The sequence below is a fragment of the Schistocerca americana genome, chromosome X, assembly GCF_021461395.2.
Source record: "Schistocerca americana isolate TAMUIC-IGC-003095 chromosome X, iqSchAmer2.1, whole genome shotgun sequence".
Taxonomy (NCBI): Eukaryota; Metazoa; Arthropoda; class Insecta; order Orthoptera; family Acrididae; genus Schistocerca; species Schistocerca americana.
In genome coordinates, this window is record NC_060130.1 from 557,005,041 (window position 1) to 557,293,398 (window position 288,358).

The 288,358-nt window shown below is 40.6% G+C and overlaps 1 protein-coding gene across 2 annotated transcripts; it reads right to left on the reverse strand.

Moving 5' to 3' along the window:
- Positions 1–41,643: 41,643 nt before the first annotated feature.
- On the reverse strand, positions 41,644–228,452 carry LOC124556861 (vesicle-associated membrane protein 2). 2 transcript variants are annotated; one of them, XM_047130881.1, is made up of 6 exons: positions 228,381–228,452; positions 92,475–92,616; positions 75,421–75,499; positions 71,835–71,914; positions 65,304–65,355; positions 41,644–43,834 (listed from the first exon to the last, which is right to left on the reverse strand). In XM_047130881.1, the coding sequence occupies exons 1-6, from the start codon at positions 228,419–228,421 to the stop codon at positions 43,713–43,715; spliced, it is 516 nt and encodes a 171-aa protein (XP_046986837.1). In that variant the 5' UTR covers positions 228,422–228,452; the 3' UTR covers positions 41,644–43,712. The 2 variants fall into 2 exon arrangements, with proteins under 2 accessions (XP_046986837.1, XP_046986838.1); XM_047130882.1 differs by lacking the exon at positions 228,381–228,452 and adding an exon at positions 215,596–215,717.
- Between the last annotated feature and the right edge of the window lie 59,906 nt (positions 228,453–288,358).

Below are 288,358 nucleotides of genomic sequence, written 5' to 3' on the forward strand. Positions count from 1 at the left end.
AAAGCACAGATATCTGGTTGATTCGTCGAGTTTGAAATGGTCGAACACTTCATCCACAATTTTGAATGAGGTTGTTGCCCTGTCTTGATTGAACGGCGGCAGCATCGGTAAGCATTGTAGAATGTTTGGAAGAACAGGTTGAGATAAATTCGTCGAGGCACTGGCTGAAACGAGCTGCTGTTGCTGCAGTATTCCAGGAGAGTGTGTCTCCAGGGTATGTGGCGACGACAGCTGGTTGGGTGGCAGCGTGAAGGTGACGCGTTGTGGTTGAACACGATCCGTTGTGACGTGGAAGGCCGATGTGGGTGAGAGACCGTAATGAGTCAATTGCAGTTGCGGAAGTTCAACATGTTGTGGGAGTGTTTGGATTGACGTGTCGCGGAAGACCAATGTGGAGGCACTGAGATGTGCCGAGAACAGTAGCGGAAGCTCGACTGGAGCTGGTGCAGGGGCAACAGGTGAGAAAAAGTTCAAAGTTTGAACACGTATGCCAGTCCACGGAAAGCTTGACGTACGATCAGAGGTGGAGCCACCTGTGTTGCAGGGAGGCTGCGGAGGTGCGGGCTGTCCAGAAGCACAGTGTGGAAAATGATGTCATACATCGAACGGAATGTGTGAATGTTCACTGTTCATAGTCACTCCACTCAAAATGGTGTGCGGATAAGGTGAATGATGTGGCACAAAACACTGAGGCATAGCAGTAGGATGGAGATGGAGGTCAGGCACAGGTAACAAGCTATTGTTCCTGTTGCAGGCCAAGGTATCGAAGCGGGAAGTGCTGATGCTTAACCAAGACAGGCGCAGGCATGTACGGATGCTGAGAAGGTTGACCTGTGAACAAAGCAGTTCCAGCCACGTGGCAGGAATCCGCGGGGTACTGCACGGATTTCGGCGTCGCGAATCATTGTCGTGGCAGTGGTAGGTTGTCCAACGAAGCATTTGCAGAAATCGGCATTGGTCCCGCATTGCACGGAGATCCGTAAGAGGTAACTGCACCGTCAATGAGGGAGGGCACATGTGGTGGGAACAAAGGCATCTGATAGCCGGAGTCATGCACACTCCTAACCTGACTTATTGTTGCAGGCTCGAAAACAACCGGCGAAATCGGTGTAAACGTCAAGTGAGAGGCATCGTGTTGCTGTCCTGGTGGGTGTACATCACCTGCAACACGATGCATGTCGACCACAAAATCTGGCGTTAGGCGTTGGGCTGAAGCCATTGATCTAATGTAGTGTTGATGTAATACATGCAAAAATAACTGACACGGAGGCCGCAGACACAGTAAAACGGCAAAAATGGAAGATGTTACAACTCAGGGTCACCAGTGAGGTGGATGCTCAGGTTAGTTACACCAAACAACACCTTATTATCAGGAGTTCATTTATTCACCTCTTTACACAAGCAAGGCTTACAGAGAACTGGATGGCGGAACTGCACAAAGATAATGTTTAGCTTAGTTAAAAGACAATACTCAGATCGATACTGGTCTTGACCCCATTGGCGCCACAAAATCACAACAGCTACAGAATTGACATAACTTGCAAAAATCTTACACTATCAATTTTCTTGAACATGTTTTTCATGCACCAAGACACTAGATGCTTTTGTTTGCTAAAACCAGTTAACTATAATCACAATGAACACAAAATTTTTTTTTTCAGTTTGACTTCCCCTTATGTAAAACTCCAAATTTGTTTTCTAAATGCATGTAAGTTTCCCAAAATATTCGCATTTCATTTACAGTTGCCTTCAACACATAGCAGTAATACAATATAACATATCATAGTTTGCATAATCCAGATTAAAAGCAAATTATGATCAAAAAGAAGCTTGAGAATTTTCTTACTTCCAACATAATTTCACATAAGCATCATAAAACTCATGTAGAGTAATAATTTCAAAAACATAAATCATATTAATTTATCTTCAAAGGTTTTTCCAGCATAAAAGTGATCAATCTTATATCTTCTTTCAATTCCTCAGACATATTTTCAATGAAGCATATTTCATGGTTACTGTGATATTATTTGGCCACAATATGACTACAACATTATTATTAGAGTGATAAAAAGAGGAATATTGAGTGATACTGAGAGACAATTGCAAAAAGATATGAGGTGAGAAGCAGAAGACATGAATTTTTTTAAAGAAATGTGCCAAGAGCATAACAGCCCTTGGTTAGCTAAGCCAGTATCAAAGAGTGTACTTGTGATCTACAGAGGAATTTACTGCTGCAATTCCTCATCATTAGTCTCTTGGTCTCCATCTAATTAACACATTGTTTCTGTTTCAATCACATGCCCCCATTTTACCACTAATCTGTTCAAAGAAAACACAACACATTGCCAGTAAAAAATATTTGAATTTTCTGTGAGCTGAGGTTTTTGTCAATCTGTGCCAAAACATGTAACTACCAACACTAATTTGACAGAGATCTCGCCAGACTGCTGTTTGCAACTTTGTTGGCCCATCATTGAAGCTAACATATGCTCAAAAACTTCCCACATATATAATTTTATTATTGAATTTCTTGGATAAAATTAAAGTACAAAGATGCACACTTTTTCAATAAAAAGTTCTGTTATGATTTCACATCTGATGTTGAAAATTGTTGTCCTAAGAGTTCAACAAGCGTAAACACAGCTTTTCTGCTTTGTACAACAGGTAAGACAATTTCACAACCTGCAACCTAGTTGAGAATGAGAAACAGTGATCCTGGTACTGTCAAATGTCTTTTTTCCAGTCTTTGGCCACAATATAAAGTCCTTTGAAGATGACCAGTTTCAGTCAGTAATGTCCATCTTCAAATCTGTTCTACACCATGTTTTATCACATTAGGACATGGTGTAGAACAGATCTGAAGATGGTTATTCCTGACTGAAACCGGTAATCGTTGAAGGACTTTCTATTGTGATCAAAGACTGGAATAAAAAACAATTGAGGTAACACAATGTTTGGAGGGACTGCGTTAACTCAAGTTTCTTGTACAACAAGAATACTACTAGTATCTACAACTGAATCTTGTTCTTTAACAGCTGGACTGAGTTTGATGTTAATTTTGTGTATTATGCTATTCAAAGAATTATTTGCTTCAGCAAGTTGGTTGTTTATTTGTTCATTGTTAGTCTTCAGAACTGATTATATTTTTTTCCAGTTTTGAACCTAACTGATCAGTGTTGGATTTCATTGTAGACTATATGTTTCCGAACTTTGCGCCTAACTCTCCCATTTGTTTCAACACACTTCTCAATAATTCATTTATGTGGTGTCACTGCCAGACACCACACTTGATAGGTGGTAGCCTTTAAATCGACCGCAGTCCGTTAGTATACATCGGACCCACGTGTTGCCACTATCAGTGATTGCAGACCAAGCGCCGCCACACGGCAGGTCTAGTCTAGAGAGACTCCCTAGCACTCGCCCCAGTTGTACAACGGACTTTGCTAGCGATGGTTCACTGTCTACATATGCTCTCATTTGCTGAGATGACAGTTTAGCATAGCCTTCAGCTACATCATTGCTACAACCTAGCAAGGCGCCATATTCAGTTACTGTTCTGAACAGATAATATTGTTAATCATGTACCATCAAGAGCGACGTTCATCATTCATGGATTAAAGTTAAGTATCAAACTAATTATGTCTGCTTTCTGAATTCTAATTCCTTGTCATGTTCCAGACCTCACGTCAGTATAGTCCTTCCCTCCTCACGCCAGCCTGCGTGAGCTAAAACACGTGCATTTCGGCCTCCTCTAGTAACACGGTGTTGGCTCTTCTGCCAACACAACAATTTAAATCTGGTTTCCTGCTTACTTTTACTTCAGCTGAATCATCAAAAACTATTGTCTCACATCTAACACCCCCCCTCCCCCCACCACCACCCCACCCTCCAGTCCCACCCCCTACAGCTTCACTTCATGTGCTTCTTTATTTTCACTTTTTCTAATACAATCATAAAGTGCTTTACCCAAAATAATGGTGAGTCTGATAAATTTTATACATTTAGTTTTCCTTCCATCGTCTCATGCAAAGCTCATCTGGTTCTTTCTTGACATACATTTATGCATGGTCTGTCTATGAGTCAAATTCCTTTCAGTCTCCAACCAAACATCTGTGTTTCTTTGGTGCATTTTATTATGAGCCTCATGTATGTTTATACTTCTTATGTCTCCCTCCATTGAAGTAACTATTAGTTTTTCAGCCAAAGATGTCTATGATCCCATCTGTAATACCCATCCCATAATGTAGAAACTAGAAAACTACTTTTTCTTCATGACATTGCAAAATAATGCACCCCATTTTTACAGTTATATGTTTCCTATTATAAGTAAGTTAGCATTATAAAGTACAATAATAGTTTTACTTGACTTCAACAGGGCATCAGCATTCTGTTGGTGCCCAACTACATAGGGAGAAATGATCATCATAATAAAATAAGAGAAATCAGGGCTTGCACAGAAAAATTTAAGTGCTCGTTTTTCCCGAGCACCGTTAAGGAGTGGAACATTAGAGAGATAACTTGAAGGTGGTTCATAAAACCCTCTGCCAGGCACTTTATTGTGAATATCAGAGTACTCACATGGTTGTAGATGTAGATGCACTCCATATCAGCAACCTCAGTAGTCATTAGGCATCGTGAGAGAGTTGAATGGGGCTCTTCGTGGAACTCACGGTCTTTGAATATGGTCAGGGGTTTGGGTGTCACTTATGTCATACACATGTAAGTGACATTTCCACACTCCTAAACTTCCCCACATCCACTGCGTCTAATGTGATAGTGAAGTGGAAACATGAAGGGACACGTAAAGCACAAAAGCGTACAGGCCAACCTCGTTTGTTGACTGACAGAGACCGCTGAGAGTTGAAGAGAGTTGTAATGTGTAATAGGCAGACATCTATCCAGATCATCACACAGGAATTCCAAACTGCATCAAGATCCACTGCAAGTACTATGACAGTTAGACGGGATGTGAGAAAATTTGGATTTCATGGTCGAGCAGCTGCTAATAAGCCACACATCATGCGGGTAAATGCCAAATAATGCCTCGCTTGATGTAAGGAGCGTAAACATTGAGCAATTGAACAGTGTAAAAACGGTGTGTGGAGTGACAAATCATGGTACACAATGTGGTGATCTGATGGCAGGGCGTGGGCGTGGCCAATACCCGGTTAACGTCATCTGCCATCGCGTGTAGTGCCAACAGCACAATTCGGAGGCAGAGGTGTCATGGTGTGGTCTTGTTTATCGTGGAGGGTGCTTGCAATCCTTGTTGTTTTTATGGCACTATCACAGCATAGACCTACATTGATGTTTTAAGCACCTTCTTGCTTCTCACTGTTGAAGAGCAATTCAGGGATGACAATTGCATCTTTCAGCACGATTGTGCTCCTGTTCATAATGCAGGATGAACTAGGATCAGAATACCAGGTCACCAATTTTTTTAAACCTAGTGCTGGTCTGGAGCAGGTGACAGAGGATTTAGGATCATTTTGCAAAGATTTCACTAAGGAAGACACCGTGGTTATAGTGGGTGGGGCAGGTAACAGTATTGACAGAGATCCTGGGTACAGTATAGAGTGTGACCTGGCGAAGATTGCATCAGCATCGAAGCATACTAGTGTTGAGTTTGTATCTGTTCTTGGGCGCCATGACTGACCTCATTTGAACTCTTCTGTCAAGAGAGTTAATTTGGAGCTGGAACGGCTGCTCATGTCAGGTGCGGGGTCACACATTGATGTGGTTCATGTTGATTCTCTCAGTAGGTGGGATTATACTAGGCATGGCCTTCACCTCAACAGGAAGGGGAACGGTAAATTGACTGGGGAAATAGCAGAAAAGTTAAAGGGGGGAGGCACTGTCATGAGTGGTAAAATACCAGTGGTTATAGGATTCAGAAAAGACCCTTTTTTAGGGTAGGGAGGACAGAAAGAAAGCAAATTTTAAGAGAGGTTAGAACTGAGACAAACCTTCAGTTTGAGAAAGAAATCAAAAAACATAATTCCAGCTTATTACATCAGCATAAACAGCCATTGGTTAAGAATTTTCAACTGTCAGCAGATATTTTAACTCCACCCAATTTTAACTCAGTCAATGTGAAATGTCAGCTATCTTTATTGCATCAAAATATTCGAGGACTGAGAAATAAAATTAATGAATTAACTATCTGCATAGATGAATTAGAGTCTTCAAACCCAGCTGACATAATCTACCTCTCTGAACATCATGTGACCACTGGTATAGAACTTTTAAGTGTTACAGGGTTTAGGTTAGCATCTCACTTTTGTAGATCAGAAATGGAGAAAGGAGGAGTTGCCACATTCATCAGGAACTGTCATGTATTTAAGAACATAGACATTCATAAATTTTGCCTAGAACAGCATATGGAAGCATGTGCAACAGAATTAGAATTTCACAAAAAATCCTTCATAATATTAAGTGTATATCGAGCACCTGCAGGTAACTTTAATCTGTTTGTAAACCACCTTGAAGCTGTACTGGCCCATTTAACAACCAAAAACAAAGAAATAGTGGTTGCTGGTGATTTCAATGTAGATTTCCTTAAAGACTCTCCCAATAAGAACTTATTTGAGTTAGTAACTCTATCATTCAACTTAATTCCTACTGTAAAGTTCCCCACTAGGATAGCCACTTGCTCACAAACAGCCATTGATAATATCTTTACAGAAAAGTCCAATGAACAAAATTATATTACAAAACCAATAGTCAATGGCCTGTCAGACCATGACATGCAGTTCCTTCTGTTAAATGTTAATACTGAACAGGATATAAAATCTGTAAAATCTGAGCTCAAGAGGGTAATCAGTGAGCCAAAAATTGATTATTTTAGGACACTCCTCAGAGACATTCACTGGACTGATGTTTACAGTGCTCATGGCATGAATGAAAAATATAACATTTTTGCTAATAAAGTGCTTGCCTTATTCGAACACTGCTTTCCCCCAAAACTTACAAAGATTAGAGCAAAGTCTACAAAGAAGCCATGGATTACTCGAGGAATAGGGGTATCTTGTAAAACAAAAAGAAAACTGTATCTGTCAATCCGAAACATTTCCAATGTTGATGCTATAGCACATTATAAGAAATACTGCAAAATATTAAAGACTGTAATACGGATGTCAAAGCAAATATATTACAAGGAAAAGATAGTCATATCAGATAACAAAATAAAGACAATATGGGATATAGTGAAGGAGGAGACCGTTAGAACCAGACATGAAGAGGAACAAATAGCATTAAGAGTTAATGATACATTGGTGACAGATGTGTATAGTGTTGCAGAACTTTTTAACAAACATTTTATAACTGTTACTGAAAAGATGGGGTTGTCAGGTTCACTAGATGCTGCTATGGATTATTTTAGACCAGACATTTCAAGTAACTTCCATAGTATGAATTTGACCCTCACTACCCCAACAGAAATAATGTTCATCATAAAATCTTTAAAATCAAAAACATCTAGTGGGTATGATGAAATATCAACAAAGTTAATTAAAGAATGTGATTCTGAGCTAAGTAACATATTAAGCTATCTGTGTAACCAGTCGTTTATCAGTGGAATATTTCCTGAGTAGCTGAAATATGCTGAAGTTAAGCCAATGTTTAAGAAGGGAGATAAAGAAATAGCATCACAATTCCGTCCAATTTCACTGTTGCCGGCATTCTCAAAAATTTTCGAAAAAGTAATGTACAGTCATCTTTATAACCATCTTATCTCAAATAACATACTGTCAAAGTCACAGTTTGGATTTCTAAAAGGTTCTGATATTGAGAAGGCTATCTACACTTACAGTGAAAATGTGCTTAAGTCATTAGACAAAAAATTGCAGGCAACTGGTATATTTTGTGATCTGTCAAAGGCATTTGACTGTGTAAATCGCAATATCCTTTTAAGTAGACTAGAATATTATAGTGTAACGGGAAATGCTGCAAAATGGTTCAAATCTTATATCTCTGGCAGGAAACAAAGGGTGTTATTAGGAAAGAGACATGTATCAAGCTATCAGGCATCATCCAACTGGGAACTAATTACATGTGGGGTCCCACAAGGTTCCATTTTGGGGCCCTTACTTTTTCTTGTGTATATCAATGACCTTTCATCAGTAACATTACCAGATGCCAAGTTTGTTTTGTTTGCCAATGATACAAACATTGCAATAAATAGCAAATCAAGTGTAGTCTTAGAAAGATCAGCCAATAAAATATTTGTGGACATTAATCACTGGTTCCTAGCCAATTCCTTGTCACTAAACTTTGAAAAAACACACTACATGCAGTTCAGAACATGTAAGGGGTGTCCCAAGAGTATATGTGTAACATATGATGACAAGAAGATAGAAGAAGTGGACAGTATTAAATTCTTGGGATTACAGCTTGATAATAAATTCAACTGGGAGGAGCACACCACAGAATTGCTGAAGCATCTTCACAAATCTCTGTTTGCAATGCGAATTTTGTCAGTCATAGTGGATATAAAAATGAAAAGGCTGGCATACTATGCTCACTTTCATTCCATAATGTCATATGGGATTATTTTTTGCGGTAATTCATCAAGCCAAGCTAAAGTTTTCCAGGCACAAAAACGTGCAGTAAGAGTTATATGTGGTGTGAACTCAAGAACATCCTTCAGAAGCCTGTCTAGGGAACTAAGGATACTAACTACTGCTTCCCAATACATTTATTCCTTAATGAAATTTGTCATTAAAAATATATCACTTTTTCAAACCAACAGCTCAATTCATGGAATCAATACTAGAAATAAGAGTAATCTTCACAAGGATTGAAAGTCACTTAGTCTTGTACAAAAAGGTGTGCATTATTCAGGAACACACATTTTCAATAACTTGCCAGCAGCCATAAAAAGCTTAACAACCAATGAAATTCAGTTTAAGAGAAGCCTAAAGGATTTATTGGTGGCCAGCTCCTTCTACTCCATTGATGAATTTCTTAGTAAAACCAACTGATTTGTATATAAGTACAACATAACTTCTGCACAATTTCAGTGCAGTAATGTGTTCATTGAAAATGTGTGTGTGTGTGTGTGTGTGTGTGTGTGTGTGTGTGTGTGTGTGTGTGTGTGTGTGTCAGTATAATCTAACTTCTGCACCATTTCAGTGCAGTAATGTGTTCATTGTAAATAAGTATTACAGTAGTTGTATTACATGTTTATTACCTTATAAATAAATAAAAAACTTTTTTATTTTAAATTCAGTGCATTAGTATTTGTAAAATGACTCTTAGTGTTCATTAAAAAATGATGATCATTCCACTTGGGACCTGTGGAATGGTACATTAGCTTACTTGTTTTAGTTGTAAATATTTGTCGTGTATTGTTGTTTTTCTGGCTTGTTCCACATCCTGGAGGACCTCCTCACTACGGATCAATTGGAATGAAAGTAAATCTAATCTAATCTAATCACGACCTGTGGCAGAGTGGGCTACACGACAATAACAACCCTGTAATGGAGTGGCCTGAACAGAGTCCTGACCGGAATCATATAGAACACCTTTGGGATGTTTTGGAATGGCAACTTCATGCCAGGCCTTATCGCCCATCATCGATGCCTCTCCTCAGTGGAGCACTCCATGAAGAATGGGCTGCCATTCCCCAAGAAACCTTCCAGCACCTGATTGAACATATGCCTGTGAGTGTGGAAGCTGTCATCAAGGCTAAGGGTGGGCCAACACCATACTGAATTCCATAATTACCGATGCAGGATGCCATGAACTTGTAAATCATTTTCAGCCAGGTGTCTGGATACTTTTGATCACATAGTGTATCAGAGAAAGTACCACCACAGCTGTATCTTGAGAACGTCTTTATTTTATCACATTACCAGTTTTGGTGACACATTACTGCCATCTTCAGCCACCACCACTGCTGAAAGAAAATTTGATTTCCTTGGTGCATTAGCTATGGGATCCTTTTTACTACCACACATGGGCTAGCTTTCATCAGGAATCTATACTCAACAGTGTGTCGTCTCCAAGGCATTGGAGACAATACAGTGTTGACTGTAGATTCAGTAAATGGGCCAAGGACATCAAATACTCTTTTGGCAGTGGTGGAGCGAGGATGGCAATAATGTGGTGCCAAAATTTGTTGTGTGATAGAATAAAGACATACTGAAGATACAGCTGTGGTGGTACTTTTTCTCATAACAAAAAGATTTATTTTGGTGGTAACCAGTTTTGGCCAGTTTTTGACCATCCTCAGACTCTCATACCATGATGACAGGCAGTGGTAGTGAATGAATTGGGAGCTGACGTTCGTGCAGTTACAATATGCATTCCATTCACTCCCACCGCTTGCTACCATGGTATGAGGATCTGAGGATAATCAAAAACTGATGAAAGCTGGTTACCATTGAACTAAATGTTTTTGTGGTTGAAACTGTTTGTTTCCACTTTTAAATTCAGTTAGGTTTTGTTTATAGAGCATTTTCAGGAAATTACTTGTAAACTAATCTTCATAGTATGTGAATATATCATTACAGTACATAAACAAAAATATATATATTTATGGCAAAGTTGTGCCCAATAACTGGAAACTCTGTGAACATCCACAGTTACTGATAATATGATTTACAAATGAAAATGAATCTAAATCTGGGTGAATTTAGATTGTACTGCATATTTCATTAACCGAGCAAAAATTCTGTAAGATCCTGATTTATTACACCATTTAATTTTGAGCATTCTTCTGTAGCATCAGTCTTCAAAACCTTCTAATCTCTTCTTGTCTGAACTGTTTACCATCCATGTCTTACTTTCGGACACAGCTACACTGCAAAAAAATACTTTCAGAAAACATTTCCAAACACTTTATTCTATATTCAATTTTAACAAATTTCTGTTCTTCAGGAATGCTTTTCTTGTCATTGCCAGTCTACATGTTATATTTCTCTACTTTGACAATTTTCAGTTATTTTGCTGCCCAGATAGCAAAAATCATCCACTACTTTTCATGTCTTGTTTCTTAATCTAATTCCCTCAGCATTTCTGATTTAATTCAACCACATCCCCCTACCCTTGTTTTGCTTTTGTCAACGCTCATCTTATGTCCTGCTTTCAGGACACTATCAATTCCATTCAACTGCCCTTCCAAGTCCTTTGCTGTATCAGGCAGAATTAAAATGTTATCAGCAAACTTCAAGGTTTTTATTTCTCCGCCCTGAGCTTTAATTTTTTTTTTTTGAAATTTTTCTTTGGTTTCCTTTACTGTTTGGCCATTGTACTGATTGAATAACATCCAGGAAAGGCTACAACATTGTCTCACTCCCTTCTCAACAACTACTCACCTTTCATGTCCCTCGACTCTTATAACTGCTGTATGGTTACTGTGCAAGTTGTATATCTCCTTTCACTCTCTGTATTTTACCCTGATACCTTCAGAATTTTGAAGTCTGTATTCTAGTTCAAATTGTCAAGAGGTTTCTCCAGATCTACAAAAGCTATAAATGCATGTTTTCCTTTCATTAACCTATCTTCCAAAATAAGTCATACAGTTAGTATTACCTCAAATGTCCTTGCATCTCTCTGGAACCCTAATTGATCTTCCCATTCTTCTGCAAATATTTCATATTATTATTTTGCAAACCATGACTTATTAAACCGATGGTTTGGTAACTTCACACCTATCAGCACGTGCTTTCTTTGAAATTGGAATTATATCATTCTCCTAGACGTCAGAAGATATTTTGACTGTCTCATACAACCTGCACACCAGGTAAATAATTTTGTTATGGCTGGCTCTTCCAAGGACATCAATAGTTTTGAGGGAATGTTGTCTACTCCAGGGGCATTGTGTTGAGTTAGGTCTTTCATAGCTCTATCAGATTCTTCTCACAGTGTCATTTCTTCCCTCTCATCATCTACACACTCTTCCCTTTCTGTCATATTGCCTTCCGGTTCATTTCCTTTGTATAGCCCCACTATATACTCCTTCCATGTGTCAGCTTTCTTTTCTTTGCTTATTACTGGTTGTAGATCTGAGCTCTTGATATTCATCCAGCTGCTTTTATTTTCTCCAAACACGTCTTTTATTTTCCTGTAGGCAGTCTATATCTTTCCCTTAGTTATACAGGGTGGTCCATTGATCATGACCTGGGCCAAATATCTCACAAAATCAGCATCAAACGAAAAAACTACAAAGAACAAAACTTGCCTAGCTTGAAGGGGGAGACCAGATGGCGCTATGGTTGGCCCACTAGATGCCGCTGCCATAGGTCAAATGGATGTCAACTGCATTTTTTAAACATAGGAACCCCCATTTTTTATTACATATTCATGTAGTACGTAAAGAAATATGAATGTTTTAGTTGGATGAATTTTTTTGCTTTGTGATAGATGGCACTGCAATAGTCACAAACATATGGCTCACAATTTTAGATGAACAGTTGGTAACAGATAGGTTTTTTAAATTAAAATACAGAACGTAGGTACATTTGAACATTTTATTTCGGTTGTTCCAATGTGATACATATACCTTTGTGAGCTTATCATTGCTGAGAATGCATGCTGTTACAGCGTAATTACCTGTAAATACCACATTAATGCAATAAACACTCAAAATGATGTCCGTCAACCTCAATGTATTTGGCAACAAGTGTAACGAGATTCCTCACAACAGCAAGTAGTTCGCTTTCCGTAATGTTCACGCATGAGCTGACAATGTGCTGACACATGTTGTCAGGCATTGTCGGTGGATCATGATAGTAAATATCCTTCAACTTTCCCCACATAAAGAAATCCGGAGATGTCAGATCCGGTGAACATGCGGGCCATGGTATGGTGCTACGTCGACCATCCACCTGTCATGAAATATGCTATTCAATACCACTTCAACCACACGCGAGCTATGTGCCGGACATACATCATGTTGGAAGTACATTGCCATTCTGTCATGCAGTGAAACATCTTGTAGTAACATCAGTAGAACATTATGTAGGAAATCAACATATAGTGCACCATTTAGATTGCCGTCGATAAAATGGGGGCCAATTATCCTTCCTCCCATAATGCCACACCATACATTAACCTGCCAAGGTCACTGATGTTCCACTTGTCACAGCCATCGTGGATTTTCCGTTGCCCAATAGTGCATATTATGCTGGTTTACGTTACCGCTGTTGATGAATGACACTTCGTCGCTAAATAGAACGCGTGCAAAAAATCTGTCATTGTCCCATAATTTCTTTTGTGCACAATGGCAGAACTGTACATGATGTTCAAAGTCATCACCATGCAATTCCTGGTGCATAGAAATATGGTACGTGTGCAATTGATGCTGATATAGCATTCTCAACACTGACGTTTTTGAGATTCCCGATTCTCGCGCAATTTTTCTGCTACTGATGTGCGGATTAGCCTCAACAGCAGCTAAAACACCTACTTGGGCATCATAATTCATTGCAGATCATGGTTGACGTTTAACATGTGGCTGGATACTTCCTGTTTCCTTAAATGACGTAACTGTCCTGTGAACGGTCCAGACACTTGGATGATGTCATCCAGGATACCAAGCAGCATACATAGCACTCTCCCATTGGGCATTTTTATCACAATAGCCATACATAAACACGATATCGACCTTTTCCACAATTTGTAAATGGTCCATTTTTACACGGGTAATGTATCATGAAGCAAATACCGTCTGCACTGGTGGAATGTTACGTGACACCATGTACTTATACGTTTGTGACTATTACAGTGCCATCTATCACAAAGCAAAAATAGTGGTCCAACTAAAACATTCATATTTCTTTACATACTACATGAATATTTAATAAAAAATGGGGGTTCCTATTTAAAAAACGCAGTTGATATCCATTTGACCTATGGCAGCACCATCTAGTGGGCCAACCGTAGCAGCATCTGGTTTCCCCCTTCAAGCTAAACGAGTTTTGTTCTTTGTAGTTTTTTCGTTTTATGCTTATTTTGTGAGATATTTGTCCCGGTCACTATCAATGGACCACCCTGTATATATGCTTCTATATACTTAAATTTATTTTTAGCCATTCATACTTAGCCATTTTGCACTTACTGGCAGCTCATTTTTTAGAACACTCTCAAGACCTTGAATCGACTTAATGTTTGTAGCATGAATCAACGTGACAATAAACCAACCACTGCCTTGGGTTCTATTATCATTATTTTGTATACCAAAATTTAAAACTGCACCAACAAATACAGATGGACCAGATAGAATATTTTGTGCACCACGTGGCTTGGCAGAAATGTTAATGTTATCCATAGATTTGTAGGTGGTAGATGCAGGACATCTTCTCATTTTGTAGCACAGCATCTCCTTGGCTCCATACAATGCAGTTGCCTGTGCAGCACTGTGACCAAGACTGACGGAGCAGTCAGTATCACTGGGATTTTTATACTGTTGCCTCCTTGAGCCCCTGGTTCTCAATGTATGCTTGGCAACCTTGGCTGATGCAACTGACGTTAGACTTAGAAAAATTTTCTACATTGGCAAGAGGCTTATCCCTGATGCAAGCTGTAGTCGCTTTAGCAGCACGCATCCCTGTGGGACTGAAGGAATAAGAGGCAGCCTTGTGATAAGCAGAGCTAGCAAAGAAAGGTTATGTAATAGCTCCTCATGGAGCCAAGAAAGAAGAGTGTTTCCTTTATACACAATAAGGTTTATTTATGATAATACAATGCAAGATCACCATTCACAACAACCAGCTCCTTTATACTAAACAAATACAGTTTCATCATCATTAATTTTCATTTTGTTACATATTCTCAAAACAGTAGACGTACTGAATGTATAATATGATTTGCTGATGACCTTGTTAAACACCTCACTGACATGAAAGGTACAATATCTACATCTACATCTACATCCATACTCCCCAAGCCACCTGATGGTGTGTGGCGGAGGGTACCTTGAGTACCTCTATCGGTTCTCCCTTCTATTCCAGTCTCATATTGTTCGTGGAAAGAAGGATTGTCGGTATCCCTCTGTGTGGGCTCTAATCTCTCTGATTTTATCCTCATGGTCTCTTCACGAGATATACGTAGGAGGGAGCAATATACTGCTTGACTCCTCAGTGAAGGTACGTTCTTGAAACTTCAACAAAAGCCCGTACCGAGCTACTGAGCGTCTCTACGGCAGAGTCTTCCACTGGAGTTTATCTATCATCCCCGTAACGCTTTCGCAATTACTAAATGATCCTGTAACGAAGCGCGCTGCTCTCCGTTGGATCTTCTCTATCTCTTCTACCAACCCTATCTGGTACGGATCCCACACTCCTGAGCAGTATTCAAGCAGTGGGCGAACAAGCGTACTGTAACCTACTTCCTTTGTTTTCAGATTGCATTTCCTTAGGATTCTTCTAATGAATCTCAGTCTGGCATCTGCTTTACCAACGACCAACTTTGTATGACCATTCCATTTTAAATCACTCCTAATGCGTATTCACAGATAATTTATGGAATTAACTGCTTCCAGTTGCTGACCTGCCATATTGTAGCTAAATGATAACGGATCTTTCTTTCTATGTATTTGCAGCAAATTACACTTGTCTACATTGACATTCAATTGCCATTCCCTGCACCATGCATCAATTTGCTGCAGATCCTCTTGCATTTCAGTACAATTTTCCATTGTTACAACCTCTCGATATACCACAGCAACATCCGAAAAAAGCCTCAGTGAACTTCCGATGTCATCCACAAGGTCATTTATGTATATTGTGAATAGCAATGGTCCTACGACACTTCCCTGTCGCACACCTGAAATCACTCTTACTTCGGAAGACTTCTCTCCATTGAGAATGACATGCTGAGTTCTGTTATCTAGGAACTCTTCAATCCAATCTCACAATTGGTCTGATAGTCCATATGCTCTTACTTTGTTCATTAAACGACTGTGGGGAACTGTATCGAATGCCTTGCAGAAGTCAAGAAACACGGCATCTACCTGGGAACCCGCGTCTGTGGCCCTCTGAGTCTCGTGGACGAATAGTACTAGCTTGGTTTCACATGGTCGTCTTTTTCGAAACCCATGATGATTCCTACAGAGTAGATTTCTAGTCTCCACAAAAGTCATTATACTCAAACATAATACGTGTTCCAAAATTCTACAACTGATAGACATTAGAGATATACGTCTATAGTTTTGCACATCTGTTCGACGTCCCTTCTTGAAAACGGGGATGACGTGTGCCCTTTGCCAATCCTTTGGAACGCTACACTCTTCTAGAGACCTATGGTACACCATTGCAAGAAGGGGGGCAAGTTTCTTTGCATACTCTGTGTAAAGTCGAACTGGTATCCCATCAGGTCCAGCGGCCTTTCCTCTTTTGAGCGATTTTAATTGTTTCTCTAACCCTCTGTCGTCTATTTCGATATCTACCATTTTGTCATCTGTGCGACAATCTAGAGAAGGAACTACAGTGCAGTCTTCCTCTGTGAAACAGCTTTGGAAAAAGACATTTAATATTTCGGGCTTTATTCTGTCATCCTCTGTTTCAGTACCCTTTTGGTCACAGAGTGTCTGGACATTTTGTTTTGATCCACCTACCGCTTTGACATAAGACCAAAATTTCTTAGTATTTTCTGCCAAGTTAGTACATAGAAATTTACTTTCAAATTCATTGAACGCCTCTCGCATAGCCCTCCTCACACTACATTTCACTTCGTGTAATTTTTGTTTGTCTTCAAGGCTTTGGCTATGTTTATGTTTGCTGTGTAGTTCCCTTTGCTTCCGCAGCAGTTTTCTAACTCAGTTGTTGTATCATGGTGGCTCTTTTCCATCTCTTACGATCTTGCTTGGCACATACTCATCTAATACATATTTTACCATGGTTTTGAACTTTGTGCACTGATCCTCAACACTATCTGTACTTTAGACAAAACTTTTGTGTTGAGCCATCAGGTACTCTGAAATCTGCTTTTTGTCACTTTTGCTAAACAGAATAGACTACAATGTCTCTAATACTGTGCAAAATCTACTGCTATATCAGTCTTGGTTGTGTTGCTGCACAGGCAACTGCATTGAATGGAGCCAAGTAGATGCCACACTACAGAATGAGAAGAAGGTGTCCTGCATCTACCATCTACAAATCTGTGGATAACATTAATATTTCTGCCAAGCCATGTGGTGCACAAAACGTTCTATCTGGTTTATCTGTATCTGTTGGTGCTGTTTTAAATTTTAGTACAGAGAATAATGATACCAGAACCCAAAGCAAAGGTTGGTTTTCTGTCGCCTTACTTCATGCTACAAACAATAAGTAATTTCAAGGTCTCAAGAGTGCAAATACTAGAGACGTTATAGACTATCATACATTTCACATCAGGGCTCATTTAGTGTATATTTATTTTTCTCCTTTTGTCAGTTAAATTCAGTAACTCCTGTGATATCCAAGCATTTCTGGTAGGCATTTTCTTTTTACCTATTTTATCCTCTGGTGCCTTCACTGTTTCATGTACCAAAGTTACCTAGTCATCTCCTATTGTATTCCTTTCCCATGTTTCAGTCAATTGTTGCATAATGTTTCCTCTGAAACTCTCAACAAATTATCTAGGGCCCATATCCTTAATTTACTACCTTTTTCAATTTCTTCTGTTTGAATCTGCAGTTCACAACCAAAAAGTGTAGTCACAGTCCACATCTACCCCTGGAAATGTCATACAGCTTAAAATTGGGTTCCAGACTCTCTCTGTAACCATTATATAATCTATTTGAAATCTTCCATTGTATTCAGGTTTCTTCCGGGTATATAGTCTTCTTTCATGATTCTTAAACCAAGTGTTAGCAATGATTAAATTACGCTCTGTGCACAATTTTACCAGATGGCTTCCTCTTTCATTCCTTTCACACAGTCCATATTGGCCTACTAATTTTCCTTCCCCACCTCTTCTCCTAAATTTCAGACCCCCCATCGCAATTACATTTTCCTCTCTCTGAAGTATCTGAATAACAGGCACAGGTAAGATTGAAGTTCAGTCATAAAAGTGTATCTGTGGTCAGTCTCATGGCTGCCAGGGAGCAGAAATCCTGATTCTTGATGGAGCTAGTAGCAAGGGTCCTTGCAGCTGAGCAGACGGTTTGACACACCCACAGAGGCATTGCAGGCAGCACAGCAGAAAACTCCATGGTATTAGTTGCAATAAAAGCATGCTCTCATATTCTTTACTAGCTGTTGGGCACATTAATAACTCTTGAAACCAAATTGTCAGATCAAAATAAAGATCCAGAAGATAAAAATGTACAGGATGATGAGATAATTGATATGGTTACTACTAAGAGAGAATTAAGTATCACAGAACTTCTTATTCCAGATACGTATTCGACAAGTGTGTTGTTTGATCAGTTTAGTGCTGGCTGTCACTGATGACACTCAAGTAATAACAGATGAAATGGAGAAGCAATTGGCTCCCGAAGTAGTGACCAATTGGCAAAATGTCTTGCTTTAGTCACTAATTTCAGTGTTAAGGGATCTCAAAATAGAACTATCCACAGAAATAGCTAGAGTCATTCTAATGTGCAAAGTGCAATAACTCAAATAAATGACAGCGTGCAAATAGTAAATTTTGATGTGTCTGCACAAATGATGAAACTGACATGGAAGTAAAGCAGGACCTTGGTGAACAGTATGCACAAAAGCAGGTGGATAAATGATTAAAAAAGTTTATTGCCAAGGTAGATTCTGTTATTGTTGCAATATGTGATAACTGAAATAAATGCAACAAGGAAACAGTAGCCAAAATCCCAAAAATTATAGAAGAGATTGAGGCTGATTATTGCACCTTCACAGCAGTGATAGAGTTAAAACAACCGGGGTGCAAAGCTAAAATTAATAATGATGTAACTACCATAAGTGATAACATAAGAGTAATAATTTTAAGGGGCATATGACCAAGATGAATGTCCATCAAGTGAGCAAAGTGTGACTCATTTTAAAGAGAACATGTTGCCCATCACCAATTGGTACGTCATCAGAAGCAGCCTTCATTTACTGTAGGAAACTTAATCACTTTGATTCATATGGAAATGTGCACCTGAAATTGTTCATACAGGAAGTTCTGTATGTGTGATTACTGGTGTCCTGGTCAGAGCAAGAACAAGTTTTCTTTTGTGGTAGGATATTTACAAGGGGACACAGTTAAATGGTCTTACAAGGTGTACAGTACTTGTACAGATCTATCAGAATTCAAAGGTAAGTTTTTAAAAGAATCTTGTTCTGCAGAATTTCAAAGAGTGTTGCTACTGGATTTCTGGAGTAGTAGCAAATGCCAAGCAGATCATGGGACCATGAAGGAATTTTACAAAGTTTGGTGGAAGCAAATAACATACCCTGACTCTGATAGAGCCATCGAATCATTCACCTGGGGCATAGAATTAATGTTGCCATTCTATATCCATTGGGAATTGGTAGCTGCACCTATTAACAGTTACAAGTGGTATGTGAGGCTTCTGCAATGGGTGGAATGCTTACATGTAGTGGCAGCAGCCAGCAAAACATACAGACATGGCAACAAGTGCTGAGGCCGGTTCAGCTTACACATGATTGGGGACACTGGTATAATATATGTGAAAGGCAATAGAACATCGTAAAGTGTCAGAAGATCAGGAAGACATGGAGTATGATAATCAGCCTATTCCTCATGGACAATTAAACCAGATGGTGTCTCAGTATGGGATAGTCCAAAGGCAGAGAGGCTTGAAGTTCCACTAGGCAGTGACAGTTTGATGAGGAGTAGGTACGTAATACACATGAACACAGGACAGCCAGCACCTGCTGCAGTGACCTTGGCAGTGAGACACAGCGGCTGGTTGGGATAGTAGTCACAGCGGCCAGCATACCACTGCAGTTACCAGGACAGGTGAGCAAGTTCAGAAAAGAAATGAGAGAGGTAGCCTTGGCATGTGTTGCCACAAGAAGAGATCGTACAGAACTGTAGGGGGCTCGGACAACACAAACAGGATGCAAAAGACTTTGAAGTAATACAAAGGTCTGTTAGTGGGGATGTGTTCAGAAGCATGAGACTATTTGAAGAGCACATACCAATGGTGGGGGAAACAGTAAACAATAAATATTCATTGAATCGGGAGATGGGGGAACTATAGGCCTCAAAATCAGTTATTCAAAATGTCAGGAATGAAAATAATTCAGAAGAACAAAAAAGCGAATTTACACAAGCAGAGAAAAATAGAAAGCAAGAGAGTGCCAAGAGAAAAAAGTGACATTATCTTCAAATTTGTGTTTGAGAAAAATTACAAGTATGAACAACCCTAAGGTTAGATAATAAAGAACTTGAGCTTTTAGACTTGCAGGCTGAATGGGCTGAAGTCCAGCACACTTGTGAACTGTCACTTTACAAAATGCTGTATACAGAATTCCAGTGGTTGCTGGTAAGAAGAGCAAAACCAAAAGTTTCCCTGTTTAGCCCAGATTTTGATCAGAGGACTGTAATTAACGATAAGATTGCAACCATTGCAAAAGAGTATTTTTCAGCTTTACCATATCAAACTGATATGGCAGAGTGGCCATTCTCTAATGTGAAAATTTTCTGAGCCATGTGCAGGAAAGATTAACCCCAATACAAAGAATTAGTCAAGACAGTAAAGAACACAATATAGTGTAAAAGGATTGAAGCAAATTACAGAAGTGATAATGGAGAAGCATAGGGGGCCTCTCACACTTTGAGAGACTTCACAACTCTGTGAGTATGTGAGCCTCAGCTGCCTAGAGCAGTTCTTCTTTTCCTTGGTCTAGTCTCTCTGGTATCTGTCTTTTAGTCTATAAAGTGCATGTAGTTTCTCACTTCTATCATGATTTTATGGTAACTTAAGGGAAAAGGTGACGTGAGTCAAGCTGATGGTCTAAAGATTAATACTGAAATAAGTCAAGTAAATTACCAGGAAGTGCGTAAGGGACAGAAGATTAGCTCAGAATGCTAAAGTGCTGAATGACAGATCTAGCTAATGCTGTACTGTTATATGAGTGGCATAGACAGAGGTAGTGAACATATGGATAAGTTTGGAAATACACTTTTAAGATAGATTGTTGGCAGTGTGATAAGGGGGTGAAAAATTTGCAAATGCTGAAGTATAAGGTAAAGTGTTGACAAGATGAAAGCACTGGAATTGTTTTAGTTTCAGTGATAAGAAGTTGCTAAAGCCATATGTTAAAAAAAACTTGCACATAGTGTGACGCAGAAGTAGGTAATAAAAGCTGTGCTTTATAATAGGCCAGCTGACAGTAGATGTAGTAAGTGAACAAAGAACTATATGATGTGGATTGGAATGCCTTGGGTAAAATTTACATATAAATACATATATATACATTTAAGTGTTTGGTATGTGTTCACAGAAACTGAGCTGTCATGAGCACTACCTAAAGAATAGTTTAAGCTGAGATAGAATACCATATGCAAATTCATGCAAATAGGGATATGGGAAAGAAAGGTCACATTCTGCAGAAAGTGTAGTATACAGTAATTAGAGGTACAACAGTAATAAACATTAAGTAAAACTGTCCATGGTAACACAGTATGGGAATTTCTTAGTGAGAATAATATGAATGGTATCACCAGAAATATTCCAGTGTTTCAAGATGTGGACAGTGGATAGCATTAACCTTCACAATACCAAGGGACAAGGGGGGGGGGCTGCTTTATGCCCATCTTTTGAAAATATACTCATGTATTTTATTCTTTCAGATTTTATGATTGTTTTACATTTTTTGTTTAAGCTTAATCACAAAATTTAAGTTTAAGGGAGGCGATCGTAAAGTGTCCCCCCCCCCCCCCCCCCCCTTGGTAGTAGGTGCGACTTCCACAACACTTGTCTTACTCCATAAATAATAGCAGTATGTGACTTAGAACACATGGACATTATATTCCTCTAGGTTGACAGCAACAATGGTCACAACAATGATTCATTTCCCTTTGATTCTTTATTGTTTCCTGTACAGTGGCACTTAGTCCAGTTTTAGATACAACTATGATTGAAAATGTATCAACAGTCACTTACTGAAGGAGAAATATCACAGCTTTTAGAAGAATCTACAGATAATCAAATCGAATTTGGTGAAACTGATGATGTAGTGAGTGAATCTGAAGATGAATGTGTTGGGTGCAAGGATATGGACAGTGATAGAGTACCTACAGATGCTGGAGATGAAGTCTGAGCACCTGAAACTGATGACAACACAGCTTGTGAGGTTAGTGACAAGTATATTACAAGAACTGGAAAATTTTATAGCTCCAAAGCTCCTCACATTAGAAGTCAAGTGTCACAAAATGTAGTGACAGAAAGAGAAGGCATACGAGATTAAGGTAAAGTAGGAACAATAAGAGAATCATTTGTCTTCAGAAATTGTCAACATTATAATAAACCATATCAATGAAGAGGTATTGAGGCAAAAAATACCCAAGACAGACAGACTTGAATCATGGCATATATGGGGCTACTTGTTATTATGGGGGAGGAAAACGACAGTAAATCATCTGTTACATATTGGTAAGATCTTATGGGACCAAACTGCTTAGCTCATCGGTCACTCGGCTTACACACTACTTAATCTAACTTAAACTTACTATATGGGCAACACTCACACCCATGCCCAAGGGAAGACTCGAATCTCCGATGGGGGTAGCTGCACAGACCATGACAAGACACCTTAGACAGTGTGGCTACCCAGCACGGCTGTTACAGATTTATGGTCCTACGCTTCAGGAAGGTTTGTTTATACTGCTACCATGAGCCAAATCAGACTTCAGCAGCTTACTAAAATAGCAAGATTTGATGACAGAGAGTCATGAAGCAATTCCAGGAAACATGATAAGTTTGCTGCAATACAGGAAGTTTCTGATTAAATTAATGAATTACTGCCAAAATATTATTCTGCTGGGATACACACTGTTATTGATGAAATGTTGTCATTGTTCCATGCCAGGTGTCCCTTTAAGGTCTTCATGAAGGAAAAACCTGGCAAATATGGTATTCTTATACGCATGCTCACAGATGCTAAAACCAGATATGTTACCAGCATGAAGCTTTATGCTGGGAAAAGAAATGATGCTACACAAAAATCAAATTCTGCTGCAGCTGTGGTCAAATGCCTGGTAGTTCCTATAAATAACTCAAGGTGAAATGTCACCACAGACAGATATTACACATCAATTGATTTGGACAAAGGTCTATGGAGGAATCACAAACTAACTCTTGTGGGAACATTACAAGCTAATAGGAAACATACACCTCAAAAACTGAAAGGTATCTCAAGATGAGAATTATATTCTAGTAAATTTGCTTTCAGTGATACTAGTACTGGAAATATTCCAATCACAAATATTCAACAAAAAGGGCTACAAGAAAGTGGCTGCTGTCTGTTTTCTATACTCTTGTGGACATAGCAGTGGTAAAGAGTTATACACTATTTTTGTTGAACTTCCCAGACTGGAATAAGAAAAAACCTAATAACTGATAACTTTTTTTCAAGAACTGCAAATATGGCTCACAAAACCACACATTGAAGAAAGGGCTACAAATATTGCACGACTGCCAAAGCCTGTAGTTTCAAGTATGGTGAGTATTCTTGGATGGAAAATCAAGCAGAACTTCAGCTCAAGGAGGAAAAGGTAGATGTCATTTGTGTGTTAGTGAAAGCCCTTCAAAAGCAGAAAAGTACAACAAAGTGAACAAAACAACAATAATCTGCAACAAATGTGAAAGATACACACATGGTAAATACAGCAGAAACTGCTGTATGTTCCAAGTGTGAAGTAGATTCCAAAGAAAGTGATGAATAATTCCTGTCACAAAATTACGTTATGTACCTAAGCTATTTGTATATTACCTCAAGTTTTTGTGATAATTGTAATTATAATAAAGTGTACTTCATGCATCAATAGATCTTTCAAAAGTATGTTATTAATGTAATTCAAGGACAATCAATGCATTTTATTTGCTTTAAAATTTTTATGGTAATACTCGTTACTTAAAATGGCTTGGTATTGCAAGGGTTAAGTCTTGAGTTAACAAGTAAGTTTAGAAAGTTATCTAGGTCAAGATTGTTACCAAATTTGGAGAAAGGTAAAGACCATAAGTGGAAGTCTGACTCAACAGCAAATCTGATTTTGACACTGGAATGCTCACAGTTAGAAAAAGAGGGCCAACAATTAGGGATTAGCACTGACAACAGCATCATAGCTGAAGAAGTTGACAGCAACACATCACTGCAACAATCACCATTGACAATCACCATTGTCATCACATGTCTAGTAGACCTCAAGGTGGAGAAATATACTCCCTTCTCAATTATGTCCACAGTATAAAGTGTTGATGCATGTGAGAAAGTGAGTCAAGGTGAAAGGAGGAAATAAAGAGTGAAAAACACAGCAGCTATACAAAGCATATAAACAGCAGAGTGAAACAACACTATCAAAAGGTTATGTATTAGAATTAGCTTTAGACATGAGTTAGATGATAAGAGGCAAAATTTTATAATGGTAAATAGGTATTTTGATTGTATGGTGAGCAATAACGTTCATCCTTAATAGCAAAATAGAAACAGTTAAGTTAAGTAGTGGCAACAGCCAAGATCCACAGTGAAAAAGTTTGTAAATCCTAATGTTAGTGAGAGCAAGAGGGGTAAAAAGATATCACATAAGAACCATAATGACCAAACAATTTGTGTACGTTACTGTTCTTCAAACCTACGAAAAGTTTAAAAACAATGGATGCTTTGTGAGTCATGAAAGTGTGCTGTAATAATAATGTGCATTCTAAAGTTGACAATTAAATGAATTAAACAATTAAGCATTATTATTAAGAGAAGCAAATAGCTGAAAATCATGTTAATTGATGAAAATTGCAAATCATAGATACTGATATAATTATAATATTATATTTGGTAAATTCTAATGTCTGATTTCATTGCCACTAAGATTTGGGAACAGTGAAGCAACATGAAATTGTTAGACAGACACTCCTAAGAGCTTGGACCAAATTGATATTCATCAAATGTCACCCCATAGGGATTGGACAATACGCTTTTCTAATGCTCATACTGTGCTCCTGATCTTGTATAAGGGAAACTGCTCAGGAAGAGAGCTTTATGAACATGTTTTATGTGTACTTGTGCCTCCCCACTGACTTTGGCACACTCATTTTTCAACAAGCTCTGTGAATTCTGATAAGTGCCATCTTTGATTTTGTTTCAATGTAATTACAAATGTGTAACCACTGGTTTGACAAAACTTGGTCTACACACTATAGAAACATAATTGGTTTCTTTCTATTGGTAGGTGCATTAAAATTCATCTAGTGTGATTGTGTTAAAAACTTAATTAGGCAGAATTCAGGTGTTGGAACACAGCATACTCATAACTGCACTGGAGGTAACGTCAGGTAAGTTTGACAGGTTAAGGAATGTGGCTGGCCTTCAAAAACACAGTATTGGCTGATAGGTCAGTGTCCATACACAGTGACACACCCTTGTAAACTTTTGCTTGCTGTAACAGAGCATAATTTACATCAGTATTATCTTAGCTAGGGTTTGATTTTGTAAGTTCTTTCTGTGTCTTTTGAAGTATTGCTGTTGTGTTCATCAGTAACACAACTGTTCAATTCCATTTAAGAATTAATCAGACTATATGAGGATATTAGAAATGTTTAAAATTGGCATCATGGTGCCAGAAAATGGCATGTAACTACACGGCATAATTACTAATAATGTACTCATACATAGGTCTTGTTAGACATTCTGCAATTGTAAGACAGGAACAAGCAACACTCAAGTAAAACAGATGAGTTGGGAAAGTGTTCTGCTTTTGATACACTAGATGAATGTTGTGGTGCCTGAAGAACTTTTGTGGGAACAGATAAGACTGAAGGTCAATAATAAAAGTGTAACAGCAGTTGATCACACAGCAGCTGAGGGAGCAGACATCCTGATGCCTGGGGAGCTAGCAGCAGGGGTTCCAGCAGGTGAGTGGAAGCTTGATTCACAATGGTGGCACATGGCAGGCAGCACTGCAGCAGATTACACACTGATGGTTGCAACGAAAGCTAAGCTCTCATACTCTTTACCAGTTGTTGAGTACGTTAGTAACTCTTGAAGGCAAATTTTTGCATCAAGATAAATGCCTAAGAGCTACCAAAGTATAGGAGCATGAGATAATTCATACAGATTACATTAAGAGAGAATTATGTAGCACAGAAGTCTTAGTCCAGATTGTATCAAAGGCATTTTCCTATAAATTTCCAAGGCTTTTATCACTTTTGCCTATAGAATGCTAGTGAGACAAGAAACATAATATAAACATAATTGTTCCACAGGATACTGTTTTGGGTCCGATTTTGTTCTTAATTCCTGTCAGTGACTTTCCAGGTAATATAAGACATGGTGAAAAAAAGGAACATTCTCTTTGCTAATGACATCAAGGTCATAAAAATTGATAAAAAACCAAATCTTTTATCAGAGAGAAGTCAATAAACCTCTCAAGGATGTTTGTGACTGGGCAGTATGTAATAAATTGATGTTGAACTTAAAGAAAACAACCAGTAAGCACATCAGGGGAAAAGCAACTCTGCCACATTAAGCATAGATAATACATCTGCAGACAGTGTAACAAACACAAAGTTTTTAGGGGTGAATGAATGTAGACTGTCTAGAAGCATGGGATGAACATTGAAAGATACTAGCAAAAAGAGTATCATCAGCATGCTGTACTCAAGGGTTTATTATCAGTTTGCAACAGCCAATGTCTTGTGGAACACTGTTCCTATGTACACTAAGTTCTTAGCTATGGAAGACTTTCTCTGGGGACTGGAGTCACCAAATGTGGACACAGTTTGAAAGCTGCATCATAAGAATAATAACTAGAGGTAGTAGTCAGGCTCATTGTAAAGACTTATTTCAAAAATTGTACTTTATTACTGCACCAAGTGAGTACACCTCTCAGTCTGCCAGGCATATGAGAGCAAACTTTACTAGATACTTTGCAAATAGCTCTACACATAAACAAAGAACAATAGCCAGTTTGGACTTATTTTTACTAAGTAAAAAAAAAACAGTTTTTTCTATCAGGGAATAAAAATTATATAATAAATTGTCCAAGGCAATGAAAAAGGTTACTAAAATATGTCTGTTCTAGAAGGCAGCTGTAACATTATCCATAAAAATGCATACTAAACAGTTAAAGGTTACTTGGAGATCTCAAAATACTGGTCAATAATGAGGGGTAATTAGAAAACACCATGTCACATTTCCATATATGGTAACATTTTTCTGCTTTTACAAGAAAATCATGTATCAAGATGTAAAATGCATGATAGTAATGTCTTGTCATTCTCCTGAGTTCAACATCTCACATACATGATGCTTATTTCAACGTTTGCGGCCCTGGTGTCAGTTTTCTGAACAGACTGGTGTTAGTGTGAGGAGTATAACAGCATCTTCATGGCTCAGGAATCATCAGCGGGAGCCCTCAGCCTGTGTGATGCAGAGCAAAACTATGTTTCATATTATAAGTAATCTGAAGCAAATTGTGTGTAAATTAAAGAATGTTCTATAATAGGAATCAACTGAATGAGGCTGTGCAGTTGTCAAAAGTCTAGCCATCCTGATTTGGGATTTCCATAGTTGTCCTAAAGCACTTCAGGCAAACACTAAGATGGTTCCTTCATCTGGGCAATGGGTGACCATTTGTCCTTTTCTCATCCCATTTCATTTTGGCATGATCCTTGTATGAATAAAAATGAATAAATAAATCCTCATAGGCAGTCCTATATCATATGAGATGACCCTTGTATGATTAAAAATAAATAAATAAATGAAAGTTGTGATGCTAGTGACGTTTAGACATTTTGTTCAAACTGATATATGATGAATATTGTCTTAGAGATGTCCCTGACCTCCTATGAATTTGTTTTTGTGAGCGGAGATGAAGTGTTTTTTTTTTTTTTTTTTACCCTTTTATCTGAGGCTGCAGCTGTTATTCATGAAACTCCTAATGACATTGACCATGTTAGACAATCATTAGCATGCAGATGCCAGTTGAGCATTAATGTAAATGTGTGACATTTCAACATCTCCAAAACAGTCATCACATGGCAGTTTGCGCACAGTCTCTGTGAATAACTGTTGTCAAAACTTTCATGGACCCCTAGTGGGAAGATGGTGCATGTGTGACATTTTTTCACATAAAAAAGTGTTTCATTTTATCTCTTCTAAATACTCTATAATTTTGTACAAATAGTTTTTTTACACACTACATATAGGCACATGAAACACTGGCATCATGCTAATCATACGATTTCACATACAAAATTTCATTCATGCAGTTATTTTTGCTGTTCACCATGCTTAATTCAACAGCTTGCTTATTGTCTGATTGTCTGAAACAAGTATAAAACAGAAGCAGAAGCAGTGACATTCTTCATATGAATGACACAGTAAAACACCACTGGCCCTGCTGCTGACAAATTGTATGGTAAATCACTAATAAAACATAAGGCTAAAAGAGAGGCTAACAAAGGGCCTTGAGCCTCTCCACAATTTTCTTCATTCCTGAAAAGTAACTTTTATTTTCGTGACATATTTCTACCATCTGCTGCCTGTCAAAAACATAAAATTTCAACTAGCTACAGCCAACTACATGGTAACAAATTTACATAATTTCCAAGGAAGCAGACCATTTCTGATCAGATCAAAGGCATTTGATAAGCCAAGAAAAAGTTCAGAGGTTAACTCATCTTGGTCTGTATCATTTGGGGCTTGCTTCAAGAAGTCAAAAAGAGTTGCCTCAGTAGATCTACTACATGTGAAAACATTTTGAGCAGCAACTAGTATTTCATTTTTATTCATAAATTTAGATAGCAGTAATCAGTCTAACATGACTCTTTCAGTGATTCTATGGAAACAAAGGTAAAAGTGGCATATATTTTTTGTCTGTGTATTGTTCATTTTGTGAAGGTTTTATTGTTGATTGTTTTAAGTTGCTGAAATACTCCTGTAATAAATTATGGATTGAGTATATGAGTTAAGGGAGAGTTAGTTTTTCTTGAACTTTGTTTAATGATGTTATCTAGTATTACATCAGGACCACAGGGTGCTTTATTTCTATTTTTTATTGACTGTGCTTTCTCACATCTGTTATAAGTAGTCACTGGGTAAAGAAACATGATACTTTAATTTTGGAATACTTTAACATTATCATTTTGGATTACATATAACGATCATGAAAAATTTGGTAATGTGTGTGGAATCTACAACAGTTGTTCTTTCAGTTCTTATGCCCAATTAATTGTTCCTTAATTTATTTCTGCACACATTATCATTAATAAGTTTCTAGAATGACTCCGTTTTGTTATTTCCTCATTTGGTAGTTAAGTCATTAGCTAACTTTTTTGCTGTTACAATAAAGTCCTCAAAACCTTCCTGCATCTTCTCATATATGATTTCAAAGCTGCATTTTGTATTTTCTTTTCCATGCAGTATTAGACTTTCTAGGAGTTGCTGATTATCAACTTATATCCTGCATTCTCCATATATTTGATTTTACCTTAAGATTTATTTTCTTCTCTGGGAATGCAACATCAAAGCAATATTTGTAATTACAAAAAATGACTCAAATGTTTTATTGACATTATCTTGGAACACTGTCTCCCAACTTATTTTTTGTAACATGTAATGTAGTAATTTTTCTTGTGACATAGTTGTAATTTATTTTTCAGTTACTGCTATGCAAAGGTTTACTTTCCTTGTTATCTGAAAAACAAGTGTCCACCATCACACTCTTTTCCACTAAATATTGGTTTAGTTTTTTTCTATTCCCGACCTTGTCAGTTGGTCTCTTACACTTTTGGTGACAGGTTGTAAGACATTAATAAGTTCATCATTTGATCCCCTTTAGTATTAATAGTTCTGAATTTTACATTGATGTCACCTAACAGAATTGTACATTTTAATTAAATATGAAGTAAATTTAAAAGGAGTTCTGGATTTTCTGGCACTTCATGCACACAGTACCCAAAGTCTTTTTCAGTTAATTTCCTTAAATGCATTCTACATTATTTATAAAAAAACACACATACTACACCATATGTATAGGTTTGCTTACAGAATCAGCTGATCATTTCAAAATTGGCAGTTGGAGATTTGCATGTTTGTGTTTCCTTTAACCAGTGCCCAGTAGTGCGAAACATCATGACTCCCTAAAGATCATTATTTTGAAGCATCCTGAATTCACCCATTTTGCCACTGAAACCTTGGATATTTCTTACGCAGTCTTAAAGAATTTCTACATTCTATCCTTTGTCCATTGTGCACCTTAGTGATTTCCTGGAATTGTTTAACACTAGAACTTACCCAGTATTCTTCTTCTGTGGTGTGCTGGTTGTTTGATTACTGCTGTTTCTGCAGGCAATTTCTTCATGTCAGTTGCTTTGATGGTGATGATGTATGTGCTATAGTTGTTATTCTATATTTTTAGCCTAAAAGTCGTATAGCTGTTGTGTTTTTACCCTAAAAATCTCTGCCCCTGATCCTTGTTATAACAGGGATTTGACCATGCATAACATGAGATCTACACAGTATACTCCCTTTAGATATCTTTCCAAATTTCCCTTTCTCTGACAAGTAGAGGTGTAGGCCATATGTAGTGTAGCCCCATCTAGCAAAAGTCCCTACACTTAACATAACAATATGCACAATGGCCATCATCTGTGCTGTTATAAGTCAGTATGTGGAATCTACTTATTTTATCTATATTCATCCAAGGATAATCCCACAATGATACAGGATTTATCCAGGTAATTCAATGCAAGCAAATAGTTCAAAATATGCTGAGGTGACAAAAGTCATGTGATAGTGATATGCACATATACAGATAGTGGTGGTATCATATACACAAGGTGTAAAAGGGCAGTGCATTGCCAGAGCCGTCATTTGTATTAGGGTGATTCATGTGAAAAGGTTTCTGATATGATTATGGCCACATGATAGGAATTAACAGACTTTGATAGTTGGAGCTAAATGCATAGGACATTCCATTTTGGAAATCATTAGGCAATTCAACATTCCAAGACCCACAATGTCAAGAGTATGCTGAGAAGACCAAATTTCAGGAATTGCCTCTCACCATGGACAGCACAGTGGCCAACAGCCATCACTTAACGACTAAGAAGAGCAGGATTTGCATAGAGTTGTCAGTGCTAACAGACAAGCAACACTGTGTGAAATAACTGCAGAAATTAGTGTGATACATATATATCCATTACAACACTGTGGCAAAATTTGGTATTAATAGGCTATGGTAGCAGACGACCACTGCAACTGCTTTCACTAACAGCATGACATTGGCTGCAGCACCTCTCCTAGGCTCATGATCATAGCAGTTGGACCCTAGAAAACTGAAAAATAGTGGTCTGGTCAGATGAGTCCTGATTTCATTTGGTAAGAGCTGATAGGAGGGTTGCACAGATCCCACAAAAACATGTATCCAAATTGTCAACAAGGCACTGTGCAAGCTGGTGGTGGCTCTATAATGGTGTGATCTGTGTTTATATGGAAAGGACATTGCGTCTGATCAAACTGAACCAATCATTGATTGGAAGTGGTTATGCTTGGCTGGGCTACTTCAAGAACATTTGCAGCCATTCATTAACTTCATGTTCCCAAACAACGATCTCATGTCACTGGGCCACAATTGTTGGCAACTGATTTGAAGAACATTCTGGACAATTCAAGCACATGATTTGGCCACCCAGATCACCCACATAAATCCCACTGAACATTAATGGGACATAATCAAGGTGTCACTTCATCCACAACATCCTACACCAGTAACACTTACGCAGTTATGGACGGCTACGGAGGTAGCATGGCACAACATTTCTGCAGGGGACTTCCAATTACTTGAATCCCTACCACATTGAGTTGTTACACTACACCAGCCCAAAGGAGGTCCAACATTTGGCAGTTCAGTGTATACACAGCATACAAAATACAGCATACAACATAGAGCATACAAACCATGATTTTTGAGGCTAGGACAGGTAGTCTGTGAGGGTAGGACAGGTGGTTGGCTGTGGCCTCCATTAATGGACCATACCAACATTCACCTTAGTGATGTAGGAACTATGGAAAACTGAAATCAGGATGACCAGACAGAGCAAGTACCATCCTCCCAAATAAGAGGCCAGAGTCTTAACAGGCTGCACTTCCTCATTCCGTAAGTCGCTATTGTACGCATTACCTATAGCGAATGTTACAGTTGCCTTTATTAAGATTTAGTAATCTTTTTCATTTACTTTGGTTATTTATTATATAACATTTTATTCCTTGATTTAAATTGGTCTTGTACTTCATTGTTTGTTTCCCTGGATAAATGTAATTCCAAACTGGCTCTTGTTCCATGATTATGTGTAAAGCTATTAGCAAAGTATTTAGTAATATTTCCCTGATATGTATCGGTAGATGTACTTGCTCAGTGCAGTAAGGATGCAGACTATTTTAAACAGCTTGTTACAGTGAGCCTGACTACTACAACAGTGTTAAATGTTAAAAAATACTATCACAGTTATTATTGTTTTGGTCCTTTTCTGCAGTTTAAAAAATGTGTTCATGATTTGTGCCTTTGATTCCCAGAAAAATTCCCATATCTAAGAACTGAGTGTATGAAGCATATTATGTCACCACAAGGCACTGGTTTTTACAAACTGATGCTAAGACACTGAAGCATAATATGTTTATTGTATCCTATTTGCCAATATCTTTGTGCATTCATTCTATGTTAGCTGACACTCAAGCTTCATCCCTTAAGACTTTATATTTGTTATACAGTATATAAGTTTCTCATCTATGATTAATGTGACAGAGATGTTTCTCCTCTTTATGTTTAATGCTTACTGTCTGTTTCTTTTATGTTCAATTAATTTATTACATAATGCCCAACTGTAAACCTCATTGATATTTTTGTTTGATTCCTCTAACAGGAGCTTTGGTGTTTTATCAGTCCTATCATCAGCCTTTTATCAGTTTTATCATGTCTCACACTGTCTGGAAAGTTGTTGATATATAGTTTGTAAAGGTTATAAGTGAAGATCTCTTTTATGTGTGGTACCTTAAGCTGTACACACATCATTATGTTTGTTGTTCTTTCTCTGCATCAGACAGTCTTCCCACCAACTTTACAACCTGTTTTTTGTGCATGGTTGTAACTGCACCACGAAGTGGACTACACCTTTCAGTATAGACTAACCATTTTGTGTCCACATGTATCCACCCTTCAACACCTGACCTGCTGCCTATGGGAAAATAATAATCGATGGCATGTTCTTGCCACACGCACCTGCAGGCATTACCCAACCTAAAGGCATACAATTTGTATGCAATTTGTTGTTTGTACATCATCCTCAGTCACTAACAGAAATATCTGCACTTATACTTATTACAGCCTGTAGATTAGAAAGAGAATTGGCTCCAATCCACTACCCTGAGGAATACCTGTGTTTATACAATTCTTGTATCACAATTGTTTTACTAAAAATTTTTCATTGGCAGACTTGCCAACAATCTACATAATTTGCACTCAGCTTTCAAAGTATGACTTCAACAAGTCATTCAGTATTTCGCTTATACCTAGCGCTTCTAGCTTGCTTAATAGTGTTTTACGGCCAAGAGAGTCAAAAGCCTTGGACATGTCTAAGAAATTGCCTGTAATACAGTCATTCCCATCAAGAGCTTTAAGCATCACTTTTGTGAACTCGGCAATGGCTGATATTGTACCTTTCCCACTTTGGAAACTAAACCACATTTCATTAAAAAGGTTGTGTTTATTCATATAACTTGTTATTCTCTCTTTCATGACTTATTCAATTATTTTTGAGAAAAAAGATAGTAATAAGAGTTGCCTGTAATCTTCAGTCCTTCTAGCATTAACTTTATTTAGTAAGCACACCACTCATGCATGCTTTAAGTACTCTGGGAAAATATCTGAACTGAAGGACTCATTCATTACTTTTGTCAATGGGGGTAGTATACTATCTATGTATATCTTCAGAAAAGAGACAGTATACTCATCTATGCCTTCTGCATTCTTATTTGTTTATTTCTGAATTGATTTTCTTGACTTCAAGCTATGCTGTGGGGAACATCATTGTGCTTGCTCTGTAAGTTATTGTGCGCACTACAAATGTTTTAGGAAAATTTTGGTGTGATTTCCCAACAATACAAGAGAACTATTCATTTTCAAAATTAGCAAATTCCTGAGAACTTTCGGCTGTTCTGTTGCCATCTTTGATTTACAAATTATTATACTTGTGTCTACCTTTTCCAGTTTCTTGTTTTACAACATCCCACACTACTTTGCTTTTATGTTCTGGACATGCATTATTTTCTCATTGAATGTTTTTTTCTGCAAACTGTTTCCTCCTGCATATTTCATTTAATACACGTGACAGTACGCTAGGATCTGTGGAGTAGTGTAGAGCTTTTGCAAAGAACTAGGTAAGTGTCTGTGAGGACTTTCTAATATCCACAGTTATCCATCTAGTTCCTTAGCTGCTGCAAGAGAAATGGTCTACTTTTGCATATTTACCCTCAACAGTTAATTTAAATAATGTGCAGAATTTAAAGAACTAGCATCTACATTGTTTTCCATATACACATCATACTAGATCAGATTTGCCAATGCCCTAGAAAAATTATGTATCTTATGTTTCGAGAAAATCCATCTACATCTGTATTTATATCTTTACGATGCAACCAACTGTGAAGTCCATGACAGAGGGTACATCTCACTGTACCACTTATTTGGATTTTTCCCATTCTGTTCATGTATGGAAAATGGGAAGAATGATTGATTAAATCCCTCTAGGAGCAATCCCAATGGTAGTGATATGTAGTGCATTGTAGTATATTCCTAGGGTCATTGTTTAAAGATAGTTCTTGAAATTTTATAAATAGGCTTTGTCAGAATAATTCATATCTATCTTCAAAAAGTCTGACAGTTCAGTTTATTTAGCAGCTCTGTGACATTTTCCCCTGTGTCGAACAAGCCTGTGACAATTCAAGCTGCCCTTCTCTGAATACATTTAATATCACCTGTTAGTTCCATTTTGTATGGGTCCAAGACACTTGAGCAATATTCCAGGATGGGTCACAAGAGTGATGTGTATGCAATCTTCTTTGCAGACTGGTTGCATTTCTCCAGTAATTTACTAATAAACCAAAGTTTAAAACCCACCTTATTCATGACTGACTGAGGCTATGAGCTCATTCCATTTCATATCCCCACAAAGAGTTAGACACGGGTATTTATATGAATTAACTGATTCAAACTGTGACTCACTGATATTATAGTCACAGAAAACTACACTTTTTCATTCAGTGAAGTGCACAATTTCACATTTCTTAACATTAGAATGAAGTTACCACGTTTGCATCACATTGAAATGTTATCAAGCTCTGACTGAATATGTATGCAGTTTATTGCAGACAGTACTTCATTATAGATAACTGTATCATCTGCAAAAGTCTCAGGTTACTATTGTCTGCAATATCATTAATATATGAAATGAACAGTAAGAGTTCCAGCACAGTTCTCTGGAGTATACCTGAAATTACTTTTAAATCTGTTGATGACTCTTCATCCTAGATAACTTGCTGCATACTCCCAACCAATAATCCTCAATCCAGTCACTAATTTCGCTTGGTACCCCATATGATTGTACTTTTTATAATAAGCACATATGTAGTACTGAGTTAAATGCTTTCCAGAAACCAAGAAATGCTTCATCTACCTGACTGCTTTGGACCAAAACTTTCAGTAAGTCATCTGAGAAAAGTGTGAGCTGGGTTTCACATGAGCAATGTTTTCAGAATCCATGGTGGTTGGCAAGGAGGAGGTCATTTTGTTTGAGATACCTCATTATGTGTGAGCGCAGAACATATTCCAAAATTCAATGACCAATTCATCTCATGGATGATTGCATAGTTTTGTGGATCACTTCTGCTACTCTTCTTGTAGACTCTTTTTTGTTCAAGGGATCTATTATAGATTGTAGTTAAAGTGGAGGCTAACTCAACCATAAATTCATTATAGAAACTGACAGGGATTCCATTGGGCCCCAGAGCTTTGTTCAGTTTTCATGATTTCAACTGTTTTTCAATGCTGCTGACACTAACACTTATTTCACTCATCTCTTCAATGATACTAGCATAAAATAGTGGCTATTCTTCTGGGTTTTCCTTTTTAAAGGAACATTAGAAAATGAAGATAAGCATTTTTGCTTTTGCTTTGTTAACCTTAATTAAGTCTCATTCACAAGTGACTGGTCACTAACTTTGGTGAAACTAACAGCTTTTATGAATGACCAGAATTTCTTGGTGTTTTGTGGAAGTTCATTTGACAATATTCTGCAATGATAGTCACTGAAGGCTTCAAGAATTGCTCTTTGTCACATTTATGCATTTCAGTTCCCTCTATCTGTAGCCTTATGGTTTGTTTTACACTTGACATGCAGTAGTCTGTTTGTTTTGAAGTTTCAACAATATTATGAAAAGGCTAGGTTACTACTTACCAAATAGTGGAGATGTTGAGTTGCAGGCAGACACAACAAAAAGACTGCCAAAAAAGTCAGCTTTCAGCCAAAAGGCCTTCTTCTAAAGTAGAAAATACACAAACATTCACTCAAGCACAACACACACACCTGACCAAAGTTCCTGGTCGCCTCAGCGATTTGGCCAAAAGCTAACTTGTTTGTTACTCTTTTTGCTGCACCTGCCTGCGACTCAACATCTCCACTATTTTACAATTATGGCTGTCAATATGTGTAAGTACATGGTCTAAAATTGAAGCTGAACTTTTTGAAACAGTTGTAGCAGTGTTTTCCATTTGTGCTACACCCAAAGTGCACAAAATATTTAGGAACGTATTAATAATTTTACCCTCAACACTTTTATGAATATTTGTGCTTCCACATATGAGGGGCATTCAATAAATACTGCAACACATTATTTTCAGCCAGTTTCAGTTGAAAAAATGTGGAATTTTCTGTGGGATATCATGGAATATTTGCACTTCAGCCTCTATAATTTCATGAAGTTACAGCAGGTGGCAGTGTTATATGTGGCCTTGAAAATGCTATCTTTAACAGAGGTGCATTCCAAGCACAGAGCAGTCATTGCATTTATTTTGGCAGAAAACCAGAGCATCATAGATATTCATAGTCACTTGTCGAATGTCGACAGAGACCTGGCAGTGAACCGAAGTATGGTGGGTTGTTGGATGAGGCCTCTGTCATTATTGAAAGGTCACACAAACCTGTTTGATCACCTGCATGCCGGCTGGTCACACTCAGCTGTCACTCCTGCAATTTTGCAATGTGTGGACACACTCATATGAATTGAGTGGGGGATCACAATCAAATGCCTCATTGCACATGTTCACATTGTTGCCATCAGTGTGGGAAGCTACAGTATCTTATTCAGGTCATCACCTATAGTGTATGTTTTGTCTGATCATCTTTTGTGAAACCCTTACACAAAGTTCCTAAACCCTCAATCACCTGATCAAGCCCAGCAATCTGCACGAAAATGCTTGCTTATCCTATAATAGAGGGCCTCCACCTCAGTCATGACTGCTTCCTAACAGTGGCTCTCCCTTTTCCTCAACATATACGCCTTTTCTTATTCTTCCTAATCATGGGCAGTGTTTGCTGCACGCATCCTACTTCTACACCACCTCAAGGCTCCTCTCCCCTCAACTCTACCAGAACTGAATCTACATAATGGAACACAGAAAATAATATAATAAACTATTTTCATCAGAAATGTTCCTCAGGTCCTAAGAATCAAGTGACAAAAGGCTACCTTGCAGCACTTGTTACTTTCTTTGAATAGTTTCTAAATCACAAAAATAGATCTTTTCATTGAGTTTCCTTTGTCACATATTCTGTTATTTCATACACATATGTGACACAGCTGTATTGATATTTAACAGCAGCACATTGCTCATGCAAAATTTTTAGCCTCCTCGCAGTAGGTATTGGCATGGACTCATATGGTAGGTTCTCAAGGCACCATGGGTGAACTAGTAAGGAATTGGTCGGAGTACACAGAGAGTGTTTAGTCGGAGTTCTGCAACAAGCCTCTGGCATCACAGAGGTCATGCATGCGGCATTTTACAAAAAGGTTTTGGTATCTGCCAATGGCTAGTGGGGGTCACTTGTGCATCAGCAGGTCACATGCTGCTGCCCACTCAGGAAGTGAAGTGACGAGCAGCGCCAATTGACTTATGCACGGGACTTTGATTCTGACTTTATTGAGCTTACTTGTCCTGTTTTTTTAGGCTCAGGCTCTGTAGTTACAGGCTGCTGGACTATTTTGCTGTGCAATACACACTCTGCTTCAGAAGTGTTTTAATTACCCTGTGTACAGCTTTAAGAACATTTTGTGGAACTAAGACGAACAATGGTCCTCCCATATGGTACTGCAAGATTGCTTCTTCCAGCTTGTTTTGTTTTAAAAAGGCACAAGTACATTATGCATATGGCAGAATGATTATAAGTAGTAGTTTGTGTGGATGAATGTGGCCATGTTGTGGTGCTCTCAGGCAATGTTAAAATTGTATGGTGTTTAACTGTATGTTTCCTCTGTTGTAGAAACCTGTGCAAACTTGGTTAGTATTAAGTGAGGGAATGGTGCAAGAGTGTGAATGGATGAACTGGTTGTCAAGTCCTGTGGTCTCATGTACCCAGTGAGTCATCAGTAGCCAATTGTATCCCATGGAAACTTACCTTAAAGCTTCTTTAAGTCATTCCCCAGCTTCAGGACAGACCATTTTCACATGTATGGATGTGTGTACTCTGCAACTGGTTAGCGAAGCAAATTCTGTAACATCCTCTGTTTACCATGAGCATCTACCTCTGTATGCTTGTATTGCTTAAATCACTCAGTGCTGTATTGTTTACTGAATACTTGTCTAGAAGTAATCAAATTTCCTGCAGGGCTACGCCCATAAAATTTCTTTTCATATCTATTCACCTGTGTATTATTTGCTGAATTTAACTGATGGTAGTTTTGCATATCTTGCATGTTCTAACTGCTCTGACTATTTTCTTGAGAAAGGGCAGTCCCTGATGTATAGCTTAGTATTGACTGTATACAAAGTTTTCATTGTTAGATTGTTTTACAATAAAAAGGGTACGGCCCATTAATTCAGTATACTCTCTTGTATTTCTTGTGTATTTTCACATTTCTGAGATAATTGTCATAACAAAGGGCAGTGCCTGACATCTAAGTCAAGGTTGAATTTGGAACCATAGCAGTTCAGTAGAGTAATCCAACATTAAATAATATTTGTTAAAGGGCTAAAGCCTATTCCTTAAATGTAAATCTGATTTTTCTCTGGTGTATCTATTGTGTATTTGACTGCACAATGTATTTTTTTAAGGGAGGGCAGTGCCTGATGTCAAGGGTAAGATTAACATTGGACTTATCATGTCATCTAAGGCAGGCTTCCACAGAGTAACTCAAGTTTTTAATAATATTTGCTAAAGTGGCTACGGCCTGCTGACTAGGTGAATCTCTTATTAAAATTGTCAACATTTGTACCAAAGAGTGCTTATGCAAAGGAAATAGTTTGTTAAATAAATATTATGTAATGGCATTCAGAGGCTATCCATTCAAGAGAACGCTTGCATTCAAGTCTGACTTTTTCCAATGGTTGTCTCTAGTTTCCTATCCCTGTCATGGCAGTATCAATATGAGTTTGTATCATCAAGTTACAAAAATTTGTATTAATTACATACAACATAATTAATTAATGACACCAGCATCAGTTAATTTGATAAAATGGAGCATGTTCTAATTGGAAACACTAATAGAATATTGTATAAGGTAGGCTGTATTCATATGATGTTTATTAATCTCTAACATTTCATGGCTCTTCACCTACAATTTCTCTAAGTATTTGAAACACATCTTTGAATGACCTATTTCTCATCCAAATGGCTCTGCATTATAATCCCACAGGTGTGTAAATAACTTTATCAATGAAATATTCAAAGTGATTATATTTTTAATTTTAAAATGTACTAACATTCTTCTGAGATTTCTTTCACTGCTGTATATATTGATTTAGTGCTACAGTATGCCTAATACATGTCAATGACCAATGGAAAAAATAGTTCCAGTATGTGCAGGTGAAGCCTTGAACAAAAGCTTGATGTAATGAATCAGGTGTTAAATTTACATCTCCACCCACATATACCTCTTCGTAATCTTTCATTGTCTTTTCACATTCTGTGTTCCTTTCTGTCTTGTTATCATGATGAGAAGCTGCCTTCATTTTTAAATATGTCTGGCAGTCCTACCACAAACATCACAGATCTGGTAAGCATGACGTTTTACCAGATTTATTTGCATTCAACTTGTGTGCACCATGTAGCATCTGACATAGGCTCAGAAGTTTTCTTTCATGTTTTTGAGTAGGTGTGGTCAATCATTAAACAAATTATGCATAAACCCAATAGATCTGGCAGTAGTAACTACATTCCTTTGGAATTCTTGATACCCTGTGTACCTATAGTAACTTCTTACATCATTATCTTTCTTCTTCATTTTATTGTAAATTAAAGTAACTTTCAGTAAAGTTGCAGCCATACATGTGATCCAAAATATAATCATAAAATCATAGCTGACTGCATTTCATGAATGCTAAAGTGTCGTCAACCATATCTGTTCACTGTGATTTATTTTTCAAATTTCCTTGTATGTGTCACCTATGTCTATGATTTTTAAAGTGAAGTAGGCCTATATTGCAGTGTGAGATATCAATGCAAGTCTTTGTTTAGGAAGAAAAGTGTACTTTTTGACCTTTTAGGGACTAATGTAGTAAAATTCTTCACTGTTAAAAATACTTAACACAATTCTTGAAGCTTGTTTTGTAACATTATATATTTCGTCCTAATTTTTTCCCATTAATGCAGTATACTGCAATATTTTCTACATTACATTTAAATTCTCCCTCAGTCACTGAAATTGTCTATTAAGTAGCTCTGTTCTCTTTATATGCACTAACAGCCAGCATTAAATCAGGAAGAAATACTTAATCCTCTCTAACTGTACAAGTAAATTTTGTCATAACTCTTTGTTGTATTCATACATTTCATCACCACAAGGCGAAAGCTTTATGCTACATGGGATATGTGTGAGTTCATTCCATAAATTTCAGTTACTTAACTTTATGTTCGATAATGCATTAGTCGGCTATAAGACTTATCAAATTCAAAACTCATGACAGTTTGCTTCATGTATAACATGAGAAATTAGTTTATCAGTAGTGATAAATATAGTACCATCTCATGCACAAGCGTTTAGAAATTTGATTTTTATGTGACACATGTGTGTGGTATATCTATCAAACTGCCCCTACCTATGATAATGTCTTCTGCTAAGACTAATGATTGACTAAAATATTTACTCAAACATATGATACATTATGCTGATTTAAAAATGTTGCAGCACTTGTAGAGTTTCTGTTTAAGGACCTCTGCTGCTCATCTTCAACTGACTGCCACCATTTCAGAATTTCTGCAATAGTGTCCACTAAGGAGCTTAAGAAAAGACTGAATAGGAACTTGGATAACTGCAAACACACAACTTCTTTTAAATTTATTATAGTGCTAAAAAATAACAACTTCAAGGAATATGCTTTACAATGTCTACTACTCATAAATGCCAGATATCTGAATTAAAGCTTCACATACATTTAAATTTCAATCTAGTCATCAGGCATACTTTATTAAATTAGTTTCAACAGTTTTTAAAATTATTTATATACTCCACAGATACTTTGTCTCACTTACTTTACTGATAGCAAAAGATTTTCTGTAATGCACATGTAATGGAAAACAGTACTACAATTTTTCCATTAAAATCTTAGCATTTGTACATAGTAAGATTCCTTGTCTGTTAATTTTGGTTGGAAGTTGTAACATATTATGGTCAACAGTAGTGCAATATATATGTACAGGTTATATGAAAGAGTGCTATTGTGCTCACTTCAGTAACTGCTTTTTTTTAAATAATTCATGTAAACTTCACACTGAATTCTACTCAGTCAGTCATCTTTAAAAGAAGTGGTGTATGAGAAACACATTAACCTTGGACTGCTGACATTCTTCCTTGTTTGTGGACTAGGAAGAGGTTCTTAAAGAGGATGATCTTCACCATTAGTACACATCCAAAGTTATGTTTGGTTGGTTGAAGTATTTGTATGTTGAATACTTATTATTCTTGGTGAAGTTTATTTTACGTATTAAAGGCTAAATGTCAACTTCAATTACCTAAGGTTTAAATTTTTGAGAATATGTCACCATCAAATCTCAAGCACTGCCTCTTCAAATTCTATTTACATAGGCCAATCCTAATCTCTACTACCCCACAAACAAATCAGAAAAAAAGAAATCAAACAAATAGTATAACTGGTAAATGGTATCCCAAACATAGACCTTTGAAGTCTACTTCTTTGTTTTTAAAGAATATATGTTAGTACATTTTACATTCCATTCATTTCAATACCTATCATTTACATTTTAGCATGGATAGTATTATTTTCATCATCTATTATCAATAATCTACTCAGATTGTAAATGAAGTCATACATACAATCTCCAGTGGCAAACAGTTAGAGTGGTTATATGTTCCAAATATTTGCATAGGCATAAAGACAACAAAAAACATTATTAAAGTGTGCTATAACACTAAATTATTCTCACTATAACCAAAAATGAATAGAATTGCTAGTTATATATATTTGCCAGTCTGTATTGTCTTGTCCATATATATGATTATCATAATATTTTTCATTGAATTTTTCTCTCAAACCATACAAAAAATTCAGAAATATTTGAAAAACGTAGTACAGTTCTAATGATCTGGCACACCTGCTTCAAGGCATATGGAAAAAATCTTTGTAATGATGTATCAGTATGAACTAACTGTGGATCTCATTTGCTCACTTCACACATAGCTCAGAAAAGATGATCATAACATTATTTGTAGTCACAGCATTCTATGTCTTTATCACAAAGAGCAGACTAAGACCAAAATAGAAAAGCTCTAAGTTCTGCTGCATCTGAATATCTGCAAATGCAGTAACAACTAAAAATATAATGCTGAAATTATGTGTAAATGTCATATCATATTTACAATAAGTAATTCACATTCACAACATCAGTACTTGATTGTGTTGTTCACAGTAAGGCAAATATCAGAAAACATTAACACTGAAGTTCATTTCTTTAAATGGTATGCTAATGCACTAATGATACTTTCATTCAACACATGGTATGAATATTACAGTACAGTATAGTCCAACTACCCTTAAGTATGCACCATAAATTTAATGGCAAAAGTTGTCATAACAAACTATACATAACTTTTTACATGTAATAATATATTATGGTTATCATATATTCGTTAACAAGACAACAATACCCGTGAACTTTCACAAAGGTAAATCTAGGTGCTTGCACCCCGGTGTTCTTGATAGTATATGCAATATAGGGTAATTCATAAACATAACAGCACATATTGTAGTATCAAATACAAGTCAGACCTTTCAAAAGAAGAGTAATAAGTTAAAATGAAAGAGAAATGGCTTTCTTTGAATATGTAAGATGAAATATGCTTGTGGATAATTATTTTCCCTTAGCGAGTTTTTGGAGGTTCCTGTGGAGCCTGAGGAGGTATCTGTCCCATATTCTGAGTCATTCCAGGAGGTGGTGGTGGTGGTGGAGGTGCTACAGGAGCTGAATCAGGCATCAGTTTAACTGAAATAAAAGAAAATAGTTACGTCTTATTGTCTCACAATTACTGGACTATAAACAAATAATTAAAACCAGTTAAAAAGCTGTATGGATAGTGCCAATGCTTTTCTTGTTATACATATCTGTGTAAACATGCTCCTTTCAGTCTAATGTTTTCTTTTAAATTTGTTTTATTATCTGAATTTTAAACCTACAGAGTAAAACTCATAGTATTGTTATTATTACTACTTATTACCACATATGATAGTCTCTGTTAACCTTACATTATAAGAATACAAACAATTAAGAATATACACAATAAAATACAAATACATTAAGAAAACAAGTAACATTAGTATGTTGTTGTTGTTGTGGTCTTCAGTCCTGAGACTGGTTTGTTGCAGCTCTCCATGCTACTCTATCCTGTGCAAGCTTCTTCATCTCCCAGTACTTACTGCAACCTATGTCCTTCTGAATCTGCTTAGTGTATGCATCTCTTGGTCTCCCTCTATGATTTTTACCCTCTACACTGCCCTCCAATGCTAAATTTGTGATCCCTTGATGCCTCAGAACATGTCCTACCAACTGGTCCCTTCTTCTTGTCAAGTTGTGCCACGAACTCCTCTTCTCCCCAATTCTATTCAATACCTCCTCATTAGTTATGTGATCTACCCATCTAATCTTCAGCATTCTTCTGTAGCACCACATTTCGAAAGCTTCTATTCTCTTCTTGTCCAAACTATTTATCGTCCATGTTTCACTTCCATGCATGGCTACACTCCATACAAATACTTCCAGAAACGACTTCCTGACACTTAAATCTATACTCGATGTTAACAAATTTGTCTTCTACAGAAACGCTTTTCTTGCCATTGCAACATTAGTATGTAGATTATTTAAAAAAGGCTCTACTTAGCTCAAACTGATAGCTACTTAATTGTAGGAAATTTCATTACTAATAATTTAACACCACCACCTGCTTTAGCTACATGTTCTATCCACTCTTTGTGTACACTCTGTAATGCATTTCAAAATATTTGTCAATTGAAAGCAGTATCTGCAATCATAGTTTATGTTCCAAGCTTTCCCACTGACCATGACTGTTCTTCAGAAGGCAGATTTAGTGACACCACAAGAAAACCGTCATGTTTTAGGGAACTGACAGCTAGGGTGTTCAAATAATCCTTCTCTTTAGAATTATAACAACAAATAACACATCTTGCATGATAGGTTTCCTGGTTTTACTTTATAGAATTGAGGTAGCTAAAGGCATATTTACTGTAAGCTGTCATTACTCCTAGATGGGTGTTATAATTCTAACACCTTCTTCTGGAGCAGTAGAACACTCTTGTAGTCTGCAACTCATAACTCATGTGGCTGTGAAAGAGTGCATTGTACATTTCTAGGAGATAATGTGTTGTTGTTATGTGCATTAGTTTTTTTTAATGATGCACAACTTATTTATTCACATCCATGTGCTATGTGTGTTTGCCAACTGAGTTTGCTGTCAGTCCTGAAACCAAGATGTTACACAATACCTATATCGCCCAGTCACTCTTTGGTCCTACTGAGTAATACATCTGCTTATGGATTGCCTTATTCAGGTCTTTTGCATTACATAATAAGGTTGTATCATGTGAAAACAGTAAGGTCAGACCTCTGCAGCCCAAATAATTTACCACTAATATGAATATGAAATGCTTGCATGATTTTGCTCCTTTGAGCACTATCTGTTGCTTGTTTTCTAAGTAGGACTGAAAAGTCATCAGGATAACACCAATAGCTCCACAATGCTCCACCTTGCTCAGAAAACTCTTGTGTTTTATGTAGTTAAACACTTTATTAGGTTCAAAAACTGTTCATGTTTTGTACTCCTTCTCTTTATACACCTTTATGATCATTCTTCCATAAACAAGACACTGCTGAAATGATGAACTTTGATTACCTAGATCAATGTCATACATCATGTCATTACAAAGTCCCCCACTTTTTCTGGTACATGAATTAGTGATATTGGTCTCTTGCTTAACACTTCAATTCGATCACTTCTATTGTAGACTGGCGCTCTTCAAGCTACATTCAAAAAACTGGGCAAGTACAACATGAAAAATACTGTTTGATGCTATGGTTAGTGGTCCTGTAACTTCAATGATAATTTTATTCACGATAGCACATGATTTACCATTGTCATCTGGAGTCTCTGAACCCTTGTAAGCTTTCACAATGCTATGAACTCATTAGGATGCATTTCCTTCTGTCACTGACAGTACAATAGTTGTTTTGCATCACAACGCATGTAGAGTCTATATCCAAATCTGGAAATTTTTTCACATATTCTCACAAAGTACTCATTATACAGGGTGAACATTAATAAAACTGATAAACTGCAGGGATGCATTATTCAATGGAAATAGAGGAAAGAACATCCTATGGAAGTGTGTCTGGATCCTATGGAAGTGTGTCTGGAAATGCATCACTGTCACGGTAGATGGCGCTGATGAATGAAAGTTCCTCTGACCACATGCTGTGTGTTCCTTGTGTGTTGCAGGCTATTTGACTGACATAGTGTACTGTAAGCAGCAGAATGATCTGGTATTCATCTCAGGATTGAGTTGAGATGGTGTTCGGGTATGGCCAAACAGATGGAAATGGTCAAGAGGCAGCACAGCTACACCAAAAAGAGTACGGTCACAGACACCAGCCACATCACGCAACATTTCTACCACTTTTTGGGCATTTGTGTGATCATGGATCCTTTCAGACAGATGAATGTGCAGAGAGGTGGTAGACTGAGTGTACACCAGATGTGGAGGAACAGATTCTACAGGATGTTGAGATGGACCCTAGTGCAAGCTCCAGGCAAGTGGCCTGCCAACATGGTGTAATCCATGATCATACAAACGCCCAAAAAGGGCTTGAAATTTTTTGTGAAGTGGCTGGTGTCTGTGAGGGTACTTTTTTTGGTATAGCCATGCTGCCTCTTACCCATTTACAGCTGCTTGGCTGTACACAAACATCATCTTGGTTTGTTCTACATCTACATCTACATTTATACTCCGCAAGCCACCCAACGGTGTGTGGCGGAGGGCACTTTACGTGCCACTGTCATTACCTCCCTCTCCTGTTCCAGTCGCGTAAGGTTCGCAGGAAGAACGACTGTCTGAAAGCCTCCGTGCGCGCTCTAATCTCTCTAACTTTACATTCGTGATCTCCTCGGGAGGTATAAGTAGGGGGAAGCAATATATTCGATACCTCATCCAGAAACGCACCCTCTCGAAACCTGGCGAGCAAGCTACACCGCGATGCAGAGCGCCTCTCTTGCAGAGTCTGCCACTTGAGTTTATTAAACACCTCCGTAACGCTATCACGGTTACCAAATAACCCTGTGACGAAACGCGCCGCTCTTCTTTGGATCTTCTCTATCTCCTCCGTCAAACCGATCTGGTACGGATCCCACACTGATGAGCAATACTCAAGTATAGGTCGAACAAGTGTTTTGTAAGCCACCTCCTTTGTTGATGGACTACATTTTCTAAGCACTCTCCCAATGAATCTCAACCTGGTACCCGCCTTACCAACAATTAATTTTATATGATCATTCCACTTCAAATCGTTCCGCACGCATACTCCCAGATATTTTACAGAAGTAACTGCTACCAGTGTTTGTTCTGCTATCATATAATCATACAATAAAGGATCCTCCTTTCTATGTATTCGCAATACATTACATTTCCTGACATTAACACCAGACCATTCTGCTACTTAAAGTATGCTTTGTCAATCACACAGCCTGCAAAGCAAAAGGAATGTGGCAATGATGCATTTCTGGACACATGTTCATAGGACATTCCTTCCTCTGTTTCCAGTCAGGAATCCATTCCTGCAAGTCAAAAGTTTTATTAGTGTTCACCCTGTATATATGAGGAAAATGCAGAGAATCTGTGTTCATCAACTGAATCCCAAGCTCCCTTGCATGGATTATGAACATTTTCAGATACAAGTATTGTAATTCTTTTTGACCACTTTGGTCTCTTTGCCGTAAGCACTTTTTGCTTATAAATAATGGCAACAAAACATGTTGTATATAGTTAGTTCTGTTGCTGCTATGATGTGGTTATTTAGTATGAGTAAAGTGTATTTTATGTTAGCTAGTTTAGCCATGTGCCATTTTTTTTTTTTTTTTTTTTTTTTAATGTCTAGCAATTTCTTGTTGCAGTCAGTTAAAATGCACTTTTCAGATGATAAAATTCTTCTCAATTAAATGATTCTCCTGCTAAACATGCACTATAAAAGCCAAATAATATCAGATCAGTTTGCATGCAAATCCACAATTAATGCAATACATTCTGCAATTACTGCTTCCTCTACACTTTTCCTGGAATACCTTGCACATAAACTAAAACATCACCTCTGGTTGGCTGGTAATTTGTCAGATATAGTCCATATGTGCTACTTACATTTATAAATTCACTCACATTGATATTTGTTTAACCTTTTTGTTCACTGAAATCATACATTTTTACTCCAGCCACATTAGGTGACTGAAGATGACATTTCGAAGTCATAATTTGGAGAACAGTACACTGAAATAACGATTATGTCAAAACCTAATAGCAGCAGCTATCTCCATATCTGAATCAACACAGTGCCTCTTTTAGTCATTTTCACAGATGTTAAAGCTACTGTCAGCATAAACAATCATAGAAACGTGAATAATTGTTCAGTTTCTCTTTTATTTTTTCCTAGAGCATGCCCAGAGACTTAATAACTTTTTAGTATTCATCTTCTGGCTGCAAAGCTCAGTTTAACAAACACATAACATATCTGGCTCCATTTTCTCAACAAAGAATGATAATAAATTACCTTTTGCTCTATGACACTGAACATTTACAATGAATATTACTACAGGACCTACAATTTAGTGTCCCCTACTATGTTACTAGAACACAGGTCATCTTTGGAAATAAAAACTGTCAGGTCACAGCATTTTTTGGCCACATACTCTTGATCATTATTTTGCCCTTTACTTCAAAGTACAAACTGATCCTCAAGCTACTGTGCAAAGCCCCCATCTCTAGCTTCCCAAATATGAATTTTTTATTCATTTTAAGATTAATGTTGTAAGTTAGAACACTTTTTAGACTTTTATCTCCAGGTAACCCTGTAGGAGAACTTCAATACATTTTCTTATTCCATTTTGAAAGGATAGCATTCACTTTATGTGTACTCCACTCTTTTTAAAATTACAAAAATTACTCTGGAAATGTAAGGTTTTTTCTGATGTTAAAAACTGTTCCAGGCTACAAAATGATCATGTAAATGGGAACAAATATTCTATTCAAATTTTAAAATGTTGCAATCAAAGCAATTTTGTCAATAATGTATTTAATACATTATGTGCTATGTTATCATTCTACACCCCCTCCCCTCCCCCCCTTTTTTTTCCCACTACAAATCCCCCTCCTGTGTGAACCTCTTGATCTCAGGATAGCACCTGCAACCTATGTCCTCAATTATTTGCTGGTTGTATTCCAGTCTCTGTCTCCCTCAACAGTTTTTATTCTCTACAGCTCCCTCTAGTACCATGGAAGTTATTCCCTGATGTCTTAACAGATGTCCTATCATCCTGTCCCTTCTTCGTGTCAGTGTTTACCACACATTCCTTTGCTCTCCAATTCTGTGCAGAACCTCCTCATTCCTTACCTTATCAGTCCACTTAAATTTCAACATTCATCTACAGCAACACATCTCCAGTGCTTCGATTCTTCTCTGTTCCAGTTTTCTCACAGTCCATGTTTCACTACTATACAATGATGTGCTCCAAACATACATTCTCAGAAATTTCTTCCTCAAATTAAGGCTTGAGTTTGACAGTAGTAGACTTGTCTTGGCCAAAAACGCCCTTTTTGCCAGTGCTAGTCTGCTTTTGATGTTCTCCTTGTTCTGTCTGTCATTGGTTATTTTGCTGTCTGAGTAGTAGAATCCTTTAACTTCATCTTCTTCATGACCATCAATTCTGATGTTAAGTTTCTCAATGTTCTCATTTGCGCCACTTCTCATTACTTTTGTCTTTCTTCAATTTACTCTCAATCTATATTCTGTATTCATTAGAGTGTTCATTCCATTCAGTAGATCATGTAATTATTCTTCACTTTCATTGAGGATAGCAATGTCATCAGGGCATCGTATCATTGATATCTTTTCACCTTGAACTTTAATTCCTCTCCTAAACAGTTTGTTTATTACCATAATTGCTTCTTTGATGTATAGATTGAACAGTAGGCTCAAAAGATTACTCCCTGTCTTACATCCATTTTAATCATTCTACTACATACCAATAACCAGTAAATGAAACCAAATTAAGAAGATGTATTATCAAGAATTCTTGAAATAGATGCTATTGGCTACTAACACAAATTTCCACTTTCAAGACAGGGATAATAGTTAATACATTAAAGAATCTTGGTTCATTTGCAAATGTCATGTGTCCCATTGTAGAAAACCTCCTTACGCTTCAAGGTATAAGATGGTGCATGACCAATGTCCACATATTACGTAACTAGTTTTAAAAATATACAGAATTGTATTCACCATAAAACTCTCTAACTGAGGAATTAACAATATCCACCAATTAGCTTAAATATATTATACAGAACTTAAATATGCAGAGCTCCATATATTTACAAATGCTGGACAAAACACAACCAACACAACCTTATGTCTCATATAAAAAATAAAAATAAAAATAAAAAAAAATAAAAAAAAATAAAATTGTTGGAAACTGCTTATGACAGTTTCTAGTCTGTATTCCTTCATATGATTCTGAAATCAGTCACTATGCTGTAACTCTAACCAGGATACATGTGTTCCTAGGCACACTATCCTCCAGGTTCATTGCTCTCCGCTATGTGTAATTATCACCTTGCCTACTTGAAACAAGTCCTTTTCTCAAAATCAGGCATTCAGTTTTCATCACCTGCTACTTTAATAGTATTTGTCTTCTTTCTGACAGCATTTAGAAGCACAATCCACATGCTCTCCCATTTTCAATAAACTCATTTTTTTTCCATTATTGACTATAATAGAATGTGTTAATGCAGAACATATCTGCTCACTGAATGAACATAACTGATGCTTCAACTGCTACTTTTTATCCCGAATTACCTAATTGCTTATCACTGTGTCCCTTTAAGACTCACTTTGCTGCTATGTATTTATTTTTCTCCCCATATACTGCAGACTGCCTTATGGTTTTGGTTTTGATATTGATACATTACCCAAATGAATGCCTAAATTAATGAACTGTTGGTAGTTTTTTATGCCACTTAATATACACTGAGCAGTCACATTAATACAACCACCTGTCAAAAGCCTGAATAACCACCTTTTGCAGTGCAGACTGCTGCGAGACATGCAGGAAATGAGTCACTCAGGTTCTGGCAGAAAGTGATGTGGAGCCATGCTGACTCCAGTGCCATGGCCAACTGTGCTAGGTTTCTCGGTTGAGGATCCATGGCACAAAGAATCTGATCGAGGTGGTCCCACAGATTCTCGATTGGGTTTAAATCTGGGGAGTTTGGTGGTCAGGGGAATATGGTAAACTCTTTGTGGTGCTCTTAGAACCATGCATGTGCACTGGCTCTTAGAACCACGCATGTGCACTTCAAGCTGTGTGACATGTTGCAGTGTTCTGTTGGTGGATGGCATTGTGCTGAGGAAGAACAAACTGCTTGTAGGAGTGGACCTTGTCCCCAAGGATAGACACATCTTTGTGTTGATCTGTTGTGCCTTACAGAATGACAAAATCACCCAGGGAATGTCCTCCAGTCTTGACCCTTCTGATGATTGCAGCGGGGTGTTTGTTTTCATATTTTCATTCTCTGATTCTTATGGCATGATATTCGGGATAACTCTTTACTGAGGAAGAAAGTGTTACAAAGAAGTGTAATAAGGATAATAAGTGGTCCACCCTAGAACATGTAGACAGCTCTTTACAGAGTTCAGCGTACTGACAACAGTTTCATAGTATATTTGGTCCCTAATGAACTTTGTTGTCAACAGTCAGTCTCAGTTTTAAAATACAGTAACATTCCTAAATATAAAGGAGTGGGATATTCATCCATAAAAAGCTTCTCCAAAGAAAAATTTCTGAATGTGCAGTTACACACACACAAATATGTGTGAACAGATGTGTGTGTGTGTGTGTGTGTGTGTGTGTGTGTGTGTGTGTGTGTGTGTGTGTGTGTGAAGGAGAAATTTATCATAGCTAAGTGTAAATCAATATATGTAAAAAAAGAAAAGTAAAAAAAAAATTGCTTAAGGCATTCATGTTAATGGGCAGCACATTCTCATATTTTTGACTCAGAAATTGTACTGTAATTTACTGTAATTGCAAAGCTGACTCATTATTTATCATGGCAAAGAATCACAATTATGATCCATGGATCATGCAAACAACTAAGCAGAACTATGGCAGATTTGTGGTGCCCCAACAAAAATCAAACCATCTTTTTACTTTGTGCTTCTTCTATGCAGTACTAACAATCTTGAGCAACTGACAATGCGTGACTGTGCTTCATCTATGACAGCACCTTGAATGAAATTTCATGCTGCTGGTTTAGTGCATCTGGTTAAGACTGATACTTTTATTACACAAGGGAAGTGCTGAAATTACTGCTTGTCTTAAAGCATCCAAAATCATTTTTTATGGATCACTCAGATATTAATCAAAAGCCTGTCATGTAGTGTATCCTTGAACAGTGGCCCTTACACTTTATGGGAGCAGCTCTTACTTGTCTATCTTCAAATTGTGACTCCAACAACCTCTTTCCCACAGTGAATAGCATATGGTTTAAATATCTTTTAAAATCTAATCTAAAATCTAAAATTCTTTTCCCGTCTTGCATTTTCAAAGTTAATTGTGTCAGTAAAGAGGATGTTAGCCTTTAAGTGAATTCACCAACAGTTTCATGCAATCTGCAAGTTAGTTTCTCCTTGGAGAAAATGTATAAAATTAAAAGAAAACAACATAGCTCGCTAAGAGTTGCCTTCAGTAGGTTAAAATTCTAGCACTGCCATCATAAACATTTACAGTAGAAATCAGTAATCCTAGCTTTAGTAATTTTCTGTTCCCTCTTCAGGAAGGAAAGAGGTGTTGGGTGGGGAAGATTGGAAATGGGAGGGGGATGGTTGACCACTTACAACCTAACTTGAAACATACGCACATGTTGTGAGGATGAAGGGAGGCAAGAATGAATAATAATCAGAGAGAGAGAGAGAAAGAGAGAGAATAGGATACCAACGATAATACATTTTTAAGTACTATACCAGCTCTAGTTCAGAGAAAAATGCACTGTGTTGCGCAGCGGATTTTTCGTCAAGACAGTCCTACAGTAGTTGATTCAGAGAACTAAAAGCTAAACATACATTGTCAGTGAAGAGACAGTGATATGTGATTTCAATGTATGATTATTTTTTGTAAAATCGTTATTAGCCAAGATCGCATATAGGAAAATAGATAACTAGTTCTTGACTATTTTTGGTCATTTCAGATCTGAAGGATATTGAAGCAGAGTGTTACAAGACAGGAATTGCATTCAATATTAATGGTATTTACAAAAGATTTTAACAAAATTATTAAATAGTTCATACTAGAATATAAAGAGCATGTCTAAGATAAGTGGGCACTTAGACAGTTAACTTTTAACAGTGCAACGGAATGTCAGCTGTGAAGTATGTACATCAACAGTCACAAAATGATGTAAAATTGTCAGCCTCATAGGTGAAGAAAGTGAGAGAGGTGGCAACACAGTGTAATTCAATTTTGTCAAAAAACAGTTAAGATATGACTGTTGGAAGGAAACAGAGTAAAATAGACAAGTTGAATAAACACAAATATGAAGTTGTACAGGTAGAAGATCTTGCAGATGGTGTAATTTCATAAAACTCTTTATTAAAACAGAATGACCAACAGTACAGTAATTTATACAGATCTATATAAAAAGTACTGCACATGTGTACAGAAAAAGGAAATCACATTAGCATGGATTGGCTCAAAATTATACAAAATATGAGGATGGCCAATATATGTGATTGTTTTGAATGGGCTACATTAATGTATACCACAATGATGTCACTGATATAAAATGATAAACAGTAATAGACAGTGGCAATTGGAACGATTCAGCTAATAACTGGAATTTAAAATTATGAAAGCCCAACATAATATGCCCATACAGTAGTGGAAATTTACATACTGTGAAGCTCTGACTTACAGAATTATTGTAGCAAACAAATCCTATGCACATACACACTTAATAGTGAACCTCAGTGTGCATTAGCAAATATGTGAAGACAATCTGGATGTATATATCATCTGCAATTTTTCATTATACTGTAGAATAACTTACACATAGAGTTATTTACAGTGTAGTAAAGAAAAGCAATCAGTTAAAAATGACATTTATAAAATATAAAAAAAGCATAGGTAAGGCGAAATGTTAAGATCAATAAAATGAAGTAAATATGGCTGAATGGTACAACAGAATAGTGGCCCAGGTTTAAGTGATATGTTACTGATGTCTAAGTTACTGTATACATCCAATCACTATGTGCTATGCACACTGCAAACATAGTTATCAATAATATAACAGTGAATATAAACAGTTAATATAGAATATTGCCCTATAATATATGTAGACCTAGGTCTATGTGTTGTGCATTTCTAAAACTTTTTATATAACTTAGGTACTGCACTACATATTACATAGTTAATGATTGTGATCAGCTGTTATTTTCCATCAGTGATTGAGTTTGTAAGGCAGTATTGCATTTTTAAATGTTTATTTTGAATGTTATTGTATTTTTAAATATACATCATTGGCATCTGCAATATATATGTTGTTCTATGTATAGTATGTATACTTCTAAAACTATTTATGAAACTTGGGCACTCCATTACGGTTTATATTGACTGTTATGTATTGTGCACATTTTTTGCCTATGTCTGTGGTATGCACAGTGCACACTGACTGAATAGCAATGAAAATAATTATGTTTAACAGGTATTACAGTTTGCAAGCTTTTGGAGCCAATGGCTCCTTCTTCTGGCAGAAGGGTTGAAGGGGAAGGAAGGGGGTATGGAAAAGGACTGATGAGATTTAGGAAAAGGGGTAGAGATTGGAAAAATCACTCAGAACCCCATGTCAGGGAAGACTTACCAGATGGAAAGTCTCACCTGACCCAGGGTGTGGGTAACTTTTCTGATCCCTACCCCTTTTCCTAAGCCTCACCAGTCATTTTTCTTAACCCCTCTTCCTTCCCCTTCAACACTTCCTTCTACCACAAGAAGGAGCCACTGACTCCAAAAGCATGTGAACTGTAATACCTTTTATATTTGCGTTCTCCTGCCACCACTTGATGACTAGATTTTTTTTATCTACACTATGGTTGAATATATACATTAACTTCGACAACAGTAACATCACTTACATATGGGTAAATGGGTGCATGTACCAGTAACCTCTACTACACACATCAAAAAAAGTTTCGCATCACCTCGGTTCCGACAGTTCCGGAACCTGTACAGAAAATTGGAAGAGAGATCAACATAAACATCAGATCCGCCCTTTTCATTGCTCATGAAAACCACACATTGTATATTGTACCACCATACAGTGAGACCTTGAGAGGTGGTGATCGAGATTGCTATACATACCAGTTCCTCTAATATCCAGTAGCACATTTTCTTGCATTGATGCACGACTGTATTCGCCATGGCATACTATCCACAAGTTCATCAAGGCACTGTTGGTCCAGATTGTCCCACTCCTCAATGGTGATTCGGCTTGGATCCCCCAGAGTGGTTGGTGGGTCACATCGTCCATAAACAGCCCTTTTCAATCTATCCCAGGCATTTTCGATAGGGTTCATGTCTGGAGGACATACTGGCCACTCTAGTTGAGCGATGTCGTTATCCTGAAGGAAGTCATATAAAAGATGTGCATGATGGGGGCTCAAATTGTCATCCATGAAAATGAATGCCTCACCAATATGCTGCCAAAATGGTTGCACTATCGGTCGGAGGATGGCATTCACGTATTGTACAGCTGTTACGGCAACTTCCATGACCACCAGTGGTGTACGTCGGTCCCAGATAATGCCACCTCAAAACAACAGGGAACCTCCACCTTGGTGCACTGACTGGACAGTGTGTCTAAGGCTTTCAGCCTGACCAGGTTGCCTCTGAACACATCTCCGACGATTGTCTGGTTGAAGGCATATGCGACACTCAATGGTGAAGAGAATGTGATGCCAATTCTGAGCAGTCCATTCAGCACATTGTTGGGCCCATCTGTACCATACCTTGTGGTGTCATGGTTGCAAAGGTGAACCTCGCCATGTCGCGAGTGAAGTTGCGCATTATGCAGGCTATTGCGCACAGTTCGAGTCATAACACTATGTTGTGTGGCTGCACAAAAAGCATTATTCAACATGGTGGCGTTGGTGTCAGTGTTCCTCCAAGCCATAATCTGTGGGTAGCAGTCATCCACTGCAGTAGTGGTCCTTGGGCGGCCTGAGCGAGGCATGTCATCCACAGTTCCTGTCTCTATCTATCTCCTCCATGTCCGAACAACACGCTTTGGTTCACTCCGAGATGCCTGGACACTTCCCTTGTTGAGAGCCCTTCCTGGCACAAAGTAACATTGTGCACATGATTTAATCATGGTATCGACTGTCTAGGCAGTTGAACTACAGATAACACAAGCTGTGCATCTCCTTCCTGGTGGAATGACTGGAACTGATTGGCCGTCGGTCCCCCTCAGTCTAATAGGTTCTGCTCATGCATGGTGTCTTACATCTTTGGGTGGGTTTAGTGACATCTCTAAACAGTCAAAGGGACTGTGTCTGTAATACAATATCCACAGTCAACATCTATCTTCAGGAGGTCTGGGAACCAGGGTGATGCAAAACTTTTTTGATGTGTGTATTTGTCATCACTGATTAATTTTGTAAGATTATATTTTATATCCACTATTTCAGTTGACCATTATTGTATTGCTCACTTTTTTTGTGGATAGCACACAGTCGTTGGATGCATACAGTAACTTAGACATCTGTAACATATCACCTAGACATGGGTCACTGTTCTTTTGTGTCATTCACCCATATTTACTTCATTTGCTTGATCTTAACCTATGCTTTTTTATATTTTATACATGCCATTTTTATCTTATTGCTTTTCTTCATAATGTCGTAAAGGATTCGATATGTAAGTTACACTATGGTATAATAAAAAATTGCAGATGATACGTACACCCAGATCATCTTTACATATTTGCTAATGCACACTAAGGTTTGCTTTTAGATGTGTATGTGCGTAGGATTTGTCTGCTACAATAATTTTGTAAGTCAGAGCCTCACAGTATGTAAATTTTCACTACTGTAGGGATGTGTTATGTTGGTCTTTCTTAATTTTAGATTTCAGCTGTTAGGTGACTCATTCCAGCTGCCGATCTATTTCTGTTTGTCATTTTATATCAGTGACATCATTATGGTATACAGTGCCATAGCCTCTTCAAATCAATCACATATATTGGGCATATTCATATTTTGTATAGTTTTAAGCGAGTTTGTGCTAATGTGATTTACTTTTTCTGTACACATGTGCTTTACTTTTTATACAGATCTGTATAAATTGCTGTTATTGGTCGTTCTGTTTTAGTAAAAAGCCCTATAACATTACCCCATCGGCAAGTACTTCTATCTGTACAGCATCATATTTGTGTTTATTCACCTTGTCTATTTTTCTCTAAAAGTTTCCTTCCATCAATCATGCTTTTAATATTTTTTGACTTCATTTTATAATTTAGCTGTACATTACCTATTATACAACTCAAAATTGTGTTATACTGTGTTGCCACCTTCTGTTACTTTCTTCACCTATGAGCCTGGGCACTTGATGCAAGTCAGCCTGTTTCTGACCAGCTTATGGAAACTTTGAATGTTACTGTTACCAGACAACATGATTATCTTCTGTGTCACACCGAATGCACTGCAACAGTGCTTGTCTGTACTTACTATATACTCATTTTACAAGTGCAAGTTCAAAGGTATACCTATAACATAATGATTTTCATGTTACTTTTATGCTATTTTCTTGTCATTTATGGCATATGTATGCTTACATTATGATGATATGATGAGAATTTTACATCACTTTGTTACAGTTGATGTATATACTTCACAGCTGACATTCCATTGCATTGTTAAAAGCCAACTAAGTGGCCACTTATCTTAGAAACACTCTTTTTATTCTAGTTTGTAGTGTTCAATATTTTTGTTAAAATCCTTTGTAAATACCATTAATGTTAATGCAATTTTTGTCTTATAACCTTCTATTTCAATACCTCTTAGATCTAAAGATGACCAGAAACCGCCAAAAATTAGTTATCTATTTTACTATATGTGACCTTGGTTAATAAAGATTTTGCAGAAAGTCGAAATTCATTGAACTAAATACATACCCGAAATTACCATGCATCTAAACATAAATTGTGTTATTTTTTGAACAGGGACATACACAATTATAGCAAGATGTGGGAAAGATTCTCAGAAATGAAGAACAATACTTCATTTAATTGACAATATTCTTGTAAACATGTGTCACTCTCTACTCAAGAGACTCCCAGACAGCATAAAATATTGAAAGAACATTACTATCCATAAATAAATAAAAATGTTAATTTGGATCAATGTGCCTATGCTGTAATAAGGAGGGTATAGAAGTCATGCATTAAAACTTCCAAATAAAATTATAAATTACATATATTAATGTAAATAATTACTCGATTCTGGTACCCATTATTTGTGTTTTGTTTCTATTTGAAGAGAATAGCAAGGAAGTACAATGGCAGTCCTCAGAATACAGAGGGAAAGAGTGTATAGCTTGAATGGAAAACTATGTGTCTGGCGCTGTGTATTAGGCTCCTAGTGATAATGCATTAAAAGAAACTTTAATTTTATACAAATTTTTCTTTTTAGTGTTTCTGTAGTTGGCACACTTGCATAACAATTTGTGTAGGTCTGCTCTGTTTATGTCTGTGTAGGAATGTGTGTTGTGGATCCTGGTTATTAGTATGTATCTGTGTAAATGTAACAGACCTGTCTTTTACTACCTAATATTCATGTTTCTTTCTGTTTCTCTATGAAATTAATATTACATTATGTTATATTAAACTCAAACATCTACAAGCAATGAAAAAGATAATAATCAGGTACAATGATCAGAAACAAAAGAAAACTATCCTATATTAATAGAAGATAACCTATAGTATAACACACAATCTATAGTGTTTGTGATGAACTTTTAATGGATATATAATTATTGTTTTCAGTGTTTTGATCATTGTGCCTCATTCAAGAGTGAATATAGGCATAAAGTTGAAAAGTATGAACTCTTATCACTCCTCCCAGCATTTTCTAAAGTATCTGAGAGACTAATGAAACAACAAATTACCAAGTACTTAAATTACCATGAGGTATTGGATTGTAATCAACACTGGTTTCAAACAGGTAGAAGTACAGAAAGAGCATTATTATTATTATTATTATTATTATTATTATAGATAAAATAATTTAAAACCTAGATAACAGCAGTATTGTTGTATGAATTAATTTAACTCTTTCTAAAGCTTTTGATACTTATAGTCATGAAATTCTCTTAGATAATCTGGGAGCAATGGGGACAAATGTAATGTGGTTTCAGTCATATTTGCAAAAGAGATCACAGGTTGTGGAAGTTAATTGAGGTCATTTTAATCACAAATCAGATTTGTACCTGATGTAAAGAAAGTTGAAATAGCTGTACCATAGGATAGAATGTTAGGTCCCTTACTATACCTTATTAAATGATATGTAGATCTTGGAAACTGCAGCTAATGCCATGTTGTTTGCAGATGATACTAGTGTACTACTGAATGATGTTAAGGAATCTCTGTCTACAACAACTGATCAAATCCTCAAGTCCTCACATCTGTGGTTCAATGCTAACAGAATGTCCCTTAATGTGAAGAAAACATATTACATTCAGATTGGAAAAATGAATCAAAACCAAGATCTCCAGGTGGTATTGGGCAGAACTGAGTTACAAAGGGTACAGTATATGACACTTTTAGAAATGTATGTTGATCAAGACAAACTGGAAATAATACACAACAAAACTCTCCCAAAGCCCAGGCTCTACATATTTTGCCCTGATAATCATTTTTAAGTATGCTCCTCAAAAGATGATAGAATGGCTTACTTGGTTCCTTCCAGTCTATTGTAGCTCATGTAATAGATTTTTGGGGTAAAGTTCCTTGACAATTAAATGATGTTTTCACATTAAAAAATAATTTTGAATAATGAAATTAAATTATACATTGGCAACGAATTGGTAAAGAAAGGGTCTAGTGTAAAATTTCTTGGCCTAACAATCCAAAGAAACCTGAAATGGGACACACATATTGACTCCCTATCAACTGAGTTGTCAAAGAATATATTTGCAGTCAGTACTATTAGCAAGTTCTGTAAAGACACTGTAGTCCTAAAGACTGTATACCATGCTCTTTTCTCCTCTATCTTGAACTACAGTATTGAAATTTGGGGGACAACAACCAAAGCTAATCTAGATAATCTACTCATTCTTCAAAAAAGGCATGTGAGAATAATCTGTGGAGCAAAATATAGGGAATCTTGTTGCAACTTGTTTCCAAAAACAGGAGTGTTAACTGATATAAACACATGCATTCTAAAAGTAATATTGCTTGAGAAAAGACTGCACCCAAACACTTATTCGGATTTCCACCAGTACAATACTAGAAATAATGAAAGATTTTACATTGGCAGCCACAGAACAGCACTTTATGAAAAGGGGCCTCAGTACGCAGGTATAAAATAAGCTAATGCACTGCCAAGTGCAGTCATGGCTCTTCCTATAATTAAACTGAAACATTAGCGTAAGAAATTTTTAGTAAAACACCCTTTATACACATTATAAGAGTACCATACTTACATGAAGAACAACAAATGCTTTGTGAAATTATGTAAATAGAAATCAGTAAACATCTTATTGTAATTTTGTTGTAAATTAACGACATATTCAGAAGAATGTGTCTTGTGTATTGCACAAATAACTGTAATCATTACTGTTTCTTTGTACATGTGCAGTGTACCATTCGATGTTGAATAATGCTATTATTATTACTATTAATATTATTATTATTATTATTATTACAGAAAAGGGCCCTTCAAATCTCGTCAGTTAAGTCTACAATGGCTCATTGCAAGCCCCCATATAAAAAGTTTTGTGTGTTTGCTGTACCCACCTATGCATATACAAATGTGTATTGATGAAAAGAACTAATCTTGGAAATCTGCAAACTAATAGTGATCACTATAGCTACAACACTCACAACTATGGGTCTCTCCATGTTAAGCAAGGAAAAACAACTTGAACTCAAAGACACGTAACCCACTTAAGTGTTATTCTTTATAATACATTGCCAAGATACTTAAAGAGCCTGGAGAGGGGAAATGCCTTTTAGAGCAGAGTTAAGATCATTTCTTATTTCAAAGTGTTTTTTAAGTGTAAATTAATATGTCAATTTACACAACACTGTGCCCTCATTTGCTTCTGAGTACTTTTTAATCTGTTAATGGTTGCACCATTTATGCTGTGTTTGTCTTTGCAGAAGAACACTTCCACTGTTGGTTTGCTGTTTTCTGTGCCTCATATCCAGCACAATACACCTCTTCAGAAAAGGGATCTGTTGCAAATATTGGTTGTGATAGATATATTGTTGGTTGGTGTTCATGTTTTACACTTCTAAATTTCATTTAATTAACATCTATGGTCACAAACTTTTTGTTCAGAGATTACCGGTTTCAGTCTATAATGACCATCTTCAGATCTGCAGCCAAAAATATGGGAAAAAACATAAATGCACTTGCAGATTGTCTACAGCTTAAAAATAACAAATAGACCGTAAAGAAAAGTACTACTGACATATATACATTTTTCATGAGCGTTATATATTGTGTTCATATGTTTTCATATTCTCAGAATTGTATCAACTCTAAGACAAAAATAAATAAATAAGAGACACACTATGAAGGAACTATCAAATTGAATAGGAATTTGGAGGATAATATGTGTGCACACAAACAAATTATTACAATTTGAGAAAAGGTAGATGATTTATTCAAGAGAAAGAGCTTAGAAAATTGAGAAAGTCAATACTTTGTTGGTCCAATTCTGGCCCTTATGCAAACAGTTATTCAGCTTGGGATTGACTGACAGAGATGTGGGATGTCCTCCTGAGGGATGTTGTGCCAAATTCTGTCCAGCTGGTGTGTTAGATCATCAAAATTCCAAATCTCAAGATGGTTGGAAGGCCCTGCCCATAATGCCCCAAACATTCTCAGCTAGCAGGAGATCCAGTGAACTTAGTGGGCAAGTTGTGGTTTGGCATGCATGAAGATAAGCAGTAGAATCTCTCATCATGCACAGAGGGCATTATCTTGCTGAGATGTGAGCCCAGGATGGCTTGTCATGAAGAGCATCAAACAGAGTGTAGAATATCACTGCTGTACTGATGTGCTGAAGTGTGTCATGGATGACAACCAAAGTGAATTTTTGACACTCTTTCTCATGAATAAATCATCTGTGTTTTCTGAAATTGTAATTATTTGTTCTAATGTACATTTATCTCACAGCTACCATTTTCCATCCAATATGGATGATTCCTTCATGGTGTAGCATCTTTTCATGTGGTTTCTATTCCAGTCATATAATGAGATCGAGGTGGCTAAGCTAGTGTTAATGCACTGGACTCACAATTGGAAGGGGCAGGCTTTGTACTTCATCTGGCCATGATTTTCCCAAGTTGCTAGGATGAACAATAGGATGGGTCCATTTATAAGGCCATGGGCAGCTTTCTGCCCTCTCCTCATCTAATCATATTCTACTTTCCATATGTTTTATATGTGTGTACAGGTTGTCCCTAGAGGAATGGTGAACATTCAGGGGCAGACAGGAATGATAATTTGAAGCCAAAAATCTGGTAAACAAGTGCTCTAAAATGCATACCTTAAGACCTATTAGCACTTCTTCATCTTTGATAGTGTAAAACAAATCTCTTCTATTGCAAGCTTTTTGATTTCCATATTTTGAGAAGTGATAGAATGGATCAAAACAAGAGAAAATTTCCAGTAAACATGGGCACTAAAGTGCATCTTCATATATTCATGGTGCAAAGACTGTTCCATAAAATTTTGGGCATGCAGCCACATAAATTTGACTTCTTCTTTTTAATATTTTGGCTGAATACCATCCAGCCATCTTCAGAGTGAGCCAAGGTGACTGATACTCCAGCACTTGCTCTAGCTCTTGCTCCAGCAAGTACTGGAGCATCAGCCACATCAGCTCACACTGAAGATGGCTGGATGGTATTGTGTTTGCTCCAGCAAGTTCTGGAGCATCAGTCATCTCGGCTCACTCTGAAGCCAGCTGGACAGTATTCATCAGAAATATTAGAAGAAGAAGTTGAATCTATGGGGCCGCATGTCCGAAATTTTACGGTACATGGGCTCTAAAGTTTATACCTCAATATCTATGACCACTTGTTCATCTTTGTTACTGTGAAACATATTTCTTCTACAGAACAAGTGCTCATAGCTCTTAAATTATGCATTTTAGAGCCCATGTTTACTAGACAATTTTTTTCTTGTCTTGGTCTATAATACTTCCTCCCAAAATATAGAAAGCAAAAAGCTTGCAATAGAAGAAATCTGTTGACAGTATCGAAGATGAAGAAGTGCTCATAGTCATTAAAATATGCATTTTAGAGCACTTGTTTAATAGACTTCTTTGCTCTGAATGATCATTCCTGTCAAATCTCTGAATATTTACCTATCCTCCTGGGACATCCTGCATATTATTTCTGTTATGTATCTGAGACATTGCTGAACAGTCAAAGGATGAATAAATGAATAAAATAAAAATTATTGTCTTTTTCATTGCATTTAGATGCCTGAGAATGATCTGTTGCTTGACTAAAACTGGTAGTTTCAAAAAAGCAACATATAGTTATTACACAAAATCATGATTTTTCAATAATGTTTAAAACGTGTAAATCCTTATGTATAAATAATTTTGTCACTGCAGATAAGCACTAGCCCTGCTCCTACTGGATAGTGGAAAGATAGTAGCTTGACTGTAGACTTCTTTGAAGAAACCTTTCTACTGTGGATCCAAAATTTGTTGACAATATGGAGAAACTAATCACACATAAACACAGCTGGATTTGAAACTGAGTTATGCCTAATACAAGTCCAGGACATAGATTGCTACCCCATCTCAATGTATATATGGTATACTTTCTCTCCTCAAAGTGATTGTGGTTTTCCAGTGGTGGTGGAAGAATTTTCCAAATATCTGACTACAGATTTATGAGATATTAAGGGTTTAAATCAGTTCATGATGTACACTTGGATATTTCATTCAGTTCATTACTTTTGTAAAAGGATATACAAGTTTCAGTTCTAGTCAAATTCACTGTTTTAATTCACAAAGAATATGCTTTTTGGTTCACAGTCCACATTGAGAAATTTCTTTCTATAATCTCTTCAAAGTTTAGAATATCTAAAATATAAATGAGAAAGAGACTTCATTTCCGCTATATCTCATGTGTAAGATTTTGAAGATACTAATGTGTTATGGTACATTTACACTTGGAACTAGTGTTCTTCAACACATTCCCATACCACCATACCAGTTATTCACAATTATGATGTTTCAAAGTCTGAGTCAGTCAGTGCCCCAAATAAATTAACTTCATCACACTTTCAGACAGAACGAGTCTTTTTTATTCTGTAGCAGTGAGATGCATCTCCCTAAATAACTTATAATTTAGATATTGGAGGAGCTTCTAAGAAATAATGATTTTATCGTGAAACTGAAGGATTAAGAGAGAGAGAGAGAGAGAGAGAGAAAGAGAGAGAGAGCTTTAGTTTTGAAACTTTTATACAAAAGGCTCTACATTACTGGTGCACATATTATTCAATTAGAAGTGACTGCATTGAAGAGAAGGTGAATGAAAAATGTTGCCCTTTTTTAAGTTGGGCCTACATAAATAAATATATAGTTGAAATGTCTGAACTGTCTTTTCACTTGCACACTGTATGCAAATGCTACATATGGATGAACAATCATAAGCATGAGCTAGCCTCCACTGAAAACTACAAAATTAATTTAACTCTTCACATCTACATACATACTGTGCAAGCTACCATATGATGCATGGCAGAGGGTACATTGTACGAGTGCTATTAATTCCCATCTGATTTGAGTTTAGGACAATTATATTATCTTTCCTATGTTAGGTGTACAGGCAGTGATGAAACAGGGCAAACAGGGAAGTAAAAAACAAGGATGCATAAGTGATGTACTTACCAACAATTATAGCTAATATAACCAATCCAATAACTCCCATTATAATCATCATCTGAAAATATTAGAGAAAATGTTAGATAACAACAACAAAGCAACATTTGTTATGGGTAAATTCAATAAACTATGGCCTTCTGAAAAGTTAAATATTAAACATGCTATAAGAGAAATTGTTACAGATTTCAAGCTTCTCTGAGATGCAGAGTGATTAGGTACTAGGCAGGAGAAGAAAGAAACTTTCAAATGGAACAATACAGAATTCACACTGCTTAAAACACAAAACTATAGAGGTTACTACATTAACAACTATCAGCTAAAGCAGTTCCATTTTTAGAAAGCATTATTAGTTTATTAAAATTATTAGTGGCTACTTTACCCACAGGTCTGAACCTCAGGATGAGTAGCGGTATGGTATCACATTTAACCAGCATAAAAAGTAATATGAGTGTTTCTGTGTTAACACTAATTGATGGTTCAGCAGCACTCACAATTATTGTAATAAGCTACATACAACAACAATCTCAGGGGATATACTCACCTGATTTTGCTACACTATAAAAGGAACATACTTTACAAAAGTGAATAGCATATCAATGTAAACTTAGCATATTTTGTAGACAGGTTTTGTTTCTCTGGTATGTTGTACCTCATGATGGGGCTCCTCGTATGAACCTATGGAATTACCAGTATACATAATACAATCTAAAAAAGTAGTTCTTATTTGCAGTCATTCTTCCTCAATTGTTACTTCAGTGATATTTATCATGTAGCTAAGAAAAATATTACTCGTATTTTCCAACAAAATGTTGTCATCAAGCACATAGCACTTTCTGCAGTTTTTATGTGACCTATGCTTTATGTGTACCCAACAGCTCTCATGTAAGCAATAGAAGTACACAATATAAGTTTTCAATTATCTGCAAGCCATGATTTTGCATTTCATTGCACATAACTGCACTCAACCTTGCTGAGTTAACATGTCATATGGGCCCAGCTCCTGGTGTGATGGTATGTAGTGCCTTGGAATATGACATGACAGCATGTTGCCATTGCTGTTCTAATCTAGCTCTATATAGAAGGTATTGAATTATTGTCCTGGCTAGCACCCTCTACAGACTATTTACCCACTGAAAAATCCTCATCAGGGGCTGCTTAGAATCTAGCACACAACCACTCATCAGTCACTAAAACTGTTGAATCATACAATAGAGTTGAAGCAGCATGGAATGATATACCTGTATCTGTCATTCAGTTTTAGTTCAGTTTAATGCCTAACTGGGTTCAAGCCACTGTTGCTGCGAGAGGTGGCAGCATTATGCACTGCATTTTGCACCTTTTATGCTCCTAATACCGTAGAAATTTAATTACATATTTTTTCTACTTTACTGAATATGCACAGTAAGTAAAATTTCATTCTTTCCCATCCTTCTTGGTGCTACAATTTTAATGTCCAGTGGCTTTTATTATATGTGGGATGGGTACTGAAAGACCATGTAAGTAGGCCTACTTCATCCCACATAAATAATGTCATATTCACAGGAAATATCATGCACACTGAGCTCTTTGAGACCTGACTTTTTGACTTTCCTGGTTTCTTCTGAGATACATGTTCTGCTCCATTGGTTGTTGCACCACAGAATCAACAAATACTGTTGGCCTGGCCTCTTTCACTGAGTCACAAATCATTCTTTCTGTTTTTACCTTATAAAATCTGCAACTTTTTTCTTGCTGTAATATTTTCCTGGAATGCATGTATCGAGTGAATATGTTTTGACAGGACACATTATTTTATCATAAATAATTTTAACACTATGTACAGATGCATTCAAGACAATTCTTTTGTAGCCAACATGTTAATGCTATTTTTGTTCTATTAATGCTTGGTGTATGGTGATTTCCTCAGCACTGTGGGATCACAGCTACCAACCTACTGCTGTTGCATCACATCTAAGAAAAGCAGTTTACCATCACTCTGTGTCTTCTCAAATGCAAAACTAAATTGGTGGTGTACTAACTGAGAGTATTGATGGTGACCCTCCAGCCTCTGATTCTCCATGATCACCTTGCTTTGTAGCCCACAAGAGTTGCCTTTGATGCCTATCTAACCTTCCATGAATGCATAAATTTGGGCCAGCTCTGCAAACTCTACATCTTGTGGTTTCAATGATATTAAGAGAGCACTATGCCAATCCCAGCAGTCACAAACTTCACTCCTGATGAAAATAACGGTAACAGCTGCTGACAGCTCAAGCATTTTCTTTTTCTTTTTTTCTGGATTAATACTGCTCAATAACAATTGAATGATTAAATTATTTATCTTAAATTCAGTTATTCTATCATGGCTGTTGCCAAATGACTATCTAATTTGCTTGTGGCTTTTTCATCTACTGAGCATGCTGTTTCATACGAGGCATTTCTTAGCTATGCGGGCTATAAGTGAACTGGATTCTGTCACTGCACAAGCTAATTCTATGAACTCAGCCTTTGTTTATCTCACTGCTTAGACTATTTCTGCATCTTCACTGTGAATTTCATTCATATGAAAAATATTTGTATTGTTTTAGATAAAAGTAACATATATACAGATTCATGAGCATAAATGTTCAGAGTTATATAAAGAAGCCCCTGTATAATACCTAATTGCCCATAACACAGATCACTCCCACAGTTCATTTATGTTATACCTACAAAAAATTGCTTTTCTTGCAAAATTTTTCTATGTTATTATGCCCTATGAAATTGTGAAATTAAACAGAGGGCAACAACAGTTTCACATATCTGCAAATTAAATTGGAAACAGCTATTTAGCTTATATTTTCTTAACTTAGTTTCTCTAGTGGTTGATTAATATTCTCATCCTGGACTGACTGATTAGCTACATGATTATGAAGTAATGTTATGTAGAAGTTACAGTTAGTTTTCTGCCCATTTCATATACTCCTAGATTATTATTCTCTGTGTCGAACTATATGAGATATGGTTTTCAGAGCAATTTTACTCATTTGTATACCTGTTCATCTGTTCTTTTTTTATTTTTGTCTCGGCCTTACATGTAAATTCAAGACCAAGCTTGTTTTTGTCATACAGCTGGATGGGTCTCATTCTTCCTGGCACGGGAACCCAGTTAATAACGTTGGTGAGCATTATGTGAAAAGTATAGTGAATTATGGCATAAGAATGTAGACAATGTGACATGTGGGGGTTTGGATCAGTCCAGGGAGCATGCTGGTATAGCCAAAGTGTTTAAGGTGACGATCTGTGATAAGTGTGAAATCTGGGTTTGAATCCTGATCTGGCACAGATTTCATATGACACTTACAGGTAGTACATTAAGTTGTATGATATTGACAACCACAGTCATTATTGTACACCAAAGAATGAAGTGGTCTAATATCAGCCACTGAGACTGCAATGTAATAATTTCAATCGTGTTAGTTGTTATAAAATAAATGTGCCCTGAAAATGTTATAAAAAGGTTTAAGAATAACCATATATAAATTTGTGTATATTATATAAGTCCTGTAGTTTGTTTAACTTCATTCTAGTATTAAAAGCAACAAATATTTCTTATGCAAAATGAATAGGGCTCGTTATGTAATATGGTTATAAGCCTTAAATTTTTTATTCCTTATTGTCCAGGATATAACAGATTTGACCCACAGCAATGGTATAACTAGTTTGTGTACAAACATTCTATTTACAGAAATATTCAAAAATTTAGATTCTACTTAATCACATATTCACAAAATTTCGACCGTCTTACTAATTAATTTGAAATTTATTCACAGACTGGGAATTCTTCAACATTAGCTGTATTAGGTATAGAGGTACTACCTATGAGTGACACATGAAAATTTGTGCCATACTGAGACTCAAACGCAGATTTTTCCCTTACCACAGGTGGTCACTTTAAGCAGTTTGGCTATCCGTGCACACTCCCTGGACCAACCCAAACCTCCACATACCACATTTCTACATCCTTATTCCATACACCACTATATTCATCACCTAATGCTCACCAACATTACTAACTGGGTTTGAGCATGAAGGAGAATGAGACTACGAGGAATCAAGACCCAATTATTTATCTTCATATTGCTGGATGGGTCTCATTCTCCCTGGCACGCGTACCCAGTTAATAATATTGGGGAGTGCTATGTGATGAGTATAGTGAGCTATGGCATAAGGATGTAGACAATGTGACATGTGGAGGTTTGGGTCAGTTCAGAGAGCATGTAGGTATGATCATTCGTGACAAGCGGGAAATCTGTGTTTGAATCCCAGTCTGGCACAGATTTTCATATGACACTTACAGGTAATGCATCTATACCTAATACAGCTAATGTGAAAGAACTGGACAGGAGTGGATCATCAAACAAGGTCAATTCTTTTAGACATGCAAGTAAGTTACTACTAATTATTTGTTTTAGGAATAACATACCTCGTACAAATCCCTCAGTTCCTTCTTTGAAAAGAACCTTTTGTCTTCTTTCAAAATTGTGTAACTTAGCAAATATCTTTATTAAAAGTTATTGTTCCCATAAACATTACAGAATATTCAAATTTTAGAATGTACCAGTAATGGTAATCTTTCCAAAATTACAACATTTCTATTTTGCAGCCATTATTTTTCTGAATCCAAAAATGAACAATATTAGTAAGAAAACATGTTAATTAAGAAAAGCACCAAATGTGACAGCTTGTTTTCCAGAAAATTCTTGTTGAGCTTTTAGAACAACGAGGAACATTTTGTCCCTCCAAAATTCCACCCACAGAAGTAGAAACTTATTTCAAAGCCCTTAATTAACCTGAATGACTTCATTGCAAATCGTGGAAAACTTTTGCCTATAATTCCTGTCTTTTATATTGATATTGATACCATATGTAATCACCCTTTGTTTTAATCTTTTGTAGAAATTGTCCTATGCCTGTCTTAAAAAGGCAATGCAGGTTCTGTCACAGTCAGTCTTCTTGATTTTGACGAAAAGCTCTGTGTTAAGTCAGCTGCATAAAATCTCTGTTTTCTATGAAACAACATACAAAAAATAAGCACTTTTTTAAAAAAATGACTTAAATATTAGTATTTGTAAATGAATGTATAAAAATATGCAACCTCAAAAAGATGGTAATTTCAACCTTGAGGATTTGTGTTTCTCAGCTAGTGACACATCTCAAAGATAAATAAATTTTTTGTACTACTACTTCTTTCCAAATAAGTAACTCACAATTCAGTTGTATAACCTCTAAATGAGTGCACTTGGTGGAGGAGCAAGCAATGTAGTTGCAAGACTCCCCACGTTTGCTGTTACTTAGTCTGAACCCAGGACTATATTTGCATCTGTTAGACTGAATCTGCTTCCTCTTATTGAGATGAAAGTATAACTGAATGAATTAGCTGTCATTGGTACCATAATATAACAGGCTCTGCAGTAATGTGTTGTGGATCCAGTGGGAAGACCACTTTTCGGACAAACAGAAATTTCTCACAGAACATCTTTTGCACATAATTCATATAGAATTTCATGTACAAGTCTGAACATAACTTCCTCTACATACAGGGTTGTCAGAAACCATCTCAAAAGCTTCTAAGAGTGTTGCAGGGTAGGGTGTGCTGAGAAATGAATGTTACAGAAAAAATTCAATATACTGCACATTTAATGAGTTAATTAGCATTGAAGATAGCCAATCGAGCAGCTGATCATGCAAATTAAACTGGTCTGCCAGAGATGCTGCCACTGAATATGTCCTTTGTTTAGTTTCCTAAGACTGAACAAGAGAGAGATACAAAGATTGGTCATGGGATAATAGTAAGGATCAGACTCGAGCCAAAGGCTGAGTAGTCTCATGTGCTATCACTTACACTATGAGAACAACTGACACCAATTATATCTGTCAGACCACTTGAATTTGCGTGTGTGACAGCCTGATTGGCTAACTTCAATGTTAATTCACTCAGAAACAGAGCCACATGCAGAATTTTCTTCTTAACAATTATTTATCAGCAACACTCTCACAAACTTTTCAAACTGTTTGTGACTGTTCTGTAGAGTATCCTGAATGAAAGTCCAAGAACAAAGGAGTCAGTGAGCTGGTTTGTACAATGTTGAGATAAATCTGATCTTAAACAATTCTACAAAAACAGTCAAAGAAAAAATTGGTCAGTGAGAGATGAACCATCTTTGTCTCTATTTTATAAACAGCCCTCATTATAGCATATTCAAGTCTGTCTGGTAATATATGAGCTTCTATTGTAGCAGAATTCATGACTTTCTGCATAGCACATAACTTTCATATTTTAATCAGTACCCTATCATACCCAGAAAGGGTTTGGTTTTTTAAGGACATGGTAGGTTTTGTAATTTTATGCAAGACTGAATTTGAAATGGAGTGCCTTAGATAACAGTTGCCATCAACAAGCTACAATTCTGTAACTTCCCTTCATACAAAAGTAAATGCCAATTATATGCTCCTAGCATCAGTATTTGCAGTAGGAAAGGTAAACTCTAAATAACTATCAAAATAAAATTTACTCACTTTGAGATTTTGCAACCAAAACTTCCTCTTCAGCTTTCCTGCTTGTTGTTCAAATTGTGAGGCTCCTTGCTGGAGGGCATCTACAGTAAAGAGACAAAAAAATGATGTGTACTTCTTCACAAAAATGGAAGTATCATTATATCTAAACTGATGCAACAATCATCAACATCAGTAATACATTCACAGAAATATGAGTTTTAATAATTCTTTTCTTTTTTTTTTCATTTCTTAAGTCCTGTTTTCATAGATGGGGAAATAGTAATATTTTCTCATTACAAATAGAAATATTTTTCAGTTATGTTTGCTTCTGTCGAATCCTTCAAACAGTAATGCAATGACCCTCTTATTTCTGATCTCAATTATATTAAGGAAACACAACTGTATCAAAAGTACTGAATAAGGTGTAAATTTATAACTACTGTGGTTACCCACTGAACTGAAAAGGATTATCTCTGTAAAATAATAGGTATGTATTACAGTGAGTGTCAATGGAGGTCACATGTTCAGTGCAGTTGACACTTGATGATCCTTCTGCTTTTATGACCATGATTTCCACATGTTCAGTGAGTTTAAACACAAGAGCAATTTAAAAATGAAAGTCACTTCAGGCACACAACAGCAGTCACTGAAAAATTGGTCTTCTGCTGTAAATCTTACTAAAATTTTCAAAGTAGTAGAAGAGAAGCTACAAAAGGCAAGTCTGCATGAAATCCTAGCCCACCATGGCAACTCATCTGCAGACAGCATGGCAAAACCACAAGCAATTCCTCAAGTGTCTCAAAGCCAAACAACTCTGTATCTACCTTACATTTTAGATCTTGTTTCCTGTCTTTTTCTCTCATATGGAATGTGAAACAATGCAACTGGTTCCATTATCATTCTGATTCTGTGGATGTGGAAAGTGTTTACCAATGAAGTATTAGTTTTGGGTTATGGTTCTGATGATATTAAACCATATACTGTCACTGATGTTTACTGAATCAGTAATATATTATACATTTCAGAGCAGAACTCTATTATCAGGGAGTACAGTTCATGTTTTTGCAGCTTACTGTTGCTTCAGTGTTTTGCTTAGCATTAAACAAAACGGTTAATCTCATTCTATTTAGTGATACGACACTTACCTCATATATCAATGCGATATCAAGACATCCCATGTAGTCTTGGGATTACACTTTATTTGCTGCAAAAAGACATACAGTCACAGTAATACTGTTAAGACAGGGCAGTAACTGGAACTGTCCATTTGACCTCATTTAATGAGGGGTAAACTAAAGAAAACGTATGCTGAAAAAACACAAACTGTAGACCTTCAGAACTGAGTTACGCTTTAAAATGCCTGAGATATAATTGAAACAATAAAAAGTACTGACTGGATATTTTTAATACTATTAAATACTCTAACCTAAGAGCTGATAACTCATGAAAAAGGTTCATTAATAATGTAACTATTTCTCAAAAACCATCCCAAGGAAGCAAATCATGGTATTCTTGCTAAATGATTTTTGAGGAGGAAAGCATGTATGAAATATACAAGAAAGGAGTTTGAGAAAATGTAAAATTAATACTGAAGATAATCAGAATTTGCACTGCTTTCCTACAGCTTCCAGAGTGGCCCTCATTCAAATGTATCTTTTAGCTGTTATCTGTCTGCAAGATATTCACCAAATTTTTTCTTTCATTGTTTTGGTTTATGTAAAATTTTATTTACTTCTCTCCCTTTCGTTATATTTTGCAAGACTAATTTCAGGTGGACAGGGATATGGTTCAAACTCCCACTTACAAAAAAGTAATTAAATATGAGTCTCTTACAGTTGGTGAAGAATGAGGAAATACTGGATGTGATTCACTCAAAGTGATAACCAAGAATTGGCTCAAAATTATTTCAGAGGGCTTCACAAAACTTCAATGATGATCACCAAACTGGGATTGGAACACAGCCCCATAAGTTAATCACAACACTAACGTACGATGTTCTTTGATTTCGGTGCATAATTTTCTTATATGTTTCATTTTATACACACACGTTACAAAAATTCAACTCAACCAAATGCCAAAATTTAATATTCTTAAGATTATTTAATAGTTTTCATCTATTTTTATTGACTGTTCAGTATTTCCCACATCTTATACAGGGCCTTCATTGTGACCATCCTCCATGTATCTAACATTTGATGTATAACATTTTCCTGAAATTATTTCTTTTATGTGTCACATTAATGCACACAAGTGACAAGTTCATTTCTATCTTCTCTTGGAACATACAGTACTTTTTTCCTTTTTTGTTTATCTTTTCTCTTTCTGCTACTGAATAGGGTACGTTTCGTAACTTATGTAAAGCACTTGCTTGCACTGCAGAATAAATATTCAGAAGGATTAACAAAGCAATAGTCATTGGGTAGTTTACAAAATACTAGTCAGTTTATATCCCCAGAATGTAAATAAAAAAGAAAGCTTAAGACATGTATAATAATCATGTTTGTCAATAGTAAGTAATAATGAACAGATATGAAGCAATTATAGAGAATTAGCACAGTCAGAGACCAAATTTCAACAAACATAGAACATCAGCAATAATTTTATAGATTTATGTGTTGCTTTTGCTCAACTTTTTATAAGTACTTAAAAAGCTATGATACATGGTAATGAGAACAAAATGTCAACTCAGCGGTCCTAGAAATTTGCTCCCGCTGTGCAGTCAAGACAGGTTGTCTCTGCAGTTCTTTCAACCTGATGTATGACACTCTCACAAAACTTATTTATTGTTTCAAAGCAATATTGCCACTTAATACATAAACTTTACTTGCAGTTTTCACATAAATAAAAGTATTCTTTGTATGACAAAAAAATCTGCCTAAAATATCATCCCGATATCACCATTGTTCTTCCCGCCACATAATTAAGGTGTTTTGTGTCCTGTGTTGTTCTCATAAGCAACACAACATTTCTTGATTATATTAATCAAAACTGTAAAGCACAGTAAGGTACTGCCGGTGCTCATAAATAATAATAAGTGAATGGTCATTATAGTGTCATTATGGTATTGCAGATTCCATATATTTCATTGTTGGAAGAACAAACACGTAAATGTAATGATAACTTTCAAATTTTTTTATTCATTTATTGTGTGATGAACATTTTGCTGATCCATATTAGAAGAAAAACTCCCTCTCCCTCCCATTAAAGCCACACAGTGTCTGTGGAAAACATCACTACATTTAGAACTGAGCAATATCAAGTCAAAGAAATCGCAAATAATTTTTTGAAAATCTTCTGTCATTTACCAGTACCTCATCCATATTTTTCTAAAGTCTGCAGAAAAAGTATAGAGACTCTCTCTGTTTAGAACACATGTAAGAGCAAAGTTGAAAAAACATGCTGTACATTTGTAAGTGTAATTGCTAATGTGCACTGCATGACAAAAATATGAAGAAAATAGGAAACAATATTTTACACCTTTAATTGAACACTTGAGTTTGTGACATAATTATTAAAATAAGGTCCAAATATAAGATCAGGTTTTGAGTTTTGCAACTTTAGTAGAACTTAATTTTCTACAACAACAAAAGTTTATTTCATGACATACCTGCTCGATCGTCAAGTTCTGATAGTTTCTGATCTCGCTCAAGTACTTTCTCGACATTAGTTTTCATTATATCAACAACCTGGAGGTACAAAAAATCATAATTATTACCATACATTTCCAATAAAACAGTAATTCATATTACATTTTTCCAACAATGCTATAACTTAATTAAGGAGATAAAATTAATTTTTTATATTTGGTGATCATTCAAATAAATTATTGACTCCACTTTAAGTGCTATTTACTAGCTACTGCACAATCTTCAGATGCATATTTATGTATTTATTGTGAATGTCCTTGCATTAAAATTTAACATTTTGATTGCCACTCAAAACAATGTTATGGGTTCATAGAGCCAAGTTCACATCAACTCATTTAAAACAGGTGAGGGAACTTTGTATGAATAAAGGTGCTTGGAAAGCACAAGAGCAGAGTTTAAAACACTTTAAGGAGTTTACATGACCTGAACTTAAAGATAATGTTGGCCTGAATCCTTTGTTTTTGGAACACATCATACTGGTGTTAAATACGTACTTTTGCACTAAGTCACAGCATCAGAAACACAGTTTTCTACATTGTTTATATGTTTCATTTTTCTGTACTGTCAGTACAACAGTCTACAATTGGTCTTCCTTTCTTCCTTCTTCAGGAAGCTGGTTTCCACAAAAAGAATAAGTATTTACACCATTCCCGATATTCAGTTTACTTTTGTTCAATGAATTCGCCTGAAAGTATTGCTTCATCTTATACTAGTATCTAGAGATGAGATGCTCCTTCAGTTTTCTTTTGAAGGTGGTGCATTCCTCTATGCTCTTTATGCTAAGTAGTACTCTGTTATAAAATAAGTTCCCTGCATTTTTAGGGCCCCTACCTGTCATTATCAACCTTTTACTGCAGGTATAGTAATTTGTTCTACATCTCGTGTTGTGGTCATGAAAATCTCTGTTTAGAGGTGGTATACAATTTACCATGAAAAGGAGCATTTTATCACAATAATATAAACAGTGTACAGTTAATATTTTAAAGTTTCACTATGCCTCTGATGGCTTTCTTTTGAAGTATTAAAATTCTCTGAATATGTGTATAATCTGCTCCTTTCCATATTGATATACAGTGCAATATGTGTGAGAAGATAAGTTCATAGTATATTTTAGCAAGGGTTCTGTATCCTCTGCATAGGACATTTTCTTCATTAAAATGTATATTTGCGCTCATGTTTGAGCAGATCTTATCATGGTTTTTCCATGCCAGAAACTTGTCCCCATCTGTTCACTGAAACGTATTATAGTCCACTTCTTCTAGGTCTGCATACTCAATGCTCAGAATAAAATCCTCCAAGCTGAGAGTTCAATCTGTTTGAAATTTTTTAGAAGTTTTTCCCATGAATTAATTGATCATTTTCTCTAAAATATCATTCTGCCATTTGCATGTTCTCACTGGCTCTCTTTTCCAGATCCTTTAATGAACTGCATCCCCACCATGTTTGATAAATATTGTACCGGTGCTTCATGGTGTAGCACTTTTAATTTCTGCCATTATATTTACTGCATCCATGACACTTGAAAACACAACAAGCATTTGTTTACAGAATAGGTGATATAAGACCTGATTATTGACCACAGTCAGAAAAAGAAAATATGATGCTGGCATTTTCTTGGCTTAAATACATTGAAATCATCATTAAATTCAATTTAATGTAAAATTTCACAAGAAAACATGATGTAAGACTGGATATGTTAAGAACCATCTCTATACACTCCATAACAACCTTTAACTCATTAGATGATGGGCTCTGTGTTTGAACAGTTGACCTTAATAGAAAGAGGTGTAATTGCAGTTGTAGGGGGATAATGCCTGCTTGTTCAAGTTTGTGTACCAATGTTGTCAATGATTCCACATCAGCTCTGTGACATCTTTGTACAAATATCTGAGAATTTTAGTTATGGCAAAAGTTTTAACTATGGGGTTCATTGTTAATAGATGGAAAAGAAGTAACTCTTCAGTGAATAATCTGTTGAATCCATGGTAATGAGGTGTCAGACCATCTTTCCAAGAAAAGAACTTCAGTACAAGGAGCAAAATATCCTGGATTATCACACTAATAAACAAGAAACTAACAAATTAAGTTCTTCAGATAGATCTGAGGTGTTATTGTCATTGATGCCCCTGGAATTGGCATCCGGTGACAACTGGTACCACATCGAGAGATTTCAGCAGACACCGATAGTGGTTGTGTGGGACAATGCTATAGTCAATGATGTGCACCCACTGGGTCTGCCTTCACCAGCTGTCAATAAGAGTGATCTCTGCAGACTGGATATAGGACAGCACCACTGCAGCTAGGGCCAGTTCATCATGAGTTAGAGAGCAGACTACACAGCATCATGGCATTCCTACTGCATGTTGAGTGTTGATGTCTATTGCTGTGTACAATGGACTACGTTAATGGACTGTACATCTGGCTTGATCAAGTTGAGTAAATATACATTTATGGATTATTTGTGAGGATTAATTATTAGGTCTTGCACAAATCTCTAACAGTGATAGTTTGCTGCTCCACTACTCCTGGTGACCTGTCTTCATACGCTGGTATCCACTGAGGTATACAGCAGGATCAAAGGAAGGAAGATTAGAGTTTAACATCCTATTGACAATGCAGTCACTGGAGATGGTGCACAAGGTCAGATTACAAAAGAATGGGGAAAGAAATCAGCTGTACCCTTCCCATAGGAATCATCTCAGCATTTGCCTGGAGCGATTTCGTAAATCACAGAACACCTAAATCTGAATGGCCAGATAGGGACTCGAAAAATCATCCACCTGAATGCAAGTGCAGTGTGCTAACCGCTGCTCTGTTTTGCTAGATGGGAAAGAACGTACAGTGCAGAATGCAAATCAGAAGTGGAAAGGCATTTTACAAAAATGAATAGTTATTCTATAATATACAAGGAATAAAACTGTTGCAACATTATAACTAACTGAACGCCGGTTGTGCCTTGTTCACTTGGTGGGCATCAATCACCCAAATTTTTAATTTATAGTAAAGGAGGTATTATTGTTAACCGGTGTCATTTGCTAAGTTGTGGAAAATTAGAACAACATAAAACAGCATCCAGAGGGACTTTGTATTGGCATGCCTGACACTAATGACTATATGCTGATGTCATGAGTGTGAAATAGATAAAAAAATGCTTTGAACCTGGGTCCATTTGGATTTCAATGCGAAGCTCATATAGATCAATCATTGATTTGAAACTTGTAGCTTTCAAAACTACAGCTCCACTGAGCTTCTTTTGTATGTTAACTAAGTGAAGCAGTGTGTGTAATTGAGACATTTTCATTTGTAAAATTCTTGTGTAAATGTATATTTCACTTTTCCTGTGTCTTTTCCTATGGCTCATTTCACAACTACAGGGAAAATTTTTTCTTCTCTGCTGCTCCTAGTGTGGTATATGAATCCAGTAGATCTTTTTACTGCTGAACTCAATCATTTGCATTTTTGCTTATATACTCTTTGGCCTGACTAGTTTCCTATAATTTTCTTCACTAAATAGCAGAATCACTTTACCTAACTTGCTACATCCTCCCTAGCATTCTTATATAGTAATATCCATTCCAAGCTTGTTCAGTAAGCAATGAGAGATTCAAGAAAGAAGTAGCAATCTCAGATGGGAGATGATATAAAAAAGTTATTGAGTTGCAAGTGCCATTTTGAAAAGTTCTAATTATGAGGGAAATGTAAAAATGCCTTGTCCTAGGTGTGAATGACTGCTGTTTCAGGTCATAAATGCCCTTTTTGGGTTTACTCCCCTTTAATATCAAAATACATTCCTGAAAAGTAGTTCTCAAAGGTCTAAAAAATACCCACTACAGCAGCCAAACATGTTCATTGGACTCAGTACATCTTCAGGCACAGATTTCTTTAAACGTAGGGGTAGCAGGAATTCAGACAATTTCCAATCTGATGAATAGTCTGGATTTCCCAACAATTCATACTGCGTAACTCTCAGTTTCCCTATGGGGAAAGCAATACCTATGTCTACTATGCCTACTCTACAAACCACTGTAAAGTGCATGACACCTACAGTGAAAATGTACTTAATTCATTAAATAACAAATTACAAGCAGCAAGTATTTTCTGTGATTTGTCAAAGGCATTTGATTGTGTGAATGACAACATCCTTTTAAATAAATTAGAATTCTATGGTGTCACAGGCAGTGCTGCTAAATGTGAACCATTTAGCATACCTCGCTAACAGGAAACAAAGGGTGTCAGCGCAAGGGACTAGTGAATTAAGTCATCAGTCATCATCAGAATGGGAAGAAATTACATGTGGTGTCCCACAAGGATCCATCTTAGGGCCATTGCTTTTTCTTGTGTACATTAATGATCTCTCATCAGTTACACTGCCAGAAGCAGAGGTCGATTTGTTTGCAGATGACACAAGTGTTGCAATAAATAATATGTTGGGTGTAGTTCTAGGAAGATCTGCTAATGATATTTTCATGGATATTAAGAAATGGTTTAAAGCCAACTCACTGACATTAAACTTCGAAAAGACTCACTATATGCAATTCAGAACCGATAAAAGGTTTCCACTCAGCATATGCATAAAGTATGAAGAAGAGCAGATAGAAGAGGTTGATAGTCTTAAATTCCTGGGATTACAACTTGATAATAAATTCAGTTGGGAGCAGCACACCACAGAACTGCAGAAATGCCTTAACAAATCTGTATTTGCAATTCGAAGAAAGTAAAGTCATATGACACGTATTGGTGGGAGACCCCAATGGGCAAGTTCAGCCACCCAATTGGAAAGATTTTCCCATCCTCCACTCTTGCAGGCAACTTTCGTTCACGATGTATTGGAGCTGTATACAAGTGTATCTGTTAAGTGAAGATGACTGTAATGGCATGTGTGTGTGTGTGTGTGTGTGTGTGTGTGTGTGTGTGTGTAGTGTTTTGTTTATGTTGGGGATGATGGGAGAAGGGAGAGCGTGAAACTCGACACCAGCACCAAGCCTGCTTCTCTCGAAAAGCACCAAGGGGGCCACTGAGCTGATGTCCCCACCAAACTGACAGATTGCCATCAACAGTGCCATATGTCCTCACTTCATGAGACCCTGGGGAAAGGTTCGTAATTTTATCCAGGACACTGGCAGAAAGACTAGTGATCAGAAGCTTTAGGCCACCAACTCTCCTCTCATTGCCAGCTAAATACTGGCAGCAAAAATTTCATCCTCTACCAGGATTCAAACTGGCTTGCCTCTGAGTAGAGTGCCACTGCACATGTGTGCATTAATGACCTCGGCTATGGAGGTGGGTATTCTAAACTCTTAAAGCAAGCTTTCTTATCAATATCTGACTTAATATTTCTACACCTTCCTTCAGACACTTCACTATAGATGACTGCATCACCAGTGAAAAGTCTGAACTTACTATTAATATTGTCTGTGCTGTCATTAATATCCAGCATGAACAGCTAGGGTCCCAACACACTTTCCTGGGGCACTCCTGAAGTTCCTTCTAAATCTGTTGATGACTCTCCACTCAAGATAACATGCTATGTCCTCCCTAGCAAGAAATCTTCAATCCAGTCACACATTTTGTCTGATAGCCCATATGATAATACTTTTGAAATAAGTGTAGGTGTACTATTCAGTAAAATGCTTTTTGGAAATTGAGAAATATTGCTATTACATGACTAGCTTGAATCATGGCTTTCAGAACATTATGTGGGAAAAGTGCGAGCTGCATTTCACGTGATCAATGTTTTTGGAATCTATGCTGGTTGGAATGCAGCAGGTTATTTTGTTCAAGATACCTTGTTACATCTGAATGCAAAATATGTTCTAAGATTCTACAACAAATGGATGGCAAGGAAATTGGATGGTAGTTTTGTGGATCACTTCTGCTACCATTTTTGTAGGCAGGTGTGACTTTAGTCACTTAGATTTTAGTTCAAAGAGGAGCTAACTTGACCCCAAATTCTGTAGGCACTCTCAGTGGTATGAGAATTAAATTGGGACATTACTCTTGGGTTTTCCTTTGTAGGGGAATATTTGAAAAGAGAGCTGAGTATTTCAGATTTCATTTTGCTATTCTCAGCTTCAGTTCCTGTTTCATCCATGAATAACTCAACCAAACCTTAGTGCCACTAATAGTCATTACATACAGTGAGAATTTCTTTGGGTTTTGGAGGGATCCTTCGACACTATTCTGCCATCATAGTCACTGAAGGCTTTATGCCTTGCTCTTTTGACAGCCAAATGTGTTTCATTCAGCAGCTCTCCATCTATAGGCCTTTGTTTTGTTTTACACCTTTTTCTTTAGAAGTTTCTTTACAGTGACTGTATACCACAGAGGGTCGCTTCCACTATGAACCGTTCTACTCGGTGCATATCTATCTTGTGCATGCTCTTACATTTGAGCCATAGTTCCCTACATTCTCCTGTCCTGAAATAAAAGCTTCAAGTTCTTCACTGTGATATGACACCACTGCTACTTTATCTAGCTTACTGAACATATAATCTTTCTACTTGTTTTAGTTACACGTTGTACTTTGTTAATCATTGCTGCTACAACTGCCTCATGGCCACTGATACCAGTTTCAATGTGGCCGTCCTCAAAGAGGTCAGGTCTATATGTTGCCATTAGATCTAATATAATTCCATCATGAACGGGGTCCCAAACTATGTGTTCCAAGTATTTTTCAGAAAAAGGCATTTAGTAATGTTTCACAGCATGTCTTGTCACTCCCGCCACTAACTAAACTTTAATTTTCTCAATTGATTGTTGGATGATTAAAGTCTACACCAACGCTTACATTATGACTGATATATTTAAGTACAAGCAAACTGAGGGTTTCTTCAAAGTTTTTGGTTACATCAGGAGGTGGGCCAAGTAGCTGGTAGTAGGATTCAGTTACAATTTTATGCCCACCCCTATAGTGAGTCTTGATTGTATTTGTCTACTGTGACAAATACACCACCTCCATTTCCCCTTAGCCTACTCTATTGATATGTGCTTAACTTTTCACCAAAAATCGCACTTCTGTGAACTTCAAGTTTTAACCAGCTTTCTGTATCTAGTATTATGTGAGCTTCACCATTTTTCAGGAGAGTTTTGAACACTGGCACCTTGCAAATATTTTGGCAGTATCTTGCTATGGTAGTAAGTGAAGGCTTTATGCATTGCTCTCTTGACAGCCAAACATGTTTTGTTCAGAATCCTTCTATCTATATCCCTTTGCTTTGTTTTCACCTGTTTCCTTAGGATTTTAATACTATCACCTCAGGGGCAGCATTTCTCTGGGTCTTACAATGATACGTCTGGGTCTCCTAGAACTATTGTTATATGGACTGAATGGATGTTTGTCTTATCTAAAAAAACCCTGTGTGCACCTCAGACAAGATATGGAACAAAACAGTTCATATCAACTTAACTCCGGAATTGTATATCTTCCACAATGAATGGCAATGCTGTTATTGACTCACCAACTCTTGTTTTCCTAGTCAGCTTTCATGTGACCTTGGTGAAGTGCAGTTACATGGTGGTCTACATATCATCTCTAACAGACTGACATGGTAATCATGCATGGGCTAGTGAATGAAAATAGAGACAGCTCCTTACAGAACCCACCAATAAAACCTTTTCATTAGAACAAAAACCGCTTGTGAGAACACCTACACACGCTGCAGGTGATAGAAATACCGGTAGTGGTGATATAAATAAAAAAGCATAACAGGTGGGTCACTTGTCTGGTGTTTCTAACGATATGGAGTTTAATAGTCTCGTAGAATTTGTTTTTGAAGTGACAGTCTCTGCCATCGAACAATGCTATTTTGCACAGACTCTCAGTAAATGAATAGAAAGGGTGAGGAAGGAAGCAAGAAATGTTATAGTTAAATGTCTTGTCGACATCTAGGTTATCGGTGTTGGAACATTTGTTCACTTGGCGAAGAACAGAAAGAATCTGCTATAATCTCACATCAATGTAAACTTCTTAGCATTCATTTCAGATGATTTAGTAGAAGAATGGAAAACCAGAAGCAATATGGGTGACTCAGACTGGAATCTAGCTTCTCTCAAATAAGAATCCCCTTCAACAACTCAGTTACTTCCCTCTGTTCTTAAACTTCAGGTGGCACTACCTGCAAGCACAAATTACTGGTAAATCTGTGCTGTCTCCTTATCATTTCGATCTGTTTGGCCATTCGCAAGTAACATGTTAGTTTCTCAAGAATACCTGACAATTACGTAACTCCGCTTGATTTTGCTCACTCTATAGCTAAACTGCAATAAGTCGGAAATAACGTAGCGAATAAAATTATTATCATTTGTCACAGAAAATATGCATTGTCAGAAGGAAGTTGATTTGAATGTTTTTGCTATCATGGGGGAGAGCGGGGCAAGATGGGGTGGAGGGCCAGATGGGGTTCTTGTAAGTGCTGCCAAGGCAGATGTCGCAACCTAACGGCAAATAGTTGAATTAGTAGGCTGTTGCTATGCAAGTGGCTGACAGTGCTGGCAGCCATTTTGAGCAAACCATTCAGAGAGTATACATTAAAATGTGTTTTCGTCTGTGCTGATGTAATTTTTTGTCGTTTTCAGACGTGAAAAGGTAAGAGAAGTAATTGTTTCTCGTACTCCCAAGTATTATCGTTGAAAAAGCCGCTTTTCAGTGATAAATTAATGCATGCAATAACTAATTGAATAGATCCTTTCTGCTATAATGTTAACCTAACCTAAAAATGGTCCCTGGTGGCAAGACGGGGTATGCAGTGCGAGGGCAAGATGGGGTGCTCCACATGACATAACACATAATGCAAGAAATCTAATTATATTGTTTATTTCCAGAAAATGGTTCAGACATATAAAAGGAAAACAGAGAGGGAGTCATGGAGTGACGAAGCTATGAAAAATGTTGTCACTGAAATAGTCAATGGCCAAATGGGTTATTATCAAACAGCAATGGCATTTCAGGTGCCTCAAACAACTCTTGAAGATAAGGTAAAAAAATTCAAATCAGAATCTAATGAAGTTGACAAAGGTGAATCTTTTGCTGTAAAGGATCAACTGATACCTTACAAAAGTGTATTTAGCTCTGAAGAATAATAAGAATTAGTTATTTATATAAAGAATGTGGAAAGGCGTTTGTTTGGTTTGACTGGTAGTGATGTAAAGCGGCTGCCATACCAGTTAGCTGTGAGAAATAACAAGCAGCATAATTTTATCCAGACCAAAGAATCAGCCGAAAGGATTGGCTGAGGGGATTTTTGCAAAGAAACCCAGGTTTATCACTTAGGAAACCAGAGCAGACCTCTGCAGCTAGAGAGATGGCTTTTAACAAAGTTAATGTGTCCAAATTCTTTGGTTTATTAGGGGAACTATGTGACCAGCACAAATTTACAGCAGATCAAATTTATAATTGTGATGAAAGTGGGATTTCTACTGTTTCAAAGAACACTTCCAAGATATTGGCATCAAAAGGGAAAAAACAAATTGGCTCATTATCATCTGCCGAAAGAAGGAAAACTGTTTCTGTTGAATTTTGCATGAATGCAGCTAGAGGTTTTACGCTGCCCATGTTAGTGCATCCTCACCAGCGAATGAAGCCAGAACTACTTAACAATTGTACACCTGGAATGTGGGCGGAATGTCATGTCTCTGGTTGGATGCAGAAAGAAATTTTTGAGAAATGGTTCAACAAATTCATTGAATTTTCTAAAGCAACCAAAGAGAAGCTCGTGCTGTTAGTGTTGGATGGGCATTCAACCCATATGCAGAGCCTGATTATAATTGATAGAACAAGGGATAATGGTGTGGTTATCCTCTGTTTTCCACACCATTGTACCCACAGGCTTCAGCCCCTAGATGTTTCATTCATGAAGCCCCTCAGCCCATACTATGATCAAGAGCTAACCAACTGGCTAAGATCAAATCCTGGTAAAGTTGTTACCATGTTTCAGATTGCCGAGATTTTGGGCAAAACTTTTCTCAGAGCTGCAACCATGTTGACTGCCATAAATGGTTTCAAAAAGACAGGAATTTGTCCTTTCGAACCAAATATCTTCCCATATTCAATGTTTGAAGTTTCTCTCACTGCAGACACTCCTTTAGCTACAAGTTGACTCACATAAGCAGGTTATGCCAGAGACAAGCGATGGTCCTGACAACCAAGCTGGTCCTAAAGAGCAAGATGCTCTTGCTGTTGGCCTAAGCCTTGGATGCTCATTTTGGGATGATTATAACCGCAAGTACCACACTACAAACAAGCAGGCTTCTGAGAACAACACCAATCAATTAAGGTCATTTGCTGTTTCACCTGAACAAATTGTCGTGATCCCTCATGTCGGAAAGAAAAACATCCAAAAAACAGACCACAAAAAAGGAAAAACTGTTGTTGTTACTAGGTCCCCTTACAAAAGAGCGCTTCTGGAGAGTGCAAGTAAAGTTAAGCCTGGCAAAAAGAAGGAACAAGAAGGAAAGAGTGCACCTGAGAAGAATGTTAAAGAATCCCTCTTTGTTTGTAAAGGAAAATGTGGGAAAAATAAAAAACCAATGACAAACTTGGCAAACAAAATAAAAAAAAGGAAAAATTTAGAAGAATGCACATCAGAAGAAGATGACACTGCATGCCTGTATTGCGGCTATTTCTACTTGCATTCAACAGAAGGATGGGTGACATGCGTCTCTTGTAAAAAGTGGGCTCACTGTTCATGTGCAGGAGAACAGGACAAGGATGCCGAGGTACATCATGTCTGTGAATTTTGCTTTCAGAAAGATGATGATAACTGAAGAACAGTAAAATAAACCTACTAGTGATTAAAGTAAAAATGATTGAACATCTTTATCCTCCACTAACAAGAATTATTTTAGTTAGGCCTATTGAAGTTAATATTTTGAGTACCTAATTTAACTTTTTTATCATGCAGTGTTTTAGGTATTGAAATCAATGTAACAATTACTTTTTTAAGTTAGCAGCCTATTTATATAATTTCTTTGCAATACAATGTTAAAAAGATGATTTGTATTTAGTTATTGGAGTTATCCTTAGTAATTAAAGTTAATGTTTAAAGTTAATATTTTAAAGTTAATAGTTACTGAACTTTAACATCATATAATGTTTACTTCATGCATTTTCATTAGATATTAAAATAAATCTTTTATAAATTTGTAAACCTGTGTTCACTGAATCATTTAATAACCTTTGGCTTGTACAGTATTGGGGCAACCCACCTTGGCCCCACCTGTGTACCCCATCTTGCCCTCACTATAGGGCAAGATGTGGTGCTTGGTAAATGTTGAAAAAATATTTTTTTATACACTATTGGACATTAAAATTGCTACACCATGAAGATGACATTCTACAGACGTGAAATTTAACCGACAGGAAGAAGATGCTGTGATATGCAAATGATTAGCTTTTCAGAGCATTCACACAAGGTTGGCGCCGGTGGCGACACCTACAATGTGCTGATATGAGGAAAGTTTCCAACCGATTTCTCATACACAAACAGCAGTTGACCGGCGTTGCCTGGTGAAATGTTGTTGTGATACTTCGTGTAAGGAGGAGAAATGCGTACCATCACGTTTCCGACTTTGATAAAGGTCAGATTGTAGCCCGTCATGATTGCGGTTTATCGTATCGCGATATTGTTGCTCGCGTTGGTCGACATCCAATGACTGTTAGCAGAATATGGAGTCAGTGGGTTCAGGAGGGCAATACGGAACGCCGTGCTGGATCCCAAGGGCCTCGTATCACTAGCAGTCGAGATGACAGGCATCTTATCCGCATGGCTGTAACGGATCGTGCAGCCATGTCTCGATCCCCGAGTCAACAGATGGGGACGTTTCCAAGACGACAACCATCTGCACAAACAGTTCGACGATGTTTGCAGCAGCATGGACTATCAGCTCGGAGACCATGGCTGCAGTTACCCTTGATGCTGAATCACAGACAGGAGCGCCTGCGATGGTGTACTCAATGACAAACCTGGGAGCACGAATGGCAAAACGTCATTTTTTCGGATGAATCCAGGTTCTGTTTACAGCATCATGATGGTTGCATCTGTGTTTGGCAACATCGCAGTGAACGCACATTGGAAGCGTGTATTCATCATTGCCACACTGGCGTAACCCGGCATGATGGTATGGGGTGCCACTGGTTACACGTCTCGGTCACCTCTTGTTCGCCTTGACGGCACTTTGAACAGTGGACGTTACATTTCAGATGTGTTACGACCCGTGGCTCTACCCTTCATTCAATCCCTGTAAAACCCTACATTTCAGCAGGATAATGCACGACCGCATGTTGCAGGTCTTGTGCGGGCCTTTCTGGATACAGAAAATGTTCGACTGCTGCCCTGGCCAGCACTTTCTCCAGATCTCTCACCAACTGAAAACGTCTGGTCAATGGTGGCCGAGAAACTGGCTCATCACAATACAAACCCGAATAGACTTCCAAGACTTACTACGCTGGGAAAGCCTACGGAGAATTCTGTATTTGTTCCACACACTTATTTGATACGTGAATCATCTGCGAAACTAAAGATATGTAGCACTCTTTGTTGAGTTATTCCTTACTTGCTGATTTCCGAGAATTTCTACATAGCATAGTGTATAGCCTCGGATGTGTCAAAAATTTGAAGCTATCGTAGGGGTGCGATTCCTACGACAATAACAAGCACATTTATTTTATGTACATACGTCAATTGCACAAAGTATGGCAAAATGACCTTACAGAAACATTTTCTTCAATGATGGGGCCACGTTTGAACGAAATTACATCATAAACTTACAAAAGCACTCACAGATGGGCAGATCCTAATAATATCAATGGTACGCTTCTCGCCAATCACGCTGTCTGTTCTACTTAAAAATTCAGCGACCAGTGGCTCTTGAACGATGCGCCACAGCGCAGTGCAGTTTGTATACCTATTAATTTTTTTTTATTGCGGTGGCGGTGGATCGGATTTCGGAGTTCAGTACAGTGGCCAGTTCCGTTTCCTGACTGTAATCCTATGGACGAATGTTTCTGATAACGTATCAAATGCCGGCCGCGGTGGTCTAGCGGTTCTAGGCGCTCAGTCCGGAACCGCACGACTGCTACGGTCGCAGGTTCGAATCCAGCTTCGGGCATGGATGTGTGTGATGTCCTTAGGTTAGTTAGGTTTAAGTAGTTCTAGGTTCTAGGGGACTGATGACCACAGATGTTAAGTCCCATAGTGCTCAGAGCCATTTGAACCATTTGAACATATCAAATGTGTAATGTACTTTGGCTAGCGACTACGATTTGGAACAGCATATGCATAGCACCTGTGGAGCTGTTCAACTGCATCTAAGTACCATCGGGCGGATTCGCTGCCCCTGGATGAGAAGTTGCCACGCATGCATTGCTCCTGACGGCAAACAGTTTGAGCGTCTCCTTTGGCAAGGCCACTGTATGCCCTCAACCGCTCTGGCTCAGCAACGATGCAGTGTGCAACGTACGTCCACAAGGATTTTTCTTCTTGTTCCTATATTAGGAATCAACCCCTCCCGATTGCTACAAATATTAAGAAACTCATTGTAAAACATTCGGAATCAAAATGGTGATACCCCACATCCTTGTACAGCAGATAAGGATATTTTTGTCTGCAGCCCTATTAAGTGCTGATTTTCTGATGGAATAATTATTATTTCCTTGTAGTCTACCCTTGTATCTCCGTCCACTTTGAATAAAATATTCCGATCATTAATGTAGTAATTAACTTTGACGTCATTGAAGATTATCTTTCACTTCTTTGTATTAATACGATTTGAGTTGATCCAGTCAGCCAGTGAAACGTTAACGTACGGAACCAGTCTGGTCTTACAGGATAGAACAGCAATGTTGCTAGGAAAACGACTTATAACAGAAATCTATAATATTCATAACCTGCCTCGGGATCGGATGTGTGATGTCCTTAGGTTAGTGGGTTTAGGTAGTTCTACGTCTAGGGGACTGATGACCTCAGATGTTAAGTCCCATAGTGCTTAGTGCTTAGGGCCATTTGATATTCATAATGGCTGTGTGCTTAAACTGTCGTAGTTACAGTGATCCCACTATCATGACCTACGGCTTAACTCATTAGATTAATTAACATATGTCCTAGTACTGAACATTAGAACGTGTTAATGATTAGATACATGCCAGTTAGCGTGCGATTGAAACAACAACAACACGTGTACTAAAAAACTCGTAATACAATGGAAAATATGGACTGACTTAACCACATTACAAAGATTCAGGAAGCAAATAAAAAGATTTTACGTGAAAAATATTTTTTCAATTGGTTCTTACATAGTGGTTTTAAATTAGCAAGACTTTTGATATCTAATTGAAGTGTATTCAGCACATTTTTGCTCTTGTAATAAACTCCTATGCGCTCTACACTCTATATTTTTGAACTGCTGTGCAAGATACGTTTCGATCTCGTGGTATTGTAAGTACCAAGTTTGGAATCCACTCGTAATTCAATTTGCTCTCCTCTGAAGAGTGAAGATTTCTTTTGCCACGGCCCGATTAGATCAATAAATGAAAATATGTGTCTGGAATGAATGGAAATATTATGAGTATGCTCTTCCATCGGCATCTTTAAAAAGGTAGCTGATGCCGTTACTTGCAAGGCAAATCATGCTGACTTCTAGACAGATCAAGAATATGGCTCGGAGAGTTTAGAGTTCTTTCGGCGTGCAAGACCAAGAATTAGCAGTCTTTTTTAATATTCAAATTTTAGACTTAGGTCTTCTTATACGTACTGAGTCCGTGGAACTATGCCAGGTGTCTCTCTTATGGGTTTTTCAGGCGCATTTTCTCTGGTGTTTTTTGCAACTTGTAGCTGGAGACAGACCGAACGCCGGCTGAGGTGGCCGTGCGGTTCTAGACGCTACAGTCTGGAACCGCGCGACCGCTACGGTCGCAGGTTCGAATCCTGCCTCGGGCATGGCTGTGTGTGATGTCCTTAGGTTAGGTTTAAGTAGTTCTAACAAGGGAACCTCCCCATCGCATTTAGTTATAAGTTGGCACATTGGATAGGCCTTGAAAAACTGAACACAAATCAATTGAGAAAACAGGAAGAAGTTGTGTGGAACTGTGAAAAAATAAGCAAAATATACAAACTGAGTAGTCCATAGCAAGATAGGCAACATCAAGGACAAAATGTTTGCAGGAGCGCCGTGGTCTCGTGGTAACGTTAGCAGCTGTGGAACGAAAGGTCCTAGGTTCATATCTTCCATCGAGTGAAAACTTTAACTTTTTATTTTCAGTTTATGTGACAAACTCTTATGTTTTCATCACTTTTTTGGGAGTGATTATCACATCCACAAGAAAACCTAAATCGGGCAAGGTAGAAGAATCTTTTTACCCATTCGCCAAGTGTACAAGTTAGGTGAGTCGACAACATATTCCTGTCATGTGACGCACATGCCGTCACCAGTGTCGTATAGAATATATCAGCTGTGTTTTCCTGTGGAGGAATCGGTTGACCTATGACCTTGCGATCAAATGTTTTCGCACGGTTTTGCGATGCGGTCGAAAAACACAGACACTAAACTTATTACAGTGAACAGAGACGTCAATGAACGAACGGACAGATAATAACTATGCAAAAATAAAGAAAGTAAAATTTTCACTTGTGGAAAGACTTGAACCAAAAACCTCTCTTTCTGCAGTTGCTCACGCTACCACGAGACCACGGCGTTCCTCAGCTTACATGCTCCTTGATGTTGCCTATGTGGCCCATGGACTACTCAGTTTGTATATTTTGCTTATTTTTTCACAGTTTCACACAACTTCTTCCTGTTTTCTCAATTGATCTGTGTTCGGTTTATCAAGGCCTATCCACTGTGCCAAGTTATAACTAAATCTGAGGGGGGTGCGATGGGGAGGTTCCCTTGTAAGTTCTAGGGGACTGATGACCTCAGAAGTTAAGTCCCATAGTGCTCAGAGCCATTTGAACCATTTTTGAACAGACCGAACAAATAATACTCATCACGTCTTTCATACGGAAAGCGTCGGTTTGTTTCCCAGCAGAAACAAAATTATTTTTCAATCGGAATTTTACGCGTCCATTCGTCAGAGCGGTCCCAAATTGGTCAAGTGTGTTAGTCGTTTCTGCCTATATGTATTAACAGAAACAGTACAACACGTAGAATAAACAGTACCCCAGAGCGACTGGGCAGCGCTTCTGCATGGAGGAGCAGTCAGCGCGGGCCAGGGCGGTGTCGCCTCGTGTTTTACTGCCCCTGTTAACATATATCGATAAAGCGAACATCGCAGTAGACGTATTAGGAACCGCTCTACCAAATAAAAAATTCGGTTCAGAAGTCATTTTGTTTGTAGTGGGAAACAAACCGACGCTTTCCGTCAACGCTGGGCGTCGCCTGAAAGACGTGATGAGTATTATTTGTTTGGGCTGACTCCAGTTACACGTTGCAGAAACGAAATTGCAAATACCTGCCAAAACATTAGGGATAATCCGCCTGATGGCCCTTAGGAGAGACACCCCGTATATGCAAAAAAAAATTCTTTTTTTTTAAGCTTAAAGCAAGTTCATTGCAACTAAACCATTTTTGGACATTCATGAAAAAGTTGTTTGTACATATCACTGTTTTGCTGTCCGCTGTATTTTCAACATATTGGGGCGCATTGTGTGCAACGAAGGAAATTATTCGCACAGTTATTGCACAGAATGGGAGACTATTTATTAAAATAGGAAACAACATGGGACTGTGCACAGAGCTTCACTGAACTCCCGTGCTTACTGTATGTCACTATGATGAAGTTAGTATTCCATCTGCACCCTTAAATGACATCTTCTATTTTCGTTCTGTTAGACGTGCCTCAGTCCACATCCTGACTCTTTCAGTAAAAATGAAAAGCCTATTCTGCTCAGGAGAATAGCATGATCCACGCATTAGAAACCGTTGGACCGAAAGATTTGAACACATGCCGTTTTAATGTTTAGTGATCCAAGAGTAAGATCAGTGAAGGAGAATGTTGTAGTATCTTGACAGAGCAGGTGCTCACCTCGTCGACCTGCGCCTGTGTCTGCTGGAGCCTCTTCTGCGCGGCTATCTGCTGCGGGGTCCTGGGCCCGCCCACGATGGCGCCATCCTCCCCTGGCGTCAGGCCGGCACCTCCTGGCGCTGCGGGCGCTCCCTCGGCAGACCTGCAACACGAAGCACCCCGTACCTGTCAGCGGCCTTCTGAGGAGCGAGGGAGACGCTATTTGCTTGCTTCTGGATCTCGTGGACGAACAGAGCGAGCTATGTTTCCCTGAATGCTGCTTATTCCTGCAAGGAAGTACGGGGGCGTGTAATGCCTCCCACCCTGAAAAGCTTGTAAGAGTGTGTTGCAATGTACGTTGAGCTGCGAAATAATTGTTAAGAAAAAATTTCATACGTTGCGCTGTTAATTAGAACTGAAGTCAGCCAGTCAGGCCGTTGCGCTCGCAGAATCGAGCGGTCCGCCACAGACGGTGTCGCCAAACGTGTCCTTCGTTTGGTTTCCTAAAACGAAACATGACAGCGATTAAAAAACTGGACATGGAACCGTAGTATGGATCGAACCTGAGCCTAAGGTCAGCAGTCTCGTGCGTTATCATCTACGCCAGGCATGAGCAACCCTTGGTGACCCGCGGGCCTGATTCACATACGTCCTTAAGCTCGAAGGCCGCTTCGTCACCTGACGTGACAGCAACGCTTCTAAAGTCGAAATCATTGCGCCCGTGACAATGTTTGCGGGATACCACGCGGATATGAATCGTACCCATATACCTACGGTCCGCGCTAGCAAAACTATGCCTCAAAACACGTGTATCTGAGATATCATCATTTTAAGTTCATCCCATTTTCAGAGGTTTATATTTATTTATGCGTTTCTTTACTTAGGATGCTTTACAATAGCTGTCTTAGAAATTTCTGTTGCACAGTTCTCCAACGCCGTTAGTAAAAAAGTGATGTTCACGATATCTAAATAAATGTAAACATATGAAGCTAGGTTGCTGGGCATCTTGAAATGTCATCATGAAAAAATAAATGCTCATTAAGGCAGTTGGTTGCAGCTAATCCATTACAAATTTCAACAAGTGCAGTGGCCTAATATATCCACAATGGATAAGGATTGCCGGCCGGCTGACCGAGCGGTTCTAGGCGCTACAGTCTGGAAACGCGGACCGCTACGGTTGCAGGTCCGAATCCTGCCTCGGGCATGGATGTGTGTGATGTCCTTAGGTTACTTAGGTTTAAGTAGTTCTAAGTTCTAGGGGACTGATGACCTCAGAAGTTAAGTCCCATAGTGCTCAGTGCCATTTGAACCATTTTTTGGATAAGGATTATTTACTAATCTTAATGCGAGAAAGAATAGCAAAATAAAATAAGGCAATGAGACAGGTAATCAAAATCGCTAAAGAGTTAGGAGTAACTTTGCGATTTTTTGTCCCAGACAGGTCATTAGGGTGTCTAAAATTTAGTGTGTTAATATCCACGAGCATTTTTTAAATATTTGTCCATAAATACTTTTGGTGACTGATCGCATACGCATGGATTGTTTCTGTAACACTAAATAAATTGAGTCATCATTTCTTCTTCCATTTTAAAAAGTTTTGATGTCTAAATCGCTTGAAGTCTGCATATACCGGCTGTATTGCACAGAAGCCAAACTAGAATAATGCGAACAAGAGAAGGGCAAATATCCGAAAATTCGTCACAGAGGAGTACAATGTGAGCGCCTATCTCTCTCTCTCTCTCTCTCTCTCCCTCTCTCTCTGTCTCTCTCTCTCTCCCACGAATTTCTTCCACGTGCCGGATTGAAATCGATCGCTGGCCAGACCCAGTCATTGGGCTGCCGGTTGCCCATCCATGATGAGAACAACTGACACTAATTGTATCACGCGGGACGTTTGAATTAGCGGGCGCAACGGCCTGATTGGCTAACTTAAGTGCTAATTAACTTGGAAACGGCGCAGCATACCGAATTTTTTTCTTAACAACTATCTTTCAGCACAATCTACCCTGTAACATCCTTACAAGATTTTCGGACTGTTTCTGACCACTCCGTTTATTATCTCTACATTGGAAGCCGTTTTATTTATCCATGCAACACCCTGCAAGCAGGTTACGAGTAGGTGACATCCTCCTTATGTGGCCTAATGGAGGTGATCGAACTGCCCCGTATGGGACTACAGGTATTTATTATGTAAACGTCGCACTGGCTCAAATGTGCTAACCTGTATACAAATCATATCACAGACAGTATGAGCAATTCTAGTATCTGTACATGTAGGAAGATCTTTCATGGCTGAGAGTCTAAATGGCTGAAGTCCTGCCACCGAGAAGATCATGTGACTGGACTGCCATGTCCGATCCATGGAGCATCAACCCTGCTCGAGATGACTTCGCAGTATGGTGGTTGGCGGCTGAGAACCACCATATTAAGCCATCGACGCTTCATAACGCCAAAGGCAGTGTCCTGCAGTGCAGTGCAGTCACCGCACGTCTCGCCTGTAAAGCGTCGTGGCAGAACGACCACTCCCGCGAGGCCGCAGCCAGCAATCACTGCCTACACACGCGGGCTGAACCGGTACTGGTGATTCATGGCCACCATCCCACAGGGATTCAGCGTACCCGACATATAGTAGGAAAATAAGTGGTTGGTCCATTAAATGTACTGGCCCTTTAAAGGAGATAGACTCAGCCATGGGAACCTTGCGTTTCTGGAAATATATCCACTGCAACTCATTTGTTCTTTATCCATTCAGGGATCGAACTCCACAATTTGCATCCATGGATCCAAATCATCCAGTGTAACTGTAGAAGTTCATTCAAATTTCATCGGAACCAAACAGAACTTAGTGGAAATTTAATAAAATGGAAATCTAGTTCGACAATTCTTACAGAAGGACGGGAAACTCCTGCTACAGTACACTCTTCTGAAACAGCGCTAATGTGACAACCGAGTTTAAAGTTCCTATCCACCAGGAAAATCACCATGCCAATGTCCATACTACGCTATGATTAAACAACATACTTTCCGGGTGTTCAATATCTATGCTGTACTACGAAAAGATAATTTCGCATGGCGTTTTCATCCGCTGTAAAATATGCAGTACTTTTAAGAGATCAAACTTTCTCGTTTCAGTAACGTTTAAATGGTAATAACGGTCCGAATGCAAACGTAGAGCGCTTGTTTCAGCAACAGATTCGATCAAAACGTGCATTGACAGAAATAAGAAGCTCTACACAATGAACGCCTTTATCGAACGCCACCAAACTTATACTCCAGTATTTACATGGCTGTGGGATACTTTGATTAAAATTTAATCGTTATGTGCCTTTATTTCCAGTATTTTCAGTATAGAAAAAAAGCAGTATCTGCAGATGGAGTATGTTGAGAGTACATGATGACTGATGGATGTGTCTAATGTTACTGAAACTTTTCAGATGAAGATTGCAGCACAGTATGCGCAGAGGCTGTGCACATACAGCTTATCGCCATATTTCAGACTGTGAGAAAAATTGAATCATTGGCAAAACGAAGATAAGAGCATCATACCGACAGATCACACAGACAGTTGATTGTCGTGCAACAGAATGCGTGTTGACGAGATAGACTCAGAAGAACATTGTGGCAATAGAGAAGGCTCGACACCTTCTAGCTGGATTACACCACGGAAAGATAACAACTGCAGTAGTGGCGTAACCACACTCTTATAAGGGACGATCAAAAAGTTACTGTCTAGGGCGTTGCAGCGTACATGCAGCACAGCGTGACGCATATAAGCAACGACATGTAGGCTAGGGATTAGTGTGGCATTCGTGTCTTTCAGACATGTTTGCGGTAAATGCGGAAACGTTGACTATGGCCACGTCATTACGAATAGTGTCCAAACAGGACCAACGTGCTGTTATTCTTTTCTTGGCTGCCGAAGGACAAACACTGGTAGATATCCATCGGAGCGTGAAGAATGTGCATGGGGCAGCATGTCTGTCGAACTTCCCCGTTCTGGAAGGGTGCGCCAAGTTCCGTGATGGTCGCGGTGCGAGACAAGACGCCTGTCGATCTGGGAGGCCAGCCTCATCCACTGCGGACAAGTGGGGGGCATTCGAGCACCCGCCCTCCACTACTGATCTCTGCCAATGCAAATTTGTTTTACTAAACGGGTACCTTCAACCTGGTGCGTCGGTGTGATGATTGCACCAATACTCACAGCGACTTTGCCTAATCGACATACTGATTCTGGCAGTACGGCCTCCGAACGGAAATTTTTTGATCACCCTTTTCAATATCCAAAGCACCGTCGCTGCTTCTTTATCCGTACCACCAACGGGACACGACAAACCGACTGACGCCGATCTCATCAGCATGATGTTCTCTATGCCATCAGCATGAGTAAGATATTGCTCATTCACGAACTGAGTATAGCAGATTTATGACATTTTAGCAAATACAGTTCGACAATAATCTACACGAAGGTGACAAAAGTCATGGGATATCTTGTAATAACATGTCGGACCTCCTTCCGCCTGGCGAAATGCAGTAACTCGACGTAACATGAACTCAACAAGTCGTTGGAAGTCCCCTTCAGATAAATCGAGTCATGCTGCCCGTATATCCGTCCATAACTGCGAAAGTGTTGCCAGTGCAAGATGTTTTACACGAACTGGCTTCTCAATTACGTCCCATAAATGTTCGAAGGGGGACATGTCGGGCGATCTGGGTTTGCAAATCAATCGCTCGAATTGTCCAAAATGTTCTTCAGATCAATCATGAACAATTGTGGCCCAGTAACATGACACAGCTGTTTGAGAACATGAAGTCCATGAATGGCTGCAGATGGTCTCCAAGCAGACGAACGTAACAATTTCCAGTCAATTACCGGTTAATTACGACCACAGGACCCAATCTGTTCCATTTAAACACAGCTTACACCTTTATGGAGCCACTACTAGATTGCACAGCGCCTTGTCAACAACTTGGGTCCATGGCTTCATGTGGTCTGTGCCACATTCGAACCCTGCCTTCAGCTCTTACCAACTGAAATCGGGATTCATCGGGCCAGGCCATGGTTTTCCAGACGTCTAGGGCGCAACCGATATAGCCCAGAGCCCAGGCGAGGCGTTGTTGGCAGAGGCACTAGCGTCAGTCGTCTGCTGTCATACCCCATTAACGCCAAATTTCGCCGCACTGTCCAAACAGATACGTTCGTCTCGTCCCACATTGATTTCTGCGATTATTTCACGCAGTGTTGCTTGTCTGTTAGCACTGTCAACTCTATACAAATGTCACTGCTCTCGGTCGTTAAGTGAAGGCCGTCGGCCACTGTGTTGTCCGTGGTGACAGGTAATGCCTGAAATTTAGTATTCTCGACACACTCTTGACACTGCGGATCTCGGAATACTTAATTCCCTAAGATTTCGGAAATGGAATATGCCATGTGTCTAACTCCATCTACCACTCCGCGTTGAAAGTCGGTTAATTTCCATCGTGCGGCCATAATCACGTAGGAAACCTTTTCACATGAATCACCTGAGCACAAATGACAGTCGTGGAGTACAGGACTTCGGCGCACTGTCTATAGGGATACCTGTCCTGCGCACAAATGACAGCCGGCCGGAGTGGCCGAGTGGTTCTAGGCTCTACAGTTTGGAACCGCGCGACCGCTACGGTCGCAGGTTCGAATCCTGCCTCGGGCATGGATGTGTGTGATGTCCTTAGGTTAGTTAGGTTTAAGTAGTTCTAAGTTCTAGGTGACTGATGACCTCAGAAGTTAAGTCCCATAGTGCTCAGAGCCATTTGAACCCCACAAATGACAGCTCCACCAATGCACTCCCCTTTCATACCTTGTGTTCGCAACACTACCGCCATCAGTATATGTGCATCTAGCTATCCAATGGCTAGTCACCATAGAGTACAAGACAAATCAACGTGCAAAAAATGGCTCTGAGCACCATGGGACTTAACAGCTGAGGTCATCAGTCCCCTATAACTTAGAACTACTTAAACCTAATTAACCTAAGGACATCACACACATTCATGCCCGAGGCAGGATTCGAACCTGCGACCGTAGCGGTCGCGCGGTTCCAGACTGAAGCGCCTAGAACCGCTCGGCCACTCCGGCCAGCATCAACGTGCAAATGAAGACTGATTTATATCACGCAGCTGTCATGATTTTTTACTTGTTAGCAACTCTTCATTGGTCTTTTGCACATACAGTTTATAGTGCTGAGAATATTATGTAAGATTATCTCCTTAATTGGACTAAGTTTACGGTCACTAAATAGTTAACCACTGCTGAAGCATATTTCGGAGCAGAGTCTTAGATGGCTAAACTACTCTTAACTGTAACGCAGGTGAATAAAATTTGACCTACACCCGAAATTCTTATGGAAATTTAGATATTTAGTTTTCTTAGGAGGAAATAATCGCATGAAGTTGGCCCTATTTTTTGCAGACGCTTCTGTTGTCTATAGGAAGGTTGCTACACCAGAATACTAAGTAAAGCCAGGTAGACACTTTTTCTCTAACGTTTCACTCTCTAACAGTGCGTAGGGAAAATGACCATTTAAATTTTTCTGTACGAGCTCTGATTTCTCTTCTTTTATTACGATGACCTTTTCTTCCTATGTAGGTTGATGATGATAATACACGTTTTCCCTTCTTTAGTGTTCTAGGGTTAAATTAACCGTAAGCTGTAGCGTGGCCTACGCGGAAAGCCATGTATGCGCCACGCTACAGCTTACGGTTAGCTTAATACTGGCAAATAAGCAACGCTTCTTCCCCAGGCTGTCAACGTGGAGGGTTTCGGGATGGCCTTAGTCCCGATTTTCTGTTGATGGACGTACGCGCATTTGCGAGTTATAAATTTTAAAAACCTTGATGAAAATGTTGGGGAATGTGCTTTTTCCGCCTTTTAAACAAATCGCTTCTATGAACTGACTGTAAACACCTCCTTATGCAAATATAGTTTTCGAAACCGGTCGTATCTTTGAATAATGATTTTTGACAGTCGCTGCGGTCTTTCTTATTCAACATATCTGAATTTTTTATGTTTACATTTATTGTAGCTAACTGATATACTTGCATTAAGTCATTACACGTCCGTTTTATCTGAACAAGCTGTGTTCTTGTCTTGGGTATGTGGGTGCTGCTTTCTGGTCTTTTGCGTTGTCTTTTTCACAGGAGCTATTTCTTAGTCATTGCTTGCTATTAGTGTTGTCAGTAGTAAATTTTTCTCTACTGGTTCTTCCATTTTCCCCTGGTTTTAAATTATTTCTTTGGTTTATGCCTTTTTTATTTCTATTGATTTTAGTTCTGCCCTACTCTGTACTCGTGTTGGGCGTTTTATCTGATTTTGTGTTATGTTTTTATTTCTATGAGCTTCTCTTTCCATATCTGGTCTCGTTTTTATCGTTGTGACTTTGAATGTCTAAGCGCCCGTGCCTGATAGTGGAAATTGCTTTTCCTATAGCTGAAGTTTACACTACTTTCTCGGCGTACGAGTAGGCCTTTCCATGGTCTCCTCTCTGCTTGATATACATATTTATATGTTTATTAGTGTTGTTCACATTTTCTATGTGCGACTTGTGATGCTATATCTCTGCAACTATGGCGGATAATGATGAGCGCACTCATTTAGATATTTTGCATTCACTTCTTCACCACGCTTAGCTATGACTGGGTTCTTACGTGTTTTGGACGTTGCTGTTCGCTCCGTATTTAGCGTAAGTGCATTCTGGTCGTTATCGATTACTCGTATTTTTTTGTATTTCGCTATATGTTTTTTTTTTCTTTAGGTTTACTGTCTACTGGGAGTGATGTGTCATTCTCTTTCCCGATAATTTTACCGCTGGAGCAATTTACTTTTAAATCGGCGGAGCCGCATCTCCCCCTGATGGTAGTTATCCACCACAGATTATGAGGGACTCAAGGCCCTGTACCATTATACATGTATTAAATACTTTATCAGGCATCCATTCTCAACGTTAAAATTCTTTAAATTGACCACTTTATGTTACTTATTTGGAGAACGGTCCCATAGGGTACTAAAACTTGTACTATTGCAGCCGCGTTTACCTCAAGGTTTAGATTGTATACACGGACACGTCTTCAACCGAGCACTATGGTACTACCTGTTACCTTCCTAGATTATGGATTTGAGTGGAAGAAGTTAGCCTTGTTACAAGGTCGCGTCACAATCTGGGCACAAGTTGCTGTTGGAGTGTTTCCATGACCAACCAGCGGCTTACAAACACAAGATTTGGGAGTCCATTGTGAACGCAATGACTGTTTACTTCTTATGCGGTACTCACGGAACTTGTGAACAGTTGTCAGCGCTAGACATGAGTGAGACGGAAGCAAATCGTCATTACTCTTCCGTAACTGCGACAGAACTGACTCATAGGGCTGACTGAACGCGCCTCCACGCCTGGCCCAAACTTCCACTGCCGCTAATGTTTCCATCTATAGTTATTGAATACTACTACCGGAGGTTTAGCAACGGGGGAACGTATTCGGTGGACGACCGTGCTTAGCCTGCTACAAGGGATATATGAACTGAAATAAATGAATTGAAACTAAGTGACTGGATCAACACGGACAAAATCAATGAAAGTAATGAATATTCCCTGGCAGATTAAAACTTTTGTCAATCCAAGACTCGACCTCGGATCTACTGCTTATCATGACAAGTCGCCTTAAGCATTTACAAACCAATTTTGATTTGAGTGGACATATTAATTATATGGAAGGTTTAGAGTAATTTAAAGTTTTCGAATGATACCATTTCATGTAACTGCACCTTTATTTATTTCATCTCCATTGATGCATTCGTTTCACTTCGTTGCGTTTATTTAACTTCATAAAACTGAATTCTTTGTCATACAGATACAATATTTTCTCTGAAATTCTCTTTACTAATCTTGAGGCCTACTTTTGTACGACAAAGTTGTGAAGGTTTGACAGAGTTTGTACATCTTCATATATTTCACATTATCAAAGAAATCGCTGCCTAATAACACATTTATGCACACTTACTGTGAGCATGTTGCTGATTTCTATGTAGGGTAGATACTCGAATCTCATCCCCTCATCATCGCGTTCCATCTTCCGCAATATACAAATCATCCACTTATTGAGCCTTAATGTGCAAGCACGTTCCGCCACATTCCCTTTGCCACTATCACCCTTTTCTCCTTCTTAAAATTTTGGGTATCGGAAGCTGTCTTGCCTGGCCGCAGACACATTTCAAGCCATCACTTCCTTGCTCGTCTTTTATGGTAACAATATGCATTGCTTTGAAGTGGAACGAGACTGATTTTTTCCAGCTATGGCTGGAACTAATGTTGACTTTGTCGGGTAGTGTCCAACTTTTCAACAGCTGCGCCATATCTGCCTCAACAGTGCGTTCAGTACTCAGAGGTGAAAAATGTACCAGACTAGCTATACATTTTGTCATGTCACTCCATAGGCAATAATTTGCTGTTTTCGTCCTGTTAGTGAATGGCTGCGGAACACAGACCCCGGATCTGCGTCACCACATCAAGGAGCACGGTTTTAGTCAGCTCTGAGTCCTATGTTTAAACTCACTTATGCTAACATATTCTGTAAAATTTGGAAGTCACACTCAACACTGTGTAGTCCACACATCTCTGATGCAATTCCAGTTTCATATATAGAATTGGCGAATAGTTAACGCTTCCTTCGAGAATGGAAGCACCAGAGTAAAATCCGTGAGCATACAAAGTATAAAGAACAAAGTAAAGCTTTTGTCAGGACAGGATGTACATAAAAACGCGGCTTAGAGCGGCACCGGCAAGGCTGCTAAATGACGGAATTTAAGGGTGAAGACTCGAATTCTAACAGGCGACAGAGCTCTAGAAATTCAATTCAGCGTTCTCCATCTATAATGGCGGCTTTGTTCTTCGATCGCGGGCTTAATGAAAGGAAGGGGCGAGGCGGATCCTGAGCGCTGCGTCCACAGCAGGACAGCCGCTCAATAACCTGCCACATTGACTCCCTCTGTCCGACAGCTGCGTTCCCATGCTACGCACCGTCAAACCTAGTCCACAACACTCTTCCATTCAGCCAACTTTCTTACACACTTCCTCAGTTACGATGTTTTTCTCTAAACTATGGAGCTAACCTCAGGCGCAATGGATCATCAGCTCAAAACTCTCAGCGTTCGCAAGTATCTTGGCTTTAAAGACCTTGAAAGGTTCCACTCCAAGAACTGAACCAATTCGAAAATCAAATGTGTGAAAGTATGTTGAAGTTATAAACAAATTTGTATCTGAAATAAAGCGAGTAATTTAAACCTATGCTTCTTCCAAGCTAGTGCACAGCAGGAATCCTAGAACTGGAATCCACGCAAACGTTCATCAGTTACATGCGTAGGTCGTAACATTTTTTAAGCGCTGCAACAGTGGTGTTCCCCGCATTCTCTTCGTGAACTCTAACCAGATAAAAACGGAACCGTCAGCCCTGATGGACACGTAAGAACACACTGTTTCTCAGTCATACGTGGAAAACTCGTAGACATCACATGTACATCTGTTGATTTTAGTTAAATCTACAGCCCAGCGAATAAAAGTTTTTACGTCATTGTCGTCGGAGTGCACGACACAGGCATACGTAGTGCCACCGTTCGCAGTACCTGAAGAACACTACCGTAGATCAGTGCCCAGATATTCAGTCACTAACTCAGCTGGAAACCCGAAAACATTTGACTCCCGATTTCAATTGGTAAGAGCTAATGACAGGATTACAGTGTGGCTCAGACCCGACGAACCCATGGACCCAAGTTGTCAACTAGGCAATGTGCAAGCTGGTGGTCTCTCTATAATGGTTTGGGCTGTAATTGCGTGGAATGGAGTGGGTCTCGGGTCACCTGACCCGATCATTGAGTAGAAATGGTTATGTTCGACTATTGGAGACCATTTGCAGCCATTCAAGGACTTCATGTTACCAAACAACGATTGAATTTTTATGGATGACGCCATGTCACCGGGCCACAATTGTTCGCGATTGGACATTTTGGACAATTCGAGTGAATTATTTGGCGACCCACATCGCCTGACATTAACCCTATGAAACATTTATGGACATAATCGACAGCTCAGTTTGTGCACAACATTCTACACCGACAACACTTCCGCAATAGAGTCAGCATGGGTCAATAATTCTGCAGGGGACTTCCTACGACTTGTTCAGTACATGCCACGACGAGTTACTGCACTATGCCGGGAAAAAGGAGGCCCGACACGATATTAGGAGGTATTCCATGACTTTTGTCACCTCAGTATATCTGTCACAGAGAATTACAACTCTATACTAATTTAAAAGTAACACTGACTTTCGACCATGTCTTCTGGGTGCTTCACTTGTTTTGTTAAGCAGTACAGTACACGGAGCTGTCATTTCTGGCAGCAAAAATGGCTCTAACCCAGCTGGACGTAGCGACGAGCTGACCTTGGATAACAGATAATAGTACGTCATCCCATGTTACTTCAACTCTATGTCGGAATTTATCGATCGTAGTGGCTGGCGAGTGATAGCGTGTCAGCCTCTCACCAACAAATGGTTTAAATGGCTCTGAGCACTATGGGACTTAACATCTGAGGTCATCAGTCCCCTAGAAATTAAAACTACTTAAACGTACCTAAGCTAAGGACATCACACACATCCATGGCCGAGGCAGGATTCGAACCTGTGACCGTAGCGGTCGCGTGGTTCCAGACTGAAGCGTGTAGAACAACTCACATGACCAAATATTTTCAGTGGAGAACGTGGTGGTTAGGGCAACAACAGCACACATTCTGGCTCGGGGTAGTTCAGGACAGCATGAGCAACGTATGGATTTGCGTTATCTTGTTGAAACATATCTTCACGGATAACTCGAAGACAGGCCATAGCCATAGGCCGTAACACGTCAGAAAAACTGTTGTCCAGACTACCGTCTATGCAAGCCAGAGATGATCGTGTTGTGTACGCAGTGGTTCACTATACCATCACGTCAGGTACGGGTCCAGTACGAGGACGGTGACGCAATCTGGCAAATTCGTCCTCCACTTATACTCCAAACACGAATACGTCCATCGTGAGGCTGCACGCACAACCGGTATCTGAAAAGACGACGTGCTGCACTCTTGTGTGCAGTGCTGTTATGTGGCCCGCTGTTGGCGAGCCTTTTTCTCCTACCGTGTTAGACATACCCTCAAGAATCGAGGGCGAGCTGACATGACACAGCTGTTTGGGAACATGAAGTCCATGAATGGCTGCAGATGGTCTCCAAGCAGACGAACGCAACAATTTCCAGTCAATTACCGGTTAATTACGACCACAGGACCCAATCTGTTCCATTTAAACACAGCTTACACCATTATGGAGCCACTACTAGATTGCACAGCGCCTTGTCAACAACTTGGGTCCATGGCTTCATGTGGTCTGTGCCACATTCGAACCCTGCCTTCAGCTCTTACCAACTGAAATCGGGATTCATCGGGCCAGGCCATGGTTTTCCAGACGTCTAGGGCGCAACCGATATGGCCCAAAGCCCAGGAGAGTCATTGTTGGCAAAGGCACTCGCGTCGGTCGTCTGCTGTCATACCCCATTAGCGCCGAATTTCGCCGCACTGTCCAAACAGATAGGTTCGTCTAGTCCCACAGTGATTTCTGCGATTATTTCACGCAGTATTGCTTGTCTGTTAGCACTGTCAACTAGGCGCTCAGTCCGGAACTGCGCGACTGCTACGGTCGCAGGTTCGAATCCTGCCTCGGGCATGGATGTGTGTGATGTCCTTAGGTTAGTTAGGTTTAAGTAGTTCTAAGTTCTAGGGGACTGATGACCACAGATGTTAAGTCCCATAGTGCTCAGAGCCATTTGAACCATTTGAAGCACTGTCAACTCTATACAAATGCCACTGCTCTCGGTCGTTAAGTGAAGGCCGTCGGCCACTGTGTTGTCCGTGATGACAGGTAATGCCTGAAATTTAGTATTCTCGACACACTCTTGACACTGCGGATCTCGGAGCACTTAATTCCCTAAGATTTCGGAAATGGAATACGCCATGCGTCTAACTCCATCTATTATTCCGCGTTGAAAGTCGGTTAATTTCCATCGTGCGGCCATAATCACGTAGGAAACCTTTTCACGTGAATCATCTGAGCACAAATGACAGTCGTGGAGTACGGGACTTCGGCGCACTGTCTATAGGGATACTTATCCTACTTCAAACAATCCCATTTCACGACTCAAGGTATGCAATACCGCCCGACCGAGTGAACAGCGTGTCTGTCCTCTCAGTCCCTAGTCGCCAGCGGCGGTTGGGATCTTGAGTAGCATTGATTACGGTTCTTCTGAATCCGTCGATTCCATATTTGCATGACAGCTGTGGGGTCGTGAACAATACCAGCAGCAATGGTCACGATCCTTCCGCTCATAGACGTTTCTCCTTTTTATAGGGGTATATCAATTTCTCCCAAACGAACAACACTCAAATGCGATTTCGGAACGAGAAGCACGCGGCACAATCTTTCCTTACATGAGGGCTAACTTATTTCCAACCTGCGACCGGTCGCGAAATTAAAACCATGGTGAAAATCCAGTGAAGTTTAGAGGAGATGTGTTATGTAGTGTCGTTCGTGCGCCCATCTATGACATCTCGTGGCAATTTTCCATTCCGATCGCACAGAGAGAACGTAAAGATGCCTAGAAAATAGCGTCCCCCGCCGAGTGTGAAGTCCATCTGAGGGGTTTCGCCTGATTTCATGCAGCTCACATAACTTAACTGTTATATGCTTCCTTCCTGATGACAATTCTCGGCCACATGCAGCGGGAACAACGAAGAAGACGCTCCTGCAGTGTATTACACGGGAAGTGTTCGATCACCCACTGCACAGCCCGGATCCGGCTCCCTCTGATTTTGATCTCTTCGTTCACATGAACTGCATGCTATGAGGACAGCATTTTATCACAGAGAACGACTGCAGACCAGCGTAGGGAATTGGTGGAAATCATAGGTGGCTACCTCCTATGACGAGGGTATTGGAAAGTTGGTACAACGCTACGACAAATGACTAAGTCGGAGCGGCGATTATGTAGAGAAGTAACGGGAAGATGAAGGTAAATATTGCAAATATAACATTTTTTCATTTTCACTGTGGTTTCCATTTCGCGAGGGACCGCGTGTTGAAAAAAAAAATAGTCCTCGTACTAGATGTTGTTACTCTATTTCCTAACGATGCTCTGAAATGCTAATCATTTGTATTTCCAAACATATAGTACATTTCATGCCAATTTGATGTTTGTTCCATGCCGCCTTTGTTGTATGGAAATTATGACGCTCTATGGTTTATGAAAATGCTACTCAGGTATTCTGAACAAACTGAATGAAAAAATACGCAAGGAAAGGCCTGGATTTCGAAGGAAAAAGGAATTATTTGTCTTGAAGAAAATGTATCTTCATGCTATGGCACTTTGGCAATAGGATAGTGAAGGGATTTGAAGTAACAATTGTTGTCTATTCAGTAGATTTGGTGCCCTCTGATTTCCCTATATTCCAGCGTATATAATAAGTAGTGACCGAAAAACTTTATTTTAGTCTAATGAAGACTGTGGTAGCCACAAACTTACAAACGTTTCAGAACCACCCTTTCGGGATTGTATTTGCTCATTAGAACAACGTTATACGAAACGATGTCGGAGAAGTCTTTTTTGTGTAAAAATCACAGTGTTACATTGATACGACGACGAATTTTCACCTTGGACTCACCTTGAACCATTGAAAGCATGTTCAATTTATTTGAAAGAGAACGAGTATGGGAAAGACGCTGAGATTTAACTCCCCATTTACGACACCCGTCGATGAAATTCGTATCACATGGCGGTGGCGTTTCGGTGTCACAGAGCGAGCATTCTCCTGGCCAATATCAGCCCGAGAATACGACGGAAAAATCCAATTTCAGTGCGCGTCTGCAGCGAGCGAGGAAAATGTCAGTGCGCTCCCTAGCGAATACCACCGCCTCTCGGCGCTGCTCCAGTGACGTGTTCACCAACAGCGCCTGCCTCATACATCTCACGCTTGCTTTTGTATTTATTTACACCCTTTCTGTTCCGCTGTAAATTTAAACAAATCTAGAGGTAAAATATAATTCAAACATACTTTAGATGTGACATCAATTTCTATACCAAATTCATAGCCCTGTAAAATATTTCAGATTTTTTTTTTCAGCCGACCGGAGTGGTCGAACGGTTTTAGGCGCTACAGTTTGGACCCGAGCGACCGCTACGGTCGCAGGTTCGAATCCTGCCTCGGGCATAGATGTGTGTGTTGTCCTTAGGTTAGTTAGGTTTAAGTAGTTCTAAGTTCTAGGGGACTGATGACCTCAGAAGTTAAGTGCCACAGTGCTCAGAGCCATTTATTTTTTTCAGAGCCTGCCTCACACTTAGAAATAATTGGTATTCGAATGTGAAAGTTTTATGTTAGCCTCATCGTGTCTGTCGTGAATATGGATTGAAATACGCGAGTATTTCTGACCAGACAACATCATTTTAGGATTCCAAGACGTTTCCCTGAGTGTCAAATCTTCATCATCAATTGAATTTAATCCCACAGCTACGCAGTACCTGTTCCCTGTAAGCCAATATGTGGTGGAGGTTAGGCAGTGTACCGATTTTTCATATACACAAACTTTGCTTACAAGGTGAAAGTGAAGGAATGTATCGAAGATTTTTCCGGAAATAAAGCAACGTGGCAACAAGCTGGACTTTGAGATCAGCCTTCCCGATATCTTGCTGGGAAAGAGTCAGAGAGTACGGATATACGTGTTGTTCTACAGAGAGGAGGTTTTCGGTGTCCAAAAAGCCCATTATACGTGATCAAAAAATGTCTTCCATTATTCTATAACAAACAGTACCAACGTGGATAGCCTCGCCAGTTAGTACGGCGCTTCCTGGCTTGGGGGAGGTGCGTCTGTCCTTGATCGAATCGGTCCGGGGCATGAACGACTAAGTCCGGTGTGTTGGTCACCTTAAATGTGATTTTTAGGCGGTTTTCCGCATCCGACTAGGTAAATATTGGGCTAGTATCAACTTCCCGCCTCAGAAGTTACACGATCCGCATGCATTTCGAAAACGTTCCCACATTTTCACATGGGTAACACTAGACACAAACAGATGGGTTACTAATCCTGGCACTAACATTGCCAAATTCAGATTAACATGCAACCCCCGTGAAGATATGGGATAAAGGCCAAGAAAAAGCTTAAAGAAGAGATCTATAACGAGCAGAGTCAGTGACATTAGTAAGTAGTTTCGCGTCCCTATCCTGCGAGCCTTCGTAAACAGCGAAACAGAGTACTTTTTTCCCTGTATATAGGACGCCTCGTTGTTCCAAAACTATACAATGTACAGCTGCACAGTTGAAAGCTGAAGGGGCTAGGCCTTTCCCATATTCGAACAGAGTCTGCCGGGAGAGTGTCTTCAGCTGTGGTTCAGTTCAGCTTTAATTTATTCGTATATGTGTCATTTGCTAACTCATTCGACAATCTAAAGTTGTGTTGTGAATTATATTGGTACACATAATTAAACATTTTAGTCTTCATTATACAATATTCTGCTTCGATACCATCGTGTTAGACGTTCATTTCAACATATAAATTTGTCCACTGGTTCATTTATGTAAGATCAAAGTATTTCAGAACTTTTGTTTTAATAACTCAGAAGGTAAGATCTTACTTTCGAATCCGATAACCTTAGTTTATCGTAAATATCAATTATTTTAAGCACTTTTTTTGTGTAACTTGTGGTATTGTGTTTTGAGTGGTCACAGATATCGCGTACATATTACAGTGTGACACCAGTTTAAGAAAAGAGAAATATACACAGTGTTCCAGGATGACTGGTGAATATTCAGGGATATGATGATCATTCGCAGCAAAAGTATCTAGTAAGATGGGCTCTAATGTGCATACCTTAAGAGCTATGAGTACTTTTTCATCTTCGCTACTGCAAAACATATCACTTACACTGAGCAAGTGCTCATAGCTCTTAATGTATTGAATTTTAGAGTCATGTTTACTACGCAATTTTGTCTTATTTTGGTCCGTACTACCTCCTCCTAAAATATCTAAAGAAAAGACTTTACAATAGAAGAGATTTGTTTCACATTATCAGAGATGAAGAAGTGCTTAAGGTATACATTTTAGAGCCCATGTTTACTATATTTTTTCCCTTCGAACGATCGTTCCTGCCATATCCGTGAATATTGACCACTCCTCCTGGGGGACTTTGCATAAGGTGTACATGGTATTGTGGAGCTACTTGTGACCCCTGAAAGACATTACCAACAAAAGCCAGTTACATAATTTAACATTTATGCTGGACTGACGTTAACTGAATCACTCTCGTTTCAATTTCTATGTGGTGTTCTAATTGATTGCTGCTTTACGTTATCGCATGTCCTTCAGTATGCCTGCAGCTTCTAGAGAAACAGAAAGGTATTCTAGTTCGGCTTTTTTTTGTTAGCTAAGGTTCACCATAGATACGTGGTCTTGATCTGCAATATAATAATGAAAAAAAAAAAATTAAAAGCCTTGGCAGAAAATTATGAAGTGCTGAATACAGGGTGTTCAGAAACAGTCTGAAAAACTTGTTAGGATGTTACAGGGCAGGTTGTGCTGAGAGATAATTGTTCAAAACAAAACAAAAAAAATTCGATATGTTGCGCCGTTTCCGAGTTAATTACCATTGAAATTAGCCAATCAGGCCATTACGCGCCCAAATTCAGGCGGCCCGCCAGGGATGGTGTCACCAAACGTGTTCTACGTCTGGTTTCCTAAAACTGAACAAGGGAGCGATACAAAAATTGGACACGAGGCGGTTGTAAGGATCAAATGCGAGCCAAAGGCTGAGCACTCTCGTGCGCTACCGTCTCCGCTATGAGAACAACTGACACTAATTGTATCTGGCGGGCATGCTGAATTTAGACACGCAACGTACTAAGTGGCTAACTTCGGCGCAACGCATCGAATTTTTTCCTTAACTGATATTTTCAGCACAAACTGCCCTGAAACACCCTTAAAAGCTTTTCAGGCTATTTCTGACCACCCTATATAATACCATATTGCTAGAACGCTGTAAGATACTACAAAACCATTTCTTAGCATTCTTCACGTGATAAATTCCCGGTGTAAATGTTAGTCTACTATTTGCTAAGTAGCGTGTTGAGCCGAAATAGTATGATCAAGGAGTTACTGTGCAATCTAAACGTAATCACACAACACAGTAATATCTCCTCTTACATAACGCACTTTACAAGTTGTGGGAGTTATTATTTTAGAAAAGGTTTAACGGTAATCGTATTACTAATGCTTAATTTAGGCAATCTGAATCAAAGTTAATTATCCATCTCAAAAAGAAACCGTAATCACTGTACGAAACAATGCTTATTATTAATCGTTTCTGTTAGCTCTCACAAATCTATAATTACGTTTTATTAGCAACGCAAAGTTACGCTCATAAATCCCATTCGGCCATACTTTTTAATGGCTAAGGAAATAGAATAATTGAACCCAAAATGTTAACTGATAACTAATTGTCTGCATTAAACATTTCACAGAAAACTATGGAACCAGCTTTCACGTATAATATTGATTATGTGCTATGAGACATCAATTAACCAGCAAGTCAGATCTTCATATTGATATAGGTGTCCTATAAACACAACTACACATAAATCGGCACGCACGTGGCACACTTTACAAACAAAGATATCCCAAACAAACAAAAATTAATAATTTATTTTGAATGTTTGTTACATAATATTGCCAGAATAAAGTTACTTTTAGACTGATGATTCACTTCTCATGAAAATCTGAATCTATTACTACAGAACGGCAATAGTCAGATTCTGAACCCGTTTTAACTAGACTGGTTTTCCAAGATAATGCAATTTTCTGACAGTCTTTGTTAAGAGAATAAGACAGTTTTCTCCTTCTACCTATGACGCGAAGGTAAATGTTGAGATTTGGGCCAGGTAACTATCACAGGAAGCTTGCTAAACTAGATTGATGAAGGTATACACTCCTAATAGTGGCCCATATTAGTTACAGTGCTAAAGAAAACAGTAAGCTGCCTGGAGGCGACGATGAGAAGCACTACGTTTGCATCGTCGAGTATTATGTAGTTTTAGCCTTGGCATTTACAAGGCTTAAGACTCTTGTAATTAACAATTGCCTTGGAGCACTTTTTAAAAATGTTACATCTTTACTATCGGAGCCAACGACCATTCGAGGCAATATTTTCATATAGTTGTATAGATTTTAGCCTCGTATACGATCTGAGATGTGCTCACCTTCATGTCTCACTTTTATTTTATTTTGTTTTTTTGTTTTCACTTTTAATTCCCTCTTCTTAGGAAGGAGGGAGGGTTTTTCTAAGACTTACATTTACCCTTTGGAGCCGGAAGGTCTTGACATGGTTGTTTTTATCTTTTTATTTCAATGGCGTGTAATAAGAGATTTTATGTTTTTTGGACTCTTGCTTAGTTTTTTAGATTGTAAAAAAGTGAAATAGTTGTTAATACTTCTAGTTTTAAAAATTATTATGAAAGTTTCCACAAATTTCTGCAAACAGTTGCCTTTTGTTTTATTCTATAATTTTTATTTCCATTACCGGTTTCGAATCACCTAGCGATTCATCATTAGATGGTACATATTTATTGCATGTTTGCAGCGCTGTGGTGGTCGTGTAGTGGTTGCAAAGTTTATAAACGAAACATGTAAGCGCTGAATTTAGCGATAATTTTTCACATTATGAGATCGATTTAGCAGCATTACTACAGTTATTAGTATTTGCTGGTTTTCTATTGGTGCACACATTGTTTTGGAAAACATAACATATGTTTTCCAGTGACGTTAATTTTACACCACTTCACAAATTTAGCCGCAGGTAGCAACTTCCATTACTCATTTAAGTAACCCTAGGAAACCTTTACAAGTTGATAAATGAGATCACGAACACACGAAACCAAACCAAAATGTAGTTTACTCACTTTTACTGTTCTTCATTTAGGAAAAATAAATTTTTGAACGTTATGATCTAAGGGCATATTAATGAAGTCTGAAAAGGAGTTATAAAACAATGAACGGTATATTGTAGGGTTATCAGAAATGCAGAGAAAAAAATAAATACCAAATGTAGTTAAAATCAAGATGTATGTTTTGTTACTAACAGAGTAAAGAAGAAATGTAGTTGTAACATTTATAAGGAGGAAGATTAAGTTTTAACGTTCGATCAAAGACGTTGTCATTACAGATGCAGTACAAATTGGGATTGGGGAAGGATGCGGAAGGAATCAGCCGTGTCTTCTTCTAAGGAAGCATCGCAGCTTTACCCTTAAGTAATTTATCGAAACCACAGAGAACGTACAACTGAACGTCCTAAAGGGAATTTGAACCGTCGCCATCCTCAATACGGCTATTGCTTTGCACCGTGCCACCTCGCTCGGTCAATTGTAAGCTCAAATGTAAACAACAAAATACGGCAAATATAGTAGTATTATCGGTAAGAGTAGGAAGAATTTTTTAAAAATAAACAAAACATATTCCATAGAAATCATGGAAAGCAGCGCGCGTTAGCAAGTCGCTTCCGAAATTCGGGTAGGCATGCGGCACCAATTCTAATTCGCTCGGCGGACTGAAGACGACGGCTGGAGTGCCAGCGAGTTTGGATGTGGTTTTTAGGCGGTTTCCCATATCCGATTAGGTGAGTAGCGGGTTGCTACGTTTCGCCTCAGTTACACGATTAACAAAAATTTAGAAAATATTCGCAGTCATCCACACGGATTACGCTAGACTCAGACAGGTAGGACAGACCAAATTCTGTCCCGGGTGGTAAGGGGCATTAGGCCACCCTCTACCATTAACAGTGTCAAACCAGAGAAATTGACAAGCGGTTCCCGAGAAATAAGAGATAAACGCCAATAGAAATGAGAAAAAGATTCCATTGAAATCACTTAAGTCTATTCACTAACGTGCTCATATTCTGACTAGGCGGTACAAGTGCCCTAAGAAGAGTAACAGAATCTAATAAAATACCGCAAACGCCACTGCAACATGATAATGGAAGGAATTATGGAAAAGACAAAACCAAAAGACAGATTGTTCAGCTGAAAAAATGGATATGGTACCGGAAATGGCAGAATACATACATTAGTAGAATTTGCCGAGAAGAAAAGACTTTGTTCTTATTATACTTTTCGAAAATAATACAAACCGAAAATCAGCTTGGATCTTAAATGACAGTGTTATTTTCTCAGACAATAATGAAATTGTACAGGATGTGACAGATAGAAAACGTTTTAGAAGTTAATAGACTGGTAAATATACAATAAAAATAGATACACAGCTAGAGCGAAACAAACTCACCACGCAAGACATAAGGAATGTAGCAACTGATAATTCCTTTAAGAATAGTTTGTGGTCCAGATTTAATTAAAAACACATTCAGCTACCTAGAAAATGAAGATCATACACGCACAAACAAAATCAGACATTTGTTTAACCAAAAGACCAGTTACGTTGCAGATAAAAAAAACACAACAGAAAAGAAAATAGAACAAGGAATTTAATAATGTGAAGTCGAGAATTTTAACCAAACCAAGGGTCTTCAGTAAACTAAACAGCATTTTCGAAGCTATGCTTCGAATGAGTTTGAAACGGAAAAATTGACAATCAGTGTTTATTATTAGTTTTGTCTTTTCGCAGTGAGACAGACCTTTGTTCCGAAAACCATTCACTAACTGATCTTTGCGCAGTGACCAACGGACAGGGATGGAAACAGGTACAAGTAAACCAGGGTCGGGAGGACGTAATTATGAGTGTAATGAAACTGATGGAGATGGTAGAGACATGTAACCGGAGAAATGGATCATAGATGAACGGAGGAAGCTTTTGGTTGAGTCTAGTAGGTTGGAACGCGGGTAGGTGACATCAGAAGGAAAATTTAGGCGTGATTTGATGAATGTCACTGATGCGCATAACGAACGGGGGAGGTCTGCAGCTCTTTATCCAGTAGTGGATGCGAAATGAACGATGATGATGAATACATTTCATTAGAAAATTGTATCTTAGATACGGTATTTTTCTTTGACCTTTCATCAAAAGTAGACAATCACTCGCAATGTAAGCGAGCTTTTAACACTTCCGGGCTGCTGTTATTTTCTAAACAAAGTGCTCCCTGTTCTAGTTGTATTCATTTACCTGGAAATATTGTCAGCGTGGAATTCTGGGAGTTGTAAGCATATCTGCTTTAATATGAAACACTTCAATGGCTACATTAATGCGAACCGGATCATCTACAATTAATGAGGGACCGTTGTCCACCAGCGTCCCCCCCGACATCATTGATGGAGTGGCATTCAGTCGTACAGGTTTACGTAACAGGCGGGAGTGCGCTGCCTCTGATGAATTTGGCACTCCACGTGTCAATAACGCCAATTAATGAGTTTGTATCGAGCGCTGTAATTGTCTGATTAGCGACTGGCAAATGCTATTTCGCGTGTCGCCATTAATTCTCCGAGTTACACTGCATATTGATTACAATTGTATTTCTGTCGTCAGGCTGTTTCCTCCCTCTGCGCTTCTGCTTCAGCGTCCTTCTCACCACTCCTCTTCCATCCATCCCCTTCCCTCCATCAACGCTTTGTTGCTATGAAGCCGAAATTAACAGCACTGGACACAAGGAACGTACTGCCGCTGAGATGTAGTGTAGGGCGTACATCTGTCCGCCGAACAACGAAAACGTTTGTGCATGCCAGGCAGTTCAAAGGCTGCAGCGGTATTATTCATTCTCAGATTACCGGAAATTATTTCTTGTCCATTTGCAAGCCCCTTGTCTTCTTTACTTTCGATAACTAACCTCACAGGTCCAGCTTTTAACTGTTTCCGCATATTATTGGGTTCCTGCGGATAAACGAAATTTTTGACTTAACGTATTCGGCTACACACATAACGTAGCACGTTCGTGTACGTTTTCGCGCTTGGACTTGAAACACATTGTGGCCATAAATGAAGGGAGAAACGTAAAAACCCACTCGCTAATCTCTGAAGATATCTCTATGTTCGAAGACGCGGTTATTGGCATCGAATACCTTAGGCGTAGTCTACTATGAGTGACCAAGAACTCCTGTTTTTTTTTTTTAAAGCGGAAAAATTTCTTAATATTGTTTTTAACCTGAAAAAGACACTAGTGAAAAGACCTTTCAAAAAATTATGAGCTTCGAAAGAAATGTAATTTCATTCGCAATTTCAATGCAGTCAATTCCTCTAACCTGAAAGGAGTTCTTTTCAGATATTTCTTTGTAAAGAAATATATCCAGACTTTTTTCATTGTTCGAATACTTATGTAACTCGATTACACGATAAGATATACAAACCTACAGACATATTTGACAAAACTGCATAAAGACGGTCACAGCATACTCCGTCGCTTAGGAACGAAGACGAAGCGACGAACGATTTGTAGGTGCTGGAGAAATATAAGACAATTTTTTTGTATTTTGTTTTCGGTTCAAGTTTTATCAACAGGGACTGAATGTGATAAAAATGTATCGTGGTTCAACGAAAATATGCGACGTTATACTAAAAAGTGTAAATACAGATTTTTGGCACCATGAAACAAAGAGATGTGTACGATGTGAAATATTCCTTACTAGTTAGTTTAAATTAAGTATACTGTGACCAGAGCCAGAAGTAATCATTTTAAAATTCGCTAATCAACTGACTCTGATATATCGCGCTTCACGTGAAAGCCTCAGTAGAATTTTTTTTTAGCACTCTGTCCGTTCAGATGATGAAATTGATTTTTTAAACATACGCCATCAGAAACAAAATAGTATCATGTAGCCAAGAAAATAGGTGTTATTCGAAGATCGTGCTAATCAATCGTAGATTCTTCGCTATTAGTTATTTGCCTCGTTAACGAAACTGGCGTTCCAGGAAGATTGGTACCTGCTGTAGCATTACAGGTAAACTTAACGTTTGACAGAGCACGTATTTTCTGCAACCACTGGAATCCATGGTTCAGAGGAGATCGTATACTGATGGAACTGACAAATATTAGTTTTAACAGATTTGTAACACAGAAGCAGTCCACCTCCGTGATTCAGTACTCAGCGTATTTAATTGCTATACGGAGCACTTAATTTGACGTCTGGCATCACAAACGATTTTACCTTGGTCAGAGGATTGTAACATGATATATTTGGCGTTCTGAGGAGAAGTATCTGAAAAAGATAAAAAAATCCAGTATCGTAATGTGGCATTAACGATCTGTAAATCCATGTTTTGACCAGAGATACCTCAGCAGAGTATGGAATAGTACTCAGTGGTCTGACCAGTGTCAAACATGAAGCTTTTTTTCCACTGTCAGGTACGTGAGTGTTCGTATAAACACAGAGCTGCCACGCCTACTTCGTTCACTTTACATCATAATGAACGTTGCACAACGCTCACATACTTCACAAAAAGTAATGACGCTACCATTTCCAAAACTACAATCATGCTTAAATTTCACTGCCAACTATATTTTGTAAGCAAGCCTTTAAATAAGAAATAAAATCCGTTGCTCAGTATAAAGGGACTGCAGCGCCGAAGCACGAATTTAAATTTTTTTTAAATATCTGGTGCTTCTTCGAAATTTTCAGTGCATCGTGTCTCTTAGTTTACAGGCACTGGTTCACGTATGGAAAGAATGGCAGGAGGACGACCACAAGTCAGATGTTTTTTGCCGCTTCACTAAAGACGTTATTAAAAACGTGCATCCAGGAAAACGTGATATAGTTTGTAAACTATACATCATGATCTGAAATCAGAATCTTCCTCACATTTGTCTCTTCTCTCATGTCGAGGGATAAATTTAGGTTGCTCTTCACTGGATGTCAATATGGACTCTAAGAAACAGACGGGTTGTGCACGGTGCTTTGTTAGTAGGCCCGCTAGAAGAAACATACATCCTTGGATTATACAACTGCGAATAGGAAGTGCATGAAACTGATTCGCCGAATGTTCATATAGGTAAATGACTTAAATTTCCAACCGATTGGACCATATCACTGAAAAAAGATATTTTATGAACATATTATGAAGCGAAACTAAACCAACTATGCTTCACGACTAATATGTATGCCAACTATGGTGACAGGCTGCATCAAACGAAATTCATTGGTTCTGACTGGATGGGCACAACAACGGTTCAGCTTCTGGGTGACCTTATGCCATCCGCATATAGTTGGCCGCTCATTTGCAACAAGCAGCTGAAGGAAACAGCGTTAGCTGATGTCCTGCGATGAAGACTTGCATATCCGTATCACGTTGTAGTGTGCTGTCCTGTCGCAAAGAACTGGAAACATAACGAAGAAGCCCGCATCTCGTGGTCGTGCGGTAGCGTTCTCGCTTCCCACGCCCGGGTTCCCGGGTTCGATTCCCGGCGGGGTCAGGGGTTTTCTCTGCCTCGTGATGGCTGGGTGTTGTGTGATGTCCTTAGGTTAGTTAGGTTTAAGTAGTTCTAAGTTCTAGGGGACTGATGACCTAAGATGTTAAGTCCCATAGTGCTCAGAGCCATTTGAGCCATAACGAAGAAAGAGACTGAAAATACACCTACAAATTATTTCGAGTGGTCGTTGACGTAGGGAACATCCATACTATGTAGTGATCTAGATCGGCGGTAGCAATCCAGACCGCTCTTCATCATTATGCTAGCGGTTCATCTTACACGACGCTTCGAAACACGTAGTGGACCTGGTCCTGAATGGACGCACGAACGCAACTCTATACTAGTGTGGTATAGGTCACAGGTCGGAATGTCGGTTTAGTATTACAGTTACAGACATGTTCGAAATATGTTGTCACTTATAATTCTGTATAACTTTGAAGTTCTGTACTGGACGAATGGCAGACATGATAGAATGGCGTGTTCGATGTCCCATTGTCAACTAGACTGCTACAAATAATGGATGATTCCAACAACAATTGATAGTGCTGAGAACTTGTAATGAAGAAAGCCATATTATTCGTTTCGAAAGTTCTTGAACCTGTATTCCAACACCACACAACACCATCAAATGTTCCCTGGAAGGTGTAAACAGTCCTTACATCACAACCTACAGTGTCTACCCTGTTTGTTGGCCCGAGATGCTTCCGATAAAAACATACGAGATGTTACTTTCCAACTGAACCATTCTTGTTCCCCAGAACCGTGTTCGAATGAACTTTAGGATTTGACAAAAGCAACCTTAAAATATATCATCGTCTTCTTCACATGTTGCTGTAACGCAGAGATAGTCTTACTGCAGGACACCGTGGCACTAAAAGTATCAGATTTTTTACAGAGACACGAATATTATTCGGGAACGCTGTTTACATGAGAGAGCACCGTGTAACTGCGGGATAAACTTTTTTCATTTTGTAATGTGTATTTATCTTAATGCTTCAAGTTTTAAGGTAAGCGTTTCGTTGCGATTCGAACACGAATATAAGCGCCCGATTCGTCCTCAACTTTTTACGCAGTCGACGTCTGTGTTCTTGAGGTATGCGCTGCTTTGAAATGTAGCTGTCGCGGATTCCAATCAAACATATAGCATGAATGTCAGTTTTAAACGTGCCTTTACTGCATGTAAGTGGGTCTCTATAAAATTTAATTTTATATAAATGAACATGTATATGTACGAGTGACTGCACGCCAGTGTATAGTATAACGAGCTTGCCCATTCACACCAATGAATCGGTAAAAATAAGTATAGCTAGCTGAGTGCTCGTATGGAAGACTGCTAATTTAGTATTGTAATGTGGGGCTTGATGCGTATTGTTCGTTGTGGTTTGTATGAGTCGACTGGGGTTCGGCAGTAGTGAGTGCAAGCTGCCAGCCACACTTGCGAACTTAAAACACGATTAAGTCTTCAAGCTATTCTACGACTTGAAGTTTTATACGGCTTGAAGTTTTATAACACCACGGAACGACACTGCAATGATAACGAGTCACCCTGTTCAGTGCAGATGCAGGCGAAGTTTACCAAAAATAAGCTCAAAAGATTCATTAAAAAAATGAAACAATTAACTTTCCTGGCTAATCAAACAAGTTCCTTGTAATGGAAATTGCTTTACGCTGGAACGCCGACACAGCAAGTGCAGAATTCAGTCATATAGAACCGACTAATGCTTTTTATTAAGAGAGAAAGGGTCGCATCATCAGAAAAATTGTAGGACAAATAATGAGAATATTCATTAAAATTAACCATCAATTTATTTCACCTTAAAAATTGGTTCTCAGATTAAGATAAATTACAGTGTCTGTTCACTCTGTCAAGGATAAAAATTAATGGGCGTGGAATTACAAAATGGATTACAGTAATCAGCAGCGACACAAAATTCCAGTCTGTTTTGGAAACACCGTATGAATGCTGAAGGCACCTGAATGCTGTGTGGATGAATGCTATTCAACAAGAAAATGACTTTTCAAAGTCTAAGCAGCTTGCAAACGCAATAATACTGCAAAAGATTGACTCACGATCCCAGTACGAAAAATTTACAATAAAAAGCAAACTCACTCAAGTTATGAGCTACACAGAAGAAAAGCAGCGCAAATGCCAAACGCAACATATACTGAAAAAAGCAGCGAAAGAAGCGCCAGACTGGGCCGGGCACCTCTCGACATTTGCACCGCAAAATGTCCCCTCTGCGGTCCGGAACGATTAACACCAGGTGTATCCTCCTGTCTATTTTCCACCCCGATCCTAAACGCCGCCGGTTGGATCGAATGATTCACTAGCCTTCCCACAGTGACAACCAATAATGTCTCCTCAGGTTCTAAAATGCAGGTGAAGACCGCAGAATTTTCTTCACAAGCGCTTGTTGTACTTCCATAAACTGACTAGGACTTGGCACTGGACGGGCTCTCACGCAGCTCGTTTCCCACGCCGTGTACGGTAAAATGACGTTGGCTCATAATTTACATATGGTTCGAGCAAGGCCGTCGGCATTTATGGCTACCTCCCAAGCATCAATCATAGTTCGCACATCTCTGGACAAGCGCTTCACAGTACTCCGACCCGGAAGCACCGTTACCTGCGGCGGCCTTCTTAAGTGGCTCTACCGTACTTGAGGAAATTCGGGGAAACCACCAGAAAATCGGCTCCTCGACCACCCATAGCCCAAAAGCTTGCCTTTCTCACTACGTTCCAGCAATGGGGAATTTAACAAGCTCATACCCCACACTTTACAAGCCCTGCTCCTCCATCCAGAAAATTTTGCATAATACATCAGTAATTGATTTTTTTAAAGTCACTTAACGACTTGTGAATAACCAGTTACTTCACAGGGTAAAAAATAACTTCTACGTTTTTTCAGGGGGACGTAAGTCTCTAGTTACTTTCATTAGATGGACAAAAACGGCAACTTCTTTTTATAGTACAGTCGTTTCCACTACGCATTCACCAATAAACCTCCGTGCGATCACTGATCGAACAGGCTGCAGGCGAGCAGATAAAACGGCCTCTCTTAGAGTCTATCCAGGTTTGCAAAGTGCGTTTTCTCCGCTGCCTTTTTAGTTCGGTAACTGAGAGCAAGACGTGGATGGGTGATTAATTAACTAGTAATTTCCAATGGACAGAATTCGACATGACTAAATCTCTTTCTGAGACACAAAGACAACAAGCTCCATAAATTCTGTAATCTTTCATTGATCGTATTTACTGTCAGCAGTGATAATTGTATCATACTCAAAAAGGTTGTTATAGCTGCCGTCAGTAATTGCCCATGCATTCCAGTGCCTTTGATTTCCGTTAACACAACACTTCAGCTCCTGCAACTTTCTATTCAGCTCTGCACAAGTCTGATAGGCATATCTGAAATACTTACTATAGAGACATTACTAAGGATAATTCAGAAGCTGTTGAAGGGTCCGACTAGGCAACATTAACAAAGTGAAATTTAATTCTAGAAACAATGTTCTCAAAGCGTTTATTCATCCTGACCTTATGCGTCTTCATCCCACTACAAAGAGGCATTGCTCTGATCGTATGATCACAGAACACACACAACATTTCCACGAATGCCGCAGTACCTTCAAACCATTTACCTTTGTCTGAAAAGTATGAAACAAGAGCCTCTCAGGCGAAAATGTCGTAGAATACACTAACTTAGCGACTGGGAAATGTTACAAAAATACTCTACCCAAATACTACCGATCAACTTCATTTCGGATGCATGTTAGTTTCAGTCTAAATCAGAACCATATGAACTGACCAGCTTGAAAGAGTATGTGCTGGCGCATGTTTACTAGCTTTTCGTGCCTGGTAAGGACGGACAGTGCACCAGAAATGTTCAGTATTTCCTAACGTGTAGGGGCATTTAACATTTCGTCTCGGATTTGTGCCTAAAGCAGAAGTTGTGGTATGAAACGTCTCCACTCCTTTACTATTTCCAAAGTCATATTCTGCAAACAGCATGTTCTATAGAATGAAATTTTCACTCTACATCGGAGTGTGCACTACTATGAAACTTCCTGGCAGATTAAAACTGTGTGCCGAACCGAGATTCGAACGCGGGACCTTTGCCTTTCGCGGGCAAATGCTCTACCAAAATTTCAATCTAGAAACATCCCCCAGGCTGTGGCGAAAGCCACGTCTCCGCTATATCCTTTCTTCGAGGAGTGCTGCAAGTTTCGCAGGAGAGCTTCTGTGAAGTTTGGAAGGTAGGAGACGAGGTACTGGCGGAATTAAAGCTGTGAGGACGGGGTCGTGAGTCGTGCTTGGGTAGCGCAGTTGGTAGAGCACTTGCCTGCGAAAGGCAAAGGTCCCGAGTTCGAATCTCGGTCCGGCACACAGTTTTAATCCGCCAGGAAGTTACAGCATGTTCTATGTCTGTAATAGGCGCGTTGATTAGGAGTCAACAGACCATTCCGCAACAATTCATCCAAAGCGTATATCTGTTCCACTTGCTCGAAGTACACGTCAAGTAGTCTAAAACATCACCCTTACGCATGCTCTTCCGTACAGCAGGTCCTAAAAAAAATTCGTCTGAATACGTATAAAAGTTTACTCCTCTTGAATCTGTACGTCACTGCTGTTCTGTGATTCAGGAAGATATTATGCAGTATTTGGGCGTGGAAACATTTACTCTGGCTTGTCTATTCACCAGTAGCTCATTCAACCACGAAAGAGTGACAGAGCATTTTGTCACTTTTATCCCTTGTAGCATTAAGTCAAGCATTAGTAAATTTCCTGACAATATGCAGTGTTTCATGACGCAGTTCCATACCTTGTGTTCTCCTGCCTTTTATTCTCTCCGCCAAAGTTACTTATGCATATATATTCTAAGACGAAAAAAGAAGACGAACCATAAAGCAATGATTCGAATGGGATGGAAATCGGTAGATGTGATGTACATGTACACACAAACAAATGATTACAATTTCAGAAAAATTGGATGATTTATTCAAGTGAAAGAGCTTCACAAACTGAACAAATCAATAATCCGTTGGCTCAGTTCTGACCCTTATGCAAGTAGTTATTCGGCTTGGCATTGATTGATAGAGTTTTTCGATGTCCTTCTGGCCTTCTGGAGCATATCGTACCAAATTCTGTCCAATTGGCGAGTTAGATTGTCAAGATCCCGAGCTCATTAGAGGACACTGCCCACAATACTCCAAACACTCTCAGTTGAGATCCGGCAACCTTGCTGGCCAAGGTAGGGTTTGGCAAGCACGAAGGCAAGCAGTAGAAACTCTCGCCGTGTGCGGGTGGCCATTATCTTGCTGAAATGCAAGTCCGGGATGGCGTACCAAGAAGGGCAACAAAACGAGGTGCAGAATATCGTCGACGTACCACTATGCTATAAGGGTGCCGCTGACGACAACCAAAGGGGTCCTGCTATGAAATGAAATGGCAGCCCAGACCATTACTTCTGGTTGTCGGGTCGTATGGCAAGCGACAGTCAAGTTGGTATCCCACCGCTGTACGGAGCGTCTACAGACACGTCTTTGAACTGGAGTCTCACTGACTGGAGTAGAACGTCTTCACTGATGAGCTCTGCTTCGAACTGAGCCCTGACGAGAGTGTAATTGGCCAATGTTCGCTTGAAACTTAATTCCATGGTTGTTCCTGTACGCTGGGATCGAAGTAGCTTCATTCAGTCCATTACATTATTAAAAGAAAAAGGTAAAACTGCCAAATGAGCATATCAGCTTTATAAATAAGGTAGTGATTACGGCTGAGAGTTGGGAACCAGATGTTAATATATTTGAAGTTAATTCCATAGTTCGCCCGTTCAAGGCAGAAGTTTCATTTCGAACGTTTGGTGTTGAAAAACATTGGTACTTCGCTGTTCGTTTCTATACATAAAACTTAGACAATGCGCTACGTCGTGACATTGTTGTCGTATTTTCATATTCTAATATATCCGTATTTTAATTTCAAGTATCAGTGTAAGAAAACTTCACCGTTTATACGAGCTCCTGGTACTAGTAAAGAACAAAATGACGTCATTGTCATCCGCAGATAGGACATCCTATATATGTACGTAGTTCAACATGGTAAACCGGAAATATTTCAGTAAGAGATAAGGATAAAACTTGTACTAATTTGCTGTAGCACAATTCACATAAAAAACGACCATTCCCTTTAACTAGCTCGTTACTGACTATTCATCTCTTAAGAATCCTCCACATGTATTTATAATACGGCATTTGGTATTTCTAGCTTTTCTGTGTCGCTGGAATGAAGGCACTGCCTAGCGCAATGTTATTGACATATTTTCCCTTAAGAGCTGTTGCCATTTAAGAACAGAGTTCACAGTAATTTACCAGCTTAAAAAATCGAAGAGTTGACGTAGTGAACTAGATACCCCATTAATATCATTTGGTAGCTTCTTTTACTAAGAGATGCTACAATTTATGGAATGAACGAAGAATGACCTAGTGCGCCAGTCCGCTACTATGTTTAACATACATGAATCCTTTAATGATTTCTTATGTTATTTCAGTCACCATATTATGTTTAGAAGAAGTAGGAACTGGTCTCTGACTTGAGTGCATAGCACAGCCAACATTATCCTTCAGTAATTAGGGAAACGACGAAAATAGGAGTAGATACTTCTGAACGGAATTCATTGCCTAACGATCGCACTGTCTCCATCGCAGTGTGAGGCTTTGTGTCAAGTAGTTTCATATGAAATGACTGATTTCCATTGTAAAGTATCTTGGAGGTTCCGAAATGGAGCTCCATTGCTGCAGTTTATCGATAAGTGTATCAACACAGAGCCATACGCAAACAGGGAACCAGAAGTCCGTATGGCTAAGGAGATGCGACATGGATCGAAGTCATACACGTGTATCTTTTCATTATCAATGGCCACAATGGCACACAGTAAGCGTTTGGAACTGACATTGTGAATATACGAACCATATAGTTATGACCCCAGAATTTCCAGTCCAGCTATACGACATTCATCAGCAGCCATCAACAAAGATAAACCACATCTACTAGCTGTATTGAAACATAAATATGCGACAGTGTTTATTTTGTAATTTCAACGCTTTTAATAATCTGGAAAGTCAAATAACTGAACAAACAATATCGCCGTGAGGTCGTTGACTAAATCATGACTTCTGTTCAGAAAGTTTACCAACCTACTTCTTCAACGACAGAAAGGAAGAGCCAAAGATTGGAGTTTAACCTCTTGCCAACTGCGAGGCTGTATGAGGCGAAGTACTAGCTCAGTTGGACAAGGATACGAAGGGATACGATAGTGGCCTTGTTGAAGGCATCATCCCACCATAAAGCTAAAGTGATTTACGGAAATCATGGAAAATTTAAATCAGGATAGCCAGACAGATCCAGTGTCTTCACCACGACGTCACCTCACTCCGTCAAAAACAGACATGTTTCGTTTTTGCACAGAATAGTGACGTGTGATAAAACTGAATATTATGTGATAACCATCACCACCCTGTACTGGCAAAAAATATACACCGACACGACAGTTCAAAATTTATCGTTCGTTCGAGTGCAATAACTAATGCAGAAAAATACGGCGCATAACTTCTAAGAACGTGACGACAGTTTCGTTCTTTAGAATAAAGTAAATCCCCAAGTCACAAGAACAAGGCAACTGTAATTGCACTAGACCTCCTACCAGACGAATCCGTGGATCTACTACGAAGATGGCAATAAGGGGCTGGCTGTTTAACGCTTTACAGGAAGATGAGACAATAGAACGTAACCTAAGGTTACACATTTTGTGCCAATTTAGTGTAACTTTAATTTTCAGTAACATATGGAATAAGTCCTTTACTTTTCTGTGCTCAGCCTAGAGTCATAATCAATTAATGGAATCCTGAAATATCTCTCTAGTGTTACTGATTCTCATAGTCCACAGTACGAAGAAACGGAGGGAGATTACGGTGTTACGTTCCATCGGCAACGAGGTCATTAGAGACGGAGCACAAGCTCGGTTTGATTTATTAAGAGTGGGGAAGGAAATCGGCCGTACCCCTGCATGGAATGATTCCAGTATTTGCCTGGAATGAACATAAATGTGAATGGTGGGACGAAGATTTAAACCGTCGTCCTCCCGAATGCGAATCCAGTGTGCTACACTACGATTTCGACTTTGTAACCACAGAGGATTAATTTACATTTCTACGCCCAGTATGGGGTCATAACCAATGAATGGAGTCCCGAAATATCTGAGGAAAATTTGACATTTATTCCAAGCATAGCGACGGGGGTTACAGTGAACTGTGTTCGGTTAGTTCCGTCTTAGATCGAATATCAAACTATCGCTGTTGTCAGTTTATACATTTTTAATAGCAGTGAACACTTTAAGTTTATGTAAAGTAACAAACTGAAAGTAAACCAAGAGAGCTTAGGACAATGGAATTTTGCCCCGGGCCAGTGTGGGTTAAGCCCCAGTTCAGGCATGCGGAATTCAAGTTGTCTGTAGATTCCTATAACTTCAGGCGAATGTCAGGTTGGTTTCCCCTCCATGGTCCGAACTGCCTGTTGCCCTTATTCTTGTCCATTCCTAGCAGGTAATTAGTTTCTAGTGAACTGATTGTCGGAATTACCTTAAACCGTACCTTCCTTCCTCTTTCATATTGAATGCCGGTCAAAATCACTGATAGAGAAAGTGTGTATTGCATAAACAGTCGTGGATGTACTCTTGCCAACTGAAAAACTTGTTTATAGTACAATGAAATCCTGACTCTTGAGTTTGTGAGTGACTTTTTCATGCATAATTCGTTCATTACTGAAAGTGTTTGAAACACTCGTTTTACTTTGCGTATCTACGCTCATTCGAGGTGATCTTAAGTATTCACGGTATAATCACTCATCAAGAAGGACAACTGCTAATTTCGCACGGACCAAATCATAGTGTAACGATTTCACTGTTAGTCGTGTCAAAAGCTTGCTGCAAATCTGCAATAGGCAACACAATTAATCGTCATTATTGTACAGTTTCAGTTTACCAAGTACCGTTAATCAGCCTCTTCCACTTTCTTCTGTCTAAGTACAACCTGTCAGTAACTTCCTGGTGATTTCCTGTCTAATCGAATTATCTCTGGAGATTATTTTTCCGAGGTAAGGACAACTGTCAACACACTAGTTGGTGGTGAAGTTTCACACGAGCGAGATGTCCATCTTCCTTGCGCCATCACCACTGTCTTGGTCTCACTGTTCTGGAGATTGTACGCCTGGAATGTGGATTTCCGTACGTTCAGTCGGAACTCCCTCTTCTCCTTCACCATAGATCATGTCATCATCAGCAAAGGCAACTGCATTAAGTTCACCAATACTTTCTTTATGTTTATTATGTGACACAGCACAGTTGGTACGTAATAAAAATAACTAGTCAAACGCTCGCAAACATATACTACTGGCCATTAAAATAGCTACACCAAGAAGAAATGCAGATAATAAACGGATATTCATTGGACAAATATATTGTACTAGAACTGACATGTGATTACATTTTCACGCAATTTGGGTGTATAGATCCTGAGAAATCAGTACCCAGAACAACCACATCTGGCCGTAGTAACGGCCTTGATACGCCTGGGCATTGAGTCAAACAGAGCTTGAATGGCGTGTACAGGTACAGCTGCCCATGCAGCTTCAACACGATACCACAGTTCATCAAGAGTAGTGACTGGCGTATTGAGACGAGCCAATTGCTCGGCCACCATTGACCAGACGTTTTCAATTGGTGAGAGATGTGGAGAATGTGCTGGCCAGGGCAGCAGTCGAACATTTTCTGTATCCAGAAAGGCCCGTACAGGACCTGCAACATGCGGTCGTGCATTATCCTGCTGAAATGTAGGGTCTCGCAGGGATCGAATGACGGGTACAGCCACGGGTCGTAACACATCTGAAATGTAACTTCCACTATTCAAAGTGCCTTCAATGCGAACAAGAGGTGACCGAGACGTGTAACCAATGGCACCCCATACCATCACGCCGGGTGATACGCCAGTATGGCGATGACGAATACACGCTTCCAATGTGCGTTCACCGCGATGTCGCCAAACAAGGATGCGACCATCATGATGCTGTAAACAGAACCTGCATTCATCCGAAAAAATGACGTTTTGCCGTTCGTGCTCCCACGTTCGTCGTTGAATACACCATCGCAGGCGCTCCTGTCTGTGATGCAGCGTCAAGGGTAACCGCAGCCATGGTCTCCGAGCTGATAGTCCATGCTGCTGCAAACGTCGTCGGACTGTTCGTGCAGATAGTTGTTGTCTAGCAAACGTCCCCATCCATTGACTCAGGGATCGAGACGTGGCTGCACGATCCGTTACAGCCATGCGGATAAGATGCCTGTCATATCGACTGCTAGTGATACGAGGCCGTTGGGATCCAGCACGGCGTTCCGTATTACCCTTCTGAACCCACCGATTCCATATTCTTCTACCAGTCATTGGATCTCGACCAACGCGAGCAGCAATGTCGCGATACGATAAACCGCAGTCGCGATAGGCTACAATCCGACCTTTATCAAAGTCGGAAACGTGATGGTACGCATTTAACCTGCTTACACGAGGCATCACAACAACGTTTCACCAGGCAACGCCGGTCAACTGCTGTTTGTGTATGAGAAATCGGTTGGAAACTTCCCTCAGCTCAGCACGTTGTAGGTGTCGCCACCGGCGATAGCCTTGTGTGAATGCTCTGAAAAGCTAATCATTTGCATATCCCAGCATCTTCTTCCTGTCGGTTAAATTTCGCGTTTGTAGCACGTCATTTACGTGGTGTAGCACTTTTAATGGCCAGTAGTGTATTAACCCGAAAGTGGACCACATCCATTCCACTATGCACATACGAGAGCTTTCCAGGAGCTGTGCACAGTGCACAAAGGTCACAGGTACACTGACTGGAGTGAGTGGCTATTTTTCTGCGTATTTATGTGGTCTTGTGAAGACCAGAAAGCCCCAGTTCTACGGGTATATGTTGCGGCTATCAACGCCAGCTCAAGGTCTGTTGAGTGACAAACACGTACAATAATTCTTCCCGGGTGCGACTGCGAACGTTCCTGTTGCAGTAGAATTAAATGAACTGTGAACGAGCTTGAGTTACTGAGTGGAAGACTTTAAGATGTGAGGAGCCAGACAACGTAACGAGCAGAACTGCTTGTAATAAAGTTTTATGCATGATGGGCGCCACATTTGTTACATGCTGACAAAAAACGAATACGGAAACAAATTTTCCAGAAATTTCTACAGAGATTGAACAACAGGTCCTTTCTTTTGCGTCAGATTTTTACTGTGCATGCGATGTGAATCCAGCACTTCACTCCCGAAATGAAATAGCAATTAAACGTCGGATGAGAGCCTAGAAAAAGGTGAAGTTCCTTCTATAAGCATGAAAGATTATGACCAGTGTTTTCCAGTATGGAGAACGGAATCTTGATATTTAATATTAAAAAACGGCAAAGGAATAACTAACGAAAAATACGTAAGACTTCTGCAGCAACTAGATAAAAAAATAGGCGAAATATGCCGAGGCTTGAGAGATTAAAAAAATATATATTTTTCATCAGAACAACGCGCCTCCACAGCAGAGTGTTTCAGGAACGGTAAAAGTGATGAATGTAGAGTAATAGTAGTTGAAAAATACACCCCATTCACCAGATATTTCGAGTCTGATTTCCAGCTATCCTCATGTCAAAAGAAATGGAAATATTATAGCAACTGTGCAAAAAAGTTGTAGGCCCTCCACTTCAAAGACGCCATCCACTCAATGGAAAAATACTGCACATAATCCGTTGGCCTAAAAGGGGGATTGCCTAGAACCAGTAAGTGAATTTTTGTCAAAAGAACACACAACTTTGGCCGGCCTAAGTGGCCGAGCGGTTCTAGGCTCTACAGTCTGGAGCCGCGCAACCGCTACGGTCGCAGGTTCGAATTCTGCGTCGGGCATGGATGTGTGTGATGTCCTTATGTTAGTCAGATTTACGTAGATCTAAATTCGAGGGGACTGATGACCTCAGCAGTTAAGTCGTTAAGTCCCACAGTCCTCAGAGCCTACACACAACTTCTTCTACTGGCAGGCGGATGAGTACCGCTTTAAATTTGCGGTTAATTTTGGCGACGGCGTGGGGTAAGCAGATTAGTGATTTGATCGTGCAGCGGCGCCGCTTTCCGCGCATTACGCGTTGCAGTGCACCAGCGGAGCGGCGCGCGTGGGCGGCAGCGCTGGCCTTGTTTGCACGACCGGTATCGACGTCTCGGCGCCGCTGCCACCGCAGCCACCCCGCCGACGCCTATACCCCAAGCCACGGCTCCCCTGTCCCCACGCTGCATTCGTACTTAACAACCGCGCTATCGACCATGTCTCGTCGAGATTGCGCGCGCTCTAAAACACGGCTCCTTGTCACTTACTGTTTTACACTGACGTTCCTGATAATTGCAACGCCGAGAATAATTGGGATTGAAATGAACTTAGGTTAGGCCTATAGCAATACACAAATGATAGTGAATTCTACACGATCTCTGATTGAGAATTCAGAGTAACGTAAAGCCCCCACGTGCTGCAGTCAAAAATGGTTCAAATGGTTCTGAGCACTATGGGACTTAACAGCTATGGTCATCAGTCCCCTAGAACTTAGAACTACGTAAACCTAACTAACCTAAGGACAACACACAACACCCAGTCATCACGAGGCAGAGAAAATCCCTGACCCCGCCGGGAATCGAACCCGGGAACCCGGGCGTGGGAAGCGAGAACGCTACCGCACGACCACGAGCTGCGGACAATGCTGCAATCAGTCACCTTAAACATCGTGGCATGGGTTTACGAGGGCACAGAAGCAGTTTACCCACATATCACGTATAGCCGACTTGTTCAGGAAAAAATTAATAGTTTGCAATTTTGTATTGAAACTAATATCGCCGGCCGGTGTGGCCTTGCGGTTCTAGGCGCTTCAGTCTGGAATCGCGTGCCCGCTACGGTCGCAGGTTCGAATCCTGCTTCGGGCATGGATGTGTGTGATGTCCTTGGGTTAGTTAGGTTTAAGTAGTTCTAAGTTCTAGGGGACTGATGACCACAGTCCCATAGTGCTCAGAGCCATTTGAACCATTTTTTAAAACTAATATCAATATTTAGAATTTTGTGCGTAAGGTTGTGTAGTATTTTTTAACCAGTGGAAATAATAGATCGTTGACACAAAAGTTAGTGTATTTTCGAACATTTGAAGAATACACTCGTCGTAATTCACTTTTATTACACTACATTTTAAGTACTTCGTTTTAGTTACATATTCTCTTACGTTCTGGCAATTCGTGTATTATTACGAAAGCATATTGTCAACAGAGATTATTCGATTTAAATTCATCCATACATATTATAGAATTGTATGTATGTGTGTATGTTTGTTCCACACCTTCTACTAAACAAACTGATCGATTTCAACGAGACTTTGTAAATATATCACTTACTGTCTGGAAAGAACAACTGTGGGTTAGGAACCACCTTCCTCTCAAAGGGGTGGGGGTGAAAAGCATCGTAGCTCACGACACGCAAATAGCCAGACTATGTTCATCCACTATCTGAGAATGAGACCACTTAGTGACTTGCGACAGGCTATATACGTAAATGTATATTTTTACAAGACTTTTTCCTCGCTGACCCGCCCACGCCGCCCCCCTCTCTCCCCCAACACACATAGACAAAACGACGAAAGGAAAAATGTTCATCGGTTACTACAGTTTCGTTGTCCATGCTGTAAAACTTACGTAGCAGGCAAGACTTTTTCATTTATTGCTTTTTTACCACCAACTCTATTCGCAACATAATTTGCAGACAGTATTCGCATATATCGCCTAATGTACCTGCAACAATATATGACTGTATAACACATAGTTCAAGAGATTAGACAATAAGACATGAAATGCGCGAAAAACAGTCGTGTCATGCAAACGTTTTAAATTATTACTTCTTTACTAGTTACCCTAGACGAAATACATTTCTCAAACAATGTCTACACATACCACAGGCTGTACCTGTGTGAAAACGAAATGTAGGGAAAAATTCACTAGGAATATGTGTACAAATATGAGTGAAATACGAGGGTTGTCCAGAAAGTGAGTTCCGATCGGTCGCGAAATGGAAACCACAGTGAAAACCAGAAACGTTGTATTTGCAACAGTTAAGTACACCTTCCACCTACTTCTCTACATAGTCGCCGCTCCAACTTCGAGTGTTGTAGTTTTTTATCAACTTTCCAATATCCTCGTCATAGAAAGCAGCCGCCTGTGCTTTCGGTCAGTTATCTGCACTGGTCTGCAGCTCGATGTCTGCGGAAAAATTTTGTCGTCATAGCCAGCGGTTCTTGTGAGCCGAGATGACACTCAGGGGGAGCCATTTACGCACTGTATTGTGGGTGATCAAACATTTCTCATCGGAAACGCTGCAGGAGCGTCTTCATTCCCTCTGCAGCGTGCGGCCGAGAATTGGCATGAAGGAACTGTTCGATAGTTGTGTTATGTGGGCTGCATGACACATGCGAAATCTCTAACCAGGCCCTCATACTTGACGGGAGACGCTACACTGTTGACTCAAAACTGAAAAGAGCGACGCGACAAGATCGATGGGCATACTAGAGACACTGTCCAACACATCTGTGCAAAGCTTTACCGGATTTTCCTTGTGGTTTCCATTTCGCAACTGATCGGAACTTACTTTCTGGACAACCCTAGTATGTGATATATGTATGAAATATAGAAGATAAGTGCACACGCGAGCAAAACCGCAGCTAAAAAGCTCCTTCTAGACTCTTGTATCGATTTCAGCCAAACTTGGTACACATATTATCTATTATCGGGAAAAAATACCGCTGCTATACAGGGTGGTCGGAAATTCCCGTTACAGACCACCCTGAATGATAAATATAAAAGAACATACCCAAAAAATTACAGACCAATCATCTTAACGTAGGCTTATTGCAGAATTCATGAGCATAATCTAAGTTCAAATTTAGTAAAGTTCTTTGAGAGAGGAAAGCTTGTATCCACAAATAAACACAGATTCAGGCAGCGTCGCCGGTGTGGAGTTCAGCTTACCCTTTTCTCATACGATATCTTGCAAACTATGGACGAGAGACAACAGGTAGAGATCATATTCCTAGATTTCCGTGAAGCGCTTGACACGGTGCCACAATGCACACTGTTAACATATCCGAGCATACTGAATTAGTTCTCAGATATGTGAATGGCTCGAATACTTTATGTAATAGAACGCAGTACGTTGTCCTAGACGGCGAGTGTTTATCGGAGGAAAGGGTATCGTCCGGAGTGCCACGTGGAAATGTGATACGACCACTCTTGTTCACTATGTATGTAACTGATCTGACGGATCTGGTGAGCAGCAGTCTGGAATTGTTTGCTGATGACGCTGTAGTGTCAACGTCCATATCTACATCCATACTCCGCAAGCCACCTGACGGTGTGTGGCGGAGGGTACCTTGAGTACCTCTATCGGTTCTCCCTTCTATTCCAATCTCGTATTGTTCGTGGAAAGAAGGATTGTCGGTATGCTTCTGTGTAGGCTCTAATCTCTCTGATTTTATCCTCATGGTCTCTTCGCGAGATATACGCAGGAGGGAGCAATATATTGCTTGACTCTTCGGTGAAGGTATGTTCTCGAAACTTCAACAAAAGCCCGTACCGAGCTACTGAGCGTCTCTCCTGCAGAGTCTTCCACTGGAGTTTATCTATCATCCCCGTAACGCTTTCGCAATTACTAAATGATCCTGTAACGAAGCGCGCTGCTCTCCGTTGGATCTTCTCTATCTCTTCTACCAACCCCATCTGGTACGGATCCCACACTCCTGAGCAGTATTCAAGCAGTGGGCGAACAAGCGTACTGTAACCTACTTCCTTTGTTTTCGGATTGCATTTCCTTAGGATTCTTCCAATGAATCTCAGTCTAGCATCTGCTTTACCGACGATTAACTTTATATGATCATTCCATTTTAAACGATAATTTATGGAATTAACTGCTTCCAGTTGCTGACCTGCTATTTTGTAGCTAAATGATAAGGGATCTATCTTTCTATGTATTCGCAGCACATTACACTTGTCTACATTGAGATTCAATTGCCATTCCCTGCAACATGCGTCAATTCGCTGCAGATCCTCCTGCATTTCAGTACAATTTTCCATTGTTACAACCTCTCGATATACCACAGCATCATCCGCAAAAAGCCTCAGTGAACTTCCGATGTCATCCACAAGGTTATTTATGTATATTGTGAATAGCAACGGTCCTACGACACTCCCCTGCGGCACACTTGAAATCACTCTTACTTCGGAAGACTTCTCTCCATTGAGAATGACATGCTGCGTCCTGTTATCTAGGAACTCTTCAATCCAATCACACAATTGGTCTGATAGTCCATATGCTCTTACTTTGTTCATTAAACGACTGTGGGGAACTGTATCGAACGCCTTGTGGAAGTCAAGAAACACGGCATCTACCTGGGAACCCTGGTCTATGGCCCTCTGAGTCTCGTGGACGAATAGCGCGAGCTCGGTTTCACACGACCGTCTTTTTCGAAACCCATGCTGATTCCTACAGAGTAGATTTCTAGTCTCCAGAAAAGTCATTATACTCGAACATAATACGTGTTCCAAAATTCTACAACTGATCGACGTTAGAGATATAGGTCTATAGTTCTGCACATCTGTTCGACGTCCCCTCTTGTAAACGGGGATGACCTGTGCCCTTTTCCAATCCTTTGGAACGCTACGCTCTTCTAGAGACCTACGGTACACCGCTGCAAGAAGGGGGGCAAGTTCCTTCGCGTACTCTGTGTAAAATCGAACTGGTATCCCATTAGGTCCAGCGACCTTTCCCTTTTGAGCGATTTTAATTGTTTCTCTATCCCTCTGTCGTCTATTTCGATATCTAGCATTTTGTCATCTGTGCGACAATCTGGAGAAGGAACTACAGTGCAGTCTTCCTCTGTGAAACAGCTTTGGGAAAAGACATTTATTATTTCGGCCTTTAGTCTGTCATCCTCCGTTTCAGTACCATTTTGGTCACAGAGTGTCTGGACATTTTGTTTTGATCCACCTACCGCTTTGACATAAGACCAAAATTTTTTAGGAATTTCTGCCAAGTCAGTACATAGAACTTTACTTTCGAATTCATTGAACGCCTCTCGCATAGCCCTCCTCACACTACATTTCGCTTCGCGTAATTTTTGTTTGTCTGCGAGGCTTTGGCTATGTTCATGTTTGCTGTGAAGTTTCCTTTGCTTCCGCAACAGTTTTATAACTCGGTTGTTGTACCACGGTGGCTCTTTTCCATCTCTTACGATCTTGCTTGGCACATACTCTTCTAACGCATATTGTAATATGGTTTCGAACTTTGTCCACTGATCCTCAACACTATCTGTATTTGAGACAAAACTTTTGTGTTGAGCCATCAGTTACTCTGAAATCTGCTTTTTATCACTTTTGCTAAACAGAAAAATCTTCCTACCTTTCTTAATATCTCTATTTACGGCTGAAATCATCGATGCAGTAACCGCTTTATGATCGCTGATTCCCTGTTCTGCGTTAACTGTTTCAAATAGTTCGGGTCTGTTTGTCACCAGGAGCTCTAATATGTCATCGCCACGAGTCGGTTCTCTGTTTAACTGCTCAAGATAGTTTTCAGATAAAGCACTTAAAAAAAATTCACTGGATTCTTTGTCCCTGCCGCCCGTTTGAACGTTTGATTCTCCCAGTCTATATCCGGCAAATTAAAATCTCCATCCAAAACTATAACATAGGGGGGAAATCTACTCGAAATATTTTCCAAATTATCCTTCAGGTGTTCAGCCACAACAGCTGCTGAGCCAGGGGGCGTATAGAGACATCCAATTACCATGTCTGAGCCTGCTTTAACCGTGACCTTCACCCAAATTATTTCACATTTCGGATCTCCGTCAATTTCCTTCGATACTATTGCACTTCTTATCGCTAAAAACACGCCTCCCCCTTCACTGTCCAGCCTGTCTCTGCGGTATACATTCCAATCAGAGTTTAGGATTTCATTACTGTTTACGTCTGGTTTCAGCCAACTTTCTGTCCCTAGTACTATATGGGCATTGTGACCGTTTATTAATGAGAGCAGTTCTGGGACCTTTCTATAGACGATCCTGCAGTTTACTATTAGCACATTAATATTGTTATTCCCTGTTGCATTTTGCCTACTCCTACCTTGCCGCGTCTCAGGAGGCGTCTTGTCGAGCCTAGGGAGGGAATTCTCTAGCCTAAAAAACCCACATGTGCACTCCACACGTACTCCGCTACCCTTGTAGCCGCTTCCGGCGTGTAGTGCACGCCTGACCTATTCAGGGGGATCCTACATTTCTCCACCCGATAGCGGAGGTCGAGAAATTTGCGCCCCACATCTCCGCAGAATGTGGATTCTTTGTCCCTGCCGCCCGTTTGAACGTTTGATTCTCCCAGTCTATATCCGGCAAATTAAAATCTCCATCCAAAACTATAACATGGGGGGGGGGGGGGGAAATCTACTCGAAATATTTTCCAAATTATCCTTCAGGTGTTCAGCCACAACAGCTGCTGAGCCAGGGGGCGTATAGAGACATCCAATTACCATGTCTGAGCCTGCTTTAACCGTGACCTTCACCCAAATTATTTCACATTTCGGATCTCCGTCAATTTCCTTCGATACTATTGCACTTCTTATCGCTAAAAACACGCCTCCCCCTTCACTGTCCAGCCTGTCTCTGCGGTATACATTCCAATCAGAGTTTAGGATTTCATTACTGTTTACGTCTGGTTTCAGCCAACTTTCTGTCCCTAGTACTATATGGGCATTGTGACCGTTTATTAATGAGAGCAGTTCTGGGACCTTTCTATAGACGATCCTGCAGTTTACTATTAGCACATTAATATTGTTATTCCCTGTTGCATTTTGCCTACTCCTACCTTGCCGCGTCTCAGGAGGCGTCTTGTCGAGCCTAGGGAGGGAATTCTCTAGCCTAAAAAACCCACATGTGCACTCCACACGTACTCCGCTACCCTTGTAGCCGCTTCCGGCGTGTAGTGCACGCCTGACCTATTCAGGGGGATCCTACATTTCTCCACCCGATAGCGGAGGTCGAGAAATTTGCGCCCCACATCTCCGCAGAATCGTCTAAGCCTCTGGTTTAAGCCTTCTACTCGGCTCCAAACCAGAGGACCGCGATCGGTTCTGGGAACGATACTACAAATAGTTAGCTCAGATTCCACCCAGCGAACGAGGCTTTCCGCCTTCACCAATTCCGCCAACCGCCTGTACGAACTGAGGACGACCTCTGAACCCAGACGGCAGGAGTCATTGGTGCCGACATGAGCAACAATTTGCAGTCAGGTGCACCCAGTGCTCTCTATCGCCGACGGCAGGGCCTCCTCCACATCTCGGATGAGACCCCCCGGCAAGCAGACAGAGTGAACACTGGCTTTCTTCCCCGACCTCTCCGCTATTTTCCTAAGGGGCTCCATCACCCGCCTAACGTTGGAGCTCCCAATAACTAATAAACCCCTCCCCCCGTGTGCCTTCTCGGACCTTGCCGAAGGAGCAGATGTCTTACATAGAATTTCTATTTGGTGTGATGAGTGGCAGCTTGCTCTAAATGCTGAAGTTAATGCGGACGAGCAGAAAAAAAATCCTGCAATGTCCGAGTACAGTATTAGTGGTGTGATGCTTGACACAGTCACGTCGCTTTAATACCTCGGCGTAACGCTGCAAAGCGGCATGAAATGTAACGAGCACGTAAGGTGGGTTGTAGGAAAGGAAAGTGCTGGAGAGCGGTTTGTTGGGAGACTTTTAGCGGAGTGTTGCTCATCTATAAAGGAGGTCACTTACTAAACATTTCTTCGACCTATTCTTCAGTACAACTCGAGTGTTTGGGATACCCACCAAAGGATGGCATCGTAGGAATTAAGAAATGTGCTGCTAAATTTCTTGTCGATAGTATCGATCAACACGCAAGTATTACGAAAATACTCCGCGAATTCGAATGGAAATCCATGGACGGAAGAAGACGTTCTTTTCGCGGAACACTATTGAGGAATTTCTTGATGCAGTAATTTGTCAACAGCCGTATGTATTATAGAAATTTATTTTATGAACTACTTATGTGCTACTAGTTTCGGCATTACATTGATGCCATCTTCAGGCCCCACACGTCATAGTCGTAAAATCGCTACACACGGAAGGAGCCATATAACTGGATCCGTAAATCAAATCGTTATGCAGCAGCTCTTGGTGGCCAGGCGACACAGGCTGGGGCGGTTAGCAAACATCAATGTTTGCCTGGCCACCAAGAGCTGTTGCATAACGATTTGATTCGTGGATCCAGTTATATGGCTCCTTCCTTGTATAGCGATTTTACGACTATGACGTGTTGGGCCTGAAGGTGGCATCAATGTGATGCCGAAACTGGTAGCACATAAGAAGTTCATAAAATAAATTTCTACGATACATATGGCTGTTGGTAAATTATTGCATCAAGAAATATTTGCCAGCCGTTGTCCCATGGTCCATAATGGATCAACGAAGACTATTGAGGTAGTTTACAGGAACGGTAGTTCCGACAGAGTTGGTTGGTTGATTGGTTTTGAGGGAGAGGACCAAATAGCGAGGTCATCGGTCCCATCGGATTAGGGAAGAAAGTCGGCCGTGCCCTTTCAAGGAATCGTCCCGGCATTTGTCTGAAGCGATTTAGGGAATCCATGGAAAACCTAAATCTGGATGGTCGGACGCATGTTTGAACCGTCGTCCTCCCGAATACGAATCCAGTGTGCTAACCATTGCGTCGCCTCGCTCGTTCTCCACAGAGTGCAGAACAATCCAACTGCTTTCAACATACATTTTACGTAAGGAACGTGAAGACAAGATAAGAGAAATCAGGGTTCGTTCGGAAGCATGATTATAGACATTAGCATTTACAGACATTAACATTTCCCTCGCCCCATTTCCGAACGGAAAATATAGGTACCCTCCGCCACGTTCTGTATGATGGCTTGCGGTGTATTTGTGTAGCTGCAGATCACTTTTCAAGAAAGTTTCCAAGTATGAAAATACATTGCTGGACACAAACGTGCATTCAATAAACAGACAAATATTAGTAATCCTACGAACCTAGGCCAGTCACTGGCAATGTGAAGCCAGTGACAGACATGTAATAGTAAAAAGGCGACATACAACTTGTGGATCGCACTGATACGCATCAAACTGATGATGACACCTGCACCTATTGCTTTCAGTCATTTAACATGGAATTATAAAACTGATCCGTTGCACAAAGAAAATTGTAGTGCAATACAACTGACAATCCTTTGATACAAAAACCGAAATGCGTCGGATGCTGATAAAGGTATAATCCAATAGTTAATGCAAACATTTTTCTTAATCTAATCAATATGACTATAACGTTTTGTTCATAACATTTAACTGACGAAAGCCACACTGATGAGCTAGTGTGCCATCTCTGATGCCTTCTATGTTGACGAAATGTTAGCTTCTAAATATCCCTTCCGTGTTACTTTTTGCCTCTTCCTTATCAGTATTCTCTCTCTTCTTGCTATTAGTTAACATGTACCCGCTATCTAAATAACTGCGTGAAAATTTATTTATTTATCCATCCGTGCTCTATTACAAGGTACATAGTACTACATTGCAGCGCCTGAGTTGTTAAGAAGTGCGAGGTAATGTTCCTTCGGACATGCAAGCGCGTCTGAAGGAACAGGCATGGCGGAGACTACACCCGTCATTAAAGACATGAAATGTGCTGCAATTGCTAATACAGACCACTACCGGCTGTATAATGGAATGACGACAGTGAAAGTTGGTGCCGGGCCGGGACTCGGACCCAGATTTCCCGCTTTACGCGAACGGTCATCTTAACCACTTTGGCTTTCCGTGCACGACTGACGGACAGATGCAAACCTCTATATGTTGTCGTCCATGGATGTCCAAAGGAACATTGCGTCGTACTTCTTAATGACAAGGCCACTGTAATATCGTATTTATCCGCTGATACCAGATGCCGACTTTCAATTAAAATGTCTTCCCCCTGTACGGGAATTACAAAATGTGTACAAGTGCAGGTTGTGATGCATGAACAACAACTGGCCGTGAGTCGTGCATGGATGCGGAACCTATATACCCCAGATTTGTACGAAAAAGAAAAAAGAAGTTTCGTGTTAAACATATCACTTTAAAAGGCATTCTATTATGTAGTTCCGAAAAGTAGAAAGAGAAGTAGCCGTAAAGATAGGAGATATTCTAATTACACTCCAAGGTGACCTCTGGCATTGATACAATTGTACAGGGGACGGTTCAGTGCAAATCTACTGTTCACTGAATATCTGAAAATAAATGCTACGACCCCATTGCCTGTTGGATGATCTTTCGTTCTTTTGGGACAATGAGATATTTGGATCTTCCAGAAACTTCCCTTCGATAGGACACGACTGCTGAATGCAGAGCATCGTCCAGCCGTAAATGTAAACGGCACGAACCCTGTATGATGTGTCAAAACGGACCAACCAGTTTCATGTATGCCCACAATGCGACCTCGCTCGGAAGTACGTCTTTTTTCTGTCAAGTGTGATTCTTCTTCAGAGTCATCGTTATATTCCAAAGATGCGGCCGTGCCGAATGCACGAGTGGCTGAGTCTTATCCGTGTCACAGAAATATTTTCACAGCCTGCCAGACAAGCTGAAGATATCACCATCGTCCAGTCATAAGAAGGAATCGAATCACAGTAACGCCATCGGATGTCGAACAACCATATGGAATTATCATATACACTCCTGGAAATTGAAATAAGAACACCGTGAATTCATTGTCCCAGGAAGGGGAAACTTTATTGACACATTCCTGGGGTCAGATACATCACATGATCACACTGACAGAATCACAGGCACATAGACACAGGCAACAGAGCATGCACAATGTCGGCACTAGTACAGTGTATATCCACCTTTCGCAGCAATGCAGGCTGCTATTCTCCCATGGAGACGATCGTAGAGATGCTGGATGTAGTCCTGTGGAACGGCTTGCCATGCCATTTCCACCTGGCGCCTCAGTTGGACCAGCGTTCGTGCTGGACGTGCAGACCGCGTGAGACGACGCTTCATCCAGTCCCAAACATGCTCAATGGGGGACAGATCCGGAGATCTTGCTGGCCAGGGTAGTTGACTTACACCTTCTAGAGCACGTTGGGTGGCACGGGATACATGCGGACGTGCATTGTCCTGTTGGAACAGCAAGTTCCCTTGCCGGTCTAGGAATGGTAGAACGATGGGTTCGATGACGGTTTGGATGTACCGTGCACTATTCAGTGTCCCCTCGACGATCACCAGTGGTGTACGGCCAGTGTAGGAGATCGCTCCCCACACCATGATGCCGGGTGTTGGCCCTGTGTGCCTCGGTCGTATGCAGTCCTGATTGTGGCGCTCACCTGCACGGCGCCAAACACGCATACGACCATCATTGGCACCAAGGCAGAAGCGACTCTCATCGCTGAAGACGACACGTCTCCATTCGTCCCTCCATTCACGCCTGTCGCGACACCACTGGAGGCGGGCTGCACGATGTTGGGGCGTGAGTGGAAGACGGCCTAACGGTGTGCGGGACCGTAGCCCAGCTTCATGGAGATGGTTGCGAATGGTCCTCGCCGATACCCCAGGAGCAACAGTGTCCCTAATTTGCTGGGAAGCGGCGGTGCGGTCCCCTACGGCACTGCGTAGGATCCTACGGTCTTGGCGTGCATCCGTGCGTCACTGCGGTCCGGTCCCAGGTCGACGGGCACGTGCACCTTCCGCCGACCACTGGCGACAACATCGATGTGCTGTGGAGACCTCACGCCCCACGTGTTGAGCAATTCGGCGGTACGTCCACCCGGCCTCCCGCATGCCCACTATACGCCCTCGCTCAAAGTCCGTCAACTGCACATACGGTTCACGTCCACGCTGTTGCGGCATGCTACCAGTGTTAAAGACTGCGATGGAGCTCCGTATGCCAGGGCAAACTGGCTGACACTGACGGCGGCGGTGCCCAAATGCTGCGCAGCTAGCGCCATTCGACGGCCAACACCGCGGTTCCTGGTGTGTCTGCTGTGCCGTGCGTGTGATCATTGCTTGTACAGCCCTCTCGCAGTGTCCGGAGCAAGTATGGTGGGTCTAACACACCGGTGTCAATGTGTTCTTTTTTCCATTTCCAGGAGTGTACATCGTATATAGTAATACAATATTTATTAGTTTTGTATTGTCATGTATCTAATATGAAGCATGAAGTTAATTTCGAGCAGCTATATCCATCTTGATATTGTAATTTTCATAAACTTTACTTCATTTTTAAGTCCTGTAGCGTGTTTTTGTGTCTCAGATCGATGCTTACTCGACTCAAACATTTAGACGTTTCATAGTTCTCACGAATGTTCTGGCAAATGAACTACTGTATCGCGTTTTATGGCCGTGTGTGAGAATGTTATCCCGATATCTGTGTAAATTGTCTATGTTTTGACACTAATTCAGGTTCTGTGAAGCAGGAGCTTGTCGTATCATTATTTGAACAACATTCTCGATCGTTATCAACGGTCTAGATAGCCGTGAGTGTTGGATGTGGCTTTTAGGCGGTTTCCTAGATCCAAATACGTGAATACCAGACTGGTACCCAAGTCCCGCCCCAGTTACACGATTCGCAAATATTTAGAAAACATTCGTACATTTTCAAATGGATAGCAGAAGATGCAGGCGGTTGGGATACACAAATTCCGTCGCGGAGGGTAATGGGGTGGCGACAGGAAAGGCAGCCAGCCACCATCTATCAATAACAACGCAAATTCTGATAATTAGCATGCTGACCCGTGTGTATACGGAATAAAGGCAAAATCAAGATGAAGAAAGTTTCTCGTTCGTTATCAATATCATTGTAGGATAGAGATGAGAAACATAAGTGAGAAAATATGTATTATTGGATTAGTTGTATGTAAGTATCTTAGAAGTTATTTTCTGTTTTATCAGGAGATTACTCGAATAAAAAATTGTAGTGAGAAACTGAGAAATGTTATCAGACAGGGGTAAGAATTTAAATCAGTATAAAAATAGATTTATTGTTAGCAGAAGTATAACGGACACTTTCGGATGCAACAATTGTTCACAGCTCGTAAAGACTGGCGATGAAAGCTATTATCATCTTAAACACAGTAAGAAAATTGTCGAAAAATAGAATCTGTAGATATCTTCCCTTCGACATCAAAAAAATTGGAGACGTCGTACTAGTGCAGTTTGACGGCGATAGAGAAAGAAATGAACTGTGAAAAATTGAAGAAAGAAAGGCAAAGTTCGCCTGAAGTTATTCAGAATAGCTTACATCACGATGGTTGACCACGAAGTTATGTGCCGCCTCTCCCCTAGCTCGCTAAAATCAGTATAAAAGTAATTCAAGAGAGCAAGACTGGAATACGAACAATAGTTCTACGGTGCAGGGTGACAGTACTGGAACTTCTCCATAATTCGACATCGAACCGAAGAACTGGTGCAGCTTCATGAGTGTTTTTACGTTGTTATATTAACGTTTTTAAGTGATGGTTACCAAACATCAGAGGGAAGCCTGTTTACCAGCTGCAAATTCCATTGACGAAAAGGGGATTTTCGATGATATTTGCAGCTGACGTAATCTGTAACGTGCTAGAAAGAGAGTGAAGAAGTGCAGCCCAGTCAACGAAGGAAAATTATGGGAAGAATTTGTATAGATGCAATTTTTCTTTACAGGGATTTCCAAGAACAACGTACTAAAAGACCTGAATGGCGGAGTATGAACGTGTGGAGGGGGGAGTTCAAGGTCGCTTTTTTCTGTTTTTCTTGAATAACTCGAAAACCGTGCCTTCTAGCGAACATGTTTCTCGAGGCAAAATTTAACTACATTAAATTTCCTACAAGAGAGGTCCTTTTCGCTTTTGTTCTAGGACTAATAGTTTCCACATTGCAGAGGATGGAAAAAACCATGGGTTATTAATAGAATAAAATTAATGTTTGTTGTTAAATGAAGTGGGTTAAGAAGAAATATTAAATGTATATACCACATTTAAGTGCAGTAGCGCCGTATTAAGGGTAAATTGTAACTGGTGGCGTACCAGGGCGGTGAGGCGGGCTAGAGGGTAGAAACATGAGGACTGTGGTCATTCACTTCCCTCCTTTTTAGTGTGCAAACTGAGAAGCAAGCAGCTGATTCCCCTCTCTCTAGACACCACTGCGTCGTGGAGGCACTACTACTCAGTCAGGTCGTTCATCAACTGGCATCACGAGGCTGACTGCACCACGTCGCAGTCCTCCCACCAACGAAGAAGCATTGACAGTACTGAGAATCGAACCTAGGTCCATCACATCTATACTGGCCACTCAACTACGGAGGCGAATCATTAATAATGGAGAGAGGTTATAATTAAATTTTCGCTAATTGAGGCAGTGTAGATGGAAAACGGTTTACCATCTGAGGATCAAACTTCTGTTCAAATTATGCGCTCCAGGATTTGCGTTGTTAGTAGTACTAGAGTCATGACCTGCCGTGTGGCGCCGGTACTGTACTGTGATGAAGGATTGAAAAACAAGCATCAGTTATTATTATTATTTCGTATGTCATCAAGGATACATTATTTAGATTGAACAGCAATGGTGTTAATGGTAATAAAACAAACATAAAATACAGATAAAATAAATTGCATTCATTCCTGATTAGGAAAATCTTTGATTAAGTCAATAACACGATATTATCCATGTGAGTAGAATAAATTTGAGAAACGCCTGAAAGAATTACACATAAAACGAAAAAAGGTAATGTTTATAAACCGAATAGACATTCTAAGTTTAAAATTGTAATATAAAGGAGAGTTGTTTAAATATGTGGAAGCAACTGGTTATAGGTGGATATCTAAAGTTTCCATCCAGGAGACTGCTACGTCAGAGACCTCTTGTATGCTGGACAGAGTTCCAGCATATTTCCGTAAACGACGTTCTGCAACTATGTGGTGTATTGTTTGTCGCTGGTGTCTGCAGTCACACTTGGCACTTTCAATGATTCCCCACTTGTGCTTCAAGTCCAGGCATCTTCCTTGGTATCGATGCGATTTTGGGTGGTCCACCACCTCTTAGGTAGGTGGAATCCAGGACGGTCTCATGTAGGACCGACAATGAGACCTTCGCAGTCAGTATTGGCTGCAAACCACTCACCCCGCCATACTGTTTGCGGCTGGAACCATTCAGAAGTGAGCGTTTTGCCAAGTCTTCAGGAGGCTTCCCTAGACTTAAGTCGTTGACTTTGAGTGGCATCACAGTCCTGGTGCAGTGGGAGCTCACGATTTCTGGAATATTTCCCCCACTCCTTTTTCAACGCAGTTTGACGTACTATCTTCGATGGTTCGATGTTTAACAGAACACGTAGCAGTTCTGTGGGCGCGTATTTCACTGTGCTAGATGTACTTCTCATGGCCACATTCAGCTGTGTATCAACAAAGTCTGTATGACCACTATTCATCCATACGGGGCAGTAATATTCGCCAACAGAGTACGCAAGTTAGAGGGACGTTGTTTTCAGAACTGACGCCTTAACTCCCAAATTTTTCCAGAGAGATTGTGTAGTATGTTGTTCCTGGTTCTTATTTTTGAGGTTGTTCCTGTGCGCATTACAGTTGCAAAGTCAACATGGGTCTGGACAAGGTGAGCAGGGCTTTACCCGTAAAGCTGTTTTATGAAAACAACAGCAGTAGTGCTTCTGCTCCTCGCAAGTGCCATCACACTAAAGAAATACGGAGAGAGGTCTTCTTTCCGCAACGGGGTTTGAAGAACATAATTAGGAGGTTCGAATTAATTGGCAATTTGGACCTTGCTCCTGGGAGAGGCCGACAGCCAATTGCGCCACAAATTGTTGAATGGCTGAGAATGTTGGACGCAATGTGTCTTCTTTAAGCAGCGCACGAGCTGTGTCACGATATCTGACATTCCATGGTCCACCGTTCGAAAAATGGTAGGAACAAATACGAAATTCAGCTCCAGGCTGTCGCGGATGCAGATGGTCGTCGCATTGAGCAACGTTTGCAACCTGGTGCGTAAAGATGGTACGCAATTAACAAATGTTACGCTCTCATGTGGAAATGAAAATGTTTTTCCATCAATAACTTATTCGTTATTCCTCCTCCAAGTGTCATTACAAATGTTTCCATAAACTTTCATTGTCCTACTATCGGTAGTTTTTCATTTGGCCCTCGCAAATAGCGAAAATTTAATTACAATCGCCCTGTACTAATGCGAGAATCGTATATGGGCAGAATCTAGACAAATCACTGCACACTGTTTTACACTACTAGAGAGGAAATTGATTCTTAGTCATCATGTACAGCAACTGCAACGTTTTTCCGGGAAAGACAATTTGCCCTAAAATGAGTGCTGATAGATTTTCAGTTTACAGACTGATCACTTTTCGCCAGCATATCTTCCCCAGTTCTCTTATGTGAATAGACAAAATAACTTCACTGAGTTCGTGTGGAAAGTCGCCTTTCCTGGAAGAACGTTCGAACCGCCCTACAGGATGACTAAGACTCGGTTTCCGTTTTAGCAGTGTAGAACAAGGGACAGAGATTTACTTAGTATCTGTCCAAATGCGTTTCTCGCGTTAGTGTTATTAGCAACTCATATCTGTATTCCATGTAGTGCAAACGCGCTTTTTGGAAAAGACACCCCCAGGTTCGTCTGCACACCACGTCGCCATTGATTCATAAGGCGAGCTGCAGAAGTGCCTGGACAACTTTAATAAACACCCTGTAGTTGCATCTTGTGACATACTAGGATAGAGAGAGTGATGAACTGCCTGCTCGCTATTCAGTTTGCAGGCCTATGAAGGAAGAAGTGCATAACCACAGTCCGGCGACCCACCTTCCCTCACGCTTCTACTCTCCATCTCCCTCCCCTCCACCCCGTCACAATCCTAAAGCACAAATTATCTCTTAATATGGCTCAACTGCCCTTAGATGTGGAACAAACAGTTAAGATTTGTTCTCAGTCTACTACATTTGACAATAAACATTAATTTTATACCATAAAACCATTAAGAACCTGAGACTTTTCCATGCCCTGCAACACGTAACCTATTAGAATGGGGTCTTTTATGTAGGAAATTTAATGTAGTTTAATTTTGTACTGGTAAGCATTTGCGCTAGAAGCCACAATTTTCGAATCATTCAGGAAAAACATAAAAAAACTTATCCTTAAACACCCTTCACTCCCTCCCGCGCTCAAATTCCACCGGTCAAGATTTGTAGTATGTTGTTCGTGGAACTCCCTCATAGCTCTGCAAAAAACTTTGTGACTATATGATTTTGTTCCCCTATTCGACTTTTTTTTATCTTCGTGGACTTGAATAGAAAAAGCAGACATCGTTTAAAAAAGTAAAACGCATTTAAAATTGTCCCTGACTTCTAGTCCCTCAAATATCGAATGTAAACTGACCTTAGTAGCGGCATGCCGTGTCACAGTCGGTTATTGTTGAGGCCTGTCACTGTGCTATATTAGTGCAAAAACGTCCGTTCCGTCCCCTGCTAAGCTGCACACTTGCTTGTAGTTGGTCATTTACCACTTTAATAATATTATCGGTATACGCTCCAAAAACTCAGGGACAGTGATGACCTTATTGGTCTGAGTACACGTGAAATATGCCGATATTTGTTCCCATTAACAAAGCTGCAGAGCTTACTTGCAGCAACACTGTCATTGCTCAAACTACGTTGGATACGACGGCTTCTTTCTGTTGCAAGAGAGGCTAATATTTATCGTCAGGGAGATAAAGACAAAACACCCATAATTACTTTTGACGTCATTCAAGAAACACAGTGCTCGTAAATTACAATTTTTAACAACAAAATACCACATATCGCAGTTTTGGTTTCGGTCTATATGGCATTCCTTTATCCCAGAGACTGAGATGACCTAATGAACCAGTACATGGCACTGCTGTGAGCAGCAACTGATCACCAATTGGTGACAGCTACCAGATGGTGACAGCTACCAGATGGAACTCACAGCAGCTCCACGTTCCCGCTCATCATGTCATCTTAGCCTTTGGTCTGACGATCGTCATATAGACCGAATCCAGTTACCAGAATTAAAAATAAATAATTCATTGCTCTGATTTTTTGGTTAGAAAAAATTTATAGCATTTTTTCATAATAAAAAGTATTTCGAAGCGAACATTCCAAAAACAAAGATAGTGCATACATATTTAGCTGTCTCCAAAACCATTATAGCATCAGCTGTCGACTCGTCAACGCTGCGTTCACTTGTACGACACAGAAATCCACTGACGGAAAAAAAATCGCAGCACCAAGAAGGAGCTAAGTTGGTAGGCGTGTTTCTACATCTGAAAGATGATGTCAACTAATATTTCGTGCCAGTCACATATGACGACGCTTTAAAGATACGCTGTAACAATCGTGAGAATTAGTTGGGTTGTTTGGGGGGAGAGACCAAACAGCGAGGTCATCGGTCTCATCGGATGAGGGAAGGAGGGGGAAGGAAGTCGGCCGTGCCCTTTCAAAGAAACCATCCCGGCATTTGCCTGGAGGGATTTAGGGAAATCACGGAAAACCTAAATCAGGGTGGCCGGACGCGGGATTGAACCGTCGCTCTCCCGAATGCGAGTCCAGTGTGCTAACCACTGCGTCACCTCGCTCGGTGTGAGAATTAGTTACCTTTGAGACTGGACGTGATGAGGGTTCCTTCTGCGATATTGCAGAAAGACTTAGCAGGAATGTAGCCACTGTACACGATTGCTGGTAGCGGTGGTCACTAGGAGACCGGGCTCCGGTCGGTCACGTGGCATTACTGAGTGGGAACACCATCATGTTCGGCGTATTCCTATGGCGCATCGTTCTGCATATGCTCCAGCAGAAGTGGGCACCACAGTGACACAACGGAGCGTTACAAATTGGTTACTTCAAGAACAGCTCCGAGCCGCACGCCCTGTAGCGTGCATCCTGCTGACTCCAAACCACCGCCATTGGCGACTTCAGTGGTGTCAAGCGAGAGCTCACTGGAGGATAGGGTGGAGGTCTATTGTGTTTTCTGATGATAGCTGGCTCTGTCTCGGTGCCAGTGACGGCCGTATGTTGTTCAGAAGGAGGCCAGTTGAGGGCCTGTAACCAATCTGCTCACGTACTAGACACAGTAGACCTACAGCTGTAATTATAGTCTGGGGCGCGATTTCGTATAACAGCGGGAGCCCTCTCGTGGTCATCCCACGACCCTGATTACAAATTTGTGCGACAGTCTAGTGATTCGGCCTGTTGTGCTGTCGTTCATGAACAGCACTGTAGGGAATGTTTTACAACATGATAACACTCGCACACCTAACACTGTTGTAACCCATCATACTCTACAGAATATCATCATTTTTCCTTGACTTACTCTGACACCAGATCTGTCTCTAATCGAGTACATCTGGGGCATCATCGGATGACAAATCCAGCGTAATTTACAAACAGCATTAACCATCGCTGCATTGGCTGACCAAGTGCAACAGGCATGGAACTCCATCCCTCATACTGACATCCGGTAACTGTATAACACAATGCTGCACGTTTACGGGATTGCATTCAACATTCCGGGGGTTACATCGGCTATTAATGTACCAGCATTTCATATTTGCAATGGCTTATCTCGAGCCTATTTTAACCTGTGATCTTGCATTGTTAATCGCTTAAATGTGTTACCTAGACAAATCTAATACCCAAATTTCATTCCTTTACATTAATTACTTGTTAATGTTGCATTTTTCACGTCAATGTCTAAAGCTATGCCAAGGTAACTTCTGTACAGTCAACTGACTAATTCGCTTGCGAGGACGAGTAGTGGTTTCATCTCCTGTGAACCAACTGGAAAAGCCGCGGTATCTACTTATATATGAAAAAACTTCGAAAATGGGCATCTCGTTTCGTGTTATGATGAAGTAGGGGAGAGAATGTCACGGATATGATACGCGAGTTGGGGTGGCAATAATTAAAACAATGGCGTTTTTCGCTGCCGCAAGATCTTTACACAATTTCAATCACCGACTTTCTTGACTGAATGTGAAAACATTTTGCTGACTCCCATCTGCCTAGGGAGAAATGACAGTCGTAATAAAAGAAGAGAAACCAGAGCTCACACGCAAAGATTTAGTTTTTCATTTTCCCGCGTGCTCTTCAAGCATGAAACTGTCGAAACATTGTCTGAAATTTGTTCTATAAACCCTCTGCCAAGCACTCACGTGTGAAGTGTAACGTAGTCATGTTGGCGTAGAATGTGACTTATTTAAGATGCTTGATGTTCCTGGGTTCAGCCATGAGTCAACAGTGTGAAAATAAACACCATTATCACGGTATGTATTTGCAAAGAGACTACAAGGAGTGCTCAAAAAGCACATGTTTTAACGGATTTTTTTTATTTGTCAAGACAGTAAATCTGCAAATAAATATATTTACCACAACATATTTCCAGCTTTCTAAGAGCCTCATTAAAATGATTATCTTTCACTTCAGCAAAATAAGGGTCTATATCGATTTGTACCTCATCATTTGATGCAGATCGGTGTACCATTGTTCACACACTAACTCTGCATGTTTAAGAACAAAAAGTAATCGTTGGGAGCCAAATCCTGACAACGCGTCAGTCGTTGAAGCACTTTGAAGAGGTCAAGCAGATTAACAGCAACGATCTAAGACGAAACTGAAGGAGCATTAACGTAATGGAAGAGAACTTTCATCTTCGTAAGACGTAGAATTTTACCTTGAATATTACCCTGAAGTTTGTTCAACAGTTAGGCGCACCAATCCCATGTGCCGGTTCTGCTGTTCCAAAATTTCTGTATGAGTGCCCACGAGATGCCTAGAATTTTACAAAGCAGTAGCCATGGCTTTTACTCCAGATGATACCACCTTTCTTTCTTTGATGCTCTTTTATTTTTTGTCACTTACTGGTTGGACTAGTTCCACCTCGTTACCGTGTAATGATGAACTGTTGTTTCAGCACCTGTCATGAAACTTAGGAGAACTATGTCGACGAATAAAACATGAGGTACCTATCGAGGAGAAAACCTGTTTGTACCCAAAACTATGTATAAAATGCAGTACGCACGACCTGTCGGGATTTTCACTATGTCATCGAATTCGCGTACCTTCGGTCGGCGGTCACCGAGTACGGCATTATAAGTTTTTGCCTCAGCTTGGTCTGTCATACAGGTTTAGGGCGGCCTGAACGCATGTCATCTTTACTAGATATACAGCCACGCTAAACAAATTTTTAATCACTTTTCATTATCTACTCCCTAAAGGTATAGTGTGCTGTTCGAGCTCTGACCCGTTGATGAGTCAGGGTCTTTCAGCCAAATACCACGCGAACTAGTAGTGGGATAGAGGGAGAAAGCTTAGTTGTACCCAAAACTACGTGCAAAATGTAGTGGGCATGAGCACGACTTTTTTCACGAAAATATAAGCACCTCGCTGTTTTCATGGTCGTCACAAACAAGCAATTAAACGCCCATGTCCGTAACTTCACAGCGAGTGACCTCAAAATTTTTAGCTACCAATGGTCATACGAAGGCATGTTGAAAAGTAACGCCTCTGATTTTTTTCTGTAAAAACTCTTCAAACTTTTTAAATAAAACAAACTTCATTAACAATCTACATCTTTATTCTTTATGCCTACATATTTATTTCTCAACCTAATCACCCTGGTGACGAACACATTTCTCCCAACAAGAGACCAGTTTGTTGATACCGTCACTATGGAATGTCTGACTTCTTTGACGGAGCCACAATCTCATCTCTGCTTGCATAATCAAATTGAGCTCCCCGAAGATGTTCTTTAAGTTTTAGAAATAGAAAAAAATTGGGTGGGGCCAAGTCTAGATCATATGGAGGACGATCGGTGACAGTGAACCCAAGGTGTCGCATTGTTGCAGATGTTGCAACGCTTACGTATGGTCTGGCATTGTCATGTTTAAGGAGAGCGTGCTCAGTGTGTGGACGAACTCTCCGAATTCGAAACTCGATTATAGCACCCTGTCTCACGCGCCGACACAGTTATGTTACACACCGCCACTTTACACGCTACGATTCGGAGCCCTCTAGTGGCAAAGGGTTGCTTCTTGCGTCAGCGAATCGAGAACTTCGACCGAGTAATGTGCCGGATATGTAATACCTTAACCGGTATTGGGAGCAGAATAAAAAAATTAGGAGGCATTACTTATCTACACACCCTCGTAGTATTTCGACCATTACATTCGCTGGGGTATTAATGAGCACTTTATTAGAGCTTGTAATCCAATTTTATCCATTTTTCATTTAAATGTAAGCACTTGATTGCTTACATGGTTGCCACAAAAACAAGAAACTGAACCCCCATCTTCGAAAATTCAGAGTGCGGCATTTTATTTCATACTAGCACAAGCAATTATACCCATACCATAGTGGGTATACAATTTCGCTAGCGAACGGAGTGCAATACCTAGAATACCATTCAAATCTCTTGCTCTTTCTCGTCACCATTTCATGATTTGTCGCTGATCTCGACCAGAGTAAGGGCGATGTCGTGTAGCGGTACGTGCGTTCTGGTTTTCGTAGCAATAATGCACTTTACTTGGGGGACAGTGGACTATGAATCTAAACTATGTTTTTCCATTTAGATTCCCGTTTTGCATGGATTCTTGAAATTTGTGCTCAAACGTCACGCTCTCTCGTGCTCTCTCAATCATTAATAAATATTTATGAACATCAAACTCACTTTAATATTCACGAGGATTACACGCCTGACTTCGTGCTGCAATTGTGTGACGGATTTGTTACAATAGCTTCCCGCATGCACGTCCCTTGCGTTTTATTAGTAGTAATTCGCAAATTTATAGTATTTCTTCTAGATTACACATCCAAAGGTCTTTCAGCCGATATTCGTTTAACCCAAGGATTTTTCCTGGTGTCTATAACGGCATTCACGTCTGGCAGTTCTTTGTGGATCAAGTTGCACCACGCTGTGGCCTCCACCTGCAACTGACTAGTTCAGTTACTTTTCCGGTGAAAGGGAGGCCAGAGCATACCATCTCTAGTAGGATCACGCTTACTAAAGTGCAATGATGTTTACATCAACCGTCGGGCTGAGAACAGCTTTACTTTTTTTACAACCATTATCTAGTAGTGATTCATTTGGAGCCGTGATATTATTTTCAGCGCGACAGTATTTATTGTAGGCGATTGCTTGTTTTCCTTCAACTAAATATAGATCTAAATGCATATTAACTCACTGGTATGCGCAACAAGGTGTATTTTCGAAGGTACTTCATGCCACTATAACTTATCGTTCCAGCTCTCCTTTTACCATTCCTTCACGGCGGTTGGATGGAAAGAACGAGTGGATGTATTTTACTAGACATGCCATAATCTCTTCGATTTTACCTCTACGATTCCTAAGCGATAAATAAATTGATGGGGGAGGGTAATATGATCCCAGGTTGCTATGTGGAAAGAGATCCTTGAAAATTTAAAAGCTATTCTTCACGTGATGCACAACACTTCTTCTGGAGGATATCCCACCTAAGCTAGGTAAACATCTCTGTGATCTCCAGTTAGTCAGACCCTATAAATCAACAACAAACTGCCCAGCTCCCCTTTGAATACTTTTTGTACATTGAGAAAGTAAAAGTTGAATCGATCCCAGGCAGTACTGAAGAAGTGATCACACGAGGTGTTTTCTGCCAGTTTGTACATAAACTAACTACATCTACCTATAATGCTTCAAATTAATCGAAATTCGCCACCCCACTTGATTATAGTTAGATCATCCGAACAGTCACATCGAGGTATTTGAAGCGCGTTTGTGCTATGCTACCGTTTTTCAGAGATGTTCTCGGTAGCTAAGATGTATTCAAAACGGACTAAATAATGAAGCTCTACATATTATACGCCATCATCTCCAATTAGGCCTCAAAGAGACAGCTCTGTGCATATGTATCTGACAGTCATTGTGTTACATCAGCATATAGTCACTCTTATTTCCTAGCTACCGTTTTTATCTCCTCCAGTAGATGCCAACTGAACAGGTAAATCCTTTCGTTGCTGACATAGCAAAGCAGGAGAATAAAATAGTGACATCCACGGAAGACTTAATATGGCAACGTATAAGCTGGCAAAATTTTGCATAGTGCTGTCAGAGTAAATGAATTACTCATCACTTACGCAAATAATACGTTTCTTCAGTCTACTGAAAAACAATTGTCCATTTGAAACCCAAACAAAAGCAATATCATTCAGTTTTCAGAAAAGTATACAATTACGTACTTCATACCCACTGTATACCACTTCCCAACCAAATTTCCCAGTATGTAGACCGCTGAATGTAGCTTTCTACTGATCAGCAACATCATCTGCTCTACCACATAAGTCTAAAGAATTTTGAGACTAAATTAATCAAAAATAGAGAAAGGTTAAGATGGTAGTTTTACTGCTTCAGGCGTTCTACATAGCCCCCACTCCCCCTCCCCCCTCTTGAGAACAATGCGCAGAACGTTCATACAACCGTGTGAAACTGTTGGAATACTCCTTCTTTGGGATGTTGTCCAATTCGTACCTAACATTGGCTTGAGCGTCGGTAACATTCTCAGAGCGTCGAGCCTTCATGCGAATTTCTGCACTTTGTCGTTTTGTGGTAGGTTTGTACCAAGTCCCATCACACGTAAGGTTTTTTCGAGGAAAGTATTCCCTGCGTTTTACATTTCAGTCAAGTTGCGGCAGGCGTCCACGCTTCAATATTTATGTTTGGGAGTCAAGGTGTGAGGGACAGACTTTGCACACCCTTTTCTCTTCTTCAAAACATTCTGGAGAATGTCTTGAACACTTGATTTCGAGACGTTGCTCCACTGCGATTTTTGACACAACAACGTTGATACACTACGGTCATACGTCCATTACTTACCACTGCCTGCTCACAACTGACCCGTCGAATACACATTTGTTTGTAGTTGTTCGTTCAAGCTCCACCGTAAGTACTGCGCTGCCGTCCCTTATACGCCAGGAATAAATCGGCCTCGGAACTTTTCGGACGACCAGTGTAGATGCCTATACAGTTTCTACCTCTGACTCGCTTCGCTTATGTTGTACAGTATACATTGTAAGTAAGGAGGAAAGGTACATGCTTTGAGAAGTGGTAGTAATGGTGCTTCTGAACAAAAAAATTTCTTAACCGTATCCGAGATACAGCTGTTTGAAAACCACGGGCGTCTGTTACATGTTCTTTTTCACCAGCACTTACATGCTGATACATCTAAAGTGATAGGTGGTGCCGGCCGAAGTGGCCGTGCGGTTAAAGGCGCTGCAGTCTGGAACCGCAAGACCGCTACGGTCGCAGGTTCGAATCCTGCCTCGGGCATGGATGTTTGTGATGTCCTTAGGTTAGTTAGGTTTAACTAGTTCTAAGTTCTAGGGGACTAATGACCTCAGCAGTTGAGTCCCATAGTGCTCAGAGCCATTTGAACCATTTTGATAGGTGGGGTTGGCTTAAGAGCCAAGTCTACAAGTGCAGAGTGGATACAAAGAAGCAACTTCTCGCTCGCATTTTACACTCGTGTGCTCAAGTAAAGGACCGTACGAATCAGCTCAGATCAGCAACACAACAGCTGTCTACAAGAGCCGTAAAATGCATTACATTTGACGGTGGACTTGTAGAACATCTTTTGTGAGGAAATGTACACCTTTAAACAAAACGTAGATCACAATGTTTGACTTACTATCACCTGCATATGTCTTGTTCCCGATTGTTGTCAATAGCTTCCTTGGAAACTGTTAAGAATAGCAAGTATGTTAATGTGACGTTGTTTGTTGAGAATCACTAACACTACCCCCCTTCATACCGGTCGTGGTGGCCGAGCGGTTCTAGGCGCTACAGTCTGGAACCGCGCGATCGCTACGGTCGCAGGTTCGAATCCTGCCTCGGGCATGGATATGTGTGATGTCCTTAGGTTAGTTAGGTTTAAGTAGTTCTAAGTTAAGTCCCATAGTGCTCAGAGCCTTTTGAACCATTTGAACTACCACCCTTCAAAGCATGTATCTTTCTTCCTGACTCAGCCCGTCCACTATAGTCTTAATCGCGAGGCAGTTAATAGAGGTTCCGAGAGTAAAAACTGCCATAACGATCTGGAACTGCTGTGAGGTATGTGTAACAATTGAATTCCGATTGAGCGTACGTGTTGGTACAAATCGAGTGACGTGGCGCAGTGATAAGACACTAGATTCATATTGAGCATGTAAGTGTCGTAGTAAAGAAGTCGAATGGACGACTTCGGTTTATTGGGATTGTTTAAGGAAGTGTGGTTCATCTATGAAGGAGAGCAGCATTACGGAGATGCTTCGTGAACTCAAATGGAGATCACTGTAGGAAGGCGACATTCTTTTCGGGCAGCACTACTGAGAAGCGCGGCTGCTACGGTCGCAGGTTCGAATCCTGCCTCGGGCATGGATGTGTGTGATGTCCTTAGGTTAGTTAGGTTTAAGTAGTTCTAAGTTCTAGGGGACTGATGACCACAGATGTTAAGTCCCATAGTGCTCAGAGCCATTTTTTTGAACTACTGGGAAAATTTATACAACCGGCATTTGAGGCTGACTGCAGAAAGATTCTACTCCCGCCAACGTACATTTTTCGTAAGGACCACGAAGATAAGATTAGGGCTCACACTGAGGCATATAAACAGTCATTTTTCTATCGCCCTATTTGCGAGTGAAACAGGAAAGGAAATTACTAGTAGTAGTACAGGCTATCCTACACCAACCAGCAATACTACGGTGGCTTGCGCAGTATGTATGTAGATGTAGATGTAGAAATCCCTGACCTGCCATCCTGATTTAGGTTTTGTGCGACTTCCCTAAGTCACTTAAGGTGAACTTCGGGATTGTTCCTCTCAAACAGCACGGTCGATCTCCTTCTCCATCCTCTCCCAAAACGAGCTTGTGCTTTGTCTAATGACCTCGTCGTCAACGAATCGTGAAGTTCTAATCTTTGTTTCTTTCTTCTTGGTGCTAGGAGTGTATTGCGCAATGTATAGTATGAGGTGCGTAGATAGGCTATCCTACAGGCTATCCTACACCATCCAGCATACGGTGGCTTGCGCAGTATGTATGTAGATGTAGATGTAGAAATCCCTGACCTGCCATCCTGATTTAGGTTTTGTGCGACTTCCCTAAGTCACTTAAGGTGAATTTCGGGATTGTTCCTCTCAAACAGCACCGTCGATCTCCTTCTCCATCCTCTCCCAAAACGAGCTTGTGCTTTGTCTCTAATGACCTCGTCGTCGACGAATCGTGAAGTTCTAATCTTTGTTTCTTTCTTCTTGGTACGAGGAGTGTATTGCGCAATGTATAGTATGAGGTGCGTAGATAACAACTGTTTGCATTTTTGCATTGTGTAAGATTGTCGCAGAGCCGGTATCATGTTGACAATAACGTTACTTGGGATTAATAATGGATCAGACGTCGGAAGGATGGAGTAAGTGTTAGACTGTACCCGTTTTCAAGGAATCACTGAATAATTTTAATTTGTGCGAATTGGAAACCCTCAAGAATCTAAATTCGTTCGAGACTCGAACAATAACAGTAATCTTTCGGATTGGGCGTCCATAGTTTTCTCTTCACGTTGTAACTCGATTTATTAGCAAAGTGGATTATTGTCGTTCTAATTATAAACTAAATAACACAGCTGTAGCACTAGACGTGCTGAAGACAGACGAAGTTAAGTCGGGTATACTAGCGAAAAACAGTTAAAGTGGCAAGTCGTACAGCAAATCCAATTCCTTTGAATTAGTCCCCCATGTAATTTTCGAGCAAGTGGCGTAGTTCTATACCTAACATGCATTTACCACTCTGATACCCTCTCTAGATACGAACTCTGCAGGACCTGGAGCTGACGAGTGACAGCTTTCTCATTAGCAAAGTTCTAATTATTAACGCAGTTCGCGCCACTTAGCAAGTGATTGTCTTCCGGCGCAATAGCGGCATGTCATTCCACGCTACTGGCAAAGCTAAAACCATCTGGAACCTCAATCAGATCCTGTATAATGCACATTTTCTGATCGAAATCATCGCTAGATCAGCAGCTGCATTCGTAATAGACTGCATGTCATTCGTCACTGGGGGAGGCATGTAAGAAATCTGCTCCTTTATTTCCAACAGGTGAGAAATGAACAAGTCAATGTACACGCGCCCATACTTGTTTCGAATAGAAGGGCACAGTTGAAGGAAATAAGGAAAGAATTCTTGATCAGGATCGAAGGAGAAAGAGCGGAGGAGGGAGGTTGGTAACTGGCAGCTGGTAGGAAGGCAGAGAGAAAGAGGACGCGATGTGATAGTTCTATTATCAACGCTAAAAACAAATATTAACCACTGCCAGAGTTAAGTAGACAAGAACGTCAAGTAGAACTAGACACAGGAAATGGTAAGCACACTTCAATCGAGATAAGAAAAATGTTAGAAAGGTAAAAGTGCTGCACCTAAGTAGTATCCATGGACGACATGTTGGGCCTCATTTACAGGAAACCTTAGGAGCAACGTACCAGGTCACCAGCATTTTTGAACCAAATGCATGTCTTCGTCATATGATAGAAGATTTAGGAACTTAATGCATGGATTTTTCAAAAGAGGGTCATGTAGTGACAGTGGCTGACGCGGGAAACGGCTTGGACAGGGATGGGGCACATAGCATAGGTGAAGACCTGGACGAGATAGCTTCCTTCACTCTTGGCACCTGTGTACACTTCGTGTAGCTGTTCCAGAGCAATGATCGGACACGCTTTAATGGAGCTGTGAGGTAGGTTAATGTGGGGTTACACATCGCACGCATGGCAGCCGACCTTGCGCATCTTGCTCTGGTACCAGTAGGGAGTTAGGGACTATCGACAGATGGGTTTTCAGTAGGTATGTCACGAATGGGATGGGAAGATTGCCACAGCTGTTTCATGAAAGTATAAGACGTGGATCATGGGCTATGAATGGTCAAATACCTGTTGTCACGGGTAGGAAAATAGGTCTTTTTTGGATAAATCCTGAACACATGTTCCTCCGCCTAAAAACTTCTCCAAAATTTAAAAAAATTCTACAACAAGCACTCACGGGATAGATTCTAACACACAAACGACACACATACTGCACGTCATAAGGAAGCAGACACTATTAGAAAGTAACTTGAGAGATTTCACAGATTTAACGATCCTTCAAACGTTCAGTCAATAAAAAATAAAATATGGCAAGCTGAAGTTTCACAATCGATTCGGCTCAGCTCATATTCGCAGGTCGCTTGTGTACAACCTAAAATTAAAGAAATTAGAGAAAATCACCCATAAAAAATTTATGACGTGCTGTCGATTCAAAACTAATGAGATTCACATCATTCACGGTGATACAGCTGCCCCTATATGGGTTTCATGCAACATACAACGCCTTCAAATACCATGCCCACGATTCTGACAGTCTCTCGTTTGCTACACGCCAACTATTAGTCCTACGGAAAAAAATGAACAGGGTAATTTTCGAAAATTTAATGTAGTTAAACTTTGTACTGGGATACATTTGCACTAGAAGCAGTAGTTTTCGAATTATTAGAGAAAACTATACAAAAGTGACCTAAAAACGCGTTTTTCTTAAGTAACTCGAAAACTGTGGCCTCCAGCGGAAACATAGTCCAGTTCAATATTTAACTACATTAAATTTCCTACAAAAACGTCCTGTTCATTTTTTTCTGTAAGACTAATAGTTTGCTCGTAGCAAGCTAGAGAATATCAAAATTTCGATTGTGGTTTTTGGAGGCGTTGCGGACTGCATAAAATCCGTAGGTAGAGGCAGTTGAATCACCCTGTATAATGGGTTCGCAAACGCATACTTTCCTAGAAATCGAGGAAAGAAACTTCTTTGGCCGCCGCTTATGTACCCATAAGGTAAACACTACACTACGAAAGCGTCGCTGGCTTAGCGACCGAGGCACCTGGCTGGGGAGCGGAGAACCTTTGTTTCATTCCTAATTGCATTCATTTATTTAAATTTGTATTGTTTTCTATTTCGAAATTGCTAGGTTAGGAGGATTAATAAGGTAAATAAATCAATAAGAACGAAAAACAAGGCGCCGGCCGTTGTGGCCATGCGGTTCTAGGCGCTTCAGTCTGGAACCACGCGACCGCTACGGTCGCAGGTTCGAATCCTGCCTCGGGCATGGATGTGTGTGATGTCCTTAGGTTAGTTAGGTTTAAGTAGTTCTAAGTTCTAGGGGACTGATGACCTCAGAAGTTAAGTCCTATAGTGCTCAGAGCCGTTTGAACCATTTCAAAAACAAAACAAGAAAATAAATTCCCCAAACCACTTGGATTAGTAAAAAATTACAATTTTTATCCTTGATGCATGAAACCAGTTCCGAGTAGAGTGCTGTGAAGACGAAAATTTGACGAACGCTTCCGCATAAGGGAGAAAAACCACATAAAATAACGCATCCGCACACGGCGCGGTGTTCCATCACAGCGTCTGGATAATTGTTGCCCGACGTTTTCCTGTGCTTACAAGAAGTAACTGATTAATTTGGTCCTCATGATAAAGAAGAGGTCAGTCGGTTAATCGACTCGTTAAAAAATGTTTACGCCACTCCAGCTGCTGTAAATTGATAAATTAAATTTACAAAGCACGTCTCGGGAACATTTTAAAACCATCCGTTTCTGATAACAAGTTTTGTCCAGTACTGAATTCCCTGGATGGACAAACTAATACTGTCATGTACCATCAGCTGTTTATATATGACGAGGGTCAGCCGACTTGCGCGGTAGAAGTAATACCGCGGGATTGGGCGTAATGTGCCAGCCAAGAGATGTTTATTTTCATCGCCAAGTTAAAATATTTATTTCCAGTCTTCAAAATTGCAATCTGCTTCTGCAAATCCAGCAGGAATTCACAACCGCATAGTTGCAGTAACGGTTCACAGGATAATTCATGATCAAATTTAACACCAATTTTTAAGGAAATGTTATCGTATGCGTGGTATCGAACAAAGCTAATTCCAGGTAAATAAATATCTTTAAATATTAACCAAGTCTGTCTCCAGCCGAATCCACGAAAGTAACGATGTATTTGTGCGAAGACTACGTTCATCAGATGTTCTTGGTGCCACGAGTATGTTCGCTTCGAATATTTATATGACGACAACGATCCACCTAGTTGTTCGAAAGAAATGGAGGACGTGTAACAGAGTGAGTGAAAGGGTCGTTATAAAGCGACTAGGATTAAATTTCTGATTCTTTGCTAATCCAAGTCGCCTGAGAATTCATTTGCCTGCCTTATTACTATTTATTAATTTACTTACCTTATTAACAATCCCAGTCCTACCAATTTCGAATCGAAAAAAGTAAAAATAAAAAAACATCAATGCAATTAAGAATCGAAAACAGGTTCTCTGCTCCCCAGCCAGATCCCTTGGTGACTACACCAACGGTGCTTTCGTTGCGCAGCATTTACCTTATGGGTACGTAAGCGGGTGTCAGAAAAGCTGTTTTCCTCAATTTCTAGCAAAATATGCGTTTATTTATCGTCTAAGTCAATTTTGAATCGATTATACGTCCTGAATTTTACGGCCGGTTTTCTCAAAAACGGGTGGGAAGATGAGTGGTGGTTGAGCCAAAATATCTTCGAGTCTCTCACTTTAGCTTGTATATAAGCGACCTGCCAAATATTGGCAGTGTATGAGGCTTTCTCCTTGTGAACACTGGTGCAGAGACAAACAAATCCAGCCGGCCGGTGTGGCCGTGCGGTTCTAGGCGCTACAGTCTGGAACCGCGCGACTGCTACGGTCGCAGGTTCGAATCCTGCCTCGGGCGTGGATGTGTGTGATGCCCTTAGGTTAGTTAGGTTTAAGTAGTTCTAAGTTCTAGGGGACTGATGACCACAGATGTTAAGTCCCATGGTGCTCAGAGCCACTTGAACAAACAAATCCAACATGTAACTTTACCGTTTTATGAAAATAGAGCTTCTCAGTATACAACGCCCAAACCATAAAATATGAAACACAGATATAGAAAATTTCTACCGTCTGTGTCTTACACACTGAGGTGATAAAAATCATGGGATAGTGATATCCACATACACAGATGGCTCTATTATCGCTCGGACAAGGTATAAAAGGGCAGTCGTCATTCACACTCAGGCAATTCATGTGAAATGATTTCCGACGTGACTATGGCCACAGGACGGGAATCAACAGACTATAAACGCGGGATGGCAATTACAGCTAGACGCACAGGACATTACATTTCGGATGTCATTGGGATATTCAACATTTTGCGATGCACAGTGTCAAGACTGTGGCAAAAATACCACATTTCAGGGATCACCTCCCAGCACGGACAATGCAGTGGCCGACGGCCTTCACTTAACGGCCGAGAGGAGCGGCGCTTGCGTAGAGTTGTCAGTGCTAACAGACAAGCAACACTGCAGAAATCGATGTGGGACGTACGACGAACATATCCGTTTGGACAGCCCGCCGAAGTATAGCGTTTGTGGGCTTATGGCAATAGACGACCGACCTTTGCTAAGAGAACGACATCGCCTGCAACGCCTTCCTGGGCTCGTGTCCATATCGTTTGGACCCTAGAAATACTGGACAACCGTGGTCTGGTCATATGAGTCCCGATTTCAGCTGGTAAGAGATGATGATAGGATTCGCGTGTGGCGCAGACTCCGCGAAACTATGGACCCAAGTTGTCAACACAAGACGCTGTGCAAGCTGATGGTGGCTCCAAAATGGTGTGGGCTGTGTTTACTTGGACTGGAATGGGTCCTCTGGGCCAATTGAACCGATCCTTGACTGAAAATTGTTATGATCGTTTACCTGGAGAGTATTTTCATCCATTCATAGACTTCATGTTCCCAGACAACGGTTGAATTTTCATGGAAGACAATGCACCATGTCACTGGGCCACAATTGTTCGCGATTGGCTTGAATAACATTCTGAACAATTCGAGCGAATGGTTTGGCCTCCCAGATCGCCCGAAATGAATCCCATCGAACATTTATGTGACATAATCGACAGGTCAGTACCTGGGCAAAATCCTGCACCGCCAACAACTTCGCAATTATGGACGGCTATAGAGGCAGCATGGCTCAATATTTCTGCAGAGGACTTCCAACGACTTGTTGAGACCATGCCATGTCGAGTTGCTCCACTGCTCCGGCCACAATATGGTCCGACACGATATTGGGAGGCATCCCACGACTCCTGTCACCTCAGTGTATGATTTCAGATGTGCGGTTACATTATATATTTTAGACTGTAAATTCGTAACTTTTGTAAAGCATCACAAGACTATACGATTTTAACGTTTGACGGTACATGGAAACAAATAATATTTTTTAGTTTTGCATGGACACGACGTGTAATTCCCCACGACCGATCATCGTTTACACTGAAATGCTCCCTATGTTTCATAAATAACTGGTTGTGCTCATTGGCAGAAAATTGTACTTCTATTTGATGTGCGCGCAATACCGCATATTGGGTACTTTCTGGTACCGGATTTCATCCGACAGACGGACCGTCCTAAAAAAATGGTTCAAATGGCTCTGAGCACTATGGGAGTCAACTGCTGTGGTCATAAGTCCCCTAGAACTTAGAACTACTTAAACCTAACTAACCTAAGGACATCACACACATCCATGCCCGAGGCAGGATTCGAACCTGCGACCGTAGCGGTCGTGCGGTTCCAGACTGTAGCGCCTTTAACCGCTCGGTCACTCCGGCCGGCGGACCGTCCTAGTTTTAATGAAAATAATATAATCTCCTTCCCCTGTTTTACAGCCTGTATTTAAATTTGTGTTATATGTCTATATTGCTGTATTATATTTTAATTTTATATCGCCTGTCATATCGCACAGTTGTTGTGACTGTAGCTTTTGAGGATGTGCGGCGCCACGTAATACTCTCGAATTTAACAAATATTCTGTGCAATGTTTTATCAATGTTAAGTCATAACACGTTGTATAAAGAAACTATTTCTTTTATAATACGTTGGTTCACAGCCAACAGCCACACCGTATAATAAGTGTACAGTAGTTGATCCCAATGTACATTCTGTAATACCATCGCCGGCCGTGGTTGCGCAGCGTTTACCTTATGGGTACGTAAGCGGGTGTCAGAAAAGCTGTTTTCCTCAATTTCTAGCAAAATATGCGTTTATTTATCGACTAAGTCAATTTTGAGTCGATTATACGTCTTGAATTTTACCGCCGGTTTTCTCAAAAACGGGTGGGAAGGTGAGTGGTGGTTGAGCCAAAATATCTTCGAGTCTCTCACTTCAGTTTGTATATAAGCGACCTGCCAAATATTGGCAGTGTATGAGGCTTTCTCCTTGTGAACACTGGTGCAGAGACAAACAAATCCAGCCGGCCGGTGTGGCCGTGCGGTTCTAGGAGCTACAGTCTGGAACCGCGGGACCGCTACGGTCGCAGGTTCGAATCCTGCCTCGGGCATGGATGTGTGTGATGTCCTTAGGTTCGTTAGGTTTAAGTAGTTATAAGTTCTAGGGGACTGATGACCTCAGAAGTTAAGTCCCATAGTGCTCAGAGCCGTTTTGTAATACCATCTGTTGGCAAAAATGTGTGCTTGCCCGCACGGTACAGAAGTGCGTCAGTAGTGTGCGAATGTTTGTTTCACTTACAACTTGAAACGCCATATCTACGTACAGCAATCGCTTCTGAGTAGGTATATTTTAGTTAGTGTCAGGCTATTTCAATCAAAGTGGAATGATATAGCTGTCCATAACTATGTTTTATAAAATATTTTTGTATCTGATTTTTATAGATATCAGATGATTTATAAATCCCGAAACGCGTCATAATAGTAATAAAGTCATTTCATACCAGATGTTTGACTTTCACCATTGCGACCCAGTCAGCCTGAGTGCAGAACTACTGAATGCTATAACAATGGTCGCCTGCCTCCTGCATAACTTTATGTCAGATTTATATTGTTTAACAGAAGCTCGAAATTCAGCGCTGACTTCAATGCGAGATGCCTTTAATAATTTCCAGAACGAAAGATGCCTTTAATGATTTCCAGAACGAAATTCTGTCTGAAAATCTGCCAGAAAATCTAAAGAGATTCTGGTCGTATGTAAAGTAGTCCAGCGGCAAGGCACATTCACTACCTTCGCTGCACAACAGCAATGACCATTTTACCGATGACAGTGCCTCTACAGCGAAGTTACTAAATATGGTTCTCCGGTATTCCTTCAGCAAACAAGATGAAGTAAATGTTTCAGAATTCGGATCAAGAACAGCTGTAAACATGAGAGACCTAGTTGTCGAAATCCTCGGTGTAGAGAAGCAACTTAAACGAATTAATAACTTCCTCGGGTCCAGACTGAAGTGGTCTACTACAGGCACAAAAAATATTTTTTTAAATACCGTCATAATAATAATAAAGTGATAAACACCGCCATCGCTGGTCTCAAGCCCGAGGCCTCATCTTTCAAGTTATGAAGAAGTAGGAGTGGGAGGAGTAAGCCGTTGTGAAAAAAACAGGAACCATCCGGCACCGGCTGGCCGCATCCAGCAAGGGCACAGCCTACGGATACAGATGACACCCAGTCAACATAAGAGAAATACCAGTTTCCAACGGCGGGAGAAAGAACCTAGTGGAGTAAACCAGGAAGAAAAATCATTTGAGACTAAACATCTGATTTTATTGTGGAATCCAGTTCCTGCCCTTAATAATACGCAATTTCAATTCCATAATGGAAAGATCGCTTGAAGAAGGCATTACCGCAGGTGGTAACCCGGAAGAGATACACATCATTCCGTTACCAAATGCATTGTGATCTACGATTCTGGGAAATCGCAACATTTGCACTATGCATGATTCAGAACATCCTTGGACTCCTTCCAAACCGAAATTTAATCAAAACATTCCGCTGGCACTTTGAATGTAAATTCTTTACCTAAGATCGATAAATAAAAAGAATTAGAAATAAGTCTTAGACAAAAAAGAAACGTAACTTATAGCTGTTTGAGAAACAAGATTTTTAGATGAGAAGGTAACTGAAACCAAAAGCTATACAGAAGATAAACCAGCGATCAAAATTCTGAAAGGAATGCTACTGTTGCGTACAGATTTTTATGTTCGTAAAAGAATAATTAGATTATCTAAAAGAATTCTACACTAATTCAAGAAGGATATCTCATCTAATCAATACATAAAAAAATTAAAAGTACACCCTCGTTTATTGTCATAATCCAGTAAATAAAGATAACAAGCAGAACCCAAATAAAACAGAAGAATTTCTGAAATTAATTAAAATTTAACAGCTTTTGCAGTTTTGCTAATAGTTGAAAAGTTATTTATTGTAACAGCATAAATTGTAATTTTTAGGCCGGCCGAAGTGGCCGTGCGGTTCTAGGCGCTACAGTCTGGAACCGAGCGACCGCTACGGTCGCAGGTTCGAATCCTGCCTCGGGCATGGATGTGTGTGATGTCCTTAGGTTAGTTAGGTTTAATTAGTTCTAAATTCTGAGCGACTGATGACCTCAGAAGTTAAGTCGCATAGTGCTCAGAGCCAGTTTTTGTCATTTTTAGTGCTGCAATAAAAAAGAATTGAAAAGGGGTACCGCAAATGAGAAATACCTTTGATTAAATTAGTCACCATAATATACATTATGGGATCAAAAGTATTCGGACACACCCAAAAAATATGTTTTTCATATTAGGTGCATTTTACTGCCACCTGCTGCCACGTACTTCATATCAGCGACCTCAGTAATCATTAGACATCGTGCGAAAGGAGAATGGGGCACTCCACGTAACGCGCGGATATCGAACGTGGTGAGGTGATTGGATGTCACTTGTGTCTTACTTCTGTACGCGAGATTTCCATACTCCTAAACATCCCTAGGTCCACTGTTTCCGTTGTCATAGTGAAGTGGAAACATGATGGGACACTTGCAGTACAAAAGCGTACAGGCCGACCTCGTCTGTTGACTGACAAAGATCGCCGACAGTTTAAGAAGGTCGTAATGTGTAATAGGTAGACATCTATGCAGACCATCACACAGGAATTCCAAACTGCATCAGGATCCACTGCAAGTACTATGACAGTTGGGCGGGAGGTGAGAAAACTTGGATTTTATGATCCAGAGGCTGCTCATAAGCCACACATCACGCCGGTAAAAGCCAAACAACGCCTCGCTTAGTGTAAGGAGCGTAAACGTTGGACGATTGGACAGTGGAAAAACGTTGTGTGGAATGACGAATTACTGTACACAATGTGGCGCTCCGATGGCAGGATGTGGGTATGGCGAATGCCCGGAGCACGTCATCTGCCAGCGTGTGTAGTGCCAACAGTAAAATTCGGAGGCGGTGATGTTATGGTGTGGTCGTGTTTTTCATGGAGGGGGCTTGCAGCCCTTGTCGTTTGGCGTGGCAATATCACAGCTCAGGCTCACATTGATTTTATAGGCACCTTCTTGCTTCCCACTGTTGAAGAACAATTCGGGGATGGCGATTGCGTCTTTAAACACGATCGAGCACCTGTTCATAATGCACGGCCTGTGGCGGAGTGGTTACACGAAAATAACATCCCTGTAATGGACTGGTCTGCACAGAGTCCTGACCTGAATCCTGTAGAACACCTTTGAGATCTTTTGGAACGCCGACTTCGTGCCGGGCCTCACCGGCCGACATCGATACCTCTCCTCTGTGCAGCACTCCGTGAAGAATGGGCTGCCATTCCCCAAGAAACCTTCCACATTCGATTGAACGTATTCCTGATAGAGTGGAAGCTGCCGTCAAGGATAAGGGTGGACCAACACTATATTAAATTCCAACATTACCGAAGGTGAGCGCCACGAACTCGTGAGTCATTTTCAGCTAGGTGTCTGGATACTTTTGATCACATAGTGTATGTACGAAATACTTCCGAGAGCTGTGCAGGATAATGAATGTCAGTTCGTGGAAACAGTGCTTCCTCCTAAAGAACATACACGAGAATTCGATGGAATCTTGCGAGGTCGATTCCTTTAGCGGGTTATGGTATATCATGATACACGTGTGCTTACTGTTTCTGAAACCGTATTACAGAAAGTATACGTAAAAAACCTAGCTTATATTGACTAAAAACAGACATTTAAGGCTTAATTTGTCTGCTACGGCATCTTCTGAATGATATTTAACTTGGAAAAGGTTGCTGTAGTGCCAGCACTGTCCGATGTGTTCTGTATTGAATAATCTATGACGTCACCGTTGCTAGTGGTTCCGCCTGTAGACACAAGCCATATTTTCAACAGTAGTTTACTTGCCTGAGCATTACTAATTAATGCAGTCCTCCCCCTCTCATCATGAGAATTTGTTTCTTTGCGAAATCATGGAACTTAAATTCTAGTACATACAAAAAGCTACTACTCAGATGATGATTTGAACAGAAACAACAGCTACTCACGTTTTATTGTTTTGAAGTATTTATTCTCCTGTCGTTGTTAAACGCCCATTCACCTCTTCATCTTCATAACTTTACTTACGTTTCTTGCAAGAGCATTTTTCTTAAGCACTACGTGCTTACTGAAATAACCTAAGATCGCAAAATTATTTATTGTCAAGCTGGCACGATACTGCGAACAGACCGCGATCAATTGGATGCTTTTAGGCACGCTGATACGCAGAGAACGTTACCAGGGTGTCGTTTCACTAGGGACCAAAATTTTTTCGCAATCCTCAAGCTTTCACGACATGGCTACAACACTGGCAAAGACCTGTGCACGTTCAGTAATTAATGTCTTGCAAATGCCAACGTCTAACGATGGGCCTGCGATAGCCTTAAAGCTAACTAACATGACAATAACTATTTCAAAACTATAAATCCCAATTGGTGCCTGTTTCTCCCAAAAATATCCTCTACGTACAGTACAGTCGCAGTGTTTAAAAACGTCAAAAATTGGTAAGACACGCCTCTTGTCTGCATGAACTGCTGACACAGGCAGCTTTCGGCATGCTCCAGTTGCTCCTTCCATCGAACGAGGTAGTGCAGTGATTAGCACACTGGACTCCCATTCGGGAGGAAGACATTCAAATCCGCGTCCGGCTATGCTGATTTAGGTTTTCCGTGATTTCTCTAAATCACCCCAGGAAAATTCGGAGATGGTTTCTTTGACAGTGCATGGATGATTTCTTTCCCTATGCTTGAAATATTCCGAGCTGAGTTTAAACTCTGTGCTGTCGCGTTGAAGTATCAATGCAGACTCGATTTTGTGACTACGTCTCTCTTTCTTCTTCTTCAGAATATTTCTGTTTTAAGGATTTTTAATTTCTAAACCGATCAGAAACGTTTGTCAGATGGTTGTAACAAAAATTATACACCTTTCACTACGCAATCAAATTTAGATAGAATTTTAGTTCCATGGAAACCGCGATCATTATTCATCACTTTCCTAACACGCTGGACTGAAGTGATCGGCGTTTGTTCATATAAACGGCTGGGCATTAAATCTGCAGCGTCATGAAGGTGGCGTACAACAAATGTCAAACTGACGAAGTGTACTGTACAGGGTCTAACGGGTATAATTGTAGATATTTATATTGATGACTGAGAACGGTGTACTGAACAACATTACATCAGTGTTTACTTCATTTGCAGACAAATAGTTACAGCTATTACAAGTCGTACGTTTTGAGGTTGGTTACTACCTCCAGGTACATGTGGCAAGACCAAGACATTGATGCATATTTTCCTCTGAGCGACGGGATATGTACTGAAGTGTGGATGCGGGGACGCAAAATGGTGAGTCCATACTGAGAGGTGTAGTCCGCCTAGTGGTGGCGTAACGACCATGCAGAAAACATCAGATAGTAAATTAAAATGGCTCTGAGCACTATGCGACTAATCTTCTGAGGTCATCAGTCACCTAGAACTTAGAACTCATTAAACCTAACTAACCTAAGGACATCACACACACCCATGCCCGAGGCAGAATTCGAACCTGCGACCGTAGCGGTCGCTCGGTTCCAGACTGTAGCGCCTAGAACCGCACGGCCACTCCGGCCGGCTAGTAAATTATGTGACGTCCTTACAAAAGGCTATTTTTACGCGGAGAAAACGCAACCAACAGACTGCTGTGTGTAGGTATTAAGGTACTATATATCTGAACTTAACTCGTTGCACCCTTTATGTCTGAATATGAAAATGATTAACGTTTCAACGCAATCGCGCGAAGTAGGTAGGAGTAACGCCATCTACATTATGTATATAAGGAAAGATTATGCAACGTGTTTCAGATGCAGAAATTGCATCTGAATGTTGGTTAGTTGTAAGAAGATTGTGCTGCTCCTCGTGTAAGAAGGAGATACGCCTTTCAGCGTGTGGCGGATTTCGACAGTGGCAGTGTCATATCGAGTCTGCGGAGTATCTTTAAGTGATATTGCTGCTCGCGTTAATCGAGATGGCACGACTGTCATGTGAATATGGAGTCTGCGTGTTTAATCGGGTCATACTCAGCGCTATGCAGGATCTCAACGGCTCCACGCGACTAGTGCCCGAGAGGACCGAATCATGTCTCTAGGCCGTGCAGGACCGTGTAACCAGTTTAAGTACCTTGCGTCAGGAAATTGGCTTGTTTGCAGCAAGACAAGTACCTACAAGCACGGAGACCATTTTTGCGTTTCTCTTGATGCTGCAACAGAGAGAGTCAGGCCGACAATGTGGAGCCCAAGGAAAGCACTGAACACAGCAGTTGCATCACATCATCTTATCAGACGAGTCCCAGTTCTGCGTACAGCATCACAATGAAAGTATACATGTGTGCAGCATCCGAGAAGAACAAACGTTGCCTGACTGCAACTATCATCATCATAGTGGCCCACCACCTGACGTGACGATATAGGCTGCCACCGGACACACAAGACGATCACCTCTGGTTCGCGTAGCTAGTAATTAACGGAAAGCACGCGTTACATTTCTGACTTATTAAGGCCGGTGGCTACTGCCAGCCACTACGGTTGATGAACTCTGCTATACAGCTGAAGCGGCAAGGAATGAGGTACCTGTATCTGTCATACGAGCTAAGTTCGACTAGATGCCTAATCGGGTGGAATGACTCTTTCTTGCTGTCTGTAGTGTCAACTAAGTGTAGTTAATTCTGCATCTCGTATGCCCCCAAATCACCTACAGATTTAATCATGTGTTCCTCCTACTACACTGACGAAAAAAAAGGGTAACACCAAGAAAGAGTTGAACGACATAAACGAAGGTTGGTAGGCGTGTTTCTACATATGAAAGATGATGTCTACTCAAAATCACTCCAGATTCGTAAGAGTGGCACTAGTAGCACCACTATGAGGATGAAAATCAGGTATGATTTAAATACACGCTGTAACGATATTGAACGTTAGTTACCTCTGAGATTGGACAAGACTGCTGGCAGCGATGGCCACAAGAATGTACGGTCACAAGAAGACGGGGCTCCGGACGGCTACGTGATACTACTGACAGGAACGACTGTCGTGTTCGGTGTATGGCTCTGGTGGATCTCACTGAATCTGCAGCAGCAATCTGAGCACAGTTGGCACCACTACTTCAAGGACAGCTCCGAGTCACACGCCCTGTAGTATGCAGTTTACTGACCCCAAACCACCGTCATTTACGGCTTCAGTAGTGTCAAGTGAGAGCTCACTGAGAGGCATGGTGGAGCTCTATTGTATTTTCTGATGAAAACTGGTTCTGCCTCGGTGCCAGTGATGGCCGTGTGTTGGTTAGAAGGAGGCCAGTTGGGTGCCTGCAACCAACCTGTCTGCATGCTAGACACACTGGACCTACACATACAGTTATTGTCTGGGCTGCGAATTCGTATAAGAGCAGGAGCATTCTCGTTGTTATCCCACGCATCCTGACTTCAAATGTGTACGTAAATCTAGTGATTCGACCTGTTGTGCTGCTATTCATGAACAGCATCCCAGGGCTGCTTCCCAAAGAATAACACTAGCCCACATACCGCTGCTGCAAAACAACATGCTCTACAGAGTGTCGACATGTTGCCGTGGTCTGTCTCTAATCGAGCACATATGGGACACCATAGGACGACAACTCTAGTGTCATCCACAGACAGTATTAAGCGTTCTTGCATTGACTAACCATGTGCAACAGACATGGAATTCCATCCTACAAACTGGCATCCGGCACGTGTACAACACAGTGCATACACGTTTGGACGTTTTCATTCAACATTCTGACAGCTACACCGGTTATTAACGTACCAGCATTTCACATTTGCAATGGCTTATCTCTTTCTTAAATTAATCTGTGATTTTGAAACGTTAATCACTTAAATATGTTACCTAGACAAATGTATTCCCTAATTTTTTTTTACTTTACATTATTTACTTTTTGTTGTTGCGATTTTTTTCTGTCAACGTATATCGTATACGCACAATATGTAAAAATTTCGTTATTTGATATCCTTCCTTGTGTTCCAGTCTTTATGAGCAGCAGTATATGAAACCAATGATAAGCGCGTATGGACGAGTTTGGAGGGGCGGATTAGGGAAGCAAAGTGGTAAGCGGATTGTAACGATCGCGATGATACAGCCTGCTTAACTTTTCATAGCAAACGATTATACTGGTGTTCCTTCGTGAAATTAATAAAATCACTGCTTAATTTTATCATAAATAAGAAAACGACAAATATAACATCATTAACCGGTAGATCAATCCAGTGTTGATACGTGCATTATGAAGACACAAGAAGTGATAATATTACAGAAATGATGCCCCAAACGCAACGTGTTGGCAGTGAGATATATGACGTGTTGGCAGTGAGGTATTTGAAATAATAGAAGAGGCCCTTGTAAAAATATATCGCCTCCCTTATAGCATACATTAATTGTTAGATTTTATGGTAACACTGAAGTATGGTATGAAGTTAATTTTGTGTATTTTATTTTAACTTGCAACATGCTGATTTAAGCCGACCTGTTGATATGCACCACTTTGTTATTGAGAAGAAAGAAGCAGAATATTATGCACACCTCTAGCTCTTCAAGTACACCGATTCTTAGACCACCCATTTTTAATTGCTTCCGAATAGAATTTGCACGTACGAATACAAGGTTCATCACATAGTTAATGAATTGCTGTCAACTTTCTGTTGTATTTAAAGAATTACAATTATTCAGCCTGAGTATTTTTGTTACAGAAAAGTAGAATTAGAATCATTGTTGTGTATAGTGTAACTAACAGTTGGTGTGTATCTGGGGAAAATGGACTCCACATTCGTTGAGCAGGAGGTTATACTCGTACATGCTAGTTTCCTGAGACGCTACTTTCAGTTGTAACCTCCACTGTGTTGAATCCAGTTATGTCATTTCTTACAATGTTCATGTATTGCAAAGAAAGAGGACTCCAGTGATAAACGTCACTGACTGAATTTGCAACCATTCGAGCTATTGTTTTTCAATGGATGGTTTATGCCTGGTGACAACCTCTTCTAACTGCTTTGAAGAAAGTAAATAAGTAAATCACCTTTCCTTATATTGACTATCATGGACGGTAATTTTTATTATTGCCTATTTTTCTACATGATTCCAATAATTATAATATGCCCTTTAGACACACATTTTTTCTCTGCTATCAGAGATAAAAATGCTGCTCATTCTGCAGCTACGAGATTCCACTGCAAAGGATAATAGCAAAATTTCAAATTTCATACGATAAAATTACACACTGGTGACAGTTTAAAATTTAGTAGTGGCAAAAATCAGATGAGTGGTACGATAAGCCGTGAATGTTTTGGTCGTAAAATTATTTTACTTTCCCCCTTTGACCCAAGCACTGGAAATAACTGAAACGTACGTTAGGCCACATCTGTGCACATAGAAGAGAGACGTTTGTTTTCTGCCTGTTTGTCTTGATAAGTACTACCATTCGGTGTCAGTTGTTTTTAAGAAATCATATTACGTTGTAGACAATGTAAAATGACACGGTTTTGTGGGTTTGACCATTGCTCTTTCCATAGCATGGTATAACATACCTCTGTGGATACCTCACAGCCTAGGATAACGTGTTACATTTCACCTATAAGTTCTCAGTCCAGTCGTCAACGTGTATTTATATTGTATAAGAACCCATCTCCTGTAGAATGCGTCGGTGCAGTGCTAAATCAAAAGGATACCAGGTGTTTGAGAATAGTTGGGCAGCAAAAGCTAAGTTTCTCATTCCCGGTCCGCCTAAGCTATACGCTTCCGTTTTTGTTTTCTATGCCAAAGTACTATCTATGTTCTTCAGGGCATCCGAGTTTAGCTAAAACAACAAAAACACTTCGTAACCAGTCATTAAATTTTTTATTTGTTATGGCCTTAGCTACATCTACAGACTCGGCTCGTCAGCGTCGACAACGCTTTTCGATGTTATATAACTTTGTCCCAATGAGGCTGTATGTTACGTTGGTGTGCATCAAGTTAGAACTGTAAATTTTCATTTCCACATTTATTTCTTCCCTCGTCCTTATTCAGCAGACCTAGTGATCGATCTCAATAACCTTGATAATGGCGGAACATTAAACTCTGTTTCTTTAACTAAAATGCGCTAAAGATCCAAATGTGAGTCCAAACACATACATCATATCACTAAAATGTTGTGCCTCACTTTTCTACTTCTCATGTATTGTCTTGTTAAGTCGACTGAAAGATGTTAACTGCAAATATGAAATGTGGTGCATTTGTGTTATGAGTTTCTTACTGCCAGAATGAATATTTCACTCGGCAGCGAAGGGTATGTTATTACGATAATTAGTAAAAAATTAAAACGGGAAATTAGAACGGGACTTGAATGTAGATCCTTCCCTTTCATGGGCAGTGTTCTATAACTGACCTATGAAATCAGGATCCTGGGCCGGCCTCTCAGTTTGCATGCACCACTAACCATCTCCTGCTTTTAATACTCCTCAGAAGCTCTCATGCACGCCTTACAGGACTAGCATTCTAGTGAGAAAGAATAAAGAGGGAAATGTCACAACACAACTTAGGAAATGTTCACTCAATTGCAAAGTGTATGCGATAATGACAGAGCACTCTCCATTAAGGCCAAGGTTCAAAGTTCGAGTCCTGGGCCGGCAAAAAGTTTTTAACCTGTCAGGATGTTTCATAACAGTGCACGTTTTGTTGCAGAGTGAAAATTCAGTCTGAAACCACTTAGATATAACTAAGGTACTTGTCACCATGTACCCTCTCGAGGGAATGCATGTCAATCACACCATACGAGAGAACCTCGAGAGCCGGCCGGGGTGGACGAGCGGTTCTAGACGCTACAGTTTGGAGCCGCTCGACTGCTACGGTCGCAGGTTCGAATCCTGCCTCGGGCATGGATGTGTGTGATGTCTTTAGGTTAGTTAAGTTTAAGTAGTTCTAAGTTCTAGGGGACTGATGACCTCAGAAGTTAGGTCCCATAGTGCTGAGAGCCATTTTTTTAGAACCTCGAGAGAGATTGCAATGTGAGAGACAGGATCTCACGTGGGGAAGTTGTTAGAAAGGTTGTCAGTCGTGCGTGGACAGGTTGTTTGATAGATCACGAAGAAATTATCCGAATAGGATGAAAATCGAAAAATGTGATGTACATTTACAGAAAAACAAATGACTACAATTTCAGAGAAACTGGTTGATTTAATCAAGAGAAAAAGTTCCACAAATTGAGCATGCAAGCAGTTATTCGGCTTAGCATTGAGTGACAGAGTTTTGTTGGATGTCCTACTGAGGGATATCGTGCCAAATTCTATTCAATTGGCGTGTCAGATCATCAAAATCCCGAGATGATTGGAGGGTCCTGTCCATAATGCTCCAACCATTCTCAATTGGGGAGAAACGCACGACCTTGCTGGCCAAGGTAGGGTTTGGCAAGCACGAAGACAAGCAGTAGAATCTCTCGCCGTGTGCAGGCGGGCATTGTCTTGCTGAAATGAAAGCCCAGGATGGCTCGCCATGAAGGGCAACAAAACTAATGGTATAATATCGTCGACGTACTGCTGTGTTGTAAGGGTGCCGGGGATGACAACCAAAAGGGTCCTACTACGGAAAGAAATGGCACCCCAGACTATCACTCCTGGTTGTGGGGTCGTATGACGGGCGACAGTCGGGTAGCTATTCCACCGCCTTCCGGAGCGTCTCCAGTCACATCTTCACTGTTCATCGGAGCTCTGTTCGAAGCAGAACTCATCAATAAATACCCTTCTACTCTAGTCAATGAGATTCCAGCCCGATACCATGCGAACGGGCTTGTTGGTGTACAGAAGTCATTGGCAGTCGACACAATGGGCGCCGTGAGATTAGCGCCCTTTCTTTGAACCACCTATTAATGGTCCTTGTGGTCACTGAAGCATCAGTTTTACGTCAGATCGATGATAATGATGACTGCGATGCTATGAGTGACTCTCTGACGATTGCTCGGTCCTCGCGCTCTGTCGACTTTCTAGGTCGACCGTTTCCTTCTTGATGCTGTGTTCCTGCAAATTCGTCGAATAGTAGCATTACTCCTATTCAAATGTCAAGCGATTTGCCGATTACTGCAACCGGCTTATCTGAGCCAAACTAAACATCCTCTCATAAATGCTGACATCTGCGTATATTGGTCACGCGTCTTTCTGTGAGGCATAGTTACTGTTCGATTGAGTACACGGAATGACATTCGCAAAGACTTTATGCCTTGCTATTGACATGTTCCCTGTTTACCATCCTTGCAAGGTGCATGGTGAAACCACTCTGCAGCGTCACACGTTTATCGATCGGCGGTCAAAGTTTACAGTTTTGCATTTTCCGTCGATACCAGTATGAATACCAATCTATGACCAATTTATGTAACGCCTTCGTAGTGCGTCCTTTTTTATTGTCTTATAGACTGTATTCAGGATGTAGTTGCTATTTACGTTTTACTTTTCCACAGATTACTGTGCGCGATACGCATTTTTCAAGTGCCTATTTCGGTCCTGATTGGAGACTTCTCATCCACGTGATCAATAATACTCAATGTAAGACCTACGAAGATAAGATGAGAGAAATTAGGGCTTGTATGAAGACATATAGACACTGGTTTTTCCCTCGTTGTACTTGCGACTGGAACATGAAAGGAACTGCCTATGGTGCTACGTAGTACAATTCGCTATGCGCCGTACAGTGGCTTGCGGACTTTGTATGTAAATGTAGCTGTTGCCTTTATCCATCGTCCCTGACTGTCTTTATTGCCATCACGAAAAAATCCTACATTTCCCGTAAGACACTAGATAATACAAGCCCGAAGGTACTTTGGACTAATACTAGCCATTCGTACTTGCAGTGAGCGAAAAAATGGTTGTCTCTCTGCATACTCGCTAATTCTTTACTCTTGTTCTCCTGAACCTTCGCAAGACATACGATGAAGGCATTAGAAGCGTTCCCCAGTCCATCATGAATACCATTTCTCTCAAGTAGGTGTTACCGAGGAATAACTGTTATGGAAAGAATTCGATAAGTTGTCCCGTTTCCGAATTAATTATCATTGAAGTTGGTGAATCAGATCGTTGTGTGCGCAGATTCAAGCGGTCCGCCAGACACAGTTAGTGTCAGATGTTACAGCGCAGATGATAGCGCATGAGACCGTTCAGTCTTCGGCTCGGGTTCGATCCTTACTACCGTCCCAGATCCAATCTTTTTATCCCTCTCTTTTTCGGTTTTAGGAACCAAACTAGCCACAGGCTTGGCGTCACTGTCTCTAGCTGGCTGCTTGACTGAGCAAATTAACTCGAAAATGGCGAAACGCATCGAATTTTTTTCTTAACAATTATTTCTCAGCATAACCTACCCTGCAACACACTTACAACCTTTTCAGACTGTTTCTGACCACCCTGTATATACACGAGTGTACATGTACATTTACAGGGTAGTTATAATTAAATTTTCGCTGCTTTTGAGGGCTCTCATGAACAACGAGTGATCGTAGGACAATGAAACTTTGTGGACACAATTTTAAGGACATGGGGACGAGAAATAAAGAATAAACGTTGCAAGAAACACATTTTCATTAGAACATTAGATGGTAAAATTTGTATATTACGTATCATGTTTACGTTGCAGGTTACAGACGCTGCTCTATGCGACTACCATCTGCATCTACGGTAGCCTGGAACCGCATTTCACAACTGCTCGCAGCACTTTTCAAACGGTGAACCATCGAATGTTCAGATGTCGTGACACAGCTCAGGCACTACTTGAAGATCGCACATTGCGTCTAACATTTTCAGCCATCACAACAGTAGCTTCATCAACAATTTGTGGCGCAATTGGCCCTCGGCCTCCCATGTGCAATCCCCAAATCGTCAGTTAATTCGAACTTACGAATATGTTCTTTAACCCCAAGACGACTTCTTCGTATTCCTTTAAAACGACGATATGTGCGAGGAACAGCAGCACTACTGCTGTCGTTTTGGTAAAACAGCTTTACGCTTAAAGCCCTGCTCACCTTGTCCACACGCATGCTGACTGACTGCAACTGCAATGCAGACTGATGGCTACGCCGCCGTACTTGTACCGACGCCTAACGGCAAGTCAAGACACTAACACTTCTAACAACACAAATCGTGCAACGCAAAGTCTTGTCATGATTCCTATGAAGTTGGGTGCTCACGTGGTAAATAGTTTCCCGTTGACACTGGCGCAAGTAGCGGAAGTTGAATTATAACCACCCCGTACGTAAATATGTATGTACATGTAATATGTGTGTATGTATATGTAATTTGTTTGTATGTATGTGTATCTATAAACTTTTTTTAAAGAATGCTGTAAATTTTTTTTTAATAATCCATCTTTAGGAAATGTATTCCATAAATGGTGATTAACTATTCAAATAAATTCGCAGCAGTCTTGGAAAAAGTTGTAAAAATGGATTATTAAGTACGCAACTCGCTTTTGGTCAGTCTTTTTTTTCTGGTGGAGCACGTGTATTTTATTATGATGGAGGTGGAATATAGAAGAATAGAACCATTTTATTTTCATTGAATGGACTTTACATGTTTTTGGTCTGAATCTAACTTTTTCCAGAGATTACTCTTCCACTACGGGAGAACATTTGCAATTGTATCTACTGCATCACTTAATTTTCGTCGTTCATCCACCACGTTGTTGTAATTGTGGTCTTCAGTCCAAAGACTCGTTTGGTGTAGCTCCCCATGCTACTCTATCTTGTGCAAGCCTCTTCATCTCCGAATGACTACTGCAGCCTACATACGGCTGAATCTGCTTACTGTATTCATCACTTCGTCTTCCTCTACGATTTTTACCTCCCACGCTTTCCTCTATTACTAAATTGGTGATCCCAAGGTACCTCAGAATGTGTCCTGCCAACCGATCCCTTCTTTTAATCAAGTAGTACCACAAGTTTCTCTTCTCCACATTTCTATTCAGTATCTCCTCATTAGTGACGTGATCTACCCGCCTAATCTTCAGCATTCTCCTGTAGCACCACATTTCAAAAGCTTCTATTCTCTTAGTATCTAAACTGTTTATCGCCCATGTTTCACTTCCATACATGGCTACACTCCATACAAACACTTTCAGAAATGTCTTCCTTAGACTTAAATCTGTACTCGGTGTTAACAAATTCCTTTTCTTCAGAAACGCTTTTCTTGCCATTGCCAGTCTACATTTTATATCCTCCCTACTTCGACCACCATCAGTTATTTTGCTTCCCAAATAGCAAAACCCACAGTCTCACAAAATACACCTTCGTCAGACGTCATCTGACGCCGACAGTCGGCCATTTCGCCATGTCAGTGCTACTTTGCAGTAGCATGATCGCACACTAAACTTCCGTACTAAGTCACGACAAGCCTCACACCAGCACGCTTCGAGCGCACGCTAAGAGAGAACGCGTCGAGGAGCAGCATGCGACCGCAGCGCCACCTTTCTCAGACTCGTCATACTCGCGTCTCTACATCAGGAAGGAAGGAAACCGATGCAGCACTGACGTAACAGTGGCGCCTTGATTTATAGCATATTCAACCCTTAACATTAGACTCGTAATCGTTCCGTTTCTGATCCCTAGTACACTGGCGTGTGAGCTGTACTGGTCTGTCACAATTTTAACAGTGTCCCTCTGAGTTTTATGAAATCCGCTTTAGGCCCACGTGATATGGAACCAATTACTAGTGCTGTACTTCAAAATGGTCGCACTAGCATCTTCAATGCGGTCTCCTTCCAGACGCAACGCACTTTAACAAAATTCTCCTGAGAGATGAGGGGCTTCCGTTCCCTTCCCTACTCCCGAATTCACATTGCATTTTAAATTGCTTCGTAGAATTACCCTACATAATTAAACGATGGGACGGACTCCAAAGGTTTATTATTAATGTTTTAACAAGATACTGCCAGGTTCCTTCTCCTGTTCATGGGCATTAACTTTCACTTCTCCACACGTAAAGAGACCTGCATTTCAGTGCACAGAAGGAAATACTAAGTCTACAGCAGTTTCGTACAAATACAGCAACGATATTTCCCCGTAGACAACGGTTGTAGGAAATGTCCTAAACTCGTCTCACAACAGCGACAGTAAGGAGAAGCTTCTTCGTAACTACAAGAGAAAGATGAAATACAGTAGGAAGTAAGGATAAACATTTACTGTGGCTCATCCCTCGGGAGATCACGCAGTCGCCTCGTATATCAACGTCGACCTCATTCGCAAACAGTCTGGACTCCCTCGCCAGGAGATCAATACGGCTAGACAGCAACGAAATAACGACTTCGTGGAACTCCGTGCAGAGACTGCGAGGAAGATCAGCCACGTGTTTCCCCTTCAATTCTAGCTTCACCCCATGCTTGCGACAACAAGACGGGAAAAAGTGTGGTTTAGAATGCTCGCAAATGAGTGTTGCCTTGTATTCGAAACTCCATTACCTTTTGATATTTTAAATATCTAGTACCAATTCCACGCATAAGTAACTGTGTGTAAATTTTGATTCTTCTTAAGATAAGATTTCAAGATATATGCAGCAGATAAGTTATATACTTGCTACATTCTTGAATATACGAAAATAAACAGCTACCCGAAAGAAAGTAGTTTACAGGATAGAAAATTGTGCAATTTTCGAAGAGTGCGGGGTTCCAAGAATAACTTATTATAACTGCATCGGGTGGTCTCGGAAGATGATCCTTTTTTAAGTTCTATTTATCGTCTTGACTGACATGAAAATTCGAAATTGCTTTGCACTCTAGCTTAACAAATGAATCTACAAGATTTTCTTGCTTGGGCAAAAAGAATAAAAACTAATACTCTTCTGGTAGCAACAGCATAAACGACATATACATATATATATACACTCCTGGAAATTGAAATCAGAACACCGTGAATTCATTGTCCCAGGAAGGGGAAACTTTATTGACACATTCCTGGGGTCAGATACATCACATGATCACACTGACAGAACCACAGGCACATAGACACAGGCAACAGAGCATGCACAATGTCGGCACTAGTACAGTGTATATCCACCTTTCGCAGCAATGCAGGCTGCTATTCTCCCATGGAGACGATCGTAGAGATGCTGGATGTAGTCCTGTGGAGCAGCTTGCCATGCCATTTCCACCTGGCGCCTCAGTTGGACCAGCGTTCGTGCTGGACGTGCAGACCGCGTGAGACGACGCTTCATCCAGTCCCAAACATGCTCAATGGGGGACAGATCCGGAGATCTTGCTGGACAGGGTAGTTGACTTACACCTTCTAGAGCACGTTGGGTGGCACGGGATACATGCGGACGTGCATTGTCCTGTTGGAACAGCAAGTTCCCTTGCCGGTCTAGGAATGGTAGAACGATGGGTTCGATGACGGTTTGGATGTACCGTGCACTATTCAGTGTCCCCTCGACGATCACCAGTGGTGTACGGCCAGTGTAGGAGATCGCTCCCCACACCATGATGCCGGGTGTTGGCCCTGTGTGCCTCGGTCGTATGCAGTCCTGATTGTGGCGCTCACCTGCACGGCGCCAAACACGCATACGACCATCATTGGCACCAAGGCAGAAGCGACTCTCATCGCTGAAGACGACACGTCTCCATTCGTCCCTCCATTCACGCCTGTCGCGACACCACTGGAGGCGGGCTGCACGATGTTGGGGCGTGAGCGGAAGACGGCCTAACGGTGTGCGGGACCGTAGCCCAGCTTCATGGCGACGGTTGCGAATGGTCCTCGCCGATACCCCAGGAGCAACAGTGTCCCTAATTTGCTGGGAAGTGGCGGTGCGGTCCCCTACGGCACTGCGTAGGATCCTACGGTCTTGGCGTGCATCCGTGCGTCGCTGCGGTCCGGTCCCAGGTCGACGGGCACGTGCACCTTCCGCCGACCACTGGCGACAACATCGATGTACTGTGGAGACCTCACGCCCCACGTGTTGAGCAATTCGGCGGTACGTCCACCCGGCCTCCCGCATGCCCACTATACGCCCTCGCTCAAAGTCCGTCAACTGCACATACGGTTCACGTCCACGCTGTCGCGGCATGCTACCTGTGTTAAAGACTGCGATGGAGCTCCGTATGCCACGGCAAACTGGCTGACACTGACGGCGGCGGTGCACAAATGCTGCGCAGCTAGCGCCATTCGACGGCCAACACCGCGGTTCCTGGTGTGTCCGCTGTGCCGTGCGTGTGGTCATTGCTTGTTCAGCCCTCTCGCAGTGTCCGGAGCAAGTATGGTGGGTCTGACACACCGGTGTCAATGTGTTCTTTTTTCCATTTCCAGGAGTGTATATGCTCACAGGCGTTGGCCAAATTCAGAAGGGACTGCGTTATAGGTACTTCGATATATGTGACTAAGTTGCATCATAATGTGTCTTTATCTCCTCGGGATTTTGCCAGTGACTCTCCTAGTGGCGCTGAATATATTGTCTGAAAGTTTTCTGCCACAGCAGTTTAGTTGGTCAACTTGTCTCTTTCTTTTATTCCGTGGTAATGTGTGCTTTGATCCACACTACATGAATGGACATGTTTTTTCGTCTTGTACGAGGGCGTGATAAAAAGTAATTTCTCCGAATTTTTTTGTGTGAAAACTCAAGGCTTTTTACATAAAACAAACGTTACCAACATACTGCATCTTTATTCTTCAAGTCAACACATTTACTTCTCAACATTGTAACCCTGGCGACGAACACGTTTCCCCCAACGACAGACCAGTCAGTTGATACCCCTAGTCACTACAGAACGAATTTGTTGACAGTGCCAGAACCTCACCTCTGTTGCAACAACTGCATCACTATCAAACTGCAGTCCTCGAAGGTGTTTAACTTGGGAAACAGATGAATATCGTATGGGGCCATGTCGGTATTATTCGGAGGATGATCGATGACAGTAAATCCAAGGCGCCGGATTGCTGCAGATGCCACAACGCTGGTGTATGGTTTGGCACTGCCATGCTGAAGGAGAGGCTGTGTCATGTGTGGGATAAACTTTTCGAAGTCGAAACTCGATTCCAGCACGCTGTTTCTCACGAAGGGGCATAGTTACGTTACGCACCGCCATGTTACACGCTACAATACGAAGGCCTCTAGTGCTGTAAATACGTAGACATGAAGAATAAAGATGCAGAATGTTAGTACAGTTTGTTTCATTTAAAAAGCTTTAAGGTTTTTAACATAAAAAAATCGGAGACTCTACTTTTCAGCACGCACTCTTTTTTACAAGTGGTTCTATCATGTCCTATATGTTTTAGTACGTTTTTGATGCAGTGAATTCTCCAGACTACTGCACAAACCGATGAAGATTACATTGTCCTTGAAACATTTTAGGTCGGAAGAAATTTCTTCCTTTATTACCGAAATGTCGACTGTACATTTGCTTGTGTCTTTTGGAAAACCACTGTATTTTGCCAGAGTCCTTCAGTATCCAGTAGCGGGAAAGTTGTGTGAAACTTCCTGGTGGATTAAAACTGTAAACTGCATCATGACTCGAACCCGCGCCCTTGGCTTTGGAGGGAAATATTTTACCGACTGTGCTGTACAGCAGACGGGAAAGAGGTACTGAAAGATGGAATTATGTGAGTTGGGTCGTGAAAGAGGCTGTATAGCTCTGTCGGCAATGTATTGCCCACGAAAGTCATGAGTCTAGCTTCGATTGCAAATAATGGACATAGTTTTAATATGTCAAGATGTTTTACTGTATTTTATTAGATTACTTAGATGAGAGACATAAATGTGAACTCTACATCAGTTGCAGCTATGGAGGCGCCCGTATACACTATGATAAAAAATATTCGGACACCTATTAGCGGACATTAATATGGGGTGTGTCCACCGTTCGCCTTTATGATGGTTTCAGCTCTGCTGGGGGCACTGAATGTCTGTAGAGGCATGACGGCTCGTTATTTCTCAAGAGCCGAAACCAGGAAAGGTATAGATGTTGGACGATGGGGTCTCGAGCGAAGTCGACGTTCTAATTCATCCCAAAGGTGTTCCATTCCTCCTTATTTCAGTGTTGCCACTATATATAGAAATGTCTGTGGTGGATTTGTTACTAGGTGACTTCTAATTTCAGTGCACTTTCAATATCACTGAATTCTCCGTTCTGCTGCTACGGCTTCTTTACCGACAACACAATATTCCCCACCTCCTTGTATACGAGCCCGACTGCCTCCCGTGACATTTAGTGGTCAGTTATGTATCATATAGAGGTGTGCTGTTACTTTTGATCAGATGGTGTACATCTGTGAGTGCTGAGATCCGTTTCTCGATGCATCTATCAGCACCATAGCCAATTAATTCTCATTTCATGAAGTGGTGAGATCATTGAGTCCTCTTGTCCCTGTGAATCGTGTCTTTTACTTTGTGTAAGTTTATGCGTTAAATTCTTCGCGTGTTGTAAATTTGAGTATTCTGAGGAGGCAATATTAGTTTATCCAGCTTACATCTCATAAGAACCAAAATTAGCAAAACAGTATAGGCACATAGCCCGCAAACCATGTAATAGTTCTCTTTATTATTGATAATACACATTTCAATTGACTTTCGTAGCTTTGATTGTTCACTTAATTCAAGTCTCGTCGCTTTCAGATACACGTTGGCTTTATCGTATTCGTTAGGAACATTTCCAAATCGTATTGTTTTAACCTGTACTATGACTCGATTCGGTTAAGTAGCTGCGCAAAAACGTGAATTAGCGTAAACTAGCTAGAACAGGTACTGCGGTAGCTTTATAATGCCTGCCTACAGTCGACAAGGTTTAACACGAGGATCCACGCGTGCGTTCCTCCCCGTTGCATACCTTTCTTTCGTAAACGGTACATCTCCGAGTACGATAAACAAGTGTATTATTCGTGCGCAATGCCTCTTGTAAAAATTTCCTCACGAATGTTTCCCGGTAAGTCCTATGTTTAAATAAGTAACAAAACCTGTTAAAAGTCTTTTCCAGCCGGCCGCGGTGGTCTAGCGGTTCAGGCGCTCAGTCCGGAACCGCGCGACTGGTACGGTCGCAGGTTCGAATCCTGCCTCGGGTATGGATGTGTGTGATGTCCTTAGGTTAGTTAGGTTTAAGTAGTTCTAAGTTCTAGGGGACTGATGACCACAGATGTTAAGTCCCATAGTGCTCAGAGCCATTTGGACCATTTTAGTCTTTTCCATATAAACAAATAGACTTTAAAAAAGGTCCGAAGTTACATGATATATTACGGAGCCATCAGTGAGGGGCAAAGAGGGGAAAGCAGAAAGATAAGAGTATATAGAAGGGCCATACAAGGGGGATGTACTTGCGGGCAATGCCATGGAAATGGAAAAGGACGTAGAGGAAGATGAGAAGGGTGACATGATACTGAGTGAAGAATTTGATAAAGCACTCAAAGACTTCAGCAGAAACAAGGCCCCGGGAGTACACAACATTTCGTTAGAGCTACTGATAGCCTTGGGAGAGCCAGCCATGTCAAAACTCTTCCATCTGGTGAGCAAGTTGTATGAAACAGGCGAAATACCTTCAGGCTTCAAAAAGAATATAATGATCCCAATTCCAGAGAAACCAAGTACCGACAGGTGTGAAAATCACCGAACTATCAGTTTAATAAAGCGCGGCTACAAAATACTAACATGAATCCATTACAGGAGAATGGAAAAACTAGTAGAAGCCGACTTTGGGCAAGATCAGTTTCGATTCCGGAGAAATGTAGGAACAAGCGAGGCAATTTTGACCCTACGACTTATCATAGAAGATAGGTTAAGGAAAGGTAAACCTACGTTTATAGCATTTGTAGACTAAGAGAAAGCTTTTACATGTTGGATGGAATACTCTTTCAAATTCTGAAGGTGGCGGGGGTAAAATATAGGGAGAGAAAGGCTACTTCCAATTTGTACAGAAACCAGATAGCACTTATAAGAGTGGAGGGGCAGGAAAGGGCAGCACTGGTTGAGAAGGAAGTGCGACAGGACTGTAACTTATTCCCGATGTATTCAATTGTACTATATTGAGTAAGCAGTAAAGGAAAGAAGAGAAAAATTCGGAGTAGGTATTAAAATCCATGGAGAAGAAATAAAAACTTTGAGGTTCGCCGATGACATTGTAATTCTGTCAGAGACAGCAAAAGACTTAGAAGAGCAGTTGAACGGAATGGACAGTGTCTTGAAAGGAGGGTATAAGATGAACATCAACAAAAGCAAAACGAGGCTAATGGAATGTAGTCCAGTTAAATCAGGTGATGCTGTGGGTATTAGATTAGGAAATGAGACACTTAAAGCAGTAAAGGAGTTTTGCTATTTTGGAAGCAGAATAACTGATGATGGTCGAAGCAGGGAGGATATGAAATGTAGACTGGCTATGGCAAGAAAAGCGTTTCTGAAGAAGAGAAATTTCTTAACATCGAGTATAGATTTCAGTGTCGGGAAGTCCTTTCTGAAATTTTTTGTATGGAGTGTAGCCATGGACGATAAACTGTTTGGACATGAAGAGAATAGAAGCTTTTGAAATGTGGTGCTGGAGAAGAATGCTGAAAATTAGATGGGTAGATCATATAACTAATGAGGAGGTACTGAACAGAACTGAGGAGACGAGAAATTTGAGATACAATCTGACTAAAAGAAGGGATCGGTTGGTAGCATACATTCTGAGGCATCAAGGGATCACGAATTTTGTACTGGAGGGAAGCATTGAGGGTAAAAATCGTAGAGGGAGACGAAGAGATGAATACAGTAAGCAGATTCAGAGGGCTATAGGTTGCAGTAGTTACTCGGAGATGAAGAGGCTTGCACAGGATAGAGTTGCATGGAGAACTGCATCAAACCGATCTTTGGACTGAAGACCACAACAACAACAACGAGGCTACTAGTTTGAACTACGTAATGTCAATTCAGTATTGGGTTCCAACATGGTTGGTAAACACGTGTCAGAGTACAGAGATGTGTCACATTCTTTGTGCTAATCGGTGTACCTGGCGAACCCCAAATGGATACTTCTTCCACACTAAGTGTTTAGAAACTTCAATCCTAGTATTATCTTTTGAAGAATATGACTTACACTCACATAGATTGTATCGTGAGCAGTAACACAGAGGCTGTGGCTTCGACTTACGGGGAATGGTTTCCGATATAGTCAGTTAGCACTACTGGCCCCTCGCACAGTGACAGTCTCTTTTGTGTAGAGATTTTTGCTGTCAGAAAGAACCAAGTAAATCTTAAAACATGAGAGTGTAGTTCGGTGAACCACTCACAACTATCTGAGAAGGCAGACAGAGCGTTTATTCGCATCTGGAAGTCTTTAAGATTTCTTCCCCAGAAGTGTAATCAGCCTGAAAGCAGTGCCATCATTTTAAGAAAACCGAGGGACAAACAAGAGTTTCTTCTGGATTTATTACACAGTTATACATATCAAGCAATACCTATCCACGAGAGATACCGCATAAACATTAAAGGGTATGTTAAGTACATGCATAACCATTAACGTTATTGACCTGTTTTCTGTCATTCTTTTGGGTGAAGCACAGCACTCATTTTAGAATACGCCGATTCGACTAAAACGCCAGTGAGAACTATTCGGAGAGATTGGACAGTAACAGATATTTATTCTTTATTTAAAAATAAGGAGTATACACTGAATCTCTTTATCTCTTTTGTAGGGTTCCACATCGTGACGTTAATCAACAGGTCTCTTCGAAATCTATGTATTATTTTCCTCTTTCAAGGCAAAGAGCAAGCATGGAACTTTATACACGATTACATCTAAATTCTCAGACGTTTAACATTAGTAGAACAAAGATTCCTTGAAGTCCCGTGTCGTGATTTTCCAGCGACTACAAAACTTTGTAATCCCTCCGTACTGCGTTTTGCGCAAATATTGTTCGCGTTTTTTTTTTTCCTTTTTCTTTTCAGGAACAGGCCAGAGCACCGGCTGATATCACAGTGTTTTTCCACAAGCAACGAAATACCGTGAGCCAGTTCGACTCATTAAAAGAAAAGGTAAACTAACAAAAAAGAATTTCAGTTGGTTTCGATACGTGATTACCTATATCGAATGACCTCATCTAAACGACTAGAAGCAGTGTACGCGGCATGAAAACGTTGCGTGACATTCTTTTGCTGCACGATGGAAAGCCATGGGCTACGTTTACGGCAGACCAGCACGCAAAGAGAACGGTGATGTGTACACACGTCTGTTGACTCGGCTTGCTGTTTGACTGCGCCGTTATACATAGTTCAGAACAGAAATCCGTTCGACGTAACGAAGCGCAGAGCTGAAATCTATCGATGACAAACCTCCGCCAACACCAAGCGACATGCGAATAACGTTCAAATGTACAGCAATACAGCAAGAAAGGCCAGAATACAGAATTGTTTCGGACCGAATAATAACTATAACTACTGTAGTAGTCATCATACATGATACTAACGCTACAAAATATCTGCAGAAGTATTAAGCCCATCTAACCAAATACATGGTCTAACAAAAATGTATGTCTAAACTTTCAGGAAACATTCAGCACATGTAGAGGAAGGAAACATGTTACATGTTCAGGGTCTGAAAAAGCTTTATTTCCGTGTTAGAGCCAGTTTCTACAACTCTTCAATACATTAGTAATGGGAAACATACAGGAAAAGTAAGTATCAGCACTGCATGAAACACTTTCCTAAATGACATGTTCAAAATGCCCTCCGTTAGCAAGGATGCAGCTTCAGTCCGGCGTCGCACTGAATCCCTGATGTGCTGATGTATCCCTAGAGAACTGCTTATTGTTTCACACCGTTCCACAATACGAGCACGAAGATTCTGTACATCTTGTGCCGGGGTTCCGTGCACAACAGCTTTGAAATACCCCCACAAATTAAAGTCTTGTAGGTTAGGTCCGGAGAGCGTGGGGCCCAAGGAAATGGTCCAACTCTACCAATACGTCTGTCACGGAATTTTATTTAGAAGCCTACGAACATTAACATTGATATGAGGAAGAGCTCCATCGTGCATGAAGTTCATGTATTGACGCACTCGTAAAGGTCATGTTCTAGCAGAATAGGTACAGTATTATCTAAGAAAGCATGGTAAGTTACTCAGTTGAGCCTGGGTAGAAGAACGTTAGGCCTTAACAAATAGTCACCAAGAATTCCGGCCCAAACATTGACAGAAAATCTTTGTCAATGACGTGAATGCACAATTTCGAAGGGATTCTCAACAGCCCATAATAAGGAGCAGAAGTGGACTCAAAATACAATCTTGTGGACTCCCTTCGTGATTTCTCTCCTGCCACTAATTTTTTTCTTCTTCAAACATTGTTTGAAGTATTCAGCACACTTTTTGCAGTCTGTTTGTTAAGTATGATTCAAACCAGTGGTGTTTCCCATGATTCATGCAATTATGAGCAGAAGTAGAAAAATAGGCTCTAACAGGGAAATAAAGCGTTTCCGGACACATGTCCATTTACACATGTTGTTCCTCTATTTGTGAGGAATGTTTCCTGAAAGTTTGGCGATACCTTTTTGTCACAGCCTCTATAAATCACTGCGTACAAAGTCACAGTGAACTGGGAAAGACCACTGATGAAACATGGCCTAGATGATAACATTTTGTGAGGCGTGTCATCGACAGTTCCTGTCTCTCTATACCTCCTCCATGTCCGAGCAACATCGCTTTGGTTCACTTCGAGACGCCTGGACACTTCCCTTGTTGAGGGCCCTTCCTGGCACAAAGTAACAATGCGGACGCGATCGAACCGCGGTACTGACCGTCTAGACATGGTTGAAATAGCAACACGAGCCGTGTACCTCCTTCCTCGTGGAATGACTGGAACTGATCGGCTGTCACACCCGTCCGTCTAATAGGTGCTGCCCATGCATGGTTGTTTACATCTTTGGGCTGGTTTAATAACATCTCTGAACAGTCAAATAGACTGTTTCTGTGATACGATATCCACAGTCAATGTCTATCTTCAGGAATTCTGGAAACCGGGGTGATGCAAAACTATTTGTGATGTGTGTATATCTACCAGTGTCATTTAAAAGGTTAAAGAAAGCATTTTTATAGCCATCAGCTGTACACATTCAACTTTATTCTTTAGTGATTTGAGTTATTGTAACCATCATCACTGGAAGAAAAGCAGTTCATCAAATGGATGAAAAATACATAGTGCTCATAAATGACTCAACAGCACACCAAATACAACGATATTCCGTAGTGGTATGTAAAATACATATAATTTGGCTAATGTCATAAATCACAGAAGTAGGTTAAACTCCAATTATGAGATTAGCCAAATTACGCGTATACCACTGTGGAACACATAATACCACTGTGGTATATCGTTGTGTTTGGTATGTTGTTGGGACTTTTTTAAGTAGTATCTATTTTGGATCCATCTGATGTACAGCTGTTCTTCCAGTGATGATGGTACAATAAACGAAACCGGTAAAAAATAAAGTTGATGTGTTCAGCTGATGGTCATAAAAATGCTTTTCTTCAAATATTTAGCAGCTGCAGCAAGTTACCTATATAAAGCAATAAAAGGTTAAAGGCATTTGTGTCCTGCCGTCAAGATGCCATTCCGGAAAATCGTATAAAAGTCCAGACGAGACACGTTAGGTTTCCTAGCACACGTATAAAGAACTACTAGCCTACATTTCCTATGGCGAAGTCACTCGTCTGTGAAACGTGCGTTAAGAACGTTTATACTTTCATGTTATTATCAGTGAGCTGGCAAACAACAATTAAAGAGTGCTTGTGGTTCAATGCCGTGATATTGCCACACAGAGTAGCATGAATATCAAGTTCTCTTCACGAGCAACACCACAACGCTGTAATAATAAAGGTAAAGGCAAGAGACTTAAATTCTGGGTAACTAAGGTTCATATCTTTTTCTGGGAATCCTGACTCAGGTTTGTCATAGTTTCACCAAAATCTTTTCCAGGTAATTGCCGGTGTCCTTCTCTTGAGCAGGCTTCAACTGATTTCCTTCTTCTTGTTAGTCTAATTAATCATATGTTTCAGCTATCTGTCACTGGAATCAGTAACCTAGGAATTCTGACAGAAATTATTTTAGAGAAACGCCACGCAGTTATAACTGTGAATGAGGCACCTTGAGAAAATCAAATTAACCCACAAAGACATTCTACAGAAACCTCTTTCGACCGGTTCTTGAATATTGTTTGCCAGTGTGCATCTCATTCCAAGTTGGTTTGACAGAAGAGATAGACAACATTCAAAGAACAGCTGCAAGGCTCGTCACGGGTCTGTCCAGCTGGTTTTTTACAGCATGTGAATCAGCGTGTGCCTGGAGTCAATATAATATATTGGTTATGACACTGAATCGGGTTGGAAACGAAATTAACGCTTCAAGAACAACACAGTGCTAGGAACAGATATTGGGATAGAGTGAAATTACGTTGTATTTGGAGAGCGTGACAACAGAAAATTGTTGCGTTGTCAGATCATTTCGTTCAATGACCGACGCCCTTAGCAAGTCACAAAATGTTATCATCTAGGCCATGTTCCATCAGTGGTCTTTCCCACTTCACTGTAACTTTGTACGTCGTGAATTATAGAGGGTGTAACAAAAAGGTATGACACCCAACCTCTGAAGGTCTCGCTGTATGGTGGTACAACATGCAATGTGTGGTTTTCATGAGTAATGAAAAGGACGGAAATTATGTTTATGTTGATGTCTATTCCAATTTTCTGTTCAGGTTCCGGAACTCTCGGAACCGAGGTGATGCAAAAATTTTTTGATATGTGTATATACCACTGGAATTACCATGTATAATTTTTTGCTGCTGACTTATTGGTATGAATACTTGCCGCTTCAGAAAATAACGACGAACGAAGAATGATTTTTTACTGTATTAAAATTGTGGTTAGTTGCACAACAATTCCACAGGAAACTAAAGAACATGTGAAGTACGATCCTACGCTTGGGAAAAATGATTTGGTTGCGGCCATAAGTGGTATTTCTATTCGGAATAAAGTTAGCAGGAAAATTTTAATCGTTCGATATAACAATAACTCTATTACTACTCCAGGAGAAATGCACTTTGTCTACCGAAGGCCTGTTATTATGGGCGCGACTGAAGTCTTGTACTTGAAGACTTACGAGGCCTAGTCACAGACTGCATACATCTTGTGACGTTTGCGGCTGTAGAGTGTGATCAGCTCATCAATTGACTGCCTAAGGACCTTAATACATGGCCCCATATAACTTGCTAATTTTGTGTACGGTTTCATGGATGATCCTGGAGCCTAGACATGTGAAAGACGAAATGCCGCTACCTGTTATCTAAGACTTTATGGAAAGTAAATGTAATTTTTTTTAATTTTTATTAAAAAATGTACTGTGAGATTGTAGAAAAATTTGGGATACCCAAAAAAGAGATTCTCGCGTCCAGTGAGTTTAGTGAGCTTCCTGGCGTTTGTTACACTGAAAGGACACGAGCGAGATTCTTAGCTCGGTTGATCGGTCATGATCTACAACACACGGTTGTTCTCTAACGCCTCAGAAAACTGGGTTAGTAGCTTATGTGACTTGGTGGATCAAACTGGAAGGCATCTACAAGAAATTAGAACGAAAATAAGTAAGCAAATCAGCTTCCTTGAAGGGAGCGATCCCGGTACACGAAAGGAAAAGATATCGCTCTACTTCAATACTTTAGCGTTACAATATTAAACATCGTTTACCACACGCTCCAAGCAAAGTCTTCCCCATCGATTGCATTTTCATTCAGCTGAAATTTAGTTAGATGTTTCGCCTCACGGTTTTCAATCGTGAAGATGTAAATTTGTGACTGTGTTAAATCAGCCAGAGTCTTATTGTTGATTTTCGTGCATACAGAAACTCTTTTCTGTCATAAAGAGTGCCATGCTTCACTAAAGTTGCCAAAATGAGCTGCGAAACTAACGACTCCGTTAAACAAACTACTCGAACGCATTCGTCAGTCCGCGCCTCACATTCGCGCTCAACGCATGCCGCTGTTCAGTCCATCTTTCAGCTGAAAGATGAACCCACAAAGCGATTTTATTTTAAAAAGTTCACTTGTTTTTCATTTACACAGAACCGTTCCTCTAAATGACGAAGTGCCGTAACTTCGTGTCATCATAAACATGAACAACATAGAAAACTTTTTTCGTGTGCACTAGAAAACAATATTCGTATGTGGTAGAATAAGGGTAATTAAAAAGCAGCAGGACAAGTAGTCTGAACGTTGGTGAGATTCTGTGCTTTTGGGTCAAGGCTACACTTCGTTTTCTATTTCGCCTCCTTTTAGGTCTGTGCTCTTTGTATATAATTTTTCTCGTGAGTTAATAGCATTCCCAGTATATGTTTCCGGTATTTCCCAAAAACACCCATCCTCACTGCCATAACCTCTTCACTGGACTGAAAAAGCGTTATAGTCACGAATTTTTTTCAGATACGGGAATAGTTCGAATCCAGGATGTGTCATATCTGGTGAACAGGGTTGCTGGTCCAACAGTTTGTAATTCAGTTCTCTAAGTTTTCACAGTGCCAAAAAATACTAGAGGACATTTGCACTGCACTGATTTTTTTCTTTTCCAACCGCAGAATTCTCACTCGTATTGTTTAGTTGGTCCAAGAGCCTTGTTCTACCCTTCGATAGGTAATCAATGGAACGCAACTCTTTTGCACCGCAGTTAACACTGGCCAGAACCTTCATGGCAGAAAAATTTGACTTCGCCTTTCTTTGGCGTAGGCCTATTGATTTCACAACTCCTTTGTATCAGGGGTGGAGTGGTGAGCCCAAGTCACATCCACAGCAACAAATCGGTATACAAAATTAGTTGGGTTCTTTTTAAAACGGTCCGGACATTGCTGAGAAATTTGTTTTCATGTTTTCTTATGGTCATAATTCAACAAATCCGCATCTATTTTGCAGAAAGCTTTCACATAGTTAATTCTCCACGCAAAATTCGCTGTAATCCTTCTTATGATATACATATGGCATCATTAATTTCACACATTTATATCGTCGATCATCCTATACCATAATGCTACTTTCTCGATTTTTCCATTTATAGTTGTAGTTTAAGGACGTCTTTCACCTGGAGCATCGTCAAGAATAGCACTGCCACATTTGAAATCAAGCACTCATTTCACAATCGTTGAGGGAATAGGCTTCTCTTCAGATTTCACCAGCGAAGTACTTCAGTTCCTCCTTTTGAATGAAAACGCATGACATGTCTTTGAATCACGTTATTGCGCAATATGTACCAACATGACAAATACTAAATTTAAATTTAATATTTGCCGTCACTCTACCAGGCCTAAAACTTTTCCCTTCACTCCGCACTGCAAATGCATTACTGACTCGCTTACTTCGTAATGCTATACGAAGTGAAGCAAATATAAATAGCGCCGATCTCGGTATGAGCGTGATATTCTAATAAGATGTCAGGGTACTGTCATCTTGACGAAATAAGACGAAAAGAGAGTGCTAATATTTACGGCTTCTATTTCGCGTCAGGAACCATTTTTATGACACATACGGACGCTATTTTCCCTATAATCTAAGCTAAATCATGATTAAAAATAAGATAAATAACACTTGTGTCAAGTACCCTCCTCAGTTTACTAAAATATGATTTGCTAAATGCCGCTCCATATTAGGGTTCACCTGTACAACGAGAATTCCAGAGGCGCTTTAAAGAAACGGCGCCCTACGTAACACGTGTGCGAAATTTTGTAGGAGAGCAGGGCACGAACAGCGACGGCAGAAATCGATGCCAACGCCTCCCACTGGCTTCTCGCTGTCGACGGCCTCGCCCACCGCCTGCCTTCTCCCACGCCTTGACACCGCGTCTACCGTGAATCCAGCTTGTGCCGCACCACGTTCCAGATGTGAGTCACACAGCAGACAAGCAAAAATGCCACGCACGAGAACCCCAGTGACCGCTTTCGCCTTCCTTCTCCACCATCATTATAGAAAACTGAATATCAAACTATACTGATATGCAAAACTTGAGGACGAAAGTAACTTTAGGATGATGTGTCAGTGCCAAGTGCTATAGCTCGGTGAAACTCGGACCATACATAGAAAGAACTTCTACAGTATCGTACAAAAGGTACCTGAAAGAATTACGCAGTGAGACCAACAGATATCACACTTTTATTCAAAGACCATTAACTACGCTGAAGTCTCCCTGAGGAATGATCAGTCCCCTACACATTACAATAGGGGGGAAATGCTTCTTAATTGGGTGTGTGATCACCAGGACGGCAATGCACACTCTGAAACGTCCTACCACGCAGGCCACAAAGTTGGTATGGAGTACTTGTGGTAGGGCGTCCAATCCTCCACCAGCGCTGTTGATAACTGCTGGATGGTCTTTGGTGCATGTGGACTTACTGCAATACGTCTGTCCAACGCATCCCAAACGTGTTAAGTCGGGGGGACGGGCAGGCCAATCCATTCGCACAATATCCTCTCGTTGTAAGAGTTCCTCCACCTCCGCTGTTCAATGCAGTCGCGCAGTCATCCACCAACGAAAAGGCGGAACGTGGGGAAGGAGTACAGTGCCAAGATTTGAGGTCAGTATGCCCATGCAACATTATACCTACTCACACCATAACATCTGGACCACCAAAACCATCATGTGGCGAGATGCGGCAACACGAATGCTCCCAGGAACACTGTCGAACATGATCATGTTACTGTGTAGGAAGGCGCAATGTTGTTTGTGCGTTCTGACCACCAAATCTTTGAACATGGTACACACAGCGGTCGATGTTATATTGCCACTGTACTCCTTCCCCACGTGCGTCTTTTCACGGGTGAATTCGGCCATTACTTAGTTTTTAAGGATGACAATACGCGACTTCATCGAAATTTGTGACGTGAAACTGCCCCGTTGGGTAACTGTAGGGGGAAGTAGATCGACGTGTGACCGGCGGGATGGATACATCACAGGTCTACAAACATTCCACTAAAATTTATTTCCAGCAAGAGATATCTTAGTACGGATGGAGCGCGTTCCTTTTTTCCATTAGTATTTAACAACTTGCACCCAAAGAAGCCGTTGTTCATTCAGAATGACAGCAATGGTAGCCTACTGTATGTTTCATCGGGGCACAAGTTGACAGAGGCACCATTCTGGCACTCACGTTTATCTGTTTAGGTAAACCGCGGAGATCGTAAACCTGGATGACCGAACGGACATTTGAACTCCGCTCCAGCCAAATGCGAGTTCATCATCTGAACCACTACACAACCTCGCTCGGCTTACTGAAGTCAGATTTGTAATACAGACAGCCATGACTGCAGCTTCCTCGACCACGAACAGAATACACTCACAAGCCAAGTAAACAATGAGAGTGACCGAATGGCGTTAGCTCAACTACCAACTCAATTAAATGTGAACCACAAAAAAACATGTACCAGTAAAATGTCTTTTAACAATATACAGAGATTGTACAAAATTATGGAAACACCGTGAGAAATGGTTCAAATGTCTCTGAGCACTATGGGACTTAACATCTGAGGTCATCAGTCCCCTAGAACTTAGAACTACTTAAACCTAACTAACCTAAGGACATCACACACATCCATGCCCGAGGCAGGATTCGAACCTGCGAGCGTAGCTGTCGCGTGGTACCAGACTGTAGCGCCTAGAACCGCTCGGCCACCCCGGCCGGCCACCGTGAGAAATGCATGCTTCAACATCAATGCAAATGCTAGCCAACCCTGTAGATTGTGCTGTTGTATTTGACCAAGAGCAGCTCCTGTGTAATGTCGTCAATAAATTGTAAGTGTCGAGTGTTCTGTGTATTATGCTTGTGAAGGGCAAATCGTCACAGGATCATACTACCGAGGTTTCCTAACGAGGTTAAGGTAGACTACCGTGACTACCGTGTCTGCAAAGCCACAGTCAAATATGCTGCATCTTTGGGCTATCAAACATCACCTCACCCCCTATATTCCTCTAACACGGCACGCAGTGGCTTCATCTTTCTTCGAATGAAGAAATAATTTTGTGGCAGGCATTTCCAGAATGACGACGAGTTGATATTTGAGGTAGATTTTTTTTTTTCCAAACAGCCAGAATGCAGACTTATACAACCAAGGTCTACTTAAGTCATCTATCGCTGGGAAAATGTGTCGCATTGAAGTGTGAATATGTAGAGCAGATCACCAAATTTCGCCGTCGCAACCTGACTTTTCGAGGACATAATTTAAAATTTATGACTATTTCTAAATCTACATCTTCATGAGTATTCTGCAATTCACACTTAAGTATCTGGTTCATCGAACCACCTCCAGTCTATTTCTCTAACGTTCCACTCACGAACAGTGCACGGGTTAAGCGAACATATAATCTTTCCGTGATTTATCTCATTTTATTACGATGATCAGTTCTCACTATGTACGCAGGCGTCAAAAAATATTTTCTTATTCGGAGGAGAAAGTTGGTGATTCAGACTTCGAGCAAAGATATCGATGCAACGAAAAACGCGTTTGTTTTAATAGCAGCCTCCCCATCTCGCGTATAATATCCGTGTCACTCTCTTCCCTATTCCACGATAATACTAAACGAGCTACCCTGTATTCGACTTCCTTGATGTCCTTTTCCGATGTCGATGTTCTATCTGGTGAGGATTCCATACCGCACGACAGTACTCCAGAGGGGCGGCACAAGTGTACTGTAGGCAGCCTCTTTACTGGATCTGTTGTATCTTATAGGTGTTCTTCCAATAAAATGCAGTCTTTTGTTCGCCTTCCCCACAACATTATCTATGTGATAGTTCCAATTTATGTTGTTCTTAATAGTAATCCCTAGATATTTAGTTGAACTGACAGCTTTTTGGTTTGTGCAATTTATTGCGTAACCGAAATTTAACGGATTCCTTTTAGTACTCATGTAGATGATCTCATACTTTTCATTACTTAGAGTCAGCCGCCTCTTTTTCACCACGAAGATATCTTGCCTAAGTCATTTTGTAACTCGCTTTGACCTTCTGATAACTTTACTAGATGGTAAACTGCAGCCTTATCCGCAAATAATCTAAGACGGCTGCTCAGATTGTCTCCTAAGACGGTTATTTTATTAGGGACAGCAGAGGGTCTATAATTCTTCCTTGGGGAACGCCAGATATCACTTCTGTTTTACTCGATGACATTTCGCCAGTTTCTACGAACTGTGACCTTTCTGACAGGAAATCACGAAGCCAATCGCACAACTGAGACGATACCCCACAGGCATGCAATTCGATTAGAAGTCGCCTGTGAGGGACGCTGCCAAAAGCCTTCTGGAAAAATAGAAATATAGAATCAACTTCAGATCCCCTGTCGGTAACACGCATTATTTCGTGTAAATAAAGAGCTAGTTGTGTTTCACAAGAACGATATTTTCCGAATCCGTCTTGACTGTGTGTCAATATATAGTATTCTTCGAGGTAATCCATACTGCTCGAACACAGTATATTTTCCAAAATCCTACTGCAAATCGACTTTAGTGACATGGGTCTGTAATTCAGCGGATAACTCCTATTTCATTTCTTGACTACTGGTATGACTTGTGGAACTTTCCAGTCTTTCCGACGGATCTTTGATCGAGCGAATGACTGTATAGGGTGTGCTAAGTACGAAGCAGTTATATCAGCATACTCTGAAGGGTCTCTTATTGACATAAAATTTGAACCGGAAGACTTGCCTTTATTAAGTAATGTAAGTTGCTGGACGACACCGATGATATCGACAACTAAGTTTCTCATGTTTGCAGCTTCTCTTGGTTCGAATCCTGAAATATTTACTTCATCTTGTTTGGTGAAGGAATTTCGGAAAACCCTATTTAGCAACACCGCTGTAATGGCACTGTCATCAGTAACATTATTATTTACTACTACTGCGTAGCGAAAGTAGTAATTGTGTCTTGCTACTGGGGTACTTTATAAACGACTGGTTTTTCGTTGGATTTTCTGACAGATTGCGACACAAGAGTTTCGTTGTGGAAACACTTAAATGCATCTGTCATTGAAGACGGCGCTAAATTTCGAATTTCTATAAGAGATCGCCAATCTTGGAGATTTTGAGTTCTTTTAAATTTACCATACTTTTTGTTGGTCCTGCGACAGTGTTTTAACCTGTTCTATGTACCATAGGGGATCGGTTCAGTCTGTTTCCAATTTATTTAATATAAATCTCTCAGCTGCCGTCGATACTATTTCTTTGAATTCAAGCCACATATCGTCTACGCCATCCTTCATAAAAGTTGTACTGGGGCGTAAAGGCAGTGATTCTGTCCAAGCTCCTCCTGGAATTAGACATTAGCGTATGGTACAGTAAAAAGCACTCTTTTCAACACACGTTCCGCTTAAAATATACAGAAACAGTTACTAAATTGTTATTTTCCATACAAGATTAATATAACGCTCTGCGCTAATAAAATGTTCATGAGACGTCAATTTCTGAAATGTACAGTCAACCTCAAATCTGCTCATATAACGCTGCGTGCCACTTTTTTCCACTCTTTCCCAGCGGACAAGGTCCTGCTGGAGTATAACCACGTAACACAATTACATGACGCATCGTGCGGTTAATTGCCTATTTCCGAAGACTGCACGCTATGTCTCGGGCCAGTCGATGAGAGTCGCCGCACCCGCGTAATGATTCGCTAAAAGCTTTCGATCGCAAACAAACTAGCGTTCGGTTTTGTTTTGTTTTCCTCATTCTTTTTTTCCACTCTGATTTCCGGTACAAAAACCACCGTAATCGGAAAAAACTGTACCCCGTGCGCAACCTGTGGTCATTAAAAAAAGAGACAAAGAAAAACACCCATTACTGGAATGATTATCATATTTTTTACTCTTTCGTAAACCTCTGGTTTTTCATTGCGTTCTACAAGCAAGCTACCAACATTATCTGCTTGAATTTTCTGGTGACACGTTTCGCTGTTAAGTGCTGGAAACGGAGTGCACGATTTCTTTGCGTACATCTACAGCTACATGGATATTCTGCGAACCACATTTAAGTGCCTGGCAGAGGGTTCATCGAATCACCTTCACACTAATACTCTAATATTCTAATCCTGCACAGCGCGCGGAAAAAACTAACACCTATATCTTTCCGTGCGAGGTCTGATTTCCCTTATTTGATTATGATAATCGTTTCTCCCTATGTAGGTCGGCGTGAACAAAATATTTTCGAATTCAGAGGAGAATGTTGCTGATTGAAATTTCGTGAGAAGATTCCATCGCAACGAAAAACGCATTTGTTTTAATTATGTCCACTCCAAATTCTGTATCATCTCAATGACACTCTTTCCCCTATTTCTCGATAGTAAAAAACGTGCTGCCCTTCTTTGAACTTTCCCGACGTACTCCGTCAGTCCTGTCTGGTAAGGATACCACACCGCGCAGCAGTATTCTGAAACAGGACGGACAAGCGTAGTGTAGGCAGTTTCCTTAGTAGATCTGTTACATTTTATAAGTGTCCTGCCAATAAAACGCAGTCTCTGGTTAGCCTTCCCCACAATATTTTCTTCGTGTTCCCTCCAATTTAAGCTGTTCGTAATTGTAATTCCTACGTATTTCGTTGAATTTACGGCCTTTAGATTAGACTGATTTATCGTGTAATCGAAGTTTAATGGATTCCTTTTAGTACTCATGTGGATGACCTCACACTTTTCGTTGTTTAGGGTCAATTGTCAATTTTCACACCATACAGATATCTTCTCTAAATCGTTTTGCAATTTGTTTTGACCTTCTGATGACTTTACTAGTCGATAAACGACAACATCATCTGCAAACAGCCTAAGACAGCTTCTCAGATTGTCTCCTAAATCGTTTATATAGAGAAGGAACAGCAAAGGGCCTATTATAATAACTTGGAGAACGCCAGAAATCACTTCTGTTTTGCTCGATAACTTTCCATTAATTACTACTAACTGTGACCCCTCTGACATGAAGTCACGAATCCAATCACATAACTGAGACGATATTCCATAAGCACGCAATTTCACTGCAAACCGCTTGTGTGGTACAGCGTTAAAAGCCTCCTCGAAATCTAAAAATACGGAATCAATTTTAAATCCCTTGTCAGTAGCACTCAACACTTCGTGTGAGTAAAGAGCTAGTTGTCTCACACAAGAACGATGTTTTCTAAATAGGTGTTGACTGTATGTCAGTAGACCGTGCTCTTCGAGGTAATGCATAATGTTAGAATTCAATATATGTTCCAAAATCCTGCTGCATATCGACGTTAATGATATGGACCTGTAATTTAGTGGATTACTCCTACTACCTTTCTTGAATATTGGTTGTGACTCGTGCAACTTTCCAGTATTTGGGTACGGATCTTTCGTCGAGCGAACGGCTGTGTACGATTGTTAACTATGGAAGCTATTGTATCAGCACACTCTGAAATTAACCGAACTGGTATACAGTCTGGACCGGAAGACGTGCTTTCGTTAAGTGATTTAAGTTGCTTCACTACTCTGAGGATATCTGTTTGTACACTGCTCATGTCTGCAGTTGTTCTTGATTCGAATTCTGGAGTATTTACTTCGTCTTCCTTGGTGAAGGAATTTCGGAAAGCTGTGTTTAGTAACTCTTCTTTGGCAGCGCTGTCGTCGATAGTATTTCCATTGCTATCGTGCAGAGAAAGCATTGTGTCTTGCCGCTAGCATACTTCTCATACTGTCACAATCTCTTTGGATTTTCTGCCAGGTTTCGAGACAAAGTTTCGTTGTGGAAACTATTATAAGTATCTTGCATTGATGTCCACGCTGAATTTCGAGCTTCTGTAAAATATTGCCAATCTTAGGGATTTTGCGTTTGTTTAAATTTGGCATCCTTTTTTCGCTGTTTCTGCAACAGTGTTCTGACCCGTTTTGTGTATCAAGGAGGATCAGCTCCATCGTTTGTTAATTTATTTGGTATAAATCTCTCAATTGCTGCCGATACCATTTCCTTGAATGGTAGCCACCTCTGGTCTACACTTACATTGTTAATTTGGTAGGAGTGAAACAGTCTCTCAGAAAGGTATCAAGTGAATTTTTATCTGCTTTTTTGAATAGTTATATTTTTCGTTTATTTTTGGAGGATTTACGGATTACAATATTCAGTCTCGCTGCGACAACCCTGTGTTCACTAATCTCTGTATCCGTTTTGATGTTTGTTATTAGCTCAGGATTATTTGTTGCTAAGAGCGTGTTTTCACAACCGTTTACTTCTCGCGTGGGCTCATGAACTAACGGCCCGAAATAATTTTCAGAGAATGCATTTAGCACAATTTCCGATGATGTTTTATGCGTACCTACGGACCTAAACATATATTTTCGCCTACATATAGAGCGTAAATTAAAGTCACCACCAACTATAGTTGTATGAGTTGGGTACATGTTTCAAATTAAACTCTAGTTTTCTTTGAAGCCGGCCGCGGTGGTCTAGTGGTTCTAGGCGTTCAGTCCGGAACCGTGCGACTGCTACGGTCGCAGGTTCGAATCCTGCCTCGGGCATGGATGTTTGTGCTGTCCTTAGGTTAGTTAGGTTCAAGTAGTTCTAAGTTCTAGGGGACTGATGACCACAGATGTTAAATCCCATAGTGCACAGAGCCATTTGAACCATTTTTTTTCTTTGAAGCTCCAACTACAATTGTATGAATCGGGTACATGTTTCAAATTAAACTCAAGTTTCCTTGAAGCTTTCAGCAATTGTATCATCTGAGTTGGGGGGTCGGCAAAAGGATCCAGTTATTGGTTTATTCCGATTGCCAAGAGTGACTTCTGCGCATACCAACTCGAAGGAACTATCTACTTCAGTTTGGTGACAAAATAAACTACTTCTAACAGAAACAAACACTCCACCGCCAATTGTATTTAGCCTATCCTTTCGGAACACCGTTGAGGTCTTCGCAAAATTTCGGTTGAACTTATCTCCTGCTTTAGCCAGCTTCGGCGCCTATGACAATTTGAGCATCAGTGCTTTCTATTAGCGATTGGAGTTCTGGTACTTTCCCAACACATCTACGACAACTTACAACCGTTATACCGATAGTTCCTGTATCTACGTTTTTCCTGTGCTCGTCCTACACCATTTGAGACTGAAGCCCTTTTTGTGTTTTCGCGAGACCCTCTGATCTAAAAAAAAATCGCCCAGTTCACGCCACAGAGCCCCTGTTATCCGTGTAGCCGCCTCCTGCTTGCAGTGGACTCCTGATCTATTCAGCGAAATCCGAATCCCAACCACTCAAGTCGAGCAATCTGCAGCCTGCACGGTCGCAGAACCGTCTGAGCCTCAGATTCAGACCCTCCATTCGGCTCTGTACCAGAGGTCCGCAATCGGTCCTGTCGACTACGCTGCAAACGTGAGCTCTGCTTTCATCTCGCAAGCAAGATTGGCAGCCTTTACCACTTCTGTTAGCCGCTCGAAGCCAGACGTAAACTCTTCCGATCGAAGGTGACATACATCATTGGTACTGAGGTGAGCCACCACCTGCAGTTGGCTGCACCTTGTGCTCATCATGGCATCCGGAAGGACCAGTTCCACATCTGGAATGACTCCACCCAGTATTCATACAGAGTGCACATTGGCTTCCTTCCCCTTCTTGGCAGCCATGTCCCTAAGGGGCCCCTTAACGCGCCTAACATTGGAGCTCCCAACTACCAATAATCCCACCCTTTGTGATTGCTCGTATCTTGCAGGCTGAGAGGTTTCCTCTGAAACAGGACAGGTGACTGCACGTGGCTGAGCGGCAGTGTCAGCTACAGACAGCACCTGGAATCTGTTTGTCAGACTAACCGAGAGGCCTTACGTGCGTCCCCCTGGGAAGTCTTTTGCCAGCTGCCACACCCCGAGGCAACCTCCCACTCGACCACGGGTGAGGAGTAAACCTCAATGCGAGCAGTAACTGGGCTGGCCACCGATGAGGATCAGTTGGAGGACTCAGACGTGCTGGACGTCAGTTGGATCCCCACGGCCGGCCCACAACAGTGACGCCATCCACTGCAGCTTCAAGCTGTGTAATCTAAGCCATCGCACACTGGAGCTGAGAATAAAGTGTCACCAACTCAGCTCACATTTGCACACAACAGTCACAGTCCCTATCCATACTAGACTGTGGAAAACTACACTACTAAGAAAAACGGACTAGCGACAAGTGCTGCTGAACTCTACTGTAGACCCTGGCCAAAACGCAAGAGCTGTGTCTAATAAATTAGATTCAAACGCAGAAATTCAAAAATCGAAGCACTCAGGTGAAACTAAATAATTCGCCCAAGTTTAGGAACTTTTAATATTTCACAAAATCGGTTTACTTTCCGACACGTAAAATCCCTTTTCTCCCAATGTGAGTCAGTATCCTGTTGTCACTCCCTTTGCTACTGATTCTCTGTGATGCGCTGGAACCGATGATTCAGATAGATGTTCCTTTCACCTCCAAGATCAATCTCCTCTTGAAGCCGACGTCAGTGGAGTCAGCTCTAAATGTTTTGTATCACATTTATTACAATTCGATCGCAGTTTAACTTAATATTTAACTATTGGGACTCTATATCGACTGAGCTCTTTAAGAACGACCCACGACCCGCCCTCACAGCTGGAATGGACATGAGTTACTAACGGAAGTAAAGCTGTGAGAACGGGTTGTTAGTCGTGCTTGAATAGGTGAGTCGATAGAGCATTAGTCCTCGAACGGCAACGATCCCAGATTCGATTCCCGTTCCAGCACACAGATTTAATCTGCCAGGGAGTTTCATCTCTAATGTTCCCATTACACGCAAATGATTTATCAGACAGGATAAGTCGACTGTTGTCTACAGGAAACTATCGCCACTGGAGAATCGTAAGGAGATGGAGAAAGACTTCGACAAAATTTTGCAGTTGGATTAATGAACGATAATTGTCTTTAAATGTGAATAATTGCAAGATAATGCCTGTAAAACAGAGAAAGAACCAGATAGTATCATATGGTCACTAGTGAGCATCTAGAACATATTGCATTTAGAGATAAAGTAATACGTGGGCCGGCTGAAAAGTAATGCCTCTGATTTTTTTTCCCAAAACGCTTAAAGCTTTTTAAATAAAACAAACTTTATTAACATTCTATATTTTTATTCTTCATGTCTTCATATTTATTTCTCAACATAGTTACCCTGGCGACGAACACATTTCTTAAATTTATCCATGTTATATGGATGTTATTTGAGGACTTCGACAGTATTGTAAGATTTTTATGAAATGATATATACCGCAACAGTCACCTGTTACTACTATTTTACTAGTGTGACGTGTTTCGGCAGCACGCTGCCATCATCAGGTGCATTTACGGTTACTTTTACTAAAAGTACTTAAGTAATTGTAGATGCACCTCATGATGGCAGCATGCTACCGAAACGGGTCGTGCTAATAAAAACTGGTAACAAGTGATTCTTGTAATATATATTATTTCATAAGAACACATTTTCCCAACAGAGACCAGTTTATTAATACCGTCACTATACCATGTTTGACATTGTTGACTGAGCCTCAATTTCACCTCTGCTTGCACCGCTTCATCATTATCAAATTGAAGTCCTTTACGGTGCTCTTAAAGTTTTGGAAACAGATTAAAACCGGATGGGGCCAAGTCGAGACTGTATGGAGGATGATCGATGACAGTTAAACCAAGGCGTCGGATTGCTGCAGATGTCGGAAGCGCTCGTGTGTTTTCTGACATTGTCATGTTGAAGGACATCGTGCGCCATGCGTCGAATTCGAAACTCGATTACAGCACGCCGTTTCTCACGAACCCACAGTTACGTTACACATCGCCATTTTACACGATTTAAAAATCATTAAGAGTTTTCAATGCTGCGCTAAGTGGCGGCGTGGTTTGAGGTGCCATGTCACGGGTTGCGCGGCCCCTCCCGGCGGGGGTTCGAGTCTTCCCTTGGGCATGGGTGTGTGTGTTGTTCTTAGCATAAGTTAGTTTAAGTAGCGAGTAAATCTAGAGACCGATGACCTCGGCAGTTTAGTCCCTTAGGAATTCATACACGTGAATATTTGAGTTTTCACATAAAAAAATTGCAAACATTACTTTTCAGCAAGCCCTCGTTCTAAGAAGCGATGTAAAATGGGGCAATCGCGAAAAACAGATATTAAGGGAGGAGAAGGCAGTTTTGGATTTGTTGGAAGGGTTCTGGAAAAGTGCAGTCCATTTTTAAAGGATTTCCAATGTCAATGAAATCCTCCAACAACCCGTGTAACTTAAAATGTTATTCTATTCTATTTATAACCTCTTAAGTTACACGGCTGTTGGAGGATTTCATTGACAGTGACAGTTACTTAATCAGTCGATGTCCCCTGTCCATGATGGACCAACAGAAATTTTTAAAGGAAGTTGCATGTATGACACCAGTCTGACCAATTCTAGAGAACTGTTCCAGCGCTTGGAGGTCGTCCCAAATAGGCATAACAACTGACAGCGGACGAAATCAGATACTCTCTGCTGGGAGCGAAATAATTAGGTACAGCCCATAAAAAAAAGAAACAGAAATGTTCTGCGAGTCTTGTTGAGTAAATTTAGAGAACCTGTATTCGAAGAAGACTGTGCAACAGTTATACTGCCACAATCGTATTCCTCGCATAGGAATCATGAGGATAAGATAAGAGAGATTAGCGCGCGTACAGAGACATATGGACAGCCAATTTTCCCTCCCACAATACACGCATCGAATAGGGCAAAAAACTGATAATACTGGTACGAAGTGCGCTCCACCATGCTCTATATAGTGGTTTGCGGAGTACATGTGTACGTATGAACGTAGACAGTGTGACATGTATCCACAAGCTGAAACTTCAAGTTAAAAGGTAAACTTTTTGTAGAACACAAATGTGCATCAAAACGGAAATGGTTTCGTCGACGTTCTGTTTCCATCAAAAAGAACACGGATGAAAGAGACGAACGAACACATTAAAGCAAAAATAGAATTCCAACACGAACTCAAATGCTTTCTTTCTTCTGGCACCACAATGCATTTCGCATTCTGGAAGCTCATCATATGGTGCTTGTGGTCAAGAGAGAAAGGTGTGGTTGACACGGGTTCTCTGAAACTTTATTTTTCTTAGTTGCGGGCATCTATGGATAGGCAATGTTGCACGGTATAAGAACGTCGTGGAACAACTATACAGGTTGAACCGTAATTCCACCGACAAACTTTCTGAGTTGGTAGTGTGGACCAAAGTAAGAAAAGAAAATCTGAGAAACATGGGCTCTAAAACATGTACCTCAAGAGCTACAAGAACTTGTTCATCTTCGCTACTGTGAAACACATCTCTCCTACTGCAAGCCCTTTGATTTCCGTATTTTGGGAAGAGGTAGCATGTACGAAAACATGGAAAAAATGTCCAGTAAACACATGCTCCGAAACGCACGCCATTAGAGCTATGAGCACGTATTCAGTAGAAGAGGTGCCTTTCACAGTATCGAAGCTGAGCAAGTGCTCATAGCTCTTAAGATATGCATCTTAGAGCTGATGTTTACTTGAGATTTTTTTTCTTATTTTAGTTCATACCACCAGCTTCGCGGTTGTCGGTGCAGTTCTGTTCCACCATGTGGATGATCGACACTTGGACGGACAAGACATGAGCACTCTTTTAGTGTGTATAGGCACTGGACTCGTCTTCGAGAAGACGCCTGTCCAAATCCCATCGGCTACACAGATCTCGGATTTTTGTGGTTTCTCTACATCATTTAAGACCACTCCGTCTACAGGCCACAAGTGGCCCATCGGGGCCATCCGACCACCGTGTCATCCTCAGAGGAGGATGCGGATAGGAGGGCATGGGGTCAGCACACCGCTCTCCCGGTCGTTATGATGGTATTCTTGACCGAAGCCGCTACTATTCGGTCGAGTAGCTCCTCAATTGGCATCACGAGGCTGAGTGCACCCCGAAAAATGGCAACAGCGCATGGCGGCCGGGATGGTCACCCATCCAAGTGCCGACCACGCCCGACAGCGCTTAACTTCGGAGATCTCACGGGAACCTGTGTACTCACTGCGGCAAGGCTATTGCCTACATCATTTAAGCAAATGACGGAATCGGGTCTTCGAAACGGACATAACTGTTTTCCTTCCACATCCTTCATCAATCCGAGCTGTGCTTCGTCTCTGACGATATCATCGTTGCCGGGACATTAAACTCTAATCTTCCTCCTTCCAGATTTAGATTTCCTCTGATTTCCCGAGACCGTGCGATATTCCTATAAGATGTCACGGTATCTTTCCTCCGCATTATTGACCATTCCGAACTTGCAGCCCGTTTCAAATGACGTCTTTGTAGACGGGATGCTACACCCTCATCTTCCTTCTTCCCTTCCACTGCGGGCACAGCATAACCAGAGTTTGCCTGGCCACGAAGACGCAGTCTTGTTCCATCGTCAAGCATCCTCGCATAATTAAAGGTAGTGATATACTGCACTGTACTGTTCATTTTACCGTATGTTGAAGCCGGAGTACTCATCAGCAGAAGAGTACATTACTGTCTTGCCTAGCATACGGTATTATAATGGAATAAATAGCATGAAGTTTATTTCAGTTCAAGCACACCAATGAGTTAAAACTAAATTAAATGTCCTATGGCATTGTTGCCTGGGATAGAGTCACATGCTCTCACTTCATGAGATCCTGTGGAGAGGTCTGGAATTTAATCCCAGACATTGGTGTCAAGACAGGTTGTCAGGAACTTTATGCCACCAACCGTCCTCCCACTGAAACCCAAATACTGGCAATGAAATTTTAATTCACCTCCAGAACTCGAAACGGTGTATCTCCGAGTCGATTTCACATCCATTATATATTTGTTTCCCGCTTTCCTCCATACCACTACACTCCAAAACAAAGTACAACTTGATTTGACGTCCTAAACATAGAATAAGACGTAGATTCATCTCACATACTGTATACCGCAACCTGACACGTAAGTGAGTGGAGCTGTAAAATCATCGTTTTGTCTAACGTAAGTGCTCATTCTGAACGTGAGTTACCGGGGTGGGCTAAACTTCAGATTGAATCTAACATTTACCGACAGGCGTATGAAGAACATGTATAGAGTCACACTGCGGTCACCCAGCTGGTTGATGGCCGGAGGTTTCTAACGTCGTCGACCACGCCTCACGGCTCTGAGTCAACAACATTCTTGAAATGTGCTTCTTAGATTTGTGGTTGCATCGTCTGCGTGAAGCACTGAGCCACAGTCTTTGAGTGTCACTGAACGATAATTATCTTGTTTCTAGACTAGGAAGACGTGGTATAATACGGTTAGAATCATGTGAGTACCGCTTTGCCTACCAGCTTTTTAACTGTTTGTCGTTATGTTGAAACTTGTAAGATGAGGATCTATCTTGCCCCACATCAGATACAAGCCTGACAAGGAAGGTGATAAGAAATATGCACAAACTAAAGTATTCAGTTATTTCATTTGTTTTCGTACGTTGTTGTTCAAGGAAATGCCTAAACACCAAGAGATAATAACGGTTTGTTTCCCATTCACAATGAAACAACCACCCAAAATACGTAACCACAGTATACTGGCAAGGGATTAAACTCTTCTCGTTCACTAATATTTACTTCTTCTGTCGGAGACTCAGTGACAGGCAACATAAATCTTGGAAACGTTTTTGTCAAATACATCCATACATATTCAATCTGAAAATCTGGCGCACATCGTGAGCACTCTGAAGTTACGGTTCTGTTGCTGGGGTCACGCGCTTGTCTCGTGGCACTCGACTCAGAAATAGCCGGCTTAAATCCTAGTGGAGACAAAAGTTTCATATCCAGTATTTAGCCAGCAAGCGGAGCAAAGGCTGCGACATGAAATTCATTTCATAATAATAATCACCACTAACAACAACAACATTAAATCAACACTACACTAAAACTGCACTCATCATAGTCACCTACACGAAACAAACAACAATTAACACATCCGGCGCCTACGTTTCCTAAGTGGTGCGGTCAGAGCATGAGACAAACGAGTAAGTAAATCTGAAGTAAGGACATAGCCTCGAGTTAGGTGACAACAATCGCGTCACTAGTCTGCTTTTGTGTTTTTGTCACTCTCACAGTATTCAGCCATCTCCATGATCTTCCCGTCCGTTAGTTAATCAGAATCACAGTGCATGCTGTGTCGATTGCGAAAACATATATTCGATAAGGAATATCTCTATGTCTCCACCCAAGATGGCTGTTGCTCAAATCACATTCCACTACAAACTGCTCCAACCAATTTTCTCAAAGCACCAGGAAACTGTAATAGTTTTTATTATTAAAACGCAACAAAATGTGTTGTACTGTAAATTGCCTCTGGCATAACCTGTGCAAGATACTGACGCAATACAGAATGTCGGTTTTGACTGGAGATTACAAATGAAAATTATGTGACACTCAGCTATGATTCAAATTTTCGTTCTAACTTTATTGAACAGATGCAATTAATGATTTCGAATTATATTACTATATCGCCAGATGTCTCCAGTAAAATGCACTGAAGACTCCTTATCACTAAGTGAAGATGAGTACGATCAAAGTCTTAAATTTGTCATAAAAATGTTTTATTTTACTGGTGGGCAAGGTGTGTAACTTACTAACATTCACACAGGAATGAAGATTCGGTATGGTGATATGAATTTATGGATACATTACGACGAGCTAGCCACTTTGACTTGTAAGTCCAGAGAATATTGCAGTACATGAAGCAAACAGTATGTAATACTGTCAAAACAGACTGCATGAAACGGAAGCAAAAAATATTAGTCTCTGACGACGAGGAACACAAGCTTGTATTGGAAAAGAATGAATGTATTTTTTGGTCCCGCCGGAGGTTCGAGTCCTTCCTCGGGCATGGGTGTGTGTGTTTGTCCTTAGGATAATTTAGGTTAAGTAGTGTGTAAGCTTAGGGACTGATGACCTTAGCAGTTAAGTCCCATAAGATTTCACACACATTTGAACATTTTTTGAATGAATTTTTCAAAAAAACAATCCGGAGTAAGTCTTAATCGATATAAGGAAACAATGGAAACCTACAGGTGGATAGCCAGAGAGAAATTTGAACTCCGTTAGTTCTTCTGTGAGTCATGTGTCAACAACTGCGCAACGTCAATCACTAGGGGAGGCAACGACGTTGGAATGAAAAAAGTATTAATAATCAATTTTGGACGGGAGTCGAACCGTCACCTCACACACGTTCGTCTTACGAAACTTGAACGTTACTCAGCTGACCTCCACGAACTGTAACGTGCGGCACCTACGCCCAGATATATAAATCTCATTATAGACGCGTAAAACTTCTCTTCCGATTTTTTGGAAACTGTCAGGGTATTGCACATCACTACTTGCACATTATGTTGTTTTAACGGCCTTCTAAAAGTGTAGAAAGTTTGAAGCAAATCTGTGATCCCAACGTCGTGGTCTCCCCTTGTCAGTTGTCTATGCTCAGAGTCGCAGCAGGCCAGCGCGCATTGAATACAGCTGAGGAAAAAACTTATACATGATGAACATTTTACCATTGGCTCAACTTTCGTATTTTCCTCTAAACTTGACTATTACAACTTACCTTTATACCCTAACACGAATGAAGCATATGTTGTATAGCAGGGTTTCTCCCAAGTACTACTGTAAAACATCATTTTCGGAGCTTGTTTTCCGACTTACCTGCCATTCATTTCTGTTACATCCAATTTCTTCCTTGTTCGATCATAGCTCTGGCAGTTTCTTTTCCATAATTGATTAAAGAAGACAGTGTCTTCGTCGTATGTTACTGATAAAGGATTTACAGCAACCAGTTACTATTTAGGTTATCAGATTGATTGTCTACCCTTTACTGGTTTCAGTGTATTCACATCATTCTAGGGAAGTTAGACATTTTATATTTTGTTTATTACATAAAATTCATAGCAGGTCCAATATTTGTTCTCAATATTTGCATATTCTTCTTTCTTTTCATAAGCGTGGCTACTAAAGTATTAACACAATGCAATTCAAACATAGTCTATTACACGTGAGGTTACGTCACAGTAATATGTAGTAAAGCAATATTCACCTTCCGTAGTTAAGAGTAAAAATCCTAGCCGGAAAAGTTACGTCCTAACTAGTGGTTAGCTCCTGTAAATCCTTCCTCGGCTCTGAACGTGTTCTGAGTCAATAGTACGACCATGGTCAATTTGTGCCAGTGCCCTCTTAGCTGCTACATCCGTGACAACCAGCGAACAAACAAGGAATGGCATTCGTCTTCTCCACTAAAGATAAAATATTTTCGGGCACAATTGTCTTCAGTTATAACTCGTTTTTCGGAAAAAGCTTTGTTTTCTTAAAGACTTCACTGTGACCCCGTCTTTGAACCCCGCCCAAGAAAAAGAGCGAAGATGGTTAAGTTGGTTAAGTTCTAAGCATCGGTAGTGAATGCTGTTACCATTTCATTACATTTAAGTCTACTAAAAACGGTTTTCGGCCAGTAGTTAAATAAAAGAAACGCAGGTGTTCTCAAAACACAATTTCCAATACCGCCCCCGTACAACTGAATTTATTGACGATCTGCGTTTTGAATGTCCCCCTCACCCACCGTACTCACTAGGCAATCTGTTCTTCGAAAAATGCCACGAAGAATCTCCGGATATCGGTCGTATCGTGTTGTGCTCCTAGCATAATACCTTATAGCTCCCTAGGCCAGCATTCTTTGTCGTTCTTTAAGTTTCTTCACAGTAAAGTTACAACGGTATTTGAATTTTGTATGTAACATAGGGTTGAGCGTTGTTTGAGTCAAACGCGAAAAGGCACACACTTGTAAATGATGCTGAAAGACCTCTAAAATTCACGAAATTGTAACAATACGCATTATTATCGGTTTGGAAAGAGCAGGGTTCACCCTCCAAAAACGGTTCTTCCCCACCATAATAACCAATTCAATGATATTCTCCAAAAGTACGTTCGCCCCCCTATCTGTTCAACGCTGACATGATAACACCGACAATTTATTCCTCGTGACCGCATGCTCTCAAAATTACCGGAGCAATATATCTCGCTCCGTCGCGATTTACATAGCAGACTGAGAGTCTGAACTATTATGCTCGTCTTAAATTTATAAAATCACGAAATAACTAGGTTCCTCTCAGCGGTCGCTGTGGTGCTTATCAGCATTCGGGTGGTTGCCTTTTTTTTCGCTCTACGCACTCATTTAGACGGTTACTAGACTAAGCTCAAGTACTCTCCTTTTTTCAGTGATGAGGGAAAATACAATACGATTTTAAGTGCTTCTCTCTCCTTTTAGGTAAAATCAAGTCCAACTGCCTCTGTTGACCCAGCAGTACACTGATCATTTGACTCCAAGCACTTAAGAGTCAATATTTCTGTAACTTCTTTTTCAACCTTATCTCTACAACTGCTCGCAAACCTAGATTTAAATCAGGTATGAAATTTTCGTAGGAAACTATTAACTACACAATTGTGTAAAACTACGTTCTTTGGAGAGATAATTTAGGAGAGCGCGAACACTACTGTTTCAGCGAGTGCGGATAGTACCAACGCAAATGTGTGAGACACACGTCAGCCGGTGAGTCAGTGCTACGTAACGTACAGGTGTGCAGGTTGCGTAGTCCATTATGCACGCAGAAAGAAGTAACCAGCTGTGAGTTTCCATAGTATGGGTCGTAGTATACCTTCGAACATAGAAGTAAACTTTTTCTTTTCGCACAAAAACCTCGATGGATGCCTCGGTATTTCAAAGGACCGTACACATTAATCATGGACAAGAATAAACTCTGATGACGTCGTTCCCCTTGTAACGGCTCTTTGTTTTGTCACAACCATTTATCCAGATTCGCCTACATACATGACGAACCGGTATAATTCTGTATTCGCCAAAGACCACCGGTAGAAACAGAGAGGAACAGAACATTCCGACTACAACGAGTGATGCAGTGCTGCCGTGCAAAATGCCTTGAAGCTGAATCCGGGACAGGCTATTTTTGGATTCGGTTTTTGCTCATTCACAAAATTCTCGCGTCCTCCAGCAGTTCATTAACCTCTGGAGCTTCGTTTCGCCTAACGTACGCCGCGTGGCGCAGAATGAACAGTTTACTCACAGATCCGTCACATTGTAGAAAGAAGCTAATCAGCAACAAAGCAAGATATTAAGCTCTTTCTTTCACGTGGGTAGACTGCAAAATAACGGGGTTCTGCGTCGTGACGGGGAGTGTAATGTCCGACAATCGATAAGCCACACTTGATAAACTGCAACTGCGAATACCAGAGGTCTACTTTTGCCTGTTCTGATACTATAATTTAATGTCACAAGCTGTAAACATTTTCTTTTGGTGATAAGCGAAATCGGCGCATTGAACAATGCTGCAGGATTATTGAGCGGAATATGTTAGTCGGACGACTGTTCTATTATTCATCGTCAGGAAATGCCACTACCCTCAACAGAATCGTCATGCACAAGGTCAAATAGAGCTACAATTAATAATAAGCAGTTAGTTGCCAAAACATTCGATAAGTGATGTTTCTATACAACTAGATGAGAATAAAACTGACGCTAGATTTTATTTTTGTTAGTGATATAAAATTCTGCAGTTCACCAGTGTGACTTTTAAACAAAAGCGTTAAGTGTAATTACGAAAACATACTGTCACGTAATGATGTAAGATCGTTATTTATTTTACTCCATTATAAGCACATGTTTTCCAAAATATGTCAGTTTAACTACAAAGAATAAACTCAAGAATATTCGTTTACTTGCTCCAGTCGCTATTAAGAAACAATACGGCATCAGATTCATGCATTCGGAAGTTTGTCAAAATAGTTTGTAATAATAGAACTTAAAACATATTTGAGCGATTAAAAAAAGATTAAAAGAAGCTTTCTGCCGTATTTTATTGTCCTGGAAGTACTGAGGGCCTTTGCAGGTTACTTAATATGCGAACCATATCACCTCTAGTTATAACAACATGCTTAAAAGCCAAGTATTGCCACAACATATCACTACGAAAAAACATTTATACTTACATTATTACTCTTTACTGACTTAAAAATAAGATAAATATGACAACATGAAAGCGTATATATGAAAGAGAGTTGCAAGCTATCGTAGAGTGTGTAAACTTACATGGTTTCGCGTAGCACTGAGCGTAAAACGGAAAATCTCTTTCACACAATATATCCAGCGCTGGTATTGATAATGTGCCAGACGGGGGTGCGAGAGTATCGACGCAACCTCTGTGCTGTGCCGAGAGCAACTATCGACTGCAAAGGCTTCTATGTAACACAAATATCACAGTGCAATTTGACGACAAAACAATAAAAAAATACACCGAATACGTAAAAATAATTTATTTTTATAACTGTCTAACACTGTGGTAAAGCGATTTAGAAAACCTACGAAGAAATTCACGGCACGGGCGTCGCTGCCGCTGGCTAGACCTCGATGCGGAGGTCGATTAGCGCCGCGCATCGAAACGCGCTCTGCGGACATTTGAAGGTGACGTCATCGCTGACGTCATAGTCGGGTCTTGATGCCGCGCAAGGAGAATATGTCAATAACACGCGCTGCATTTGCGTACAGTGGAGACAGGGTTTGAAAACTCAGGATCACTGACTCACGAGGACGTGAAATCATTATGAAATTTTCGTTTCATAGTATACCAGTCAACCGCTACAAATTCGCGAACACTGAGGTAAGTGCTGACAACTTAAATTCTTTTGAAGCACGTTAGACATAGCATATAACGCATAGATGCAGTTTCAATTTACTATTCAAACAGTGTACAATTTATTACTTGCCAATTTGTCTGCCATAAACCAGCCATTATTAGTGTAAAAATTATCTGCATACACATGGATGCATACTCTTTACTTTCTAATTTTCTATACGTTGATACTGGTATATTTTCTCTCAGAAAAATATTTCAAGATTATTTCTGCATATAACATAAGTTATAGTTAGAAATGGTATCTGTTTTCATGTATCTCTGAGCATAATCCACACGATGTGTCAGTCATTCATCATAACTCTTATTACAAACATGCTTTTCGGATGCAGCGAAAAGTAATATTAGTTTCTCGTATACAATGTAAAATCCTCCTAATAGTTGAATGCTATTACGATTGTCGCAGGGTTAATACCATACTGAGTGAACAATCTGACAACACGAATTGTTCTTGCGAGACGAAATTTACTAAGTAATTGAAACTTGCGTCTAAGAAATAAAGATTTAAACAGCACGAGACTAGTGACATATTTTCAGCATGTTATGAAAGTCTCTCGTGTGCGTGTACGCTTGAGCACACGTGGTCTGTAGACACGTGTATTGTTTTGTTTGCGTACATCGCCATAACAAGAGTAAGGCGTTAGTCGCAGTATCCGCGGTAGAATGGCAAAAGAATTACTATCGAACATTATAACAAACAGTTTCAGTTTGATAATTATGTCTGACTGCTTACAGTTCATTAGCTATTGGTTTACTACATTTCCCAAATTTTCAGATGCTTCAGGACCCATAAAAAATATCTCAAGTGGAATATTTTCACGATGAAAAACATTTAGTATCACAAAATCTGTAGTGTTCTACAAGAAACAGTATCTTGAGTGCTTAGAAAGGTGATGTCAGTGTTTCACACAAAATTCTTCAAATTCGGACATCGGGTGCGAATTCTGCAAAAACGGAACTGGGGAGACTAAGTTTATATTCTCTTTAAAAAAATTAAAAAAGAGAGCATCATTTGGACATCTCACGTTCGTTTCACTAATGACGTGCTGAATACTAAGGTAGGGAAAATAGCAAAACATTCGTGAGTTTCTGTACTTTCAGAGAGAAAAATATAACGTTTAAATTAAAAATATGTCCTTTACAAGCAAGAGAGTATGTACGTAACGCAACGGCTTTGTGTTCGTTATCACATCTCAGTTTGCTGCGCGTCTTGCATAGAGACTTCTCAGTCTCTGTGCTGCTAATCAAAGATATTATCCTCCAATAATGGATACGGTATGCCTCAATTTAAACTGAGCTCAAGATAGTTGCAAAAGCCTTTGTACCATATAGGGGAATACAACAAATGATAGTCGATCGCAAAGTGATGTAATTCACTTAAGAGCGCAGTTTAAGACAGTCAGTTTAAATGTCCGTACAGTACAATGCTGTGGTGCCGTACTTTTTTTCAAGCTCGTATTAATTTGCTACAACTTATTTCTGTATTTGTTTGCTCTACATATTTTTATTGTGCCATAATTTCAAGTATCCTTTCCTCTCTATTCACCAGTCCAGTATGGGAAAACAGTCTGCAACATTCAACTGTAGATTCTATAGCTAGTGAAGTCTTTCTTCTTATCTATCTCCGTGGAGGCAGGGTGCACGGTGTCACATGATTTTCTTGGATTTTTCACTGGAAACAAGTGATACTTCAGGTTATCCTACTGAGACCATAGTCCTGTCCTTTTCTAAGGATACTCCATTTTATGGTAATCTATCCTGATAACACTTACTCTTAAAATATTTCTTGACAATTGAATAATCCTCGCAGTACCGAAGCGGGGGCTACTTAGTGCCCACATTTTGAAAATATTGTAATCTAGTTAGTTAACTTTCATTTTAAAATTTTGAAAAAATATTTATCGTTTTCAATTAATTCACCTACCAGATTTCATTAACGCTTTAAATTCTTCAGCCAGATTTAATCCTATAAGTTAAGTCTTAGGAGTAGACATCACTTCCCCAATGAATTTTATATTCTTTCAAATGCAGGACCTTACTTACACATTAGTATCTCCTTAAAATCTATGTTGTAGTAGAAGTCAACAACAATTAACGGAATTTACTAATTTTATTTATTCATTTGTGTTATGGTGGGCATAAGGTACCCCTCCCCCCCTCCGCCCCCCAACGCTAGCAGCACGCGCTTTGAAAGTGCATTGGTATTGCTAGGAGTGGGCTAAAAGATATTTTCAGATGCTGGATACTACATACACATGAGTATATCGTTTTAAAATATCTTGTCATTGTAACTCAACAATAAATAACAAATTTTGTTCTTTTTTTCATTTTTTTAGGTTGGACACAAAGTACCCCCTCTCCCCCCCCCCCCTCCCTACTCCTCTCCCTTCCCTTAGTAATGCGCATTATGAAAACTGCGTTGGTATAGTTAGCGGTAAGTGTCCTGCAAACTGCCTGTATCGTGAAAGAGTTGCAGTTTTGCCATATCGTACTAAAGGATGGAAGTCTACCGCTTGCGTTGTTCATTCGCTCTGTTATCCCTACACATTCTCACACTGAGGTACAATGCAACGGTTTGCTCTGTGGATCAATATTGCAGTCAAAAAGTAATACGGTTTTACGTTTAGTGAAGTGTGCACAAACCCAGCTGCCATTTACTAAGCCTGCTCGAGACGTAGCGCAGATCATACTGGAAACTTGCGCTGTTACTTACAAGGTATCTGAGGATAGAACTTTTACAGTTTATCCTATCACTAATACGTAGAATGAAGAAAAAGAAAAAAAAAAAGGAGCCGGGCATACCTTAAATTACCTCCGAATCTGTTGCATTTTCTGTCTTTGGGATAAAGAATGAGCTCGGGTTGTTTAGAAATATCAAAAAAACTTCTATATTTGACTTTGTCCCGTTGTGTATGGTAAGGTCATAAGATTATATGGAACCGATTATATTTCAAAAGTTGCGCTGAGACTCCACCTTAACAGCTGAACTGATGACATTTTGGATATCATGTGCGAACTAACAAGGGTTACATTACACATCGTTGATGTTTTGAAATTCGTTCTGTCCACTGTACTGATATACAAAATGTGTTCCAGAACGCAAACAGATATCACCATTACTCGCTACCACTGCTTATCCACTTATTGGTTTATTTGATCGACAACCGCTCAAGTATTCGCCAGCTTACACTATTACAGTTTATAGAGAAGCAGTTAATGAACACGACATTATTTTTGTAGCAACAACAAAATCACTTATATCGACGGTCCAATCAAGACCATAAAAGAACCTTGCATATCTCATATACAGACAAACCTTCAACACGCACAAACTTCATATTAACAGCTACTTAAATACAATTTATTCATGACGATAGTAAGACTTACGATAGTCCTCTAAGACCAGTGAACTATTAATAGTTTCAATACAACCTTCTACAAAATAAAAGAGTACAGTTTTTTATGCCGGGAATATTTGATTGATTTCACTCCTGCCGCCGAAAACGACTTTTTTATTTTTAAGAGCCGAAGTGAATCAGATATTTTTTTATTGTGACTGTTGAGTTCGGTCACATTCTGACCATCCTCGTGGCATACAAGAGGTTTTCAACCACGCACTCCTGAATTACAGTAACTGATCATTCTCGGAATGTTCCATTTAGGTTTTGCATTGCACTGCAGAGTGCTTGTTTATTATATCAAATGTTATATCTAATGGAAACATTTCAAGAACTGCCCACAAAAAGATTAATGTTTTTGCTCTCCAACGCCATTCCTCCGTTTCTAGGGATATATTGTCAGATAATAATGTGGGAAATATCTATACATATAGTATTTGTGTCGATGTGGGGAAGTATGTTCGACTTTTAGAGGTTAACAGACAAATTTTTCCACATATGTTTCAATCTTCAGAATAGTCCCTAACTCAAAATTTAATTAGGACATTTAAACCGTGTGTTCCACAATCTAGGAAATTGGAATCGTTTATTTCCTTTTATTACAATGGGCTGAAGAAATGCTACGATTGATCTACATCTGAATTATCGTTGTAATAATATATTTTATATCCCTAGTGACTATTATTCCAACGATTATTGGGATGCAGTTCAATCGCAGCACTTCTTCGGTTCACCATAATAACAGGAAATTAAAGATTCTAATTTTTGCGAAAGGTTAACACTTGGTTTAAATATCCTAATTATAATACTGGGACAGAAACCACTGTCAAGATTCAAACACGTACAGAAAAACTCCTTATTAATCTCTAAAAGTTGAATATACGTCCGCACACCGATATCGATACGAGTATTTGGTCAGAATGGGACCAAAATCGACAGTCGAAATAAAAAATGAGTACTGCAGTGTATTGCATGATGCAGTCAGTTCCTGATCTATGAAAGCTGTCAAACACCATCTGCACAAAATAAATCAAATATTTCATGCCTGAGGCCAACACAGCTGCGGCGCCGAAAGATAAACAAAATTATTTTACGACCTTTCTGTTGGGTGCATGTGTTATATTCAGACAATACTGTAGAAAGATATTTATATACGTCGTAGTTTTTCGGTGTGGGGAGGAATATTCAACATTTAGAGGTTAATAAATAATTTTTCTATACATGTTTGAATTTCACTATGGTGCATGTGTTACATTCAGATAATAATGTGGAAAGATATTTATATACGTCGTATTTTTATCGGTGTGGGGACGAATATTCAACTTTTAGAGGTTAGTAAATTATATTTCTATACATCTTTGAATTTTCGCTATGATCCCTCGACAATATTATAATTAGGACATGTAAACCATATGTTTTCCAGTCGTAAAAATAAGAATCTTTTATTTCCAGTATTACGGTAAGCTGAAGAAATGCTACAACTGAACTGAATGCGAATAATTGTTGCAATAATGCTCGAAAAGGCTATAAACTATATTATTACAACGATAATTCGAATGTAGTTCAGTCGTAGTATTTCCTCAGGTCTTCGCAATAACAGGAAATTAAAAAAAATTCTAATTTGTAAGACTGGGGAACACGTGATTTAAATGTTCTAATTAAATATTTGGTTAGGAAATACTGTGAAGATTTAATCACATATAGAAAAATTATTGGAATAATAGTCACATCGACGTACGTAAATACGATGTGTATAGATATCTTCCCAAACTATTATCCATCAGTATAGTCCAAGAAGTGGAGAACGGCGTAGGAGAGCAAAAATAGTAATCTTCTTGTGGGTAATAACATCTATAATATACAATTTAACGATACAATTGACTGTCTTGTTAAACTAGAAGTCGAAAGCGACGAAATACTTCAGATTTCACTATCCCACTATCAATGACACAAAAGTAGTAAGGAAAAGAGTACATAAAAGGGCTAAATGAACATATGAAAAGCAGTAAACAGAAAGATCTGTTTATGGCTGCGTCCAATTAAACATTACAAGTTCCCTATCTTTCCATCATTTTATAATTTTAGAGTGGAAATATAGGAAACTTATAATATCGAAATAGACGTATCAATAAACAGATCTTTCTCTTTACTATTTGTCTTCCAGTCATTTAGTCATTTCTATAATTTTTTCCTTATTATAATTGTGTCAGCGGTAGCGGAATCTGAATCATTTCGTCGCTTATATCTTCTAGTTTAAGAACACTTCGGTTCGTTCGAAACCGAAATCAAGCGCTGAGGTCCACCCATTCGGCAACTATGCTGTTTTATAGTAACGTTGTTGAATGTTAGTTTGACGGAATTACGAGCTTTTTCCGTGTTATGTCAAGCATTCTGTGAGCGACATGTGAGTGATAAGTTGGATCTTCTGTAAATTACCATGCAGTTCTCACCTCTATGTTTCATTGCCTCATATGTGTGCCATTGCACAGTTCAGCGTTTCCACAGAATTGTGAACAATCAAACACATCGCTTTCAGCAATGACTACAACTCTGTATAGACTGATACCACTCTACATAGAAATTAAAGATGTAAATTATATCCTGTCTCTATACTGGCCCACGTTAGTTAATCATTAGTGATAAAAAATGGTGTAATCTACCATATGGTGTACTCTACCATATAGTGACAAAAATTTCAGAGACTTTTGCAACAAAAAGAAAAAAATTCATATAAAACATACGTTTTAGAATAGAAATGCCATGTCTAGGATATTCTTCAACTATAAAAATACAGTCAGACATTTAGCACAAAGTGTTATTTAGGACCCTTGCAGGCTCTGTTGAAAATTATGCGTGCGTCAGTCAGGCACAGCTCTGGTGATACGGCTCTCTGAAGATAAGAGAAGCTGGAAGCTGAACAAATTGATTCTGTTTTCCTTATGCTTGTTCTAATGAAAAACCGGCTACGAAACTTGCAGCTTGACTCTTCTCATATGGCTAAGAAAAGTATAAAGATAGCAGTACTTAATTTATTAGAAATCAGCAACGACATGACGCATAATGCTAGCTTTGTTTTAAATGAACAAGCAGATTTTCCATTTCCTCCTCTCTTAAATTAGATCTAAGTAGACAATTACAACCTATAAATCAACTGTATTTATAAAATTTCGGCCGGCCGCTGTGGCCGAGCGGTCCTAGGCGATTCAGTGTGGAACCAAGCGACCGCTACGGTCGCAGGTTCGAATCCTGCCTCGGGCATGGATGTGTGTGATGTCCTTGGGTTGGTTAGGTTTAAGTAGTTCTAAATTCTAGGGGACTGATGAACTCAGATGTCAAGTCCCACAGTGCGCAGAGCCATTTGAACCATTTTTGAACCATTTTGTAAAATTTTAACAATTTTATCAGCAGAGGCAGCATCAGAGCTTAGGCCTTTAGTCCTGTTCCGGCTCGTTGTGGGATTTTCCATCTTTTCCACGGGCGTCCCTTGTCTTCGTCGACCTACTTTATACTACCATGCTTGTTGGATGGCATAGATTTAGGCACGTGCTACGAGTGTTGCAACCAGCTGTTGCTGTATTTCGTTATTACATGAGTAATGCTCTGGACTCCCAGCTCTTCCCATGAGACTTTATTCATTATGTGGTCAAGCGGCGAATAACACGCTACGGATTGCAGTATGTATCCGTCAACTCTATTTGTTTCACTTGGGCAGATATTGGAATCCAATTAATCGTACTGCAGTTACCCTGCATAGCTGCAGCAACCATCTTTTCTTGCTCTGTCATCCACTGTTGTTTGTACTGTTCCCGTGAAACGTCTAAATCTGGTGAATCTGATGTGGGGATCCTGCAATTTATGAGATGTAACGTGATGTCCCAATCATCTGACATTAGAGAATTACTCAGTGATTTAGTTATCAATAACATCTTGCGATAACTTCGTTTATATTTTGTATACAGGGTGTAATAAAAATTTATAGTCGGACTCCCACAACACATAGAAGAAAAAAATATGTTATTTGGACAAGGGTGTGGAAACAGTTTACTTCAATGTTAGAGCTCATTTGCTGCAACTCTTCATAGTACATTAAACAAAGGAATGATAAAGGATTGAAACGTACTAGCAGGCTGCATGACACATTTTCTGGCAATCAGTGGTTACCTGAGGATTGCCTAAAAAGCCGAAAACAGATGGAGAATGAATAGAAACTGATTAATAACATAAAAATGTTCTTTCTTTCTAGTAAAATTACTACTAACTGATAAAATAATTGAAACTGTCGATGCAGAGAGTTTTCTGTACGGTTGCAGCCTTTTAATTTAGCGTTGTATACGCACATTTGATGTAATATTTTATCAGAACTCCCTGATACGAAGTAACTATGTTTTATATAAACACAGTTGTTATCGCTTGCTAAGGAACTGTTAATTTACTAGTAGTAAGGAAATACTGGATAGAGTAACATGGAGAGCTGCATCAAACCAGTCTCTGGACTGAAGACAACAACAACAAAAAGGAAATACTCTCTAAGTGAGCCGGCCGCGGTGGCCGAGCGGTTCTAGGCGCTTCAGTCCGGAACCGCGTGACTGCTACGGTCGCAGGTTCGAATCCTGCCTCGGGCATGGATGTGTGTGATGTCCTTAGGTTAGTTAGGTTTAAGTAGTTCTAAGTTCTAGGGGACTGATGTCCTCCGATGTTAAGTCCCATAGTGCTCAGAGCTATCCTCTGTAAGTGAAAACGATGAAAGGTTAAACATTTCGTTGCTACCATGGTCATTGGAGAGGGACGACTATCTCAGTAGCACATGGATGGTTTTCTACTGTCCGAAGAGTGCAGGTATACGTCAGAAGTGATTACTGAGAAACCTAAATCTGGATGAGCAGACTAAGATGTGGAAGCAGTTCCTCCAGAATACTAGACCAGTATGTTAATTTACATACGAGGTGTAATAAAAATTAATATGGCCAAATTTTCACGAAACATTCCTCCCTTGTAGAGGAATAAAATGTGTTTTATGGACGTGGACCCGGAAATGCTTTGTTTCCAAGTTAGGGCTCATTTTCTACTTATCTTCATAATCACATTAATCATGGTAAACACACAGAAACATCATTACATGATAAATATTCTTATATGAAATGTAACGTCTTGGTTACGTTCGGTCAGAATACGTAGTAAGTTGTAATTCTTAGTTTCACCGCCAGTGTTTTTATTACAATTTAACGAAAGAAATGTAGGCATATAGCTCATTCTATTGCCCTACTAGCATCAAGCACGTAGCATCAACTGTTTAGAGTTCATCGTGGACTGTGCATGCACCTAACGCCAACTCTTCAGCGTTCATCTTGACTTGGTTTCCACAGAGTTCAGTGGAAGTACATTCAAATGCTGAGTTGGCAGATCCTCATTTGCTGTACGGATTAGCAGATGATAATGACCGTGAAGCTCAACGTTTGTATCGGGAGAGATTTTTAGAATGACAGTGCCCCTACAGGAGGACGTTTGAAGCAACTGATAGTCAATTTTGGCAGAAAGAGAAGTTTAAGGCCAGCACTTGCGACGGGGTGGGGGTGGGGGGGGGGGGGGGGGGGGTCGGAGGACGAGGACACCTGATGTGGAGGAGGAACTTTTTCGTGCAATTGACGACAATCATAATGTCAGCATAAGACAGTTAGCTGCAGCAAATAAAGCGTTTCCCGAGCCATGTCCGCATAACATAATTTCTTCCTCTTCGTGTTTCTAATGTTTCATGAAAGACAATGCAGACAGCGGAATTGTTGTTTCAATTTACCTATTACGGTGATTCATGAATACCATCCCTTTTCTTCCAACAATTCCCATTTAAGTTCTCTGAGCGTCTATTATATACTGTCTCAACAAGTATATCGATCTCTGGTTCCTTCAACATCTGCCGTCAATTCAACTTCATAAATACCCTAATTAAACCTAACTAACCTAAGGGCATCACACACATCCATGCCCGAGGCAGGATTCGAACCTGCGACCGTAGCGGTCGCGCGGTTCCAGACTGTAGCGTCTAAAACCGCTCGGCCACTCCGGCCGGCCATAAATTTCCTGTTTTCGTGTTGTACGTGGCATCCTTAACAAGCACACTGCAGTCTTCTATTACCCTCTTAACAAATATGTCTTCCTTTAGCTTTGTTAGTACTGTTCTCACTTGTCCACTCAATTTAATATCACTTTGTAGCATCATCTCAAGTTATTCACGCGATATAATGGGCTGCACAAGTTTACAACTAATGTTATAATTGGTTACAGTCGACGTTTCCTCTTGCATTTGGGCATTATACCACATATATGGCAATTAAAAAGAGCGGCCATTCAGTACATCGATTGGAAATATAAAGTCGATCAGCATTTACTTACGAAAATGATGATACTATGGTGTAAACAATAACATCGTCAGCGAAAAATCGGAGAGTACTGCTGACTCTGTTTGAAGAAAGTTTTGTGCATATTGAGAATATTAGAGGTCCTATAATGCTCCCTTGAGGTACACACAATAATATTTTCGTTTCTGTTTAATATTCTGCGTCCAGTACAACGTACTGGTTTGTGTTTCTCAAAAGAAATGATCTGACATCAGAGATGCACAAATGAAGCGGTCTCTAGTTTGGCTCGCTGCTGCAGTTGACGGCTAATAATTATCAGTCCGTAATACAACGTCCGGCCCGGAAACGACGTAAAGATTGTCTTATCTGAGTGGCACAACCTTAATACATCACTGCTCACTAGTTATGGTGAAAAGGATGCTATGGTTTAACGTCAGCGGGATTATTAGGCATCGAGCACCATACTTCCTTTCCTCAAGGCGTTTGCTTTGTGCGATACAGTGAAACCACGAACAAAATAAACCTGGGCAGCTAGACGGTGATTTTAACTCGAGTCCTTCACAAACCGAATCCAGAGTGTTAACGATTTTCTCTTTGCTTATTTCAGCGATATTTGTCTGTACTTGTATTTTATTTTCTTCGTTAGTCCTCTTCCTTCTTAATTTTTCACCCGCGCTGGAAACAATTTTAAGCGGAGTCTGGTAATTAGAGGTTCGATTTTTAATGCGTGTAATTCGTATAAAAATTTCAAAAGTTATTAGAAACAATCAAATGAAGCTTCTGTTCCCTGAAGAGGTAAATCATCATCCTCGTGAAGAAGTGATAAACCAATGGGCTATCTCGCACGGGACTTTCCACAGAGCGCAGTTGTGCTTCTATGTCGTCCTCATTTCACTGACTGCCGTTCTAGTTCTGTCCTCTCATAAATCGCAGATACAGTTACAAGAAAGGAAAGAAAATTGACACAACTAGTGAACTGTTCTCACGGGACAAATTAATGAGAGAGAAAATTACTTTAGTGCCGATTTATCGGTCATTTATGTCTGATAACTGATACTATGGTAAGAAGTATTAAAAGGTTCAATAATAAGCATTTTTAAGACTAAATATTCTACTGTGTCATGAGTCGAGATCCTTGAAAAACACATAGTAAACGTCTTAATTCTCTGGGAACATGGTCTCATAGCAATTAGAAATAGGACAGGGAGGTTCTCAGTGCAGCGACAGTACCTAGGTACCGATAGTGGCGAGTCCATTAATAATATATACATAGTTCCATGCTGTGGCTACGGTACTGAGGTGACAGTAGCGCCAAATGTTAGATACAATAAAAATGAAGTGTTTGTCAGATTTCACAAATCAAATAAATGATTATCTTCAAAATTGTTTTGGAAGTGGGCAACCGAAATTTTCGTACACAAGCGTTAAAATTTCGATATTTGTTTCGGAAAATGGTTCATGAGTGAATAGTGAAAGTTCGTCACGGAACCAGCCATATCGTACATTTGATGGGGACAGTGACTGACTGAACCGTATTCGCAGAGAAATAAGTTGATGATAACCGAACAGCAGGAATAAATATAATTTACTTAGTGATGGCTCTGAGCACTATGCGACTTAACTTCTGAGGTCATCAGTCGCCTAGAACTTAGAACTAATTAAACCTAACTAACCTAAGGACGTCACACACATCCATGCCCGAGGCGGGATTCGAACCTGCGACCGCAGCGGTCGCTCGGTTCCGGACTGTAGCGCCCAGAACCGCATGGCCACTCCGGCCGGCATTTACTTAGTGAATTCGTGGTAAGTTCTATGGGACCAAACTACTGAAGTCATCGGTCCCTAAGCTTACACCCTACCTAATCTAACTTAAACTAACTTAGCTAAGAACAGCACACACACCCAGGCCCGATGGAGGATTCGAACCTCCGAAACGGGCAGCCGCGCTAACCGTGACAAGGCGCCCGAGACCGCACGGCTACGCCGCGCTGCTACGTAGTGAACCCTATATTCTCTGCCGGCCGGTGTGGCCGTGCGGTTCTAGTCGCTTCAGTCCGGAACCGCGTGACCGCTACGGTCGCAGGTTCGAATCCTGCCTCGGGCATGGATGTGTGTGATGTCCTTAGGTTAGTTAGGTTTAAGTAGTTCTAAGTTCTAGGGGACTGATGACCACAGATGTTAAGTCCCATAGTGCTCAGAGCCATTTGAACCTATGTTCTCTAATGACAGAAGGTTTTTAAACAGTCGATAAGCTACTCCTTGAAGTTCAAATACCTGAAGAAAAGTCGACGTCTGAATGAAACAAATTTCTTCTTCTTCTGGAAGCAAGATTTTCGACACTTTTCTCGCCATTTCGGGACTGATATCTATACCGCGCCAAGGAACTTCAGCTTTTCTTTGTTATCTAAGTTACACAAGTGATTTGGTACTTACTCTTCATCCGAGACGATAACTAAAGTCGAGACCGCCACCATCTTATGAGACAGCCGGTACAGCGAGGCAATATAGAGACAATACTGAAATGGCTGGTAGCCGTATCTCAGCCGTCACATAGAAACAGGAAGAAGCTAATTAGCCGTCATACAATATCAATACAACGTTTACGTGGTTGCCAAACCGCATTCTTTCGATATGCGGTCTCAGAGTAGTAGCGACCGTCTGGCGTACGAAGTATCGTCAGTTGACAGTCATTTAGTGCACGTCGTTGCGGTAAGCTTTACTTCTTACGTTGCAGAATTCTGCTGCAACATTTCGGGATCTGTACGAACAGTTACGTACTTTTTATGTTAGGATGGGGAAGATAGTGATCATCAAAGTACTGCATCGTAACTATCCACCTACTTGTCCTGCCAGAGATTTCAGACGGATGACTCTTGACCGTTCACAGCGAGCGTTCTAACATCTAAGTAGCAAGCGCTACTCCAACTGACATCAATTTCTATGTACGGCAAATGTCAAGGTATGTATATACGTAAGGATCGAAGTGCTGCTTAAATGTACTCACTCAACGTTTTCCTTTGCCCGCAGAAGGTCTGTTCTCTTCTGTTTTGAAACAACCTCTAATTTCATTACTATGTTTAGACTGGAAATAGGACTCAGTAATTGAAGCTCGGCCATTTTTACGTCCCTTTTATCAAATTACGCTGATATACTAGACAAGCGCCTTCCTACTTTTCTGTAGTGCCCGAGTAGCAGAGCCTCTAGGAAGACCTGCAGTGCTGATAAATGAGATTACGTATTCGAGCAGGTTTCTTCCGTACTTTCTGCTTTGCCTCGGAAGTTACCTTTCTTAGTCACTAAACTCATTGCAGACGTCGTGCAAAAGAATACACAAGCATTATACAGCCGATGAAGTGTTAATCAATTCGGGGCACAATTCATTCTGTGAAATTAGTCTGCAATAAATTGTTGCCACACTGATTGGCAAGAAGGATAGTTATGGTATTACTCTGTTTTTAAAGCTACGAACGCGTTTTTCTGATGCTGAAGTGCACCTCTCCTCTTTAATGACTAGCGTCTGCGGCACGTGTGAGATCAGCGAAGTATTTCGTTTCTACACGCATCAGCGCATACTTCCGTTTAAAAAAAAGAAGTTTCATGGAAATCATTTAATGTATATGCATATTTTCAGCGGTGTGGCGGTGCTAACAACAGGAATAGGTTTGATTCTTAAGGATTAGCAGCCGGTAAACATAAATGTGCAGTATTACGATGACAGTTTGAAGCATTCTCAGTCTGACGGTGAAAAGCTCGTTTTCTGTAAAAAAAAAAAATGCACTTGTTTTCAAAGTAGTCTTTTTTTAGGTGATTTCAACGTGATACCAATGAGAAGATTAAACCCTGAAAGCATGTTTCTGGAAGGGCTAAAACTACCCAATAACTGCTGCAATAGCTTCGACACTGACCTCGAAACGTTTTCTACTGGTACATTTCCTTAGATGTTGGCATAGGTGGAAGTCAGAGGGTCCTTAGACTAATAATTAATGAAAATTCTGCAACAATTCCCACTCAACTCCCTAAGTTTTCCATTTGCTAAAATATCTTAGTAGCGTCGTGCATTCTCATACTGAAATATAGTGTAGCTTTTTTTCTTTTTTTTTTTCTTTTACAAACCAGGCCAGTTCTCAGATATTTTTCATCTGGTTGGTTCAGAAGTTCTGCTTAATGCTCGCTAGTTATAGCCTTACAATTTGCGGGGTCATCAGTAAGAAGAGTCCCAGGGAGCTCTGGCTCTTTCTTACAGGCAAGGCAACGAAATTGTCTTCGTCCTTATTGTACAGGATTTCCGACATCCACACAGTGCTTTGATTGCTGTTTCGTTTGAAATGTGAAGTGGTAGACCTCCCGTTTCGTACAGGAGAACTAACCGATGCCTAGAATAAGTTGGATTCTTTTGACGAGCAACCAATCCTTGCTGACAAACAAGTTTTCGCATTTCCTTTTTGTCAAAATTCAACAAATGCCGCAACCGTTTTACATCAAGTTTTATCATTGTTGGTTCTTCATGTGAAATTGCACCGTATTCCAAGTTGCGATACGCCCATGGCGTTCCCAATTTCGACCGAATGAGGTAGTTCGGTAGTTCAGACGCTAGACTCTCATTCGGGAGGAAGGGGTTCCAAATCTTCATACCGACTAAAACTTCCCTAAATCGATTAAGGTGAATTCTGTGCTGGTTCCTTTGAATGGTCACGACAAGACCGATCTCCTTGTCGGTCTTTCTTCTACTCGAAACCGTCATCCGTCTGTAACGACAATTCCGTCTTTTTTTAGGTGATTTCAACATGATACCAATGAGAAGATTAAACCCTGAAAGCATGTTTCTGGAAGGGCTAAAACTACCCAATAACTGCTGCAATAGCTTCGACACTGACCTCGAAACGTTTTCTACTGGTACATTTCCTTAGATGTTGGCATAGGTGGAAGTCAGAGGGTCCTTAGACTAATAATTAATGAAAATTCTGCAACAATTCCCACTCAACTCCCTAAGTTTTCCATTTGCTAAAATATCTTAGTAGCGTCGTGCATTCTCATACTGAAATATAGAGTAGCTTTTTTTCTTTTTTTTTTCTTTTACAAATCAGGCCAGTTCTCAGATATTTTTCATCTGGTTGGTTCAAAAGTTCTGCTTAATGCTCGCTAGTTATTGCCTTACAATTTGCGGGGTCATCAGTATGAAGAGTCCCAGGGAGCTCTGGCTTTTTCTTACAGGTAAGGCAACGAAATTGTCTTCGTCCTTATTGTACAGGATTTCCGACATCCACACAGTGCTTTGATTGCTGTTTCGTTTGAAATGTGGAGTGGTAGACCTCCCGTTTCGTACAGGAGAACTAACCGATGCCTAAAATAAGTTGGATTCTTTTGACGAGCAACCAACCCTTGCTGACAAACTAGTTTTCGCATTTACTTTTTGTCAAAATTCAACAAATGCCGCAGCCGTTTTACATAAATTTTTATCATTGTTGGATCTTCATGTGGAATTACATCGTATTCCAAGTTACGATACGCCCATGGCGTTCCCAATTTCGACCGAATGAGGTAGTTCGGTAGTTCAGACGCAAGACTCTCATTCGGGAGGAATGGACATAGAGAGAGAGGGGAAGATGAAATGAACAGAGACAGGGTGGAGGAGGTGATAGCCAGAAAGAGGAACAGGAGGAGGAGAAGGACAGAGAGAGGGACGGGATGGAGTTTAATACATATTTAGCAACTGCTGCGTGTTGCCACGTTCGCTAGTGATTTATGTAACTGAACTGTAAATATGCATGCCGCGAGTATTTACAAATGCTGTGTACAACGGTAAGGATTTTCTCTGCGAGTTCTGTAATATGCACAGCTGCTGTTGCTTGAGAAGTAGACTATTATCAAATCGCAGAGTGCCAGATTCATTAGTGTTTACTCGTTATTTCACTAAACTTCGTGAGACTATTGCATGGCCCAACATTCATAGACTGAACCTACAAAAGTCCTGGGATACCTTTTAATATCGTGTCAGACCTCCATTCGCCCGGCGTAGTGCAGCAGATCGACGTGGCATGGACTCAGCAAGTCGTTGGAAGTTATCTGCAAAAATTTTGATCCGTGCTGCCTTTAAAGCCGTCCATAATTGCGAAAGTGTTGCCGGTGCAGATTCTGTGCACGAACTGACCTCTCGATCATAGCCCATAAATGTTAGATGGGATTCGGGTCGGGCGATCTGGGTTGACAAATCATTCGTTCCAATTGTCCAGAATGTTCCTCAAACCAGTCATGAAAAATTCTGGCCCGGTGACATGACATGGTTGTTTGGGAACATGGAGTTCATGAGTTCCTGCAAATGGTCTCCATGTAGCCGAACATAACCAGTTTGAGTCAATGATCGATTCAGTTGGACTAGAGGACCAAGCCCATTCCATGTAAACACAGACCATACCACTATGCAGCCACCACCAATTTGCACGGTGCCTTGTTGACAACTTGGATCCATGGGATCGTGGAGTCTGCACCACACACGAACCCTAGCATCAGCTCTTACCAGCTGAAATCGGGACTCATCTGACGAGGCCACGGTTCTCCACTCATCAAGGGTGCAACCAACATGGTCATGAGCTCAGGAGAGGAGCTGCAGGCGGTGTCGTGCTGCTAGCAAAGACACTCGCGTCGTTCGTCCACTCCCACAGTCCGTTAATACCATATTTCACGGTACTGTCCTAACGGATACGTCCATCGTACGTCCGACATTGATTTCTGTTATTTCACCCAGTGTGTAGCTTGAGCTGTCCTTGTGGCAGCCGTGCGTTCCCTATCCTTGTGGCAGCAGTGCGTTCCCTAATACACTACTCGCCATTAAAATTGCTACACTAAGAAGAAATGCAGATGATAAACGGGTATTCATTGGACAAATATATTATACTAAAACTGACATGTGATTACATTTTCACGCAATTTGGGTGCATATATCCTGAGAAATCAGTACCCAGAACAACCACCTCTGGCGGTACTAACGGCCTTGATACGCCTGGGCCTTGAGTCAAACAGAACTTGGATGGCGTGTACAGGTACAGCTGCCCATGCAGCTTCAACACAATACCTCAGTTCATCAAGAGTAGTGACTGGCGTATTGTGACGAGCCAGTTGCTCGGCAACCATTGACCAGACGTTTTCAGCTGGTGAGAGGTCTGGAGAATGTGCTGGCCAGGGCAGCAGTCGAACATTTTCTGTATCCAGAAAGGCCCGTACAGGACCTGCAACATGCGGTCGTGCATTATCCTGCTGAAATGTAGAGTTTCGTAGGGATCGAATGAAGGCTAGAGCCACGGGTCGTAACACATCTGAAATGTAACGTCCACTGTTCAAAGTGCCGTCAATGCGAACAAGAGGTGACCGAGACGTGTAGCCAATGGCACCCCATACCATCACGCCGGGTGATACGCCAGTATGGCGATGACGAATATACGCTTCCAATGTGCGTTCACCGCGATGTCGCCAAACACGGATGCGACCATCATGGTGCTGTAAACAGAACCTGGACTCATCCGAAAAAATGACGTTTTGCCATTCGTGCACCCAGGTTCGTCGTTGAGTACACCATTGCAGGCGCTCCTGTCTCTGATGTAGCATCAAGGGTAATCGCAGCCATGGTCTCCGAGATGATAGTCCATGCTGCTGTAAACGTCGTCGAACTGTTCGTGCAGATGGTTGTTGTCTTGCAAACGTCCCTATCTGTTGACTCAGGGATCGAGACGTGGCTGCACGATCCGTTACAGTCGTACGGATAAGATGCCTGTCATCTCGACTGCTAGTAATACGAGGCCGTTGGGGTCCAGCACGGCGTTCCGTATTACCCTCCTTAACCCACCGATTCCATATTCTGCTAACAGTCATTGGATCTCGACCAACGCGAGCAGCAATGTCGCGATGCGATAAACCGCAATCGTGATAGGCTACAATCCGATCTTTATCAAAGTCGGAAACGTGATGGTACGCATTTCTCCTCCTTACACGAAGTATCACAACAACGTTTCACCAGGCAACGCCGGTCAACTGCTGTTTGTGTATGAGAAATCGGTTGGAAACTTTCCTCATGTCAGCACGTAGTAGGTGTCGCCACCGGCGCCAACCTTGTGTGAATGCTCTGAAAAGCTAATCATTTGCATATCACAGCATCTCCTTCCTGTCGGTTAAATTTCGCGTCTGTAGCACGTCATCTTCGTGGTGTAGCAATTTTAATGGCCAGTAGTGTATATTAGCACTGACATCTTTTAGGTAACACCACTCCTCTCGATCGTTATGTGAAGGCCGTCCGGCACTGCTTTGTTCGTTGTGAGAGGTAACGCGTGAAATCTGGCATTCTGGTCACACACTTGACACTGTGGATCTCGGAATGTTGAATGTCATAACGATTTCCGGAATGGAATGTCCGATACTTCTAGCTCCAACTACCATTCCGCATGCTTCTAGCCCAGTTACCATTCCGCGTTCAAAGTCTGTTAAATCCCGTCGTGGGACCTTAACCCTTTCATTCGAATCATCCGAGTACAAATGCCAGCTCCGCTAATGCACCGCCTTTTATATCTTGTGTACGTGATACTACCGCCATTTGTATATGTGCGTATCTCTATCCCATGACTTTTGTCATCGCAGGGTATTTCATCAGACCGTGCAAATGAACAGCGTGTGGCTGGAGTACAAGAGATTATTCAGTTGGTAGAACGTATTCCTTCAACTAACACAAGCAGAATTACTGCACATATCGCAGTTTCACATACAATAATATGGCTGATACTGGGTATGTGTGGCCTCTATATTTATCATCCACAGCAGATAGCGTGCCTTCGAGAAAAGGTAGATACTTGGAATTTTATAGTCCGTTAATTGTAAATCCCCAAGTAATCTTATTATTACTATTTACCACTTTCACTCGTGATGGTATCAATAACACTCGTAACTCACATCGGTAGTCCAACGTTAACTCACATGCTTTTGTGGAGACACTTTTTCATGCACGCTTCTCTATATATAATTGTATGTGGTATGATAGACAATCAGTTTATTTGGCCTGTTGAGTCACCGCATCGTTTTACAAGGTCTTTTATCTACACTTTCTCGAAAACGAACTTCCAGCATTATTGGAAGAGCATCTTTTGGCTGCAAGGATGGGTATGTTCTTCCAGCATGGCGGGAACCCTGCACATTCCAGTCGTCAGGAGACTCATCATCAAAGCTTAACATTCCCTGGAAGGTGGCTTGGTAGAAATAGACATGCTTCTTGGCCACCAAGGTCCCCGGACTCTACTCCTTTAGATTTTTGCCTGAGGAGATGGTTAAAACGCGAAATCTACAAAGAGAAGGTAAACATAAGGGACGTACTGGTGCTTCGGATAATATATAGTGATGCCCTCATAAAAGAACACCTATACGACCTCAGAGCTACAGGTGCTGTTGTCAAGCGAATTCCGAAGCCCATTGAAGTCGGAAGTAGAATTTATGAAAACCAGCTTTGAATTTGATCACTTGCCCTTGCTTAACACTTGCTGTATTTATTTGTTTGGGGTACGTTCTAACTGCTGTGTCTCTGTAACCAATAAGGACAGGGCACATGTTATATAGAGTGTTGCTCTGGGATTAGTCCATAACACAACCTACTTCAGTATTTACTATTCCTCCTGAAACACATTGTATATAGACACGGGCACGAGTTTGCGACATCCTTTATTTAAAAAACTTTATTTGTCCTGTAACTGACATCTACGAAAAGAGTAGGATGTTTAAAATTTAGTGTCCCTTCCATACAGAGTTCGTTAGAACATTGGCTAATATGAATAGGGGCGGGATAAGAAAACGATTGTCATCTTTATAAAGAGCTTTCCGAGTTTTCAGATGAAACCCGTTACGCAGTGTTTAGGTGTATAGCTACATCGTGGCGGAGCGTCAGTGATGTTATAAGACAAATTTATCGTCAGCCACAATCGCAAAAAAACTTTAACAACTATAACCGGTTTCAACAACTGCGTCATCTTCAGACAGCCTGCCCTTGTATTCACGTGCTGTAGCTCTTGATCAGTCTTCTGCAATCCTACGCAAACTGAAAAAGCAGCCGCTAGTCAACTTTCGCCAAGATGAAGTTTACTTCACTCTTGTAAAGAGTTCTTGCGTCAATTAAGATAAATATTTTACGTTCCGTTGGGCCCTCAGCATAGTACACGTCATCATAAGTTATAATGAAAATGAAAGCTCCAAAACTGCAACTTTTTTGTATAGAACAGTGAAAAGATGCGATAACAACGACTAATCAGATTCTTCGTGGCGCTTTCTGTACCGGCTTGCGGTCGGGTTACGATTCCACTGTGCTAACGTTTGAATTTTGATTTCTTTCTCTGGAAAACACAATACATTTTACGTTTTTTTGAAAATAAGATTCAGCTTGAGAGTATTTTTGCTGATAAAATATACGTATGAAAAGTTCGTTAAATTAAATGAGAAGTCACTGCTACAACACAGCTTTTCGAAATTTTTATTTCCTCCACTTCAGATGGAGTGTTTTGTTTATATTATTGAAATGGTTCAAGTGGCTCTGAGCACTATGGGACTTGGCACTGAGGTCATCAGTCCCTGAGACTTAGAACTACTTAAACCTAACTAACCTAAGGACATCACACACGTCCATGTCCGAGGAAGGATTCGGACCTGCGACCGTAGCAGCAGCGAGGTTCCGGACTGAAGCGCCTAGGACCGCTCGGCCACAGTGGCCGGCTACATTATTGAAGCAGAGGTGATGTCTTTTTTGCGACATTTCTGCAAAGGGATGTGTATTTCTTGTATATACATATAATTCAATGCAATCGATATTATTCGCTAATTATACTGATATTGCTTGTTCATTATCAATACTTAGCGGGATGACGCTTTGGTTAAGAATTGAACTCCAGTACACTTCACAGGTTCACATAGGCAAAGAACGCCTTCTCCAGTATACACGCAGTGTAAAACAATGTTCAGGGCATCCAGCTGACTATGATATTGTATCTTAAAGAACCTTATCAAATAAATTATAAATACAAAGTTATATGGTTTATATTGGGAATCATTTAACGATGGCTCTCAATCAAGGTACGATAGTTAAAATGGCACTGATCCATTCGTTGAATAGATCGATTTCTAAGTGACAAGATTAACGATGCGTGTATGTTCATGTAATATGGGAGATAATATGTCGAAAAACGCTACAAATGCGTCCAACACATCAACTTGAACCTACTGAGTGTGAACACTCGTGTTAGAGTGTAGTGGCGTAATCAGTAAACGTCAGATTTTGATACACGTGGAGGAAAACAGCCACCGATACGGATGTGATGTAAGTGCAAATGCATGGTCCAGAAACCGTGAGCAGAAAATGTGTTCAAACGCTTTAGGAACGGAACGGGAGTTATTGATTACATGTCACATACCGGTGGAGCTTCAACGGGCACAGCGATAGACCACATCGGGCAAATGAGGCAGATGCTGTCAAAAGTTCGGCAAATATCTCTCAGAATGATATTACTAAATGCAAATAATAATGCAGAAAAAAATAGTGCCACAACCACCCATCACACAATATGGAAAAATACTTTTTTTTTTCCTTTTCAGAACGGAGATGTAGTAACATGCATTCGTCTTTACATAGAATTAATTCTGTAGCTCATAATGAAAATATCATACGCGATCATTTGTAATCTAAAACATGATGTCTTCTTCTTTATTTCGTGCCATTGTTCCGCATCGGCGCAGGACCTGCATCGTTATTAACGGGTTTGGCATGGTTATTTTAAGTGCTGGCGGGTGTCATTCCTGTCGCCACCCCGTTACCCCCTGGACTGAATATGTCAACCGTCTGCGTGTAGTGGTATGTCTACGAAACTGAGAGAAACTTTTCTAAGCGTTTGCAAATCGTGTAACTGAGACGGAGCTTGGGTATCAGCCCGCTGTTAAACTAGTGGGATGTGGAAACCGCCTTAAAACCATATCCAGCTGGCCGGTCGCCTCGGCCGGTCGGATTCCATCCGAAACCGGCGCACCCGAGGTATAGGGGAAAAGGAGGTAGGCGATTCGAGCCCATGGCGAGCATATGATTCCCAGGCGCCCTGCGCACCTTGACGTCCCTTTGGGGGCTATCGCGCTGTGCGTTCAGTAGAATACAGAAGCTGTGTTGTGCATCCAAAGAAAATAATTCGTTTTGTGTCAGTCATGAGGACTGTAATTGCGCGGCGGCACAACGCATTAGTACCGGTACGGCACTAAACAGAAGTTATTTATCATGATTTTCCAAAAAGTAAGCACCTGCAACGTGAACGGATGGAAACATGAGGACATGGTGAATGTGAGAACCGCACGTATGTGTTCAGTACATTTTAGGCCTGAAGATTATGAACGAGATTTGGAAAACGAACTTCTAGGATTACGTTCGATAAAGAATCTACTACCAACAACAATGCTCAGCTTAAACATTCCAATATAACGAGGGAAACAAATTACAAAAGGTAAGGATGCAGCCGAAAATGAGGGAAGCCAGCACATAAATGACACTCAAAAATTACCTTTACATAAATTCATTCACACGAATTTAATGCTTTTTTTTTTTTTTTTGCACACGGTACTGCATTACTGAACGGCAGTGAATGCCTCGCTACATTGAGTAGGAAATAAATGGTTCAAATGGCTCTGAGCACTATGGGACTCAACATCTTAGGTCATAAGTCCCCTAGAACTTAGAACTACTTAAACCTAACTAACCTAAGGACATCTCACACACCCATGCCCGAGGCAGGATTCGAACCTGCGACCGTAGCAGTCCCGCGGTTCCGGACTGCAGCGCCAGAACCGCTAGACCATCGCGGCCGGCTAGGAAATAAATAAATTACGTTGCCCATGTTTCTTAGTTTTTGCTCCTGGATATTATAGCTTCATTTTTCGTGGAAATAGGCATTATATTTTACACTACGGGCCATTAAAATTGCTACACCACGAAGATGACGTGCTACAGACACGACATTCAACCGACAGGAAGAAGATGCTGTGATATGCAAATGATTAGCTTTCAGAGCATTCACACAAGGTTGGCGCCGGTAGTGACACCTACTACGTGCTGACATGAGGAAAGTTTCCAACCGATTTCTCATACACAAACAGCAGTTGACCGGCGTTGCCTGGTGAAACGTTGTTGTGATACTTCGTGTAAGGAGGAGAAATGCGTACCATCACGTTTCCGACTTTGATAAAGGTCGGATTGTAGCCCGTCACGATTGCGGGTTATCGTATTGCGACATTGTTGCTCGCGTTGGTCGACATCCACTGACTGTTAGCAGAATATGGAGTCGGTGGGTTCAGGAGGGTAGTACGGAACGCCGTGCTGGGCCCCAACGGCCTCGTATTACTAGCGGTCGAGATGACAGGCATCTTATCCGTATGACTGTAACGGATCGTGCAGCCACGTCTCGATCCCTGAGTCAACAGATAGGGACGTTTGCAAGACAACAACCATCTGCACGAACGGTTCGACGACGTTTACAGCAGCATGGACTATCATCTCGGAGACCATGGCTGCGGTTACCGTTGACGCTGCATCATAGACAGGAGCGCCTGCGATGGTGTACTCAACGACGAACCTGGGTGCACGAATGGAAAAACGTCGTTTTTTCGGATCAATCCAGGTTCTGTTTACAGCATCACGATGGTCGCATCCGTGTTTCTCGACATCGCGGTGAATGCACATTGGAAGCGTGTATTCGTCATCGCCATACTGGCGTATCACCCGGCGTGATGGTATGGGGTGCCATTGGTTACACGTCTCGGTCACCTCTTGTTCGCATTGACGGCACTTTGAACAGTGGACGTTACATTTCAGATGTGTTACAACCCGTGGCTCTAGCCTTCATTCGATCCCTACGAAACTCTACATTTCAGCAGGATAATGCACGACCGCATGTTGCAGGTCCTGTACTGGCCTTTCTGGATACAGAAAATGTTCGACTGCTGCCCTGTCCAGCACATTCTCCAGACCTCTCACCAACTGAAAATGTCTGGTCAATGGTGGCCGAGCAACTGGCTCGTCACAATACGCCAGTCACTACTCTTGATGAACTGTGATATCGTGTTGAAGCCGCATGGGCAGCTGTGCCTGTACACGCCATCCAAGCTCTAATTGACGCAATGCCCAGGCGTATCAAGGCCGTTATTACGGCCAGAGGTGGTGGTTCTGGGTACTGATTTCTCAGGATCTATGCTCCCAAATTGCGTGAAAATATAATCACATGTCGGTTCTAGTATAATATATTTGTCCAATGAATACCCGTTTATCATCTGCATTTCTTCTTGGTGTAGCAATTTAAATGGCCAGTAGTATATATTCTCAAGATGTATTAACTTAGGCAATATGAGAATACAGAATAAACTCCTATTGAACTCTTACACCTGAAGATTTCACGTGGTGCCAAGGAACATTAACAATAACAACGCTCATCTACGCGCCTGTATAGTGTAGTGGATGAAATGTGTGTGTGACGGGCTGAGGGTTGTGCGTTCGAATCCAGTCAACGGCATTGGTTTTTACTTCTGAATTTTATCGAACTGAGCTGCTGTAGTGAGTTATGTGGTTGATATTTATCGCTTTAGTCTGTTATTTATCTGATTAATAATGACAAATTAATTTAACTGTAGAGTGCTCGGTGACTAATTCCAGTAACTACAAAATTAGATTCATTCCTTGGAATTCTGTAAGTCGTGCACAGCACTGAGAAGCAAGAAGTTTGCAAAAACGAGATCTGACGACTTCAGTAATTGTCACCGAAGAACATGAAAGTTGGCCAGCAACAGCTACAGATCCCGTTCATGAGCTCAATGAAACAGTGGATAAGGATTTAGAAATTAAGGAACTGAGGGCCGAGACTGAAGTTTTAGAAAAACTAAATGCACGAATAGAAGCAGCACTAAAAGTGTGATGCAGCCTTACGAAGTAAAACAAATGATTTTAGCCGTTTTCATTCGTTAAACTGGGTAAACAGGTCGTCTGATGCAAAAGAAAAAACAAATTGCACAAAAATGTAAGAAAAGCGTTATCAAACTGTTTTAACTGGCGCAAATACGATGTCCGTTAAAGGAGAAAGGCAAAGAACAATTCAGAGGACATTGCCCATGTATTGACTTTAAACCCCTATCGCCAAGAGAACATACTTCTTTGCGAATGCGAAAAATGCGTTTGCCGTGAAGGGAACACTTCAGAAGCGAACAAGAAAAGTCGACCACTTCTACAACCCATGAAAGCTAGCTGTTTTGACATTTAACGAATTGAATGTTGATGCTCGCGTATGACACGACTCGTCGGAAGACATAGTCGTCGATCCACCTTCCAATGTTCAAGTCTTCATGATCCGTGGATAGTGTAAGCATTGGAAGGAACCAGTTTATTATCATTTCGACACAGATATGAGTAGTAGTTTGCTTCAGAGCATCATTATGCAGTTGAGCAATCAGGTATATACGTAGTAGCTGTGACATGTGATATGCGTGGAAAAAATGCAAATGTTAGGAAGGAATTGTGTGTCGATACAGATAAAACATACTTCGTAAATACAGAATATATAGTACTAATACAACTTCTGACTGAACTCTTCTGCGTCCCTAAGTTTCATTGCCAGTGAGCTCTGTTTCAATGTTTATGAATCGCTAGTACGAGGACCGTCGAAGAAAATTTATTAACAGATACCGTAATAGTGTGTGATGTCTCTAACCTCGGATATTCTAACACATGCGGTGAAATACATAATGGGAAAAAAAACTCTCGTAAATTATCTGTGCTCTACACTGAAATAAATGTTTCCTGGGGATCGTGACAGTTATTGCTCTTCAGAACATTTATAACGATTAGGTATCTCAATCAATAAACAAAGCTGTAAACCGTGAAGAAATGTGCCACAAGGAGGAAGTAAATACGGACTGTATCTTCATTTGGTCAATGGCAATAGAAATCAGAAATCACTACGTTAACACAAGCTTCTTCATCAAAGGAGTGTCATTTTCAACTTAATTATCATTTCTCTAATCCTAATGTGTAATACATTTGCCATGCCACTTTTTTTGATTTATTCAACTGTGTCCTGAACCAAACCGAAAGTAAAACCAACGATTAAAATGCCACAGCGTCTGTGGTGCGACGCATTTGCTGTATAATCGCACTGCTGCACTGTGCTACCCATCAGCCTCACCGTGACGTCAGGGACCTGCAGCCAATAACGAGTGTTGCTGCTGGAATGTCCGTCTCGCCCCCCCCCCCCCTCCCAACCCCACAATCACTTGGTGCACCTCCCCGTCCCGGAAGCAGCGCTTTAACACGCACGGCTATCCGCGTGGGTGTAAGTTATTATATACCAGTCAACAGAAATGCGCTCTTTCAACATAACCGGTGCTGGTGCAAAGACCGGATCAAAAACAAGGATAGGAACTGTGTACTTTATTTCATCGCGTTTAGTCTCATGTCGTATGTTAGTTTCCAGACATATTATTTTACTGTCCAGCACAGCTCAATCACGCGGACGATCCCGCATCACTTGGGTCCTAACCGTGCGACTATCTCCAGCGTTAAATGGTTGATATTGGGAGGTGATTTTAATTTAATTCTGTCCAAGGAAGTTCAAAACCTGCATTACACTGAGGTGAGAAAAGTCATGGGTTGTTGTCGTGGTCTTCGGTCGGAAAACTGGTTTGATGTAGCTCTCCATGCTACTCTATCCCGTGCAAGCCTCTTCATCTCCGAATAACCACTTCAGCGTACATCCTTCTGAATTTACTTACTGTATTCATCTCTTGGACCCCCTCTACGATTTTTACACTCCACGCCTCCCTTCATTGCTAAGCTGGTGATCCCTTGATATCTCAGAACGTGTCCTATCAACTGATTCTTTCTTTTAGTCGACTTATATCACAAATTTCTTGTCCCCCCAATTATATTCAGTACCTCCTAATTAGTTAGGTGATCAACCCATCCAATCTTCAGCCTTCTTCTGCAGCACCGAATTTTAAAAAATTCTATTCTCTTAATATCTAAACTGTTTATCGTCCATGTTTCATTTCCATACATGGCTACACTCCAGACAAATACCTTCACGAAAGACTTCCTAACACTTAAGTCTATATTCTGTATTAAAAAATTTCTCTTCTTCAGAAACGCTTTTCTGGTCATTGCCAGTCTTCATTTTATGTTCTCTATACTTCGGACATCATCAGTTTTTTGCCGCCCACATACTTTAAGTGTCCCGTCCCCTCAGCATCAACTATTTCGACTACATTTCATTATCTTTGTTTTTCATTTGTTGATTTCATCTTGTATCCTCCTTTCAAGGCATTGTCCATTCCGTTCAGTCTAAAGCGCTGCAGTCATGGACTGTGTGGCTGGTCCCGGCGGAGGTTCGAGTCCTCCCTCGAGCGTGGCTGTGTGTGTTTGTCCTTAGGATAATTTAGGTTAAGTAGTGTGTAAGCTTAGGGACTGATGACCTTAGCAGTTAAGTCCCATAAGATTTCACACACATTTGAACATTCCATTCAATTGCTCTTCCAAGTCCTTTGCTATTTCTGAAAGAATTAAAGTGTCATCAACAAACTTCAAAGTTTATCTTTCTCCTCCCTGTTCAAATTTTTTTTCGTTTCCTTTACTTCTTGCACAGTGTACAGAATGGGTGACATTGAGCATAGGTTCCAACCCTGTCTCCATCCCTTCTCAGCCGCTGCTCCCTTTCATGCCCTTTCACTCTTATAACTGCCGTCCGGTTTCTGTACAAGTTGTAAATAACCTTTCATTCTATTTATTTTACCCCTGCTACCTTCAGAATTTCAAAGAGAGCATTTCAGTCAACGTTGCCAAAAGCTTTCTCTAGGTCCACAAATGCTATAAACGTAGGTTTGCCTTGCATTGCTGACGTTTTGTTCACACTCCGCACACCATAAATATCAATGATTGCATTTATAATTGTAAGAAACGTTTACAGATTTTTTTAAATGTGGCGTTACTCTGTAGCAATCTCCGGTCGTGGAGTATGACGTCTGTATCTTTTGTGACAGTCTATTCACATGCCATACTGTTCGTTAGGGAAACAGGTCATAACCATTTACTTTAATCTTTATTTTATTTTTTTCCCACCTAACTAAGTAAAGTAGCCACAAGAGGTTCTCTACAGGCACGTGAGGATTTGTTTGAGATTACCTATTCGGCTCGCTGTTCCTCGTGAGAACCCATGTCAATGGGGCAATACATGGCGGACAGCTAGCCACGGAACGCCTATTGGCGAGCACAAGGTAGAAAGAAAAAAAGACTTAAACTTTCTTCCTTACGGTAAAACAAATAAAGAGAAAAAAACTGAAAAATTCATGAGTGCAGTACGCTACCTTATGAGACAAAGAAGTAAGGAAGGCCAGTGTCGCGTCGGATAAACGATTGTTGGTGTACTGTCTGAGTGTGATTTATAGGCTGTTTCCGACTTCCGTTTTGGCACGTGCTGAGCTGTTCCTCAATATTCGTCTCAGAAAACATAATAAACATTTAAAATATAACACATAGATTGAAGTTTACATGACTCATAGACAATTGGCACACAATGCTTTCCTTCTTTAGCTGTAGCATCAGGAGCAGTGTGCTCCCTGCCGCCGTTGGATAAGCAGCTGCAGCAGCAAGTCGTATACTCCTACCTCACTCATTTGGTACATAGTTTAATTCTTAATTTCTCTGCGTGTTTTTGGTACTTGCATTGTTTAATTCATAAATTTCGGGCGTATTATAGTATTTGAGAGTTGTAGCATCGCGTTTTAGTGCCTGAATAGTGTAAAACCGCGTAGTCGTCTGTCTTCTGTATTTCTTTTGAACGGCCAGTGTCGGTTGGTCACAGCCAGTGTGCTCCCTGCCGCCGTTGGATGAGCAACTGCAGCAGCAAGTCGTATACTCCTAGCTCACTCATTTGTTACATAGTTTAATTCTTAATTTCTTTGCGTGTTTTTGGTACTTGCATTGTTTAATTCATAAATTTCGGGCGTATTATAGTATTTGAGAGTTGTAGCATCGCGTTGTAGTACCTGAATAGTGTAAAATCGCGGAGTCACCTTCCGCCGCCTAACAGTGTGTCAGCAGTGCGCAAGTAGCAGCATTACTGCATTTACTAGGCAATCTTGTATTTCAATAACCGTTTAAATTTTGTGTCGATTTGTTTGCGCTCTCTGTAGATTAGTTCAGACGTTCTTTGCACAACAGTTTTTAGCATGCATAGGGACTGCAACTGCTGTGTTCGGATGCAGGCTGAGTTGGCATCCCTTCGCTCCCAGCTTCAGGCAGTGTTGGCTTCGGCCACACAGCTTGAGGCTGTTGCCAATGGGCATCACTGTGGGGGTCCGGATGGGGGTTTGTCGGGGACACCCAGCTCGTCCCACGCACCCCCCGATCGGACTACGACTGTGGTTGCCAAGGATACTGCCCGCATTGAGGCTGATCCCTCACCTGTGGTAGAGTGGGAGCTCGTCTCAAGGTGTGGCAGGGGGCGAAAGACATTCCGGAGGGCTGAACGGAAGGCCTCTCCAGTTTGTCTGACGAACCGGTTTCCGGCTCTGTCTCAGGCTGATACTGATCTTCGGCCTGACATGGCTGCTTGTCCTGTTCCAGAGGTTGCCCCTCAGTCTGCAAGATCCGGGCGGTCGCAGAGGGTGGGCTTACTGGTAGTTGGGAGCTCCAACGTCAGGCGCGTAATGGGGCCCCTTAGGGATATGGCAGCAAGAGAGGGGAAGAAAACCAATGTGCACTCCGTGTGCATACCGGGGGGAGTCATTCCAGATGTGGAAAGGGTCCTTCCGGATGCCATGAAGGGTACGGGGTGCACCCATCTGCAGGTGGTCGCTCATGTCGGCACCAATGATGTGTGTCGCTATGGATCGGAGGAAATCCTCTCTGGCTTCCGGCGGCTATCTGATTTGGTGAAGACTGCCATTCTCGCTAGCGGGATGAAAGCAGAGCTCACCATCTGCAGCATCGTCGACAGGACTGACTGCGGACCTTTGGCACAGAGCCGAGTGGAGGGTCTGAATCAGAGGCTGAGACGGTTCTGCGACCGTGTGGGCTGCAGATTCCTCGGCTTGCGCCATAGGGTGGTGGGGTTTCGGGTTCCGCTGGATAGGTCAGGAGTCCACTACACGCAGCAAGCGGCTACACGGGTAGCAGGGGTTGTGTGGCGTGGACTGGGCGGTTTTTTAGGTTAGATGGCCTTGGGCAAGTACAGAAAGGGCAACAACCTCAACGGGTGCGGGGCAAAGTCAGGACATGCGGGGACCAAGCAGCGATCGGTATTGTAATTGTAAACTGTCGAAGCTGCGTTGGTAAAGTACCGGAACTTCAAGCACTGATAGAAAGCACCGAAGCTGAAATCGTTATAGGTACAGAAAGCTGGCTGAAGCCAGAGATAAATTCTGCCGAAATTTTTACAAAGGTACAGACGGTGTTTAGAAAGGATAGATTGCATGCAACCGGCGGTGAAGTGTTCGTCGCTGTTAGTAGTAGTTTATCCTGTAGTGAAGTAGAAGTGGATAGTTCCTGTGAATTATTATGGGTGGAGGTTACACTCAACAACCGAGCTAGGTTAATAATTGGCTCCTTTTACCGACCTCCCGACTCAGCAGCATTAGTGGCAGAACAACTGAGAGAAAATTTGGAATACATTTCACATAAATTTTCTCAGCGTGTTATAGTCTTAGGTGGAGATTTCAATTTACAAGATATAGACTGGGACACTCAGATGTTTAGGACGGGTGGTAGGGACAGAGCATCGAGTGACATTATACTGAGTGCACTATCCGAAAATTACCTCGAGCAATTAAACAGAGAATCGACTCGTGGAGATAACATCTTGGACCTACTGATAACAAACAGACCCGAACTTTTCGACTCTTTATGTGCAGAACAGGGAATCAGTGATCATAAGGCCGTTGCAGCATCCCTGAGTATGGAAGTTAATAGGAATATAAAAAAAGGGAGGAAGGTTTATCTGTTTAGCAAGAGTAATAGAAGGCTGATTTCAGACTACCTAACAGATCAAAACGAAAATTTCTTTTCCGACACTGACAATGTTGAGTGTTTATGGAAAAAGTTCAAGGCAATCGTAAAATGCGTTTTAGACAGGTACGTGCCGAGTAAAACTGTGAGGGATGGGAAAAACCCAACGTGGGTCAACAACAAAGTTAGGAAACTACTGCGAAAGCAAAGAGAGCTTCACTCCAAGTTTAAACGCAGCCAAAACCTCTCAGCCAAACAGAACCTAAACGATGTCAATGTTAGCGTAAGGAGGGCTATGCGTGAAGCGTTCAGTGAATTTCAAAGTAAAATTCTATGTACCGACTTGACAGAAAATCCTAGGAAGTTCTGGTCTTACATTAAATCAGTAAGTGGCTCGAAACAGCATATCCAGACACTCCGGGATGATGATGGCATTGAAACAGAGGATGACACGCGTAAAGCTGAAATACTAAACACCAATTTTCCAAAGCTGTTTCACAGAGGAAGACCGCACTACAATTCCTTCTCTAAATCCTCGCACAAACGAAAAAATGGCTGACATCGAAATAAATGTCCAAGGAATAGAAAAGCAACTGGACCACTCAACAGAGGAAAGTCCACTGGACCTGACGGGATACCAATTCGATTCTACACAGAGTACGCGAAAGAACTTGCCCCCCTTCTAACAGCCGTGTACCGCAAGTCTCTAGAGGAACGGAAGGTTCCAAATGATTGGAAAAGAGCACAGGTAGTCCCAGTCTTCAAGAAGGGTCGTCGAGCAAATGCGCAAAACTATAGACCTATATCTCTGACGTCGATCTGTTTCAGAATTTTAGAACATGTTTTTTGCTCGAGTATCATGTCGTTTTTGGAAACCCAGAATCTACTCTGTAGGTATCAACATGGATTCCGGAAACAGCGATCGTGTGAGACCCAACTCGCTTTATTTGTTCATGAGACCCAGAAAATATTAGATACAGGCTCCCAGGTAGATGCTATTTTTCTTGACTTCAGGAAGGCGTTCGATACAGTTCCGCACTGTCGCCTGATAAACAAAGTAAGAGCCTACGGAATATCAGACCAGCTGTGTGGCTGGATTGAAGAGTTTTTAGCAAACAGAACACAGCATGTTGTTCTCAATGGAGAGACGTCTACAGACGTTAAAGTAACTTCTGGCGTGCCACAGGGGAGTGTTATGGGATCATTGCTTTTCACAATATATATAAATGACCTAGTAGATAGTGTCGGAAGTTCCATGCGGCTTTTCTTGGATGATGCTGTTGTATACAGAGAAGTTGCAGCATTAGAAAATTGTAGCGAAATGCAGGAAGATCTGCAGCGGATACGCACTTGATGCAGGGAGTGGCAACTGACCCTTAACATAGACAAATGTAATGTGTTGCGAATACATAGAAAGAAGGATCCTTTATTGTATGATTATATGATAGCGGAACAAACACTGGTAGCAGTTACTTCTGTAAAATATCTGGGAGTATGCGTGCGGAACGATTTGAAGTGGAATGATAATATAAAATTAATTGTTGGTAAGGTGGGTACCAGGTTGAGATTCATTGGGAGAGTCCTTAGATAATGTAGTCCATCAACAAAGGAGGTGGCTTGCAAAACACTCGTTCGACCTATACTTGAGTATTGCTCATCAGTGTGGGATCCGTACCAGATCGGGTTGACGGAGGAGATACAGAAGATCCACAGAAGAGCGGCGCGTTTCGTCACAGGGTTATTTGGTAACCGTGATAGCGTTACGGAGATGTTTAATAAACTCAAGTGGCAGGCTCTGCAAGAGAGGCGCTCTGCATCGCGGTGTAGCTTGCTCGCCAGGTTTCGAGAGGGTGCGTTTCTGGATGAGGTATCGAACATATTGCTTCCCCCTACTTATACCTCCCGATGAGATCACGAAAGTAAAATTAGAGAGATTAGAGCGCGCACGGAGGCTTTCAGACAGTCGTTCTTCCCGCGAACCATACGCGACTGGAACAGGAAAGGGAGGTAATGATAGTGGCACGTAAAGTGCCCTCCGCCACACTCCGTTGGGTGGCTTGCGGAGCATAAACGTAGATGTAGAATGTAGATGTAGATGTAGTCTAAAAAGTTAAAATAAATATTTGCAAGATCACGGAAACAAGCGAACAGCGGGAACGAATCTAGGAAGAAAGTGAGGCGAATTTATAGTGACAGCTCCATCTATCAATTTTTTGGAAGTTATTCTAATATTTCAGATTTGCAAAACCCTTAATTATTCAGTCGCATGATGAGCAATTATTACAAAATTCTTTTTCGTATCTATGTAATCCGAGAGAAGGCCGCTGCCTATTAACGTTTAAGTTGAACGTTTGAGTTTCAGTCCCATCTCGGTCATAGGTGTGTCATTTAATATACTTTTGTAGTGTATGATCCGTGTACACAACAAAATGATCAAAGAAAATACTATATTTAAAATAACAACCTCATTGTAAGAACCGTTAGGCAAGGAAAACGTTTCGAACCCTCACGAACTGCTGATGTTAAAAGTATAACTAAAAGATGTGAGTTCAATAGCGACAAGTTTGTAACCATGTTAACTGCTTCTTTTCGGCAATAGAATTTAGTTAATATCTTCGCTGCACAAACATTTGTGATACATGTGACCAACAAGACGCTTTGCCAACAGAGCAGCGTGGTTCTATGGATAAACATCTACAAGTCCAAGAACAAATCCAAAGCATCGTGTTTCAATCCCCAAACGCTCCTAGAAATTTTTACTGTCAGTTATCAGATCACCCATATCTGGCAATAATTTAAATATATTATTATAAAAATTACATGGTTTTACAGTGGTACGGCGCCCAGGTTAAAATGAAGGTTATGGGAGACCCACAACTGTCTAGGTAAGATAGTTGAAATGTCGGAGGAAGACACACCACCTCCAGTATGATAATGCCTATTAAGTCACCGTGGAGTTCAATGAGACGTTTGAGCCGACAAGCGACTCGTTGTAAAAATCATTAGGCAAGGAAGACAAAAGGCTAAGTAGGATTACGAAACAGTGCATGATCTTTGACTTCAAGAATTTAATATCATGCGAAAACTCGCACGATATAATTAAAAGGCAGTGGCGTGGAATCAAAGACATCCTGGATAATTTCGTGCCAAAACTCTCGACACGTTGTTTGCATACAAGTCCATAAAGTATCAAAAGTGGCTGCTGGAGACCATTAGGAATTCCAGACGTGTTCAGTTGGCAACCTGTTAAGCTAATGTGCTCAGCTAGGGAAACATGGTACTCTTTGTGCTTCGAATAAGCCTCTGCCATTCGTCAGCTCATGAGGCCGGAACATGTCCCAAAAAAATTAAATAAATAAATAAATAAAAATTTTCTGCTTCGATTGGAGATACCTGGAGGAGGGGCAGTATCACGGCCTCTAAAACTACACTGATGCAGAATTTCGGTTAAAATTTACTCAACACACGGATCTCAAGATCGCATGGTGTCTCCATTGCCTCACAAATCATCGCACTGCGCATTGGCCAGCGTGCTGTTAGTCCAGCCAGGAGCAGATGCCATGATTCGTCATCGCAGGCATGTTCACACCGACTGGAGTGTTTCAATGTGTGGCTAACACTACGGAAATAATTGCACGGTTTCACCCACGTGGACAAAGCGTCGTTTATCGCGGACAGCAGCCATGTTGCGAGGTCAGATACATGTCACCGATGCGCGCGATCATCTTCTGCCGTCTAGCTAACACACTTTTCTTGCTGTCGTAGCATCATGTCATTTACGAGCAGAATATTCCAACGATAACGAACTCTTTCTCGTAGACGGACCGTTCTGCATCTTTCGCACTCACTCTCAATATAGTACTGCGCCTTTTGACGTCGTCGACCAATAGTACTAGATCCAACGTTTCCCCTTCCTTTTAGGGTTGGTAACTGGCTGATAGTGGTGTAACAAGGAGTTGTGCAGTCCAGCTAGCCCAATGGCTAAGAATGGAAAACAGTGGCCAAGCAACTTCTCATAAGACACACGTTTCAGAAGTCAATAATAAGCGACGCTTAAGATGGTGTAAAAAGCGACGCCACTAGACAATGGATGACTGATAACTGGTGATTTGCAGTGGTAATCACGCTACACCCTCCGACAGACCGATAGGAGGATTTGCGTTTGGCGGATGCCTGGAGAACGTTATTTGTCGTTATACGCAGTGCCAGCAGTGAGGTATGGAGTAAGTGAAGTTACGGTGTGAGGGTGCTTTTCATGATTAGCGTGTGGTCTCATTCTTGCGCTTAAGAAAACGCTCAATGCCTAAAGTTAGGAACACGTTTTACAGCACTGTGTACTGCTTACAGTAGAGGAACAATTTGGAGACGACGATTGTTTGTATTAGCATTACAATGCACACTGAAATAAAGCAGCAGCCTCGAGGCAATGGCTTTTGGACAACAAAGTTCCTGAAATGGACAGATTTTTCCAGAGCCCCGATCTGAACCCAATAAAACACCTTCGGAATTAGTTATAACGTCGACTTCGCTCCAGACACTGGCGGCCAACATGACTACCTTCTCTATTTTCGGCTCTTTAGGGAAAATGGGCTGCCATTTCCCCACAGACACTCAGACACCTCACTGAAAGTGTCGCCAGTAGATTTCAAGCCGTCATAAGGTGAAGGGTGGACACGCACCATATTAATGTCCACTAATAGATTTTATGGTACTTTTGATAATATCGTGTATAGTATAGTTGCTGATAGATTATTTGAAACCAACTCAGAGTTTTCGGCTCATACGAGCTATTCCTTCTCGGAATGCAGTTTCACAAAAATTGGAATCGACTCTGTTATCGTTATCAGCCATTTGACAGCCATTGGGCTCCTCTAGAGTTTTCCATGGATTACTGGCTTCAGCCATACGCACCCATGACACTTCTGTATTTTCTCTATTGTCGCCTACCAACCTTTCTTAAGTCACCACTTCCATCTTTCTTATCTCGTGGAATTCATCAAAGAACTTCACTGGTCCATCTTTTATCCATTCATCTGTCTACGTGTCTCACTTAACACCATTCCATGTTCAGTACAGTCATAATTACGTCCAGTCTGTTCCGCCTTCCACTTTTTGTTATCTTGTCTCTCCTCGTGATTTTACTCATTTGCATATCTCCATTGTTTGGTGAGCTGTTAATGGGTGGTTTTCACACTAAAAGCTCCTGTTTCAGTGCTATAAGTCATAATCATTTATTGTAAACTTCGCCCCTCAGACACATTTAAAGTTCACTTTTGAAAACCCTATTTAATTTACCAAAAGCACTTCAAACCATGTTTACTCCTCGTCTATTGCTGCTTTCGTCCGTCCAGTCTATATCTTTGACTGTCAAAATACGAATGCTCGTCCCCTGAGTGTAAGAAGTCATTGTTAATTTGTTCAGTTTTCTTTTCGATCTAACGATTTCACATAATTTTACTCTATTGTAATTCATTTTTAAGGTCCGTTTCCAAATATGCTCGAGTAAGTTCTTCCATTAGTTTAATTTCATCTGCATTGTAGCAAACAGAACAATGTCATCAGCTATACCGAGATAGTTTATATAAGTTCCATTATCTCGTACTCCTTGTTCGCTCTCTCTGGTAAGAGAGCTTGCTCTAGCATGACATTGCACCCTTTGCAGCATCCGTGAGGCAATGGCTTTTGGACAATAACATTCCTAAAATGTACTGGCCTGTCCAGAGCCCCAATCTGAACCCAATTGAACCCCTGGGAGCGCTGAGAATAGTTAAGCTGATACGTAATCTCCATGTTTCACTGCTCTTTACATAATGAATTTCGCATTATCCTGATGACGTCTAATGGAACATGCAGAATAAACCTTTATCTCTTCAGTATACCAAGAAATAGTAACCGAGCGAGGGGCGCAGTGGTTAGACACTGGACTCGCATTCGGAAGGACGATGGTTCAATCCCGCGTCCGGCCATCCTGATTTAGGTTTTCCGTGATTTCCCTAAATCACTCCAGGCAAATGCCGGGATGGTTCCTCTGAACGGGCACGGCCGACTTCCTTCCCCATCCTTCCCTAATCCGATGAGACCGATGACCACGCTGTCTGGTCTTCCCCAAACCAACCAACCAACCAAGAAATAGTAAATCAAAACCTTGTTTCTCAAGGTGTGTTGACATAGATTCAAGAACATCCTTAAAATCTATGAATGTAAGACACAGCAGTGGCACTCGTTGCTTCGTTCTATAAAAGTTTTCACTTCTTACAGATGCTGTATCTATTTCTACGGTCAACGTGTTCCTTTGGTCTTTTGTTTGATGCTAGCTATGGACCACACCTAGGCTGCTAAATCCGCGTCATGCTTTCTCTAATTTCCTTTCATCTGTTCGTTTTTGTGTTTCCTCTTCTCTGCCTTCCATTTTCTGTCCTAATTCATTCTAAATTTTGCTTCTATAATTTCTTCTGTTCTCAAATGTTTACTTATTGGTGATAATTTCTTCTAGATTTGCATTCAGGTTCCAAAACAAAAAGAGCTTGGCTTTTCAATTTTCCAAATTTTACAAATTTTTTTCAGTCGTCTGGGACTTCTTTAGATGTTCCTGTGGTACATTAGACTTTTCGTCCTAAGTTCATCTACAATTTATGTATTGTTGTTGTTGTTGTCTTCAGTCCTCAGACTGGTTTAATGCAGCTCTCCATGCTACTCTATCCTGTGCAAGCTTCTTCTTCTCCCAGTACTTACTGCAACCTACATCCTTCTGAATCTGCATAGTGTATTCATCTCTTGGTCTCCCTCTACGATTTTTACCCTCCACGCTGCCCTCCAATGCTAAATTTGTGATCCCTTGATGCCTCAGAACATGTCCCACCAACCGGTCCCTTCTTCTTGTCAAGTTGTGCCACAAATTCCTCTTTTCCCCAATTCTATTCAATACCTCCTCATTAGTTGTGTGATCTACCCATCTAATCTTCAGCATTCTTCTGTAGCACCACATTTCGAAAGCTTCTATTCTCTTCTTGTCCAAACTATTTATCGTCCATGTTTCACTTCCATACATGGCTACACTCCATAAAAATACTTTCAGAAACGACTTCCTGACACTTAAATCTATACTCGATGTTAACAAATTTCTCTTCTTCAGAAACGCTTTCCTTGCCATTGCCAGTCTACATTTTATATCCTCTCTACTTCGATCATCATCAGTTACTTTGCCCCCCAAATAGCAAAACTCCTTTACTACTTTAAGTGTCTCATTTCCTAATCTAATTCCCTCAGCATCACCCGACTTAATTCGACTACATTCCATTATCCTTGTTTTGCTTTTGTTGATGTTAATCTTATATCCTCCTTTCAAGACACGCTCCATTCCATTTAGCTGCTCTTCCAAGTCCTTTGCTGTCTCTGACAGAATTACAATGTCATCGGCGAACCTCAAAGTTTTTATTTCTTCTCCATGGATTTTAATACCTACTGCGAATTTTTCTTTTGTTTCCTTTACTGCTTGCTCAATATACAGATTGAATAACATCGGAGACAGGCTGCTGTCTCACTCCTTCCCAACCGCTGCTTCCCTTTCATGCCCCTCGATTCTTATAACTGCCATCTGGTTTCTGTACATATTGTAAATAGCCTATCGCTCCCAGTATTTTACCCCTGCCACCTTTAGAATTTCAAAGAGAGTATTCCAGTCAACATTGTCAAAAGCTTTCTCTAAGTCTACAAATGCTAGAAACGTACGTTTGCCTTTCCTTAATCTATTTTCTAAGATAAGTCGTAGGGTCAGTATTGCCTCACGTGTTCCAACATTTCTACGGAATCCAAACTGATCTTCGCCGAGGTCGGAGAATTCGCGTTAGTATTTTGCCGGTGTGACTTTTTAAACTGATAGTTCGGTAATTTTCACATCTGTCAACACCTGCTTTTTTTGGGATTGGAATTATAATATTCTTTTTGAAGTCTGAGGGTATTTCGCCTGTCTCATACATCTTGCTCACCAGATGGTAGAGTTTTGTCAGGACTGGCTCTCCCAAGGCCGTAAGTAGTTCCAATGGAATATTGTCTACTCCCGGGGCCTTGTTTCGACTCAGATCTTTCAGTGCTCTGTCAAACTCTTCACGCAGTATTGTATCTCCCATTTGATCTTCATGTACATCCTCTTCCATTTCCATAATATTGTCCTCAAGTAAATCGCCCTTGTATAGACCCTCTATATACTCCTTCCACTTTTCTACTTTCCCTTCTTTGCTTAGAACTGGGTTTCCATCTGAGCTCTTGATATTCATACAAGTGGTTCTCTTTTCTCCAAAGGTCTCTTTAATTTTCCTGTAGGCAGTATCTATCTTACCCCTAGTGAGATAAGCCTCTAAATCCTTACATTTGTCCTCTAGCCATCCTTGCTTAGCCATTTTGCACATCCTGTCGATCTCATTTTTGAGACGTTTGTACTTCCTTTCGCCTGCTTCATTTACTGTGTTTTTATATTTTCTCCTTTCATCAATTAAATTCAATATTTCTTCTGTTACCCAAGGATTTCTACTAGCCCTCGTCTTTTTACCTACTTGATCCTCTGCTGCCTTCACTACTTCATCCCTCAGAGCTACCCATTCTACTTCTACTGTATTTCTTTCCCCCATTCCTGTCAATTGTTCCTTTATGCTCTCCCTGAAACTCTGTACAACCTCTGGTTTAGTCAGTTTATCCAGGTCCCATCTCCTTAAATTCCCACCTTTTTGCAGTTTCTTCAGTTTTAATCTACAGTTCATAACCAATAGATTGTGGTCAGAGTCCACATCTGCACCTGGAAATGTCTTACAATTTAAAACCTGGTTCCTAAATCTCTGTCTTGCCATTATATAATCTATCTGATACCTTTTAGTATCCCCAGGATTCTTCCATGTATACAACCTTCTTTTATGATTCTTGAACCAAGTGTTAGCTCTGTGCAAAATTCTACCAGACCACTTGCTCTTTCATTTCTCTCCCTCCATCCACATTCACCCACTATGTTTCCTTCACTCCCTTTTCCTACTCTCGAATTCTAGCCACCCACGACTGTTAAATTTTCGTCTCCCTTCACTACCTGAATAATTTCTTTTATCTCATCATACATTTCATCAATTTCTTCATCATCTGCAGAGCTAGTTGGCATATAAACTTGTACTACTGTAGTAGGCATGGGCTTCGTGTCTATCTTGGCCACAATAATGCGTTCTCTATGCTGTTGGTAGTAGCTTACCCGCACTCCTATTTTTTTATTAATTATTAAACCTGCTCCTGCATTACCCCTATTTGATTTTGTATTTATAACCCTGTATTCACCTGACCAAAAGTCTTGTTCCTCCTGCCACCGAACTTCACTAATTCCCACTATATCTAACTTCAACCTATCCATTTCCCTTTTTAAACTTTCTAAGCTACCTGCCCGATTAAGGGATCTGACATTCCACGCTCCGATCCGTAGAACGCCAGTTTTCTTTCTCCTGATAACGACGTCCTCTTGAGTAGTCCCCGCCCGGAGATCGGAATGGGGGACTATTTTACCTCCGGAATATTTTACCCAAGAGGACGCCATCATCATTTAACCATACAGTAAAGCTGCATGCCCTCGGGAAAAATTACGGCTGTAGTTTCCCCTTGCTTTCAACCGTTCGCAGTACCAGCACAGCAAGGCCGTTTTGGTTAGTGTTGCAAGGCCAGATCAGTCAATCATCCAGACTGTTGCCCCTGCAACTACTGAAAAGGCTGCTGCCCCTCTTCAGGAACCACACGTTTGTCTGGCCTCTTAACAGATACCCCTCCGTTGTGGTTGCACCTACGGTATGGCCATCTGTATCGCTGAGGCACGCAAGCAATTTATGTAAATGTTGTATAATTCTGAGTTACGTCCTAATTTAAATGTGTCTACTGTTGTTTCATTTCGCAACATCTTCTTCACAATTCGTCTTTCGTTTATACTGATGTATCCATTTTCTTTGATCAGAATTAAAACTATTGTTTATTATGTATATGTGCTTTCTTGCAGCCATCCGCGGTGGCCGTGCGGTTCTAGGCGCTTCAGTCCGGAACCGCGGGTCTGCTACGGTCGCAGGTTCGAATCCTGCCTCGGGCATGGATGTGTGTGATGTACTTAGGTTAATTAGGTTTAAGTAGTTCTAAGTTCTAGGGGACTGATGACCTCAGAAGTTAAGTCCCATAGTGCTCAGAGCCATTTGAACTTTTTTGTTTTTTTTGTTTTTTTGCTTTCTTGCCATGATTTTTTTCTTGAATATACAGTGATTTTTCATTATAAATATTTTTAGCTGAGTGGAATACTAGCTCCATATTTAGTTCTTGCGTCGATATGTTCTTTCCCCCTTCATTAGGATGGATGGTTTTTTCAGCATACGTAAATTAGTCTGTTCTGGTATTTCTTCAGACGGTTGTACATTTTTTCCTCCCTTTTTAGACACTGGCTTCTTCACTCGCTTTAATTTCAATGTTTTCTCTACGCCATCGGTAACGAATACTTTATACGTTGCTAGGTTGAGGTTATTAGCTTTTATAGTCATAGTTTGTATGTCTTTTGTGTGTCGATTTTTTGTAAGTACAGTTATTAGATCATTGTTCTAGTTTTGGCCAATTATCTTCCTCTGCAGACACAATGGAAATACTTTTCGAATTTCCTTCTGTGTTACTATTCTCGTGCTTTGACCATTTCTACTGAAGTATTATGGTCTCCGTGTACCGATCCTTTCATCATGCCGCGAACGGTTTTTTACACCTCACCCGGCAATAATTTCGGAATGGTAGTATTGTCATTGTTAAATCTTTTTGTTCTTGAGTCAAATCTTGAACTATATAAACACTGAAAAAAGTTTGCAAATATTTGTACAATTTTTCCTCCTTTATTACACGCTGTGCTATCTGCCATCTTAAATAACAAAGTGTGATTTTTGCCCAATAAAAGATCGTGGAGTGAATACTATAAAACTTAGTGAGTAATGGCGATTCTCATATATAATTATTGAAATATGTATAATGTCCCTTTTCATCAACGACTTGTTTTTTAATGGTTGATTTCTGTTTAAGTAGTTTAAGTAGTTTGATAGAAACCAAACTAGATTTTGGAACAATTTTTTATCAGTAAAGTCTTCTACTTTCCACAACATTTATACAATATATTGTTACTTAGAAAAGACACTGATTAATTATATACTCCAGCATCCGCCGAAAATATCGAAGAGTCTTCAAAACACATGTTTCAAATTAAAGTCGCACATAAATTACATACAAAAATGAAAAGTTTAAATTTATAGTAAGAAATGCAATAACTCTCTGTGATTGAATCATCAGAAAACTTGGGCTTTTTGGGTTACTGGCAAAGGTATCTCGAATATGCTCGGAATCCTCCAAATATTGTAAACTTGTTAAATAAGAAAATTAATTAGTAAAGAACTATGGATTTACTGCCATAACAACGAAACAGCTCACTCACTGCTGTTACCAAGGCAATGTGTCCTCCGCTACACGTTGTATTTTACGAGCAGTGGTTCACAAAATATAAGTCCACAGTGCTTTAGGTAGCCTAAGTCCTACGTGGTGTGTAAGTGAATTCCGTTATGTGTGTTAGAGTTTAGCGACCTGTCAACATAGAAGTCATTAGAGATGGATTTAGAAAATTTGTTATTGTCCTTTAGAACGAACTATTTGGGTAACTGCCTTACTTTTTTTTTTTAATAGTAAAAGGAAAACTCAGTTCTCAGTGACCCTGCTGTGGATTCGAAAACCCTCTGCTCCCATCACTTCAGTCGGTTTACGATAATGAATATGAGCCAGGCAGGTTTCATACTGGCATCCTAATCCCACATCTCTCTTTCCCCAGTTTCCTCCTGTTCCCAGAGAAGTAAAGTCATCTTTGTACACTATACTATTCAGATACAATAGACTGTAGCAGTGCACATATTACGGTATATCAGCATACGATTTCCGATATTACCTGGACACAGTGTAAAGTAATACGAGATATTCTACTGACCCTTGTCCAAGTCGTTTCTTTTCTATTGAGTAATGTGTTCGAACTCAAATGCTTACATCAGGGGACCGAGCGAAGTGGCGAAGTAGTTAACACTCTGGACTCGCATTTGGGTGGACGACGGTTCAATACACATCCCACTATCCAGATTTAGGTTTTCTATGATTTCCCAAAACTGTTCCAGGCAAATGCCAGGATGATTCCTTTTGTATCGGCACAACCGTTTAAGATAGGAAAAAGTTAGACTAAGTGCAATATTTCAGAGTGCACAAGTTACAGCCAGGTGTGGGCCTGTTGACAGTAAGTTACACTTACCAGCAGTTGCAAAGTAGGTAGAAAAGAGTAAATGCAGCGGTTGGCACGGCGCAAGTTAACAGCCAGAAGGGGCCCACTGGCCCAACATAGGTGTTATGGGTACATTATTTGGAGGGGCGCGTTAGCAAAACAGAGGCGCACAGCCGCATATAAATAGGTGCCGGTTTTGTAACGAGGGGGATTCAAGTGTGGGAGCTCTCCTGGATGGCAGGGCATGTCACACCACCAGCTACACGCAGCAGCAGATGGGGTGCCAGCTTTCCAGTCCACGGTGAGTCGCTGGTTCGACCCTCTGAGGGCAACGCGGGGTCCGTAGCCAGGCAGCGACAGGCCACTCGACGGCTCGCTACTGCAGACAGTCTTGTTGCTTCCCAACACACGCCGGAGACATCCCGAGGCGTGGGCCGCAGGTTTGGCTGTCGGATCGACGGCATTTGTTGTCGCCGCGATCTTAACCACGAAGTACGCAGCGGGCCGACCTGTGGCTCCCAGCGAGCGGCACTGAGGCAACGGGGACGAAGACCACTGAGTCGGCTGCTGGCACATCCTGACGGCATCAAAACACTGCAGCTGTACAAGGCATGCATGCTGCAGTACGTTGCACGAGTCGCTGAGGTAGCTCTTCTGTGCCAAACTGTTCTGCAGACAGCAAAGTGGTGTCCTTGGCATCGCTGGTCCTGTGGAGCAGACTGAGGGGAATGCGGCACTGTAGCAGGGAATAATAAAATACTTGAAGATCATAGCCGAGTTTTAATACAGCGCATCCTGACAGTTTCCATCCACGTCCAACATTACTCCACCACATGCCAACATCTGCATTTGGCAGTAACATCCACACTTTGAAAAGACGTGGAACCCTTAAAACACTTCGTCACTAATGACCTCGATTTCGATGGGGCGTTAAACCATGATCTTCCTTCCACATCAGGGGAAATTGATACTTCGAAACTACTTACCACAGGAACAGAGGTATGAACCATTTCCACAACAACAACAAAAATGTGTTGTACTGTGTCATTTGAATTTTCACCTATAAAGTGTTGAGGGTAGTTACTTTGGTAACACAAAGAACAAGATACGAATGTAATAGAAAAAATATTAATGTTCATATTACTGCATTTATATCACAAAAGACTTGCACAGAAAAATTAGACAACAGATGTTTAGGCATACAATTAGAAATGTGCAGTTGTTCAGTTTCATTTAAGTGATCAGACCAAAGCAGAACTAAACTATATGCACATCTGATAAAAGCAACAGTCTATAGACATGCATACTGAAGTTATTTTCCGTAAAAGTAGAAATTTGTGGCAAAACAAACAAAGAGAGTAAGTGCTGTAGGATGTTAACAGGCTGCCGTTTGTTACCAAACAAATGCTGCGGTCTGCATGAAAAACACCTATGCTACAATTTCTGTTCATGACCAGTTTATCTGCTCAGGTCATAACCACACCCAAGTCCAAATCCGAAAGCAAGGTTGTCAGTGACGGCACTGAAAGCAAGTTTATTACGGACACCAACTCACACACAGAACAGAACTGCCTCCTGTACGGAGAGTCTTTCTAGTTATACAAACATCGAATATTCCAGAATATGCAAACAATACATACATACTACATTTTGAAAACCTTGTAAAATTATGAATACTAAATAACAAATATTTGCTGGTGAACGGATTTCAACTGGCGACCTACAGGACTCCAGCCAGGACTCCAGCCAGAGACACTAACCTAACCACTACTCGACACTCCATGCAGCACAGCTCGTCGCAGTATTCTAAGTGCAATTTCGTAAGAAAATGAGCATTTGAAAACAAGAAGATAAAATAGCAGAGACCATTTTAACTTTCATCGACTTTGAATTAATTTTTGTTTTTCTGTAAACTATCTAAACCAAAAAAGCGAACAATTTTATTGCGGTGCGATATTCCAATTTGTCCATTTAAGACAAGACATGCAACACACTACGTTAAAAACCCGCACAAACATAATTATGAGCGGTGATCAAAAAGTTTCCATTCGAAGGCAGTACATTCCAGAATCGGTATGCCAGTCAGGCAAAATCGGCGTGATCATTGAGGCAATCATCCTGCCGACACGCCAGGATGAAGATACATACTTGTTTGGTGAAACACCGTGTCCTGCTGCGTGAAGAAGTCGTAACTCCCTGCTGCACATCGTCGACCCTTCAACGCCTTTTTAAGTGACCGAAGGCGTGATGACCGCAGTAGGAGACATCAGGACAGGGCGGGTGCTCGACTGTCTCCCCCTTGAATTGACATAACATCTGCTTTACGACATTTGTGATATGGAGACGTGCGTTACCTTGAAGCAGCGGCACCCCTTGGCGCACAATCCCACAATGGTGACTTGCGACAGGCGTGCTGCCCCCTACACATTCTTCATTTTCCGATGGATGTCTATTGGTGTCTGTCCTTCAGCAGCGAAAAAATGGGTAACAGCTCATTCGTCCTGTTTGAATGCATTTGGTAAAAACGTGTCCATAGTTCAAATTCCCGCATTTACCGCACACACGATGGAAAGACACAAATGCTAGACTAATCTCTTGCCTACATGTCGATGCTTATATACCTGTACCGGAGTCGCACCACGTAGCATGTATCGATACGCTGCAGCAACGCCCTCAAACGCAAACTTTTTGATCGGCCCTTAAATTCCGTGGATTACGTTGGCACGTTATTGTACAACGTGTAACAACACAAAAAATTCATGCGTCTTTTTTTCAGTCATCAATCTTCTGACTGGTCTGATGCGGCCCGCCACGAACTCCTATTCTGCGCCAGCTTCTTCATCTCAGAGTAGCACTTGCAACCCACGTCTTCAATTATTTGCTGACTGCAGCTCTATCTCTGTCTTCCTCAGTAGATCTTACCCTCTACAGCTCCCTGTAGCACCATGGAGGCTATTCCGTGATGTCTTAAGAGATGTCGTATCATCCTGTATCTTCATGCGTATCAAACCGGTATCTGTGCGAGGCCGAGAAATGCTCAAGTTACCCGGCTACAATGTTGTCGACATTGAAGTTACTAGACACGTAGCACTTGCTGAATTTAAAAAGTTTACTGGTAAGGAGGTGGCCATTGTCTGTGTAAGAAACTATTCCACCCCCAGAAGTATATAAAAATCAAAAAACCTAAATCATGGTTACCAAAACAATCTGAACCTCACTCCTCCCAAATTCAACTCCAGTATCTTAACAACTGTGCCACCTAGCTTGTTCGGTCTGTAAGACTCCCACGTCTATTAAGAAATGTATTAACAGGAAAAAGAGAACTAGCCGTAAGGAACCATTGCTGGTTTCTGATAATCAGTACCACCTGTGAAAAACTAGGCAACACCCAGTGACGCTGACACATTACGCAGCAAACAGAGGCATCTGACTTGCTTATCTCAGCTGCTGACGTGATTACGGAACAAAGCGGAATGCTCTAGAGGCGAGTTGCTCGTTCCAAGACTAGCAGCGAGATATTCAGGCATACTGAGGCCCACATAAGGGAACGTATTAACTGTAAGTTGCTGTTCCCTGTCGACCTTGTCGCCTGTATCTTCAGCACCTGTCAGTTAACCTCGATGCGTATCATACGGTACTTAGGTATATGAAATTCAACTTAAGAAGATACGGAGGTTACTTTCTAATGAATTATAAATTAATAATATGTAATCCTTTCTTGTTTTAGATCTTATACTTTTACTTCACTTCGCTAACGTACATGTAATAAAAAGTAAATTATAGTGACTGATTTTATTATAGTTTTGCTTCAGCTTCATCCGAGAAGAAAATAAGTATAATACAGGGAAACAGAAAACACAGGATACAAAGCAAGATTTAGCAACGAAAGGTGGACAGCTTATAGTTCTTCGTAAAGGTGAATAAAGAGGCATTCACAATGATATCGTGTAAGTTTTGCAATTATTACAGTTTTAAAAATGTGTTCCACGTGTAAGACTTTTTGTTGCACTCGATATCTACGTAGAAATGTTGTCTATGGACTAAATATTGAAACTGACAAAATACAGAAGTGTAACTAGATATTTTAAAAATCTATGTCGTTGACAGAGGCCGTTTCGGAATGAAGTTGCTTAATAGCAAACGTATTAAAGGAAAAAAAACACAAATAATGCTGTCATATCCGAAAACATGAAGGACGGGGTCAGACTGCAAAAGCAAATATGGAGAGTGAAGCAGACGGTTAAATCTGATCGCTTACCACCGTACCAAAGTAGTGATATTTGAGTTTGGTTCGTCTTGGAGAGATTGTTAACAGATTTAATTTCACATAAAACCATTTCAATCTATGCATTCTGAAGCCCATGTTCCATGTTTACCTTTCGACTTATGGAGCCTGATTCTCACTTCAAAACACAAGAACTCATCTATATTATCTCTCTATCTCTTTCTCTCTCTCTCTCTCACACGCACACACACACCTACGCGCTCGTGCACGCGCACGCACACGCATGCACGCACAGTTAACATCAAAATGTACTTCTCATCTTCTTAACTGCTAGTTCACCACTGTCGGCAGCAGGTACCTCCTTGTGCCACTGGTTGTCATCTGCGATGACGACCATTGCTCCCAGATACCACTACTTTCTGGATAGGAAAGTTGTCCCGGTCAGTTGACGATTCCATCTTTTATACATAATATTTCGATGACTGATGTATAGTCTCATTCGTCCTTTGCTGTGGTGACTGCATGGGCAATCGATCGGATCCATAGAGCTGTAAAGTTAAGATTTCAATAATAAACCAAACAGACTTTTAATCTGATTTCATTGTGTACGGCAGCTCTCACTCGTGGCGTCTCACATTACCACATTTTGGTAGTGATTTTATGGACAGATTTCAAATTTTAAATCTGTTTCCATGTGTTCGTCATATGAAGGATGAATTTCCCTCTGAACTGGATTTTAGTCAGTAGAGTATTTATTCACCCTGTTACATAGCTTAAAGCAATTGCTCAGATGACTGCTTTTGAAAATACGCGGTCAATTTTTTTTTTCTCCATCCTTTCTCAGTTTTTATTATCTCGTTGTCAGTGGTAGGCTGAACCGTAATCTGCCTTTTAATCTTTTGTGTTTTGGGTTACCACAACCGTTTAGTACGGGAAAAGAATTACAAGAGACGATGGTTTGTTTGTATACATTCATCGCGACGTATTCTGCATTCCATGCGCCTCCAAAGTTGGGTTTTTGTCGCTTTGTGGGAACCCGTGTAGTTCGCAGGCAAAGCGTGCGTAGTTAGTCACTTCTCAAACAGATGGCGTACATATCCCACCTTACGAGAAACAGTCTAACCTACCAACGGCAATAGCGTCGCACAGAAACTGCTGCCAGGTTCTATGGTACACGAAAGCGTTCTACATCCTAGACACCGTATAAACAGAATAGGAAAATTAGTATCAGTTTATTTTCTCCTTGGATTCATAAATTTTTGTCGTGATGATTGTTCGGTTGCTACGTTATTATACCGAACGGATAAAATGAAACTTGATCAAATAGCGTTAATGTAAGTAGTATCAAAGTAATAAATGCGGACAATTCGTAATGAACGCGATGAATTCATCCAATATAAGTATGACTGAAGTTTCAAGTAAGTGATGTATTTAAAGTGAACTTTTTCACATATGGAAAAAAGCCCGTGTTATTGTTTGCCTCACCACAGGAGAGTGCGATGTACGAATTGAAAAGAAATAAGGAAATAAAATTATCAATATAAAGAAAACATAAGTTTCAGCGTCTGCAGGTCAAACAGCTTCGAATATCTCCGAGAAACGTTTAGGAATTCAAGTAACAAGATTCTAACAAATTTCGGTATTCATTTCATTCGAGCAATGGTGGCTGCAATGTTCTGTAATTTCCATCTTACTGAAAAAAAAAGAACACACTCCGCTATACATATGGCTAACAAATCTTGAATTTGACACATATCTAGTAAATGAGAAGGTCATTACAGACGAGGAATTCATCACTTACTATCAGCCGATGTGTTACAACATGCTTTCGAAAGATCATTAATGCTAGATGAATAAATGAGATTTCGTATTAAGATCGCTGGGAGGTTATTTAATAAAGAACTGCCTGATTGCCCATAAAGAAGAGAAAAAGGAGGTGGTTGGATCACACGCTACGGAAACCAGATACCGTTGTTGAGATAAATCTGCTAAATAGGGGTGCAATAGGTAAGAGAAAACGCCGAAGATCAGTAAACACGCAGGAACTGACCTTTGCAAACCATTATCAGAACGAAATAAAAATGAGATAAATATTAAGAACTAAGCTAAAAGGAGTCAACAGAAGGTACTTCCCTGGGTTCCCAGAGCTCCAAAATGCGTGACAGAAGTTGTTAATGATTCTTTATGGCTCATTCACTGATCTGCGATTTCAGTGGCTCATTTCTATAGCTGTCTCCCTTTCATATCCATAATGTCAGACCTGTAATGCTTCTCACTGCCCTATTTCTTAAAATTGGTGAAAATGACTCTTCCAGTCATTCACTGCATTTTGCTTCCAATTTTACAAATACACGTCCTGCTGACGGAACTCTGTTTCGTAAGTATGGTACTTCATTTCTATTGTTTTCTCTGTCGCTAGCCAGAATAACAGTTCCATACTCATTTCAGATGACACAAAAGATACAGCGAGAACGAGTTGCTACCATCTTCGAAACTATTTGCTTAACTTTCTGATCTGGTTTCGATTAATTCCTTATTCTGTGACAAGGAAGTAAGAGTGGCGATCCTTTGCGCTGCTGCCGCATTTTAATCAGTTTTTCCATGGCAGAACGATGAATTCTTTAAACTCGATTTCGCCCATTGATTTGTCTACTTCGTTCATAGAAAGTCATTTCCTTCATCGTGAGACGTCATCTTGCATTTATCCCGACTTTAACTCATTTATTCTTCGTGTATACGAAAATGGTCCCAAAATTGCGATGCTCAGGCATCTCAATACCAACAGTTCTCATAAAAAAGACTCGCAGTATCTTCCTTCAGCCTACATAACCGTTTTCATAACGATATTCACAACGTTCTGCAGATTACCCAATTACATTTAAATAAACAGGAAGTGTTAGACCATGAACCATACGCTACCAAACTAACTCGAATATTTCAAAATCTGTCAGGTATGTACATTAAACATTTATCCATATTTGAATTTATTTTCGGTACAGAAAAAGGCATTTCCATACATGAAACATGGGATGAGTACATGATGGCTACTGGATCAACCGAAAGTCACTGGAACTTTAGGCGGATATTACAGCACAGCATGCCTAGAGGAATATGAGACTCTGGACTTTGAGATACGTCAAATTATTGGCATGAGGGACTTGGGAGCATTATACCGACAGATAGAATGAACAGTTTGCTGTACTATCATAGCTCATGTGACCAGGGTACTAAGTGGAGTATTCCAGTTGGATAAAGCAAGCCCCATACTGCAGCTCACGCCACAAACGCCTTGAGAAATGTTCGGGTACTCCACTGGCTTTCCCAATTCTGTTATTTGTCACTCACAGAGCCTATCAAGGTTTGCGCTGAGAAAACGTACTCCTTCATACTAGCATTCAACCAGCAATGTTCATTAAATGACACAGCACTGTAGACCGATTGGTGACGAGATGAATTTAGGACAACAGTATGACAAGGGGGAGAAGAAAGTAGGATTGTTCAGCTGTCTCTGACGAATAGACAGCTGACAACAGTTGAATTCCGGACGTTAGTTAAATGCAGTGTGACACCATAACAGATGACGGGAGGACAGAGACTTGCATGGTGTAGAGACAGAGTCAACTGGGAGAGTGAATAGCATTCTGTGGTCTTTAGCAATGAGTGATCGTTTCCGTCTGCGGGATCATATCCAGGCTAACGTGTCCGTAGACGACCTGCTGAAAGGCCACAGAAATCAGTGATGGTGTGGAGAATTCCGAATGCACGCAGGTATGTGGCAATAATGGTAAACCCTATTACCATAGCTTACATGACCAGGGTTCTAAACGGCACATTCCATTAGGATAATGCAACCTCATATCGCAGTTCACACCACAAAAGCCTTGAGGAATATTCGCGTACTCCACTGCCCTTCCCGATTCTGTTGTTTGTCACACACGGAGCCTATAAGGGAATGCGATGAGAAGACGTATACTTTCATACCAACCTTCAGTCAGCAATCTTCATGAAATGACACAGCATATATTTCATGCATAGCAAGAAATTCCTCAAAATGACATTCGGACGCTTTTTTTGCTTCCATGCTACAACGAAAACAATAGTGTATTGGTCCCTGTCGAAGTCACAGTCTGATCATTCAAAGTTTGATCATGTAATTGGTCTTTCTCGTGTAATACTTTCCACTTCCGTCAATATATTTTAGTACCATGTGGCACGGAAACGACAACTGATTAACGTCAGTAATGATGAGTGTCTTAGACAAATTTTTACTTTCTGTGGTACTGTCATCTATTAATCCTAACAATACTAAGGCATTTTCCATAACGTGTTTTACTAACGGGGGAGGGGAGGAAGGGTACTTTATGTTCACTCCAAAAATTTTTTTAAAAAACAAAACTCGTTAATGTTGTTGAATTATGTTAACAACATAGTTTTTAATGAGGTACTGATATGTAAGTAGTGTCCAGAACCTGAAAATACCTTTTAGTACATTGTTAGCAATATCAACGCACTTTCATCAATGTGTAATATCAAATTTATGACTAACACAAACAAAATTTAAAAATGCAAATTTCGTTAATTGTTGTTGACTTTTACTCTTAACATACATTTAAAAAAAAACTCTTGTCTAAGAAAGGCCCTGAACCTAAACATATTGAATGCGATATTCACTGGGGAAATTGTCTGCTTCCGGTAGCTGAATGGTCAGCGTGACGGACTGTTAACCCTCTGTGCGCGGGTTCGACTCCCGCCTGGGTTGGAGAATTTTCCTCGACCAGGGACTGGGTATTGTGTTGCCCTCACCATCATCCTTTCATCCTCATCGACTGCAGGTCGCCGAAGTGGCATCAAATTGAAACACCGGCACCCGGCGAACGGTCTGCTCGAAGGGGCCCCTAGCCCTGCGACTAAATAAATAAATAATGGGAAAAGTGACATCCACTACTGAGACTTACATTTAATGATTATGTTTAACTGAAAAATTAAAAAGATCTCTGCAAACTGGTAGAAGAGTTCCCTAAAGACAATAAACATTTTTGTTCATAATTTTAAAAAGTATCCCGTTGTTCAAATGGCTCTGAGCACTATGGGACTTAACTTCTATGGTCATCAGTCCCCTAGAACTTAGAACTACTTAAACCTAACTAACCTAAGGACATCACACAACACCCAGACTCGTATCCCGTTGTGGCCGAGCAGTTCTAGGCGCTTCAGTCTGGAACCGCACTGCTGCTACGGACATGGATGTGTGTGATGATCTTAGATTGGTTAGGTTTAAGTAGTTTTCAGTCTAGGGGACTGATGACCTCAGATGTTAAGTCCCATAGTGCTTAGAGCCATTTCAAAAGTATCCTCCCACATCTCGGTATTGCGAGGTTTAAGTGCATTATTTTGGAGTTAATGATACAACTTTGTTTCGGTTAAGAACTGCAGTACGCCTGCATAATTTAATTTGTCTGTGGATTTTATTAATGTCTACAGGGTGTTTCTAGTATTGTAGTAACACAGGGTCAAGGAGAAGTTGAGTCGGTGACAGATGGTAGAGGAAAAGTCATCTAGGAGTTGTTGCTGTACTGCGAAATTACTCGAGATGCAACAGTACTAAATATCATTTGTCCCTTGAACAAGCAATTCGCATCTTTTTGCCTACTTGCCTATGCTTTTGGTGACAGTGAATTCCCTGTTTATCTTGCCTTGCTAGAAATTCTCCTTTCTTCCGGTGTTATTCAACACAAAGAAATACATATTTATAAAATGAAAACAACGAAAGGATTTTATTGATGCCTTTAGCAGTGAGAATATAGTTGAAGGAAGGAAGGAAGACTGGGTTTAACGTCCCATCGACACCGAGGTCATTAGAGACGGAGCACAAGCTCGGATAGTGTCAAGGAAGGAGAAGGAAATCGGCAGTGTTCTTTCATAGGAACCATCCCGGCATTTGCCCAGAGCGATTTAGGGAAATTACGGAAAACCTAAATCCAGATGGGCGGACGGGGGTTTCAACCGTCGTCCTCCAAATGCGAGACTAGTGTGCTAACCACTAATATAGGTGAAATTGCTCTACCGGAACTATGTTCATTATACACTGGTGTCCAAAATTAAAGCCACTAACGAACATTTTTTCAGGGTTGCGTTTATTTTGCCACAAAACAGTATAAACTGATGATAGAAAAGTGGAAACAATGTAAAGAATACAGAAAGTAATCAACTGCAACATGTATAACGGTAGACAAAAATGTTCTTCTTTTTTTAAACTTAACGGATTTGCACACACATTCTGACAAATGGTTAATGCGCTCAGTATGAGATGTGACCCTAGTGAAGGTGAGGAAGTGCTTATAATTGAGAGGTGGCATGAGGCCCCTCTCATATTTCTATCTTACGATTTTCCTCTCTAATTGCATGCAGTGGAAAGTTGCTATTCCTTCACACGCGGACTTCCCACGCAGCGTCTCTCGTCACCCGGGTGGTCCGGTGACAGGCGGGCTCTGCTGATTTTGAAAGGGTGTGAGGGAGTCGAGTGAATGCTTTCCAGACGGCGACATTGTCAAAAGACACGCCCGGAGGGGCCTGAAGTAGCGGCTGGGCTAGAGGTTCCGTTACTTCGCAGAAACTTAGCGAAAACACTTTCTGGCAGGCTACCAGCGAGGCGTGGGAATGACTTGTGTACCCAGGCAGTTGTGGCGGGAAAATTCCCGCGCTTTCTGCAAAATAGTAGCTGTGATTGGCTTGCTCAGGGCATAGCTCCGTGACGTAGCAAAATCAGTGCAGAAATTGGCGCCAAGAATCTCCATTGGTGGAATGGTAGTGCTCCGGCAATAGAGTGGAATTTTCCGCCGGTTTTCGAGTTGCTGATTGGAACGTTTAACCACGGCCACTGTCGTGGGGGCGGGAATGTTGTGTGTTCGGCCTGTACGGGTGCTCTAGGTAGTCGGCTCTCGCCTTTCGGTCGAGGACGTCGAAGCAACCAGCCATCGCCTCCGGTACGCCAGATCGTGTTCTGGCAGTTAAGAAGACAGTTTGGTAATGTATGTCGGCAGCACCGACAGATAGGGATTTTCCTAGGTGATAATCAGAGCTCAGCAGCGCGCGCCTGTTCGTCTTTTTCTAACTTTGTTCTGTCTTGAGTAGCAGCAAATAATGTTGGGTTAGCTGTGTGTCTCTCTTAAGATTTGAGTGGCAAGGAATTGGCTCCACATACCACTTCGTCATAAACCTCACAATCTAGTTTAGGGACAACTTCACCTTCACAGCATTTGTTTGAGTATCCAATTTGAGCCAATTTGATGTATTATAAATGTTTCATGTGTTTTGTTTATTATTTTGTGTTTAGCCTTAATAAATCATATTGTTATTTTGGACAGAGCTTTCATTCTGTTAATCGGTAGAGCAATCCATCATTTCTCACTACGTTAATGAAACCTTCCTTTATTTAACTTATTTATCAAATTAAATTATTGCAGGTGCCAAACTCTTTTCTACTCCACTTGCAGGGTTGACTACAGTCAGTTCGCGTATATTTTTTAATCCTTCTGCAACAGCAAAAGTCGGAGTTAGAATAGGGGGGGCTTAGAGCATCATTTACATATGTAGATTCTAGAATTTAGTGTTAAATACACTGCTAGCCCCGGCACCTCGCATAATTCCTCAGGAATGAATTTTAGAGCTCGTCTTTACTGGAAATTTTTTCTTTGTTTTCGTCCACTCTACCACCTCTGAAAGTTGCGTACCCTAAATCTGAGCAACAACAGTAGCAGTTCATGTATTCCATTGTCAGAGCTATCAGAATGGTTCAACTTATAGCTTTAGACTCGTTCGTTTCCAGTACAGGAACCCTTACCTTAAATTGATACGTTTATACTTCTCCATCATCCTACAAAGTTTGCAACATCATCGCGGAATCACTCTGTATACATGCATTTACAGGCGCCAGCGCCTATAGACTTTAGCGCTCTAGAGTGTCGTTGGATCATGTTTCGAACATGGGCTCCTATATAAAACCTGATCTACTAAATTTCTTCTACAACCTCTAGAAGAGTGTAACATGAATTGTTAAACAGCCTGTATATCCAGGCATTATTCTACTCTCGATTCTCTCTTTGCCGTGGGCAGATAGATGTGTTCTACCAAGCACATTGACTGTTCGATAGTGGAAAGCTCAGCTCGGAAACCAAACTGTGTCGTCATCAAGACGTTCTCTGTGAGGAAATGGCGCAACGGAGTGAGGATTATCAGTTCAGAGATTTTTCTGAGGCCTGTCAATAAGGAGACAGGTCTATAACTTTCAGGGAGGAGTGGGTTTTTGTTGGGTTTTGGAAAGGTGATGACCATCGCAGTTTTCCACCCAGAGGGAGTTTTAAACTAGCAATGTAAATGCTTGTTGGGTACTTTATAGCAGGAGGAGGTTGATGTTTTGGGAATGAGGTGTGGATATGGTAAGGGCCCGTGGATATGTGGTACCTTTGAAGCTTGATAAGTGCATATAACCGTCGGCTGCCTAACGGGCATGAATCCAGTTGTTGAACTCGTGTATTTCATATCGGAGACACTCGTCCTGCCTGCCACTCTTGTTGTCAACGACGACGTGAGTTTGTAATTGTGAGTCTAGTCATTTTGCCTTAACTTCCGTCTTTTCTTGATCATCATACACGTGTGCGTGAAAAAAGGAGAGAATCCTTAATCTAATGACAAGGGTTAATATGAACAGAAAGTGCCCTGAAAAGCTTTCCACTCGCTACGGTGTTGTAAACTCCGGGGCTCGTTTAGCGACGTAGGTAGATATTGTGTGTGTGTAAGGAAAAACAGGAGGAAGTTCTTTCTATTCTGCTAGTGGCCAGACGAAGTTACGCGTGCAGCTGGCAGTGAGTCATGCTCGGCCCGCGCCACTTGCTTCCATTAATTGATGGCTTCGCGACACAGCCGGCGGCGAGCTTCTCACTGTTAGCAAGCAGAGCTGTTGTCTTCTTTCTTACACGTTTCCTACAAACTTCAGCGACTCTACAATGGGCAAAGTAGAGCAATTTGCTTCCACACTCACATCTATGTCTAGACAAGATGACTAGTTCTCGGTCTAACACAATGATGGGGTAAATATCAATTTCTTCTTTATTATACTCGAACATGCTGAGCAATAATAAATGAAGTGTCAACTGGTTCTACGGAAAAGTTTCGAGCAAACAATTTCTTTATTAGTCTTTTTGTGTAAGTTTCGTTGAAATGGAAAAACTGAAAAACTGTGTCTCGTAAAATTATTTGGTTTGGGTAGTTTCTCGCCAATGTAAATTCATCCAAACTTAATGACAGTATACATGAAGTCCGCTTATTCAGTTTCAGCAGTTGAATTTTAACGTGGCCGTACTTCTCCGCAAGGTGATACATGTGAGAAACGCCCTGAGAGGTGCAACCACAAACGACAACATCGAGGAATTGTATAATCTGCAATTGAAGGCATATTAAGAAGTTGATATCATGGGGATATCAGAAGAAAGAGAGTTGTAGATTTAACGTGAAGAATTGACAATGCGAATGTTTGGTCCAATATAAGTACTGTATTTTGATTAACGCTGTGCCGGCCGCGGTGGCCGTGCAGTTCTAGGCGCTTCAGTCCGGAACCACGGGACTGCTACGTTCGCAGGTTCGAATCCTACCTCGGGCATGGATGTGTGTGATGTCCTTAGGCTAGTTAGGTTTAAGCAGTTCTAAGTTCTAGGGGACTGATGACCACAGAAGTTAAGTCCCATAGTGCTCAGAGCCATTTGAACCATTTTGATTAACGCTGGATGAAGGTAAATGCGACCAAGTGTTGCATCAGAAGCCAAAGAGCAGTCAAGGCAGTGGGAAAGAGCCGAAAATGTTTCACAAAAAGAGGCAAAATCTGTTTCATCTTCAGGAATGTTTATGATCAGTCTTTTCCACAGCACCAACGGGATCTGTCTTATTAATTACGTTGAAAAGTACCTGGTGAACAGCATGCAAATCTTTCAGTCAACTACAAGCAAAAACATACTCTAAGTTTAAGACATAAAAAGACGACGCACCGCGAAGAAATTATCTGTATGGGACGGAAATGGGTATGAATATTTTGTAAAACGTCCAGAAACCTACAAGAGGAATGGAGTCTATTCACCAGAAAAAGTTTACTCATAGTCCAGAGAAGTAAAAAGGGTCCACGTCGAAGTAAATGTGCATTTTTTTACCTAAAAACACTATCTTTCACTGACAGCGTGAGGACTCCTCACATTGCTCTGGTTCATAGCCACATACTGCCGTTGTTTGGAGCATTTTAGAACAACGAAATTTAAAATTTCACATAGCACTGCTTGAAATTGATTTCTTTCTCTTATCAATCCGTGGATTAATAATCGCGAAGGACCACAAAGTTACTGCATCGACAATCCTTGTTACATTGTTCGCGAGACCATGATAGCAAGTCTGTTAAATTGTCACACTAACCATCCCATCAAAGATAATGAATACGCAACAACAGAGTATCATCACAAACAGCTGGAACGATTTTTACCAGCGCTCTGCACATATTTAGTACGTACACGAGTGCAGAATCTTGCTACGATCTTTGGTCTTCGGGGTTGGTTACGGAAGGTATTTCTACTGATTCCCTCCTAATACGGCAGGAGCCGTGCAGTTCTGGCCAAGATGATGACAGTTTGCTGTATTCGCGATGGATATGCATGCAGTGGCAAGCAGCACATTTGTTGCTTTGCCTTCACGACCGAAATCTTCCCATTCGCTGCAAGCCGCTTTTCTGTTAACCTTATCTGCCCCAAGCAGGAGGCAATCCTCTGTGTCCTTGTTTCACAGTATACACTATCTGATCAAAAGCATCCAGACACCCTTTTGTAATGCGAAATTGACCACCGATATAAAAGGAGGTGGGGAGTATTGTGTTGTCAGTAGAGAAAGCAGTAACAAAGGAATTGGTCGCTTAGGAGAGCTCAGTGACTTCGAACGTAGACTCGTCATTGGGTATCACCTGAATAAAAAAATCCATCAGGGACATTTCAATTCTTCTAACGCTGCCCAAGTCGACTGTTGATGTGATTGTAAAATGGAAAATCGAAGAAACAACCACACCTAAACCTAGAGCAGGAAGACCTCGCGTACTACCGTACAGGGACTGTCGAACTTTGCTGAGGGTGGTTTCAAAAACCGTTTGAAATCAACGGAAGGAATCACTCGTGACTTCCTAAGTGTTACCAGCAGTCCAGCTAGCACAATGACTGTGCGTAGGGAGTTCAAAAGAATGGGCTACAATGATCACGCAGCTTCCCATGAGCCACACATTTGTGTAGACGGCACTGAATCGTAAAGAGCGACGTCACTACACAGTGGAAGGCTGGAAATGAGTTATTTGGAATGATGAATCACGTTTTGCTCTGTGGCAATCCGATGAAAGAATATGAGTTGAGCGGATGCCTGGAGAATGTTACCTGTCATCATTTGTAGCGCCAACAGTGAAGTACGGAGGAGGTGGTATTACAGTATAATTTTATATATTTTGATTAGATAGTGTACATTAGAAACGCCAGAAATGTATTAATGACCAGCGGTAAGAGAACTGTTCGTCACTTATCCTGATTAGTTCCTGATCCGTACACATGCTTTGACTTCTCACGTACTCTTCGTTGTATTTGAACAGAATGAGAATTTTTATGGCCGAAATTCGAAATGGTTATACGTAGCCAAGCCACAACTTCTCTTGCTTTTTGGTAACGTCAAACTTGCAACCTCAAAAAGCGAAATGTATGTCTGGGGAGGAGGGCAGCACTGTATCATGTTATTCGGGAAGACGTTGGTTCAAATCCTCGTGTAGTCATCCAGTTTTAGATTTCCGTGATTTCTGTAAATCGCCTAAGGAAAATACAAAGATAGTGCTTTTAAAGGACAGAGCCGATATCTTTTCCCATTCTTTCTCAGTCCTAGCTTGTCCTCTGTCTGTAATGACCCAACCGTCGACGATTCGTAAAGCCCTAATCTTTCTCACATCCTTCCTTCCCTGCACCGTGCAATACTTCAAAGAAAGACAGGGAGCTATTCGTGAATACTGTGAAATGAAAAATGGAGCTAAAATGGAGCTAAAAGTTTCTCATTTTAAAGTCCGTAATGTTCATCCCACTGTATAAGCAATACAAAAAATAAAGCACCAAGATGCTGTGGATCCAATGCATTTTAAGTATCAGCAGTATGTTTCGCCGTTGTCCTAGATATCCACTTCACCTGATTGGGCTTTTGGTGAGCGTAATTTTAGTTCCTTTGAAGGATTTTATTTATGCCGCTAGACGGATAAGTTTTCCATTGATAGCACAGTATCGGCATCAGTTGTGGTGTTCTCAAATCAGCATATGCTGAATCTTCTTCTATTCAATTTGCCCTCTATCTCCGCTTTTTTTGCGCCTTGCGCCTTTCTCAAGTGATCGTCCTCGTAGCATCATGATCCTCAAATAAGCCAGTTGATGTTTTGTCATCTGTGCCACTATGGATTTTTGGTATTATTTTTTCTTACAGTAACCGAATATTTCTTTTAGAAATCCAGGATATTCGCAGTATTCCCTTCCTGGCTAAACAAGTACACTGGTGTGCAAAACTTGAGGTCGAAAGTAGCTTTCGTGTGATGTGTCACTGCCAAGTGACACAAGTCAATGAAACTTGGCTTATACACAGAAAAAAACAGCTGCAGTATAGTAAGAAGGTACCTGAAAGAAACATGTAACGACACGAAAAGAAATAACAGTTTTATTCAGAGACAAAAATTACGCTGAAGTTATTGCGATTCATAGTGGTCACCTGGTTATTACAAAAGCTAGGACATACTTCTTAATAGGGTGTGTGATAACCACGAACCGCAGTGCACGCCCTGCAACGTGCTCCCATGCTGGACACAAGATGGGTGAGGAGTTCTTCTATTAGGGTGTTCCATCCCTACACCAGTGAGCTTGACAACTGCTGGATGGTCGTTGGTGCATGTGGACGATTTGCAATACGTCACCCCCTCCCACCCCCCACCCCACACGTGCTCGATGGAATTAAAGTCGGGGAAACAGATAGGCCAGTCTATTCGCCGAATATCCTCCGGTTCCAAGAGCTCTTCCACCTGCGCTGTTCTATGCGGTCGAGCGCTGTCATCCAAAAACGATGAAGTCAGGACCGAATATACCCTTGAAAAGGCGCTCATTGAGAAGGAGTATAGTGTCACAATATCGTTCACCGGTGAGTGTACCGTGTTCAAGGATTTGGAGGCCAAGTATGCCCATGCAACATTATCCCTCCCCACACCGTAACACCTGGACAACCGAAACGATTATGTTGGACGATGTTCGCTAGTGTGCTACGTATTCTCACCTCTCGTTATATAAGGGTAAGTCCAGCTTTGTCGAACATGACCGTTTGAGTGGTCCAGATATTATGGTGTGGGCAGGAATAATGTCGCATTAGCCCCCTGACTTCCAAATCTTACAACACGGTACACTCATCGGTCAACTTCGTTGTGACATTATGCTCCTTGCCCATGTGCGTCTTTTCAGGGGTGCATTCGGCCGTAACTTCACCACTACGAATAAGAACGCGCGACCGCATAGGACAGCGCAGGTGAAGGAGCTATCGGAACGAGACGATAATCGTCGAATGAACTTGCCTGCCTGTACTACCGAACTTGAATCCTATCGAGCATATACTGGATGCGTTGGGGAGACGTGGGCACGTCCACATGCAACAACGACCATCCAGCAGTTGTCAACCTCGCTGGTGGGGGAATGGAACGCCCTATGACAAGAACTCCTGACCAACTTTTTAACTAGCATAGGAACACGCTGCAGAGCGTACATTGTCGTCCGTGACGGTCACACAACAATGAACCGTATCCGTCGTTTTGTAATGTAAGGGACCGTCATGATTCGCGGTGACTTCCAAGTGCCATTTTCGTTCGTTTCATTGCATAGTTCTTTTACTTACCTTCTGTACTATACTAGAGCAGTTCTTTCTATGCATTGTCTTAAGTTTCATTGAGCTAAGTTACTTGGCAGTGACACATCATACGAAAGTTACTTTTGCGCCCCATTGTACTAAATGCTTTCCACCTGGCTGCTTCATTTTGCCTTGTTATTTTTGCTGTTCATGGCTACATATAGACAATGGAGCGTCCTTCCATTAAATGTGTGTTATCACCTTTTCACCACTCTCACTTAGCACACTAATTTATGCATATTTTGATAGATCAGTTCTGTGTTGATTTTCGTGATTAGAAGTTCTATATCAGCAGTAGTTGTTTATAATTAAACCTTTTAAATAATTGCAGTAAGCTAAGATTTAAATTAGCTCCATTCGTTTCCACTGGGGTCGAGCCAATAGCTCTAGCACAGCTACTCCTTCTTTGCTGTGGCTGCTAATTACAGGCACATTTTGGCCTGCGCAACAGATGTTTCTTATTACGCCATTAACTACCCGGCCCCTTCCATTTACACAAAAGCAAACTCGCTTCTCTAAAGGTTCCAAATGGCGGTATACTAAATTACAGTCAGCTATCACCGTGTATTGGCTTCATTAGTCACTACAAGGGCTTGTATGTCACACGATTCTTAGACAATGTAATGAAAACTATTTCAAACAAAGCAGGCTTGCACACAGCGGATCTCTTTTATGTCGAAAATCTGACAGTATGTGCCATATAAGAGAAAAATAATGATCGTGTCATAGTTAACTTTTTCGTAAAGCATGTTGAAGATTCACACGACTCCCACAATCCATATTATTGTCACGGTTTATTGTAAGCGAAAACCAGCTTCAGTAATTCGAAGTTTAATAACTGGTGATGGCGCAGCGCTTAAAACAGTCACGGTTCAAATCCCGATCTGGACAGGTTTCCTACGAATGTCCTAAATCGCTAACACAAATGCCGAAATTACACACTTATGTTCAGCAAAAAACAGAACACCTTGAACGACTAGAGACAGGACGCTCATATTCACAGGACATGTACATTAGTATGTTCTGCAGAAATGATTAGCATTTCAGTCACCTCGAGTCAGCGTGTGTCCTAGCCTAGTAGGCACAGGATCCGCCATGGGCCTGATAACTTGTTCCATGCGCGATTGCATCGGCGCTTATAAGGCGCGAATGATGTCCTGTGGTATAGCCATCCACGCTGCATTCACTGGCTCCAAAGTTCGTCTGTACTGTAGGCACTGGGTCACAAAGTTGCACCGGTCGTTTCACAATATCCCATACATTTTCGTTCGGCGACAAGTCGTATAATCTTGCGGGGAAGGGCAAAAGTCTGACATCATTTGACACCAACAAGGTACGTGCTCATGCAGCAACATGTGGTCATGCATTGTCTTGATGAAAAATGGCGTCTGGGGTGTTGTGCAGAAAGGGCATGTCGACGGGTCGTAGGATGTCATTCACATAGATCACATTGGTCACAGTGTCCTGGACATGCACGAACTATGATTTATGGTTGTACCCAACAGCAACCCACAACGTAGGGCCATGAGTTCGCGCTTTATCTCTTGTGCGAATGCAGTCACTGTGATGCCGCTTCCCCTATCTGCGACGAACCAAAATGTAGCCATGATTTTCGTACAAACACAAGCTGGATTCATCCAAACACACTATCTGATGCCATTCTTGTCCCCAGTAAAGTCGTTCCATACAGCATTGGCGTCTAATGTGATTCTGCACATTCGTCAAAGATAGGCGGAGAAATGGTCGACGTTCACGTAATCAACGCCGTAATCAACGGCGACGGACTGTCACCCTTGATAGTGTACGATGTGTTACACTGTTTCTCGGCTGCGCCAGAGCCGAGAAGGACAAATATCTCTCCCGCAATGCCATTTGGATGAGGTGTCTATTTTCTCGAGGGGTGGTGTGGGTAGTGCGACCTGACCCATCTCATCGTGTTCTACGGCCTTCCGTAAACCACTCTGCACACACTCGCTGCACTGCTAAAACGCTTCGTGCCACTCTAGAAGCAATTTCCCAGATAGATGCATCACATTGTCTCGTGCCAATAAGGCGTCCTCTTTCAAACACGCTGATTTGACGGTACGGTTCGCGCATACGTCTGCGAGGCACACTGCACGTTTGCTCAAGTCACGCTGTTACATTATCACGTTTATAGAGACAAGAACAGCACCCACAGAACTTAAACTCGTTGGCCAACACAGTTAGAATGCTAATCATTTCTGCAAAACATATTAATGTACATGTCCTACAAATATGAACGTCCTATCTGTAGTCGTCCAAGGTGTTCTGTTTTTTTCTGAACATGAGTGTACCTTTGGAAAGGATTGTCATCTTCGTTCCCCATGCTTTTCGACGCCATTGCCGCATTTCCAACTACTTCATCATGAGAGAGACGATAAATCTTAACCTTTCTATCTTCTCGCTTCGAAGTTAATCTGAAATCGCAATATAATATCAAATTTAAGATAAAAGGTTTTCCACAGTAAAAGAGAGTTTTGAAAAATGAATGACACAGAGGTGTATTGCACTCATTTATTATTACTACTGGTTTAGGCCGGCCGTGGTGGCCGAGCGGTTCTAGGCGCTCAGTCCGGAGCCGCGCGACTGCTACGGTCGCAGGTTCCATTTCTGCCTCGAGCATGGATGTGTGTGATGTCCTTGGGTTGGTTAGGGTTGGGTAGTTCTGGGTTCTAGAGGACTGATGACTACAGATGTTAAGTCCCATTGTGCTCAGAGCCTACTGGTTTAGGTAATAAACAATCATCTTGGTATGAAAGAATGAACAATATAGCTCAAATGTCAAGCAAATTGTGACGTGGAAACACATTTACTTGTATATTCATTACAAGCGTGCACATCAAACAAAACGAAAATTCATAAATATGAAGCTCAGGTCCGTTCAGTACCAACAGAGGAACCGGACGTATTAAATACCAAGATGCTGGTTTATGACCGGAACCGGTGGAATAATAAATGAAGGCAGTATAGTTCTGTCTCATGCATTTTCCAAAACCGTATTACAGATGTTGATATCCGACTGAAGAAAATGTATATTTAATACGTACTTATTTTCCGATTTAAGTCCGTTGTTAGATCATTTCCCTTTTCTCACAATTTCTCCTGTGAGTTGATTACGGCCCTGTAATGTGATTGTGGAAAGTCTAAAGCCGCGCGGGATTAGCCGAACGGTCTCAGGCGCTGCAGTCATGGACTGTGCGGCTGGTCCCGGCGGAGGTTCGAGTCCTCCCTCGGGCATGGGTGTGTGTTTGTCCTTAGAATAATTTAGGCTAAGTAGTGTGTAAGCTTAGAGACTGATGACCTTAGCAGTTAAGTCCCGTAAGATTTCACACATCTATCTATCTAAAGTCTAAATACTATCCATTTAAGGTAGTCATAATCTCTTCATTCGACCCTAAACATTTGCCAGTCACAAATTTCTTTAGTGCACGCCTTCCAAAAATGTGTACTTCAAGCAGTCATATCCTTTGTGGGGGGTTGTATTCTTCTGATTAAAGAAGATTTATTTGCTCTTGTAATATTGGCCTCTTAAAACTGTTTTCCATTGACTTGGTCCAGCAAGTTTGTGTGACATATTTATTGTTTGTTGTTTTTCGTTTGAAAGATAAACAGTAACAAGATTTGCATACCAGAAACTGTATGTCCTAACTTATCCTGTCCAAACATGCTGAGAAATTCGTTTTCGCTGTTGCTTTTGGCCATCACTCAACAAATGCGGCGTCTGTCTAACAGAATATAATTGGTGTCAACCTTTCACCTTATATCTGCTTACCTATATATTATTTTACAAGGCTTCGAAGAAAAATGATGCACCCAATTTTACAACCCTTTGACCTTCACATGTTTATCATTTTTTTAATTTCCTTAGAGAGACAACAGAAGAAATAACTCTACCATTTATGTGTTTCGAGCATAGAAGTATATTTTCCTAGATTTTTCTCTACTCTTAAAAAGTTTACAACACGTGTGGCCTATTCGATTTCTGTATGTATCTTTCATTTTCACAGTGATTTAGAGATTATTGTGTGTGAGAGAGTATCAATAGAAAAAAAATAACCAGTCACTGTAGATATTACCAAACAACTGAAAGCGTTAAATAAGAAAATAACACAAGCAGACGCCATATTCAAGAAGATGTAAGCCCCGCAACATATAAGAACGGACATAAATTTTGTTATATGCGTTTTGATTCGTACCAAAAATAAATACCACAACTGTCGCAGCTGTTCTGTTTTTGGATCTATTACTACATAAGTTCAGATTTTCGAGTACATCATGTATGGAGGATAAAAGGAAGACTACACGAAATACATATCGATAAGTTATGCAGAAAAACTGACAAACGCACAAAAGTATGAGCGAAACACTTCACGCCGGTAAACTATTATCGGCCTCTTGAGTGTTACTTTGCATCCAAAAGACTCTCGATTGATAAGGGATCTGCAACGAAAGATAAAGCTGATTGCTGACGGAAGCAAACAGGTGACGCTTGGAAGTTACATCAATAGATAAAAATCCATTCTTCCTTTATACTATACATATGTTGAAAACGTTGAGTAGCGAAGCATTTCATACGAACTTGCTGCTCGTATGTAATGTGCATTTCTGAACTGAACAGAACTAATAATTACATGAAAGATAAACCGTAATATGATGCTGTTTCCCTTGTTTTCTCTATTTAAAATGCGTTTTGGAGGTTATGTTCCACATTCAGTAATGTAAAGGTTACGAGGTTCTTTGTACGATTGTCTGCTTCAATTTGTTTCAGCTGATAGCTGTACAGCGTTATTTGCCCTCTGGCTGAAAATGTTGACACAGAGTGTCTACTTCTGAGAATGCAACAGAAGTTCCGAAACTGATTGAAAATAATTTTAGGAAGCGTGAAACACTTGTTCGTTAGACATGACGCATAAAATCAACACAATAATGATTAAACTAAACAAATTATCTAGATCTGTTGTTGTTGTTGTGGTGGTCTTCAGTCCTGAGACTGGTTTGATGCAGCTCTCCATGCTACTCTATCCTGTGCAAGCTGCTTCATCTCCCAGTACCTACTGCAACCTACATCCTTCTGAATCTGCTTAGTGTATTCATCTCTTGGTCTCCCTCTACGATTTTTACCCTCCACGCTGCCCTCCAATACTAAATTGGTGATCCCTTGATGCCTCAGAACATGTCCTACCAACCGATCCCTTCTTCTGGTCAAGTTGTGCCACAAACTTCTCTTCTACCCAATCCTATTCAATACTTCCTCATTAGTTATGTGATCTACCCATCTAATCTTCAGCATTCTTCTGTAGCACCACATTTCGAAAGCTTCTATTCTCTTCTTGTCCAAACTATTTATCGCCCATGTTTCACTTCCATACATGGCTACACTCCATACAAATACTTTCAAAAACGACTTCCTGACACTTAAATCTATACTCGACGTTAACAAATTTCTCTTCTTCAGAAAAGCTTTCCTTGTCATTGCCAGTCTACATTTTAATCCTCTCTACTTCGACCATCATCAGTTATTTTGCTCCCCAAATAGCAAAACTCCTTTACTACTTTAAGTGTCTCATTTCCTAATCTAATTCCCTCAGCATCACCCGACTTAATTCGACTACATTCCATTATCCTCGTTTTGCTTTTGTTGATGTTAATCTTATATCCTCCTTTCAAGACACGCTCCATTCCATTTAGCTGCTCTTCCAAGTCCTTTGCTGTCTCTGACAGAATTACAATGTCATCGGCGAACCTCAAAGTTTTTATTTCTTCTTTTAATACCTACTGCGAATTTTTCTTTTGTTTCCTTTACTGCTTGCTCAATATACAGATTGAATAACATCGGGGAGAGGCTACAACCCTGTCTTACTCCCTTCCCAACCACTGCTTCCCTTTCATATCCCTCGACTCTTATAACTGCCATCTGGTTTCTGTAAAAATTGTAAATAGCCTTTCGCTCCCTGTATTTTACCCCTGCCACCTTTAGAATTTGAAGGAGAGTATTCCAGTCAACATTGTCAAAAGCTTTCTCTAAGTCTACAAATGCTAGAAACGTAGGTTTGCCTTTCCTTAATCTTTCTTCTAAGATAGGTTGTAAGGTCAGTATTGCCTCACGTGTTCCAGTATTTCTACGGAATGCAAACTGATCTTCCCCGAGATCGGCTTCTACTAGTTTCTCCATTCGTCTGGTAAGAATTCGTGTTAGTATTTTGCAGCTGTGGCTTATTAAACTGTTTGTTCGGTAATTTTCACATCTGTCAACACCTGCTTTTTTTGGGATTGTAATTATTATATTCTTCTTGAAGTCTGAGGGTATTTCGCCTGTTTCATACATCTTGCTCACCAGATGGTAGAGTTTTGTCAGGACTGGCTCTCCCAAGGCCGTCAGTAGTTCCAATGGAATGTAGATCTGTAAGGAACGTATATTGGCAATTTCGAGAAGCATACCGACTTTGAAAAAAAAATGTTGTCGTTCTTTACAGTTCAAACTGTTTTGGTATGAATATCCATTAACATTTTACTGCGCGTCACTGCAGGGGACGTCGTAGTGCCATCGAGAGAAGGAAAAATAATGCACTAGCTGTCAACTACTCAGTGAACGTTTCTTGAAACGATCAAATATAGAGGAAAATTTGCACATGAAAATCACGAAGAATACTTCAGAGAGGAATTCTAACAAATAAGAGATATCGGTAATCCCATTGTCTGGGATATAGCAACCGTACGATTTGTCAGTTATTTCCAGCAACGAGCAGTGAACGTGATACAGAGTCGCTACAGAGGGACAGGCAGCTCCCGCCACTTCCTCGAAATGCTGGGCTGTTGTCGGCAGCAGAGCAGATAAAAATAGCGAGTTCCCGCTCGCCAGCGACTTATGAATGGTCGAGAGCACTAACAAGGGGCGGTGGCGCTGGTTTTTTCCTCACCCGTGCTCGAGTATTCTCCCGAGGAAGTGGGGAAATCACGTGACGACCAGATCAATAACACGGCGCCAAGTCACCCCGCAAAATCAAATATCCCGCTTGCCACAAATAATCCCTGTTAAAACAGTCGCTGGTACTCTCTCCATCCTCCGAACATTCGCGTTCTTGTTCCAAATAAACGTCGGCAGAATCGGTACTTCGAAACTCAAGCTCACAAATAAATGCATCTTCAGAATAATAATGTGTCTTGTCTACGCTGAATTCGTGCTGTTTTTCTTATCTTCTTCGCTGTAATCTTGCGATTATTAGCAGTGAGCAGAAAAGCTAAAAGTTACACATTCAGCAATCAACAGTCAAGTTTTAGCTGGAACAGTACTGGTCCAAATCTCATAAAAGCCTCTATGCTGCTTAAATATAGGATCTGGACTCTCAACACGTTCACTAACCTACAACTTTAGTCAGTCAGTTCTGTTTGGGGAAAAGAGGTCAACATTAATGTTAAAGCACAAATCTGAGTACTATGTTACTTACGAAATTTAAAAAAAGTTGTAAACAATATTACATAAACAATAAAAAACAAATTTAAAAATTTATATTTCAGCACGCAAACAGAACTTTCAACATTCACTTCCTTCATCTACAACGAGGTGACATACTATTGGCGGAGCTGTCATTTGTACTCAGGTGCTTCACGTGAAAAGGTTTCCGAGTTGATTATGCCGCACGACGGGAGATTACATACTTTGAACGCGGAGTGGTAGCTGGAGCTAGACCCATGGGACATCCGATTTCGGAAATCGTTAGAGAATTCAGTATTCTGAGATACACTGTGTCAAGAATGTTCCGAGAATACCACAATTCAGGCATAACCTCTCACCCCAGACAACGCAGCGTCCTTGACCTAACAGCAGAGAGCAGCGGCGCTTGTGTAGAGTTTTCAGTGCTAACAGACAAGCAACACTGCTTGAAATAACCTCAGACATCTATGTGAGACGTGCGGCTATATTTGGCGTTAATGGGCATTGTCAGCCGACGACCGACGCGAGTGGCTTTGCTAACAACGCCTCTCCTAGGTTCGTGGAGATATCGGTTGGACCCTACACGACTGTAAAACCATGGTCCGATGAGTCCCAATTTCAGTTGGTAAGAGCTGATAGTAGGGTTCGAGTGTGGCACAGACCCCATGAAGCCATGGCCCCACGTTGTTAACAAGGCAATGCGCACACTGGTAATGGCTCCATAATGGAATGGAATAGACTGGGTACGCTGGTTGAAATGAACCGGAAATGGTTACGTCCGCTGCTTGGAGAACATTTGCAGCCATTCAAGGACTTCATATTCCCAGACAACGATGGAACTTTTATGGATCATAGTGCGCCATGTCTCCAGGTCACAATTGTTCCCCATAGGTTTGAAGAACATTCTGGATAATTCGAGCGAATAATTTGGCCACCCAGATCGCCCGACATGACTCCCATCGAACATTTACTAATTGAAGACATAAAACGAATTCGCAATCATACTGTGAACTACATTTGTAAAGGCTAGGAGCTTACCATTATTACTCTTTACAACTTTTATGTGAATTTCAAGTATGAATCTAATTCCACATATTGTATGTCAGTTCATGTTTTATTGTTAGACGCTCATTTTGCTATGTGAAGTAATTTCATTTTATGACTACCCATAGTACATTTTAACTATTAAATTTATGATACGCATGCACTCATGCACTATGGCTGTAGCGCCCTCTGACGACATCGGTTATTTGTATAAATGCCAGACACATCCAGGCCATCAACAGTACTTGTTATGTACCTGCATGTATAGAGTTTGACGTTGATACCTACATCAGAATATTTTGTGGTATGTATGGCTGTTATGCATGACTGTTAATCACGTTTTTTTTCTTTCATTTTTCTTATATATCACGAGGCCTGTTATAGATTTTGGTTCAGCTAATTGAACTTAGTTAGTTACACCACTGTTTTTTATTCGTAAGAGTCTGAAGATGGCAGCAGCCGAAACCGGTAATAGTGAATTCTAAAACTTTTGTGATAAAGACAGACCTTTACAAATAAGAGAAGTAATATTACGAGACGCCACTTAATTTTCCGCGGTTTCTAACGATGTTTTACGACTCCGAGAATCATCTGCGAGGTCTGCAGGCTTCGTAGATGGCAGTAGCGGTATCACTTGAACAATTCATCGTTTCTGAAACCTTTGTTATCGTATGTTGCTTCATAGGCATTAGGTGACGTTCGAGTTCTACGTTTCGTGCGTTTTGTGTGCTTCTCTGTGGAATTTATGTTTGAAATATGCAGTGGAGAAGAGGAGAAACGTTTGGAGAACATGATTTACGAAGACCATGACGAGTCTACAGACGATAAAAATTAAGTATTTGATGACGATTAAGATTACACGTCATCTTAAAATTGTAGTAATTCTTTTTTTTTTTTTTTTTTTTTTTTTTTTTTTTTTTTTTTTTTTTTTTTTTTTGTAAGATGAATTGCTGCATCGTTTATCGTATTATTTTCACAGATTGTGTTATTATGAAGGATTCTCCTTCAGGTACATCAGGAAATGAATGCGAGCGTAACTCCAAGGAATGTAATGTTGGACTGTGTGTCTCTCCATGCTTCAATTTGCATCACACTGTACTCCACCGTAAATGCAACACATTGCGTTGATCTTGTGTTTTGTAAGTTTCTTTAGATGAAAATGGGCTGCAAAAGAAATATAAACATAAAGATCACATGTCTGCTTATAAACTTAAATACTACATTTCTTTTCAATTTTTTTTCCTGTGATGATTACTGTCAAATTGAAGTTCCACTGCATATTCAAGATGTGACACTAACAATACCAAAATATGTATATTTGATGTAGAAAGTCTAATAAACATAATAAGTTTTGAAATTCCAACTACAAAATTGTACACACGAACTATAACTTAAAAAGAAAAAAACAGATATTTTAGTCAGTCCACAGGCAATGGCAGTTATCTATGCGCCCGCCACTGTGTGTGTTAATATTTTAATAAAAACGTGGAAAGGGAAAGCAAACGAAAATTTGGGATTGTGAATAAATTTTCAAGATAGGTTCCACTCTAATACACTCAGCTGGTGCAACTCTATGATGTCTGTTTTTATCCTCAGGTAAATAAATTGGTCAAAAAATTTCAAAACTGCTCTTATCTCATCAAGAGGGAAAAAGAAATCGCATCTTGAGAAGACTGTATCAAAATACATTCCGCTGTACATCACCAGCTATTCTAGCCAATATTTGGCGAAATGGTGCGTTACTCGTGGTTTTGCCGCCAACTGTTCGAGGAGAGAGAATATTTCATGAATGTAAACTGTTTTGTTTTGCCACATAAACTTTAAAACAACCATGAAATTGTAAAAATGCTATGTTTATAACGTATGCAAGATACCGAGAAATTTACTACTTCACTATTTTTACGATGAATATCACAGAGCACTTGTAAATAAGGAATTGAAACTGTGATAAATATATCTTTTTTGTATAAGAAATTCAAGTGTCTGCCTTACAATCCCTCCATGGAAATGTATTTGAAATCCCAATTTTTTACTTGTGTTTCCTTTTCTTGCCTTTTATGAACATATTGGTAAATACAATATATTGAGCGTTATTTAGATTATTTGCAGTGCAAATAACGTAAAAAACGAAACCGAAAGGAAGTGTATACATAGGGACTCGTACCTACGACATTCCTATTACCAGTCCTCGTTCTTGCCGCTGCGTTACGCGGTGCTGTCGACGCATGCTAACGTAAATTGCTCATGCCTTGCCCGACCCGCGTCAGAAATGTTATTTTTTTCTAAACACTTGACTATCTGAAGCTCCTACCTCTGTTGCTTTCATTTTTGGCCGAACAATGCATATAACATAAATTCAGACGAAATCGGTGATGGTGAGTAGCCACAGTCCCCT

What these genes read in the sequence shown, in the direction of transcription:
- LOC124556861 (XM_047130881.1), bottom strand. Translation starts at nt 228,421, where the DNA reads ATGGTGGCGGTCTCGACTTTAGTTATCGTCTCGGATGAAGA. An exon ending in GTTATCGTCTCGGATGAAGA is followed by an intron (nt 92,617 to 228,380) that starts GTAAGTACCAAA and finishes TTCGTGTTGCAG; the next exon opens with GTCTGCCGAGGGAGCGCCCG. An exon ending in TATATTAGCTATAATTGTTG is followed by an intron (nt 43,835 to 65,303) that starts GTAAGTACATCA and finishes CTTTTATTTCAG; the next exon opens with TTAAACTGATGCCTGATTCA.